The sequence below is a fragment of the Pectinophora gossypiella genome, chromosome 27 (genome assembly GCF_024362695.1).
Source record: "Pectinophora gossypiella chromosome 27, ilPecGoss1.1, whole genome shotgun sequence".
Lineage (NCBI taxonomy): Eukaryota > Metazoa > Arthropoda > Insecta > Lepidoptera > Gelechiidae > Pectinophora > Pectinophora gossypiella.
Window position 1 is genome coordinate 2,614,988 of NC_065430.1, and position 250,022 is coordinate 2,865,009.

Below are 250,022 nucleotides of genomic sequence, written 5' to 3' on the forward strand. Positions count from 1 at the left end.
AAACGGCTAAACGTAGGCACTTGAAATTTGGAAGGGGACGTAGCTTAGGTACCGTAGAGATGCACTAGGAAAAAGGATTCCCCGAAATTCCCACGGGAACGGGAATTAGCGGGGAAAAATCCTTTGTATGAAAAATCTAAACCGTTAAGTTAGACGCTTGAAATTTGGCATGCAGGTACCTTAGTAAACTTAAAGCTTAGTTGCAACAGGATATTGCAAAATTCCCAAGGGTAACGGGGAGGTAGCGGGAAAAAAACATTTGTATGAAAAATCTAAACCGCGTAATATAGATACACGCCACGCGACGAAGTCGCGGGCAAAAGCTAGTAATTATATATTGGGTAGTTTCCTAGGTCAAAGATAAATGAATAAATGAAATTCTGATTACTAAATAAGACCTAAAGATCTGAAGGTGACAAAAACGTTTTCTTTTTTTCTATTTAAGTAACTAATTTAAGAATTTTAATAAAGAAAAATTTAATAATAAGTGCGACATTTATCACGTTTTCCTATGACGTCACAGTGTGCTTTTTCATACAAATTCCATAGTAATTTCGTGTTTTGACGTTTAGTAAAAAGTAACTGATTTGACTAGTTGGAAACTAGCCTATGGTATGATTATATCGTCGTTGCCAATTTAAAATAATATTATGTGCAATCGGGTAAATTTTACAGTAATTAAAAAAAAAACTTCTGCCAAAAAAAATTACAAATTTTTTGTATGACTGTGTGTTAAAAATATTAAAGATAATTCATATTTAGGTACATAAGAGTTTGTACGGTCACGAGTATTAATATGTATACACTTTGGTACCTTCTCACATTAACTTTTTTGACAAAATTGAACTGTAAGTCTCACTAAATGTCAAATATGTTAGTGCGACACAGTTCTAAAGTGGGTACATTATATTGCTCATGACGTGTACTGAACGTTTTAGGAGCAAAATACTATTTTATCCTGACAAAAAAGAAATTTGGTGAGGGCAACACATAAGAGCTTTTGAATTGGCAACGAACGATATGGACCATACATATACCCGCCAGCCATATATCAGGATGGCCCATAAATATCGTCAATCTGACGACTGTAAATCAAATCAAAAATCATTTATTTCAGACATGATGGTCCATATTAAGTACATTAATTAATTACACACTTAAAAAAAAAATAATAAAATAAAATTAAATTAAAATCAAAATTAAAACCAAAATTAAAATACAATAAAATAAAATTACTAGTAGTGTTTTTTGTTTTTGTTTAAAGCTGCGTTTCCCATTGACGCGGAGCTGTGCGGAGATGTGCAGGAATCAACCAACTCACCGTGAGGAGAGAGTGACAGCGTCTTCGTTTTTCGTCAAATCCGCACATCTCCGCTCTTCTCCGCCCATCTCCGCGTCAGTGAGACCCGGCCTAACCGTTGTTACCTCTAGTGAGTATGTTAAGTACTTTTGTACATAGGAATGTACGGTCACGAGCATTATTATGTATAGGTACACTTTGTACCATGTCACATTAACTTTTTTGACAAATTGAACTGTACGTCTCACCAATGTCGAATGTGTTAGTGCGACAGAGTCCTAAGTGGGTACATTATATTGCTCATGACTGTATATAAATTAATGAAAATAATTTATAATGTTGAGGTAATTGTAAATGGATCTGAGGTGATAAATTGACTGTTATCTTTGACTAGCAATAAAATACTTACATACTATAAAGTAGTTTTATTAACTCGTGCAAGAACACACCTGTAAACATATCCCCCGCCGGCGTGGTCGACGATTTCCCTCTTTCAGCGCATCGGACTCACTAGGGTCGATTAATTCTTTCTAATATTTTCCCCTCAAACGACGTCCTGAGCCGAGGTTTGCGCCCAACTGGGCACCCTCAGGCCTGTTGTCTTAAACGTTGTACCGGGTGAGAGCCTTCAGCGCTCCCCATTTGCCCCGGTCAAGTAGTTAATGCCATTTGCGGCAAATCTACAATAAGTCACGTAAAAACAAAACTAAGTACACTAAACAACCAACTAACTATACTATGACATACTGTAATACTATACCATCTTTTGTAAATTGTATTCTGGCCCAAAAAAAAATGATTTGAACAAAAACGTATAAACAAAATCCTACAGTCAGAAGCAAACGGTGACAGTCAAGGTAAACATATAGTTAACAACATCCAGAATGTCCCATAGGGACATTCAAGGTGGCCGTATAGATAGTATTAACTAACACTCCTAATTGACCAAAAACATCGGCACAACCTGCGTGTTCAACAAGTTGACAACAACTTTTTTAATCATTTCTATTGAATGAAATAAAATTATAGGTAAGTACGCTTGTGTGTGCGTGCGTGTGTGTCTGTGGCGGTTTGTGTTTGAATTAATGTAGAGAACTATTTTAATATTAATAAAATGAATGAATTACGGTTCGTATTTTATCAAATTTGATCCTACCTATACCACTATTCAAAAACCTAATATTCCATTTCCCCGGGCAGACGTTAGCTACTAGTCACAAATTTTGTTAATCTCAATTTATGTAAATGCTTTTGTACCTTCACTGTTTTGGAATAAAGTTATTCTATTCTATTCTACCGAGATAAATCTGTGACAGATTCGATACTACTTAAGTAATAAGCCGAAGTCGAACCGAAGTTATTGTTCCCGTCCATTGTTAAGTAACTAGGTTGCAGTCGACCTTATGCTTTCAATCTAACAATGGTCGGCGAATGGTTGCAACCGCTCCGTGACTGATGTCTTCGAAACACAAGATGACCTGCGACCAAGGCGCTACAGACGCCAATTTATTTTTTTTGACTTGACTTATTGTAGATTTTACTTGGCCGGACAAATGGGGAGCGCTGAAGGCTCTCGCCCGGTACAACGTTTAAGACAACAGGCCTGAGGGTGCCTAGTTGGGCGCGAACCTCGGCTCAGGCGTCGTCGTCGAGGGAAAAAATATTGAAAGAATTCATCGACCCTAGAGGGTCGATAGCGATAAGCGCTGAATGAGGGAAATCGTCTCGACCACGCCGGCGGGGTCGGTATCGGGGCCCTTAAACAGACGCCAATGAATGTTGACCTGTGTCATAGAATAAGGAATAATACTACGTATTGAACGGCAACTGGGCCGTGTACGGTCACGTGTACCTATATGTACACTTTACAAACCATGTCACATTAACTTCTTTGACAAATTAAACCGTAAGTCTCATTAAATGTCAGATGTGATAGTGCGACAGGGTTCTAAAGTGGGTACATGATATTACTCATGTCTGTACTAGGTTCAAGATAAATTACGAAATTATAATTAACTCCCAAAATGGAGATGTCCATGGAAAAGATTTAGTACGATCTACTCTGAACCGGCGTGCGTGTATGAAGCGATTGATGAATGTGGAGGAAGCAAGAGAAGTGTGACAGGATTGAAGCATAGGAATTCTATAGTCTCTGCTTACCCCGGTGGGAAATAGGGTGAGTTTATGTACCTATGTATGTATGTTGTAATTATGTAGTTTATAAAATAGTTTCTTTTTTAGTTCTAATTACTAAATAAAAACACATCTAAAAACTAACGAAAAATATTTTCTTTTTTCTATTTTAAGTAACTTATTTTTTGAGTTTTAATACTTTTAATCAAGAAAATATGAATGTCAAAAAATAGGTGTAAGTATAATTTGTAAACCATTTCACCGAGCTCCTCAATGCTATATAAATGTTTGTGTACCACAATGCATTCAGGATTCTACTGGGTTTACCGAGATTCTGTAGCGCATCAGGCATGTTTGCCGAGGCACACACCAGATGGCTTTCATGCAACAGTCTCCTGAAGCTGGTCTCACAAAGGATGGACAGTCCCATCCTCACTCACTGGATGTACATGCATGTGACATCCAATGAAAATTATAAATTTTACTAACTTAGATATAATCTTCTATTACTAACAAAATATGGATAAATATCTGAAATAAATATTTCATTCATTCATTCATACTATTGTGCGGAAGAGAGTTGCCTCAATAATGCGGCGTGTGCGCGGGAGCCCCAGTATAGTCCTGAAGGTGTTGTGTGACAGACCTGATTGCCCAATATGGGCATACTGGACGGACCTCCATATTATACCAGTCAAGCCCGGGATATGGTGTCCGCCGGTAAATCGGGTCTGATAAATTATCATATTTTATTTTTGTTGCTTTTGTTTGTTTTATGTACCTGTTACTAACATTAGGTTTAAGCTATTTTGTACTTACTAACATCTATGGATTTCAAATCCGAAATAAATTATTATTCATTCATTCAATAATAAAATTAATTAATATTAGGAAAATGATCGATATGAGGTAAATGAAACCAAAATACTTATGTTTTGTCGCGTGGTGTTCGTGCCATGGAATAAGAAGACTATGCTCAATCCTATGACAAGCCGCCATTGCTAGCCCATTGAAGACGATGTTACCATTAAAATTAACTGTTAAAATCAAACCACTATATGTATAAACGTCATCAGAAAAAAAACGTACATATAAGTATTTGTATTCGCATTCGCGGATGTATAAAAATATAATTTCGTTCACATCACTAAGTGGTACCTACGTGGTTTTCACTTTACAGGCGACGTTGTTACACCTCTGTCTACCCAGATGGGGATATAGGCGTGATGTTATGTTCACCAATATAGGTACCTATCTAGCCGTGTTTATGACAGTCGTGCTGGGCGGTGACAATTGACAACACCGAGTCGCTTTCACCGATTAACCGATAAAAAGGAAAAATCGCCTATCAAGGCCCGATTCGCCTCACTGTTTAGGTTTGTCACTTTTACCTTATTTTTTGAGTACAGTGGTTTGAGCATTGGGCTCATGATTCGCAGGGCCCGGGTTAAAATCCCGGTTACAAAAATTACTTTGTGGTCCCTAGTTTGGTTAGGACATTTATTTATTATAAAACTCACCTTCTATAATTTTATAACATAATATATATTTCTCTTCTTTTGTCAAAACAATACTTTAAATCTTGTAACACTTTTTTCGTAACCATCCAAGTTTTTCCACGTCCCTCCATGACAAACCCAACAGGCGATCACCTGATTGTCAGATAGTAACATGATCCGTGCTACGCAAGAGACTATAAGGCGATGGTCCCGTATTGCAGTTTCTCTTTGACGTGAGTTACTTAAATATATTTGGCCGGACAAATGTGGAGCGCTGAGGGCTCTCACTCGGTACAGAATTTAACCAACAAGCCTGATGGTCCATTTGGGCGCGAACTTCTGCTCAGGGCGTCGTTTAGGAGCATTATATTTGAAACAAGCCTCTCCGCGTGGTCTAGTGGTTAGAGCGTTAGGCTCAAGAATCTGAAGGTCCGGGTTCGATTCCCGATGGGGACATTGTCGAAATCACTTTGTGAGACTGTCCTTTGTTTGGTAAGGCTTTTCAGGCTTGAATCACCTGATTGTCCGAAAAAGTAAGATGATTCCGTGCTTCGGAAGGCACGTTAAGCCGTTGGTCCCGGCTATTAGCCGTAAAAACTCCTCCACCAACCCGCAGTGGAGCAGCGTGGTGGAGTATGCTCCCATACCCCCCTCCGGTTGATTTGAGGGGAGGCCTGTGCCCAGCAGTGGACGTATATAGGCAGTTTATGTATGTTATGTAATTTGAAAGAATTAATCGACCTTAGCTTGTCGCTAGCTATAAGCATTGAATGAGGGAAATCGTCACCACGCGGCCGGGGTCGGTAAGGATCCTGATGTGTTTGTTGTCGCGGGCTGATTGGCCTCCTCTATGGCTTAGAGTAATCGGGTAAGTAAGAATCGCACCGGTCACTGTCGCTACAACGCGGAACCGACAAAAAGGTAAGTGAAATAAGTAAATGAAGTGCGCAAGCGCCGCCGCTTACGCAAACTGCGACCTTAGCACGGCGCTCGCGTTGCGATATTAGATTATAAGCAATATTAGATAGGTACCTATTAATCGGCCAAGCAGGGAATGGCAACCGAGCCCGGAGCTAAACCACAACACCAAGTTAGGTTACGTACCTATAGGCATGCACGCTACCTATAGCGTAATATTTCCGTATTTATTATTCATTAATTAGATAATAAAAACTCCACGTTCACGTTTGTTCTGATTGTCCAGAACTAAGATGATCCGTGCTTCGGAAGGCACGTTAAGCCGTTGGTCCCGGTTACTACTTACTGATGTAAGTTAGTAGTCGTTACTTGAGTCAAGTCAGGGGCCTATGGCGGCTGAATAATAACCCTGACACCAGGGTTGATGGGGTTGGTCATCCACCTCACTAAATATTTAGTTATTTTTTTTTATAAACGATTAGTTAATAAAAAAATACACTAAATAATAGGTACTCTAAGTACTTACGTACCTCATCATCATCAGCCCCATTAACGTCCCCACTGCTGGGGCACGGGCCCTTCCCCATGGATGGATAGGGAGATCGGGCCTTAAACCATCACGCGGACCCAGTGCGGATTGATGGTTATTAACGACTGCTAATGCAGCCGGGACCAACGGCCTTAACGTGCCTTCCGAAGCACGGAGGAGCTCGAGATGAAATATTTTTTTTGTGGTCACCCATCCTATGACCGGCCTTTGCGAAAGTTGCTTTACTTCAACTATCGCAGACCGAGCGCGTTTACCGCTGCGCCACCGAGCTCCTCACATACATACATAGGTACCTACTTAATAAAAAATATACCTGGGCAATGGTGCCAATTCCTGCAGACGCCATCTATTAATTTTATTTTAAGTTATACCTGTCATTTTCTCATCCGTTGAAAAAGAAAGGGACGGGTAATCGACAGGCATAAAATTTATATTTATATATAATGTAAATTTTAAGCAGAAATCCAAAACAATTTACATCGGCCAATAACCCGACAGAATTAAGTATACAGCAAGTCAAACCTTTTTGATTCGCCCGGGTTATTTATTAATTTACTGATTCTTCCTAAAATTAAGAGCTGTGATCATCCGTCCCTTTCCTTTTCCGCCAGATAAGAAAATGACAGGTATAACTTAAAATAAAATTAGGAGGTGTCTGCTGGAATTTCTATGGAATTTGTATGAAAAAGCACCTGTTAACATTGCACTACACGGAATGCAATAGGTAAATAATTGAGAATTGAATTGAATTGAATTGTGACGTCATAGAAAAACATGATAAAATGTCGCACTTACTATAAAATTTTTCATTATTAAAATTTACAAATAAGTTAAATAGAAACATAGATAGATAGATAGAGATAGTAGTTAGTTGTCATTGATTACTTGTGGCTCTGCCCACCCCATTAGAGATTACGGGCGTAAGTTTATGTATATGTGTTAAATAGAAAAGGAAAACGTTTTTTGATACGTTTACATCTGTCTTTATTTAGTAGGTAATCAGAATTTTATAATTTATACAGGTGTTAGTGACATCGTAACGAATACTCAGGGGGATGATTCAGGCCATGATTTTGAGTTAATATCAAGTGGAATTTTTCGTCGCAAAATTCATGATTTTTTTTTAATTATTTTCAATTCTATACTTTTGCGATGAAAAAATTCCATTTGATATTAACTCAGAATAATCAGCTGAATCATCCCCCTCAGTATTTGTTACGATGTCAATTACACCCCACACAAGTACATACGGTAGCCATACAAGTAGGTATGGGTGTTAGTGACACCGTAACGAATACTGAGGGGGATGGTTCAGACCATGATTCTGAGTTGATATCAAGTGGAATTTTCAGTCTGAATATTCCTGAGAATTTTTGTGTTTTTTTTTTTTTTATTTTATTTCCATACTTTTGCGACGGAAAATTCCACTTGATATCATCTCAGAATCATGGCCTCAATCACCCCTCAAAGTTTTCGTTACGATGTCACTAACACCCTGTATATTTTATTTATTATTAATTTATTTACATTTTACGACTTTACAGAAGCGTGAAACGTAAAACAGTATCTAGTACTTAATAGTAGTTTATAATATTATATTTATATCTATGAAACTACCCAATTATTTAATAAAAATTAATAAGTACGTATATTTTAATAAACTGCCTTCAACATTAGCGAGGTCAACTTTGAAGTAGGCAGGTAATTTGATTTCGGGGGTTAGGTGGGGTAAACGCACCTGTTGTGGCCAACACCTCCGCCGGATGCCGGCGCCGGTGGCGACCCGTTAATATTATATAACAACTTAATATATAATTTATAAACTCTTTGCTTTCGGGTCTTTCTTGTACATAATGAAATACCTCTTGCTGTTTTGAAATATTACGTTTTCTAATCGTGTTTTACGGTAAATGGGACGAATTCCGCAATAAATATTGAATGTACTGAAACGCGGAACCATTATAACGACCCTGGTGTCTTTAATTCCTACTTAGACTGTAGATTGCAAAGCTCTACAAACATGAGTAACGCGGACTGCGTACCGAGCGCTGGATTATGCGGCCGCGAGCGAAGCCCTATACAAAGGGGCTGCTCGGGCGACATGTATCGGCACCAGCGTCGCGCCGTCCCTCTCTGCCGCCGCGGGAGAGAGCGGGACGCGCGAGGTCAGTTGACAGCGCGTGGCGCCCCGCGGAACTGGCGCGGTGACGTCACGGGGCGCGGGGCGCTGCGGCAGCGGGGCGAGCCGGCGCTCAGTGTTCGGCCGGCAGCCGCTCGAGACGCACGGGTGCACGATGAACGCGCGGTGAAAACACAGTCGCGATGCTGTTCGAGAGTCCCAACGCGAAATTGTTCCCGGCCTTCAACATCCCGCCGCCCGTCAGAATCAGGTGAGGCAGCGGGCCTGCGGCCGCAGTGTTGTGTATCGACCAGTGCTGAAGCCTGTTCAAGTGATACTCCTCGGTTCAGCCGCGAGCGACAGCGGGTAACGCTCGAGTGCCCGACGAAACGTCAATACGACATCACTCGGTTTTTTGCTCCAAAGTGATTTACAGTGCTCCAATAGTCCTCTAGGTACGCAGCGTCTACCGTCGAAATCCATTCAGAATCCACTCACCCGTCTCGAGCGTTGATTACGCATTTTCTGCTAGTGTTTCAATTGCGGAGTTGTTGTTCAATGTCGGTTTGTACTTGTTGTCCGGTGGGCGCCCGATCAAATTGAGCTATACATAGCGGATTCCGATCAGTACAGATCGGATCGTCTACACGATCAAAGGATTCGTGGAAGCGTCGCTGCGTCGTCGCCAGTCGTCGGTGTAAACACGCCGCGTTTCCTGTTGCACCGCTCTCCGTTCTCGGCACGTCTCAAATACACGAGTTTCATGGAAACGACATATTTGATCCGCACATAAACAAAGAGTGCAGGCCCGATGGTGGTAATATGGTTGTACGTTGCAAATTGTTGTCACGAGCTGGCCCTAAGGCCGAGTAATCGCGAAATAGTATCGTAACAAAGCTCTTTCAACGATTCCTAAGTTAATTTACTGACTTCGGAGATAACAATGACTGTGGGGGGTGAAATGGGGTGAAATTTTAGCGAGCTTTTATCGAAAGAATGCGTCCCCTCATAACATCAAGACTAATGTATGGGTATTATGATCCTAAGCAAAATATCATTTTCAAATTGGAATAATCGATTCTGCCAAAACAGACATCTGTAGATTGCAAAATTTTATTAGTTCTGGAGAGTCCCGATCCGCCTATACGAGTGACGACTGCCTATAACATTGTATCATTCTGTTTCATTCGGCGAAATGAAGTACGAATGCATTTCACGGTGTTTAATTTTATAATTAAAAGTAACACTCGTAAACATCCCGGTTACCTGCGTCTTCTCGCGTGTTGTTATGTCGGCGTGTACACGATTGATATGGCAACGGCTTGATTACAAACTCGAGTACCTATGTTTTTGTTATTTTTCACTGATATCAGCAGAGCTGAGGACTAAGCTACTGTTGCAATGCAACGAAGAGAAAATTTTACTTTACGAAAGAAATACAAATCAGAAATGTATGGATATTTAGTTCCACGTAAAACATGTTGACAACTGCGCTACTGCAAACAAAGCGTTGAAACAAACGCTATTGATTTGTTCGTTCTCGTCTCTACAGATCAATTTTCATCATCATTTTGCGGTTTTTCGAAGCAAAATATTCTCACTAAGTACACCGTAGAGAAATATTCTAGTTTCGCCTAGAACCAATCGGTTTCCACAGCACAGATATGACGGCAACCTGCTTGAATTGAAGAAACTAGTACGTCGAAGCATAAAATTGGGTTTAATTGTCTCTTTTAGTCGCCAGAGAGAAATGAGTCTTTATTCAAAATCACTTTGATCTCTTTGGGCACAAAAAAAATGCTTTTCGTTTTAAAATTGGAATACTGTAGTATTCCGAATAGACATCGCATCGCCTGGATTCCAATAAACGCAATAAAACTGATTGACATAAAATAAATATAGAACGACTCGCAAACATGCAGCCCGATCGCGTTACGCAACGGAATCAATCAAAAGCGGCCTCCGACTGACATGTTTCATAAATACATAATTCAGATGAGAACTGAGAAACTCAGCGCTCCGAGTGATTAAATTTATTTCGGTGTAATACGTAACCCTGCGGTAATCCAGCGGCGCAGCCTTGCGATTAAATCTCTTTCGTCGGACGGAGCAGCTCATGATAATACGTATATAGATGACTTAGAAGACTTAGAAGCCCCGCGGCCGCATGACCCAGTTAGACTTCTTCAGTTCTAGAAACGGCCGAGACACTAGATGTAATGGACACTGTATGAGAGAGAAAAATACAGCGGCTCAAATATCAGCCGCACAAAGCAAAACAACAGTCCTACTTAAAAGCTCTCTCATATAGAACGCAGACAGCGCAGTTTTTGTCCCAAACCACTGGTACGTTACTAACATTCAAAACACAACACAACATGTACACAAAGTAATTTATTACAAATGGAACGGAGCCGCCCGGAGGTCGTAAAATGTCCCAAAATTCTTAAATTACCTCCTCTATTTTATAATGCACATAAAATTGCGCAAGTAAATCATAGTTGAAGTTAAACTATTCACATATTTATGTAAACTACCACATCTAATAAGTTATTTAGGACAGATACGAGCGCGACATGTGTTCCTAGCACAGGAAAATATGTGAACATTTAGCGTGAGTAACTCGTAAGTAAATGACCGCACTGACCATCACAATATTGTATGACTTCAACATATTTACATTCAAAATTGGACGTACATTCCTCGTCGCCGAAGAAAATTGAGGTGGCCTCGCTTCAGTGAGCAGGCAACTACGCAACCCTGCCGTATCTGTGAACACAACACGCGGGATACAGCGGACGAATTATGTTTATAAGGAGCTGGGACCTGTCCCTGGGGCGCGATGTGTATGAGAGCAAAATAACGCGACAGTGCCCTACCTGTAGAGTCAAGGTGGCGCAGGTTGTAACGACAACACAAGCCCTTTGTGTTCAGGGATTTCTGCCACAATCTTTAAAGATCCGCGCGGCGATTACGAGCGAAGCAATGAGAATGAGCTAGTAATTACACGCGTTGGGCATGATCCAAATTAATTAAATAATTAATCGCACCGCATCCATCTGCGCAAATGCCAAACGTCTAGATTGTCAGTGCTAGATTAAAGATATTAATTTGGATCTGAGAAATATTGTTTTTCCATTACGCAAGATTCGGCGGCGCAGCGGTGAACGCGCTCGGTCTGCTATTGTTGAAGTTAAGTAACTTTCGTAAAGGCCGGTCATAGGATGGGTGACCACAAAAAAAAAGTTTTCATCTCGAGCTCCTCCGTGCTTCGGAAGGCACGTTAAGCCGTTGGTCCCGGCATTAGCAGTCGTTAATAACCATCAATCCGCACTGGGCCCGCGTGATGGTTTAAGGCCCGATCTCCCTATCCATCCATAGGGAAGGCCCGTGCCCCAGCAGTGGGGACGATAATGGGCTGGTGATGATGATGTTCTTACGAGCGATGTGAACTCTAAAGTTTTCTTTTATATTTCAGCTCGAACTCCGTCAAATCGAAGGCATAAAAGCAATTGCGCATAAAATTAAATCAATAGTATATTGCTGGTTGCGCAACGACAACGTTCTACTAAAATTTATTACACTGAAAATAGGAAACATGAGCGAAATCCGCTGTAACACATAGTAAAGCTACTTGCAAACGGCAGCTTATATATTTTTAAGTCGCCGGCGCAAGTGGTAGTGTGGGCGCTTGAATCGGCGTTCGAGCTACTCCACATGCCCTGAAGAGGTAGGATGTTATCGTATTCGCATCGTTTCTTAGTAAAGTCATGTCGAAAAAACGTTTTGTCAGAGTAGAGTGTTGGCAACCCAACAAATTTACTTTTTTATATCATTTTAATATGGCAATAATTCTCTCTCTCTCTGCTACCAACTCTTAGAACAACGAAATTGTGCTCCTCAATATAATAATAAATTAATAATTATCAGTAGTTGAGGAGCTCGGTGGCGCAGCGGTAAACGCGGTCGGTCTGCGATTGTTGAAGTTAAGCAACTTTCGCAAAGGCCGGTCATAGGATGGGTGACCACAAAAAAGAAAGTTTTCAATTCGAGCTCCTCCGTGCTTCGGAAGGCACGTTAAGCCGTTGGTCCCGGCTGCATTAGCAGTTGTTAATAACTATCAATCCGCACTGGGCCCGCGTGATGGTTTAAGGCCCGATCTCCCTATCCATCCATAGGGAAGGCCCGTGCCCCAGCAGTGGGGACGTTAATGGGCTGATGATGATGAATTATCAGTAACCAGTGCGTGATATTGAAGTAAAGCATTAGTGGACCCACAACAGTGCTACAATCCTATATAATAATATTCAAGTTCGGTGCACCTAGAACCGTACATAGAGTAGTATTGAAATTAAGACATGTCGTAATTATGTATTGTCGGAATAAAGAAGTGTCGGATTTTCATATTGCCGAAAAAACTTGTCGGATAACAGTTTGTCGGACTTCAGTTTTTAACCCGAGGCGACCATATCTATGAATAAACAAGAAAGGTTTAAAACGCATGCTATAGTACGATCACGAGTACTAATATGTACTCTTTGAAACCATGTCACATTAACTTTTTTGACAAATAAACCGCAAGTCTCATTAAATGTCAAATATGTTAGTGCGACAGGGTTCTAAAGTGGGTACATGATATATGTGGGCTCATGACTGTACGTACGTACAATTTACATTGAAACGGTGAATAAATTACTCGATAGTTTCTGATCTCCAGAAACGGTCTCAACCGTCCAGTGGTCGAGGTTCTAATCCGGGGATCATAAATCACTTTGTGAACCCTTTTTTGGTTAGGACCTTGATCACCCGATTGTCCCCGATTTTGTGAGCACATCGCTTAACCAATGTACCAAAGAGGCCGTCAAGAAGAAGAAGACCGATTGACCAGGCGCAGCGCAGCCCGTTAGGAATTACGGGCATGAATTTGTATATAAAAGAGAAGACAGTAAACAGTGAAAGTCATCACTTAAAAACTTTTACCAATTGTCTACCAACTTAACAAAACAAATTTAACAACCAAATCAAATCTTAAAACGACGAAAAATGTCTCGAAAGGTCAATCGTAAATACACAGCGTTTCACACCTGTCCTGAACACACCTTTTGTCTTTGAATGTACTTACTAAAATTGTTCCGACATGACCTTTTCGGTACCAACAGTCAAAATTGATTTTCGTAGTCACCGGTCCGTGAGTTAGGAAAAGTTATAAGTATAAAGTAAGTGATTATTTAGAAGATATGCATGCATGGGATTAACTGTCTGAGAAATGATATTAGGCAGCTAATTTACTCAATTGTGTAACAATATTTTATGTTTATTTTTTTAAAGAACGTCTAGGGCCCTGTGCCGAGGTTTTTCTTGCAGCTTCTTTTCCCCGGCTATACAGGTTGTGAGAAGCTGCAGTAGTTTTAGGTGGATGAGACGTTCGTTATGTAAAAATTTACGATTCAAAGTGTAACTATGTTACCTACTGAATAAAGATATTTTTGAATTTGTATTTGAACGGTAAAGCGTGATGGGTTCGAGCGTGTTCTGTTACTGAACCATTTACCCTAAACGATTATTCAAATGCAATTATTGGAATAAAGGTAGTTTTCGCTTAAATTTTAGTTCTTGCGAAGTTTGGGATTAAAATAATGGTAGAAGATTTACTGCTAACCTGGATCACGCCATCCTCGAGAACGACTTTACTAATTATAAGTAAAATCATATTTTATTCTTAGGTACTTACTTAGTTCATCTAACGATGGATGTACCTCAAATCAAATCAAATCATTTATTCATAATATTCATTATACGTCATACAGGATGCATTAGACAATAGTCTTAAAAATAATATCAATAAAAATAAATAAATTAATAAGTATTGAAACCAATAGGTAATAAATTCCCTTACCGACTCATAGTCACAGCCTCCGTGGTCTAGTGGTTAGAGCGTTAGGCTCACGATCCGGAGCTCCGGGCTCTCTGGAGGTCCGGGTTCGATTCCCGATGGGGACATTGTCGAAATCACTTTGTGAGACTGTCCTTTGTTTGGTAAGGACTTTTCAGGCTTGAATCACCTGATTGTCCGAAAAAGTAAGATGATTCCGTGCTTCGGAGGGCACGTTAAGCCGTTGGTCCCGGCTATTAGCCGTAAAAACACCTCCACCAACCCGCAGTGGAGCAGCGTGGTGGAGTATGCTCCATACCCCCTCCGGTTGATTGAGGGGAAGCCTGTGCCCAGCAGTGGGACGTATGTAGGCAGTTTATGTAGGTAATAAATTAGTAATAATATCTATATTTATCGTAATTACTAACAATATATAATTCCATCAATTCAGATTTATAAATTCATCGTAGCTATAGAACGATTGTTCAACGAGCCATCGTTTTAGTTGGACTTTGAAAGATGCCGTGCTCGGAGCTTCTTTAATGGATTCCGGAAGCCTGTTGTAAACGTGTGGGCTCACGGCGTGGATGGTCCGAGATGCCTTCGCCAGTTGACTTCAACCTACCCCAATTGGGATATAGGCGCGAGCTTATACCTGTGTGCCTTTGGCGGCTCAATAGTACCTTGACAGGGTTGATGGGGTTGGTAATCCACCTCACAACCCATACGATAGAAGACCTGTTATGTCATACATTTTTTAAAGTTTTCTTTTGCTTTGCCCCCGATAGAGATATTAGATTTGCCGCAGATGGCATTAACTACTTGGCCGGACTAATAGGGAGCGCTGACGGCTCTCACCTGGTAAGGAGTGTGTACCATACACATCTGCCTATACGCCTGTATTGTTATGTTATGTTAAGAAAGATTAACCTTCTTCTTATCGTGTGGATTGTCAGGTGGATCACCAACCCCATCAAACCTGGTGTCAGGGTTATGATTCAGCCGCCAAAGGCCCCTGACATGGCTTATGTAACGATTACTCACTTACATCAGTAAATCGCAACCGGGACCAACCAACGGCTTAACGTGCCTTCAAGCACGGATCATCTTACTTTCGGACAATCAGGTGATCAGCCTATAATGTCCTAGCCAAACTAGGGATCATAAAGTGATTTTTGTGATATGTTCCCACCGGGATTCGAAGCCGGAGCCTCAGGATCGTGAGTCCAACGCTCAACCACTGGACTACAGAGGCCGTTAAGAAAGATTAATATCCGTGTGGCATCTTCAGTGTTAGTTAAATTGTAATTCTCTTGATGAAAAGACCTTGGCCTCTGACCCAGCGCACGACCCGCAGCCGACAGAAGCCAGTAGACCAAATCGCAGCAAATGATACAATAAATGACGGCTAATGACTACTAATAGGTACCTACTAGTATATTTTTATCGTCTGCCAGATCTATGAATATAAATAAAACGAAATGGCCGAAAGTAATTTCAATTCAATTTAATTCTCAATTATTTATTGCATTCCATGTAGTACAATGGGGTGTTACATAGGCATAGGAACTAAAACATGGACCCTGTAGGGCACAGCAACGTTGAAGGGAAGAGAGGAAGTGTGTATTAAAATTAAAACTTATCATTTAAAAATTCGTCTACAGTATAATAGCTCTTTTTAATTAGCATTGTTTTTAGATTTTTTATAAATAAATTAAGTAGTTTTAGTTTCATCTCTTAAGTACTTTTTAATTTATTTTATTTTTTTAATTTGTTAAATAGAAAATCTAAAAGTGGTGTAAAAGACGATATAGTGACCAAGACTGAAAAGGGAATGTTAGGTAGGTTTGGACACGTAGAGCGGATGAAGGATAATAGAATTGCAAAAGCGGTATATAAAGCGAAAGTTGTTGATAGGGCTGGCAGAGGAAGACCTAGAAGGACTTACATTGACCAAATTGGAGATGTCCTTAGAAAAGGTTTAGTACGATCTACTCTGAACCGGCGTGCGTGTATGAAGCGATTGATGAATGTGGAGGAAGCAAGAGAATGGAATCCTATAGTCTCTGCTTACCCCAGTGGGAAATAGGCGTGAGTTTATGTATGTATATAAAAATAATTTATCATCCTAATCTTGATTGATACATCACTATGCTAATGATCGTCACAACACTAGTTTACGTATTCAGACAGATCTAATGAGATGCTTTGTTCACTTTCAACGTGATAATTACCTATTTTCTCATTGTTGGGGTACATAAATATAAAAAAAATGTAATGTAATGGTAGAAGCATATATAAAACTAATTGTTGCTTGATATTTGGGTCACATTGTGTATAGAATGATGTTGCTACCTATGGATTCTCTTCATTTTGATCAGAATAATATTGGGTGGAAGTTATACTTGGGTGTAATAAAAAGGGTCATCATTTATACCCAAAAACAAAGATAAAAGATGCATTATGTCTGTTATCCATGAATTTATTTATTTATTTATTATAGGTTATCAACATGATAATCAACAGTACATGTTTTGACACATTAGCACATATAAATACGTGCAATTTAAGATAACGACAACATTCATAAACTCCTGGTTGCAACTTAACAATTTGCTTTTTACAACACCTACTACTGGATTCCACATGGTCGATAATTTGAACCCGTCTTCCCTGTTGAAATTTTTATGTTTTCTGATTTCAATAGCCTCTTTTACGAGTCTGGGGATGTAATGACGTTCTGTCGATAATATTTGTGGATTGTTAAACTCGATCCAGTGGTTAGGGCCCGACTCCAGTACATGCTCAGCTATAGCAGATTTCTGCACGTCGTTTTTCGTTTAAACGCGGTAAGAACCCGTTATTATGTGTTTTAATTATGATAATAACCGCGTAAACTTAAAACAATGCACATTAACTTTTTTGACAAATTGAACTGTAAGTCTCACTAAATGTCAAATATGTTAGTGCGACAGAGTCCTAAAATGGGTACATTATATTGCTCATGACTGTACACGACCCAATTGCTGTAGACACCATTTAATTGTATTTTCAGTTCCACCTGTCATTTTCTCATCCGCCGAAAAGCCGACGGATGACTGTCAGCTGTTAATTTTAAAAAGAATGAATGAACGGATGAATAACACGGGCGAATCAAATAGGCATGTCGCTCGTATGCAAACAGTTTCACGTGTGCTGTCAACTTCATTCTGTCGGGTTATTGGCTAATATAAAATTTTGGTAGGGTTTTTTTTTTTAATTTCTGCATAAAATTGACGTGTGTTCCATAGATTTTATGCTTGTCGATTACCCGTCCCTTTCTTTTCGGCGGATATGGAAATGACAGGTATAACTTTAAATAAACTTAGGTGGATGGTACTGAAATCAGCACTATTGTCAAATGTTATCTGGCCTCAGTGGTCTTTGTGATCCCTAGTTTGGTTAGGACATTACAGGCTGATCACCTGATTGACCAAAAAGAAAGATGATCCGTGCTTTGGAAGGCACGTTAAGCCGTTGGTCCCGGTTACTACTTACTGATGTAAGTAAGTAGTCGTTATATGAGCCATGTCAGGGGCCTTTGGCGGCTCAATAGTAACCCTGACACCAGGGTTGACGAGGTTGGTACTCCCACTCACAAACCACACGATACAAGAAGAATGTTATCTTAATTTATTCATTTATTAAAAGGTTATTCACTCATTTTAAAATTAACAACTGTCAATCATCCGTCCCTTTCCTTTTCGGCTGATAAGAAAATGACAGGTGTAACTTAAAATAAAATTAGGAGGTGTCTGCAGTAATCGGGGCCATAAAGTACCTTAACCTAAATATATATTTACATATTTTATCTTAATCGCAGTTCTAAAAATACGATAGAAGCAGGCCATCTATATATAAATGGCGTCTGCTTGTCATCTGTGTATGTCATTAGTTGAGCTATCATTAGTGCGGGGTGGCCAGTTGACATGCGAACCAACCAACACAGTGCGGATGGAAGAGATTGCTATTAAACACACGCTTACATAGCCAGAATCTTTTCAATACCGTCTTCACCATAAGGGCACACGGGGCCCGTGCTCAGGGCGCCCATTCTCGGGGGGCCCCGAAGGATCCACAATTTCTCTCACACATTAAAATTTATTCTCAATACATTTTTGTCGGGCACATTACACTATTTTCACAAATCAGGAATCTTATCAGAAGGTTAGATTTACAAGGCATATCATATACTACGCCATTATATTATCGATGACTGCGACTTTTCCAAAAAACAAAAACCCTATGCTGTATTTGATTACCTATAAATGGGTCCATAGGTACTTACTTAGTAAAAAATGTAAGTGTTTTCCTTTTTTTACTTTCCAATTCGCTTTCTTTACTTTCAAAAAGGGCCCCAAATTCTTGTGTGCCCAAGGGTCCCAGCCCAGTTTAAGACGGCGCTGGAAACAAGAGTGAGATACCTAAATCATTCGTTCTGCTAACAAGGGGGTTCAAAGGCCACATTCTTCTTCTTCTATCGTGTGGGTTGTGAGGTGGATTTTGGAATAATTTTCTAATACCCGAGTAATACAAATACACTTTATTGCACCAAAATAAAAAGAAAGTCTCTTAACTAAGTACATGGCAAATGGCGGCCTTATCGCTTAAAGCGATTTCTTCCAGACAACCATAAGGTTAGGGTACAAACTATACCTACATACAACTTATCAATAAATACATGCAAATAAATATATAACATACAAATATAATACATATACAGGGTGTTAGTGACATCGTAACGAATACTCAGAGGGATGATTCAGACCATGATTCTGAATATCAAGTGGAATTTTCCGTCGCAAAATTCATGTTATCTTTTTAGTTTTTTTTAATTATTTTCAATTCTATACTTTTGCGATGGAAAATTCCACTTGATATTAACTCAGAATAATCAGCTGAATTATCCCTCTCAGTATTCGTTACGATGTCACTTACACCCCATACAAGTACATACAGTAGCCATACTAGTAGGTATGGGTGTTGGTGACACTGTAACGAATACTGAGAGGGATGATTCAGACCATGATTCTGAGTCGATATCAAGTGGAATTTCCTGTCGGAGAAGTCATGAAAATTTTAGAGCTTATTTAAATTATTTTCCGTTCCATACTTTTGCGACGGAAAATTCCACTTGATATCAACTCAGAATCATGGCCTCAATCACCCCTCAAAATTTTCGTTACGATGTCACTAACACCCTGTATACCTAACCTATATACATAACCTAACATATGTGGGTCGTTCTTCTTTTTTATCGACAATGATCTGTCTTACGTACTGTACTGCTTTTAATAAGTTATGTTTTAGAATTTTATTACATGTTTCCATTGTCCAAAAATATAGTTATTTTATTATACTCAAAATACAAGCAAAATACTAATCGATTCCTCAATTAGTTATTAACGTAGCTTCATTGTTTTTCACAAAATTTTGTGACAGAGTGGTATATTGAAATGCTGTCTCCGATGAAAAGGGCCACTCTGTCACAATATTTTTTGGAATGCGCCTGCAAAGAAAAGTATGTTACCAAGATAAAGAGAACCACTAAATAGTCCTTTACGGACAGATCTTTATATGATGTTTTAAAATATTTATTGCTGTTATAATTTTAAAGATGTTAAGTCCGATTAATTGGGAAAATGTCTTTTTATTGTCAATAAAAAAGAAGAACGACCCATATACCTACTTATATAATGAGTAAATAGGTAATTATTATGTTAAATCTGTACAGCGCCATTTATATTAATTTGGAGAACCTAGCCTGGAAAGTCTCTCATTGCGTCAATGTGGCTTGACGGCCTCCGTGGTCCAGTGGTTGAGCGTTGGGCTCACGATCCGGTTCGATTCCCGGTGGGGACATATCACAAAAATTACTTTGTGGTCCCTAGTTTGGTTAGAACATTACAGGCTGATCACCTGATTGTCCGAAAGTAAGACGATCCGTGCTTCGGAAGGCACCTTAAGCCGTTGCTCCCGGTTACTAAGTACTTACTGTAGTGAGTAGTCGTTACATGAGTCATGTCAGTGGCATTTGGCGGCTCAATGATAACCCTGACACCAGGGTTGATGAGGTTGTTAATCCACCTCACAACCCACACGAGAGTTTTAATAACTATTTGTCTGTTGACGTTAACGGCATTAAGATGATAAATAGTGATTATTATACTTATAATGCGATCCTGCGATCGTGTTTACATATAGTAATACAACAAACAATGCGAGGCTCGCGCAACATAAACATTATTGTTGAACAATACGACATCTATCCCGTAATTTTATAAGACCGACAAACAGAAAATTCAATCAATTCAAATTATGCTTTTCGTGGTATGTCCCCATCGGGATTCAAACTCGAGACCTCCAGATCGTAAGCTCGAGACGCACGGATTACGGAGGCTATATTCAAATACAAAAATATCTTTACTTATTCAGTATGTAACAGTTGCACTCTGAATCGTCATTTTTTACATAACGAACGTCTCATCCGCCTAAAACTACTGCAGCTCAAGCCGCAAGAAATACCTCGGCACAGGGCCCTAGACGTTCTTTAACAAAAATAAACATAAAATATTGTTACACAATTTAGTAATTTGGCTGCCTAATATCAGTTCCGAGACAGTTAATCCCATGCATTCATATATCTTCTAATAAAGTTTCTGTTTTATTGGTGTCTCTTAACACAGGCACTACGCTTAAAAGGAGACTCCAATCACCTTTATTACTTACTGTAAATAGTTTCTAACTAATAAAGTATATTATGAAATGAAATGAAATTTATTCTGTGCATGGTATTTAGGGTACAAACAGCTGTATATGTGTGATGTGTGTATTTTTTCTTTGTAATTACCAACTGTCTTAAAACTTTTCATGACGCAAAGCGCCAAATACGGAAGACTCGACCGAAACCCTCCTATAACTACACACTCAATTCGTCAGGCCAGCTTTATTGTGTGCCGTGGGACCTGACGTTCAAGTCGATGTTTTCGCCAGCCACATCAGAGCCCACCACAACAACGACCCGGGATAGATAGGAGTCGCCGTCGCTGGATACGGTTTGGACGCCATGATGATGAAAACTTTTCATAGCTAAATTAAATTCTGAATGCCAATGGGAATCATATTTTTCCATTATTATACCATTTTCCAATAACCTAACACCACTTTCGCTTCTTCCATTCTCATCAAAATCTTTATAGGTAGGTAGGTACTTACATGTTGGTTGGTACTTTCGTTGCACGTACCTACATTGGAAAGAAAAGTAAAATAATTAGAAAAAAGCTATTGAAAAATGTTTTAGTTATGCAGCGTGGTGGAGTATGCTCCATACCCCTTCCGGTTGATTAAGGGGAGGCCTGTACCCAGCAGTGGGACGTAGGTACATAGGCTGTTTATGTTTTAAAATGCAATGGCGTTAATATATGGAAAGGCACTCACAGTATTCTGTAATTGATGCTTTCCGGGAATCTGATGATGCACTTTGCAATCGATTTTAAACGATAATTGACGAGATTATTAGGTTTAACAGACTTTTACCGCGTTTTAATTTCTTGCAAAAATACGCGCGCGATGGCGGCAGCTCGACCATATTATTATTTTGTATTTTCATTTTCTCGAATGAGAAGGCAATGGAAGACAACCGTACAGCCTAATCTGCAGGTTCGAGTTTAACTTTTTCTTTCTTTTTAAAGTTTTTTTTTTAATTTGTCCATTTAGGTAACTGTCAGTCTCGGGCTAAGATCACAAGACTATTCTGCCCAATCTTCAGTAGTCCTATTGTGTGTGCGTTACCCCAACAAGAAAGTATCTCCTAGAGTTATATGAGTAGAACGTATAGTTGGTGCCTTATCTGCTGTAAATGTGCCCCCACATAAAAAATGTGTGCCCCCTGTCGTTTCGAAAAAAAATCGAAAAAACGATTCTTGCTGGGGTAACGTTTTTCTAGCAGGAAAATTCTAAACGAATGATCGGAGAGAGAAAAACTGTGCATGGCCAGATAGCTTATATGTGTGCCAAAATGTGCCCCCAAAAATAAAATCTGTGCCCCTTCAGATTTTCGAGATATTGCATTTCCTGCTGGAGTAACGTTTTGATGAATAGTATATCTCTAAAACCATTGCATGTGCCCCTGTAGAATAAACATACGCGAGTAGCTCTTAATGTGTGCCCCTTTGTGCCCCAATTAGATTTTAGAAAATATTTATAGTTTTCAAGTTATCGCGGTTTTATGAAAACCCGAAAAAACATCGCAGCGCCTAAATGAGACAAGGCATAACTTCGCTGAAAACTGTATTCGGTCTTTCTTGACGCTAATAATAACCATACAAAGTTTCAAAAATGTTCATGCATGCGTTTTTGAATAATCTTGCTAAAAGTAAAAACGATGGTGTCATAACTTTGACGGCAAAATACAAGGAACTGGCACAATCCCAGATGTGTAGGTGTAAACCAAAATCTTGTGCCTTTAGTCAAAAATATATGGTGAAAATATTGAGCTTCAAATGTTACGCATTAAGTAAATATAAACAAAAAACCAAAATATGTAAACAACGGCTGGTTATCCGACCAAATCTGAATGACTACTAAAAAGCGACGGATTCATACATATCGATGACCTTCTTTACTTTACTCACTAACCGGTTCACACGTGTTGTGCCTGAGTACACTGAAGTAGAAAAGTAATAACTAATAAAATAAAGTTGTTATTGGATTATATTTTAATAGCTGTTTCTATGACCTTACACATGATTAAGTACATTTATAAGAGCCATTTTCAAATAAAATGTACATGTGACTAACATGCTCAAAATCGTGACCAAACTGTTTTGTGACATACCTGTATTTTTATACTAATGTAAGTCACATTTATTGTAAAGCAGAGTTAAAACTATGTCCTACTGCTCAAATTGAGCAGGGTCCGGCAGGGAGCTAAAATGCAGGTTTAATGATCAAATTTAGCATTTATTCGAAACCTCCAAATTATTATTTTAAAAAATTACACTAAAACTCTTTTATATCTATTTTTATTACCACATCAACAAGCTGTTTCATTTATATAGTCACAAGGTGCATTTAATATATTTTTTAATTAGTCCTCAAAACTTTTGAACGCGACTGTAAGGACAACAGCTTAGGTATAATACGTCCAATAAAGAAGGTCCTCGTTAAGTATGAATCCGTCGCTTTTTAGTAGTCATTCAGATTTGGTCGGATAACCAGCCGTTGTTTACATATTTTGGTTTTTTGTTTATATTTACTTAATGCGTAACATTTGAAGCTCAATATTTTCACCATATATTTTTGACTAAAGGCACAAGATTTTGGTTTACACCTACACATCTGGGATTGTGCCAGTTCCTTGTATTTTGCCGTCAAAGTTATGACACCATCGTTTTTACTTTTAGCAAGATTATTCAAAAACGCATGCATGAACATTTTTGAAACTTTGTATGGTTATTATTAGCGTCAAGAAAGACCGAATACAGTTTTCAGCGAAGTTATGCCTTGTCTCATTTAGGCGCTGCGATGTTTTTTCGGGTTTTCATAAAACCGCGATAACTTGAAAACTATAAATATTTTCTAAAATCTAATTGGGGCACAAAGGGGCACACATTAAGAGCTACTCGCGTATGTTTATTCTACAGGGGCACATGCAATGGTTTTAGAGATATACTATTCATCAAAACGTTACTCCAGCAGGAAATGCAATATCTCGAAAATCTGAAGGGGCACAGATTTTATTTTTGGGGGCACATTTTGGCACACATATAAGCTATCTGGCCATGCACAGTTTTTCTCTCTCCGATCATTCGTTTAGAATTTTCCTGCTAGAAAAACGTTACCCCAGCAAGAATCGTTTTTTCGATTTTTTTTCGAAACGACAGGGGGCACACATTTTTTATGTGGGGGCACATTTACAGCAGATAAGGCACCAACTATACGTTCTACTCATATAACTCTAGGAGATACTTTCTTGTTGGGGTAACGCACACTCCTATTGTGTAACTTTTGAAATCTTCGGTGAGTAGAGTAGGACTTGAGTAGGACAGTAGGAAATCTGTTTTAATAGTTTTTGGCGTGAATCCGTGAAAATATGGATTTTTGGCCGGGAATATTAGCCAGTTCTTGTGCTTTATTTATTATTTACACTCTAGTGACTAAGGCTTTGGACTAAGGTCGTAAATTCAACTGAGTTACCTTCTTAAACTAAGTTTTTTTTTCATTCAATCATTTTAAATTGAGCAAGGGTTGAGACATTATGCGACATCGAGGCAGTCATCCGTGTAGTGCAGTGGTAGTCTCTCTTTTACACAATTGATTTGCATCAATAATCGCCATATTGTACGCTACGGTCACGAGTACTAGATGTATAATACACTTTGAAACCATGTCACATTAACTTTTTCGACATATTAAACAGTAAGTCTCATTAAATGTCAAATATGATAGTGCGACAGGGTTCTAAATGATATTGCTCATGACTACATACCTACGTAAGTTTTTTTTAATGGAAGGAGGCAAGTATTCAGACCAAAATTCTGACGAAAAGCAATTTCTTTTTAACTTATTAAAATTTATAAGAAAAAAAAATATTTGTTTTTTTCGTTTTTTTTTATTTTAGTCACGTCTCACCGGACTTTGGCGGCTAAATAATAACCCTCACAACGAAATGTGAGCTAAGCCGTGTAATTTAATAATAAGTCCGACATTTAAATGACGTCACAGCACAGTGTGCTTTTCATACAAATAGGTATGCGTTTCCAACTAGTCAAATCAGAAATGAAAAAGCAACCTGTGACGTCATAGAAAAACGTGGCAAAATGTCGCACTTATTATTACATTTTTCTTTACTAAAATTCCTAAAGAAGTTTAATAGAAAAAAGATTTTGTTCTACTTTTAGATCTGTCTTTATTAAGAATTTCATAATTTATCTTTAATCTAGAAAACTACTCTTCTTCTATCGTGTGGGTTGTGATGTGGATCACCAACCTCATCAACCCTGGTGTCAGGGTTACTATTGAGCCGCCAAAGGCCCCTGACATGGCTCATGTAACGACTACTTACATCAGTAAGTAGTAACCGGGACCCAAAATTAGATTAAATTTTTGGATTTTTGTGATATGTCCCCATCGGGATTTGAACCCGGGACCTCCGGATCGTGAGTCCAACGCTCAAACCACTGGACCATTGGCCCTCACGGAGTTATTAATCATATCTGGCGAGGAGTGAGTGGGTATACTGTACTACAGGTGTGATGTTATGTTATGTATAAAAATTGTAAAAGCAAAAGAAAGGATAAATATGAAACCTGTCTCTGTTATTGTTAGTTGTCCGGCGCGCGCGATGTTGCCGCTCTTGGCAGCAGCGCGGGCGCACGGAGCGGCAACAAATGGGGCGCGCACCCCTCGACATAGATACGTGGGGACAGTGTGGTAGGTCCATGCTTGTGGGGTTTCATTCATGGTTTTATGACGTCAAGATTAAACGTAACATTAAATATATGCGTCATATTATGTATTGCTCCTGACCAGTGATGAGAATATTCCCACTTTCGCGGCAAGGCTGGACGTGGACAGTGCTATTATGCAGCACTGGACCCGCGTCCAACTTGCCAAAGACACTAAATTATATAATTATTTAATTGATTAATTTATTGTAATTTTTTACTAACATAGATATAAGACAACAATAACTACCAATACTAACAATTGCTATGGGAAAACACCCGAAATAAATGATTTTTTTTTACCTTCCTTTTTCAAATTGTTCTTTCTTGTACTCGGGTCTTATCTGCCTAAAGGTTTGTTGTAAAGCTCTTTTTACATAAGATTTGCCCATTTTGTACTGCCGAGAATATTCCCAAAGCGGGTAAAAGCACATTCCCGTGGATGCCACATCTCACTCTCTCTCTTTATTTAAGAGCTGCGCTCTTCGGTGGAGTAATCGCCATTCCTCTCTTCCAAATCCTTACGAAAAGACCTCCTAGTACGACACGACCTGCACCTTCTCTTTTATTTGTTTCATAAATGTTATCCTAGGTCTACACCTTCCTCTCTTCCCTTCAATTTTTCCTTCTATAATGTTTGTTATAAATGAATCGTGTCGTATAAGGTGGCCAATAATATTTCCTCTCCGGTTTTCTATAGTCTTCAATATGGTACTCTTTTCTTTAAAAGTGGTGTAAAAGACGATATAGTGACTAAGATTGAGAAGGGAATGTTGCGAAGTCACTCAAAAAGTTAGTCATTTAAGTTGTTTGTCCAGTAGGTACATGAAGTGACGCCGGTTTGTTCCCAGGGGGTGTAACCACTGTTACTCAGCCATCACAAGTTTTATTTTCCTTCTTTTTTTCCATCGTAATATTAAACTTGTGTCGAGAACTCGAGGGACCTTTTTATAGTTCTGGGTTTTCCACTTCAGAGGTCCAAACGAAACTATTTGTTTAACACATTCATACATGCATAAACTCACGCGAATTTCCCACTGGAAAACTACTTACTACTAACTACATAACATAAACTGCCTATATACGTCCCACTGCTGGGCACAGGCCTCCCCTCAATCAACAGGAGGGGGTATGGAGCATACTCCACCACGCTGCTCCAATGCGGGTTGGTGGAGATGTTTTTACGGCTAATAGCCGGGACCAACGGCTTAACGTGCCCTCCGAAGCACGGAATCATCTTACTTTTTCGGACAATCAGGTGATTCAAGCCTGAAAAGTCTTTACCAAACAAAGGACAGTCTCACAAAGTGATTTCGACAATGTCCCCATCGGGAATCGAACCCGGACCTCCAGATCGTGAGCCTTACGCTCTAATCACTAGACCAAGGAGGCTGTTCCTACTAACTAACTAACTATTAACTAACTCAACAGAAAGCTCGGTGAGGTGTGGGTACTTAGTTCATCTTGCGATGGATGTACCGCTGGCCACCCCAGTCCGAAATTCTATTCCAAAATCCTACTCGTAGTTATAGAGGCGGCCAATCAGCTCGCGACACCAAACATGTTCAGGACCCCGACACCGACCCCGCCGCAACGGCTTAACGTGCCCTCCGAAGCACGGAGTCATCTTACTTTTTCGGACAATCAGGTGATTCAAGCCTGAAAAGTCCTTACATCGGGAATCGAACCCGGACCTCCAGATCGTGAGCCTTACGCTCTAACCACTAGACCACGGAGGCTGTGTTAAGCATTGCGTTCAACTTATGGCTCAGCCCACTCCGATACGGATACGGGCGTGATATGCACGAAACTGAAATGACTCGGTCACGACTCAACTTAATTAGTGATGTATGCAATGATGAAGGAATTACTCTATTTCTTCAGATCTAAACGTTAATTATTTCGTCGCTATTCATATTCAAAAATATGTTTATTCAGTAGGTAACATAGTTACACTTTGAATCGTCAATTTTTACATAACGAACGTCTCATCCGCTTAAAACTACTGCAGCTTCTCACAACCTGTATAGCCGGGGAAAAGAAGCTGCAAGAAAAACCTCGGCACAGGGCCCTAGACGTTCTTTAAAAAAATATAAAAAAATATACTAATAAATATAAAATAATAATAAAAAATAACATTCAGACGTCAGTTTTGTTAAAGATTCGTCTTCTATCGTGTGGGTTGTGAGGTGGATTACCAACGCCATCAACCCTGGTGTCAGGGTTACTATTGACCCGCCAAAGGCCCCTGACATGGCTCATGTAACGACTACTTACTTACATCAGTAAGTAGTAACCGAGACCAACGGCTTAACGTGCCTTCCGAAGACAATCCATTGATCACAAAGTGATTTTTGTAATTATGTCCCCATCGGGATTCGAAACTGGGACCTCGCTCTAACCACCACACCGCGGAGGCGGCTAATAAGAAATAAGTATAATGAAAGTTCGTGAAAGGAGCAAGTTGGTATAGTTAATTATTACTTTGAAAGATCTAGGAGCTCGTTATAACTTGTAAAGTTTCAATAATGAAGATGAAGACATACACAAACTCACGCCAGCAATCCCTATTAGGGTGGGCAGAGCCACAAGTAAGCAGGCAACACAGTTGATACGAAGTCCCGAGATGGATATGATGAACATTATGGTCACGGAATAGAAGAAAGTGGTTGCAAAGGCCCCAACGCGCATTCTGTATGAGAACCGCTGTCGCCGGTTCAACCCCGCTCTCTTTTACTACTCCTGCAAACAGATAACTACGATAGCTCTCATCACCAGTCCATTAACATCCCCACTGCTGGGGCACGGGCCTTCCCTATGGATGGATAGGGAGATCGGGCCTTAAACCACCAAATCAAGAAGACTAGCTAAATAAATAAAGAATTATTAGGCTTAAGGTCTTTGCGCATAAACAGTCTATATACGTCCCACTGCTGGGCACTGGCCCCCCTCAATCAACCCGATGGGGTATGGAGCATACTCCACCACGCTGCTCTACTGCGGGAAACATGAATTCGGAAAGTTTTTTTAGTTTTTCTTGACCATGACTCTTCAGAGGTGGAGGCCTGGAGTCCTAAGATACGAACTCCAGCTTTTACAAAATATTACCAATATTACCATGTAATTTATAAAAGTAAAAAAAAAAATAGAAAGTAGTGGTATATAAAGCGAAGGTTGATGGTAGAGCTGGCAGACGAAGACCTAGAAGGACGTACATTGACCAAATTGGAGATGTCCTTAGGAAAGGTTCAGTACGATCTACTCTGAACCGGTGTGCGTGTACGAAGCGATTGATGAATGTGGAGGAAGCAAGAGAAGTGTGTCAGGATGAAACCTGTGGAATTCCGTAGCCTCTGCTTACCCCGGTGGGAAATAGGCGTGAGTTAATGTATGTATGTATATTATGATTTGTAGAAGAAATGAAACCAAGAAATGAAAGGAAAATGCAGAATTCACTCACCTAAGTACCTACTTAGTGCTTAAATCCGTGCATGCTAGATTTGAACCCGCGACCACAAAGACAGAGTCAAATATTCTTCCAACTGAGCTACCACGGCTCTTAGACGAATTAAATACAAAAAAATAAAGAAGTAAAGAAACAAACCCGCCCCCAATTTCCTTAAAAATATCAACTTTTAATATTTATTTTCATTTGCATTCAATACAGGACCGACGTCTAATAGCTTTAATAAGTATTACTCAAGTCCAAGTGTATCTGTCTCGCTCGCACGCGCGGGGATCCCGTAAGGAGTGAGCGGGACGGGGCGCGAGTACCTCAGGGAGCTATCGTCGGACTTTTATTCTTCTTTTATTGTGTTTCTTAAACACTTTTTGTTTGACTACAGACTCGAACTCGGCTGTTATTGCAAGGTTCATGTTGCATTTTCTTAATTCACGCTTCTCTTCAATGAGGGTAGGCAGGTGTTTCTGTAAACAGGGGTTATCAAAGTTTGATTTGCGAGAGACAATCTACAACTTGCTTATAAATGTTTTCTATAGTTTCCCTTCTTCTTATCGTGTGGGTTGTGAGGTGGAATACCAGCCTCATCAACCCTGGCGTCAGGGTTATGATTGAGATTGATTACTCACTTAAAAATTCAAAATTCATTATTATTTATTAGCTCATAAAACATGATATAATAAAGGTTTTACAATAAATGTGAGAATCTCATGTTTTGCCGCAATTTGGCATGCAAAAATTAGATATCAAGCTAACGCAAAATAATAGTCAATATAATGAAATCTAAATAGGTAAGTACATTACATTGGTTTTACTAATACATCATCAGTAAATAGTAACGTACCGGATTTATAGTTTCTCTGAAGCACATAATATTCCTAAATGCAGCTCTGTGTTCAGCCGTGGTCGTCTATTGTTCTGTGTTTGGTTTGAAGTCACTGTGGTTCTGTTATACACCGAAATAAAAGAAAGAAATCAAGAAAAATATTTATTCGGCATTATTAACACTAATTCCAAAACATACTTAGGTAATTAATCATAAAAAAGCGGTAAAAAATCATAGGATTCCTCCCACATACTCTACAACCCCTTTATTGACCGGGCTATTGATAATGATTTTAATAAGTACCTACTTGTTGATCTCAGTTGATTATTGACTTAATAAATATATAATTCGTACTATATTGATATATTTTTTAAATGCCAATTAAAAAACGAAGGTGCCTACGTTATCATGATCAATAAATAATTTGTTAAACCTTAATTAAAACACATAATAACGGGTTCTTACCGCGTTTAAATGGGGATACTGTTAAACCTTGTTTAAGATCAAAGTTTATTTTCATTAAAAATGCTAAGCGTAGCACTTTCTTTAAAAAAGCTGTCGTTTCAGTATTTTTTTAAAACATACGATTATTTGTTATTATATTGCATGCTTTATAATAGTTTACAGTTAAATATTTACTAGTTAAATGTTGCAGCATTGCTTTATAATATCTCCTAACTTGAACATAATTTGAAATTCATTCAAAGCAATACATCCTATCTTACAAAATCATGTATTTACGTTAGTTTTATAGTTATTGTTTTTTTAATTATTAATAGGTTTTTGAAGCTACAGTGAATAGTTTACAAAGAGAAATAAGTCAAACAATAGGAATTTGAAGGATTAATTGCAAGTGGAAAAACCGTCTAACGTCAAAACTTTCGACCCAACACAGAAACCAATAGGCTCTAACTTACATTAACTTTAATTCCTCTATATATACAAAATTAATATTAGTTTAAAAAAATGTCTCTTGAAATAACAAAATTACCTTCAGAACATGACGTCGCGCTATAATTATTAACAAAAAAGTTATTCAGTTTTTTCCTCCTCCTGTAAAGTTAGGTCTGTGTAAGATAGGAGTATTTGCTTCTTCCCCGTCGATATGTTGTCTTCATCTCTGTATTTTGTGTCCATTGTGCTCAATAAAGTATTTTATCTATCTAAACCTTAAATAAAATAATTTTTAATAATTAATAATATTATTTATTATTTATTAATTTTTAATAATTATTTTTTTTTTATATATTTTTTTTAAATGACTACATAAAGATGGGTGTTACAAACATAAAATTAAAAGGTAAACTAACACACAAAAACTAAATAATAGTTCATCCCGTCGTCTATCCTATAATCCTATAATGTAATCAAACTAGGGATCACAAAGTGATTTTTGTGATGTCTCTTATCGGGATTCGAGCCTGGGCCCTCCGGATCGTGAGCCGGAGCTCAACCACTGGACCACAGGGGCCGTTATATCAGATCGCTAATGCGTTAGGAATTCAAAACAAGCTAGTGCACGCGGAATGTGTCGTCTCGTCACACACGATCACTCTCGAGTCACATTCAGTTTACTAATAAGTTAATAATACATGACGAATCTATTAAAAAAAAAGTAGTTTAATACGTTCTCTGGGTCTTACTTTAGTCATAGAATAAGGAATAACTAATAACAGCCAGGCTCACGATCTAAAGGTCCGGGTTCGATTCCCGATGGGGACATTGTCGAAATCACTTTGTGGGACTGTCCTTTGTTTGGTAAGGACGATTCAGGCTTGAATCACCTGATTGTCCGAAAAAGTAAGATGATTCCATGCTTCGGAGGGCACGTTAAGCCGTTGGTCCCTCCAAAACACCTCCACCAACCCGTATTGCAGCAGCGTGGTGGAGTATGCTCCATAACCCCTCCGGTTGATTGAGGGGAGGTCTGTGCCCAGCAATGGGACATATATAGGCTGTTTATGTGTGTATATGTATGTATATAAAGACAGCCCGCTCCTCACCAGCTGAGCTAGGTTTACCTCACCCCCCCGGTCTTACTTTAGTCTCCAATCGTATGGCGTCAGACGTCACACACACAGATGCGCGTGTACGATAACGTCAATGTGTAGTGTCTGTGTAAAAAGTGGTCGCATGTCGTGAGCTTAATTATGTTATCTTGTTATGTAATTCTTCATTTCTCTCTTTTGCAGGTAAACAAATTGTTGATCTGGGATGAAGTCTGGGTGATGAGGTGTAGGTAATTATTTACCTATTTATTACATGGAAAAATCACCTTCACTAACCTGCAGTGCAGCAGCGTGGAGTATGCTCCATACCTCCTCCAGTTGATTGAGGGGAGGCCTGTCCCCAGCAGTGGGATGTATACAGGGTGTTTATGTTATGTTAACATTTATAAGTATGCTGTAACATAATTATTAAGTCAGCTGGTTATAGCAATATAATGCCAATTACAGGTTTTCACCAATAAAAAGCACCACCACCAGTACGGTCACGAGCATTAATATGCTCGTGTCCAATCATCTTGCCTCTTCTGTGCTCAATACATACATACATAAACAGCCTATATACGTCCCACTGCTGGGCACAGGCCTCCCCTCAATCAACAGGAGATCCCTAGTTTGGTTAGGACATTACAGGCTGATCACCTGATTGTCCAAAAAGTAAAATGATCCGTGCTTCGGAAGGCACGTTAAGCCGTTGGTCCCGGTTATTACTTACTGATGTAAGTTAGTAGTCGTTACATGAGCCATGTCAGGGGCCTGTGGCGGCTCAGTAATAACCCTGACACCAGGTTGATGGGGTTGGTAATCCACCTCACAACCCACACGATAGAAGAAGAACCCCCCTGGAGCCGTCATTATCTGGTGCACATGATGACGGGTATGTATGACACGTTATTGTTCAATTATCATTCCTCGGATCAAGACTGCGCGGACTGAACATAAACTATCAAGATAGATTATAACATCACCGGCGCTATACTAGCAGTGAAGTAGCATCTGTATGGAAGAAATATTTAATCATAATCATTTTTATTCATAACTTTGTTACACGTCAAATTAAAATACATCTTATTAAAAAAAAACTAAGTAGTAGTATAGTGGTAGTAGTATTTTAAATATTTTATAAGTTCTTATAAAAAACGAAAAAAGGTTCAATACGATCTACTCTGAACCGGCGTGCGTGTATGAAGCGATTGATGAATGTGTAGGAAGCAAGAGAAGTGTGTCAGGATCGAAGCAAATGGAATTCTATAGTCTCTGCTTACCCCGGTGGGAAATAGGCGTGAGTTTATGTATGTATGTGTATGTTCTTATAAAAAATATACTTACTTAATAAAGAAAATACATTCATCGTATAAGTATCTGCGATAAACAGATAACTTATACTAAAAATACAAATTACATTAAAATATAAATCAAATCAAATACCTGACACACTACACACTTATACTTTAACATTGGAAATAGGTAATACATTTGGAATAAATAAATTGATAGCTATGTTATATCCTTTAATGATATAAATTCATTCAAGTTATAGAAAGACTGCTTAGTGTAGGTAACATATGCTCACTCAGGCCTAAACCAATGTATGTCGAATTCATATTTGGATCATAAATGATTACCACGTGCTCAGCGGTGAAGGAAAACATCTTGAGGAAACCCACACTCCCGAGAAATGCATTTTCGGAGGTATGTGACCTAACCTGTATTGGGCTGGTTTTCCCTTCGCGGTTTGGAAGGTCAGACAGGCAGTCGCTTCTGTAAAAAACCGGACCTGTCAAATCTTCAGGTTAGGTGAGCGGACTCTGTAAGAAACGGGATAATGCTAGGAGTGTAGGCATACAATTAGTGATGTTCTTAGTGCAATCGGGTAAAAAAAAGCTAAACGAACATTCACAAAATTACTCAGGCTCAATAATAACCCTGACACCAGGGTTGATGAGGTTGGTAATCCACCCACACGTAGAAGAACTATTTGGGCAAAATGTATATTGCATTAAGTTATGTCTCCAGCGCTATATCCTCAGCCATTTCCATCCATCCATGACACGGCCAAGCGAGGGAAAGTGAACGCTTTCGGACCGCAACTGGTGTTCGCAACTAGCGAATGAGCTGAGCCACCAATAACACGCAACTAGCGGCGTAAGGTAATCTGCGCAGATTTGCTATTAGATAGATAGTGAAATTTTATTATTCTGATTATAGGTACCGTTTATTGTAATGTCTTTTGTGAGATGTAGATTGTGATTTCACTGGGGTCTGGGAGTTTGTTAGGGAGTTTGACATCGATAGGTAAAGAGAGAAAATTGGACTGACCTGAAGCTCCTCGTTTGCTAGATTTCGGGGCGCTCCGGTCTCGTTCACCACAGGCAGTGTATATAGTCCTTGTGTGTAAGATTGCACTTGTCTTGTGTCGATAATTTGGAGTAATTGAGCACTTTTGGGAAATAGAAAAGCCAGGAAGGCGTATGAGCTCGTTGAGCCGTTGTGATTCGACTTGAAAAGTCTTGAGAATGCAATGAGAGAGAGACGTAGTTCAGTCTCTTCACGTTGGCAGCACTGTCGTGTGCGTTTCATTAGTGCACTTTGCAAAGCGTTTTGATCATATCCAAAAATCAAATTAGCTATCGATTTGGATGAATAAAAATACATAAATTACGAACTAGAAATAACCGTTTTGTGCTTGTGACAATTGGTTTTAAAAGAAGTACGGAACAGAGTTTGATCGTATACGCAGAACGCGAATATGGTTATATTTGGTTTGGTTTGGTATATTTGGTTTAGCTAGGCCTGTGCTGGATACGATCCTGCCACCTCACACAGTCAAGCGTTCTATCAACTGGGGTACCACGGCTTGGTAGACGGACTGTAACCTGGAACCTGACAGAGAGCAGCAGTAACTGTCAGTACTATTCAGAGGCAGAGGAAAGGAGTCCGGCTTTGAAATAGACTACTCTGGGCGCCATCCCACTTGCGTCAGACAGAGTACTGCGGGGCGGAAGGCGAGAGGGAAACCACTGCCCAATTTTTCCCTAAAAAAGTAGCATGGAAGATGCTGCACCGACAAGAGCGTGGCTCTTAGTGATGATGAACTGCTTCAATGTGGCTTTATGAACTCCTCTGATTATTTCCTATCGCGAAACCAGACTAAAATTATTCAGTATACAGCTTGATCGTAAGGGTAGCTACACATATAGTCGGGTCGGCAGTAGAGATGGGACGGGTACCCGGTTTGGATCCGGTACCCGGCGGATCCGGCACTTTTTTAAGGATCCGGCCGGGTACCGGATAATACGCCAGTTACCCGGGTAATTTTTTTGAAGCTAATCCTTAATAATAAGTTGCAAAACTGACATTTATGTTCTAAAGACTCATAAAACCATTATTATTAAGAAAATGTAGATTATAGTGACAAAAAACCGGTGTTTTTGCCGTTGAAAAACTATTGTGTCCATACATGGTCACAGGTTGGGATTAGTTTACCAACTGCAAATAAGCTTGTAATCGCAAAAATATAATATTTTTGTGATGGTACAACAAATTAAGATTTTAAAATTTGTACCCGGCCACCGGGTACCCGGCAAAAGTAGTATCCGGTGCATCACTAGTCGGCAGTATTAGCCGAACAACAAAGCCGACCCGATGTAATTACAGCACTTGTTCGGCTTGTGCCGATCGGGCAGTTCATTCGGGTTGACAATCATACGATTCGGCAGTACTTGTTGAACGACAAATCCTACCCGAAGTAACTACAGGCCCGCTTTGTCGGCCCACCTAGTCAAAGCCGAACGACTTTATCAAATTCAAATATATCTTTATTCAGTAGGTAACATAGTTACACTTTGAATCGTCAATTTTTAAATAACGAACGTCTCATCCGCCTAAAACTACTGCAGCTTCTCACAACCTGTATAGCCGGGGAAAAGAAGCTGCAAGAAAAACCTCGGCACAGGGCCCTAGACGTTCTTAAAAAAATAATCTCGAGCATGCATCTACATATATTCGATTTTTAACGTCCGTATGTGCCGATTCATGCCGGCCCGACTATGTCTGTAGCTAGCCTAATAAAACAGTCGTTTCCCGGTCCTAGTATATTCGGTAATAACATAAATCTGTCAGTGCGCAGCTGATAGGTAAACACGCTCGATATTACGAGGAGCAACCTCGGTGGGCCTACTTAAACTCTCTCTTACTTGTTTTTAAATAGTGTGTAAGCCGTTGGTCCCGGTTACTACTTACTGATGTAAGTACGTAGTCGTTACATGAGCCATGTCAGGGGCCTTTGGCGGGTCAATAGTAACCCTGACACCAGGGTTGATGGGGTTGGTACTCGACCTCACAAACGATAAAAGAAGATCAATCAATTTAATAATACTTTATAATACTTTATGTGAGTCGCGCATTCTCCAAACAGCACTAACACCGGATGTCTTTATAACATTTAACTCTGCCAACCCTGATACACTTCACAGGCGTGAACTTGTGCACGTATTGACAAGTAAGCAGCTATAAAACAATTATAACTTTAACAACCTCTCATCACGCGAGTTTTTACTTTGGATCTAGAAAAAATAGTGACGTGACCGCAGCGACGCGCGCGCATGTTTGTTTACACTAGTTGCGCACACGCATGCCACGATTCGCGATAGAATATACCTATCAGTGTTGCTGAAATATCGATAGTTCTGTATCGATGTTTCTAATCGAGAATTGAGAATTATTTATTAGGCTAACCTAATAATTGGCCCTAAGGCCAAAACGTACAGCCCACAGCACACATACACACTAGGGTCGATTAATTCTTTCAAATATTTTTCCTCTCAGACGACGCCCTGAGCCGAGGTTCGCGCCCAACTGGGCACCCTCGGGCCTATTGTCTTAAACGTTGTAGCGGGTAAGAGCCTTCAGCACTCTCCATCTGCGGCAAATCTACAATAAGTTACGTCAAAAAAAAAAGATGGGCGTTTGGACCAGTTTTGGTCAATCTCTTTTACAGTAAGTCATGTCTAAAGAAAAGAAAATTAATCTTCTCACTCCCTTTAGATTCACCTTTAAGCAAGCACATCTCCAGTTAACGACATCATGACGTGTTTCTCGCGATTCAGTCGTCACTTAGGTACCGACTTGTGCATCTGAATAGCGCACTGATTGACTCCGAACTAACTTACCTTCATATTCAGAAGGTATTTTACTGAATCATAACCGTTTTTAACCCCCGACGCCAAAACGACGAGGTGTTATAAGTTTGACGTGTCTGTGTCTGTCTGTGGCATCGTAGCGCCCAAACGGATGATCCGATTTTAATGCGGTTTGAAAGGTACATCAGTCGAGAGTGTTCTTAGCTATGTTTAGTGGAAATCGGTTCAGGTCTTCAAGGTCATCAGGTCGTTTGTTAAGTGTGATAGGAATGTTACACGCTCAGTTTGCTTGCAAGCATATGTGGGATAAGTTATTTTTTGCTTTTTATAGGGTTTAGCATTTTTAACCTTTAGGCTGAAATCCTGGAGGTCCGGGTTCGATTTCTGATGGAGCCATTGTAGAAATTGTGAGACTGTCCTTTGTTTGGTAATGACATTGCAAGCATGAATCACCTGATTGTCCGAAAAAGTAAGATGATTCCGTGCTTCGGAGGGCACTGAGGTGAAGCCGTTGGTCCCGGTTACTACTTACTGATGTAATTAAGTAGTCGTCACATGAGCCATGTCAGGGGCCTTTGGCTTCTCAATAGTAATCCTGACACCAGGGTTGATGAGGTTGGTAATCCACCTCACAACCCACACGAGAAACCGAATACTGTAAGGAGTCATTCGAGGGATCATTGAGTACACCTTCCCCCATGTTAATTTAAATGTAAGAAAAAAAAAGAAATGTAATAAAGGTGCGTGCACACGACACCCGTGACACGCGGCGTAATAAGGGCGTGTGGGGTCTATGCGGTTACGGGTTACTGGGACAAACCCGGGAATGTATGTACGTAAAAATGTAACTCTCCTTCCGAGAAACTGTGAAAGGCATACTTACAATACAAATAATAAAAATAGGAGCTCGGTGGCGCAGCGGTTAACGCGCTCGGTCTGCGATTGTTGAAGTTAAGCAACTTTCGCAAAGGCCGGTCATAGGATGGGTGACCACAAAAGAAAAAAGTTTTCATCTCGAGCTCCTTCGTGCTTCGGAAGGCACGTTAAGCCGTTGGTCCCGGCTGCATTAGCAGTCGTTAATAACCATCAATCCGCACTGGGCCCGCGTGGTGGTTTAAGGCCCGATCTCCCTATCCATCCATAGGGAAGGCCCGTGCCCCAGCAGTGGGAATGTTATTGGGCTGGTGATGTGAAAATAAAAATAAAATTGCTATTCAAAATTCTAGATTAAGTAAATGAAATTCATCTTTTTTGGGGTTATGTATACGTTTTTACAATAAAATACCAGATAATATTTTAAATTTGTCAGAAAATAAATTTAAAGCTCATGTAAAACTTACTTTATGTAAAAAAGCTTATTATAAGATTAATGACTACCTAAATGATAAAAATGTCTGGTATTGAATGTGTTCCTCTAGTTATTAAATAACTTGTAATGTATACCCTCATTGGTTTTTAAAAGATGTGTTGCTGTTGCAGTTTCTTGTCCTTTCTTCTCCTCAGCATTGCAAAAATTGCAGTCTATCACATCAAATATACATCGCCGATAAGTGGCTGTGGAATTTGAGAAGCAGTAGAGCTATCGTAGTTATCTGTTTGCAGGAGTTGTAAAAGAGAGCGGGGTTGAACGGGCCACAGCGGTTCTCATACAAAATGCGCGTTAGGGTCTTTGCAACCACTTTCTTCTATTCTGTGGTAAATATACTAGGTATTTTGTTGCATATACAGGAAGACAAAAACACAAAGACAAATTAAGAGCACAATAGGTAACCGTTCGTAAGTAGCAATCCCTTCCAGGCAACCTTCATTTCTGTCATGCGTTTATGTTCCGTAACCATTATTGTCAAGCGCGAAGCTTTCACATCAACAAGACAGTGACTCGGTGACCCCAAACTGAAATAGGATTTATCTACCATTGTCCTAAGAACCCGTTGCCGCATGGTCACCGTACTGCGGATAAAATAGGAAATAATGTTCCTTTGTCACTGGGCTCCTTTCGCGTTGCTTATACAGGATGTTTGGTTTACGTATATAAAATACTAGCGACCCGCTCCGGCTTCGCTCGGCTTTGGTAAGGAAAAAATGAAATTATTTACGACATCACATTAAAGACCTGAAAAATTACAGTATTTCTCCACTATTTAATGGATGTTATTATACATATGTATAAACCTTCCTCTTGAATCACTCTATCTATTAAAGAAAACCGCATCAAAATCCGTTGCGTAGTTTTAAAGATTTAAGCGTACATAGGGATATAGGGACAGAAACAGCGACTTTGTTTTATACTATGTAGTGATACATACGAAAACTCACGCCTTTTCCTAACGGGGTAGGAGTGCTGTTACCCGCGATTTCATTCGCGTGATTCTTTACTATTACACTATAGAACTTTTGTACAATTTCAACCCCCATTTAACCCCTTAGGGGTGGAGTTTCGTAAAATTCGTTCTTAGCCTATGTCTACAACCTATAAGGAACCGACCTGCCAGATTTCAAGTTTATAGATGTTATAATCTCTGAGATTTCGTGATTAATCAGATGCAGATGAAGGATAATAGGATTACGGAAGCGGTATATAAAGCGAAGGTTGTTAGGGCTGGCAGAGGAAGACCTAGAAGGATTTACATTGACCAAATTGGAGATGTCCTTAGAAACGGTTCAGTACGATCTACTCTGAACCGGCGTGCGTGTATGAAGCGATTGATGAATGTGGAGGAAGCAAGAGAAGTGTGTCAGGATCGATGCAAATGGAATTCCATAGTCTCTGCTTAGAGTTCTGCTCTGAGTTGATACTAATCAGTTGGTATTTCGCTTATATACAGAGTGTTAGTGACACCGTAACGAAAACTTTGAGGGATGATTCTGACCATGATTCTGAGTTGATATCAAGTGGAATTTTTTGGTCGCAATAGTATATTGTATGTACTTAAATATATTTGGCGGCTCAATAGTAATCCTGATACCAGGGTCGATGAAGTCTGTCATCCACCTCACAACCCTAACGACAGAAGAAGAGGATCGAAGCAAATAGAATTCCATAGTCTCTGCTTACCCCGGTGGGGAATAGGCGTGAGTTTATATATGTATGCGTGTATGTAAATAAAATCTACCTACGCTTTGACCTTCCATAAGAGAAGCTCTAAAGGAACACATCAAGATAATGTACAAGTTTAATGCGCAAAAACGTCTTGCGTCTGCGCAGGTCTCCGTACGAAGTAAAAAAAAACATCTTTATTTGTACAACTCAATGGAAGTACATGCGTGTATGTATGTATATGCATATAACTACAAATAAAAGTTGGTATTATATGTTTTAAGTAGAAATTACTACTTAACATTAAGGCCACCTTTTGTACTCCTGCTTCCTCTCACATCATCATCCTCCTAGCATTATCCCGTTTCTCACAGGCTCCGCTAACGTAACCTGAAGACTTGACAGGTCCGGTTTTTTACAGAAGCGACTGCCTGTCTGACCTTCCAACCCGCCCAATATAGGTTAGGTCACATCCGAAATGCATTTCTCGGGAATGTGGGTTTCCTCACCATGTTTTCCGTCAACTTTCTTTAGACTTGTCTGTAATTGTGAAAAATAATTGCAATTCGCAGTCAGGTGAAAACTGACAGTTATCCAAGCGTATGATTAGCTCGACCACCGTCTCCGTCAACAGTGAGTGGTGACTAATGGTGACCAGTGGTGACCAATCAATAATGGTGACAATCACCATTCATTTCGCTCGATACGCTTTCCCTGGTACAGCGTGTGGCGAGTTCTTGGCGGATTCGCGGAAGCATAACACAAGCTCAAAAATAAAAAAAAATATTGTATGAATTTGGGTACTTACCAATCCCATCAACCCTGGTGTCAGGGTTACTATTGAGCCGCCAAAGGCCCCTGACATGGCTCATGTAACGATTGCTAACTTTAAATTGTAAGTAGTAACCGTGATCAACGGCTTAACGTGCCTTCCGAAGCACGGATCATCTTTCATCATCATCAAAATCTCCCTAGCGTCCCAGCGTCGCGTACCTAAATTTATACACGCGCTTTATTAGCCCATAACGTCCCACTGCTGGGGCACGGGCCTTCCCATGTCGCCGTTGGTCCCGGCTGCATTAGCAGTCGTTAATAACCATCAATCCGCACTGGGCCCGCGTGATGGTTTAAGGCCCGATCTCCCTATCCATCCATAGGGAAGGCCCGTGCCCCAGCAGTGGGGACGTTAATGGGCTGATGATGATGATGATTCGTTACCGTATTACACCCAGTATTTCAATCCGAAATTGCGGGACAACAGTTACCTGGGAAGTTAAATATACCTAAGCACTGGAAACCGCGGACCCATCAATTCAACATGACGATCATAAATACCATTAAGTAGATCTATTCGATACGCGTACAAACCACAAGGTGCCGTTGTCCTGCACCCCGATACCGACCCCGCCGGCGTGGTCGACGATTTCCCTCAATCAGCGCTTATTGCTATCGACCCACTAGGGTCGATTAATTCTTTCAAATATTTTTCCTCTCAGACGACGCCCTGAGCCGAGGTTCGCGCCCAACTGGGCACCCTCAGGCCTGTTGTCTTAAACGTTGTACCGGGTGAGAGCCCTCAGCGCTCCCCATTTGTCCGGCCAAGTAGTTAATGCCTAGTGCGGCAAATCTACAATAAGTCACGTCAAAAAAAAAGTGGTCCTGCCTGCCAGCATCAGCACACTAGGCGCGGCTTCCGACCATGGTCGACTGCGTGCTATAATGTGTGAAAGATAATCTATCTACACGCTATGCCGCTTCCGGGGCAGGGCGTTGAGAGTTCACGGTATCAGACTTGCACCAATGAGTTATTAATTTATGTTTATTTATTGTTTTCACTAACACAGTTGTCTCGACCATTATAGATGGCGATACGGCTCACCTATCACGTTGGTCTAACAGAAAGCTCGGTGAGGTGTGAGTGGGGGACCTCTGACTATCCCAGTTGCGATATAGTAGTGAACTTATGTTAAAACTGTTTACATAAGTCCGCGTAAGTAAATTAAAAAGAAAAGCAATCATTATATTTTCCGAAGCACGTCCTCCGTGCTTACTCGAGATGAAAACTTTTTTTTGTGGTCACCCATCCTATGACCGGCCTTTGCGAAAGTTGCTTTACTTCAACAATCGCAGACCGAGCGCGTTAACCGCTGCGCCACCGAGCTCCTCCAGTCTGCCGAGCTGTCAGAGTCTGCGCCGAGACTCGACCGCACCACACCGCTGGGCTGAGGTCGCGTCACGTCGCATACTACACCTAGTCTGATCACTGACCACCTCAAGGACAAAGTGCAGCGCCTTTACTTGTAGTAACTAATAGTATCTAACTTAATCTCACCAGTTACAATGTTAAGCCACTTGTGACAAACATAAACATACATACCAGTTACCCGAGCGCGACAAAAAGTGTTATAATGTAATGTATGTTACTGAGGCAAAGTCAAGGTTAGGTGGGTTATTTAATAATGTTCAACATTGTTACAATATGACATAGACAATAGAACTCACGCCCGTAATCCGCAATGGGGTGGGCAGAGACACAAGTAATCAAAGACAACTTCACTTTGTGATCCCTAGTTCGGTTAAGACATTACAGGCTGATCATCTGATTGTCCGAAAGTAAAATGATCCGTGCTTCGGAAGGCACGTTAAGCCGTTGGTCCCGGTTACTATTTACTGATGTAAGTGAGTAATCGTTACATGAGCCATGATCTTTGCCGGCTCAATAGTAACCCTGACACCAGGGTTGATGGGGTTGGTAATTCACCTCACAACCCACACGATAGATTTCACTTGTCAGTCATTTGGTAATGGAAGAAGATGATGATGATTAGTAGGAGTAAGGCCCTGGGAGGTTTTCTGGCCACGTCTTTCCCTCAGCGATACAGCTTCCGATGTGGTAGTAGTTTTACAGCTAGTTACATAATATGTAATTTAATTTTTGACGTTCAAAAAGCGCGAACTTATGTAAGCCAATATTGAAGAATACATTTTTTTTTTAATTTGAATTAGACATGTCTGTTATCCAAGAAATTGGAAGGCTGAATTAAGGCAACTTTGTACAGCGCACATATTTTCTTTGGTGAACTGCAAAGTGCTTCATTGGCGAAATATCGCGCATTTTCCAGGATGTAGTACCAGGACGACATAGGCTGTATAGAGACCGGGCGGCCATGAGCGGGGTCGACGGCCGCGCGGTCATTGTCGAGCGCATGCGCGAGTCTGCCGAGACTCGACCGCACCACACCGCTGCGCTGAGGTCGCGTCATTTTTTTTTTTTTGACGTGACTTATTGTAGATTTGCCGCAGATGGCATTAACTACTTGGCCGGACAAATGGGGAGCGCTGAAGGCTCTCACCCGGTACAACGTTTAAGACAACAGGCCTGAGGGTGCCCAGTTGGGCGCGCACCTCGGCTCAGGGCGTCGTCTGAGAGGAAAAATATTTGAAAGAATTAATCGACCCTAGTGGGTCGATAGCGATAAGCGCTGAATGAGGGAAATCGTCGACCACGCCGGCGGGGTCGGTATCGGGGACTGAGGTCGCGTCACATCGCATACTACACCTAGTCTGATCACTGACCACCTCAAGGACATATAAGACATATACTTATAAGAAGACCTGGGGGTTAAAATAGCCACATCGAAGCAATTCATCTAAGCAATTACTTTTATATGCGCAAATGTCAAATTGCAATATTGCTTTCTTCGATGTGGCCATTTCAAGGTTAGCCCAGCTGACGTCATCTCACCCTGCGTTGCCATTTCGTAAAAAATAAATCTTCTATCGTGTGGGTTGTGAGTCGGATTACCAACCCCATCAACCCTGGTGTCAGGGTTACTATTGAGCCGCCATAGACCCTGACATGGCTCGTGTAACGACTACGTACTTACATTTGTAAATTGTAACCGGGACTAACGGCACGTGCCTTCCGAAGCACGGGCGTAATGAAATGAAAAGGAAATGAAGCGGCCAGTAACAAATGACTGTGTAAAACTTGTTACCCGACTGAACAAAGGAGTAGTGTCATTGCTACATCACCATGACCCTGTATTGATGCATACAGGTCAACGACCGCATACATACATAGTATTTATGTATTGTATGGTTTTGCATGTCTTTTGTCAAATCACACATCACCCTAGCATTTTTTTTAAATTAAGATGGATTTACTCTTGACTTTGAGGAGCTCGGTGGCGCAGCGGTAAACGCGCTCGGTCTGCGATTGTTGAAGTAAAGCAACTTTCGCAAAGGCCGGTCTTAGGATGGGTGACCAAAAAAAAAACTTTTCATCTCGAGCTCCTCCATGCTTCGGAAAGCACGTTAAGCCGTTGGTCCCGGCTGCATTAGCAGTCGTTAATAACCATCAATCCGCACTGGGCCCGCGTGATGGTTTAAGGCCCGATCTCCCTATCCATCCATAGGGAAGGCCCGTGCCCCAGAAGTGGGGAAGTTAATGGGCTGATTATGATGATGATTCTTGACTTCGTTCTTCCACGAGGAGAAGAAGAGATCGACTGTGGAATGAGCTTACCCAGAAAATGCCTGTTCACCCGTGATTTAAAGGACCCCAGGTTATAAGAGTCAGGAAACACCGACGCCGGCAGCCCATTCCATTCTTTGGCTGTGCGCATTATGAAGGATGAAGCGAAGCGCGGATTAGTGGTATGTCAACCAAGTAAGGATGGTAACCCGCCGTACGTCTGGATGTCCTTAGATGGAATGGATTTGGTGGAATGAGCTGATGGAGCTCATGTGCACACTCCCCGAAGTACAACCTCTAAAAAACCGACAAGCATTATCCCGATTCTACACGGCCCGCTTACCTAACCTGAAGATTTGATAGGTCCGGTTTTTTACAGAAGCGACTGCCTGTCTGACCATCCAACCCGCGAAGGGAAAACCAGCCCAACACAAGTCCAGTACAAAGAAAAAATAACAATAAAAACATAAATTTACAACAATACTTAACAGAAAGAAAGAAAGAAAAAATATTTATTCGACATACTTATTGTTTTCACATATTAAATCAAAATAATACAATTATTTAAACACGTTTCACATGCTCACTGAAGCACAGAATAACTGCCTGTAATTATCATTATCATCACTAACTAATCAATATTTTAATCTTCTAACTTCCTTGACACGATCAATAACCATTGCACGTTAAATATAATATACTTCAATAGAAAATCTACCAAAAAAATATGTTTAATACATGAATATTCAAAAGAAGTGTTTATATTGGCGATAAAGCGCAGTCGCACTCACGCTTGGCCGTGCCGTCGACACGCACCGCGAGGAGAAAGTGTTGCGGCTAAAGAGGGTTTTACACTTGATTGAGAGCCGCGCGGTTGGACCGCGACAACGGATTTGAAGTTTTCCTTTTTTTAAAATCAAATAAAACAAAATTGCAATGTAAGTATAATTATTGAAAGAAGCGCGTAATCTTAAATGGTCACTGGATTTAAAAAAAACTTTTTTTTTTAATCAAACCAGTTTTATTCGGCAAACATGAAATAAAATCTTTTTGAATGTTAATTTTTTTGATAATTTAAGACTAAGAAGCACTTATGCTTTTCATAGTCCAAATTAAAACAAGTCAGTAAGCATATTTACGTACGTAAGATCACGTCTATTTCCCGGTGGGGTAGGCAGACACCACGGAATTCCACTTACTAAGAATATTACTGTGTATTTATAATCCATATTGTGTTATTTTATTACATAAATCATTGTTAAATCGATCTACTTGCGCGCTACACTGCAGTCTGTATGTGTGTAGATATGTCCTATATCGAATGTCGTCTGGAAGAGATTTTACGCACATACATAGACAATATACACACATAGATACATACATATATCGCGATAATGATACAACATTTTTAGACGGTTGTTTTAGATTTCTGCTTAAAATTGACATGTGTTCCATAAATTTTATGGTCGTCGATTGCCCGTCCCTTTCTTTTTCAGCGGATAAGAAAATGACAGATATAACTTAAAATAAAATTAGATGGTGTTTACAGGAATTAGCAAAAATAAATAAATGAATAATTATCCTAATATTTCTGCGGTTTAAAGATTTCTTTTAAATTGCGATTAAGTTTCAAGTAGTTTCAACATTACAAAAACGCTTGTCGGCGCGTGCGCCCGCCAGTGTAAAAGTCTGCTGTCGATTGATCGGATCTAACTATTGTCTACTTAATAGAAAATGCGATCGCATTAAAATTTGGTTGCCGAACTGTTTTTTGCCAAACTTTTTGTTTTTTTATATGTTTTTTTAGCTGAAGAAAGTTTGCTTATGCAAGTTTGGTTTAGAAACTTTTAGGTTTTAATCAAGTCGGTTTAGTGAAGGTTATATCGTTGCTTTATAAAGAAAACGACCTGCTGGGTCGGCATGACAACCGAATTATATCGAGCGCTTGGACCAATAAACGATACGTATGCTATCTACGTAGATGGACGTCAAACGGCTATTGGTCAAAGCCCTCAATATAATTCTCGCCGCGCGCGGCGTGGTTGTCATGCAGATCCAGCTGGTCCAGTGGTTGAGCGTTATGCTCACGATCCGGAGGTCCCGGGTTCTAATTCGGAGACATTTCAGCGCTTCCCATTTAGTTAATGCCATTTACGGCAAATCTACAATAAGTCACGACAAAAAAAAGTAAGGACAGCGCAGACCCCGGCTGCCTCTTGACCTCGGCTCAATTTGTCTGGACCTTAGAGGGGCGGAGTCCTACTGATTAGGAGGTCCACTTCGCATTGTGGACGAGGCACTTTCATTACACGCCTTTATTAGAAACCTTTATTAGCCGTGATCCTGTAAGGCAGCGATTCTTAGCGCGTCTGGCACAACCAAGTGGTTCCGTACAAAATAATAAACCTAACTAGAGATTTTTATTACGTCAGACCTCTGTTTTTTGTAAAATGAAAATGTAAATTTTATTAGTAATATACTATTGGTATTGGTATTGGTATTCGCGGGCCGGTTTCCGCAACTCGACGTCTGTGCGCCTATTTTGCGTGATACCTGAAACGGCTGGATTACTCCAGCCAGCCTAGTTCCCCAAGGAAGTCTAACAGTCCTTTGACGTTGCTGACCACCTCAGGGAGGCACCCCGTCAGGCCGAGGTGCTTGGCCCAGTAGTTGGCGACTCCTCCACACTCCAGTAGAACATGAGCCGCTGTCTCCTCCGCCTCCATGCAGGCTCTGCATAGGGGGCTGTCAGTGACACCTAGTGTGAACAGATGTTTGTTGAAGGCACCGTGACCAGTAATAACAGCTGTTACCTGTCTTAGTTGAGACCTCTTTAATTTCAGAAGTCTCTTGGAGAGACGGCTATCAATGTTGGGTGCCATCTTAGCCTGTTAATATAATATAGTTAATATACTATTATATTTCGGTTAATATACTATTACAAGTCATTAATTAAATACAATAATTCAGAGTAGGTACGTTAAACGTACTTAATGAATCCACATGAACAAGACAAATAATATCAATACAATATCAATTAAATACAAAATCATTAATCAATAATAATCGTAATCAAATGTCATTCCATATAAATTAAAATTATTATAATACAATTACAAATTAGAAATAATCAATTAAAAAATGAAAAATCCTAAAATTGCTTTTCAACAAGCCACGTTTTTACTCTGTTTTTAAAAATGCAGGCAGAAGTTGCACTTCTCACGTCATCCGGTATTCGATTATAGACCTTTTCATAAGTACACTACACATACATATATAAACTCACGCCTATTTCCCACCGGGGTAAGCAGAGACTATAGAATTCCATTTGCTTCGACTGACACACTTCTCTGCTTCCTCCACATTAATTATCTACCTGAATAAGTAAATGGCCATAGAAATGGTCTAACAGAAATCAAATCAAATCAATTTATTTGCGAGAACACATACATACATAAACAGCCTCCGTGGTCTAGTGGTTAGAGCGTTAGGCTCACGACCTGGAGGTCCGGGTTCGATTCCCGATGGGGACATTGTCGAAATCACTTTGTGAGACTGTCCTTTGTTTGGTAAGGACTTTTCAGGCTTGAATCACCTGATTGTCCGAAAAAGTAAGATTATTCCGTGCTTCGGACGGCACGTTAAGCCGTTGGTCCCGGCTATTAGCCGTAAAAACACCTCCACCAACCCGCATAGGAGCAGCGTGGTGGAGTATGCTCCATACCGCCTTCGGTTGATTGAGGGGAGGCCTGTGCCCAGCAGTGGGACGTATACAGGTTGTTTATGTTTATGCGAGAACACATAGAATACAAAAAAGGTGGTAAATAATTTTAAAAAAGCTGGGTGATGTGTGGGTACGGTCACGAGCATTAATATGTATGCACTTTGGTAAGTCTCACTAAATGTCAAAAATATGTTAGTGCGACAGAGTCCTAAAGTGGGTACATTATATTGCTCATGACTGTACTTAGTTCATCTTGTGATGGATGTCTGACTACCCCATTTGGGATATAGTCGTGAGCTTATGTTATGTAAATGGCAAAAGAGATCTTAAGCAATATGCTTTTAGATTCAAACTACGTTGATGTAGAAAGTCTAGGTTACCTAGGGTTCCTAAGTAGTAAATTAGGTTTAGATCTCTCGCGGCTAGACCTAGCAGAACCGGTCCAAACTGGTTCTAGCCCTTTCTCTACCAGTGTAGCACCTTGACGAAGTGCTATTGTTATAGTCTACGATCACATGCTCACTGTAGGTCCGGGTTCGATTGCCGATGGGGATATTGTGGTTTAAGGCCCGATTTCTCTATCCATCCATAGGGAAGGCCCGTGCCCCAGCAGTGGGGACGTTAATAGGCTGGTGATGAGTGATATTGTAACGAATACTGAAGGGGATGATTCAGACCATGATTCTGAGCTAATATCAAATGGAGTTTTCCGTAGCAAAATACATGATTTTTTTATTTTTTTTATATTATTTTCAATTCTATAGGTACTTTTGCGATAGAAAATTCCACTTGATATTAACTCAGAATAATGAGCCGAATCATCCCTCAAAGTTTTCGTTAAGATGTCACTAACACCCTGTATGATTCCGTGCTTCGAAGAGCCCGTTAAGCCGTTGATCCCGGCTATTAGCCGTAAAAACACCTCTACCAACACGCAGTGGAGCAGCGTGGTGGAGTATGCTCCATACCCCTGCCGGTTGATTCTGGGGAGGCCTGTGCCCAGCAGTGGGACGTATATAGGCTGTTTATAACACATACAATACACTTATAAACAGCCTCTGTGGTCTTCAAATTCAAAAATATCTTTATTCAATAGGTAACATAGTTACACTTTGAATCGTCACTATTTACATAACGAACGTCTCATCCGCCTAAAACTACTGCAGCTTCTCACAACCTGTATAGCCGGGGAAAAGAAGCTGCAAGAAAAACCTCAGCACAGGGCCCTAGACGTTCTTTAAAAAAAATCTAGTGGTTAGAGCGTTAGGTTCACGATCTGGAGATCCGGGTTCGGTTCCTTATAGATTTTTTTTTTCATTAGTTTTAGATCAGTCTTTATTTAGTATAACTAGAATTTCATAATTTATTTTGAACCCAGTACATGACCCAAATTGAATTATTTGAGGATCGGAACCCTAGAAAAAGCAACTTGAGTTTTCGCGCCACAGTTATTAAGAAGTCTTTTTAATCTGTAATTAAAAAATAAAAATTGATATTCCTTTTTCAAATACCAAGCGAGGTCAAGTTGTACGAGCACCCTCATCTCTCGGGGCTGCCAACTGATAAAAACTGCACTTCCGCTTCCGGTATGGCGGCGCATCCGGTGTCATGTCAAATTGCGGGAATAGTTCATGGAATTTATCGCTCAGTTTTAATAGTAAATAGTTTGGTGAATTATTTTGTAGACATTATTCATAGTTTAACTTTGGAAGAAACTGTAATACCTCGCTTTATAGTGAATATAACACCTCTTACACCAATCTCGTTATAAAAAAAATATGTCGCGATTATACAGGGTGTAAGTGACATGGTAACGAAAACTTTCAGGGATGATGCAGACCATGATTCTGAGTTGATATCAAGAGAAATTTTCCGTCGCAACATCCATGTTTCTATTTGTGCTTTTTTTAATTAAGTATTTTCTTTTCTATATTATATTCGATATTAACTCAGAATTGGGCCGTATCGTAAGATAAATTATGAAATTCTGATTACTAAATACAGATAGATCTAAAACTAACGAAAAACATTTTCTTTTTTCTATTTATTAACTTATTTATGAATTTTAATCAAGAAAAAGGTAATAATAAGTCCGACATATTTTTGTCACGTTTTTCTATGACGTCACAGGTTGCTTTTTCATACAAATTCCACAGTAATTTCGTGTTTTGACGTTTAGTAAAAAGTAACTGATTTGACTAGTTGGAAACTAGGTAGTTTCCTAGTCAAATAGTTAGTTAGTAAAATTTTACACACAGGGTGTTAGTGAAATTGTAACAACATCGTGACCGCAATAACCTTATTGCGGTCTGAACCATCCCTCAAAGTTTTCGTTACGATGTCACTAACACCCTGTATGTATGTCTCCGGGTGAGAGCCCCCATCGCTCCCCATTTGTCCGGCCAAGTAGTTAATGCCATCTGCGGCAAATCTACAATAAGTCATGTCAAAAAAAGGTGTGTGTATGTCTTTACCCTACTATTTATTTATTAATTTATTTACCCTACTGATGTGTTTTGTTTTCTTGTTTACAGGTAATGCTTCATTTGACTTCTGAGGCGACAGATCGATCTAAGTTCGATACGTAAGTATAACACATAAACAGCCTATATATTGGGTATGGAGCATACTCCACCACGCTGCTGCACTGCAGCTTGGCGGGGGTGTTTTCTTCGAACGGCTTAAACTTGCCCTCCGGAATTATCTTAGTTTTTTGGACAATCAGGTGATTCAAGCCTGCAAAGTCCAAGAAAGGACAGTCTCACAAAGTGATTTCAATTTCCCCATCGGAAATCGAATCCGGACCTTCAGATCGTGAGCCTAACGCTCTAACCACTAGACCATGGAGGCTGTTGTTGCTGTGTTATGTTTACATATAAGTACATTACGTATATATATAGTGTGTACTATTTATACAGGTATATTATTCATTTATGCATGAGTATATAAATGTCCCCTCAATCAACCGGAGGGGGTAAGGAGCATACTCCACCACGCTGCTCCAATGCGGGTTGGTGGAGGTGTTTTTACGGCCAATAGCCGGGACCAACGGCTTAACGTGCCCTCCGAAGCACGGAATCATCTTACTTTTTCGGACAATCAGGTGATTCAAGCCTGAAAAGTCCTTACCAAACAAAGGACAGTCTCACAAAGTGATTTCGACAATGTCCCCATCGGGAATCGAACCCGGACCTCCAGATCGTGAGCCTAACGCTCTAACCACTAGACCACGGAGGCTGTCCCCCCCCTCCGGTTGATTGAGGGGAGGCCTGTGCCCAGCAGTGGGACGTATATAGGCTGTTTATGTATATAAATATATGTTATGTATTTATTTATTATTGTATTTATTGGTAAGTTGTATATTATAGTTTGTATCCGCAATCTTTTAATTTTTATTTATTTCCTCACGTTACGGTTGTCTGGAAGACATCACTTTAAGCGATAAGGCCGCCATTTGCCATGTACTTAGTTAAGAGTCTTGTGTCCGTTTTATTTTGGTCCAATAAAGTACCTACCTATATTTGTATTGTATTGTATATAATGCAAAAAAACCTCAGTGTCTCAAGACGAAAGTCTTTGACCAGTGCGTGTTGCCAGTGATGACCTACGGCAGTGAGACGTGGCCGCTTACTATGGGTCTCGTGAGGAGGCTCGGTGTCGCTCAGCGGGCAATGGAGAGAGCTATGCTCGGTATTTCCCTTCTCGATCGAATCAGAAATGAGGAGATCCGCAGGAGAACTAAAGTCACCGACATAGCTCGGAGAATTGCAAAGCTGAAGTGGCAGTGGGCAGGACACATAGCGAGGAGAACCGATGGCCGATGGGGCGGAAAGGTTCTGGAGTGGCGACCACGTGTCGGACGACGCTCAGTGGGTAGGTCCGCTACAAGGTGGACCGACGATCTGGTGAAGGTCGCGGGAAGCCGCTGGATGCGGGCAGCGCAGGACCGATCGTCGTGGAGATCCTTGGGGGAGGCCTATGCCCAGCAGTGGGCGTCATACGGCTGATGATGATGATGATGTATATAATGCCAACTGTAAAGTTATACTCTCCTTTCTCCTGCGGGTTTGTCTGTGGTTTTTATGGTCTGTTATGATAATCTATGCCCATTTATTTCCGGTAATAATAATAATAATAAAGGCGCTGATTTCAGTCCTAGCCCAGTTGGTAGAACGCTTGCATCTCACTTGGAGGTCGCAGGTTCGAATCCAGCACAGGCCTAAACCAATGATTGTCGAATTTGTTGTCGAATTCATGTTTGGATCATAAATGATTATCACGTGCTCAGCGGTGAAGGAAAACATCGTGAGGAAACCCACATTCACGAGAAATGCATTTTCGGAGGTATGTGACCTAACTGTATTGGGCTGGTTTTCCCTTCGCGGGTTGGAAGGTCAGACAGGCAGTCGCTTCTGTAAATAACCGGACCTGTCAAATCTTCAAAACTTAAGTAAGCGGACCCTGTGAAAAACGGGATAATGCTAAGGAGATGATGATTCCTACAGACACCTCCTAATTTTATTTTAAGTTTTACCCGTCATTTTCTTATCCACCGAAAAGGAAAGGGACGGGTGATCGACAGGCATTCAATTTATGGAACACACGTTAATTTTAGGCAGAAATTTAAAAAGCCGTCCCAAATTGTTATATTGTTTATTGGATGATGAATGATGTGTGAAAATTAAATATGTTTTTATATTGTTTACTTACACCTAAGTTTCATATGTTTCATTATAATATATTATTGTTTATATTGAAAGTTTCACGGCGCATTGGCGCTTCTGCACTGTAAAGTTGTGAAATGTAAATAATAAATAAATATATAACCCGACAGAATTCAGTTGAGGACACACGTTAAACGGATTGCATATCAGCGACATACCTATTTTAGTCGCCCGGGTTATTTATTAATTCTAAAATTTAACACTTGTCAATCATCCGTCCCTTTCCTTTTCGGCGGATAAGAAAATGTTACAAAAAGGTAGTGTGTGTGTGTGTGTGTGTGTGAGAGAGAGCGAGGGTACTAAACTCGGGTTCGGAATAGTTTCTTCTTCTTCCACTATTCGGGTGCTTAATTGGAGCTAAGCAGTTATCAAGGAACGCCTGGAAACTCCCTAATTACGAGTAACTACAAGTACAAGTATTTCCATGCTGCACTATCCCGCTATATTACATAATATTCAATATCTCCTATACTGAAAGGTTGCCTGGAAGAGATTGCTACTTAGCAATAAGGCCGCCTATTGTACTCATTTTATTTCTCTTTTGTTTTGTATTTTGTGTTTTCCTGTTTATGCAATAATATATTGGTTATGTTATGTTAAGTAGTTATGTCTCCTATCCACACTAATACCTACAGCAATAAATAAAACTTATCTCGAATCATAAAATCATAACCATACAAATCACACGATTACCAAAAAAGAACCTTAGAAAAAAAAACGCGACCGTGAAATAAAAAAAGACGTCAAAAAAAAACGTAATCACCGTATGAAGTTGACGTAACTATTATTATATTTGTGTAATATATATATTTGGCCTTGTCTTTCTTATGGTGGTGACTGTGTGTGCGATAGAGACGCAACATGGCTGTAGAGTCACTGTGTTATTCTGGCTAATTAGTTGTGGTTTGAGAGCGATGTGGAAACTGTATCGCTTTTTTTTAATATAAACAGCCTATATACGTCCCACTGTTGGGCACAGGCCTCCCCTCAATCAACCGGAGGGGGTATGGAGCATACTCCACCACGCTGCTCCAATGCGGGTTGGTGGAGGTGTTTTTACGGTTAATAGCCGGGACCAACGGCTTAACGTGCCCTCCGAAGCACGGAATCATCTTACTTTTTCGGAGAATCAGGTCAGGTCAGGTGACCGCTTTTTAATTTAAATAAGAGATAATTTATTTCAGTAAAAAGTATATCAAATATGCTTTTTAACAGTAGTTTGTGATGCCTGAACTGAAGTAATTTAAATTCATTAGATAAACAACCCCTCCCTGCTTTTCCCTCTTTCTTTCTTTCTTTCTTTTTAACTCTTGGAGATGTCCTTAGAAAAGGTTCAGTACGATCTACTCTGAACCGGCGTGCGTGTATGAAACGACTGATGAATGTGGAGGAAGCAAGAGAAGTGTGTCAGGATCGAAGCAAATGGAATTCTATAGTCTCTGCTTACTCCGTTCTTCTTCTTACCGTGTTGGTTAAGAAGTGGAATACCAGCCTCATCAACCCTGGTTCAGGGTTATTATTGAGCCGCCAAAGGCCCCTGACATGGCTCATGTAACGACTAAATACATCAGTAAGTAGTAACCGGGACCAACGGCTTACCTTCGGACAATCAGGTGATCAGCCTGTAATGTCCTAACCAAACTAGGGATCACAAAGTGAAATAGGCCGAAGCTTCTATGCTTTTTTGTAATTGTTTTGTGAAAATTCATTCATTCATTTGTTTCCAACAATACTTAATTTTGTTGTATAAGTACCTATGTAGATGTTATAGTTTTAACTCTTATGTTTTCTAAGAAGATTTATGGCTGTTTTAATTTAGAAATTAATTTCTGTTTAAGTTTTATACATATTTAATTATATATAAATATATATACACTTAGATATATAAGTTTGTTGTTGTAATTACGAATGTTGTGTGTACCTGTAATTGGAGCACATATACAAAAACTAATTTAAGACTTGTATTTTATAACTTTACAATGGCCCCGATTCCTGCAGACACCGCCTAATTTTATTTTAGGTTATATCCGTCATTTTCGTATCCGTCGAAAAGGAAAGGGACGGATGATTCACAGCTCTTAATTTTAGGAAGAATGAGTAAATTAATGTGTCGGGTTATTGACTGACGTAAAATTTTTAGACGGTTGGTTTAGATTTGTGCTTAAAATTGACGTGTGTTCCATAAATTTTATGCTTGTCGATTACCCGTCCCTTTCCTTTTCGGCGGATAAGAAAAGGACAGATATAACTTAAAATAAAATTAGATGCTATTTACAGGAATTAGCACCATTATGTGTACTGTTGGTATACCTATCTAAATAAATAAATAAAAATTTTAAGTGATGTTTTAGTGATGATGTTTGTTGTTGTTTGTGAGTCATTAGTCCCGGCTATTAGCCGTAAAAACACCTCCACCAACCCGCAGTGGAGCAGCGTGGTGGAGTATGCTCCATACCCCCTCCGGTTGATTGAGGGGAGGCCTGTGCCCAGCAGTGGGACGTATATAGGCTGTTTATGTATGTAGTAGTATTGCATACGCTTTATTCGCACTACTGGAATAATTTCTTTACAGCCACTCCTCGTAAACAATCCAAATTACACCCAATACGACAACAATAGACTCTACAACTTTGTCTCGGCTGCCCGACTAACTAACCACTAGACCATAACGGAATCACAAACCAGAATATACCTTCATAACAAACGGAATCATTTTCCATAACTAACCTCCTCCCTTTCTAACTTTAACGTTTTACCACGCGTGCGAGCGAGACGCAAGACACGTGCGCGCACGCAGCCAATAATAGGAGCGCAGGAAAGATCAATGATCTATAAAATCGCCGCTTTATAGATCCACGGAGGAAATCAAACGGGGATCGATAAATAAAAAGATCTATTTTTAGATTTATGTAGCAATACTTGGCTTTTGAAGTGTGATGGATGAGACGGAACGTTTAAAATGTAGTTGATTATGATCCTGCGTACGTCGGGGAAGTCGATTAAGGGCCCTATCTCACTAGGCAAACGCAACCAAATCAAAAGTGCATAATTTAATTACTTACGTACCGATTAGCCGGAATCGGAAAAGACGACTGTCTAGTCGGGAAAGCCGACTATTCATTCCATATCATAGTCGGTGACTAAGTAGTCGGCATTGGATGTGTTAGCTTCAAAATGCATTTCAAAATTACCCGTAACTACTTTCTACATACATATATACATACATAAACTCACGCCCGTTATCCCTAATGGGGTGGGCAGAGCCACAAGTAATCAAAGACAACTTGCAGCCACTGTTGATACGATGTCTTAAGCTGGATATGATGAACCTTATGGTGATAAGGGATCAGCCTATCGCCCATAACATTAGTCCATCATGTTAGAGGACACAATCCCTCTGTCGGTTTTTACGACATGCCCGGGAAGATAAGCAGCTGAACGTTTTCTATGTTTTTTATTTGCTCCCAGAACAGCATAGAAGCATACTACTTTCTAATCTCCTTGAATTATACTTTTTTGTTTTGATGATGCTACACAATTTCTATAAGTACTATTCTAAGGAGGAAGCTCGGTGGCGCAGCGGTAAACGCGCTCGGTCTGCGATTGTTAAAGTTAAGCAACTTTCGCAAAGGCCGGTCATAGGATGGGTGACCACAAAAAAAAGTTTTCATCTCGAGCTCCTCCGTGCTTCGGAAGGCACGTTAAGCCGTTGGTCCCGGCTGCATTAGCAGTCGTTAATAACCACCAATCCGCACTGGGCCCGCTTGGTGGTTTAAGGCCCGATCTCCCTATCCCGTCCGAAGGCCCGTACCCCAGCAGTGGGGAAGTTAATGGGCTGATGATGATCACAAACAAGCAGTTTTCATCGTTTCAGCCATCTTAACTGTACATTTTTTTTATGAACTCGACGAGATAGATATTTCTGATGATGATTGAAATTCCAATCCCACGGGATCTCGAATTCACGATCTCGACTCGGGATTGCATTCCCTAGCTCTAACAGGATAGAAAGAAGACTCACAAAATCTGGATGATTACAATACCATACAAATACACTTTATTGCACCAAAATAAAAAGAAATAATTACAAAAAGACTCTTAACTAAGTACATGGCAAATGGCGGCTTTATCGCTTAAAGCGATTTCTTCCAGACAACCATAAGGTGAGGAAAACGGTAAAAAAATGTTAATATTTTTTTTCATCATGAATTATGTAAATCGAAGCTTTCAACCACACGTCGTGTGATCAAAGTAGATGTAGGAGTAAATCCGGTACTTTGAACTCTGCTACATCTGAAATTAATCACATATATTTTAATAACCTACTTGTAGTATGTTATGTAGGTATGCACTAGTGATGTGCCGGATCGATTATAAATGTATATGATATTATTAAATGTGTCCCTTTAGTTATTAAATGACTTGTAATGTATATCCTCATGTGTCTCTCTAGTTATTAAATGACTTGTAATGTATTCTACATTGATTTAAAAGATGTGTTGCTGTTGCAGTTTCTTGTCATTTCTTCTCCTCAGCCATAACACCTTGCATAGGACTTTTCGAAGCAACTCGTTGAGACAACGCACGACCCGAGGGCTGGCAGCTACTTTTGTCAAAGGGTTGGTTTAGCTGTTCAAAAGAGAAATGTTGCCAGTCTTTTATAGACAACTATACTTATGTTGTTTTGTGTTTAAAAATATTCTTTTTCCTTGCGAAATGATGCAAAAATGTTAAATCGACCTTCAACAAGTTTATCTATGACTAGCTTTTGCCCGCGACTTCAACCGCGTGGCGTGTATCTATCTTACGCGGTTTAGATTTTTTCATACAAACGTTTTTTCCCGCTAACTCCCGTTCCCGTGAGAATTTTGCAATATCCTGTTGCAACTAAGCTGTAAGTTTACTAAGGTACCTGCATGCCAAATTTCAAGCGTCTAACTTAAGCGGTTTAGATTTTTCATACAAAAGGATTTTCCCGCTAATTCCCGTTCCCGTGGGAATTTAAAGAATTCATTTCTTAGTGCACCTCTACGGTACCTAAGCTACGTCCCTTCCAAATTTCAAGTGCCTACGTTTAGCCGTTTAGGCTGTGCGTTGATATGTCAGTCAGTGAGTCACTCAGTTTCTCCTTTTATATATTTAGAAGATAATTAAGTACTTACGTTGAATGATTTCATATATCGCGATCAACAGCTGTTGCCTAATAAAATAACTTTTCAGTAAGAATCTAACTCGCGTTACTCAGTATAAATGGGAGATCCGCGTGCGTCATATTATGACCTACATAGATCTGTGTGTGTTGGCTGGGCGGGGTAATTAATATTAGCAAATCGGCCGATCCGAGCCGTGGCGAAAGATGGAATCGTAAATATCCTCGATTTTAACATGCGAATAAATTCTTCTATAACGGTCTCCGTGGTCCAGTGGTTGAGCGTTGGGCTCACGATCCGGAGGTCCCAGGATCGAATACCGGTGGGGACATATCACAAAAATCACTTTGTGATCCCTACTTTGTGTCACCTGATTGTCCGATGGTAAGATGATCCGTGCTTCGGAAGGCACGTTGAGCCGTTGGTCCCGGTTACTAATTACTAATGTAAGCAAGTAGTCGTTACATGAGCCATGTCAGGGGCATTTGGCGGCTCAATAGTAACCCTGACACCAGGGTTGATGGGATTGGTAATTCACCTCACAACCCACACGATAGAAAATGAAGACAATCTACACTCTAAACCGGCGTGCGTGTATGAAGCGACTGATGAATGTGGAGGAAGCAAGAGAAGTGTGTCAGGATCGAAGCAAATGGAATTCTATAGTCTCTGCTTACCCCGGTGGGAAATAGGCGTGAGTTTATGTATGTATGTATGTACAGTCATGAGCAATATAATGTACCCACTTTAGGACTCTGTCGCACTAACATATTTGACATTTAGTGAGACTTACAGTTCAATTTGTCAAAAAAGTTAATGTGACATGGTACCAAAATGTCGTCAAAAAAAAAAAGAATAAGGTACCAAAATGAATACGTAAATACGTAATGAAAGAGAGTTACAGTTCACTTTGTCAAAAAAGTTAATGTGACATGGTACCAAAATGTCGTCAAAAAAAGAAAAAAAAGAAAAAGGTACCAAAATGAATACGTAAATACGTAATAATAAATAATACGTAATGAAAGAGAGTTACAGTTCAATTTGTCAAAAAAGTTAATGTGACATGGTACCAAAATGTCGTCAAAAAAAAAGTACCAAAATGAATACTTACATTATTAATGCTCGTGACCGTATGAGTACGTTATGTGAAAAGCACTATTGAGGATAAAATTAAATCCCCCATTTTGGTATGACAATAAAATTAAAGATGTATTGTTAGAACATCGTAAATAGAGTTATTGAAGTAGCAAACGCCAATATATACCACCACTACCACCACCACCGCCACTTCTATTTTCCTAATGTCCTTTGGCGATCATATATCGACCCCGCCGGCGTGGTCGACGATTTCCCTCATTCAGCGCTTATCGCTTTCGACCCACTAGGGTCGATTAATCCTTTCAAATATTCTCCCTCTCAGACGACGCCCTGAGCCGAGGTTCGCGCCCAACTGGGCACCCTCAGGCCTGTTCTCTTAAACGTTGTACCAGGTGAGAGCCTTCAGCGTTCCCCATTTGTCCGGCCAAGTTGTTAATGCCATCTGCGGCAAATCTACAATAAGTCACGTCAAAAAACAAATTTAAAATATTATCTGGTATTTTATTGTAAAAACGTATACATAACCCCAAAAAAGATGAACTTAATCTAAACTTAATCTAGAATTTTGAATAGCAATTTTATTTTTATTCCTAGTATTGTAAGCATGCCTTTCATGCTCCGGCCTTGTATACTTTTGAAATGCGCATTAGAAAGATGTCATAATCGCTCTACTTTTACGACATGTCCAGGATGATAAGCAAATAGACGGATTGTATGTGTGACTGTGTATGTGTTGGTGTGTGTGTGTGTGTGTCATGAATTTAGCATCAATTAACGTTTGTGTATAAATCATAATTTTATTTGCAGTAAACGTCAGGGTTGCTGCGCTTCAGAAATTGTGTTATTTGTTTTATTTTTAATAAATGTTCACGTCTTAGAAAGATGTCATAATCCGTGCTTCGGAGGGCACGTTAAGCCGTTGGTCCCGGCTATTAGCCGTAAAAACACTTCCACCAACCCGCAGCGGAGCAGCGTGGTGGAGTATGCTCCATACCCCCTCCGGTTGATTGAGGGGAGGCCTGTGCCCAGCAGTGGGACGTATATAGGCTGTTTATGTCAAATCACATGAGATTTATTGCAATTGTACTTACAAAACAAAAAACATGTCATAGTTGCCTACATTATAAAAAAGAAAAAAAAAACACAATTCTTAGGTTGTTATTAGCATGGAGAATGCTACACCGACAAGACCGTGGCTCTGAGAGTGACGATGAAATGTTAATTCTAATTTACATTGCTTTAAAAGATGTGTTGCTGTTGCAGTTTCTTGTCATTTCTTCTCCTCAGCCATAACACCTTGCGAAATGACGTAAATTCAAAAATTTACATTGACCTTCAACAAGTTTATCTATGATAATTACGTTGAATAAATGATTCTGATTTCTGATTGTTAACGTGTCTAGACGATGGAAATAAAGTAAAATATAGCCATGACAGGCGTATGTGACATAAAATTTTATGGACCTAAGATTAGATTAATCCATTTTGGATATAAAATAGACCGAAATAAAATCTTATTGGATTCCATACTGTTTGCCAAATGGTAATGGGTTTCTTTTTAGAATTAAAAAAAAAAACAAAGAAAAGTGAAAAAAATTAAAGGATAAAAAAGAAAAAATAAAGAATAAAAAAAGTTATAAAGAGTATTTATTTATATTTCTATTAGATGGCTCTTAACCAAGTACGTTACTGGGCCATGATACCATGTTGATTTATTTTTTCCTAGTTTTTTTTTTATTTGTTTAATATAATTATTGTGACGTCTTGTTTTATGTTTTCAAAATTTCATCAATGAAAGATAAGACATAATTAACGTTTCGTTCCTTGTAACCTACCAAGTTCAGATGATCCGTGCTTCGGAAGGTACGTTAAGCCGTTGGTCCCGGTTACTACTTACTGATGTAAGTAAGTAGTCGTTACATGAGTCATGCATATGCATAATGGTTTAATCATCTACTATGAGGGATTGTCTTTTTCTTTTTTTCCTAGCTGCTGAATAGATGGCGCTGAACTTGGTCTTCTATGGTGTGGGTTGTGAGGTGGAGTACCATCCCCATCAACCCTGGTGTCAGGGTTACTATTGAGCCGCCAAAGGCCCCTGACATGGCTCATGTATCGACTGCTTTAAACTTTACTTTTTTTAAATAAAAAGGCTTTTATGTGGCAGCCCTACACGTTAGATGTAAATCTCGGATAGTGAGCGCGCGACGAATTTAGATGAGATACGACAAGCAGCCGCTACACGCCTCGCCGCGGAGCGGGCTGGGCAGACAAGAATAATATAGCTTAAACTCAAAGTCTTCTTCTATCGTGTGGGTTGTGAAGTGGATTAACAACCTCAGCAACCCTAGTATCCGGGTTATTATCGCCGGCAAAGACCCCTGACATGGCTCATGTAACGAGTAGTAACCGGGATCAACGGCTTAACATGCCTTCCGAAGCACGGAGGAGCTCGAGATGAAAACTTTTTTTTGTGGTCACCCATCCTATGACCGGCTTTTGCGAAAGTTGCTTAACTTCAACAATCGCAGACCGAGCGCGTTAACCGCTGCGCCACCGAGCTCCTCAACATCATCCAAGCTCCTTTACATTCTCCTAGCAAAATATAATATGTTTTTGTCTGTTTGTTAGTTGGAACAATAGGTAGGTATAGTAATTATGCTCATACAAAGGTGACGTCGGGTCATTAACATATATTCAATATAAGTGTGAGAATAATATTTAATTATTTTACGGCAGACGATTTTCCTCATTCAGCGCTTATCGCTATCGACCCACTAGGGTCGATGCTTCGGAAGGCACGTTAAGCAGTTGGTCCCGGCTACTATATGCCGATGTAAGTACGTAGTCGTTACATGAGCCATGTCAGGGGCCTTTGGCGGCTTAATAGTAACCCTGACACAAAGGTTGATGAGGTTGGTAATCCACATCACAACCCACACGACAGACGAAGAAGAAGAAGTTGCTATTTGACATTATTTTGTTTGCATTGCGCACTTACTTTTATAAGCGCGAATTGCAATATTGCTTTTTTAGATGAATTGCTTCGATGTGGCCATTTTAACCCCCCAGGTGTCACTTCTTCTTCTATTGTGTGGGTTGTGATGTGGTTTACCAACCTCATCAACCTTTGTGTCAGGGTTACTATTGAGCTGCCAAAGGCCCCAATATGACTCAACTTACTTCGATGTGGCTTTTTTAACCCCACAGTTTTTATCTTCAGTCTCAAAATTCGAAAACTTGACGATGCGAAAGAATTCTGGCTTGAGAAACTCTCCAGCTTAGCAACAAGAAATCACAGTTTAAAACCCGGCACATCCCGCTATTGTAAGAACTAAACAGTACAATCTGGGAGTGGATATTACCACGATACTGTGACCTCTCCTCGCCGAGAGGACATTGTTGCGAGAGTGCCACTCTAGTGAGAGTGCTCTACAGTCTACAGATACAACCCCAGCGACACTAGTACACTTGAAAACCCGCGATATAGATTCTTAAGTTCCAAACGCTGGCTGTCCAAAAGCAAAACCCAGTAAGTCACATTTTTGGATTTTTACAGAACGACTTAACATAAATAGCCTATATACGTCCCACTGCTGGGCACAGGCCTCCTCTCAATCAACCGGAGAGGGTATGGAGCATACTCCACCACGCTGCTCCACTGCGGGTTGGTTGGAGGTGTTTTTACGGCTAATAGCCGGGACCAACGGCTTAACGTGCCCTCCGAAGCACGGAATCAACTTACTTTTTCGGACAATCAGGTGATTCAAGCCTGAAAAATGTTTACCAAACAAAGGACAGTCTCACAAAGTGATTTCGACAATGTCCCCATCGGGAATCAAACCCGGACCTCCAGATCGTGAGCCTAACGCTCTAACCACTAGACCACGGAGGCTGTCACAGAACGACTAAAAACGAGATTTTTAGCTCAGTTTTAGTTACTGCTCCGTGGTCTAGTGGTTAGAGCGTTGGGCCTACGATCTGGAGGTCCAGGTTCGATTCCCGATGGGGAAATTATCGAAATCACTTTCTGAGACTGTCCTTTAGTAAGGACATTGCAGGCTTGAATCACCTGATTGTCCGAAAAAGTAAGATGATTCCGCTTCGGAAGGCACGTTAAGCCGTTGGTCGCGGTTACTACTTACTGATGTAAGTAGTCGTTACGTGGGTCATGTCAGGCGCCTTTGGCGGCTCAATAGTAACCCTGACACCAGGATTGATGAGGCTGGTAGTCCACCTCACAACCCACACGATAGAAGAAGATATGTTGACATTGCGCACTTACTTTTATATGTGCAAATGTCAAATAGCTGCGTAAGCTTATGTTATGTTACTACCACATAATACCAGCGTCGTGGTTCACGCCGCGACTTGTGCTGAGTGAGGCCCTTTTATCTCAGGACGTCCACCACCACCTTATGGTCATTTCGACAAACATCCGTCTTGCTTTTTTGTAATTGTTTTAGTGGAAATTTGATATGATGTTGTTGTCTTTTTTTTGTGTGTGGCGTCCTTTTATAATAAACTATTTCTACTCTATTCTATTCTATGTTATGTTTATATTAACTGGGTATAATCTATCCGATCAGGCAGACTAATTAGTTTAAACCGTCGTCCATCACGGCGAACGTGGTACTGACAGCGAGCCGCCATAACTATTTATAGTCTGTGGATGATCGACGAGTATTGACAGCTCGCTGCTCATATGTTGGGAGTGGGGGCGCAAGTGTAAACCAAAAGCATACGGGAACAGCGGGATTACTTTTAAATGACGAACTAATTTTATTTAAGTGATAGAAATAACTTCTATTGTACTTAAACTTTTACAATCAAACAATCGTTAAACATCGCCGATAAAAAAAGCATCGAGAATAGAGCGAGATCAACGACAAGTGTCAGTTCGTGGGGAGACGTCCAAAAACTCTAATACACATCTAACAATCAATCAGTTTAAAATAAAATCTTTAAGTATGAAATGTTGCGATAAATAATTATTTAAAAGTGTTCAATAATTATTATAAAATTAACATCTGATTATTAGGTACATATAATAAGTACGTAAAAATTCTGTTTGCTAACACAAGGGTATAGAATAAGGAATAATACTACGTATAGAACAGCTGTCCACTCCCCACCAGTGGCGGAGTTAGGTTTACCTCACCCCCTCGGTCTTACTTTAGTCTTCAATCGTATGGGCGTCAACACACACACACATGCGCGTGTACGAAAACATGAATGTGTTGTGTCTGTGTAAAACGAGGTGTTTTGTATAAAGTGTCCGGGACGTGGTACGGGTATGGTGGGAAATAGCCGGGAGTTTATGTATGTATGTATTGCTAAAATGATATCATACATAAACAAACATAAAACATAACATCAGAACGGGTAAGCAGTTTTGTTCAAATTCAAAAATGTCTTTATATTCAATAGGTAACATAGTTACACTTCGCGTCGTCAATTTTTACATAACGAACGTCTCATCCGCCTAAAACTACTGCAGCTTCTCACAACCTGTATAGCCGGGGAAAAGAAGCTGCAAGAAATACCTCGGCACAGCGCCCTAGACGTTCTTTAAAAAATCAAATTCAAATAATTTTAAGAAGTAAACATAAAATATTGTTATACAATTAGTAGGTGTTGGTTCCAATAAATCTGTCATTTTCTTACTCGCCCATAAGGAAAGAGACGGGCAATCGACAGGCATAAAATTTATGGAACACACGTCAATTTTAGGCAGAAACTTAGAAAAACATTCATTCATTTTAAAATGAACAGTTGTCAATCATCCATCCCTTTCCTTTTCGGCGGATAAGAAAATGACGTATAACTTTAAATAAAAATAGGAAGCGTCTGCTGGAATCGAGGCCAGTAGGTGGATGACTATTGGACATGGTCGTTATTTGCCGCAGATGGCATTAACTACTTGGCCGGACAAATGGGGAGCACTGAAGGCTCTCACCCGGTACAACGTTTAAGACAACAGGCCTGAGGGCGCCCAGTTGGGCGCGAACCTCGGCTCAGGGCGTCGTCTGAGAGGAAAAATATTTGAAAGAATTAATCGACCCTAGTGGGTCGATAGCGATAAGCGGCACACGTGATGGGTATCTATTGTAAAGACTAGGTTAAGAGTGGAACCATAGAGTAAGGAACAATGCCTACTTTGAACGATTTCCTACCCTGCTCTGTCATCTTGCAGCGGTTGCATTTTCAATTTCCATTCAGAAGTCGAGGCTTTTTTCACGAATGACTATTTGACAATCTAGAGGTCCGGGATTTATTCCAATATTCAATATTCAATATTTTTTATTTGCATACTATGATAGTGTACAAGTTTGTAAGTTACATGTATGAGTTTCACATCATAGACCCTTCGGGCACAACAAAATAGAAGTTTAAAAGAGAGGAGGAAGCTTTTCAAGTAGTAACATCAGTATCATTAAGGTATTCACTAGTGCTGTAGTAACATTTATTAATGAGAAGTTCCTTATTTTTTTAATAAAGATTTTGTCACTTTTTTCTTCTTTTAATGATGTTAGGCAGTTTATTATAAATTTTGATGGACATCACATATGGGCTAGAAGAATGTAGGACGAGTCTAGATATAGGTAAATTTAATCTTTTTCCATGGCGCAATGGAGACATTATTGAAATCTCTTAAAAAATTGTCTATTGATACTTTAGTATAACATTGAAGTCGTTTTTCACTATAATTGTTGATATTAGATTAGATCAGAAGGGTTAAAATGGCTACATAGAAGCAATTCATCTAAGAAATCACTATTGCAATTTAACATTTGCGCATATAAAAGTACTAGCGACCCGCCCCGGCGTCGCTCGGGTGCAATGCTGAGGAAAAAATGAAATTATTTACGACATCACATTAAAATACTCAAAAATAACAGTATTTCTTCACTATTTAATAGATGTTATTATACATATAAACCTTCCTCTTGAATCACTTTATCTAGTAGTTTTAAAGATTTAAGCGTACATAGGTATATGCAGATGGCATTAACTACACTTCTCATCAAAAAAATCGAAACACTTCCGTTTTCATTGTTTCTGTCCGAATTTAACACAAAAAAGAATTCATACGATGAAAAAAAATACATAAATGTATAGCTGGCAGTTTGGCCATTACAGTAATAAGCGAAAATTCTAAATTCAAAATTAGAATTTCATTTGTTTATCTTATAAACGAAATGAATCACTGTTTTGAGACAAATGTGTGTTTAGGGTTGGAGTACATTTAGCGTTTAAAAACTAAAAATTGGCGCCTATCCTTAAACTTTTTGTTTTTTATTTCAATACTGTGACTTTGGGACGTCTGAAAAAAGGTTTTTTTTCTAAAACGTATGGATACTTCGCCCAGAGAAGCCGCCCAAGTTGTGGCATTGCTGGATTCTGGCCTTAGTCAGCGTGTTGTGGCTGCAAGACTGCATCTAAGCCTGTCATCTGTTCATAGAGTCTATAAACGTTATCGGGAGACTGGTTTGTTCACGCGCCGTTCAGGATCTGGCAGGAATCGGGTCACTTCTGAGCGAGATGATCGATTTATTGTAACAACTTCTTTAAGAAATCGACGCCTTAACGCTTTTCAACTGCAGCAGCGGCTTCGTGTTGTACGAAGGGTGGCTGTAAGTGACTCTACAATTAGAAGAAGGTTGAAGGATCGTGGACTGGTACCGCATAAGCCAGCAAATGGGCCGAAATTAACTGCAGACCATCGAAGAGCGCGCCTTAACTTTGCACGTGAGCACCTAAATTGGTCATACCTACAGTGGAGCAAAGTTCTCTTTTCTGATGAGTGTAAAATTATGCTGTATGGTAACGACGGAAGGAACAAGGTCTACAGAAGAGACGGAGAACGCTATGCACAATGCTGCATTGAAGAAAAGGTCAGCTATGGTGGCGGTTCGTGGACGGTTTGGGGAGGAATCAGCGCCGACGGTAAGACAGAGCTTGCTTTCGTGTCTGGGCCACGTCTGCCTGCACTAAACTGTCATCGGTACGTCGAAGAGTGTCTCGAGCCTCATGTGATGCCCTATGCACATTTTATTGGCAACGGCTTCATATTCATGCACGACAATGCTAGGGCTCACACCGCGGGCGTCGTACGAGATTATCTTAACGAAGTCGATATCTCTATTATGGAATGGCCAGCAAGAAGCCCGGACATGAATCCCATTGAACATCTGTGGGATGAATTAAAGAGACGAATTCGAGCAAGAGATCCTGCCCCAGAAACACTTAGCCAGCTGCAAGATGCAATCCAAGAGGAATGGGACAATATACCACAGCATGTGATCGTGACTCTCATCCGATCGATGAAGAACCGTATGGAAGCAGTAATTAGAGCTCGGGGAGGGAATACAAGTTATTAAATAAACGTTTTTTAGCTTTTTTTTTTCATTTACGTGTGTTGTTTTATCCATTTCCTTTATACTCCATACGGAATAAAAATGACTCATTTAACAAAATACGAAACCTATGAAAAATTCATTTAAATTTAGAACATTAACATTAAGATTTGATAAGCTCATATTACTCACTATTAAACGACATTTAACATTTATTCCTAAATGTACACATTTTTCTGATAATCCTGACAAAACGTAAACTTGCAAGGTGTTTCGATTTTTTTGATGAGAAGTGTACTTGGCCGGACAAATGGGGAGCGCTGAAGGCTCTCACCCGGTACAACGTTTAAGACAACAGGCCTGAGGGTGCCCAGTTGGACGCGAACCTGTCATAAATAACTGAATACCAAAGAAACGACCCCTGTCAAAAAGTCGGAGGCACCAGAGTGTGGGCCCCGAATGAGTACAAAGGATACAATATTGTTGCACCTGCGGACCCCGGACTAACGACGACCTTAACGACGCCAGAGACGGACTCAGGGGGCGCTAAATTGTAAGAGGGGGCGCTAGTATGAACATTTTGGGGAATTAGCGTGCAACATACATACATACATAGACTCACGCCCGTAATCCCAAATGGGGTGGGCAGAGCCACAAGTAATCAAAGACAACTTGCAGCCACTGTTGATACGAAGTCCTAAGAAGGGATCAGCCTATCGCCCATAACATTAGTCCATTATGTTAGAGGACGCAATCCCTCTGTCGGTTTTTACGACATGCCCGGGAAGACAAGCAGCTGAACGTGTTCTATGTTTTTTATTTGCTCCCAGAACAGCATAGAAGCATTAATTAGCGTGCAAATGTAGAGTTTTTCACAGGGTCCGCTTACCTAACCACAGACAGAATGGTTCCTAACAGGATAGTTCTAGCTACGAGGTAATTTGTTCCTCGTTGCTAGAACCTATATATTTTCATGCCGGAACCCAATTTTTCAAGAAAAAATAATATGAAAGTTCGCCACCAAAGTTGCCAGATTTTGATATTCACCGAAAAAAATGATTGATTATGATTATCTAATAAGTGTTATGTAATTTCTTTTTCTGTAAATCAAGGAGAGAACACACGTACAGTTTATAGAAAAAAAAAGAATGTTTTTATTAAACTCAGTTGTGTGACTGAATGCGTGTGTAAACACCATTGTAATTTGCTATTTTTAATCTATTGTACGTTTCCATATAGTAACAATAACGCATTATAAGCTTCAAGGAATGTGCAATGATTTTATTGGAATGTGCACATTTTTTTTTTTATATAATCTATGATCATCATCACCAGCCCATTAACGTCCCCACTGCTGGGGCACGGGCCTTCCCTATGGATGGATAGGGAGATCGGGCCTTAAACCATCACGCGGGCCCAGTGCGGATCGATGGTTATTAACGACTGCTAATGCAGCCGGGACCAACGGCTTACCGTGCCTTCCGAAGCACGGAGGAGCTCGAGATGAAAACTTTTTTTTTTATTACGTGTAATCTATGATATAACATGATATTGATTGTACATCATTCATATACTTATAATAATTCTGTTAATTCTTCTAATAATCGAGCTCGCGTAAATTAAATTCATCTTTTTTGGGGTTATGTATACGTTTTTACAATAAAATACCAGATAAAAAAAAGCTTATTATAAGATTAATGACTACCTAAATGATAAAAATGTCTGGTATTGAATGTGTTCCTCTAGTTATTAAATAACTTGTAATGTATACCCTCATTGGTTTTTTAAAGATGTGTTGCTGTTGCAGTTTCTTGTCATTTCTTCTCCTCAGTCATAGCACCTTGCGAAATGACGTAAATTCAAAAATGTTACATTGACCTTCAACAAGTTTATCCATGATAATTACGTTAATAAATGATTCTGATTTCTGATGCGTTTTGGATTGGATGAATTACATTTATATTTCTTTTATAAGGCTAGAGATGAATATTTTCTACAGCCCCACTATATATTCTGTTCTGAGGCCCCATTTGGCTCCTGGGTCCGTTTCTGCCACCCCCGCAGGAGTAATGGCGCGCATGTAAATCTTACTCGGTGGTCACAGCTCTAACAATTAATATTGCTCTAATGGGCGCTGCGGGCGAACAGGCTCGCATGTTGGGTGGAAGAAAACGACAATGATTTGCCGGCATTATGGAAAGTAAGGAGCTCGGTGGCGCAGCGGTATCAACAGTGGCTGCAAGTTGTCTTTGATTACTTGTGACTCTGCCCACCCCATTAGGGATTACGGGCGTGAGTTTATGTATGTATGTATGTATGTATGTTCATAGTTTTTATGTTTCATAACTTATCCCTTAATTTGAAGTTACTGCCAAGTATTGGCAAGCACAGTGCATTGTCCAGTAACTAACTGCATTCTGTATGCAGATGCTTGCAGTTCTATAAGTTGCTATTAAGCTGTGAGACTTATGCACTTCTAAACCTGGCTCGTGTTGATCCGTGCTTCGGAGGGCACGTTAAGCAGCGTGCTCATTGAGGGACTACGTCAGAGTCAGGTTTAGAGTGCATCAGGGGTTAGTATACCTCTCTCATCATCAACAAGTTCTGATGAGCTACGTGAAATGGGTACACAGGGTGTTAGTGACATCGTAACGAAAACTTTGAGGGGTGATTCAGACCATGATTCTGAGTTAATATAAAAAAAACGATAAAGAGAACAAAGAGAAAAAAAAGAGAAAGAGTAGAGTTGTAAAGAGTATTTCTATTTCTATCAACGTCACAAAAAACAGGAATTCCCCATCAGGAAATACCACTTGATCAACTCAGAATCTTGGTCTGAATCATCCCCTTCAGTATTCGTTACGGTGTCACTAACATCCATACCTACTTGTATGGCTACCTGTATGTACTGGTATGGGGAGTAAGTGACATCGTAACGAATACTGAGAGGGATGATTCAGCACATTATTCTGAGTTAATATCAAGTGGAATTTTTCATCGCAAATGTATACAATTGAAAATAATTTAAAAATATACCATAAACAAAACAATTTTAAATTCATTTTGTAAGTACTTCATAGAAGTTTCTGTCTTTCGTTTGTAATAATTATTTGATATAAAAATAAAAAAAATCATGAATTTTGCGACGGAAAATTTCACTATCTGAATCATCCCCCTCAGTATTCGTTACGATGTTACTAACACCATGTAAGTATATTTTCGAAAGTGAGATGAAGACGAGCGATTCAAAAATAAGGCCATTATCTCACAAGAACTATAATAACCTAACCAAAAAAGACATTTTTGTCATTATGTCCCCATCGAGATTCGAACCCGGGACCTCCAGATCGAGAACCCAACTGTCAACCTTAGGACCACGGAGGCCGTTGCCCTTAAAGTCTTATATTTATAAGAAAAAAGGTTTCTGTTTTAACAGCCGAATGGAATGGGCTGCCGGCGTTGGTGTTTCCTGAATCTTATAACCGGGGGTCCTTTAAATCACGGGTGAATAGGCATTTTCTGGGTAAGCTCGTTCCAACGTCGATCTCTTCTTCTCCTCGTGGAAGAAGGAAGTCAAGAGCAAACCCATCTTAATTTAAAAAAAAAATAGCACCCACCCGCGCTTACAGTTTGTTAGAAGGGGTTTTAAATTTCGAATTAATTTTCTTTTTGGAAAAAAAAATGGTGTTGGCCGTTATCCCCACGTATTAGCAAGTAAACTAGTAATAATTAAAGCTAGTATTTATTCCGTGCAGAGTTCGGTAGTAAATACGATATAAACTCAAGGCGGGGTAGTGTCGTAAAATAACAGAGCTACTGCTTTGTACACAGTAGGCCTTCTTGCTAGTGATGTGCCGCTAGTTTTATACTAAGTATTGGTAACAGGTACTGGTTAGTTTGTTAATTAATCTAAATATATAAAAGGAGAAACTGACTGACTGACATATCAACGCACAGCCTAAACAGCTAAACGTAGGCACTTGAAATTTGGAAGGGACGTAGCTTAGGTACCGTAGAGGTGCACTAAGAAAGGAATTCCCGAAATTCCCACGGAAACGGCAATTAGCGAGAAAATCTTTTTGTATGAAAAATCTAAACTGCATAAGTTGGATGCTTGAAATTTGATATGCACTCCCACACACACAAAGATCTCTCTTTTATAACAAGCCACGCGGACGAAGTCGCGGGCAAAAGCTAGTAAGTTATAATATCCCCGATTCCTGCATAGTCTTAATTTTATTTTAAGTAATACCCGTCATTTTCTTATCCGTCGAAAGGGAAAGGGACGGATAATTGACAACTGTTAATTTTCTGTTAAGGTTCATCATATCCATCTTTGGACTTCGTATCAACAGTGGCTGCAAGTTGTCTTTGATTACTTGTGGCTCTGCCCACCCCATTAGGGATTACGGGCGTGAGTTTATGTATGTTTATGTGTGTGTGTTAATTTTCAAATGAGTGAGAGAATGAATAGCCCGGACGAATCAAATAGGTATCTCGCTGGTATGCAAGTCTTTTGACGTGTGCTGTCAAGTTATTTCTATCGGGTTGTTTTTTTAATTTCTACATAATTTGACGTGTGTTCCATAATTTTATGCCTGTGGATTACCTTAATGGGTGGCTTAAATGGACTTTTTTTCGTTCCAAGCCACGTATTTTGTGTGTTTAAGCACTATTTATTTATTTTATTTATTTATAAAAAAGGTACACCAACAGCTTATATAATAAAACTTTAAATAAAGTAAAAGCCAATTATAGGCGCACACAACAACTATTATTATAACCTCGATTTTTTTTCCGAATTTTATTCTTAAGTACTTACTGATTTCTATTAATGTTTTTTTTTGTTTCAGGTATGATCTGCTGAAGGCAAGAGGGAAACCACTGCCCTATTTTCCCTAAAACGTAGCATGGAGAATGCTACACCGACAAGAGCGTGGGTCTTTTTGCGATGATGAGGATCTACTTATTTCTACAATTAATTCATCATCATGGCGTCCAAACCGTATCCGGCGACGGCGACTCCTAAATATCTATCCCGGGTCGTTGTTGTGGTGGGCTCTGATGTGGCTGGCGAAATAGAACTTAGACTTGAAGATTCGGTCACACGGTACGACACACATAATATGATGCAATAGTGTTCACGGGAATTGGGTCGTGTACTAGGTTCAAGATAAATTATGAAATTCTGATTACTAAATAAAGACACATCTAAAACTAACGAAAAACATTTTCTTTTTTCTATTAAACTTATTTATGAATTTTAATCAAGAAAAACGTAATAATAAGTCCGACATTTTGTCACGTTTTTCTATGACGTCACAGAGTGCTTTTTCATACAAATTCCATAGTAATTTCGTGTTTTGACGTTTAGTAAAAAGTAACTGATTTGAATAGTTGGAAACTAGCCTATTGGGCTACTCAGAGGTAAATTCATCGCAAGATAGATTGAAAAAAAGATGGTAAGTTATAATATAAGTAATATGAAAAAAAATATAATAATAATATTATTATTAATATTTTTATTATTGTTTTGAATAGTAATATTATTATTTTGAGTATATTTGATTTGATTTTGATTTCATATTTATATACCTACTCGTACCTACAAACTTACTTAAAATGTTTTATTTAAGTAGATTTTTTTTTGAGCCGTTGCGTTGGTCCCGGTTACTACTTACTGATGTAAGTAGTCGTTACATGAGCCATGTCAGGGGCCTTTGGCGGCTCAATAGTAATCCTGACACCAGGGTTAATGAGGTTGGTTATCCACCTCACAACCCACACGATAGAAGAAGAAGTTTTAGATTTTTTACTCTTATGAAACCTTTAAGTTTACGATTTACTTCGAAACAACGTATTAATAATGATAGTAAAAAGTAACAAGTATTTTATACCTAGTATTCATCAATACTCACTTGCAACCCTACGCCATAAGGCTCGTACACACTGGCGAGCTGCCAGCGACCTGTCGCGGCAGATGTTAGGCATTATACACACTGGCGATATGACAAGTTGGGCTCTAGGCGATTAAATAGCTGCATTGTGCATTAAAGCCTTACAGAGGTAATGTGTACTGCTTGACAGTGAAGCCGAGAGCTTTCAGCGTTCACTACTTGTTCGGCCTAGTAGATGAAATTTGAAGAAACTACAATTGGCTACTTGTCAGTTTTAAGAATAGAATAAGAATAAAATAAATTTATTGCCAGTAAGAATTTACATTTGCTATAAGAACTAGGTAATTATGATTATTACGAATACGGGCAAAAGGAAATGGCTCAGCTTGTGCTGCGATGGAGCCATGCTATGGCGCCATCCAGCGCTGGTTTTCAGTCATTTCCTCTTCCTGGAATATTGTGCGGAAGTCAGCGCTTTAGGTAAAAAAAACAATAAAATCAAAAGACAATCAAATAAAATTATAAGTAGGTACACGTTTTGAATTAAGAATTTTAAAAATTACAAACGCTTATTTTTTACCTCTTAAATATTTTATTTCCTCAAAAAAGCTTTTTAAATAATGGAAAAAAAAACATTAAGTATATATCTTTATTAATTTCAAATTTCGCGCGAGAACGCTCACGTGATATTTTTTCCCAGTGAAGTCACATTTCAATAAACAAAAGAAACTGTCAAACTACGCGTCACTTCGAGTGACTTGAAACCTGACAGATAGTTTCTGTTTATTTTGTGAAATGTGACGTCACACGAAGTTCAAACATGGCCGCCCGCGTTTCGGGTCTTGTAATACACAGATAAAAAATCGCATTCTAATTTTGTAAAAATAAAATATTTAAAAATACCAACATTTTCACTGCCGCTTTTCGAAATCGTTCACAATTTGGCTAAGCCCCGTCGTAAATCAAATCAAATCATTTTTATTCTTCTTCCATCGTGTGGGTTGTGAGATGGATTACCAACCCCATCAACCCAGGTGTCAGGGTTACTATTGAACCGCCAAAAGCCCCTGACATGGCTCATGTAACGACTACTTACTTACATCAGTAAGTAGTAACCGGGACCAACGGCTTAACATGGTTTCCGAAGCAGGGAAACATTTATTATGTGAATTTGGGTGCATAATTCGGTTTTGAAATTAAAAAAAAAACTGTTTAGTATAAAAATACTTCGTTTTAAAATCAAAAACAATAGACTATCGAGGTCACTTAACGCGAACAAACGATTATACTATCCTTTTGTTGGTGTTATTGTTCACAAAAACAGTAAACATTTTTTCATTAACATCTAACTGTAGTTTTAAGAGCTCATCAAACAAAAACATTTTCAAATGCATACAACCCAGGCCAGAGTGAACAGGCACCTTCTAGGCGAGCTCCATCTTAGGCCTCGTCAATGCCTTCGGGCAGGTCTGGGGCCAAGAAAGAGCAAACCCATCAAAGGTAAAAATAAAAATGTATATTTAACCAGTAATGTCATATTAACTAGTCATATTATAAAAATCAAATCAAATCAATTTATTTGCGAGAACACATAGAATACAAAAAAGGTGGTAAAATAATTCAAATAACAATGTTGTGATGTGTTCGGCCTGCATGCAGGCGTACAAATATACTTACATAAAATATAATAATAATAAAGAAATGGTACATTGAAAAGAAAATTATTGAAAATTATACTTTTTATTAAAAAAATACATAACATAACATACATAAACAGCCTATACACGTCCCACTGCTGGGCACAGGCCAAAAAAAAAGAAAAGAAAAGAAAAAAAAAACGAAATTTAAATATTTTTATGTTCAAAATATTCCTTCAAATTATAATACCATTTGTTCATAAGCCATTTCGTTAGGTGATAATTTCAACTTTTTCTTATTTCTTTTTCATTGTCATATTTAACTTATTTAAATTACAATTACAATTTCGTTAGGTTAATTTTGAACTTGTTTCCAGTTAGTATTTTATATTCTATTATTTCGTCTAGTATTTTTTATTTGCTTCTATGCTGTTCTAGGAGCAAATAAAAAAACATAGAACACGTTCAGCTGCTTCTCTTCCCGGGCATGTCGTAAAAACCGACAGAGGGATTGTGTCCTCTAACATGACATGACATTGTGTCGACTAATGTTATGGGCGATAGGCTGATCCCTTATCACCATAAGGTTCATCATATCCATCTTTGGACTTCGTATCAACAGTGGCTGCAAGTTGTCTTTGATTACTTGTGGCTCTGCCCACCCCATTAGGGATTACGGGCGTGAGTTTATGTATGTATGTAGTATTTTATATCACATCAAATATAAAATTTTGACTTAAAAACATTAGCGACAAAACAAGTCAATACAACACAATCGTGTCCAAACGGATATTTGAGTGCATCTCTAAATGCGTGCGAATGCATGCGAATGCGTGACAAATGCGTGCAAAAGCGTTCGAATGCGTGCGTTTGCGGGCATTGTCTCACTGTGATAAATGTTTAGCATAAATCTCAGCGAATCGAAGTGCAGTCGCGGTGCGGTCATTGCGTTCTAACCGAATGCTTTAATTGAGTTAACATATTCGATATTCCATTAGAATTTAGATGATACCATCCTGGATTGGCAACTGCCAATCCCTAACTAGGATTCCTAACTAGGAAGCCAATCAGCTCGCGACACCAAACGCTTCAGGACTTCAATCAGCGCTTATCACTATCGACCCACTAGGGTCGATTAATGCTTTCAAATATTTTTCCTCTCAGACGGCGCCCTGAGGCCTATTGTCTTAAACGTTGTACCGGGTGAGAGCCTTCAGGGCTCCCCATTTGTCCGGCCAAGTAGTTAATGCCATCTGCGGCAAATCTACAATAAGTCACGACAAAAAAAAAGGATTGGCAGCATCTGAAAGGACGTACATTGACCAAATTGGAGATGTCCTTAGACAAGTTTCAGTACGATCTACTCTGAACCGGCGTGCGTGTATGAACATAAACTCACGCCTATTTCCCACCGGGGTAAGCAGAGACTATAGAATTCCATTTGCTTCGATCCCGACACACTTCTCTTGCTTCCTCCACATTCATCAATCGCTTCATACACGCACGCCGGTTCAGAGTAGATCGTATTAAACCTTTTCTAAAGACATCTCCAATTTGGTCATCGTAAGTCCTTCTCGGTCTTCCTCTGCCAGGCCTACCATCAACTTTCGCTTTATATATATACCGCTTTCATCCGCTCTACGTGTCCAAACCAACCTAACATTCCCTTCTCAATCTTAGTCACTATATAGTCTTTCAAGATGAAACTTAGACAGGCAGGTATTCTAATGCTTCCGACCAGGTATTCTTAATTAAGTGTGTGTCAGACGTAATTAAAACTTGTTACGAGCGCAAAGAAAACTAAATTTCGAGGAATGTGAGACGTTTTAATAGTCACGTGTCTTTAGAAGTAATGTAAGGGATATTATAGCCTGCTTTGGAGCCCCGAGCCACCTGCAAAGTTGCACTTCCAATGATTATTTTAGGCGGCTGGCATAACTGCAAACCAGGAACATTTCACTTTCTCATACATTGTAACTGGTTCTTTGTAATGTACTTAATGGTGGTAATTGAAACATTTTTAACAAAACAAACATAATGACTACAAAAAAAAACTTTTCATCTCGAGCTCCTCCGTACTTCGGAAGGCACGTTAAGCCGTTGGTCGCGGCTGCATTAGCAGTCGTTAATAACCATCAATCCGCACTGGGCCCGCGTGGTGGTTTAAGGCCCGATCTCCCTATCCATCCATAGGGAAGGCCCGTGCCCCAGCAGTGGGGACGTTAATGGGATGATGATGAACAAAAAAAGCTAGTTTCACGTGTTTAAGTATTACTTGTTGGTAAGGCGCATGGTATCAAACTCATAGACCTTACTCCGAGCGGTGACAACAAATAATTCCCATATTTAAACACAAAATTATGGCCAGTTCAGACAAAGATTTGTCTCGCTATTGTCCTGGTACTGTCCCGCAGTTGTCCTGCGTTTGTCCCGCGGTTGTCCTGCGTTTGTCCCGCGGTTGTCCTGCCGCTGGGGCGTGGCAGTAGGACAATCAAAGGCGATTAATTAATTATAATTGCGTCTCAACTGAATGAGTTATGGACTATGGCGCATTCTTGCTACCTGCTCCGTACTTATTCAATAGGGGGGTAGAATTATTGTCTTGTAATGGCATTCCAATGAGGAAGTTTCCATCTTACGTTCCTCAAAACAATATAGATGGCGTTGTACAGTTTTTCCTTATTTATGAAATTCAAATTTAAAAAAAAAAAACAATCCAAAAAATTCAATTCAAATTCATTTCCCAGTCTCTCTCACCAACAACTGTATCATAATCTTGTATATAATTGTATTTTTTTAGATAGATAAATAGATAAAATACTTTATTGAGCACAATGGACACAAAATACAGAGATAAGGACAACATATACAGAAAAGCACAACAGGCGGCCTTATTGCTCATGCAGCAATTTCTTCCAGGCAACCTTTGGGTACAGGAAAATTTTGTACAAATATAATAATAGCGGGCACGTTTTAATTTATTTTATAAATTTTGCATGATTTATGTAATTTAAATGCACGGTAATTTATATTTTTTTTTTGTAACATCTGTCACACAGCATTTATGGCAAATAAAGAATCTATCTATCTAAAAATATCTTTATTCAGTAGGTAACATAGTTACACTTTGAATCGTCAATTTTTACATAACGAACGTCTCATCCGCCTATAACTACTGCAGCTTCTCACAACCTGTATAGCCGGGGAAAAGAAGCTGCAAGAAAAACCGCGGCACAGGGCCCTAGACGTTCTTTTAAAAAATAAGTAAACATAAAATATTGTTATACACATAATTATAACATGTTATATACATATATATGTATCATCATCACCAGCCCATTAACGTCCCCACTGCTGGGGCACGGGCCTTCCCTATGGATGGATAGGGAGATCGGGCCTTAAACCACCACGCGGGCCCAGTGCGGATTGGTGGTTATTAACGACTGCTAATGCAGCCGGGACCAACGGCTTAACGTGCCTTCCGAAGCACGGAGGAGCTCGAGATGAAAACTTTTTTTTTTGTGGTCACCCATCCTATGACCGGCCTTTCCGATAGTTGCTCAACTTCAACAATCGCAGACCGAGCGCGTTTACCGCTGCGCCACCGAGCTCCTCATGATATATGTGCTCATCATATATGTATATTATAACATTATTTAATATACAATATGTAACGGTATTTTAACTACATAACATTCCCAAAAAAGTATTTCGCGATCTTTGCTCGTACCAACACGCGACCCGACGACACCCGACGCCACCCCACACTATCACACGCTTCCCCGCGTTAAACCACGTCATCACTAACGAGATTGGCTTTCAAAAATTAGATTAAAGCGAACTCGCATCGCGGTCCCAGCTGCACGACACTGTCATAGAATAAGGAATAATACTACGTACGTTAGTGGTGCTAATTCCTGTAAATACCATCTAATTTTATTTTAAGTTACACCTGTCATTTTCTTATCCGCCGAAAAGGAAAGGGACGGGTAATCGACAAGCATAAAATTTATGGAACACACGTCAATTTTAAGCACAAATCTAAAACAACCGTCTAAAAATTTTACATCAGTCAATAACCCGACACAGTTAAGTAGACAGCACGTCAAACGGATTGCATACCAGCGACATACCTTTTTCATTCGCTCGGGTTATTCATTCATTTACTCATTCTTTCTAAAATTAAGAGCTGTGAATCATCCGTCCCTTTCCTTTTCGACGGATATGAAAATGACGGATATAACTTAAAATAAAATTAGACGGTGTCTGCAGGAATCGGGGCCATTATCTAGATTTAAGCATTTATATATTTTTCATTCCGTGCTTCGGAAGGCACGTTTAGCCGTTGGCCCCGGCTGCATTAGCAGTCGTTAATAACCATCAATCCGCACTGGGCCCGCGTGGTGGTTTAAGGCCCGATCTCCCTATCCATCCATAGGGAAGGCCCGTGCCCCAGCAGTGGGGACGTTAATGGGCTGACGATGATGATGATATTTTTTTTTAGTGTTTTTGGGGCTCAGCTGAAAATCAGCGTTGTGGCACTCCCTCAATGTCGGAGTTTCACAACATAATGCTGAGCTGACGTGCCTTTTTAGAAATAAGTTTGTAATTACTGTGTTCACTCCTACTGTGTACCAATACCTACTTATATCTAAAATAAATGATTTCTTTTCTATTCTATTCTATTTCTCGAAACGTATAGATCGGCAACTCCCCGTTCCTTGATATCAATTATCTATGATCCAAACTTGAATTCAAACACATAAAGTCGATAAGTGGTTTTGTACTCGAGGCAGGAATCGAACCTGTGATTCTACGAAGCCCGGCGTTCTCCAAACTGAGCCATCACGGATTTTATATTCACAATGGTGCTAATTCCTGTAAACACCATCTAATTTTATTTTAAGTTATATCTGTCATTTTCTTATCCGCCGAAAAGGAAAGGGACGGGTAATCGGCAAGCATAAAATTTATGGAACACACGTCAATTTTAAGCACAAATCTAAAACAACCGTCTATTAATTTTTCTTGGCCAATAACCCGACAGAATTATGTTGACAGCACACGTCAAACGGTTTGCATACCCCAGCGAGATACCTTTTTGATTCGCCCGGGTTATTCATTCATTTACTCATTCTTCCTAAAATTTAGAGCTGTCAATCATCCGTCGCTTTCCTTTTCGGCGGATAAGAAAATGACAGGTATAACTTAAAGTAAAATTAGGAGGTGTCTGCAGGGATCGGGGCCAGTGCAAATGTAATTTCTACCGTTCCTCTCACATCCACTCTTGAATTTAAAAGCAGTGCGACTTCACAAATTCCTCCGTTATTACCTGCCGCCCCCCAAAGTTATGTGTTCTCGAACAATGGCGCGTGGCAATTGCAGGGCCCTAAATCCTGCAGTAGGGATGGCATTCAGGGGTTACTGCCTACCTCTATTGTTGTATGGCGTGATGAAATTGGAACAGTACCTTAACGAATAATATGTATAGAAGGACGACATCGTACAGTACGCAAGATATAGCTGGATGTAGTCAATATATTTATGAAAACATTATGTATATGTACATAAAAATGTAGGTATCTATCTCTCCTTCCGAGAAACTGTGAAAGGCAGACTTATATTCCTAAACAAGGAATAAAAATAAAATTGCTATTCAAAATTCTAGATTAAGTAAATTAAATTCATCTATTTTGGGGTTACTTATACGTTTTTACAATAAAATACCAGATAATATTTTAAATTTGTCAGAAAATAAAATAAAGTTAACTTTATGTAAAAAAGCTTATTATAAGATTAATGATTACCTAAATGATAAAAATGTCTGGTATTGAATGTGTTCCTCTAGTAATTAAATAACTTGTATTGATTTAAAAGATGTGTTGCTGTTGCAGTTTCTTGTCATTTCTTCTCCTCAGCCATAACACCTTGCGAAATGACGTAAATTCAAAAATGTTACATTGACCTTCATCCATGATAATTACGTTGAATAAATGATTCTGATTTCTGGGGGGTCAAAATGGCCACATCGAAGCAATTCATCTAAGAAATCAATATTGCTATTTGACATTTGTTTGCATTGCGCACTTACTTTTACATACGCAAATGTCAAATTGCAATATTGGTTTCTTAGATGAATTGCTTCGATGTGGCCATTTTAAGCCCCCTGATGTCGATAGCCCAAGATCGTCGGAATCGGAAAAACATGGAAGAGGCCTGCGTCCAAAATTGGATGTGAATTTAGGCTGGTATAGATAGATAGTTGTCTATCTGCATGTAGGTTCTTCTTCTATCGTGTGGGTTGTGGAGTACCAACCCCATCAACCCTGGTGTCACTATTTGTTACTATTGAGCCGCCAAAGGCCCCTGACATGGCTCATGTAACGACTACTCACTTACATCAGTAAGTGGTAACCGGGACCAATGCCTTCCGAAGCACGGATCATCTTATTTTCCTACAATCAGGTGATCAGCCTGTAATGTCCTAACCAAACTACGGATCGCAAAGTGATTTTTGTGACATGGCCCCAACGGGATTCCAAGCAGCCAGTGTTACTCATCATCATCACCAGCCCATTAACGTCCCCACTGCTGGGGCACGGGCCTTCCCTATGGATGGGTAGGGAGATCCGGCCTTAAACCACCACGCGGGCCCAGTGCGGATTGATGGTTATTAACGACTGCTAATGCAGCCGGAACCAACGGCTTAACGTGCCTTCTGAAGCACGGAGGAGCTCCTATGACCGGCCTTTGCGAAAGTTGCTTAACTTAACAATTGCAGACCGAGCGCGTTTACCGCTGCGCCACCGAGCTCCCAGTGTTACTATTGAATATTTATTTATTTATTTATTTGGAGAACAAACAGATATAGACTTAAAAGCTAGATACAATTATTTGCGTTATAATGTTTAGACTATGAAGCCTACATCCTTAACATTCTCACTGAGACACTTATAATCTAATATAACAACTGCTCCTCGATTTACGGACCGACCACTTGGTGACAGGCCATTTTATTTAAGAGCTGCGCTCTTGTCGGTGGAGTGATCGCCATTACTCCATAGATAGGGCGTGTAGGACGGTGGTTGCCCCAATCGCCTTCCGTTCCGCAGTACACCGACCAATTTCTCAATCGGTGATGTTCTAGCTAGAGCCCTACCAGAATCCATTTTCTCGGCCTCAAACCAGTACTGATACCGCTGCTGCCCGGCATCAGTGGTGCGCTTTTGAAGTAGCGGCGCCTACTCGCTACGTCACAAGATCGTCATAGAACCTAAGTAGCATTTTATAGGTTAGCCCGTCCCAGTGAGCTACCCACTACGTTCTGCTAATCCTGTCGCTGTTTGGTCGGGGACTGCTTATCGCCCAAGTACCCAATAAAAAAATAGTTTTTACAACGGGTACATTCTTATTTTGGGAACATTACCTCTGCACATCACTGGTTAGAAATATCTCCCACCCCACCACAGCGCCGCTCTAATACGGTACGCCCTCCACACTGGTATAAATCTTAGTCTTATTGTCACCTTAATATATGGCTCACTGAGTTCGGTAATTAAATTAATCCCGCGCGAAAGGAAGCGTTTCACTTCATCCCAGGTTGTTTGGAAGAGATTGCTTTGCAGCAATACAAATACACTTTATTGCACCAAAATAAAAAGAAATAATTACAAAAAGTCTCTTAATTAAGTACATGGCAAATGGCGGCCTTATCGCTTAAAGCGATTACTTCCAGACAAGCATAAGGTGAGGAAAAATTAAAAAATTGAAAGATTGCGGGTACAAACTATAAGTACCTACAACTTATCAATAAATACATGCAAATAAATATAGTAGTGCTGTTCGTTTAACCATCAACCCATTAACGTCCCCACTGCTGGGGCACGGGCCTTCCTTATGGATGGATAGGGAGATCGGGCCTTAAACCACCACGCGGGCCCAGTGCGGATTGATGGTTATTAACGACTGCTAATGCGGCCAGGACGGCTTAACGTGCCTTCCGAAGCACGGAGGAGCTCGAGATGAAAACTTTTTTTTGTGGTCACCCATCCTATGACCGGCCTTTGCAAAAGTTGCTTAACTTCAACAATCGCAAACCGAGCGCGTTTACCGCTGCGCCACCGAAGTTGGTGTATGTACTAGTATTTTCAGTACATACTCCACCAGAGTGTTTTCAGCATATGAGCGTTATCTGTCGCATTCCGCACCAATGCGCATAGGTCGTCTGGTTTATCGCGAATGCGCTATATCACTTTTGCTGAAAATTCATCCATTTGGAACTTGTCAGCTCTATTTGGCAGCTAAATCCCTGAAATTATATTAAGTATAACACGTTTTTAAACGGCCTCTGTGGTCCAGTGGCCGAGCGTTGGACTCACGATCCGGAGGCCCCGGGTTCGAATCTCGGTGGGGACATATCCTGACGTATCACAAAAATCACTTTGTGATCCCTAGTTTGGTTAGGACATTGCAGGCTGATCACCTGATTGTCCGAAATTAAGATGATCCGTGCTTCGGAAGACACGTTGATCCCGGTTATTACTTACTGATATAAGTACGTAGTCGTTACTTGAGTCATGTCAGGGGCCTTTGGCGGCTCAATAGTAGACCTGACACTAGGGTTGATGAGGTTGGTCATCCACCTCACAACCCACACGATAGAAGAACACCAAAAGAACTTAGTTAAGAGACTTTTTGTGATTATTTCTTTTTATTTTGGTGCAATAAAGTGTATTTGTATTTGCATTCCCACTTTGGGACTATTCTCGGGAACGACACATAGTTGTCTGGGAATAATAGCAAATCAAATCAAATCAAATCAAATCAAACCAAACCAAACCAAATCAAATCAAATATACTTTATTGCACAGAACTACATACATACATACATAAACTCACGCCTATTTCCCACCGGGGTAAGCAGAGACTATAGAATTCCATTTGCTTCGATCCTGACACACTTCTCTTGCTTCCTCCACATTCATCAATCGCTTCATACACGCACGCCGGTTCAGAGTAGATCGTATTGAACCTTTTCACACAACTAAATTTGCACAGAACTAAATTTCAACAATCAGACACAACACATGAATACAGTACAATTTTGGCGGCCTTATTGCTCTAGAGCAATTTCTTCCAGGCAACCACCGAAAGGTAACAATCATTTACAAACAACTTGGATGCGGGATGGTGCAACAAAAAAAATAGTCTTGTGCGGTCATGAGTACATGTATTATTACACTTTGAAACCATATCACAATTAACTTTTGTGACGAATTAAACCGTAAGGGACCGTCCATTAATGATGTGATGTTTTTTTTTGCATTTTTAACCCACCCCCTCCCCCTTGGTGATACATGGTGAGGTTCAAGACTAACCCCCCTATCCTATATCACGTGTATTTTTAGTACCTACCAAACTAATTGCACGAAACGCCGCTTTTCGGTTCAGTATCGCGAGTTTGCCGAAAAAATAATTACTCGTGATATATTACTACACGGGATTCTCTTAAAATGCATAAATGTTTTTGTCATAATTTTAATTATCATAATCCTTTTTGCATAAGGTTTTTTAGCATAATAGTACTTTCCCATAATAACATCTAGGAATACTGGTTTGTTAGGTATAACTTATTTTTGGACTAATATTTGTTGGTATAAATTTGATTCGCATATAAATAGCTTTCCATAATTCTTTTTTAGAATAATAGTGTTTTGTCATAATTTTTACAAGGGATAATAGTAGGTAACGGTGCGGCGGGGGTGGCCCTTGACCCACCCCTACGCCGCCAGCATGTTTATCTTACACACCAAAAGTATACTGAATGATGACCAACAGCATGAAATAGTGTCAAAAAATATAAAAAGTCACAATCATGAACCAAATGCAGCCAAGGAAAAGTAAGTTTCGAAAATGTTCAAAGTTGTGCCAAAACTTTTCTTATTCGGAGTATAGTTTTTATGCTTATAATAATTATGCTTATATATCATTATTGTCATTAATTATTATGCTTATAGTAGTTATGAGTTTCAAAATTATGCTTAAAAATTATGACAAATTAATACTATGCGAAACTAATAATAGGACAAGTAACAGTATGCCAAGTTAAATTATTACATAAAATTTTATGAGTAAAAATAGACGATATTTCGTGATTTTTTCATGGACCCCCCCTCTTGAGCCTCGCATGATTAACGGACGGCCAGTAAGTCTCATTAAATGTCAAATGTGATAATGCGACAGGGTTCTAAAGTGGGTATATGATATTGCTCATGACTGTTTGTGCAATTATTCATGATCCCCGAACCGAGCTTAAACCAATCAATATGGAGGTCAACGCCACCTGGTGCCGACTCCCATCTATTTTTATGTCCACGGACATCCCGTCACATCTGTCCGTCTAATTATATCAACCTACCTAGCTATGTATAGATACAATATCAATTAGTGAGGAATGGAAGTGGATCGCCTCCACCAACACACCAGCCTCCGTGGTCTAGTGGTTAGAGCGTTAGGCTCACTATCTGGAGGTCCGGGTTCGATTCCCGATGGGGACATTGTCGAAATCGCTTCGTGAGACTGTCCGTTGCTTGGTAAGGACTTTTCAGGCTTGAATCACCTGATTGTCCGAAAAAGTAAGATGATTCCGTGCTTCGGAGGGCACGTTAAGCCGTTGGTCCCGGCTATTAGCCGTAAAAACACCTCCACCAACCCGCAGTGGAGCAGCGTGGTGGAGTATGCTCCATACCCTCTCCGGTTGATTGAGAGGAGGCCTGCGCCCAGCAGTGGGACGTATATAGGCTGTTTATGTTATGTTAACCTCCAGATCGTGAGCCTAACGCTCTAACCACTAGACCACGGAACGGATATTAGGGAATGTGGCATTGAAAGTCCCACGTTAAATTAGTACATCGCGATAAGAGATGGACGTTGTGCCAGCTTCTCGGCAGTACAGGTGATATTAATATAAACTTGTAAACATATTACAGTGGACTGATGCCCTGGAAAGATTAAATACCGGTGAAGTGCGAGTCGAACTCACCCACGATGGATTTCATACCATTAAATAGGTAAACAACTTGTAATGAATACACAAGGTGCTAGTGACATCGTAACGAAAACTTTAAGGGATGATTCAGACCATGATTCTGCGTTGTTATCAAGTGAAAATTTCCGTCGCAAAAGTATGAAAATAAAAATAATTAAAAAAGAACTCTTAAATATACTTACATGAACTATTCGACAGGAAATTCTACTTGATATCAACTCAGGATCATGGTCTGAATCATCCTTCTCAGTATTCAATACGATGTCACTAACACCTTGTGTATTCATTACAAATAAAAACATAAAATAACACTGCCGTGTCACGCACAAGTCTGCTATCTTAAAATAGTCGAGTTACGAATAACCAGTGCAAAAGGGGTTTATATCCTATACTTTACATAGTTCAGTAAAAACATTTTAAAATTTATTGATACTTTTTGAGATACAGAGGTTGACAAAGTCTGCTAACTTGATTTTTTTGCATGTGGGTCACGCCTAACTCATCTAACTAGAAGTTACAATAGATAGGCGTGACTATGACGAAGGTAATCCTAGCGATTCGCGACATTCTTTGTACTTGCAAACCCGGCGCCCATGGAAGAAACACTTCCTGAATCTGAGAGAGAAGTCGAGGACCCAAAATGCTTTGAACCAGGCATAAAGGGGAAATATATTTTGGTTTGAATAAGAATGGGAAACTTCTTTAGAACAGTGATACTACCTGGGACCGTTGGTCAAAGGATCGAGTTTTGCAAGAACCAGCAATGGCAGGATACAATACCGAGCTGGAAAACTGTTTGTTGTGAGAAAGCAAACTCAAATGTGATGAGGATGATAAGGTCTTGTGACTTTTTCTTGTTGAATAAAGAATCGCAATAGATGTAACCCTGGACTTTCATAACTGAGCAAGCGATGACATCATCGCTATTAATATTATTTTTAGTTTTGATCATGAATTGCAGCATCAAAATCGTAAATAGTTCATGAGCACAGGGTTATTTTGTTTATTGCTTTTGTTCCTAGATGATTCTCGTTCGCCGAATGCGATTTTTTGTAAAACATTTGTTGAACCTTTGCTGGGTTCGGCTTCTTCAAGGGTTCTATGTATTCTGGAAGCGGTTTTTGTAGTTTGTCGCGAAACGGATTCAGGTTTTGTGGACTGATGGTCTGTGTTGTCGATTTATGTGATAATCTGTCAGATCGTCAATCTCTTTTACTCTCGAGAATTCAAGAGTTCGCGGTGCAACCACCGGTTCCAGGTGCAAGAGCTTTGTGTATTCTGCAGTCACAAGTGAGGACGAGTTGATTGATCTCATCATGGCCAGGAAGAGAATTATATTTTTCTTTTGTGAGGTATAATTGTCACAATTCAAAGCCAAGTTCTTGTGGTTGCAAGGGTTGTTCAATACAGAGACAGAATGCTGATGCTATATTGTGGACTTTTCAGCCTGCAGTGGAACTGCCTTTCACGCAAAGTAATCCTTTACGGTTGGTTTCCACATCCATAGTATGTACATAATGATCCTAAGCTAAAAGCTTTTTTGGCAGTACTTTCAATTTTAAGAACATCTTTTGAATATCTACGGGTTTCATATGTGGAATAAGTCCCATAGATGTTTAGAGGGCGATCTAAAAAATAATGAAGGTACCTACTGTTGACGAGGTTTTTGCTGTGGATGTGCAGGAGGCTATTTGCATGCCCGGGCTAGCTGTGGGGATTGTTGTTTTCAATAACGTTGGTTCTGTTCATTGAGACGTTTGTCTCAAGGGTGAAATATGATGCTGTGTCATGAGGCATGACAAATTTCTACTCTGAAGTACAAACTTCACAGGATCCATTCTTGTACATTCTTGTTGAGAGTGGAGATCCATTTTCAGCAATGATCGTCTTGATTGACTCTTCTACGCTTGTGGCTGCAAAAAGCGTAGGGGGTGTGTTTCGAGCCGGTGCAAACTTCCATCGTGTCTGGTACAGTTCGTGCTTGCATAGCAGACAAGTTTTCGGGAGAGGGGGAGTTATGCAGTCTAGCAGATTGTGTGGAGAAAGAGTAAATGAGTCGTGGGAAAGTACGACACTGCAGACTCTTGGCCACGAAAACTTTATTTTGTTTTGCGACGAACTACTGGAAGGCAGAGTGACTCAGTCACTCTGAAATCATCGGGACACATGCACCACCTCTTACTAAAAATATCTGTTGAACCCTTACTAAATTCAACAATCCGCAAGGCTAGCACACCACACCCCCTTAGAAACACCTTCCAGTAGTTAGGAGTAAATAAGTCCCACGACTTATTTAGTCTTTCTCCACACAATCTGCTAGACTGCATAGCTCCCCTTCTCCCGAAAACTTGTCTGCTATGCAAGCACGAACTGTACCAGACACGAAGAAAATTGTGAGGAGGAATTCCTCCTGAATCGATTAATTAATCGATTCCTGAAGGTTATGCCTAAAACATTTTAAGCTATGGCATTGTGATTGATGATTGCAATCATGCTGTTGGAATCCCATTTTTTTTTAGTATTGAAAAGAAGTTTGAACATAATTATATATTTCACAAATATTTTTTCTAAACATTCTTTATATTTTAGATTATTTTATTTAAAATTATAAAATAACATGATTCTGAACTCCTGATTGCTGATTGATGAATGTGTACGAAGCAAAAAAAGTATGTCAGGGTAGAAAAAAAGGAATTCCCAACTTGTACATTAATATTTCCAATTTTTCAGATATCAAAATTAAACTAAGTACTTAATATAAATATTTTCCTTGTATCTATTTCACTTAGTCTACTCAACCCAGGCTACCCCAAAAGCAATCCTTACTTATAGAAAGCTTGTAACGCTCATCTCTTACAACTAATAATTAGCATAGACAGATTAAAGATAATAACAAACCGGCTGCATGTGCCAAACTCTGCTAACTTAACATAGCACAGACCGTGTGACCACATCTCTATGGAAGGGTGGTCATGCACAACTCTTAATCTCGATTTAAATAAAAACTATTATAATAAAGAAAAATATCAAAAGTGCCTGTTATTCAGAGTACTTTTTAGAATATTTTCTGATATTTTTATGACAGATATTTCACTTAATACCAACTATACAGACGATTAACTGAAAAAAACTTTAAAGGCGATTTACTCAAAACAGCATTTTTTGAGATAGCAGAGATTCGTATGACACGGCAGAACACTAATTATGTACGATCTATACACGCGGGAGCGTGTCAAGCCAATTTCAGCAAGTAACACACACTTGGCTAGTTTTTATATATGAATTATATTAGTTTATACTCTTTCCAAATTGCCAAAGACACTAAATTGTGTAATTATTTAATTGATTAATTTATTGTAATTTTTACTAACATAGATATAAGACTATTGTTACTAACAATTGCTATGAGAAAACACCCGAAATAAAGGATTTTTATTTTATTTTTTTATAGCCGCCGTGCGTGTATGAAGCGATTGATGAATGTGGAGGAAGTAAGAGAAGTGTGTCAGGATCGAAGCAAATGGGATTCTATAGTCTCTGCTTACCCCGGTGGGAAATAGGCGTGAGTTTATGTATGTATGGTTTTTATAGCCTTCGTAGGTTCTAAACCAACAAGAACTTGTCGGTTCTTATTTTAATATTCCGACAATTTAAATTGCTGGTAGAAACTAGCCATCGAAGGTAATAATTCGTTTGTAGCTAGCCAAGTCGGTCCTTAGGCCACAATGTGTTATCTTAAGTTGTAAGAAGAAATTATATTTTATATTGTTATAAATAAATTTCAGGACTGACCATTGAACTTGGCACCCATTAAGCTCTCACTTCTTTTGTCGTGGTAGTCAACAACAAAGGCATAGGTATATCATAATATTGAACTTGGCTGTCATTTCACATTTATGATTTTGATGGGATATATTTCACGGCACGTTTAAATATACTTGTATGAAGGTAACATATATATTGGTTCCTAGTATTGTGTATTTGTAAGGTTTCTTCATTACTGTGGCTTCACACAGCAATAGCCATATTGATTACTAGAAGCGATAGGTGGAAAATGAATTTAATGTGAATGATAGATTTATACGGCTCACCTACTACGTTACGTAGTCACGGGGACTGTAACCTGGAACCTGACAGAGGGCAGCAGTATCTGTCAGTACTATTCAGAGGCGGAGGACAGGAGTCCTAGTACGGCTTTGTAATAGACTACTCTGGGCGCCATCCCACTTGCGTCAGACAGAATACTGCGGGGCGGAAGGCAAGAGGGAAGAGACGAATGATTGACAGTCGAAAATTTTAGGAAGAATGAGTAAATTAATGGATAACCCAGGCGAATCAAAAAGTATCTCGCTGGTATGCAAACCGTTTGACGTGTCCTGTCAACTTAATTTTGTCGGGTTATAGGCCGATGTAAAATGATTAGACGGTTGTTTTAGATTCCTGCTTAAAATTGACGTGTATTCCATAAATTTTATGCCTTTCGATTACCCGTCCCTTTCTTTTTCAACGGATAAGAAAATGACAGGTATAACTTAAAATAAAATTAGATGGCGTCTGCAGGAATTAGCACCATTGTCTTTAATCTAATTTAAAAATTGAGTAGGCCTACTACAGAATACAGATAAAGTAAGAAAGATGTAGTGATTTTTCGGAAATGCAATCGGACAAAGGGAAAAGATTACTTACTGATTTCCTTCCGTATTTACTGTTGTCTTCTGCTCCCGAGGACACTAGAAGTTACTGTGCACTTTTAAATTTATTTTACTCCAGATTATAACGTTTAACAAACATTTATCACGATTTTAAAAGTCAGTCATACGCGCGCGATGGCGGTAGATTACTTCGACTGATTATTTTTTTAAAGGCTTGGGGTAGAATGAGATTTGGCAACCAAATGAGTTTTTGACTGGAATTTTTAGTAGGATGGATTTTGTCTTTTTTCTTTTTATTTTTAATAATATATCGGCACATTAATGTAAGTATGTTAAATTATCATCATCATTAATTTAAGAGCCACGCGCTTGTCGGTGTAGCAATTATCTCCATTTTATATAATTGGAATTAAATTTTCGTGTACTTTTTTTTAAATAAAATAATCTCGTGTTTAACTACAATCTCACCTGCGGGCTTAGCACCGTAAGCGCGCGACTCTTTCTTCCACATACGTCACCCGTCACTCTCTCACAGTACTGCACAGAAAGAGACAGACGATCTCTGTCGCGGCGAGAAACAGTCGCGTGCTTACGGTGCTAGGCCCGCAGATGATAAGTGACGGTGTGGTCTAGGGTGGATCACGCTTAGCTAGCAAATGCCTATTCACTCTAGTCTTGAAGACTGCCAGATTATAACGAGTTGGGAATAGACATTTTTTTTTTGTTTTGGTTTTCCCCGAAGGGTAAGGCAAACGGAACTATGCCCATACAGCCATGTCTTACGTATTTTTTTTCTTGATGATTGATGAAATGATGAAAGGTGATGATGATGAAACCTAAGCCCCCACCCTCGGAGTAGATTCCTACTCCGAACCCCGAACGAATTAACTCAAAAGTCCGAATAAACTTTCGAGTTATGAAGCGGCTTCCTGCCACGAAGCGAAAATAGGCAGATATACACTTTGTTCATTGAATACTCCAATATAATAACACTCGCGAATGTTTTCCGACTAACTTAATGCGATCATTAACCACAAAACACCACTTCGTATTAATTATTTAGATTATTCAATGAAGAAAGCAACTGTCCCGTGCCGTTTCCCGCCAAAAAGCCTGGGAATAGACAATGGCAGACAGTTCCAGTCCTTTAGTGTTTGCATCAAAAAGGAAGAGGCAAAACGTTTAGTGCGGATTGGAGGAATATCCACAATATAAAGATGAAATGCCTGCTGACGTTATGTTGTCTGGAGATGGAATGGAGTGGGTGGAATTAACTCGTGAAGTTCTCGACCTTTTATTTTAATAATATTACAAAAAAAATACCCCCTCCGGTTGAGAAATTGCTCTAGAGCAATAAAGCCGCCCAAATTGTAATGTAGTTCTGTGCAATAAAGTATATTTGATTTGATTTGATTGAGGAGAGGCCAATGCTCAGCAGTGGGACGTATATAGGCTGTTTATGTATGTTATGTACAAAAAAAATGTTTTTAACACTTAAAAGGCCTAGAATTCCGCCATTTTGGATATCTGTAATATAAAATACTTATAATATGCGAAACAAAAGCTTATACAGGATGCTCTAATACTGTTCGGGAGCTCTCGAACGCGTCGTATCTCGTCGATCAAACTGTAGCACCCTCTATACGACGTTCTCACTTCAAGATGTTACAAGTATCATTGTAAAATGCTGCCGCGGTGAATATAAAATGTTGATGAATAATGCGGGTTTAAAGTGTAAGCTTATCCCGTTTTATTGTTGGGTAATATATGTGTCTGCACGCTTGCGATCTTCGGGATAGAGCAGGAGTGTTGAAGGATTTTTGTAAGCATTCGATTCAATTCACATAATCTATATTTTCAGTTATACCTGTCATTTTCTTATCCGCCAAACCCCGATACAGACCCCGCCGACGCCGGTGTGTTCGACGATTTCCCTGACGACGCCCTGAGCCGAGATTCGCTCCCAACTGGCCACCCTCAGGCAAAAAAAAAAAAAAATATCCACCGAAAAGGAAGGCAGGCGGGCAATCGACAGGCATACGAGTATTTATGGAACACGGCAAGTTTAAAAACCCTCTCAAAATTATGTAGTTTCGTAGGTCAAAGATAAATTATGAAATTCTGCTTACTAAATAAAGACAGATGACAAACAAATGTTGCTCTGACGGCGGCACAAAGGTATTATTTTTTTTATTTTATTCTACTTTACAGTTTTCCTTTACGTTTATGACCTTATTTTATTCGTTGAAACTAACAATTTTTAACTTATTTATCAATTATAATTTAATATTGAAAGTGTATTACACTCACATAACTTTGTATTTTTATTTTACACAATACATACTGTACTACTTTTACTATTATGCGCACAATCTTTGCTTGGGATTTGAATGACGAGAAGGGGGCGGCAGAATAACAGCGCTTGCTCCATACTGTATGAAGCAAGCACATCGCTGAGTCGTACCCCTTTTTCCTGACTGCACACAACTTTTGTATGTATCTTTGTTTGTAATTTTTATTTTTATTGTAAGATCTTACTGTTTTTTTTCTTCTTCTTTGTTTTTTGCTTGATTTTTGTGTGTGCAGTTTTGCAAAATAAACATTTCTCTCTCTCTCTCTCTCTAAAATTGCGACGTTTTTCTATGACGTTACAGGTTGCTTTTTCATACAAATTCCATAGTTATTTTGTGTTTTGACGTTTAGTAAAAAGTAACTGATTTGACTAGTTGGAAACTACCGTCTTGTACATTAGACAATAACCTGACAGAATTAAGTTGATAGCACATGCCAAACGAGTTACATATACACATAACAAACGAGTTACATAAGAAAATGACGGATGTAACTTAAAAAAATAGATAGCAAACCAAAATAAGCACGAATTGATTTTTGTGATATACATACATACATACATAAACTCACGCGTATTTCCCACCGGGGTAAGCAGAGACTATGGAATTCCATTTGCTTCGATGCTGACATACTTATCTTGCTTTCTCCACATATATCCCTTACCCTTTTTGTGATATCTCTATCGGGATTTGAACTCGGGACCTCCGGTTTATGAGCCCAACACTCAACCCCTAGACCAGGGAACCTTAAGAAATGAGTGCTTAATAAATGTTTCACACGCGTTCATTTAAATTGTGTGTCGACGAGAGTGTGTCGAAGTACTTAATTACGTTGAACGAGGTAACAGATATAAGGGGTAGGAGGAAGACGTTAAGTTTATTAATTAAAAAGAGGGGGAAGCCAATGCAGACAGAGTTTCAATACTGTGTCATGACTTTAAACCAATCAAACATATTTTGTAACACTTGTCAAGTTATCAGTCATTAATCTATGCTCTAACAATGGTCATCATCAGCCTTTAACGTCCCCACTGCTGGGGCACGGGCCTTCCCTATGGATGGATAGGGAGATCGGGCCTTAAACCACCACGCGGGCCCAGTGCGGATTGATGGTTATTAACGACTGCTAATGCAGCCGGGACCAACGACTTCACGTGCCTTCCGAAGCACGGAGGAGCTCGAGATGAAAACTTTTTTTTTGTGGTCACCCATCCTATGACCGGCCTTTGCGAAAGTTGCTTAACTTCAACAATCGCAGACCGAGCGCGTTTACCGCTGCGCCACCGAGCTCCTCCATAACATAACATTACTAACCATTAATGTCATATTTGAGTTTGAGGTCATTATTTACATGCCGTAGCAGATGCGTAGACACGCTCGTAGCACTTGGCTACGACGTAGCAGTGTAGTCAAGTGTGTTATTGCATACGTTCTACGTTCATAGTTCAATAGAATGAAGCTCCTGCTAACTTCTGGGCGCCTGGTACATTGTTCACCGTACCAGGCGCCCAGAAAAAACATTTGTATGAAAAAATCTAAACTGCATAAGTTAGATGCTTGAAATTTGACATGCACTCCCACACACACAAAGACCTCTCTCTTATAACGACACGCGGACCAAGTCGCGGGCAAAAGCTAGTACCTAATATCTTTTTGATATTGAATTCATTGTCACATTATTATTACATGACAACGTAACGAAAACTTTGAGTGTTCATTCATGATTCTGAGTTGATATCAAGTGGAATTTCCCGTCACAAAAGTATGGAATTGAAAATAATTAAAAAAATAACACTAAAATTTTCATGAATTTCCCGATAGAAAATTTCACTTATAACAATTTAGAATCATGATCTGAATCATCCCCTCAGTATTGGTTACGATGGCACTAACACCCTGTATAATAGAACATGGAAAGCTCCACCGACAAGAATGATGATGATTATTTAACATTATCTAGAGTCAGAAATTAAAAAAAATAAAAAGTGTATTAAATTTTGCGCGTGAGTTTATGTATGTATGTAAGAAAACCAATGTAAGAAAAAAAAAGGACTTGCACCAATGAGTAATTAATCTTAAGTGCATTTTTCACTAACACAGTTGGCTCGTCCATTATAGACAGCGATACGGCTCACCTGTCACGTTGGTTTAACAGAAAGCTCGGTGAGGCGTGGGTACTTAGTTCATCTTGCGATGGATGTACCTCTGACCACCCCAATCCGAATAAAGTCGTGAGCTTTTTACATTATATATGTTTATGAATCAACGGTTCAACGGTTGCAGAGGCGAAGGTGGGAGCCATCGGTACGGCAGTGCAGGACGGAAGGGGCATGTCACAGGGACTGTAACCTGGAACCTGACAGAGGGCGGCAGTAACTGTCAGTACTATTCAGAGGCGGAGGATAGGAGTCCTAGTATGGCTTTGTAATAGACTACTCCGGGCGCCATCCCACTCGCGTCAGACAGAGTACTGCGGGGTGGAAGGCAAGAGGGAAACCACTGCCCTATTTTTCCCTAAAAAATATAATGGAAAATGCTGCACCGACAAGAGCGTGGCTCTTAAACTGATGATGATGTTTATGAATACTTTATATTTTCTCTGCCTACCCTTAAAAACGCATAGCGCGAAACCCAACAACAATAATTAATAATATCTTGACCACACGACGCATATCATGGTACCAGGCGATCATATTAGCACAGCAGTCGTGCAGCTGACAGTGACGTACAACGCAATGAAACTGTCAAGCGCGAGCTGGACACGATGACGTCATCACTCGTGGAGACATTTGCAAATCTGGATATGTAGAATGTTATGTTCGTATTATGGCCAAATGCACGTAATAGAAGAAAAAGGTTGGAAAGTTCCTAACGCGCATTTTGTATGAGAACCGCTGTCGCCGGTTCAACCCCACTGCGCCATAGAGGCAGCCAATCACTTCAGGACCCTGATGACCCCGCCGGCGTGGTTGACGACTTCCCTCAATCAGTGTTTATCGCTATTGACCCACTAGCGTCGATTAATTCTTTCAAATATTTTTTCCTCTCAGACGACGCCCTGAGCCGAGGTTCGCGCCCAACTGGGCACCCTCAAGCCTGTTGTCTTAAACGTTGTACCGGGTGAGAGCCTTCAGCGCTACCCATTTGTCCGGCCAAGTAGTTAATGCCATCTGCGGCAAATCTACAATAAGTCACGTCAAAAAAAAAGTTCAACCCCACTCTCTTTTACAACTCCTGCAAACAGATTACTACGATAGCTCTACTGCTTCTCAAATTCCACAGCCACTTTACCAATAAAGTATATTTTATGTGATAAGCTGCAATTTTATCATTACTTTTGGTAAGCTACTGCATATAAAAGTCATTTTTAGATAAATAGCCGATCATACTAAGGTTTTTAGCTTTCCTGTGATAAGGAGGGATCTTCTTGCATGATAGCCGATATTTGATTTTCTGCCCTGCAAGTTATAACGCACAAGACGACCTTATAATATACTATCGCGGAGCTCCGTGCGTCGTAAAGTTTGCGGACGAGTGGAGTGCAAAGTTGAAGTGTGAACTGTTTGCTCATACTTGTATGGCGCGCGTTTCGCGTTCACGTGGCCCTTCTAACTGCCACTGTGTGGGTTGTGAGGTGAATTACCAACCTCATCAACCCTGGTGTCAGGGTTACTATTGAGCCGCCAAAGGCCCCTGGCATGACTCTTGTAACGACTACGCACTTACGTCAGTCAGTAGTAACCGGAACCAACGGCTTAACGTGCCTTGCGAAGCACGGATCATCTTACTTTCGGAGAACCACAAAGTGATTTTCGTGATGTGTCCCCACCGGGATTTGAACCCGGGACCTCGGGATCGTGAACCCAACGCTCAAACCACTGGACCTCGGAGGTCGTCGGTCGACGGTCTTGTTACTAGAATAAATAAATGTTAATTATTATTATTAATGATGTTATTCTTTTTGTTTCAGGTAAAAAAACATAATTTGGAGCGTAAAGAGTGAAATTGTGAATTCCGAGATTATGGCGCAAGTTTTTCTATATTTTTTTTTCATTATAAATATGTTTATGTTATATTATGTTTTGGGATGTAGACGGCATGCTATGTTTGATATGCCTTCTAGACATATACAGGGTGTTAGTGACATCGTAACGAATACTCAGGGGGATGATTCAGCCGTGATTCTGAGTTAATATCAAGTAGAATTTTCCGTCGATTCGTGATTTATTAGTTTCTTTTTAAATTATTTCCAATTCTATAATTTTGAGATAGAAAATTCCCCTTGATATTAACTCAGAATAATCAGCTGAATCATCCCCCTCAGTATTCGTTACGATGTCACAAAACCTGTACAAGTACATACGGTAGCCATAAAAGTAGGTATGGGTGTGAGAGAAACCGTAACGAATACTGAGAGGGATGATTCAGGCCATAATTCTGAGTTGATATCAAGTGGAATTTCCTGTCGGAAAATTCATGAAAAATTTAGTGTTTTTATAATTATTTTCCGTTCCATACTTTTGCGACGGAAAATTCTACTTGATATCAACTCAGAATCGTGGTCTGAATCATCCCTCAAAGTTTTCGTTACGATGTCACTAACACCCTGTATTCAATACATTTTGCACAAGTTTAGTATCAAAAGTACCAGGCGGTCAGACCTTGGTAGGAGTTTCGGGTTTCCATTGTCGACCGCATTTAGTGGCTGACATGTGACACCACTCTCTGTCTCTCTCACACGCATTGTTTACTTGCTGTTTGTTCTAAAACATGTTATTTTTTCCTCGGTTAATAATTTATCTTGCACAAAAACAAACGCAGGACGGAAGAGGCAAGTCACAGGGACTGTAACCTGGAACTTGACAGAGGGCGGCAGTGACTGACAGTACTATTCAGAGGCGGAGGACAGGAGTCCTAGTATATATTTATGATCCAAACATGAATTCGAAAATCATAGATTTAGGCCCGTGCTGGATTCGAACCCTAGACTCTACAATGTAAGTCACACCATCTCGGAACAGAGCCATCACGGATTTCAAACACACATCACTTATTTAAGAGCCACGCTCTTGTCGGTGTAGCATTCTCCATTCTAGTCTATCAAAGGCCAATTCCTTCACCTCCTTAAAAGACACGACGTTCGCCTTCTCTTTAATCTGTACCATGTAAGCTCATATTATCACGTAAGCTGTAATTATCATGGATAAACTTGTTGAAGGTCAATGTAACATTTTTGAATTTACGTCATTTCGCAAAGTGTTATGGCTGAGGAGAAGAAATGACAAGAAACTGCAACAGCAACACATCTTTTAAATCAATGAGGGTACATTACAAGTTATTTAATAACTAGAGGAACACATTCAATACCAGACATTTTTATCATTTAGGTAATCATGAATCTTATAATAGGCTTTTTTACATAAAGTAAGCTTCACGTGAGCTTTAAATTTGTTCTCTGACAAATTTAAAATATTATCTGGTATTTTATTGTAAAAACGTATACATAACCCCAAAAAAGATGAATTTAATTTACTTATTCTAGAATTTTGAACAACAATTTTATTTTTATTCCTTGTATTGTAAGTATGCCTTTCACAGTTTCTCGGAAGGAGAGATACATTTTTACGCACATACTTACATAATGTTTTCATAAATATATTGACTTGCGACCGTCAGTATATTTATTTCTTTAAACAGCTCCGTTAAAGAGTCCCGAAGACGCAGATTATAAATAGCGCCAACTACTACATATACATTACACATACCGAACTTTACCGAACCGAACTAAACCCTAATAAATCAAAAGTTCCACTTTAGTGGAGTATGTGCCAAACACAGTTACACAAAAAATGCCCCCTCGTACGTCAGGTACGAGTCACTGAACCTGCCACCCGCAGTCGACAGCCCGACCTTCCAACCACTGAGCATTATATGCTGCATTAGAGAATAGATAGGAAACATACATATCGTCGCGTTATAGTGAAAACGGTTATGAAATTCGAATTCAAAAATATCTTAATTCAGTAGGTAACATAGTTACACTTTGAATCGTCAATTTTTACATAACGAACGTCTCATCCGCCTAAAACTACTGCAGCTTCTCACAACCTGTATAGCCGGGGAAAAGAAGCTGCAAGAAAAACCTCGGCACAGGGCCCTAGACGTTCTTTAAAAAAATAAAAATAAAATATTGTTATACAATTGAGTAATTTAGCTGCCTAATATCATTTCTCAGACTGTTAATCCCATCTGGTGAAGGTGAAAAATCTCAGGATGAGATTTTCGTTAACAAAACCTATATATATTGCGAGGTACTTAGCTTCAATCCAGGTAAAACATTGTGGTCTCCATGGTCCAGTGGTTAAGTGTTGGGTTCGAATCCCGGTGGGGACATATTATCACAAAAATCACTTTGTGATCCCTAGTTTGGTTAGGACATTATAGGCTGACCACCTAATTGTCCGAAAGTAAGATGATCTGTGCTTTGGACGGCATGTTAAGCCCGTTGGTCCCGGTTACTACTTACTGATGTAAGTACGTAGTCGTTACGTGAACCATATCAGGTGCCTTTGGCGGCTGAATAGTAACCCTGACACCAGGTTTGATGAGGTTGGTAATCCACCATTTTATTTTATTTGACGTGTCTTATTGTAGATTTGCCGCAGATGGCATTAACTACTTGGCCGAACAAATGGGCAGCGCTGAAGGCTCTCACCCGGTACAACGTATAAGACAACAGGCCTGAGGGTGCCCAGTTGGGCGCGAACCTCGGCTCAGGGCGTCGTCTGAGAGGAAAAATATTTGAAAGAATTAATCGACCCTAGTGGGTCGATGGATGGATTACCAACCCTATCAACGGGAGATGATGATGTAACTAACCATTTTATAAATGGCGAACATCGCAATAAGAGACGCCACGAGCATTTTTTGACCTAGTTATACAACGTTGCATACAATACTTTTTCTACGACGACGTCATTTTTCCTTTTTATTTTATACTTTTTAGTGTTTTGAAACGAAACACAAAAATTTTCCAATTTATTTTCCAACGCGCGGGAAAATGGCGGCAAATGTATACTTTTTTTTATAGTATATCTATGGCACCAAACAAAGTAAAGGTGCCAGTTTCCAGGTCAAAAAAAAAAAAAAACAACAACAATGCTTTTTTGGCGACATTATAGTACAGTTACACTTTGTAAACAATGCTTTTATAGGCCATAGAGCGTACACTTTTTCAAAGAGTTTAATTATGTATGTACTTATATTAGACTTTTTGGTTATTTAAATGCCAGATTAAAGTAGAGGAGTAGAAAAAATAGGTTGTAATTAGTAAAAAAGGTCTAATATTATGTAAACCCCACAACAGGGTTCACGCCCCCATTAAACCTACAGGGTGCGTAGCACCCCACCACGCTGCTCTAAAGTGTTTCGGCAGTAATTTACCACAAAACAGCCATAAAATGTCGCCAAAATTATGCAAAATATATCACTGAAAACGTTAAAAAGATCTGTTAAACGATTGGCTCTTATGTCGAAGGCTTAAAGTTCGGAATGGCATAAATACGGAGCTGAAGGAGGGCCTCAAAATTGTAATTAGTTTGGGCTTATACGTAGTGATGTGAAGAGATGTTTCGAAAACGATAATATTCTAAGCATATTCTTCTATGAGGGGCTTTCTAAAAAGTTCCTTGAAACTTAGATGGCGTTGTTCAGTTTAAGAAGTTGTATTGTGCTTTTTTTTGTTATTGTGTCCGGCCTACAGGCAAAGGGAACATAGCGCATACCTAATAAGGATCCATCTAGAATAGTCTATAAATGGTGCTAATTCCTGCAGACGCCATCTAATTTTATTTTAAGTTATAACTGTCATTTTTTTATCCGTTATCCGGAACGTGTAATCGACAAGCATTTATGGAATACACGTCAATTTTAAGCAGAAATCTAAAACAACCGTCTAAACATTTTACATCGGCCAATAATCCGACAGAATTAAGTTGACAGCACACGTCAAACGGTTTGCATACCAGCGAGAATCCTATTTTATTCGCCCGGGTTATTCATTCGTTTTAAAATTAACTTGTTGACAATCATCCGTCCCTTTCCTTTTCGGTGAATAAGAAAATGACGGGTATAATTTAAAATAAAATTAGGCGTCTTTATGGACGAAAGTCTGGATTTTTTTTATTGAGCCGCTAATGGTTCCTGACATGGCTCATGTATCGTTACATAACTTTGTGAACCCTAGTTTGGTTAGGACATCGCAGGCTGATCACCCGATTGTCCGAAAGTAAGATGATTTGTGCTTCGAAAGGCACTATTTACTGATGTAAGTAAGTAGTCGTTACGTGAGTCACGTCAGGGGCCTTTGGCGGCTCAATAGTAACCCTGACACCAGGGTTGATGAGGTTGGTCATCCACCTCACAACCCACACGACAGAAGAAGACTTATTTCCCTATTCATTTTCGTATATTATTCATATCGCCTCATCACTAGTAATTAAGTACTGTGCTGTATCGTGGGTGAAATAATAATTAATACGACTTAAGACTGCTGTTACTGTAAATTATTATAAATAACACAATTTATTGAACGACGCTCTGTTTATATTCGTATTTGGATCATAGATGTGGCGGACCCAACTAGTTGACAAGATAGTTCCGCCCACATGCAACAGATGGCGCCACAATTAAATAATACAGTCCTGAAACGCGCTATCGAAGTTTACACAGCGCGATGTATATATCGACGGGGAAGAAGCAAATACTCCTATCTTACAGTTAGGTCTGTGTAAGATAGGAGTATTTGCTTCTTCCCCGTCGATATACAACTTCCAACATGACTCAAGTGGATCGTCGATCCCTAGTCGCACTACCAACTTGTGGCTAGCGGGGTACTGTGCTCAGTTCGGTACCACGACGACATACTTTGGCGGCAGCACACCCTCGGTGCCTAAATAGATATTATAACATAACATAAATAGCCTATATACGTCCCACTGCTGGGCACAGGCCTCTCCCCTCAATCAACCGGAGGGGGTACGGAGCATACTCTACCACGCTGCTCCACTGCGGGTTGGTGGAGGTTTTTTTACGACATGACCGGGAAGAATTTGACCGTACTTATACAATCAATCAATAATACTTTATTGTACAACGACATTATATACAGGACATAAACATACGAATAACAGTAAGCACAATAGGCGGCCTTATTGCTAAACAGCAGTTTCTGCCAGGCAACCTTAAGGCGTATACCTTACTAAGTATGTTCCATATTTCTCAGTTCAGCTCTTAGAATTCCGTAACTATTTCATACCTCTAGATACTAGTTTGTATCTGTTCTCACTGAATACCTGGATCAATACTTGGTGAAACTAGTACGGAAATAGCAGCGACCGGAATACAACTGTCTGGCGGAAGCTAACAGTCGTAACAGGGTTGACAGCGAAGAGAGAGAACTATTCATGAGATGAATGGATTGAGACTATTTGTGGTGGTGGTAATATCTTTTGAAATCACTTTGTGAGACTGCCCTTTGTTTGGTAAGGACTTTTCAGGCTTGAATCACCTGATTGTCCGAAAAAGTAAGGTGATTCCGTGCTTCGGCGGGCACGTTAAGCCGTTGGTCCCGGCTATTAGCCGTAAAAACACCTCCACCAACCCGCATTGGAGCAGCGTGGTGGAGTACGCTCCATACCCCCTCCGGTTGATTGAGGGAAGGCCTGTGCCCAGCAGTGGGATGTTTATAGGCTGTTTATGTTATGTTATATGTAGCATAAACATAATTCTCTCCCCCTTTTAACACGATACATCCCCCTCATAATGAAGGAATACGATCAAAATATTCAAATACGTCCGTCCGTTGGTCACAACCATTAATCACTTTAAAGGTTACCCTCAAACGATCATTTTTCACACGTGACGCCCACCCTGTTAGAGGTGTAGCGTTAAGATACTTAGTATCTATATGTTATGTAACAACGTGGCATAGGTTTTAATTAAAAAAAAAGAACATTATATAAGGGAAGCTACAAGGAAAGAACGGCCTCTGTGGTCCAGAGCGTTAGACTCACGGGTTCGAACTCCGTTGGAGACATATCACAAAAATCACTTTGTGATCCCTAGTTTGGTTAGGACATTACTGGCTGATCACCTGATTGTCCGAAAGCAAGATGATCCCGGTTACTACGTACTTACTGATGGAAGTACGTAGTCGTTACATGAGCCATGTCAGGGGCTTATAATAACCCTGACACCAGGGTTGATGAGGTTGGTAATCCACCTCACAACCCACACGATAAAAGAAGAAGAAGATCATGATGTGGGCAAAAACGCGGCCTTTTTACTTAGAACGATCTAAGTCTCCTCCAGACAACGTTTCGATACTTTCCAATAAAAATATTCTTTTTTACTTCCCGGCCAAGTAGTTAATGCCATCTGCGGCAAATGTACAATAAGTCAAGTATAAAAAAAAATCTTTTTTACGAGCCCATCAGGTTAAACAACGTAAACTAACAGAATACCAACTTATTTGTCTGAACATTTCGACACGAGGACTCCATCACTGCAAATCTTAGTACAGCTTTGTGGCTGAATGAAGCGTGTCGTTGCCTGTTCCCGCGCCTCGTATAAAAACAATATAACGCGGCAAGATGGCGGAGTGACACAGATAGCCGATAGAATGGGGAAAACAAAATGGTTTTTTTTTTATTAAGAATTTATTGTTGTTTGTTTTGTATTTTTCACTGTTGTGACATCGTAACGAATACTGAGGGGGATGATTCAGACCATGATTCCGAGTTAATATCAAGTGGAAATTTTCGTCGCAAGATTCATTAGTTTACGGTGTTTTACTGTGGCTAGTTTTCCCTTCGCGGGTTGGAATAGTAGATCAGACAGGCAGTCGAATCTTCAGGAGGAACAGGGGATAACGCTAGATGATGATGTAGTAACATAATATACATAACATAAACAGCCTATATACGTCCCACAGCTGGGCACAAGCCTCCCCTCAATCAACCGGAGGGGGTATGGAGCATACTCCACCACGCTGCTTCAATGGCCGAGGGCTTAACGTGCCCTCCGAAGCACGGAATCATCTTACTTTTTCGGACAATCAGGTGATTCAAGCCTGAAATGTCCTTACCAAACAAAGGACAGTCTCACAAAGTGAAATCAAGAAACTTTCTTCAGAGATGAAGAAAGTGGATATGTTTAAATATCTGGGGCATTGGGTGACCGATACGTTGAGCGATAATGTGGATATTGAACGGGAGCGCAGGGCGCTGGCTGTGCGATGCAATATGTTGGCTCGCAGATTTGCACGTTGTACTAAACAGGTTAAGGTGACGCTTTTTAAAGCGTACTGCCAGTCCTTCTACACGTGCAGTCTGTGGACTGAATATACGCGGAGTTCATACAGCGCCTTGAGAGTTCAATACAATAACGCGTTTGCCGATCACAATACAGATTGTTTCTTTGCAATTATTAGGAAGAGGTGTGCATCGCTATTGAGGCGCTTACGTTCCAGCTCAAACGGCATTCTGAGCGTGTTGACTGATAGGTGGGACTCCCCACTGCTGGGCCACTGGATGCGCTTACATACTGAAGTGGACTTGCAGATACCGGTGACCAGGTGGTGGGAACCTGCTTATTAGTAATGTGTTGTGTTAATGTGTACGTTTTCTTGTTGTTTATAATTGTCGAGCCGTGTCGTGTGTAAATGTTATTTTATTTTTATCGTTCTATTACTAACACTAGATTAAGTTGTTTATTGCTTGTTACTAACCACTATGGAACATGTCCGAAATAAACTCTTTTTATTTTTTATTTTTTTTAAAGTGATTTCGACAATGTCCCCATCGGGAATTGAACCCGGACCTCCAGATCGTGAGCCTAACGCTCTAACCACTAGACCACGGTGGCTGTCTCTCATTATTAAAGACCCTCATTATTTAAAAATTCATTATAATATTGAGATCGTTATAACATTATGAAACAACATAATTAAAGCTCTCAGCGCATCCCTTTTGGCAACATTTAGTGCTATCATAATAATTTACAATTATATATCGGATACAAGACTGCAGTGCTGCGGTTGTCGACAACACTGCGTACTAGTTATAATACAAGTTAACACAATCCGGCTGGCAGCCAAATATACTACTATCCTGCGGTATGTTACTGCTGTTTATTCCAATCACTATACAGGGTGTTAGCGACATCGTAACCAAAACTTTGAACACTCATCATCAGCCCATTAACGTCCCCACTGCTGGGGCACGGGCCTTCCCTATGGATGGATAGGGAGATCGGGCCTTAAACCATCACGCGGGCCCAGTGCGGATTGATGGTTATTAACGACTGCCAATGCAGCCGGGACCAACGGCTTAACGTGCCTTCCGAAGCACGGAGGAGCTCGAGATGAAAACTTTTTTTTTGTGGTCACCCATCGTATGACCGGCCTATGCGAAGGTTGCTTAACTTCAACAATCGCAGACTGAGCGCGTTTACCTTTGCGCCACCGAGCTCCTCACACACACTTTAAATTTAGCTGTCAATCGTCTCTTTCGTTTTCGACGGATAAGAAAATGACAGGTGTAACTTAAAATAAAATTAGGAGGCCTCCTTCTTCTTTTCGTGTGGGTTGTGAAGTGGAATACCAACCTCATCAACCCTGGTGTCAGGGTTACTATTGAGCCGCCAAAGGCCCCTGACATGGCTCATGTAGGTAACGACTACGTACTTACATCGGTAAGTAATAACCGGGACCAACGGCTTAACCTTAAGTGATTTTTGCGATTTGTCCCCACCGGGATTCGAACCCGGCACCTCCGGATCGTGAGCACAACGCTCAACCACTGGACCACAGAAGCCGTCTTACCCCGATTGTAAATAGGTATGAGTTTCGTAATGTAGATTAGCAAAAAAACTTTACCAACAAACTCCCAACTTGATATTAATGACAATATCATTTAAGAAGCTGCTAGACTGTTAATGATAAAACAACTACTGCCGACTTTAAGATGAGAATGATTTCCCTTCTGCTGCGTTTATTTGCATACTAGCTTTTTGCTGGGTCTTTGTTTATGTGAGTTTCAAACCACAATTATTAAGCATGAAGCTTACTTAACTTACTTACGTGTTATGGGCGATAGGCTGGTCCCTTATCACCATAAGGTTCATCATATCCAGCTTACGACATCGTATCAACAGTGGCTGCAAGTTGTTTTTGATTACTTGTGGCTCTGCCCACCCCATTAGGGATTACGGGCGTGAATTGTGTATGAAAGTTACTTAACACTTTCAAGGACAGAACGTCTACGGACGTTCCGATTCCAAGGTGTCATACTACCTATTATGAACCATCAATGACCCATGGTCTCTGTCCGTGAAAGGGTTAAACGGGTGTAAACACTGCCTATATACGTCCCACTGCTGGGCACAGGCCTCCCCTCAATCAACCGGAAGGAGTATGGAGCATACTCCACCACGCTGCTCCAATGCGGGTTGGCGGAGGTGGTTTTACGGCTAACAACCGGGAGCAACGGCTTGTGCCCGCCGAAGCACGGAATCATCTTATAGCGATATAGCGATATAGCGGAACGTAACTACGAGGTTGACTTATTTACTTGTTCGGTGGTGAAATTCACGGTCTCTAAATTATTTCAGTGGGTACAAGATGTTATGTTGTGTGTGTGTTCATACTTTGTTTTATAAAATATTTAATCGCATTTATGTATCGATATCGCATTGGGTATACCTGTAAAGGTATTGTTTAAGAATTATGGAAATAAGTAAATAAAAAATCTTACTTTTCTTGGACAATCAGGTGATGCAAGCCTGTAAAGTCCATACTCTAATTTCTGTTTGGATACAGACAAAAAGTTCATGCACAATTCACGGTGGTAATCACTTTTGAGGTTGAGCCGTGGTAGCGCAGTTTTAATTGAATTTTTATTTAAAGAAGCACACTGTTACAATTAAGGTTTGAAGGAAGAGGGAGTGTTGCCATGGATAAAAAAATATATGTCTATTTATGTCTTAAACATATCTAGGGGAAGGCAACAAATACAATATGCAAGAATATGAATAATGGCCAAGAAGTTTCTTTAATTTTTAAATGTTGATTAAGAGACGCACACTACAAGTTACACTTGTAGTGGAGGAAAATTTTACAGCGGAACCTAAATTTAAAATAAACACAGTGATAAAATTAGTGTCATTAACATTGACAGAACGCTTGCCTCTCACTTTGAAGTCGCAGGTTCGAATCCAGCACAGGCCTAAACCAATGATTGTCGAATTTGTTTCCGAATTCATGTTTGCACCATAAATATTTATCACGTGCTCAGTGTGTTATTGGAGATGTCCTTAGAAAAGGTTTAGTACGATCTACTCTGAACCGGCGTGCGTGTATGAAGCGATTGATGAATGTGGAGGAAGCAAGAGAAGTGTGTCAGGATCGAAGCAAATGGTATTCTATATTCTCTGCTTACCCCGGTGGGAGATAGGCGTGAGTTTATGTATGTATATATGTACGTGCTCAGCGGTGAAGGAAAACATGGTGAGAAAACCCACATTCCCGAGAAATGCATTTTCGGAGGTATGTGACCTAACCTGTATTAGGCTGGTTTTCCCTTCGCGGGTTGGAAGGTCAGACAGGCAGTCGCTTCTGTAAAAAACCGGACCTGGCAAATCTTCAGGTTAGGTAAGCGGACCCTGTGAGAAAACGGGATACCGCTAGGGAGATGATGAATCAGGTTGATAGAAATGGAAGCTTCCGGACTATAGGCTCCAGCTAGATATCAGAAATTAGAATCGTTTAACACCGCACGGACACTAAACCATCGACAAGTAATCACAACACTACGTTATCGATATCCACAGTCGGGGAACTGTTTACGAGAGCGCGTGCCTCGACGGCGAGCGGCTGCGAGTTATTGCAAATTGAGGGTGTATAGTGGTTGAGAGGGTTAGATTGAGGAGAATTGGGACCTCAGGGCCTCCGTGCCAGGACGGGGCCTTCTTCTATCGTGTGGGTTGTGAGGTGAATTACCAACCTCATCAACCCTGGTTTCAAGGTTATTACTGACCCGCCAATGTAACGACTACGTCTTACATTAGTAAGTAGTAACCGGGACCAACGACTTAACGTGCCTTCCGAAGCACGGATCATGTTACTTTCGGACAATCAGGTGATCAGCCTGTAATGTCCTAACCAAACTAGGGATCACAAAGTGAGTTTTGCGTGATATGTCCCCGGGTTTCAAACCGGGTTTCAAACCCGGGATCTCCGGATCTTGAGTCCAACGCTCAACCACTGGACCACGGAGGTCGTTACGGACGGGCCCTAGAGTTCTGTATCTATCAGCCATTTGTGTAAATTTGTTTTGTGTGTTGTGTGCAATAAAGTATATCTGATTTCATTATATTTATTTTTTATTTGACTCTGTCTATCACATCTAAAGCAAAATTATCTGTTCTTCTTTTCTGCCATTTATTCTAAGAATATACGATTCTGACGACCAGATTAGATACTCTAGCCTTAGAGGCGACCAATCAGCCCCCGCCGGTGTGGTCGATGTACCTCTGACTACCCCAATTGGGACATAGCAGTGCGGTTGTGTGTTCACTATGTTAATGTTTATTTTGTGCAATAAGGAATTCTTGTATTGTGTACATGCTTAACACTTTCAAGGACAGAACGTCTAATGACGTTTCGATTCTAAACTCATACTATCTATTATGAACCATCAATGACCCATGGTCTCTGCCCGTGAAAGGCTTAAAGTCATAAAATAATAAATGTAATAATTTTTAATCTTAGTGTATTTTTTAATATATTATTTTCTGTGTGGTTTCTGTCCTGTGTTAAATGTAATGTACCTGTCTGTCTGTGTCTGTGGTGTCCAAAAATAATTAATATTTCTTTCTTTTTTTCATAAACTCACGCCTATTTCCCACCGGGGTAAGCAGAGACAATACAACACAATTAGTACGAATAGTACAATTTATTTAGTTCTAAATTTAAAAAATCTATTACTTAAGCCCTTTATTTTTTGTTTAATTTATAACATAACTTTTTTCAAAACACTAGAAGACATTGTAAATTAATACATTGATAATGTGGTTGATTGTACATGTACTTATGTGAAAATATCCTACATCTATTGTTAAATCCCATGAAAATAAATAAATAAAGTCTCTTCCAACTTCGACAATAACTATTCTGACGATGATTTGTGTTTGTCTGTCCGTGTTTACATTTTAGCTGAAAACCGATAATGAGTAGATACAAATACAATGGCCATCAATGATGATAGATGACCAAACGCGAGCGGACCCGCGGCGCATAATGAGATAAGCCGATTTATGTGCTCACACATTAACTGGGTATTTGGAGCCTGTACTGCCGAAGGTTGGTAGGGCTGCCTGGCGAAGACCTACACTGAGGCCTGCAAACAGATAACTACGATAGCTCTACTGCTTCTCAAATGAAACAGTAGGAGTAGGGCCCTGTGCTGGGAGGTTTTCTGGCCACGTCTTTCCCCTTAGCGATACAGCTTCCGATGTGGTAGTAGTTTTACAGTCAGTTACATAATGTGTAATTTAATTTTTGACGTTCAGAAAGCGGTAATTATGTAAGCCAATTTTGTAGAATAAATATTTTTCAAATGCCATAGCCACTTTACCGACAAATTAATGGAGGTCATCCGTCCTTGGATAAGACAGGTATATATATATAAGTTTCGCACGCAAGATCTTCTTATCGTGTGGATTGTGAGGTGAATTACCAACCCCATCAACCCTGGTGTCAGGGTCACTATTAAGCCGCTAAAGGCCCCTGACATGGCTCTTGTAACGACTACTTACATAAGTAAGTAGTAACCGGGACCAACGGCGTAACGTGCTTTCCGAAGCACGGATCATCTTACGTTTTGGACAATCAGGTGATCAGCCTATAATGCCCTAACCAAACTAGGGATCACAAAGTGATTTTTGTGATATGTCCCCACCGGGATTCGAACTCGGGACCTCCGGATTGTAAGGCCAAAGCTCAACCACTGGACCACGGAGACCGTGTAAGCCAATTTTGAAGCATAAATATTTTTTTAATTTTTGAATCATGAACCCAACGCTCAACCACGGAGAGGTAGGAAGCTATTTTATTATTAAAGGGGTCTATATCAATCAAATCAAATCAAATCAAATATAAATCATGTATAGCAGACAAAGTAATATCAATAAATAAAATAAGGGCGCTACTGTGCGCAAGGAAACATCGTTCGGACTATTAATAATTCTATTTTATTACTTAAAGTGTTTTTTTTTACTATAATTTGTGGTAAAAATGTAAATATCTTAGTAAATGTGCTGTGTGAGTGAAAGTGAGACGAAACTATAGATTGAACTGTGAATATTTGTGATGTGAAAAACTCAAATTGACACGGGCTTTATCGGTTATAATATCGAATTCTAATTCACAAATACCTTATATTTGCTATCACGGATTTTATATTTTTAAGTTTCAAACTCTAAACAAACTGCAATACATAATACAATAATATTAACTTAATAATAACCTAAATTACAAGTAAAATAAATCAAGTCACATAAAATATTTGAAAACAACGCCATCTATACTTAGCCGGCTGAACTACCAAGAAACAAATCTTACTAGTGATAATCAGTAGCTGATAAACGAACATCCAAGTAAATTACAACAAGTCCCGTTAGAGGGCGCTACATACACAATAAATGAAACTAGTAAACTAATCAGCTACTGTACTACTATGAAAATGTTGTGCGCTGGGTGTTTTAAAGAGCTACCAGGCCGTGAATATCTCACTTGTTCGCAGTGCAGCGAAAAATATGACTTGGATTGTGCCAATGTTTCCAGTAAGCGCTATTATAACACGATGACCATAGAGCACCGTAACAAGTGGGTATGCCAGGCATGCTTAAGTAAAAGACCCAAAGAAGGACATGCAAGCACACCTGTAAGACAAAGAGATGATGAATACGTCCAACCTCAATCCTCAACACACGGAAGAGAAAATATTACGATGCGAACCAAAAAATCGACTATATGCAGCAGCGATACGAGTTTGGATGAATTGAGTATGCTTGGAGACACACTCAGTTTGAAAGAAACTAATCCATGCAGCATAAATCAGGAACTCACTCTCAAAAACTTGAGTGATGTCATAACCCAAAAACTTAAAGAGAACAATACTTCTATTATTTCAGAGCTGCAAAATACAATACAAACAGAAATAAATAAAGCTATAATAAAACTTAAAGAAGACATCGAAAAAGACACGTCAGTCCTGTTTACGCAAAATCAAAATAGAGTAGAAGAAATACGGATAATTGAAACTAAAATAGAAACATTACAAGAAGAAAATGAAAAACTAAAGAAGGAAATACAAGAGTTTACTATGAAAATACAAAATTTCTCGGCCCCTGTAAAGAAAAACTATGCATCTGAAACTAATAACAAAAAGATTGTCATTTACGGATTAACAGAATTTTTCAAGGAAGAAGAATACGAGCTTTACAATAGGTTAGTTGAAATGTTCCGGGACATACTAAATGTGGATATAACGGGATATATAGAAGACACATATCGAATTGGAAAGAAGAACAATAAGAAAAGACCCCTAGTAATTGAACTCATTAGCAAAAGAATGACGAGACATTTACTTGAAAATAGATACTATTTCAAAGGGACACAATTGTTTATCTCAGAATTCTTGGATGAGGAAGCACGAAGAGAAAGAAAATACTTGCTAGAAGAAATGATAAAAGCACGGAAGAATGGTTTGTATGCCATAATACGCGAAAACCAGTTATATGTCGAAGGGAAGAAAGTAAACATAAATAAAATCCCTGAAAAAAGAGAAGAGGAAAAAACTTACCCGCAAAATAATAACAAATGGCAACAAAATGAAAACACAAGTAACAATAATAATTTTCGTCCCTCCAGGCGAACTATATAAGATATTATTTCAAAATATGCAGAGTATAAATAACAAGCAGCACATAATGGAAGCATTTATTGATCAAAACCCTACATACCAAGCAATATGTATCTCGGAGTCCTGGTTGTCTCAAGCAAAATTAGATCTTATTCAATTTGATGGTTATAAAATTGCAGCGTCCTATTGTCGCCCACATCGAGCAGGGGGTGGCGTCTTCACTCTACTCCAGGAACATATTGAATGCGAAGAAAGAAACGATATTACTGATATGTCTACAGAATTTAATCTAGAATTGTGTGCGGTCAAACTTATTAAAGAAAATATTCTATTAGTTAACATATATTGGAATGGGAGAGAGGAAAATATATTTAACATTAATCTTAAAAAAATACTTAATCACTTAAAGAAAAAATATTCCAATGAAAATATAATATTAGGAGGAGACTTCAATATAGATTACTTAAAAAATAATAGCCAAACAAATGATTTCTTAGATCTAATGTCAGAATACAGATTCAAACAATACATTAAACATCCTACGCGCTTTACCGAAAATACTTCAAAATGCATCGACTTGATCTTTACTAATTTTACTAACCAAACTTTAAAAACTACTGTAGAAAATTTCGGTTTCTCTGACCATAGAGGTACAGTTCTACAAATGTATATACAACAAGCAAAAAAATATATAAATTGGAGTACAGAAAAACGGCTATTTAATACCACAAATATACTTAAATATAAATTAAAACTACAGGAAATAAACTGGAATAATATAATAACAAGCAATAAAAATATAAATGAAAACTACGAAGCTTTACATAATACACTAATACATATTCTAGATAATTGTATACCTAAGCAAAAAATAAAAATACGTCCTAAATATAAAAAGCATTGGTTAACTACAGGTATCAAAATTTCTTGTCAAAATAAAAGATTATTAAAAATACATATATTACAATCTAATAATCAAATACTTAGAACTTATTATAAAAAATATGAAAAGCTTTTAAAACGTACCGTGCAAATTTCAAAACGACAACAATATACAAACAAAATGAAAAAGTCTTCCAATATAATTAAAACAATGTGGAATATAATTAACGAAAGGACAAACAAAAAACCCAAAAAAGAACCACGAAATATAGAATTGCAAATAAATAACACTTTAAGTTCAAATCCAAAACATATAGCTAATACTTTTAATAACTTTTTTGCGTCTGTGGGAGAGGAACAGAATACATCGGGGACGAACGGGGGAGGCGCAGCCACTGGAACCGCAGGCGCGGGAGCGGCCGGCAGGCCCGTGCTGCGCCCCACCACTAATACTATGTTTCTCAGCCCTGTAACTACTACTGAAGTATTCAAAATAATAAAAAATCTAAAAAATAAATATAGTTACGGAATAGATGAACTGCCACCAGCTCTATTCAAACAGATAGCGGAAGAAATAACACTTCCCTTTTGTATGTTAATTAATCAATCCTTTGAAGAAGGCGTCTTTCCTGATCTTCTGAAAATAGCCATAATTAAACCCATCCACAAAAAGAATTCAAAAACTGACCCAACAAATTACAGACCTATTTCCCTATTGCCGACAGCCTCCAAAATTTTTGAGAAAGCGTTGTGTGACCGCATATATGCCTTCTGCGAAAAATACGAAATATTTGACGAATGCCAGAACGGTTTTCGTAAAAATAGATCCACCACCTTAGCAGTGTATAAATACATGCAAGAAGCATATAATATTCTTAACGATAAAAAATACGCGGTTGGAATATTATTAGACATGTCCAAAGCTTATGACAAAGTTCAATACCCAATACTTTTAAATAAATTATACGGAATAGGAATTCGCGGATCCGCCCATTTGTGGCTTACATCGTACTTAAAAAATAGAGAACAATACGTGGACATAGAACATTACAATACTTCAACACTACAGATATCTAGAATCCGCTCTGAACGTAAAATCATTAATGCTTCAATACCCCAAGGAAGTGTGATAGGGTGTCTATTGTTTTTAATTTATATAAACGATCTTCCCAAGACTATGAAAGAACCGTGCGTGCTCTTTGCAGATGACATCTCATTAATGACTTCATGTAAGAATGCTATAGGATTAAATACAAAAATCAATCAAATACTAAACAACACAGTCAAATGGATGAACGATCACGGACTTTGCATTAACTTTCAAAAAACTAAAATAATTACATTCCACCCTTACCAAAAACAGCCATTACACGTAAATATTTCATTTAACAACACACAATTAGAGGTAGTTAATAATGTCACCCTTCTCGGTTTAAATATAGATACATACATAGATTGGAAGACACACATTAAAAAAATCAGAAATAAACTTTCTAAATTCTCATATGCTTTGAATGAAGTTAAAAAGACCACAAACCTAGAAACAGCTTTCACAACTTATTATGCTTACGCTTACTCCTGGCTAAGCTACGGTGTAATATTATGGGGAAACAGTACAGAAGCACCTGCACTATTTACGATACAGAAAAAGCTTGTCCGAATACTTGTCAATATAAAACAAAAGGATTCCTGTAAACCATTTTTCCGCAAACACGAACTTCTTACATTGCCGTGCATTTATATATTAGAAACTTGTAAATTTGTTAGAAAATATCCTAATTTTTTTAAACGACGAGGCGATATGTCCACTGGTCACTCCTTAAGATATAAAGACAGACTGATGCTACCCACCTCCCATCTAACTCTGCACACCAATAGCCCACTAGTTATGTCAATCAAAATATATAACCACCTTCCGGATACTATTAAAAATGAAACCAACGTTAATTCTTTTATAAAACAACTAAAGCTACTACTTATCACTAAAAGCTATTACACAGTCAATGAATACATAAATGATAAACTAAAATAAACAAATTTTAATAATATTTTATAAATTAAATCATAATAAACATATAAAACAATACTTAAAATATAAGTGCAATAATATTGTTAAAATATAGTAAGTATAATAAATACAAGTTGTATCACTGACTAATAATTAAGTATGTTGTCCTCTCTACCAGTTGCAGTGCCCTTACCGGGTCCATGTTGATACTATAATACTTACTTCTGTATTTTTATAACACCACAATTTGTACGAACACATGGTCGCAATAAAACATTTCTATTTCTATTTCTATTTCTATTTCTAATCAAACCGATTACATAGTTACTTGCCCGTTGTTCTTGAGAATGCTCGATGAGGAGGTGTTATGAATAATTGATTGCCAATACACCTACAGAATTATGAAGCCCTAGCCACTTACCTGATTTACTGGGACCATAGAATAAAGTATAATACTACATACAGGGTGTTACTGACACCGTAACGAATACTGAGGGATACTGAGAGATAGGATTCACTAAGAGGAAAATTCACTTGATATTAACTCAGAATCTTGAGCTCTCTCTCAACACTGTGAGCACGCTCCTCAATTACTGTTTTCATAACGTACTAATTCGAGGCTGCTGCAAAAGTACTTCAGGACCTCGATACCGACCCCGCCGGCGTGGTCGACGATTTCCCTCAATCACCGCTTACCGCCATCGACCCACTAGGATCGATTAATTCTTTCAAATATTTTTCCTCTCAGACGACGCCCTGAGCCGAGGTTCGCGCCCAACTGGGCACCCTCAGGCCTGTTGTCTTAAACGTTGTACCGTGTGAGAGCCTTCAGCGCTCCCCATTTGTCCGGCCAAGTAGTTAATTTCGCGGCAAGTCACGTAAAAATAAAAAAAGCTGTAAAAGTAATCAGCACAGAATCTCGGGAGTTTTTCCCGCCATTGCCTGTCTTCTAATCAATAGGGGCAGACTCCCCGGCGCCGCTCACTGTAGCAAACAGAAATATATGGAGATAAATCTGGTTTATTTATCCTTATTTTATTGCTGTGCGTAACATTCGGGATTTGGGGACTGTTACATTTTTGTAATGTTGACATTTTTTTATGGATCAGCGTTGTGGAGTATGCTCCATACCCCTTCGTCTAGGGGAGGCCTGTGCCCAAAAGTGAGATGTTTATAGGCTACTAGCTTTTGCCCGCGACTTCGTCCGCGTGGAAGAATTTTCCCGCTAATTCCCGTTCCCGTGAGAATTTCGGGAATTCCTTTCTTAGTGCACCTCTACGGTACCTAAGCTACGTCCCTTCCAAATTTCAAGTGCCTACGTTTAGCCGTTTAGGCTGTGCGTTGATATGTCAGTCAGTCAGTTTCTCCTTTTATATATTTAGAAGATAAGTACAAAATGTGTATAGATAAACCTGTCGATAGGTTTATGCAAACCGCATTTTATTACGAAATCTTAATATTTTTACTTTGAATAAATAATTTTTAAAAAATATATAAAATTTTATTGATTGTAAATTGTATCCTCATCCTCATCATGTGATGTGATGGATGTAAGAAAATTGGATTTACGAAATTGGTACTATATAAGTAAAGCAAAGGTTAGGTTGGTTAGGGCTGCCAGAGGAAGACCTAGAAGGACGTACATTGACCAAATTGGAGATGTCCTTAGAAAAGGTTTAGTACGATCTACTCTGAACCGGCGTGCGTGTATGAAACGATTGATGAATGTGGAGGAAGCAAGAGTGTGTCAGGATCGAAGCAACTGGAATTCCATAGTCTCTGCTTACCCCAGTGGGAAATAGGCGTGAGTTTATGTATGTATTGTTTTGGGTTGTTTGTATTGACCATTACAGACGGCGATACGGCTCACCTATCACGTTGGTCTAACAGAAAGCTCGGCTCGTGTGGGTACTTAGTTCACCTTGCGATGTATGTACCTCTGACTACCCCAATTGGGATATAGTCGTGAGCTTAAGTTGTAAATACGAGTAAACCCGCGACGCGTGACGTGTTTATGCGAGTTTACGATAATCCGGTGGCATCATAGTTAATGTGATTCTGGCTCCTTATTACATTCAGCGGAGCCCCGAGGCGGGTCGCGGGCTAGAGATGTACGCGACAGTGTGTCGACAAGGCAAACGACGCGATATCCGATAAGATATTATAAAGAAAGAAAGGAAGAAAAAAAAGAAAGAAACATTTATTACTTCCGGAAACCACAGACACAGACAGACAGTTACATTACATTGAACACAGGACAGAAACCACAACGAAATCAATACTTACACAGAAAAAAAAAACAAAACAAACCAAAATCATAAAAATAATAATAAAAGTAAGTATCCTAAATGCAACACACTGATGGCCCGATCAGGATACAGGGTGTTAGCGACATCGTAACCTCTATTACCCATGGTCCACCTCGTAGTCCACCCAGGTGAACCACGGAATTTTTTCCCCGTGTTCTACCTGCATAGCCAAATTTCTCTAAATTCTTCTATCGTGTGGGTTGTGAGGTGAATTACCAACCCCATCAACCCTGGTGTCAGGGTTACTATTGAGCCGCCAAAGGCCCCTGACATTGCTCATGTAACGACTACGTACTTACATCAGTAAGTAGTAACCGGGACCAACGGCTTAACGTGCTTTCCGAAGCACTGGTCGTCTTACTTTCGGACAATCAGGTGATCAGCCTGTAATGTCCTAACCAAACTAGGGATCACAAACAAAGTGATGTTTTCCTTCACCGCTGCGGACGTGATCATCATTTATGATCCAATTTGAAAACAATCATTGGTTTAGGGCTGTGCTGGATTCGAACCTGCGTTCTCAAAGTCAGAGGCAAGTTTCTACTAACTGGGCCATACTATTACTACCCCACACTATTTGAGTAAACAAACATATTATTTTGGTTATAATCTATACTTATAATAAATCTGTAGAGAGGTCAATTCTGTACATTAAATATTTTTTCAAAATAACTATCAGGGGGTCATAAGTGGTCGATACTGATGCCAAAAATGCAATCAGTAAAATTTTTGTCTGTCTGTCTGTCTGTCTGTCTGTCTGTCTGTATGTTCCTTATAGAAACAAAAACTACTGGACGGATTTTAATGAAACTTGGTACAATTATTCTTCACACTCCTGGACAGGTTATAGTATACTTTTCATCACGCTACAATCAATAGGAGCAGAGTAGTGAAGGGAAATTCTTTTGTATAAAAAATCTAAACCACTCAAGACGTTTGAAATTTGGCATACAGGTACCTTAAATACCGTAGAGGTGCACTAAGAAAGGAATTTCCGAAATTCCTACGGGAACGGGAATTAGCGGGAAAATCCTTTTGTATGAAAAATCTAAACCACTCAAGTTAGACGTTTGAAATTTGGCATGCAGGTACCTTAGATATCGTAGAGGTACACTAAGAAAGGAATTCCCGAAATTCCCACGGGAACGAGAATTAGCGGGAAAATCCTTTTGTATGAAAAATCTAAACCACTCAAGTTAGACGTTTGAAATTTGGCATGCAGGTACCATAGGTACCGTAGAGGTGCACTAAGAAAGGAATTCCCAAAATTCTCACGGGAACGGGAATTAGCGGGAAAATCCTTTTGTATGAAAAATCTAAACCACTCAAGTTAGACGTTTGAAATTTGGCATGCAGATACCTTAAGTACCGTAGAGGTGCACTAAGAAAGGAATTCCCGAAATTCTCACGAGAACGGGAATTAGCGGGAAAATCCTTTTGTATGAAAAATCTAAACCACTCAAGTTAGACGTTTGAAATTTGTCATGCAGGTACCTTAGGTACCGTGGAGGTGCACTAAGAAAGGAATTCCCGAAATTCCCACGGGAACGGGAATTAACGGGAAAATCCTTTTGTATGAAAAATCTAAACCATTCAAGTTAGATGTTTGAAATTTGGCTCGCAGGTACCTTAGATACCGTGGAGGTGCACTAAGAAAGAAATTCCCGAAATTCCCACGGAAACGGGAATTAGCGGGAAAATCCTTTTGTATGAAAAATCTAAACCACTCAAGTTAGACGTTTGAAATTTGGCATGCAGGTACTTTAGTAAACTTAAAGCTTAGTTGCAACAGGATATTACAAAATTCCCACGGGAACGGTAGTTAGCGGGAAAAAACATTTGTATGAAAAAATCAAATCTAAATAAAAGGAGAAACTGACTGACTCAGTGACTGACATATCAACGCATAGCCTGAACGGCTAAACGTAGGCATTTGAAATTTGGAAGGGACATAGCTTAGGTACCGTAGAGATGCACTAAGAAAGGAATTCCCGGAATTCCCACGGGAACGGAAATTAGCGGGAAAATCTTTTTGTATGAAAAATCTAAACCGCTTAAGTTAGACGCTTGAAATTTGGCATGCAGGTACCTTAGTTAACTTAAAGCTTAGTTGCAACAGGATATTGCAAAATTCCCACGGAAACGGGAGTTAGTGGGAAAAAAAACATTTGTATGAAAAAATTGAAACTGCGTAAGATAGATGTTTTCAATTCAATTTAATTCAATTATTTATTGCATTCCATGTAGTACAATGGGGTGTTACATAGGCATAGGAACTAAAACATGGACCCTGTAGGGCACAGCAACGTTGAAGGGAAGAGAGGAAGTGTGTATTAAAATTAAAACTCAATGAACAATCAATTAAAAAAAAAAACAATTCAATCAATTGATTCAATCTAGCATGCATGCATACCTTAGTAAATATAAAGTTTATTTTAGGCTGTATTTTGAAAAATGGGAGTTATTGGGAAAAAAATTGTACTTATGAAAAAATCTAAACTGCATAAGTATGTACTCCCACACACACAAAGATCTCTCTCTTATATAACACGCCACGCGGACGAAGTCGCGGGCAAAAGCTAGTTTTACACTATAATGATGGGAGAAATAGGCAGTTTTTATCCTCATTGATGCGGGACGGAGTGTCCGTTCTGTACGTAGTATTTTTTAATCTATGACCATATTTAAAATTCGAATATTACGTGTCCATACCAATATTGTTTCCCTTCACTACTTTATCGATTCACCGCTGGAGACATCGCCGCATCGCGTGTTCGCAATGGTACCTTGATGGTAACGGTGGTAACCTGGTGGTGGGGAACGGTAGCCTCGCTGCCAAACTTCGCCAGCCTTGAGATCACTTTCTCAAGGTTTTTGATTACTCATGAGCTCAACGGTTGCAGAGGCGGAGATGGGAGCCATCGGTACGGCAATGCAGGACGGAAGGGACATGTCTCAGCGACTGTAACATTGAACCTGACAGAGGGCAGCAGTAACTGTCAGTACTATTCAGAGGCGGAGGACAGGAGTCCTACAACGGCTTTGAAATAGACTACTCTGGGCGCCATCCCGCGTCAGACAGAGTACTGCGGGGCGGAAGGCAAGAGGGAAACCACTGCTCTATTTTTCCCTAAAAAAGTAGCATGGAGAGTAACAACGGAGACTCCTTCGGTGCCAGGAGACTCATTCATAGCAGAAAATACAAATAAAAGAAATAAAAAAGACACTAAGCATACAGGGGGTTAGCTGCAGCGACATCGTAACGAAAACTTTGAGGGATGATTCAGGCCTTGATTCTCAGTTGATATCAAGTGGAATTTTCCATCGAAAAGTATGGAACTGAATATAATTTAAAAAAACATAAATTTTCCGACAGGAAATTCCACTTGATATCAACTCAGAATCATGGTCTGAATCATCCCCCTCAGTATTCGTTACGATGTCACTAACACTGTATAAGGAGTAGTAGTACGAGTAACAGCCTCCGTGGTCTAGTGGTAAGAACGTTAGGCTCACGATCTGGAGGTCCGGCTTCGATTAATTCCCGATGGGGACATTGTCGAAATCACTTTGCGAGACTGTCCTTTGTTTGGTAAGGACTTTTCAGGCTTGAATCAGCTGATTGTCCGAAAAAGTAAGATGATTCCGTGCTTCGGAGGGCACGTTAAGCCGTTGGTCCCGGCTATTAGCCGTAAAAACACCTCCACCAACCCGCAGTGGAGCAGCGTGGTGGAGTATGCTCCATACCCTCTCCGGTTGGTTGAGGGGAGGCCTGTGCCCAGCAGTAGGACGTATATAGGCTGTTTATGTTGTTATGTGAGGGCATATACGTGCGTATGAGTTTGCTATTATTTAAATGTCGTTATCTATTCGAATGTTATTTCACATTCCTGTTTAATCCGGAATATCCCATTAAACCGGAGCACGGATATTATCCGGGTATCACATCATAACGTCCGGAATTCCGGATTCGGACGATATGATAGCTCGTAGGCTTTGTTTTGTTTACATGGTAATATATAAGTAGTTATGTACCGCCGAAACCCCGATGCAGTACATGTTAGAGTCAACCCGTAGGTACCAACAAGCGAGGTACATAAACATGTACTCACAAGCAACTTACGCTGCAGTCACAGGGTGAGCCAGTACAGGCATGAGCAATATAATGTACCCACTTTAGGACTCTGTCGCTCCCTCATTCGGCGCTTATCGCTATCGACCCACTAGGGTCGATTAAGTAATTCTTTCAAATATTTTTCCTCTCAGACGACGCCCTGAGCCGAGGTTCGCGCCCAACTGGGCACCCTCAGGCCTGTTGTCTTAAACGTTGTACCGGGTGAGAGCCTTCAGCGCTCCCCATTTGTCCGGCCAAGTAGTTAATGCCATCTGCGGCAAATCTGTCGCACTAACATATTTGACATTTAGTGAGACTTACAGTTCAATTTGCCAAAAAAGTTAATGTGACATGGTACCAAAGCTTAAATACGTTCCCTAAACTTGACTAAGTACTAAAATGTTTATAAATACCTACTAAAAAGTGAGTTTTTGCTTTTTTATGAGAAGATGAACGAGGTACTTTCCAGGAGACGTGCCCCAAAAATATAGATGTCGTTATTTAAATTAAACGCGATAATTACATACCACAGAGGAGCTCGGTGGCGCAGCGGTAAACGCGCTCGGTCTGCGATTGTTGAAGTTAAGCAACTTTCGCAAAGGCCGGTCATAGGATGGGTGACCACAAAAAAAGTTTTCATCTTGAGCTCCTCCGTGCTTCGGAAGGCACGTTAAGCCGTTGGTCCCGGCTGCATTAGCAGTCGTTAATAACCACCAATCCGCACTGGGCCCGCGTGATGGTTTAAGGCCCGATCTCCCTATCCATCCATAGGGAAGGCCCGTGCCCCAGCAGTGGGGTAGTTATTGGGCTGATAATGATGATGATGAATTACATACCTATTTTCTCAAAACTCAGGTACTTACATAATTATTCAAAAATATAATGGCAGAAGCATATGTAGCAATAATTGTTGTTTGATATTGGGATCGCATTATGTATAGAATTATGATGCTACCTATTGTTGTGAGAAGCTGCGGTGGTTTTAGGCGGATAACGCGTTCGTTATGTAAAAAAATACTGAAAGTGTAACTGTGTTACCTACTGAATAAAGATATTTTTGAATTTGAATTTGAACACCATGGTCTGAACGTGATGGTACCATCAAACTGGTATCACCAAAAAAAAAAATACATTACCTAGTCTTGCTACAAAATGCGCTAATTAACGCGCCTGACAGGTGCGGAAGTGACAATTTTAATTAATGATTATTATTACAACATATTGCATTTTAATTGCCATTTTCATTAATAATTTGAATTACTTACCTATCTTCTTATCGTGTCGATGGCAAACTAAATAGTATCGGCCCAAAACTTGGCAACAAGTATGGCGCTATCTGCAGCGCTCATCAGATCCTCCTGCGTGCATGTGTTCGGGCACGCAGGACACGATGGAAGATGTTCCATCGTTTGGGGAACAGTGCCGCACTTGCACTTTAAGTCCGAGCCATCCGAGAAACCCCATCTGAACAATGACCTATGTTATTAGGTAAGTATACAAGGTGTTATTGACATCGTAACGAAAACTTTGAGGAATGATTCATGCCATGATTCTCAGTTGATATCAAGTGGAATTTTCCGTTGCAAAAGAATGGAACTAAAAATAATTTAAAAAAAAATATGAATTTTCCGACACGAAATTCCACTTGATATCGCCTCAGAATCATGGTCTGAATCATCCCCCTCAGTATTCGTTACGGTGTCACTAACACCCGTACCTACTTGTATGACTACCCGTATGTACTTGTACGGGGTGTAAGTGACATCGTAACGAATACTGAGGGGGATAATTCAGCTCATTATTATAATAATGTTACTACTTACTGATGTAAGTATGTAGTCGTTACATGAGTCATGTCAGGGGCCCTTGGCGGCTCAATAGTAAGCCTGACACCAAGGTCGATGAGGCTGGTACTCCACCTCACAACCCACATGATAGAAGAAGAAGATTATCATGTTATAGCTCGACGGAAAATTCCACATGATATCAACTCAGAATCATGGTCTGAATCATCCCCCTTAGTATTCGTTACGATGTCACTAACACCCTGATAAAACCTAAGTTCTAGGAAGAATATAAAACGCACACCAAATATATTAAAACCTGGGCTCCTTGCACTAACTGATCCTGGGTTTAAGTTGTCTGTTTCTCCGTACATGCACCTGTATTTTTAAATTATTTACATAAACTCACGCCTGTAACGTTTAACGGGGTGGGCAGAGCCACAAATAGTCCTAAAGCAACTTTGACACGTTTAATACATAGCCCTACAATGACAAGGGCGAAGGGTTGACCCCGTCGCGTTTTATGGGTCCATCACGTTAGAAAGCACACAATCCATGTGTCGGTTTTCACGACAGTCAACGTGTCCGGGAAGATAAGCAGCTCAACATAATGCTGTTTATTCACTCCCAATCCAACATAAAAGCCTGTTTTTGGTATATTCTCGCATAACCTAAAATTTTATTTGCTAAAAGCGTATCTTACTTACCCCTCTTTCTCGTATCATAACAAATCTGGAACAAATCGATACCCTTTATTCTTCCAAATGACAATGTATTCAGCGCCATCTATTAGACAACTGAAGTACTACATACAACGGAGGAACTCGGTACCTCTTCGCTTATCTAAGATGTAGATGTCGCTGTTATTAAATTAATTCACTTAGTACAAAACTTTGTAATTCACTTTACCGTAATAATTAATGTTTATTTGCCTTTGTTTCAGGTACTTTTGGAGTAAACGCACTATGGCGGCAACCTTGAAAATGAACTGCGTTGTATAACGAACTAACTAAATGGAATAAAACGTTACGACATTTTTTTATTAACAAACTTTAGATGGAAACCGAATAAACTAAAAACTTCGTCCGGAATTGAAAGTTGTTTGGCTGGAAAACAACGACAGGTAGCATCGTAAAATAAATAAAAGTACGCTACGCTATCAAGGACGAAATATTTTAGAAATTGCGCGCCATTTTGAAAATTGATACAAGCACAAGCGTTAATCATTATAGCTACTATTTATTAATTATTTTGTAAGAGAAAATAATATAAGCACGTAAGTAACGATTCTCTCAAATCTAAATTCGTATTTATTTTATAATTAATATAAGTAATGAATATTTATGGCAGTAAACGTATCACAATTATTCATATCCCTCAAAAATCGACGGACGAAGACAAATCCATAAAATTACAAATGAATATTGCAATCGAAAAGTAATTTTCTACCATCATAAAAAATATAATGTATTTTTAACGATCATTACAGCATAAAAATTGATACAAATAATGTTGAAAAGACATAAAAAGTTGTGAAAAATACGCAAAAAAATGGCGGAATTCGCAGTCATAGACAACAAAAGCGTTTATGAAAAAAACATTACCGTAGAACGTAAACTTTCCCCATGATTCGTTTTCACTATGACATTTTCCGTTTATATTTTAGCACGATAACGATTAAATATAAAAAGTTGTTATCCGTGACTTTTGCAGTCGAGAGGCTCTCGGGTCGTTTCTGAGCCATTAATCCGAATATCAAACGCAGGGTTTGGGGTGAATATGATATTAATAATGGCAGACGCGGCCGTAAAGCGCAGGACTCAATGGGGTAAGAGTGCTGAGATAATATCTTTTGTCTAGTGTTTGTCGCTGACGGGTGAGTGTGAATTATTGACTAAGGAACGCCCATGCTGATGCTGCGTTTACACCCGTTGAGTGGGCAACAATAAAGGAATGAATATGACAAGTACACTAAACTGTTTTTTGAACGAGAAATCCGTCTTAAAATTTTCATCCATTATGAACTTTTAACAGAGATAAAAAATAAAAGTTTTTGAGAAAAACGCTTTACCAACTTTTAAAGTAAATGTTTTAGGTTGATTAGCGGAAAAAATTGCGTGCTAAACTTTTATAAGCTATATTTTCGCAAAGAAATATTATAAGTTCGTCGACTTTAAATTATATGATTCGGTTATGTAGTCATTTCATTTTTATAACACACGCTATATTCGTAAATTTTGATAATTTATTAGGTAGCTTAGGTTAATCCACTCACTGCAGTTGCAGTGTAGAAATTTTAAGTTCAACGAGGAGCTTTCCAGGCTTTCTTCAAAAATAATATAGATGGCGTTGTCTGGTAGTCCAGATTTTCTCATTACTCTGGTATATAATTATTCAAAAATATAATATACTCGTAATGCATATATGAGGAGCTCAGTGGCGCAGCGGTAAACGCGCTCGGTCTGCGATTGTTGTAGTTAAGCAACTTTCGCAAAGGCCGGTCATAGGATGGGTGACCACAAAAAAAAGTTTTCATCTCGAGCTCCTCCGTGCTTCGGAAGGCACGTTAAGCCCTTGGTCCCGGCTGCATTAGCAGTCGTTAATAACCATCAATCCGCACTGGGCCCGCGTGATGGTTTAAGGCCCGATCTCCCTATCCATCCAAGGAAGGCCCGTGCCCCAGCAGTGGGGACGTTAATGGGCTGATGATGATGCATATATGAAAAAATATTGTTGCTTGATATTTGGATCAGATTATGTATAAAATTATGTTGCTTCTCTTTATTTTGATCAAAATAACAATGGGTAGAAGATGTGTTGTGCCTGGGTATAATAAACAGGGTCATCAATTATACCTAAAAACAAAGATAAAAGATGCATATGTCTGTTATCCATGAAATTAGAAGGTTAAACGAAGGAAACACTGTACAACGCCATATTTTTTTAGGGAACGTAGCCTTAAAAACCCCACATTACTCGCTAAGCAAGCATAGACCTTGATATGTTTTCGGTCGTAGAATATAACATGCAGTATTTAAAGTCGTACGAGAAAAAAACCACTCAATTTGATCACATCAAAAATCCTGTTACGCGTACATAAAGGATTATAACATCTTGACACCGTACTATGAATATGACATATTTTGTGAAATAACATGAATAAATATCTCAATTCTCAACCTTCGTCCGAACAGGAGGAAAACAAATCTCCGTGACATTCTGACGGACACAATCTACACGCGTCGTCACTGCCGCGGACTAGTGATGGGCCGTTCCCGACCACATTCCTACCATGAGAACGTTCCATACGTACATAAGCCCACGCCTATTTCCCGTCGGGGTAAGCAGAGACTATAGAATTCCATATTAATTTGGTTTGGACACGTAGAGCGGATGAAGAATAATATGATTACAAAAACGGTATATAAAGCGATGGTTGTTTATACGGCTAGCAGAAGAAAACCTAGAAGGACGTATATTGACCACATTGGAGATGTCCTTAGAAAAGGTTCAGTACGATCTACTCTGACCGGGTGAGAGCCTTCAGCGTTCCCCATTTGTCTGGCCAAGTAGTTAATGCCATCTGCGCCAAATCTACAATAAGTCACGTCAAAAAAAAGATCTACTCTGAACCGGCAGTGCGTGTATGAAACGATTGATGAATGTGGAGGAAGCAAGAGAAGTGTGTCAGGATCGAAGCAAATGGCATTCCATAATCTCTGCTTCTACTTACCTCGGTGGTTACAAAAGCTCCTGCAGTTATGTAAAAAGAGCTTTATTGCTTAACCTTTATGCAGATAAAACCAAAGTACAAGAAAAAACAATTTGAAAAAGGAAACCAGCTAGTGTCCTTATTATTAAAGAGTTTTCACGTTAGGAACATTATTCGAGAATGACACATCACTGCGCGGACCGTATGTCAAACGTTCCTTGTCCCATTTACTGGATTCCGTTTGTGAACAAAACGAGATCTCTCTTTGTTACTCCTCAAAGCGTCAAAGAACTCGTGTGACAGGAATCAGAGTAGGTACAGTCAATGGAAGGTTGCTTGCGGAAAATTCACTTTGTTCTCCTGTTTTGGCTGTTCGTTGGTAATCTAATGTGAAATCTGAGGCTCACATTAGGGAATTGTAAAGAGTCTATTTGATATTATTTTGACCTCATTCAAGCTTTCAAAGAATGCGTAACGTTGGTAAAACAATACTCTTTCATTCGAATGAGGGATTTTCTTTTTATTTTTTTATCAGTTATCCTAGCTGCTGGGTAGATGGCGCTGAACTTGGTAGGTTACTGCATGGAACGGTACGTTATATTATTTGTGTATTTCTTTTTGAAATCATAAAATAAAACGTACATGTCATATTGTATGTTTTGAAATAAACATATTATAATGAAGAAATAAAAAAAAAAATCTTGAAAATATGAGGAGAAGCCTTTGTCTCGTTTATTTATTTCCTAAATTAAAGTTTTTTTTTTCATTGGCATCTTGGCAATGGCCCAGTAACGTAGTTGATAAGCGCCATCTAACGAGTTCTTGAGAACTATTTTTTTTAATTCTAAAAAAGAAATCATCCAATACATTCCAAAAATGAAATAAAAATACAAAGCTTTTTATTTTTTCATATTCTTATGATATGATTCCTTATGATTATGATCGATGTAGCCTCACACGTCCTGCAGTTGTAAATGGGCACTTGGGAACGCCTGAACTGAAGACTTTTTTACATGAGTTATGGTAGATTTGCCGCAAAATTACATTGACTACTTGCCCGCAGAGGTCGTTATATGCATTCGTTATTTGCATAATTAAATATAATAAGTATGGATGTATAAGTATGGATATAATAAGTATTTTGTAGTTTCCTAGGTCAAAAATAAATGACGCAATTCTGATTATTAAATAAAGACAGTTCTAAAGGTGACAAAAACGTTTTCTTTTTTATATTTAACTTATTTATATGATTTTTTATGAAGAAAAATAATAAGTCGACGGGGAAGAAGCAAATACTCCTATCTTACACAGACCTAACTTTACAGGAGGAGGAAAAAACTGAATAACTTTTTTGTTAATAATTATAGCGCGACGTCATGTTCTGAAGGTTGTTTTGTTATTTCAAGAGACATTTTTTTAAACTAATATTAATTTTGTATATATAGAGCAATTAAAGTTAATGTAATTTAGAGCCTATTGGTTTCTGTGTTGGGTCGAAAGTTTTGACGTTAGACGGTTTTTCCACTTACAATTAATCCTTCAAATTCCTATTGTTTGACTTATTTCTCTTTGTAAACTATTCACTGTAGCTTCAAAAACCTATTAATAATTAAAAAAAAACAATAACTATAAAACTACGTAAATTATACATGATTTTGTAAGATAGGATGTATTGCTTTGAATGAATTTCAAATTATGTTCAAGTTAGGAGATATTATAAAGCAATGCCGCAACATTTAACTAGTAAATATTTAACTGTAAACTATTATAAAACATGCAATATAATAACAAATAATCGTATTTTTTTTTTAAATACTGAAACGACAGCTTTTTTAAAGAAAGTGCTACGCTTAGCATTTTTAATGAAAATAAACTTTGATCTTAAACAAGGTTTAACAAATTATTTATTGATCATGATAAAGTAGGCACCTTCGTTTTTTAATTGGCATTTAAAAAAAATATCAATATAGTACGAATTATATATTTATTAAGTCAATAATCAACTGAGATCAACAAGTAGGTACTTATTAAAATCATTATCAATAGCCCGGTCATTAAAGGGGTTGTAGAGTATGTGGGAGGAATCCTATGATTTTTCTTCAGGAATGTGTTCCGGAACACATTCCTGAATGTGTCCTTATTTATTGAGTTAACATAGTAAAAATTCCACGTTTACATGGTGTCATTTCCGTAACTTAATGTTTACCAAACCATACAAAAATATAAAATATCGATATTTTTGTATGGTATTGGTCGTTCGATTTACTTCTCACTTTTTATTCTAAATTCCTCTCCAAAATTAAAACTGTGGGAATTTTTTGACAAAAAGATAATTATAAATAACCCAGTTATCCAATATCAAATAATTAACTTGTCAAACAATTTTTATTAATAACTGTCTTTAAAAATATATTTTGTGTTGCGGAATGGGTGTAGGTCAGAGATACCAATTTTGAGTTTTTCGCTGATATCTCAAAAATGATGCGTCCTAGAGAAAATAACTTTTATATTAATTTAAAGAACATTAAATTGTCTACAAATTTGTTAATATAATATTTTTTTGATATTTCGCCCGTTTTCGAGCTACACGCTTAGGAAAAAAATAATTTAATATTGTAAAGTGTCAGTGATCGAATCACCCCAAAAAGTAGATCTTGGGTCCATCATCTCTTATTTTTGAAACAAAGACACATTCGTGCCATGCCCATTGCCCATCATCATCCATCGACCTCCATCATCTTCCATTAAACAAAAAGACTCATGCTTGATTCTGAAGATAGGAGCTATTATCGATTAAAACATGAGATAGGAGTTATTTATTTCTGTAGAAAGGAGATATTTTTATAAAAAATATTGCAACATATAAAATCTATATTTTAAGAGCTATTTCTATTCATCGAAAATCACCCTAAAAGTAGGAAATACACAACGGAGATCTTGCCAGCCAACGTAAAATTAAATTTCGCAACGAACTACATCAAAAAGTCGATTTGCCTAAAAATGTAAGATAGGAGTATTTGCTTCTTCCCCGTCGAAGTGCGACATTTTGTCACGTTTTTCTATGATGTCACATGTTGCTTTTTCAAACAAATTCTATAGTAATTTCGTGTTTTGTCGTTTAGTAAAAAGTAACTGATTTGACTAGTTGGAAACAACCCTATTCGACTTCGTTTTTTCACATAAAAGCTAACCTGGCAAATAAAAGCCACCTAGGTTCGTGGATATATTCAATTTGTAGACCCTTTTACATTTCCAACAAGATCACTCCGACATCAAGGTCACAAAATATGAAATATACGAGGTGTAGACGTGTCTGAAAGGTTCCTTTGATTCAAAGATGAATATTGAACAAATTCATGCATTTGAAAGGCTTTCTGTGATATTATTGTGAATTCCATGTTCGGTCATGAGTACTAATATATATACACTTTGAAACCATGTCACATTAACTTTTTTGACAAAATAAACCGTAAGTCTCTTTAAATGTCAAGTATGATAGTGCGACAGGGTTCTAAAGTGAACACTAAGTTGAACAAAAGGGCGTCATAATAATTTCTAAAGCATTTAGCAACTGTGGTACACCGGCTTGCTTCTCGAAAGGGGAGCCGAGTCCAACCTTGGTACCAGACTTGCTCTTAAGTGCAGTTTTTTTGGCCTCGATTGATGGATAGTAAAAAATGCGTCCCCAAGAGATGAGCCAGCGATTCCTGTACATACTTCATTAGGGAACTTCGATAGTTTTTATCTCTCTGGAGCTTTTTTCTTCGCTTTCTCTTCGCAAATTCATTACTAAAGTCCATTGAGGCAAAATGGTTCTTTAGATTGTGACGACGCTTCTTAAACATAGCTTGAGGGATAAAGTAACTTTGATGTTTTTGAAAGGTATTTTTTTGAGTGGATGTGATGTGATTTCGAAGTGTGCGTTATCCATTAAATCCATACAGGCAAAAGCTTCTTATAATCTGGAACAGAATACGTTATACAATATTTAAGGCAAATGAGAGCCATCAGCGCTTTCCATGTCACTAGTTTAGTAAACAATGCCATCCGTGCTTGTTTTTTGACGTAACTTTTTGTAAATTTCCCGAAAATGGCATTAACTTTGGCCGGACAAATGGGGAGCGACAAAGGCAACAGGCCTGAGGGTGCCGAGCCACCCGTGTGAAACCCACAGTTGACACAGTCATAAAATTTCAGCTCAATAGTAGTAATTGCTAAAAGGCCTATGGGATGGCGGTAGGAATAGTCCAGAATGTTCTTTATAATAAATAAAAACTATTAAATCATGTTTCCAGACCATTCTGTACGATAAATTGCTTATACTATCCAAGTCGTAACTTGCTTAACTTCGCCAATCATTTCTACTTGACCTATCCAATCAAACAAAAACGCAATGTCTAACAGAAATCTCGGCGTTGTGGCGTTGGTACTTAGTTCATCTTGCTATGGATGTACCGCTGACTACCCCAATCGGGATATAGTTATGTTATACTACCCGGCCAAGTATTAATTGCCATATAAGGCAAATATACAATGAGTCACACGATTAAAATAATCTAGTGGACTAATACTCAAATAAATATACTGAAATATCGCCCAGTGAATCCGAGCTTTATGTCGTGTCCATCGAGACGAGTCGCTAGTCAGCTGTTTTTTTTTATATTTTTTTTGCAAACAACACGCTGACGTAGTGGAATGGAATAAAATTATTTGCTGATCGATTGGGGAGAAGCAATCGAATCTCTTTCTTATTGGGTTGGCAATTTTGTTTTTACTGAGACTCGGTCGCTGTTTAAATGGAGAGTTTTTGCTGAGCGGTGAAAGTAATTAGGAGATTACGAATTGAGACGAACAGTATTTTGAATACCTTTTCAATTCTACTCTTGCTTTCGTTTTGAATGTTTTTTTTTTTTATTTGGCCTATTAGTAACAGCCAAAGCAGTTCAAGCGAGCAGAGGTTTATTTTTATAGTACGCTGATATAGCTATAAATTCAACATAAAGTCTGGAAGTATTTATTTTTTAAATAGAATGCTGTGCTGTTACGTAACTAAACTTAGCTTTTTTTTCTTCGTATATTTTAATGTAACGTACTTAGCCACTTTAAAATAAAAGCCCCATGCTGGGCGCTATTTATTCCATACAAATTATCTGAAATTCAATTTATGCATCGACCAGTATAATAAATAAGAATCGATATTCCGTTTTTGTATGGGCAGTAATCGAAATGAATAAAAGCACATAAAGATAATTATATAATATAATAGTATGATCGAAAGATATAGGCATACTGATAACGTGTTAAAAATTGTTGGCTACAAGTATATACAATACAATTCTCCTCTGCCCGCCCCTTCCGGGATACAGGCGTGATAGCATAGCATCATGTTGTGTATTGTGACTGGGTATTATAATGTTCAAAGCATCTATATCAATCTAATAGTCTTCTGTCAAAAAGGCATCAACCCTGGTGTCAGGGTTACTATTGAGCAGCCAAAGGCCCCTGACATGACTCACGTAACAACTTCGTACTTACATCAGTTAGTAGTAACCGGGACCAACGGCTGAAGTGGCTTCAAGCACGGATCATGTTACTTTCGGACAATCGGGTGATCAGCCCGCAATGTTCTACACAGTGATTTTTGTGATATGTCCTCAAGTGAATATGGTGGTGAGCCCAACGCTCTACCACTGGACCACAGAGGCCGTAGTTTGTAATAATTATTTGTAATAACAGGCTAACGTGACAGCTTAGCTAACAATACATCAATGGCGAACTGTACGCACCGCCATTTGTCTTATAAAGCTTTAAATATGGCAGGAAACTCACGCGTATTTCAGTAAAATGCAGTGCCGGAGCTAGGTGGGGGCGCAGAGTGCCATCAGGCCGGGCGCCACCTGCTCCGGGGTGACACCTGTAAAATATATAGAATACACATAGTGCTGCAAATGTCCATAGGCGGCGGTGCCTACTTTCCATCAGGCCCGCCTGCCATCGTCCTTGTCACGATAGATAGATAAAATCTTTACTTAGGTTTCAGACGTAAAAACATTAAAGAAATAAAAATAAAAAACTGACACGCCATCATAATAGTTTCCCACAGTAAATCATTATGGTTAAGAGTCATTAAATAAATTAATGTTAAATAACATAATATTCCTATCGACCCGTTAAAAATAGTGTATCATTTTAAGCAAGTTATCTTTCTATGTCTAAAACAACACGAATGCCTGTCAAAAGCAACGTTAGAACTTGCATACATCCATAAACTCACGCCTATTACCCACAGGGACAAGGCACTATAATTATTTAGAATTCGTTCTGTTTCGATCCTTATAGCATACGACTACGACTCTTGCATCCGCTACATTCATGAATCTCGTCAGAGTAGGCCGTACTAACCCTTCTTTAAGGACATCCTGAATTTGGACAATTCATCAATCAATCAATAATACTCATCATCATCAATTTAAGAGCCACGCTCTTGTCGGTGTAGCATTTTCCATTCCAGTCTATCAAAGGCCAATTCCTTGACTTCCCTATAAGACACGACGTTAACCTTTTCTTTAATCTGATAAAAATAAAAATAAATCTGATTTAATCTTTTCTTTTCTTTAATTCATAATAATATATTTTATTATATCATAACAATACTTCGGCCCAACGCGCGCCTTCTAAATTTCTGGACTCCATATACTACAGCAAGACCTTTACGAAGCCACTGACGATGCCGTAAGCGTGGCCAATTATTGGTCAGCAAAAATTTTGTATCGATCGCCCACGCATAATGGGCCATCTTAGAATCTAAATGCGGAAAACAGAGCCCACTAACATAACATATAAGTATCGATCGCCATCGACTCGCAAAGAAGAAGACTACAGCAAAACATTAATATTAGTTTACAGCATAAATTATTTATTTCAGTTTTAGGGTGACATCGCGTTATCGGGGTGTCACCCACTAGCTACGCCTCTGATGAGTCGAGATAGAAACAGTTTCTCGGGGGTAGGGTTGCCAGGCTGGCGGCTACAGTCGGATATGTTTGGCTTTTTGCGGTCGTGTCTGGCCAAATATTTGCCTGTTAGGCTTGTGCGGCTTTTTTTAGAGTGGCAACCTACGACGACGGGCCGGGCAAGCACAGGCGAGCGGAGAGCGAACTGCGTGTGACTATACATACTTTTTTCATCAGCCCATCTGAAAAAACAGTATGTTTGGCTATTAAAAAAAACATGTCCAGCTTTTAGGGTAAATATCCGTCCTTTGCATTTTAGGGCCTGGCAACCCTACTCGGGGGCGGTACAACCCTACGGAAAGGTCGTGACCTCGCTCGGAGTTCCCAGTTTCATTGTGCTCAGAGCCCCAAATGTATTCCAGCAATTAATATTACTTCGGGTTTATTGTTTACTATATGGTTTCAATATTGAATATTATGCTGAATAAGTTTTGTAGTTCATGTAGCTTTATAAAGTTGACCCGAACTTTATTTACGTACTTCCATAATGAATATCGTAATGGATACGACAACAAATTAGAAAGGCATAATATACGATCTTGACGACTCGATTATTCCAGCCATAGAGGCGACCAATCAGCTCGCGACAACACACATTTCAGGACCCGTTGATTCATTATTTCAAATATAATCCTTTCAGGCAACGCCCTGAGCCGAGGTTAGCGGCCAACAGAGCACCCTCCGGCCTGTTGTCTTAAATTTTGTAACGAGAGAGAGCCTTCAGCGCATCCTATTTGTTTGGCCAAATATTTAATGCCATTTGAGTCAAACAAACCTACAATAAATCAGGTTAAAATATATATTAACAAGACAACCTGTAGCCATTCCTGTTGCCTATTTGTGTATGTAATGAAATCTGAAATACTTAATTATACTTGGTATCCTTGTCATACATAATCCGTTGCGTGGTGAACCTAGAAAGAAACTTATTGCTAAAAATCCAGCTCTTCTAAAAAATATTTTCATTGGCTACAATAAAAACCAAAATTTCTAAAACACTCTTTAAGTTTCAGAGTGTAAGTTAGAGTTTATCGTAAAAAGAGTAACTTAAAATGGTGCTATAATGGAGGATCTTATAACAACAAAAAAGTCAAAAAAAATGTTTGAAAATTATATATCTAATTAATGAATTCTATATTACTATTCTCTAGTAAATCTCTAAAATCTTAATCTACCTCTACATGTGCTGAAGTACGAGGAAATAACTACGCTACAGTACAGAAGGATTTGTATAGAAAATCTCTAATAAGATGATTAACGAAAAAGAAGGGGAGAAATTCGTGGCACCCCTGAGAAAATGGCTGTCGGATGCAGCTCCAAAGAAAGATGGCGGGCGCATGCGCGCAACGCCGCTCGATACGCGCACCCTCCGGTGGCTATAAAACCTTCTAATCTCACTACTACTACTATTCTACTAAAACCAAGAAAATGTTATAAATTAAACTACCACACTTCCACTACTATTTCTAAGATCGGAAACACTTTGGGTTACATATTTTATACACTGAGACACAAGTCACTGGTTCCAAGTTAAACCAGCTCGAAATCGATCGAATTCAGGCTCGGCACTTCGATCGAGCCGCTCCCATCTCCGACTCATCATCATGTCTCGTTTAGACGCCAGAACCTGCGAACAGAAAAGTCACGACACGAAAAATGTTTCGACAACTGTAAAACACTGGTTATTGGAAATCTTTCAGTTTCTGCTTCTAGAATCTTCTTTCTGGCGTTGGTTCTTTGGTTGTGCGAGGCCTCCGCCGGCATGTCCCGACGCAGCAGTAACTGTAACGAAGTACTGCTGTGACAGGACAATATGGCGGGGGTCCGCGACGCGGCGGCGGCGGGCGTCGGCGAGCGTGTGGCGCGTGGTGGCGGTGGCGTAGCGCGACCGGCGCCGCCCTGCCGCCTCCCTGCCGCGCCGCCCTGCCCGCCGCCGCCACCGCGCCTGCGCCCCCAGTCCCGCCGCCCCCGCGCCCCTCCACCCGCGCACCCCAACACACCCTCAATGAACACCCTCAATCAACTATCGATTTTCCACTACAAAAAAACTTTTAATTCATTATCACTTATCATTTCTAAATGACGTGCCATCTCTTCTGATGCTGTAAGTGTGAATAAAAATAGGTTAAGGGTCGTTGACCCCCAGGGTTCGCCGCTTTTGCATTCGATTCGCGCCGGGACGAGCACCTCTCGCTTACATTTCACTCAATAAGAGCAATTGTGGTTCGCACCACATATGATAGCTCTCGTACGTTTCGGGTCACTGTATTTTACGCTGCATTTTCCGGCTCACATTACTAATACCACGATGCTTTTAATATGAATGTTGAAATATTTTTGCCACTGTGGCCCTGTGTCACCAGTTTGCTTCTCGAACGGGACTCACTAGTTGGAACTCTAGTACCGAACTTGCACCAATGAGTAATAAATTTAACTAAAGTGCAATTTTCACTAACAAAGTTGGCTTGACCATATAGACGGTCATATGTATCACCTATCAACAAAACTTTACGAACCCATCGAAGCACAGAGAAGTTTAAAATAAGAAACTCTCTGTGAATCGGCCAGGAAAGCAGCAAATCGGTCATCCTTCCAATAACTGAAAGTTCTGAGTGACATAGTAGGTACCTAAACACAGCTAAACAGCCTCAATATTGGCGTTTGTTGGTCGAGATGTCTAGGGCAGCGACCTCGATAGAGAATTAGGTTACCGATAGAATATTTCCAGTCGAATGAGCGGTAAAGTACGAGAAAATAAGCGACAAAATGTACAAATAAAATCAAGAGATATAAGCTATTATGGGCATCTTATCTCGAATTGGCTAGTCTTGCGAATGCTCTATTCAATTTTAATTTAACAAAAGGTTAGGCAAGCCATCGACCGCGACAGTTATGTCTACTGCAAGGCAAGCCCTCTCTGACTCATCGGTGGTGTTTTTTTAATCATACTTTTGCGCCAATTTATCTGTACTCTAGGTATTTCGAATTCTTCCAACCTTTATTAACAAAAATATGAATCGCTATTAACAATTACGGTTAGCGGTATTATGTGGTTCAGATTTTTTTGACGTGACGTTTTGTAGATATGTTACAAATGGCGTTAACTACTTGACCGGACAAATAAGGAGTGCTAAAGGCTCTCACCCGGGTCAAAATGTATTGTGTTTTATACTAGATCACGTTTGCCTAGTGTAAACCATAATCTTTCTAGACAATTGTGCTTAATGAGTGATCCATTAAAAAAAACCCTGATCTGAACATTTCCAATTTGTTCAGAAATTTACTATTTCTTTATCGCGCGATATGCGAGTGCTATGCTACGGCTACTGATCCTTTCTGTACACGTTTGTGAGTAGATAATAATGGGGCTTGGTAAGCATATTGCTAATATACATAATATAAACAGCCTTTACACGTCCCGTGGATATGGAGCATACTCCAACATGCTACTCTACTGCGGATTGGTAGAGGTGTTTAGGCTAGTAGACTTGACGTGCTTAACGTGCCCGAAGTACGGAATCATCTTATTTTTCGCAAACTCAAGCGATTCAACCTGCAATCTTCTATCTGAAAACAGGACAGTCTGATAAAGTGATTTTGAAAATATCCTTATCGGGAATCTAACCCGGACTTCCCGATCGGGAGCCAACGCTCGAACCACTAGACCATGGAGGCTGTTATTTTATATTGTTAACATCGATTGTTAGTAGATACAGACATAATATAACCACATGAATGTGCCTAATAGGCGTCCAATCGTTACTGCCCTCGCATTCGATCCTCTGTCAACTGTATCTTACGACCATGTCTGTAGAAATTACCTCGTCCCCAGAACGAATGATCAAGAGTCTCACCTCTGACCGCGGCGATGGTATAATTTGTCACGATAGATAGCTGGGGTTTGCGACATTTCTCATTTACGACGTTTTGTCGCTACGCTGCCTCGTTTAGACTGTGACATTTGCCATTTCTTAAATTTACGGCTGTCGTTGAGTACATCATCATTAATTTAAGAGCCATGCTCTTGTCGTTGAGTTAGCAAATAATAATTCAGTCATTAATAGCAAGCATATTTTGTGAAGACGAGATCCAAGATTACTAAGGAGCTTCATTATTTTACAAAAAATAAAACGCTTTGGCGTGTACCATTTGAAATAGTCGTAAAAATCACAATAGACTGCACAGAAAATATTTATCTCGTATGAAATAGGAAAACGCTCTGAGCCTTTATTTTATTGAAAACGAACTTACTCCACCTGATATTGTACCCTCGAGTTGCGCATTTCATCTCGTCGAACATACTTTTATCTCTTTCACACACCCAACATTTTCCGCTAAGCAAATATATCCCGTTTCCTTCTCTTGCGAATCTTTGCTCCTTTCTCTAATAGATTTTCCTTATTACTATCTCTTTCTCTTGAAAGTGTTTAAGTCTTTTAGTTTCTGAATTTTTTTACTTACAATACTGTACGAACAACCGTTTTGTGTCACGTTCTAGTGGCTTTGTTTTTGCAACTTTTAAGTTAATGATGATCCTTTTGAAACGAGAACAATGCTTTCCTTAGACGAAATAATGCGCTGCGAATAAGGTTTTCTGATATGGTCGCCTTAAATAGTGAAAACCACATAGGCACGTTTCAGAAAAATACATTCCGATGTGATTTTCTTCAACAAAACCTCTGTTTTATTAAATTAATTCTATATCAAGTAAAGATTGAGGCCACATATTTTGACCTGAATTTAAACTAGCGTGTGTAGTGAGAGGTTTTGTCTGTGTGATTTTGAATGTGATTTTTCAAAAAGGTGTTAAAATGGTCTCCTATATTTCTATTTCCCGTTGGAGTAGGCAGAAACCACAAAATTCAAATTCAAAAATATCTTTATTCAATAGGTAACATAGTTACACCTTGGAATCCACAATTTTTACATAACGAACGTCTCATCCGCCTAAAACTACTGCAGCTTCTCACAACCTGTATAGCCGGGGAAAAGAAGCTGCAAGAAAAACCTCGGCACAGGGCCCTAGACGGTCTTTAAAAAAAACCATAAAATATTATTATACAATTGAGTAATTTAGCTGCCTAATATCAGTTCTCAGACAGTTAATCCCATGCATTTATATCATCTAAATAATCAGTAATCTTATAATAACCTTTTTTGCAAAGTTTTGAATTTCACTTACTACGATTGACGATAATAGTAATATTCATTATCAAAAAAGTAAATTTTATATGCGCACCTGAACCTGCTCAAACATTAGTCCAAGTATTTACATGAAAAATGCGTGAATTAAATGCGTCTGACCGACTAATCTGCCTTCACAAAGTTGCTTGATAGATGTTCCTCGGAATCTTTTCAGGATTTCTCCCTCAACTATTATAAATCTGGGCCGCGGGCCATTTATCTTCTCCTTCAACATAATGTTAGGGTCCGAAATCTTGTTTGAACATTTCTGTAGGTACATCATTGCGGGGTAAAACGTATTTTCGACGAGTATTTGTCAAGCCCTTTGTATATTATTTACATTATTTTAGTATTATAGCATAATATAAGTACATTATAACAATACATATTATCTATCTAGTGATAATTTACAATTCTCATGTAAAAATATCACAAAATTGCGGTGGACATCGCTCTGATATATCATTTTTAATTCTCATAAAAAAATAAAATAAAAAACATTACAATCTTAAATGTTAAATTAGCAATGTCGTGACATTTATTTGACGAAGTAAAATAATAGGAATCGAAAGCGGGAAAAGTTACGTTCTATTGTTTTTGATATTACCTGTCCCGGCCGACCATAAACAAAAAAAAGAAAAATAGTTTTAAATGGCTACCTTCAACGAAACAGTTTCTGTGTTTTCTGTGTTTATTTTCCAACAAGTAATCGAGTGCGACTCCTATTGCGAGATGCTTGCTTTGATTGAAATGTAATTATTTATTACCCAACCAAATTACGCTTATTAACGAAATAGAAATAAAACTTTTATTGCAAAGAGTTTCCATTTCGAAAAGTAGCTGGCGGGCGTTGGGAAAGCGCGATCGTGTTTTGTTTTCCGCGAACGAATTTCGAATATTACTTCGCCGCGTCGCTTCGGCCGGCGTAAACATTTCAAAATTATCTTTTTAGTCAACTTCTAACTGAGAAGTGGTTGTAATTTGGTGTAAAAGTTGTATTGAAGTGTTTGTGAAGATGATGGGATTGTATTCCAGCGGCGCGCTGGGCGGAGTGGAGGTGTTGGAAGGCGGGCTGGTGGGCGGCGAGCTGACGGCCCACGTGCTGTCGGCGCAGGCCGCCGCGCACCACCACCAGCAGCAACAGCAACAAATTGCTCAACAACAAATCAGTAAGTTTACAGAAAAGTTTAACGACAATACAACACACGACATCATGTTATGTAGTTAGTGTCTCTGTTTTCTGCATTTTGACTCAGATGGCTCATTATGCGTGCTATTGTTGACTACATAAGCTTCTTACAGAAGCTCAGAAGCCTCCTGGGGTTTTCACAGGCTTCGCGGAGCCACCCCATTTATTTGAGGATCTGTTTACCCGTTGTGCTGGCACTCCTGTGCATTCTAGGATTACATATGGGGGCAGTTTCTGCATCCAGACAGCCTCTACAGAGTAGGCATTAAAAACTTGATCATAAAAAGACCTTGGTTTCACCACTTGATGACAGTAGTCTATAATAATAATAATAAAAAAGTTTATGCAAGTTTAATTAGTCTATGCAAACTTATTTATTCAAGTTACAAGACTTATTTATTATTTATTTAAAGTTAACTTAATTATTAAGTTCTAAGAAATACTTGCAAAGATATTTATTTTGTTGCAGTTCAATAAATTACAAATTATGTCTCTTGTATAAGTTTTATTTGTTACATAAACAGCCTATATTATGTAGACCGCTGCTGGACACAGGCCCCCATTTAATCAAATTAAAATCAAATCAAAATCTTTATTTGTATACAAAAGGGTGTTACATAAAGTTATTACAATCTCTGTATTCAGCCTGTTAGTAGGCATACAAATAGTGGCTTGTTATTTAAGTACTTGATATTAAATTAAAAATTTTATACAATAGGATTTTTAGCATAGATGTCAATTTGAAGATAAAGATACATGTATATTACATAAGATTATTAATCGTTAGGTATTCATGGATGTTATAATAGGCTTTATCAAGTAGGAGTATGCTCCATACTCCACCACCCTGCTCCACTGCGGATTGGTGTAAGTTTACAGCAAATAGCCGGAACCAATTGCTTATCATGCCCTCTGAAGCATGGAATCATCTTACTTTTTGTCAACCAGGTGATTCAAGCCTGCAAGGTCCTTACTCAAACAAAGGACCGTCGCACAAAGCAATTTCTTCACATTTTTCTTCACCTTATGGTTGTCTGGAAGAAATCGCTTTAAGCAATAAGGCCACCATTTGCCATGTACTTAGTTCAGAGTCTTTTTGTAATTATTTCTTTTTATTTTGGTGCAATTAAGTGTATTTTTATTATATTGTATTGTCCCCATTGGGAATCGAACCCGGACCTCCAGGGCGTGAGCCTATAGAAATTAAGACAAACAGCATATTTTTCTTATTTATTTTTTTATTTTTCTTAATTGGAGATGTCCTTAGAAAAGGTTTAATACGATCTACTCTGAACCGGCGTGCGTGTATGAAGCGATTGATGAATATGGAGGAAGCAAGAGAAGTGTGTCAGGATCGAAGCAAGTGGAATTCTGTAGTCTCTGCTTACCCCGGTGGGAAGTAGGCGTGAGTTTATGTATGTATGTATGTTTTCTTATTTAGTTAGCCTGCTCTTAGTGGTCGGCTGCTCTTCATTATTATTTTCAGCTTATCGGCATGTATGTATGTACTGAACTAAATAAAATATGCTTTTTCTGTTAATTTCTAACATAATGGACAATTGTTATAGATGATAAACTCAACCCTTGCTACCATAATGTTCATCATATCCATCACAGGACTTGAAAGAATTGTGTGTGTGAATCTCTCCATTTAAGAGCTGCGCTCTTGTCGGTGGAGTAATCGCCATTCCTCTCTTCTTCCCGCCAAAACCTTTACCTCCCGATACGACACGACCTGCACCTTGTCTTTTATTTTTTTTTCATAAATGTTATCCTAGGTCTACCCCTTCCTCTCTTCCCTTCAATTTTTCCTTCTATAATATTTGTTATAAATGAATCGTGTCGTATCAGGTGGCCAATCATATTTCCTCTCCAGTTCTCTATAGTCTTCAATATGGTTCATTATTTCTTTACCTTTGTTTATTTAAAAACGTTTTATATTTTCTACGTTTTCCCCTTTCAAAACGACCGTCCGCCATTTCCCTGTCATTCCGCAATCATCTCCTTTCTCGCTCACTCGTCGCTCTCTTTTTCACAACTGTAGCTGCAAACTGTCTCCCTACATGTGGCTCTGCCCACCCCATTAATAATCTATGACACACATATACATTTACAACATTAAAATATACACACATTAACATTAATATTTAGGCCATTTGGGATTACGGGTGTGAGTTTTATATGCCTTTTATGATATTCATTATACATACATACATAAACTCACACCTATTTCCCACCGGGGTAAGCAGAGACTATAGAATTCCATTTGCTTCGATCCTGACACACATTATACTGATTTTCATTATATTTATAATAAAACATTATGGCATAAGCCTAAGCGAAATAGAACAAACAAATCAACTTAAACATAGCTCAACCGTTCTTCGCAGAAACGTCACCCTCTTCGGGGCGCTCCACCCCGGTCCCCCAGGCCTCCAACCCTGGGACGACATCGCCGTCTCCGAGCAAGCTGTTCGTCGGGGGCCTGAGCTGGCAGACGAGCTCGGAGAAGCTCCGGGAGTACTTCGCAATGTTCGGAGCGGTTACCGACGTGTTGATCATGAAGGACCCAGTAACACAGGTTAGTGGAGCATGGTGGTGGGGATGGGTTTGTGCTGGGGAGATGATGGATACAAAAGAGTTTTTAACAAGCACTTTATCAATCAGAAGATGTGAGTCGCGTAAGATTATTTTAAATAGAAATACAAAATACTTTATTTTTTTTGGTTATGGCAATGGGTCGCTTAGGAATACGACCATTCTGCCAGTGTCGAAGTGATCAGAAAACAAACTGGAAAAATTTGACAGGTTGAAAAATTTTAAACTGTAGGTAGAGAGCAAAACCACGAGTTAACCAGCAACAAGACAAAACAGGACGTCACAAAACGTAACGCGCCGCGAGTTATATCGACGGTTTTGACCCAGCGAATGCTGTCTACGTGGATAGACTTTGTACTGCTATTGGTCGGTTGCCGTGCCGCGAGAGTTGGCGTCTACAGGAATGTGTGTTTGTTTTTTCTTTGACTGTGACGAGAAAACAACTTCTGTACCAATTTACCCCTCCGGACTCGTGGTCACACCAGGTTGTCACACCAGTATGACAAACAGGATTTTTTTTCTTGTTTGTCACACCGCTAATAATACAACACCTTTTATCCTGACTTGTCATTATAAGTAGTGCTGTGTTTATCGGTGTATAAATTAAAATTGATTTTATTTACGAAATTATACTTTAACAGAAACTTATCGCTATCGGGTCGATTAATTCTTTCAAACATTTTTCCTCTCAGACGACGCCTTGAGCCGAGGTTCGCGCCCAATTGGGCACCCTCAGGCCTGTTGTCTTAAATGTTGTACCGGGTGAGAGCCTTCAGCGCTCCCCATTTGTCCGGCCAAGTAGTTAATGCGATAATATGACTTATTATCAAATCAAACAAAAAATCTGGTAATTATGGAAACATCCATTAGGTCGCCAGGGATAGAAGATAGGAATAAACAAAAAGAATGTGCTATTAAACATAATTAATCTCTTTGCACAAATATAATGCCTTATGGCAAATATCTATATATTTTTTATCATAGGGATATTCTCCACACTAACAATGGTGTGATAAAAGGTGTTGTATTGTTAGCGGTGTGACAAACAAGAATAAAATACCTGTTTGTCATACTGGTGTGACAACCTGGTGTGACCACGAGTCCGGAGAGCAAATTACATTAAGAACTTTACAAATCTACTTACAATGTTAACTTACTCAAAGTATGAGACGCATCATCTGATTAAAATGAATAGGTAAACCAATAAAACTTTCAAATACTATTTTTATGGTCACAAGTATTTGATCATCTCCACAGCATTATTACTTTATTTATTTTTATTATATTTTATATTTGTATTGTAAACAAGACATGTTTTAAATAAAATCTTGCTTACAAATGCTTTTACAACAAAATTATTCTTAAGCATAAAAAAACATAATAATATATTTTATCAATTATTATCATTATTTATCATATTTAAGAGTACAAGGGGAATGCTACACGCACTTTAGTTAGGCATTTCAGCTATAATCGACCTTTATACATATAAGAATTGCCTAATGTTAATTATGTTTGCATTCGTAGTATGGCATATGCGGCTTATATCGCGGGGTTCGTGCACTGAACGCAGACAGCTTATCTACGGTCACGAGCATTAATATGTATACACTTTGGTACCATTTCACATTAACTTTTTTGACTTTAAATGTAAGTCTCACTAAATGTCAAATATGTTAGTGCGACAGAGTCCTAAAGTGGGTACATTATATTGTTCATGACTGTACATAGACAGCATAATGTTTGAAGCCTTACCAGGCGCGAATCAGCGCTCCCGATTTGTCTGACCAAGTAGTTAATACCATTTGCGGTATATCTACAATCTTCTATCTGGTGTCAGGGTTACTATTGAGCCGCCAAAAGCCCCTGACATGGCTCATGCAACGACTACTTACATCAGTAAGTAGTAACCGGGACCAACGGCTTAACGTGCCTTCCGGAGCACGGATCGTCTTACTTTCGGACAGTCTGGTGATCAGCCAGTACTGTCTTAACCAAACTAGGGATTACAAAGTGATTTTTGTGACATGTTCCCACCGGGATTTGAATTGGGGACCTCCGGATCGTGAGGCTAACGCTCAACCACTGGACCACGCAGGCCGTTGCATGTACCATACTATATAAATACGGGGTTTAGTGTTTGTGGCATTCCCTGACAAGGATAAATCAATTATGGACTTTTGAGACACGACTCTTGTCTGACTATGTAAAAAAAAATTGACGTATGTGTCTATGAGCGCTATTACATCTGTCAAACACGCACCGACAAAATCTGTACCGACGAAGTTTAGAAAAATCGACCTTATACTTCACTACAATCATAATTTGAACGGGTAATATTCTGTTTGCCATAAAACCGTGGTTTGTGATCAATCTTTTGACCAACAGTGGTGCTAATTCCTGTAAATACCATCTAATTTTATTTTAAGTTATATCTGTCATTTTCTTATCCGCCGAAAAGGAAAGGGACGGGTAATCGACAAGCATAAAATTTATGGAACACACGTCAATTTTAAGCACAAATCTAAACCAACCGTCTAAAAATTTTACATCCGCCAATAACCCGACACAGTTAAGTAGACAGCGCGTCAAACGGATTGCATACCAGCGACGTACGTTTTGATTCGCCCGGGTTATTCATTCATTTACTCATTCTTCCTAAAATTTAGAGCTGTGAATCATCCGTCCCTTTCCTTTTCGACGGATATGAAAATGACGGATATAACTTAAAATAAAATTAGGCGGTGTCTACAGGAATCGGGGCCATTATATGACTATAACGATCACAGTGTCACACACCGGACACTTCATACAAAACACTTCATTTTACACAGACACTACACATTGTCATTATCGTACAGTCACGAGCAATATCATGTACCTTAGAACCCTGTCGCACTATCGTATTTGACAGTTAATGAGAATTACGGTTTAATTTGTCAAAAAAGGTAATGTGACGTGGTTTCAAAGTGTATATGTCGTGGCCAGATCATAGAATTGACCATTTCATGAAATTATCGACCATTTCATGAAATGGTCGTATTTCATGAAATGGCCAACTTCAACTGACCATATCGTTTAAACGTCAGCGTTTAATGATATTTCCATCCACGTTTGGCCATATCATTAATGTAGGGTGTCCATGATAAGTGGTGTAATAAAAACGCGAAATAAGGTAGGAAATAATGTATTACTCTAGTACAAAGTACAAAAATGTTTAAAAGTCAATTAAAAATTAAAAAGTCATTTTCGATTAACGGAGTGTTGATGTAGTTGACATATACGCCGTAACTGCATCTCGCTTTGAAGTCGTCGTCATATTTTTTGACACTATTTCATGCCATTGGTCATCATTCAGTATACTTTTCGTGTGTAAGATAAACATACTGGCGGCGTAGGGGTGGCCCAAGGGCCACCCCCGCCGCACCCTAACCTACTGTTATGCCTTGTAAAAATTATAAAAAAAAGGATTATGATAATTTAAATTATGACAAAAACATTTATGCGTTTTAATAGAATCCTGTTTCAAGTAGTTAATGCCATCTGCGGCATATCTACAATAAGTCACGTCAAAAAAAGAAACTTTACGGACAGTAGGATCGTCTATATTTTTCTTTTTTAAAATTAATATCTCTTCATTCGCAGTTTTAATTATATCATATTTTGAAATCCAATAATAGTCCATTGATTTACGTAGCGTGGTCACTCGACCTTCATTATTTGCCATATAACCTAAAAATAAAAATAAAGTTGCTGTCTACTGTTAATACGAGTTTTTCTTTTCACCTTAGTGTCAAAACATTGCTTCAATGCACTTTTATCTTGTATTTGCTCATTATTATTCGTATTATTCGCGTTCACACAAGAATAATTATTGTCCGCCGCCATTATGCAAAACATAAACAAAGCGACACCAGCGCCACTACCGGTGGATAATGTTACTATTTTACGATATGATCGCTAACGTTTGGCCATATCATGAAGTAATCATGCATTTAGTTGGTCATATCGTTAAACGTTTTGTGTTCATTGATCTGGCCAAACCACATCATGATGTGGCCAACGAATGTTGTTCTATTTCATGAAATACGACCATTTCATGAAATGGTCGATCATTTCATGAAATGATCAATTCTATGATATGGCCACGATATATACATAATTAAAACACATAATAACGGGTTCTTACCGCGTTTAAATGGGGATATGAGACTCCCGATATTTCGACACTGTTGCAAGTGCCATGATCACGGGATGACTGATGAGATTGGAGTGGAGTAGGTAGATCCATAAGGGTGTTTTAATTATGATAATAACCGCGTAAACTTAAAACAATGTATAAGTGTATACATGTTAGTATTCGTGACCGTACACGCGCATCTGTGTGTGTGACGTCTAAACAAAGACCGAGGGGGTGATGTAAACCTAGCTCAGCCGCTGGTGGGGAGCGGAGAGTTTTCTGGGCGAGTTCGCTCCATCTTAACGAAAACTTTGAGGAATGATTCAGGCCATAATTCTGAATTGATATCAAGTGGAATTTTCCGTCGCAAAAGTATGGAACAGAAAATAATTTAAATAAGCTCTAAAATTTTCATGACTTCTCCGACAGGAAATTCCACTTGATATCGACTCAGAATCATGGTCTGAATCATCCCTTTCAGTATTCGTTACAGTGTCACTAACACCCATACCTACTTGTATGGCTACTGTATGTACTTGTATGGGGTGTAAGTGACATCGTAACGAATACTGAGAGGGATGATTCAGCTGATTATTCTGAGTTAATATCAAGTGGAATTTTCCATCGCAAAAGTATAGAATTAAAAATAATTAAAAAAAAAACTAAAAAAATAACATGAATTTTGCGACGGAAAATTCCACTTGATATTAACTCAGAATCATGGTCTGAATCATCCCTGAGTATTCGTTACGATGTCACTAACACCCGTATAACAGTGTGTGTGTGACAGTGTTTAATAAGGTCGATTTTTCTTTAAATCGTAAGTTATGATTGACGAATGATTGAAATATGTAATATAGCTCTATGATTAATTTAAATGAGAATCTAAACAAGGTTTCGTACATTGGTTTATCTTTTCCCTACCAAAAATATTTTCCGATAAATTACAAAAGGAACGCTGAGTGAATTAAATTAAGAATAATTATGATACTGTGTAATGTTTTGTCTTCTGTGAGACAGCGGTAGGCGCGCCGGAGCCCTATGGTCAGTGTACAGGGATAGGATAATTATAGTCTGTAGGTCGTTGAAGTGTTGCCATATATAAAAAAAATATTTATTCAGTAACTTTTGAGATTGTATTGCCATTTCACTTTTGTCTGTCTTCCCGACTGTATTAACCCTTTCACGAGCAGAGGCCATTGGTCATTGATGGTTTATAATAGATAAAAAATAAACATTAAAAAATAATTGTTGCTTGATATTTGGATCACATTATGTATAGAATTATGTTTCTACCTATATTGCTTCTCTTTATTTTGATCAGAATAATAATGGGTGGAAGATGTGTCTGGGTGTAATAAAAAGGGTCATCATTTATACCCGAAAACAAAGATTAAAGATGCATAAATATGTCTGTTATCCAAGAAAGTAGTAGGTTAAACGGAGGCAAATCTGTACAGAGCCATCATAGGAACATAGCCAGGAAACTCCCTCAGTGTAGCACTCTGACGTACCGAGTGAGAGTGTTCAGCGCTCCACATTTGTCCGGCCAAGTAGTTGAAAGATCCGTTTTAATTAGTGTAGCTCGGTGAGGTGTTGCTTCTAATTCGCGGGTTGGAAGGTCAGACAGGCAGTTGCTTCTGTAAAAAAAACCGGACCTGTCAAATCTTCAGGTTAGGTAAGCGGATCCTATGAAAAACGGGATAGCGCTAGGGAGAAGACTTACAAAAGTAGAGGTACGAACAAATATATAGTTTTTTTATATATGGCGCACCTTTGGTACATAGTTGGGCTATGGTTGAAGAGTATTTAGGTACACTAAACTCTAGGACGCATGCTAGAATCACTAACATCATAGTCTTGGACTAATTAGTCTATCTATACGATCCTTTTGACGTAAATATTCGCAATCTATGGTAGTCCCCTCTATTTCTTCGAGTTGGTATTGCCAGATGTAAAAAATGAGGGTGGACAAAATGACACCACCTCCTCCTATTTATGCAGTGCAGCATTCTCCATGCTACGTTTTAGGGAGAAATAAGGCAGTGGTTTCCCTCTTGCCTTCCGCCCCGCAGTTCTCTGACTGACGCGAGTGGGATGGCGCCCAGAGCAGTATATTTCAAAGCCGTACTAGGACCCCTGTCCTCCGCCTCTGAATAGTACTGACAGTTACTGCTGCCCTGTCAGGTTCCAGATTACAATCCCTGTGACTTGCCCCTTCCGTCATGCATTGCCGTACCGATGGCTCCATCTCTGCCTGCAACCATTGAGGTCTTCACCAATATCCCTTGGCAAGAGTTCTACGTTATACCCCGTCTGGGTCCCTATGCGAACTCAGCCACCATCTCACTCTGGCCTACTGAATTAAGGCCGGCTATCCACTGACGAGGAGATGGGCAGAGAAGAGCGGAGATGTGCGGATTTGACCAATCACAGCGTTCGAGAGAGCGAAAAACGAAGACGCTCTGTCACTCTCTCCCTCACGGTGATTGGTCGATTCCTGCACATCTCCGCACAGATCCGCGTCAATGGTAACCCAGCCTAAGAGGCGCCCACACTAGCGGCAAGGACGCGCCGTATTATCCTTATTATTATTCTATGAAAATAGGTAAAATATTTGATTTAAAATCTGGCAACACCAACCAACGCCCGAGTCTTAACAGATCATCCACTAGCGTTAGCTACTTCACGGAGACTAGACTAACTAATCGGTAGATAACTAAACTAGAGGCGAACTAATTGGTAGAAGAGTATAACTATATAGTTGACACTTGAGGTATCTACGAGTGACTATCCAAACTTCTGGTAGATTTGAATTTGACTACGCGATAGGGGTTTTGGCTGTTTGTAATTGAGCAGGATTGATTAAAATATGTTGATCATAATCAGTGGAGGCCCCAGGGCGGTGCGAACGTCGAAATCAGCCAAGACGGAACCACCCTGGCTGGCAGTCCCAGATCTACAGGGGAGTAACTGGATTGGGCGCACCTGCCCTGGGAATTAGACCTCTTACGGTGCTGATAAACTTGAGCATTCACTTGTAATGAGCTCGATGGCGCAGCGGTAAACGCGCTCGGTCTGCGATTGTTGAAGTAAAGCAACTTTCGCAAAGGCCGGTCATAGGATGGGTGACCACAAAAAAAAAGTTTTCATCTCGAGCTCCTCCGTGCTTCGGAAGGCACGTTAAGCCGTTGGTCCCGGCTGCATTAGCAGTCGTTAATAACCACCAATCCGCACTGGGCCCGCGTGATGGTTTAAGGCCCGATCTCCCTATCCATCCATATGGAAGGCCCGTGCCCCAGCAGTGGGGACGTTAACGGGCTGATGATGATGAGCATTTGTGCGAATGTTACAATACGAAAACATTTTAGCGAGCATTCTTGCTCATGAAAACGTTCATAGCATTGTTTGGCTCTATGCTTGGCTCGGCTGTTTGTTCAGTTGGACAAATATAAAAACGGCCTCCGTGGTCCAGTGGTTGAGCACGGGCCCACGATCCGGAGGGCCCGGCTTCGAATCCCGGTGGGGGACATATCACAAAAATGAACGTCCGATTTCCACCTCTCAACCCACACGAGAGAAGAATCAGAATCATTTATTCAACGTAATTATCATGGATAATGGATAAACTTGTTGAAAGTCAATGTAACATTTTTGAATTTACGTCATTTCGCAAGGTGTCATGGCTGAGGAGAAGAAATGACAAGAAACTGCAACAGCAACACATCTTTTAAATCAACGAGGGTACATTACAAGTTATAATAACTAGAGGAACACATTCAATACCAGACATTGAAGAAGATTATTATTCTATGAGGAGCTCGGTGGCGCAGCGGTCAACGCGCTCGGTCTGCGATTATTGAAGTTAAGCGACTTTCGCAAAGGCCGGTCATAGGATGGGTGACCACAGAAAAAAAAAGTTTTCATCTCGAGCTCCTTCGTGCTTCGGAAGGCACGTTAAGTCGTTGGTCCCGGCTGTATTAGCAGTCGTTAATAACCACCAATCCGCACTGGGCCCGCGTGGTGGTTTAAGGCCCGATCTCCCTATCCATCCATAGGGAAGGCCCGTGCCCCAGCAGTGGGGACGTTAATGGGTTGGTGATGATGATGATGATTATTCTACGACAATCCTGTTCTTTGACAAACAGCTTCGAAAGGATGTATGTATAACTTGCAAAAGCTTGTTATGTGTACATTCACACGCTCAGATAGTACGCTAGTTAAGATCTAAGCATGTGTAGGTTTGACCCCGTATTGTATAATAGGACTAAACATAGGCGATTTTCACATCTAGAATTTTGAATTGAGTAATATCGATAAAGGTGCTAATTTCAGTATACACCATCTAATGTAATTTTGGGTTATACCTGTCATTTTGTTATTCGCATAATGAAAAGCAAAAGAAAAGAGACAAATGAAAAGGACGAGGGGGGGGGGGGGGGGGAGTAGAAAAGGAAACGGACGGGTAATCGAAAAAAATGCACAGGTCAATCTCTCTCTTTATTTAAGAGCTGCGCTCTTGTCGGTGGAGTAATCGCCGTTACTCCATAGATAGGGCGTGTAGAACGGTGGTTGCCCCAATCGTCTTCCGTTCCGCAGTACACCGACCAATTTCTCAATCGGTGATGTTCTAGCTAGAGCCCTACCAGATTCCATTTCCTCAACCAGTACTGATACCGCTGTTGCCCGGCATCAGGGGTGCGCTTTTGAAGTAGCGGCGCCTACTCGCTACGTCACAAGATCGTCACATTCTATAGGTTAGCCCGTCCCAGTGAGCTACCCACTACGTTCTGCTAATCCTGTCGCTGTTTGGTCGGGGACTGCTTATTTTTATATTCGCAGCTAACCATAATATCTGATGGCCGTTCCACTATCCGCCACCTGTGGACCCTTAGATGGCCTACAGCTCAGCCTACTACACAGGCCAATAACCCGACAGAATTAAGTTGACATTACACGTCAAATGGGTTGCATATCAACGAGATGCCTGTCTTATTCGCCCGGGTTATCCATTAATTTTAAAATTAACAGTCGTCAATCATCCGTCTCTTTTCTTTTCGGCGGATAAGAAAATGACGGGTATAAGTTGAAATGAAATTAGGAGGTGTCTGCAGGAATCGGGGCCAATATAGTTGAAAATCTAACTTTATTAATAGTTTTGTGTGGTTATTTCTCGCTTGTCTATTGAATATTTAACAGACAGTTACATAATTCACGCCTGTAGTCACTATCGGGGTGGGCAGAGCTTCAAAAGTCGCGGCAAGTTTTCTTATGGTCATGTCTACAAGTCTGTGACCTCCGGTACCGGACTTGCACCAATGAGTTGTTAATTTATCTTAAGTGCAGTTTTCACTGGCTCGACCAAGACGGCGATACGGCTCACCACCTATCACGTTGGTCTAACAGAAAGCTCGGTGAGGTGTGGGTACTTAGTTCATCTTGCGATGGATGTACCTCTAACTACCCTGTTAGGGATTACAGGCGTGTGATTTTATGGAATTTCTGTCAATGATTTTTAACATAAAGGCTTGTTTCTCTACTTAATGATAATCAATTATTACTGCTATCAGAAATGATGGCTTTGAATGACAGAAAAGTACACAAGCATAGGAATGTGCGCCCCGCGGCACAGCAATCGCTTCGACAGCTTCGACCAATATACGCAGCGAATGCTATCTACGTAGATAAACATCGTACGGCTATTGGTCGAAACCCTCGATATAGTCGCCGTTGCTGTGCCGCGGGGGCTGCTATCATTCTTAGCAAGTTACACTTTACTTAATGACATAATAACAATTGCTTAGACAAGTGAGAAAATTGAAAGGAAAATGTATTCTTGAGTTTTTTTCATCTTTTTAAGTACTTAGATAATAAAATGTAGTACATTATTTTAGTACAGTAAGTCCTTGTAAACTCTTGTAGTACTAACTATACCTCATTTAGTTTTCAAGAAGGCGTTTTCCTTTTAAAATAACTATTAAAATATATGTACCTATGGATTGATTAATTTGACAGAAAGATATTATAATAGTTTTTAAAACGACAAAGATCTTTTGGCACGCGGCAATGAGGTTAAAAACAGCCTATTTCTCCCATCAGGTGTCGCTACTGTTGAGCATTCTCACATTTTGACAGTATATCCGAATGCATATAACCCAGGTACTTTCAAGGCCAGAGTGAACAGGCACCTTCTGGGCGAGCTCGCTCCATCTTAGGCCTCGTCAATGCCTTCAGGCAAGTCTGGGGCCAAGAGCAAACCCATCAAAGGTAAAAAAAAAACACGCGGCAGCACCAACACATCGCTGGCTGAACCGCTACATCGACGTACCCCCCGTTCATTGCGCAGTAACACACGCGCTAGTTGTGGTTGCGCGATACCAAAGAAGCAATGAACGATGTGGAAACTTTTAGTTGTCACATATAATATGCTCATTTTGTGCATATTTCAGTAATTTCTCTATAATAAGAATGTATTTAGATCGTGCTTACCAGCGCACCCCTGACGTTCACGTCATCCAAATGCCACAAGATCAGTCATAGTCAAGAAAATGTATCGGAATGACAGCTGTCAGATTAACCAAGCTATATTTAAAGTGTTGACAAGAATGCCCAATTTATTTTATGGAGTCGAAAATGGTTTCGAAATATGCACAGAATTTTATATTAGTAGGTATCTTATTATTATTAGGATCTTTGATTCCCAACATAGGCGAGGTGTGGATGTGTGTGATGTTATGTTATGTTGGTAAGAAAGAAGCTAAATATCAAGTCGTAGTAAAATACTTGGGTAGTTTAAATTATAATATTACTTTTTTTGTCAGTCGTAATTTATTAATCTCTATTTATTCTCCGTATTTATCTTAAATGCAGTTTTCACTAAGTTGTCTCGATCATTATAGACGGCGATACGGCTCACCGCCAATCAAGTTGGTCTAACAGAAAGCGCGGTGAGCGCTGGATGTACCTTTTGACTGCCGCAATCGGGATATAGAGCTTATGTTATTTTTTGGTCACACTCTTGATATGTAAATCTCTATTTGTTCTCTATGGTACGTTTGCGTACTTTTTAGGGTTTAGAATGTCGAAATGTAAAACGGAACCCCTATAGGATCACAAATAAATAATATGTACCAGAAATCCTTCAAATTCTGTGCACATTTCCCCCACAACTCCTGACCGTTTCTCGTAACTAAATGTATGCCGCGCAGAGATCGCGCGGCTTTGGCTTCATCACGTTCCAGGACGCGTCGTCAGTGGACAAGGTGCTCGCGGTCCCCGTTCACACTCTCGACGGCAAGCGCATCGACCCGAAACACGCCACGCCGAAGTCAGCCCCCCGACCGGCCAAGACCAAGAAGATCTTCGTCGGAGGCGTCGGCCAAGACACTTCAGCTGAAGAGGTCAGAGCTTACTTCTCACAGTTCGGCCTAGTCGAAGACGCTGTCATGCTCATGGACCAGCAAACCAAACGCCACAGGGGCTTCGGCTTCGTCACCTTCCATTCCGAGGAGGCTGTCGAACGGGTCTGCGAGATACACTTCCACACGATAAAGAATAAGAAGGTTGAGTGTAAACGCGCGCAGCCGAAAGAGGCTGTCGCGGCCGCGCCCCTGGCGTTAGGCAAGAGACTTGTCTTGCGCCCGGGCAGAGGTCTCGTGTATGCCACAGCAGGGGGCGTGGGCGCCGTGCCCACGGTGGGGGCGGCGCACGCGTACAGATACGCGCCGTACGCACTGCCGGCGGCGGCCACGGCAGCCACGGCGGCGCTGGTGGCGCCCCCCGCGCCCGCGCCGGCGCCCGCGCTGCCGCAGTTCGGCGCGGCCTACTCCCTCGCCGGCGTCGACATGTCTTCGTTTCAGGGCGTCGACTGGGGCGCCATGTACGGCCTCCCCATGTACATCTAAACGGTAAAGAGCAATACGAATTAAAAAGTAAAAAACCCCACCCGCCTACAAGGTTAGGTTGTCGCGAAAGCTTTTTTTCTTGAGCGCTTCGGGCGCGATCAATCGCGAATTGCACATGCCAAGCTCGGATTGGGCGTGTGGTTCTAATTAATACAAGAGATACAAAATATATTGAAAAGCGCAGAGTTATCTTCAAATTAATTATTATGACCAAAGAACATTTTCCCAGTAGAATGAGCAACAAATTCAACTTCACTCCCATGTTCATCTATTTTTATATCCTCAATGCCAATGGGTGGTTCCCATACTGATTGTTGGGACCATCCGTAAATTTTCATATAATTTCTCCAATACTGATGTCAAGGAGGCAACAATCTGATGGAGAGTCTTGCTTCCTATAGATCCCGTTCTTTTCTTCTCTATATGTTCAAAGAAATCGGCTCTAAAAGTATGCTTCCGTTTGCCACTGAAACATGGGGTTGTGGTCACTTGAGTATACACTCCTGTGCACGCCACCACACGCCATCTTTGCGTAATAGTTCATTTTAGGGAACCTTGGTGTTGTCAACCGAGTCTCCGCACATCCTGAAGGAATCACCCATTTCCTCCCTAGTAAACCACTTCTTTGTTTTTGTTATTTGAGCCAGCACTCCTAGGTCTTCCTTGTATGTTCAAAATATGGAATAGAAGACTATTTGGGGTGCAGTCTCTTGTCCCATGTTACCTGCTATCTCAAATTGCATATTTCAGGCTCCAGTAGTATTAAAAGATCCAAGAATTAGTATCAAATCCTTTTATAAACAACTGCTGCAAAAATAGTCAGTGGAAGGAAATGTTGCCTGTCTTCCTGTGGCATCAAGAGTTTTCTGCAAGGAGAGTTGTTATTGTTGATAGTGTGCCTGTCTTACAGTCATTGGATCTATGCTCTGGATTATGGAGGATCTTCTCTCTGATGGAAAAGAGGTCCCGGGAAGAAGAGTCGGGGAAGCTTTTAAGACCTCCTACCTATTTTTTTCACTGGCATGTTATGGCCTAATCTGAGTTCGTTAGTTCCTAATGTGTAAACTGAAAACATGTCCAGATGGACCCATCGTCCCATACCAGTTCTCTTTGGCACCAGGAGAGAATTTCTTGTATAGAAGCCCATATTTCTCAGTAACGTCCTCCCATCGGGTTTTTAACGTGGCAGATGGTAGAGAGATGCATGATCATCTGCATCTGACTGTACAGTCTGTAGCAGCAGTCTTCTTCATCTTCATCATATTAGATTCAGCCAACCCATTACCCCTTTGTCTGGCACTGTTATGAAGTGTAATTTATGACACTCGCTATGTGGTTTACTAGTTGAGATACAATCTGCAACATTTATTGACATGCCTTCAAATGAATCCTGGACCTTCTTTACCACGTCCATATGCATTTCCAAGATTGCTTTGAGGCAGTTCACCTTCATTGCAGAATCTAACTCTTATCCTAGGTCTACTAGGGTCTTCCAAGGTTTCTCCTGAATCCGGATCTACTAATTCCCTCATATTTTCTTTTTCTGTCAGCCATTTTTGATTTGATTTTCTCGTATTATATTATTTTATTATTGGAAATTTAAAAGATAAAAAAGTAAGGATCTGTTCTTACTTATGATGTCCCGATTGATAGCGTTCGCGGCGCTCCGATTAGTTCCTATACTTTTTTAGTTAGGCTCTATCTTGCCGCCGTGGCCACAGAGGAATTATCAGTATTTAAAAAGTAGTTAAGATACTTATTGGCTCATTTAATATAATAGGTTAAGTCAATTTTTACTCGACAAGCAATACTGGCCCGGTGCGGGACCCAATCAAAGAATGCGCATTTCTTTTTTTATTAAAAGTTTAATATAAGGCGAAGATCTCAGATAATTTAGTTTGAAAGAAACTAATACTTATTTTCTCTGATTTGTACTACGTAGTAGATAGTGCACGTTCGTTCGCAACATGAAATATTTATTGTAAGGAGTGTATTTAATGAGACTCACTGGCAGCTGTATAATTTTTTAATAATGGCGCGGACGCTGTGCGACGCCTTTTTGTTCTCAGATCATACGTAATCTCATCAGTATTAAAATTTTGGTGCCATCTTTGTATTGAATGTGCCAAATCGCGCTTTTCGTTGTATCTGTGAGCTTGCTTTGATAGACATTCAAAATAACAGAAGCTGGACTTCTAATAACTTAAAACTTTATTTTTTTCCCATTTGGACCCATCAAAGTAACGAATCGTAGTTCGTTGTGAACTCAATCTGTGCTCTCATTAGCCGAGCGCCCACCAATCAGCGCGCTCACAGATCACGTGATCATAACACCATCACTGTCGCACGGCGCCGCGCTGCTCACAATACTCTTCATACATATCTAACTGAGTGGAAGCAATCTCATTACATAGTCTATGTATGACGTTATTTACTTACGTAGTTATATTTAGTATTACGCTCTGTGGTCGTGGTGGCTTTTGAATGTAGTTTAGAAGCTTGTCTTGCCAGGGGTTATTAACCTGCTGAATAATGGCGTGTCCCTTTCTGGGCGCCAGTTTCGTAGAACCTAAATATTTGATAATTAATATTATAAGTATATATTTAAATAGATTATTATGTCTATTTACAGAGTAAAAATCTCATTTATAATTTATTTAGTACGATATCCTCTTTAATTTCGAATTTGTGATATTTCTTTAAAAATCTCGGTACTTGAGCGTTGAAAAGCCACTGTCGACCGGGCGATATTAGCGTACATTTGATTACTTACTTATAGTTTAGTTACGAAGGGAATGCGAACTAACACCGAGTGTCTCGACAATAAGTAAACGCCGTAGACTTGTCATGCCGCCTGACTTTGCCTGGAAAACGGCCCCGTTCTGGGCGCCAGTATATTAATATATTTTATTTTGAACGTATATTTATACATCTGTTTTGAGACAGGATTCTTATAAATGTAGGCCAAATGACTTAAAATAACCAGTATTTAACCGTCTTTAAAGGTTTTTGATTTGTCAATGTAATATTGGTGTAACGGTATATTCCAAATATGTACTTAAAATATCCAGTTTTTATATACCTACTACAAGTAAATTTAAGCGAGATTTCAATCTGTTCCCAGTGATAAATTCGTGATATTAATTTACAAATTACAATCCCTTCTCTAAACTATTGAGGTTGACAATTGTCTTATGATCTAACTAAACAATAATAAATAAACAGAATATACAATAAAGTTCCTTTCTACAAGGTCTATTTTGTATTAACAGCTTTGGTGGTCAACTGAGATCAGTAAAAAAAATATAATTCAGCGTTATTAACAATTACATTCTTGTATGGACAAGTAAAACATCTAAATGTGTGTAAAATTGAGTTTATAACCTGGAGAATTAAAAAGGCCACATCGAAGCAATTCATCTAAAAAGGCAATATTGCAATTTGACATTTGCGCATGTAAAAGTAAGTGCGCGATGCAATGAAATGTCAAATAGCAATAATGCTTTCTTAAATGAATTGCTTCGATGTGGCCATTTTAACCCACCTGATTCTTGATGAATCCCAGTTGTCTACAAAAGTGTCAAATGTCACAAAGTGAGCCTGATGGGCTTCTAACTGAGACCACATCTTACCATAAATAAACATATAATCCAGTCCAACAAATAGTTGATACATAAAAACAGTTTTGTACTTAAGTTTTTAAAAACCCCAATCTATTGCAATTATGTCCTTATTTTTTCGCTTACTTAGTATTTAGCCATTAGCATAGTTCTCTCGAAAAGCAATACTTAAATTATATTCTGTGATCGAAGGAGTATTAATAAAAGACGATATACGGTTGTGTTTGTGCAATTCCTAGGTTAAGGTCGAAATTTCAGGACTTAGTCCTTTCAGTATTAAAACTTTGTCCTAAAATTTGAGTACTTAGAAAGTAGCGGTAGCTACGGTTGCTAGTGTAAGGGTTCCATGCAGTATTGGCTTTTTCTGACGATAGAACCTTGTCGCAATAATTTGTGGAATTTTCGTAACTACCCGCTTTAATCTAAAGCATTATTTAACTTTGGAATAGGTTGATTCGTTTGCGCAAGTGTGAAAATCGAAAAACTAATGGATAGAACACACTTTGGCAATATTGGGTTCAGCCTATTGGAATTTACCAAAGAAATAATGCATTATCGATGCTTGATATGGAAATGAAAATATTTATAAATATTTATAATAATATTTAAGCTTATATCAAAAGTTACTGTGACAAAGTTCTAACGCCCTGTAGGAATCCTCTATGACAATAAAATTAGCAGCTACATATTTCGCGCGCATTGTGTGGCCGCTTTTTGCGCTACGCAACGCCAGGCAGTGTTAGTGAAATGTGTTTTTTTTTTATTATTTTATTTTTTAATAATCCAGGCAAAGGCAGGCGTCGAGCGTAGAGCCCAATGCATGCGGTAGATTAGTCGGCATACCCGCCCGCCGACGCACTATGTAACCCTGATGTGTGGAACTACCCTCAAAAATACTAACATTTTTTTCTCGTTAATATGTTGAATTGCATTCGCTTGTCAATAAGTTAGATAAACTCTGCAGTAATCAGTCTGCTGATTAGTTGAAATAGACTGCTTAAATTATATATTTAGCGAAAAAATTGTGATTGGTTAGAGTATTTAGTTTATTTATTATAAATATACAAGACTAACAAAGTTATTAAAAAAAGAAATTAACATTCTCCTTAAAACCCAACGTTCCTTTACACGCTTTAAACTCGTTTCGTTCCATGCTTTAGTTCTTCCACACATTAGGGCTACCGAATGCTATGACACATGTATACACCTCCTTAAGTATAGCAGTATTAATATAACTAGGTTAGATCCTCCTGAGATTACCGGCGGTGTTGAGTCGAATATAGTGTTGGGACGTCGTGGAATAGTGTTGGGATTATGGCCTAATTAAGGAAAAATTGGGCCGAACAATTTGAGAAAGCGAAGCGTGTACCTAAATTTAATCTAATCTAATGTAGCCTACAAGATCCCACTGCTGGGCAAAGGCCTCTCCTTCCTCTTTCCATTTTTCGCGGTCCTGTGCGTACTCCGGCAAGCATCCAAGTCATCACGCCATCGCGTGTACCTACCTAAAGTAATTTTGATGAAATTAAAAAAACCTCGTGACTAACGTAAATTCATAACTAAAATGGTTTTTAATCGATAATAGAAAATAATAAGTAGGTATCTAACAAAAAGTGTAACTTGAAAGTTATGACTTTTATTTTTTTCTTTACTAACTCTTATAGAGGTTATTTCAACCAGAGGGGTTAAAAAGGCCACGGCAAAGCAATTCATCTAACAAGCATTATTTCTGTTTGAGATTTCTTGACATTGCGCACTTTTATATGCGCAAATGTCAATTTGCTGCTTTTTAGATGAATTGCTTATAAGTGGCCTTTTTAACCCCCCAGCTCTCATTTGTCCGGGCAAGTAGTGAAGACCATCCAAGACAAATCAATATTACTCAATTATTTATTAAAATAAAATATACTATTACTCAAATATTTATTAAATTTCTAAACAACATAATATTAATATAATTAACGATTCAAGACTAAAAAAATCCACTCCCAAATGAGAACAGATTTACTACAATAAATTCTTTTTCATTTAATCTAATAGCAGCTACGAAGTTTGATTATAAACGTGTTCGCCACAACGTCGACAAGTAAAATCTTTTATTTCCCAAAACACATTGCCAATACACATAAAATTCGTCGCCTATCAAAGTTCCCTTATTCGCAGATCGAGTTATAAAAACCAAGTTATGGTAACCCACATAGATCTGTTAGGAAACATTGGTTATTTATTAGAAATTTTCAAAGGCAATTTTCGCAATTTTGATTTGTGTTCATAAACTGCGCGCTAGGGGTTGCTTTTCTCAAATAAAATCCTGGCAGACGACACACCCAGCCCAGGTTTCCGCCCAGGCGGCCTTGGGAGCCGTCAGGTGCCCATCCTAAGGCATGTTGTCTTAAAGGTTATACCGAGTGAGAGCTCTCAGCCCATTTTGTTCGGCTAAATAGTCAATACCATCTGAGAAGAACTTACTATAGTAGCCACAAAAAATAATGCGATAATGTTTAAAGTACTTAATTTTAAATGCATTCAAAATAAAAGTATATTTTTCGTAAATAATATCAATGAACAGCATAAAAGAAAAACCTTCCAAGTTAAACCAAATTGCCCAATTTAAGGTCTTTGGCGTGCTGCCATCAAGAATCATGTATTTACCTAAATTACTTCCCATTTCTGGTCGACTTACAAGATTGATATGAAAACAAAGCTTTGATATTTATCATGATTTTAGTCCATGTTCCTATATTCGACTCAAACTGACCGCCGTTCACCCAATAATTGACACCTTTTGTATATTAGCATTTTCCAAAATTCTCAGTATTAGTGGTTGATATAATATTAATGTGATGTCTACTAGTAACCTGCAACCGCTTGGTACCTTGCCAGTTGCCAAACCGACGCGAGGCGGTTGCATTAGTAAACTATGTACTTAATTTTTTATATTTTATATGTATGCCTCTGGCTGAGTTCTACTATTGAAAGATCTTGACGGAAATGTGTAAGCGAAATCTCGCGCGTTTAAGAAATTTTTGTTTGGATATACTCGATTGCGAATCTCTATTTTGAATCTCATAAATTCTACGTTGAAAGATCTATACCGTATGCATGTCAAAAATGTATGCAGCCAATTTTAATTGTGAATTTGGAGCAGTTTTTGGCACAATAGTAGGACTTGGCGCAGAATAACAATATTTATATTTGTCCCTCGAATCACTTACCTTGTACTAGATACACTGGTAACTTGGTTTTGGCTGTCCCCCGTTGTCTTATAGAAGAGATTGATTTTATTTTTAGTTCACAACGGAGGCCGGCTGTAGGCTAGCAGTAGTTTTGTATTTAGTGGACTTAGAGTTTGCCCGTAATGTAATGAAGCACTTAGCATTACCCAATGTGTCATTACATGGATAATATTAGAACAATAAATTGTGTGTTTTATTTCGCCGTAGCTCAAGCGTGGGGTAGATCCTTTTTGCTGGGTTGTGGTTTGTTTCCTACACTATTTTTTCTTCATAGATAGATTGCACGTTATATTGTGTTTTGAACAGTAGACTTTGCGTGTGAAATGGACTTTCCGCAAAAATGTTTGCCCCACGTCGGGCGCCAATCCTTTTTGTAAGTATGGGGGGTGGGGCCTCGCTTGGAGACTTCTGTTGGTAAGTCGGTGACGTAGAGCTCTTGAGGCATGCGTATTATCATAGTGTAGTATATAAAAGCGTCTTCTCGTGACTAACACAGATCCCACTCAACTCAGATAGGCATAAGGCATGGTTGGCATGGACTTATACATACGTAAAATATTAAAAGTATCTTCCATTCTCACTGTCAATTCCCAAGGCGTTAGCCACACGTTGGTTGTGAAACGTGCTATTAAAATATTTCTTTTGAAGTTAAAAACTGTATTTTAATTTTGAAAGGAATATTAGTTACGTAGACACGTAGTGTAGCCATGTAGTGAAGCTTCGCTTGAGGCCTACAGTCTTCCTGGTTTTTGAACTAAACTAAAATTGTTTTGCCAAATTCTAGGCCAAATTTAAAGCCAAATCTTCTAATTCTTTGCTCAATTAACACGGCTAGTTTCTTAAATACACCTTTAAAATAAAACCAGGAGATAAATGATCAATTAGATAGTCAATTGGTCGCCATCTTGTGGTTGTTAGTTCAAGATGGTGGACGCGGGGCGAGCACAAGAACACAGTACACATTATGCCAAATATCTGCTAAATCACACCCGAGTAGCATAAGGTCGTGACAATAATCTGAAGGGACGTTGCCAACTAAGACGCTATAATATTTAATACTTCGTTGCCATAAAAACGATATACATTCCTCTCTAGTCATTTTAATTAGTTTCTTTACAAATGTTATGATTTGGCGGGAAAATAAATAGTGGAGAGTGTTATTATTGCTCAATACTTCTTGCCTAGTAGTAGTTGGTACCCGGTCAGCTTGACGCAATGCAGTAGATGTGCCATACACGCCAGCACGCCGACGATGCGACCGTGCTTCTTCGCGACTCCAGGCTCTCTGGACCAATGTAAACAACATTATAATATATATATTCTTAAGGTTAAGATATACATGGATTAAATATACAATACAATTTTTGGATTGGTATAATATAAAGTATGTTAATGAAACAAATTAAAATTATGTTGTGTGTTTTAAAATGTACGGCAGATGCTAGAGTAGTGGAGTAGTGTAGACATTTTGAAGTTTTACATATACACTTCTCATCAAAAAAATCGAAACACTTCCGTTTTCATTGTTTCTGTCCGAATTTAACACAAAAAAGAATTCATACGATGAAAAAAAATACATAAATGTATAGCTGGCAGTTTGGCCATTACAGTAATAAGCGAAAATTCTAAATTCAAAATTAGAATTTCATTTGTTTATCTTATAAACGAAATGAATCACTGTTTTGAGACAAATGTGTGTTTAGGGTTGGAGTACATTTAGCGTTTAAAAACTAAAAATTGGCGCCTATCCTTAAACTTTTTGTTTTTTATTTCAATACTGTGATTTTGGGACGTCTGAAAAAAGGTTTTTTTTCTAAAACGTATGGATATTTCGCCCACAGAAGCCGCCCAAGTTGTGGCATTGCTGGATTCTGGCCTTAGTCAGCGTGTTGTGGCTGCAAGACTGCATCTAAGCCTGTCATCTGTTCATAGAGTCTATAAACGTTATCGGGAGACTGGTTTGTTCACGCGCCGTTCAGGATCTGGCAGGAATCGGGTCACTTCTGAGCGAGATGATCGATTTATTGTAACAACTTCTTTAAGAAATCGACGCCTTAACGCTTTTCAACTGCAGCAGCGGCTTCGTGTTGTACGAAGGGTGGCTGTAAGTGAGTCTACAATTAGAAGAAGGTTGAAGGATCGTGGACTGGTACCGCATAAGCCAGCAAATGGGCCGAAATTAACTGCAGACCATCGAAGAGCGCGCCTTAACTTTGCACGTGAGCACCTAAATTGGTCATACCTACAGAACCGCCACCATAGCTGACCTTTTCTTCAATGCAGCATTGTGCATAGCGTTCTCCGTCTCTTCTGTAGACCTTGTTCCTTCCGTCGTTACCATACAGCATAATTTTACACTCATCAGAAAAGAGAACTTTGCTCCACTGTACGTATGACCAATTTAGGTGCTCACGTGCAAAGTTAAGGCGCGCTCTTCGATGGTCTGCAGTTAATTTCGGCCCATTTGCTGGCTTATGCGGTACCAGTCCACGATCCTTCAACCTTCTTCTAATTGTAGAGTCACTTACAGCCACCCTTCGTACAACACGAAGCCGCTGCTGCAGTTGAAAAGCGTTAAGGCGTCGATTTCTTAAAGAAGTTGTTACAATAAATCGATCATCTCGCTCAGAAGTGACCCGATTCCTGCCAGATCCTGAACGGCGCGTGAACAAACCAGTCTCCCGATAACGTTTATAGACTCTATGAACAGATGACAGGCTTAGATGCAGTCTTGCAGCCACAACACGCTGACTAAGGCCAGAATCCAGCAATGCCACAACTTGGGCGGCTTCTGTGGGCGAAGTATCCATACGTTTTAGAAAAAAAACCTTTTTTCAGACGTCCCAAAGTCACAGTATTGAAATAAAAAACAAAAAGTTTAAGGATAGGCGCCAATTTTTAGTTTTTAAACGCTAAATGTACTCCAACCCTAAACACACATTTGTCTCAAAACAGTGATTCATTTCGTTTATAAGATAAACAAATGAAATTCTAATTTTGAATTTAGAATTTTCGCTTATTACTGTAATGGCCAAACTGCCAGCTATACATTTATGTATTTTTTTTCATCGTATGAATTCTTTTTTGTGTTAAATTCGGACAGAAACAATGAAAACGGAAGTGTTTCGATTTTTTTGATGAGAAGTGTATAAAGTAAATATTAAGTATGACTAACCGAAAGCAATAAACTTATTATTACGATAGCACGCGCGCGCTGCGGCTGGCAAACACGTCAACTATAAAATACCCGATTTCAAAAGTAATTTTAAAAAGTTACGCTAATGAGCACTTTTCAATAAGTTGAGGACACGATGAGCACAGCAGCGCGCGCTATGTTAGATTATTATTATACACACATGCATACAATATAAAATATTACAATATTTTTGTATAATAGGATTGGTGTATTCAGTAGCGAGTTGGTATTTGTATTTTAAAGGTTATTTAATCGTGATAATTAATGCGAACACTTGTTGATAAGTGAGAGTTTGTGATTACTTGTTTAGAGTCATGTAGGGCGTCTGTGACGCTAGCTTCGGGCGTGCGGCCACGATTCCCTTGCTTCCGGAAGGTTCTAAGAGTGTCGATGAAACATGGCGGCACAGAGGGCCTAGCCTAGTTGCAGTGTTCCTATTTGTACACCCGCTAACGTATCACTCGCGCAAATGAGACTCCACGCAGATACGCATCGTAACTTATGGTAATTAAAATTGAACGAGTAACACCTCAGCGGGTGTATTTAAACATAGACGCATTTGCAGTTTGTCTAGGCCCTTAAATAAACGTGATTTTGCTAGTGTGTATGTAGAAAGACCTGGCCGAGTCATGAAAGAGGCTGTATCGACATTCCTTTTATATTATGTATATTTTGAATCTTGCCTTTATTTTGTTGTAGTCTTTTTAATAATAGATACTCATCCATAGATAAATAGAAATGAGCTGTTTTAGTTGTCATATATACACTGACTGCTATAGTTATATCGTGCAATATGTAATGGAACTTAATATGTATATTGTGTTTGGATATTCGTAGCTACAAGTGGGACGGGTTGTAGAAGTAGAATGTCTATGGAAATGTCAAAAGGACATAGACAAAGAACACATTTTTTTGTTCGCTATTTAAGTCTTATGTGTATGGGAGTGGCTTACGTGCAATTATTATAAATGAATGTTCAGTAATGGGTATCAAATCGTCAATGTATTCGTAGTTTGTATTTTTTCTAACACGCGCTCTTTTTGGTTTGATATGCCTGCCTGGTACGACCCCGGCCTATAACGTCTATTTCAGAGATTGATATATGTAACAACGGGCTTAATATTTGAAGTTAATTATTAGTTTTACATTGTAAAGTCAATTTACTTGGAAGTAACCCCATTGTGCGTCGAGGCGTGTCTAAAATGGACATTACAGGTAAGATTGATTCTGAAAAGAGCGTGCCATAGACAATGTATAGGCCATAGAGGGGCGGGCTCGCTAACTCCCGCCTAGCTAGTGACTGCAGTAGCGCCGGCCGTGCGCCACCCTCAACGCCATTGAAAATATAATCTATGGTTCATCTTCACTTAGAAATCTTAGAAATAAATGGTAACAAACACAGCTGATCTTTCATTTCTCGCTTTTTATTTCATACCTGTTAGTTTAGTGACGAGGATTTTTCAGTATTTTATATTGAAGTAGTTTAGCAGAGCTTCGGGTCCCAGTTTGGGCGCCAGTAAAAAGATTTAGTTAGTACCCCATTTTTGGTAGATCTTGTGGGAGAGACGACCACGGATACAGATGCATGGATTGAGGAGCTGTAGCGGTGGTGCATGAGTTGGTGTCTGCGGCAGCAGCGCGCCCTGAAGACCAACGAGGAATCAACAGCAGTGTTCTTTTTTCTAGAATAAATCGTAAGGTTCGGTTTTATGTCAAAAGCTCTTGATTTCACCTTGCCAACCTTTAAATTCATGTTTATACATTATACGCGATATTTGGATAGTCATAAAAATATTTAAAAAACAACATCTCTGGAGTTTTTGGCAAAAATTCGGGAATTTTAATAATAATTGTAGGTGTCGAAGGCATGGTTTTCATTATACATAGCTTTGAAGATTCATTCATTACAGTGTAAAAGTACCTAATGTCATCTCGAGCTGTCTATTTACCGCTTAGTTTTATTTGAAATATGGGTTTTACGAGGAAATCATTGTAGTCTTTGATTTACAGGGCTTTGGTTCCAATTTACTTTGTAAAGATGCACGGAGAGTTGAAATCGGACACGCTACATGCTATGGATATTAGCCAAAATGCATGAGGCACGGGTGTTTTCAATTTTCGTGTGTTTCACATCAGTTTTTGAACTGAAGTCTGAAATCTAAGATGGCGAAATCCCTGTACGTATACCCGTTTCAGTACAACAGTGCATCCCAGTATAATAGACAAGTAGCATAGTTGGGTGCTGGGTTAAATTCGTAGTTTTAGTTTTGGATGATCGATTTGTTTCTTTAGAACTCTTAAAATGTGATGAGATATACAAAGTCCTTTTTGAGACTCGCTTACAAGAAGTATTTTTTCAATCTTTTCGTAGTGTAGACTCGAGTAGCTCGAATATTAGATAAAATAATAAAAGCATATCAATCGAGAGACCCCATGAAGACACAATGATATTGTGCCTTAATTTTAGTTGAAAGAAATTGTTTGTCGATGAAAATGGTAGAAATTTCTAGAAAGTAGTTTACGGACCAAAGAATTAGTTTGGAAAGACTATTTTTTACAATTTTACTTTTCTGTTGAACTTATTGTGATTGAGGAGTTCACGAACATAGTTTCTCATAAAGTAGCGATTTAGAAAACAATTGTGATTGGATAAATATACAATAATGGAAACGTAGGACCCCGTTTTTAGTAGTACAAAATAAGTAACTTTACCTTATTGTATCGTAATTCACTTGTTATAATTAACACGTCTTCCTACAAATATTGATAGACTGAAGCTAGTCACCCTTTATGTAAATTTTCATTTATTTAAATCCCAATTCGCTGGGATGCACTAGATTTTGTTTTGTATAGAAGTTGTGTAAGGGCACTTATTTAGATCTGTCACGTTTCCCGCCTTTTCTTTCAGAATTATTATAAGTAAAGGCAATATTCAGCCTAGTTGAAGTTTTGATCTGAAAAAGTGCTTTTTCTCGAGTATAGAAATTGAATGTAGTTAATAACAGTGTTCAGTAGATGTAACCCCAGTACAAGAAATGTACGCAGAGTGCCTCGTGTGACAATATGTGCAATCACACTTTAATTTTAGTACTGCGTTTTGATATTTGCGGCAATTAATTTTCAAAATGGCCGCCACTTATTTCAGTAACATTTAGTCTAGTCAACTGATTTGTTATCTTAAAAACTTGGTTGAATTAAATTTAGTTTACGTTTTTCTTTATTCTGAAACAAGTATTTAGTTTTAAATACATTCTTGTAGTCACAAATACAAAATAACTAGTTGTTTCTATGAAATGTACATATACTTAGTGTGATAATTGTTAAAAATATTGTGTGTGTATTTAAACATTGTATTGAATTGGAATTACGTATTATTATAGGGTGATTTTAGACTTGGGAATCTTACTCTTTCTATCTCATTTGGTCTTTTGGAAATTAAATAGTTTTTCTATCAATTTTGGAGTAGCATTCTCTTGTATTTATAAAAATGGGTCTGTTATTGGTAGATTTGTAGCGAATACGTAAGGAGCACGCGGAATGGTGTAAAGTTGCATATATAACATACTAAAAATACTAAAATAAATGGAATTGCTAACGAATTCATATCAAAATTGGAATTTTCACTAATAACAGACTTACTACATAATAGTCATTATCTTTTGCTCCACATACGTTCGTAGTTCGGAAACCAGAAAACCCTGATAGTGGCAACACTGGTAGTAACCGTTATTCAGAGCATATTGCATTTGATTTTGAAAATTCACTAGCTCACTAGCCTAGTCACTGTGGTCCGGGACTTGCACCAATGAGTTATTAATTTATCTTAAATACTCGATCATTGTAGACGGCGTTACGGCTCACCTATCACGTTGGTCTAACAAGACGCTCTGTGAGATGTGGGTACTTTAGATCATCTTGCGATGGATATAGGTACCTCTGACTACTCCATTGGGATGTAGTCGTGACCCGTGTGTTTTCAAGACAAAAATGGTGACCGACTAAAATAAATACCTATTAAATTTTGTCACGGTCATTTTATCGATTCTGACTTAAATTTTTGATTTGTGATATGTCGTTCTGTCAAAATACGCACAAAATCACGTGACACGCGTGTTAGGGGAAAAAACAATCTTATCGATTTCGACAAAATTTATTGAATCGAACGATAATTTTATCACATCGCGCATATTAGGTTGATCAAACTTCAAACTACCCACAATTTACAAGTTTAAAAAAAAAAACTTGTAAACATGCTCTAACGGAACCCTGACACTCATCTCGTTCTTACCGTGAGACGGAGTACGCGCGTGCTCTTTTACTCCCCAACAAGTGGAGGGGAGGTGAGGTAAATCATGCTTGCTCCAAGGTCTTACTGGTGCGGGGCAGGGAGTGTCCCTTCTATACGTAGAATTCCACTTGATTAGTTATCAACACTAATTCACGGTTTGAATCATCCCTAAAAGTTTTCGTTACGATGTCACTGACACCCTGTAAGTATAGGTAAGGGTCCTCTCAGTCTGTCTTTAACTAGAACGAATGTGGAGCTAAACAGAAGTGCCGACATATTTGTCTAATAAGCATTAATGATTCGTATTTACTATTTACCTGATAGCAGTAGCTCGTGGTTGTATTTCATCCTGGCAGGATGTAGATTTTTTACTAACATCTTGTGTCGATGTTATGACATGATCATTGGTTTCTAACCTAACCTAACCTCATTTCATATCATAAATGAGAGACTTTCCAATCGACGTTCCCCAAACACCCGATAGATGGCGTTGTTCGCTTTCGTTGTTGGGGTACATAATTATTCAAAAATGTAATGTAACGGCAGAAGCATATTATGCTTAATATTTGGATCACATTATAGAATTATGTTGCTACTTTGCTTCTCTTTATTTTGATCAGAATAATAATGGGTTGAAGTTGCAATTGTACCTTAATGTAATAAAAAAGGTCATCATTTATACCCAAAAACAAGAGATGCATATGTCTGTTATCCATGAAATTAGAAGTTTAAACTAAGAAAAAAGTTAACAACGCCATCTATCGTGTTTTTGGAGAACGCCGATTGGAAAGTCCCGCATCGTAAAATGTTTCTTTTTCTGTATTTAGAATTAAAATAGACATACCAACTCTGATGGTAAAACTTTAAATAAACACCTATTATTAGGTATAATCACGTAATCCAGTTATATTCGCAATGATCATGTCACTGGAAATTCACCATAACTGTACTAGGTACTTAGTCATTAGTAGTTTTTTATTAATTAATTAATTATTGTGAAGAAAATATATTTAACGTATGAGATATTAGCTTTGGGTACTAATGCTATGAGGGTCGACGCGACGACTTGACGATATCGTTCAAATAAATGGTTTACAATCATTTGTTTTTATTTTGAAACCCTTTATCAAAGTAGATGGCATGTAACACGACAAGGTATTCTATATAGTTCAACTACGTGAGAGAGTTCCGTGGGGTCCGGTCTAAGCGACGACAGGTCACGTCGCCTAAAGCGACGACAGGTCACGTCGCCTAAAGCGACGACAGGTCACGTCGCCTAAAGCGACGACAGGTCACGTCGCCTAAAGCGACGACAGGTCACGTCGCCTAAAGCGACGACAGGTCACGTCGCCTAAAGCGACGACAGGTCACGTCGCCTAAAGCGACGACAGGTCACGTCGCCTAAAGCGACGACAGGTCACGTCGCCTAAAGCGACGACAGGTCACGTCGCCTAAAGCGACGACAGGTCACGTCGCCTAAAGCGACGACAGGTCACGTCGCCTAAAGCGACGACAGGTCACGTCGCCTAAAGCGACGACAGGTCACGTCGCCTAAAGCGACGACAGGTCACGTCGCCTAAAGCGACGACAGGTCACGTCGCCTAAAGCGACGACAGGTCACGTCGCCTAAAGCGACGACAGGTCACGTCGCCTAAAGCGACGACAGGTCACGTCGCCTAAAGCGACGACAGGTCACGTCGCCTAAAGCGACGACAGGTCACGTCGCCTAAAGCGACGACAGGTCACGTCGCCTAAAGCGACGACAGGTCACGTCGCCTAAAGCGACGACAGGTCACGTCGCCTAAAGCGACGACAGGTCACGTCGCCTAAGCGACGTGACAGGTCACGTCGCCTAAGCGACGACAGGTCACGTCGCCTAAGCGACGACAGGTCACGTCGCCGATTAACCTTACACAAATCCTTTGTTGGAAAGTCTGTATAAGTACGGTCACGAGTACTAATCTACCTAATAATACACTTTGAAACCATGTCACATTAACTTTTTTGAACCGTTAATCTCATTAAACGTCAAATAAGATAGTGCGACAGGGTTCTAAAGTGGGTACATGATATTGCTCATGACTGTACAACTAAATAACAGATTTACACCTAACAGAAGCCAAGAACCACAACTCACGGTTTCCACAGTTCGAGTCAGTGAGCTGTAGTCAATAAATCAAAACTTTATCTCTTCATACTCCATTAAATCCGGCTACACAGCAGCGACGAATGAATGCCAGGCGGAGCGCACTAACCTGCAACTCATCTTTGGTCCCTTCTTCCCCACCGCACTACCAAGCCGCACTACCAGTTGTGCCGTGGGGAATATTTATTCCCTTCTGCACTACCAGCTAGTAGTGTCGTAGGGAATTTAGAATTTCAAAACACCCTTATTCCCTTCAACACTACTCTATTAATTTACTAATAATACCAATGCGTGGATGAGAAACGAATATAATATTACTTCTTTGAAATCAAATCAAATACAAGGAGACTGAAATGATTTCAAAGAAGTAATATTATATTCGTTTCTCATCCACGCATTGGTATTATTAAAATACACAGGTCAATCTCTCTCTTTATTTAAGAGCTGTGCTCTTGTCGGTGGAGTAATCGCCATTACTCCATAGAGATAGGGCGTGTAGAACGGTGGTTGCCCCAATCGCCTTCCGTTCCGCAGTACACCGACCAATTTCTCAATCGGTGATGTTCTATCTAGAGCCCTACCAGAATCCATTTCCTCGGCCTCAAACCAGTACTGATACCGCTGCTGCCCGGCATCAGGGGTGCGCTTTTGAAGTAGCGGCGCCTACTCGCTACGTCACAAGATCGTCATAGAACCTAAGTAGCATTTTATAGGTAGGTTTTTATGGGTATTGAATGTTATACCGACCGAAATCGATCGACTGGACACATCACCACTCTCACTAAAAATCACATCACTAAAAAGAGCGGTTCATAAAAGATTTTTAACACGTTCACTGTGTATGAACCACATATGAGGCAATACATTTGAAACTGACCTTTAGGCCCGTATTAATAAACCAATCTCAAAGTTCCGAGTGTCAACTCAAGATTGATCTCAAGTATCTGTTCATATTAATAAATTGGACTTGACTCACTAATGTCACACTCGCTCTCAGCTGAGAGTTGTCAAAAACGTTCATATTAATAAACCAAACTCGGCACTCAAGACGAAGCTCAAGTACGTATTTTGAGCTGTCAAAGTCAAGTGCGGCTCGAGCACGACTTGAGTAGCAGTTTCAACGCAACAAACAGTGCGTCGAGCGAAAGTAAGCATGTCGAGGGTTGAAAGGCAAAAGGGTTTAAGCGACATTTTGGGCGAAATTGACTTATATATATATTCGGAATCAGCGATTTTTTCCGCGTCGACTGATCTTGGTTTCAGATCAATCGAAGCTACTTTTTGGCGCTTCAACCAATTAGCACTTTGGGTACATTTTTAAAAACCCGTGCTTTAACCGACAAAAAAATGCACAAAATTCTGGGCGGGTGGCATATCAGTCGTATTCCGGGATATGAGTCGGTCACATAAGCTGTTATGTCTTTTCATTTTCATGATTCGAAGTCTGTTAAAGCGTTTTCCCTGACAGTGTTTTGTTATAGATAAGTCGGTTAAATCATTTGTCCTTAGACGAAACGAAAATAGATTTGTCACTTAAATATTTTTGCTTTAATCTAGATTTTATAAATATTGTCGCTTCAACCGTTTTGCCTTCGACAGTTTATAAGTAAAATTGGCACTTGAACTGTTTTGCCTTTACCGAAAATATTCATAGAATTTGACTTCAGCTATTTATGCTACATTTTTTTTATGATTTTTGTCGTATAAGACAACTATAATTTTCTTTTGAAAGGACTTAAAACGTTTTTCCAAAACCAAAAAGAAATAATGTTTACATTTCAGTCATCACAAGTTTGTATGAAACCTTGTGCCCGCATCACTTCAACATATCAAAATAAGTATGGGCAGGTCCTGGTTGGGCGGTTCACACAGCTAAAAATTACGATTGGGAAGACCGGGAGTGTGCGTGTCATGATGTCACCCAAGCCGTATCCGTTGATGGTGACTTCTATTTGTGTCTATCTCGAGTCATTGTTGTGGTAGGCTTTGATGTGGCTAGCGGAACCGAACTTTGAATTGAAGATCAGTCACATGGCATACAATCAAGCTGGCCAGCAGAGTTTACCGTGTAATTGTAGGAAGGTTTCCGTTGAGTTTTCCGTATTTGGCGTCTTGGACTAAGATTTTCGAGGACCATATCACGCGCCATTCCAGGTTTAGACACGCTCATCCCAACTCTCAGTTGGCATGTCGAAAGCCACACGGTTGCGCTTGATTACGTCTTTGTACCGCAGGTCTTGTCCACCTTGTTTACATTTCCTTCTAGACACCTCGAAATAGAAAACCTTTCTGTCATCCATTCGCATGACGTGACCGCACCATCTTAGGTGATGTTTTATAATGTGAGCTTCTATTCCGAATATGCCAGAACGACTTAATACTTCTGTTATTGGAAAACCATCTTGCCGCTTTAAGCGAAGGATGGGCCTTAGACATTTAAAGTGTTACGTATCAAGTACGCCGCTGAGACTTTGTACACTAATATTTTAAGTTTTCCAAAGGCTGCCACCGTGCTATTATCCGGGCTGGCAACTCCGATGACTTTGGAGTTATTTCATATTTTAATTTTGAAACTTACTCCAGCCCAGCGCCCTTTAAAGCAACATTAGAAGAAGCTACATCCTCGGACCATCCTCTGGATGGTTATTTTAAGAGGGTCTTGCGGATGCATTAAGAATTTCTTATAAATGTCACAAAACTATGAATATTCTGGTGTGTGACTCAATTGAATTGGCCATTCCTCCGCAAGTTTGGTTAACTGACGCATAGATGTGAGACGTGAGAGATCAAAAATGATCTTATTCATTTTAGCCTTAATTTCAATTAAGCTATAAATAACAATTCCACAGAGCATCCCACTTATGCGTGATACAGAAGCGATATATAAGGAAAATAGACTAGGAACCATGGCTCCATGTGTTATGATACAGCCTTGTTTCGCGCCGTAGGTAACGACGAATAGGTCTGAAAAGGTACTTCTAAATCAAACTGTCGTCATCATGTCGTCATGATATTGTCGTATCAGGATAAGTTATAACTTTGGAACACAATCTGTTTCCTTTAGAGCAATCCACAAGCCGCGTGACGCCTCACGCAGCACATAACAAAGGCCGATGTTGTTCAAGCGTTTTTTCCTGAATCTGTTTAATAACAAAACCGTACCCCCATATCTCTGTCCGGACAAAATCATCAATGGGTTTCCGGGAGTACCATTTCTGCATCACGGGATAGAATAACGTTCAGGCTAAAATTTAATATCGATCGCCATCGACTCGCAAAGAAGAAGAAGGCTATAATTCCAGCAGTTGACTCCCATATCTTCAGGATGAGTTTGTAAAACAAGTTATTAATGTGTAGGCATATTATACAGTTCAGATGGTATTTTTGATGTGTTGGTATTCGTCATCCTTCTTAGCGCGGTAAGAAGTTCTTCAAAGGTCGGGGGTGCCGCTAGATCTTAAGCGAAACCCCCGAGCTTGTTGTAACAAACTAGACCGATTTGTTGTAACAAACAAGTCAGTGGTATTACTATTGGGATTTAAAACATCGTTAAAATGTGCCCAAAGCACTGCTAATAAGTCTTTTTGATCAGTGAGGCGCTGGGTCTTTTCCTTGTTGTAGATTGAAACTCTCTTCAAAGTTTGTGGCCGAAAACAGTCTTGAAGCTGTCGAAATATAGAGCTGAATTTCACAAGCTTATTCCACCCGGCATTTGTTTTTGAGACATATGGTGACAGAAAAGCCCGCCTGTAATTCCCCACGAGCTGATTTTCACGTTGGAACCATCGCACCAATCTTAGTTTTGCGGTCTGGTTTACCAACCAATAACTTTGGTAGAGCAGAGCACAGCTATAGAAATGGTCGGCAAAAGAACACCATCTATTTATTATTATTATCATCTATATTATCTCATCGACAGATGTGTCTGCTGCGATGTCCGACGTATCTCGGCTCTAAAAGCATGATGGAGATCTGTTATTGTTTGTCGCGGATTAACTTTACACAAACCAACTTCGACGGTATCTTATGGCCAGCTGGACGTGGAGGTCTTAGGCGCAAATGTAACAGAAATTTTGATCAAACAAGTCGCTGATCAGTCCACCCCTGGCTGCCTCTTAGTATGAGAGCAATCAGTACTTCACTGAAGTCTCTCCTAGTACCGCGTACCATCTAGTAGGAGCCAGTGCTTGGAACTTGCATCCAGCCACGTGGTCTTAAATTTTTCAGTAAATCGGAAACAGGTTGTGATAGTGAGATTAAACTTAACACAGAGTATAAGCATATTAAGACTTTTTCAAAAGCTATTTGTTTCTTTTATTGCCCGCATTCAGTTGGTGACAGTCATCTGTCATCCGCCATCATACGCTGTTTACCATTTGCTTGAAAAGTCGAATTAAGCATGTGTAACAATCTGTATGGTTATAGTCTAGATCCTGTTTCTTAATGAATTCGATTTACTCATTATATCCGCCGTGATTTTTCCTAATATTGTAAGGTACAAAGATCTATAAATGCCTTGCCCGAATAAAATCTCTCCCAGGAAAAACGGCTTAAGGACCGACTTTATTTCCGATCTTACTAATATTTGGATTTCATACAATTGAAATTAGTAGCGGATGGTCACTTAAGATATTTTCCTTCCCTGTCATACAACCTTTTATGGAGTTTAAGCTGCTTTGCCTCTAGTCTTCTTTTTTTTAAGAAGTCGTTTAACTCATTTAGCTTTAGTCAAACTAATAAGTGGAAGGTTTCTTAAAGCATTTTGCTTTTAGCCAATATTTGGCTCTAGTGGATATCAACCGTTTTTCCTTCAACTGTAATTTAGTTCAATTGAGGCATTTTGTATTAAGCGACTTCTAAAATCTATAACTGATGTGTTTTTCGAACCAAATAAATACAGAATTATGCAACGTTTAATTTAAAATCATACTTAGCATTTTGAACACTTTTGATTCAGTAGTTTTTTTTATATGATTTTTTTTCGAAAAAATAAAACTTTAAATGGCTCTCCTGTAAAGTTCACAAAATGTCGCTTAAACCCATTTGCCTTTCAACCCTCGATGTCGATATACGAAGTTATTGTTGATATCCAATATTATGACGATATATTTTGGCCTAGGGGAATCGTTTGCCTAAGCGGTATATCAGAGATGCTAGTGATCCATACGAAGACCGTGATTTTAATAAAAAATACAGGTTTCAACAAGAATCGTTATTTATTGTAATTATTGAGTCCGATTAATCGAATTAGCGCAACTTTTTAGTCGCACAGGTTTGGTTACCATACAGCCTTGACTTTAGTAATTTAATATTCGAAAATCACGATCGAAATAGGCCTAAGCCTTATGTCTTCAGTTTTCAATATCCAATTTAGGCCAGTGCCTTGTCTTCAGTTTTCAATCTCTCTCATTTAATATTCTTATTAGGCCAAAGCCACCTGATTGATGGTTGCGATGATTGCGAGTGTGGAGTATCACCACAAACTATGGCTCACCTTTTGTGCTGTTCTAAGTGCCCTAACACCTGCATTATTAAAGACCTGTACGAAGCCACTGACAATGCCGTAAGCGTGGCCAATTATTGGTCAGCAAAAATTTAGTTTCGATCGCCATCGACTCGCAAAGAAGAAAAAGGCCAAAGCCTTGTCTTCAGTTTTTAATCTTTTTAATTTAAAATCCATATTAGGCCTACTTAAGCCTTTTTAACGCGTGCGGCTTCTGTGGCGGGTCTATGGTCTAGGTGCGCATCTCAGGTACGCGTTCATGAATAAAAAGAGTACCTTTTTTCCAACTTCTTTCTAAGAAAGAAAACATCTTTCAAATTTCTGATCTATGATTTGTTTGTCTCCAAATTTGTTTGCTGTCAGTTGTCGCGGAAAAGAACACTAGAAGAATAAATAAATATTTATTCTCAGATATTACAATCCATAGGAGTTAGTAATTTAATAGGGTTAAAGGGGTTTCTGGGTTTAGTGGAGTTGGGGTTTATTTTTTAGGGTTGATGGGGTTGGTATTCCAACTCACAACCCACACGATAGAAGAAGAAGAAATTTAATTACAATCTTATTATATTGTTAGTAAACATATCAAAGTTTAAAGAGAAGTAATATTACTTAATAATTCAGCTGCCACTGCCGTCTGCGTGCAACAGTAGCCAACGCGCAAAGAGGCGCACCCCACCTGCCGACCAGTACGCTTCAAGACATGTTATTATTGAAGAGGATATTACTTCGAAACTTCCTTGTCCTCTTATCTTGTGCTGTACACATAATAAAACCTGCAAAATTACGGGGATTGGTGCTGGAAGCGAAAACAGATGTGTTGTATCCTAAAGATTATTTTACCATAACTGGCACCGACAAGGAGTTTAGTGTACACGATAACAAAGATGGTGACGTTATATTGCCTGAAGATTACTATTTATTATCTGCGTTTGGTTTTACACCAGGTAAGTACCAGTTGAAGGGCAGGGGGTTGAGGGGAAAAGAGGAAGGGGTAGACATAGGATAACATTTATGAAACAAATAAAAGAGAAGGTGCAGGTCGTGTCGTATCGGGAGGTGAAGGTTTTGGCGGGAAGAAGAGAGGAATGGCGATTACACCACCGACAAGAGCGCAGCTCTTAAATAGAGAGAGAGAAGTACCAGTTAGAAAGCTTGCCTCTCACTTTGAGGTCGCCTCCACTGCGGTCGGTGGAGGTGTTTTTACAGCTAATAAGCCAGGACCATCCGCACGGAATCATCTTACTTTTTCAGACGATCAGGTGATTCAAGCCTGAAAAGTCCTTACCAAACAAAGTACAGTTTTACAAAGTGATTTCGACAATGTCCCCATCGGGAATCGAACCCGGACCTCCAGATCGTGAGCCTAACGGTCTAACCACTAAACCATGGAGGCTTACAACCCCAATTGGGGTATAATCGGGAGCTTACGTTAAATGTTACTTTATCATATTTTTCATCAGATAAAACGAAACAGCGAAGAAAAGTGCTGAAGGGCAATCAGTTGAAGCAGCAACATTTCAAACGTCTGTCTAAGAAAACTGAAACTATGCGTGAAGAAGCTTCAAGCTTAATGGTTAGTTTAATGCATAAATAAAGTTGCGCGCGCAGGCCCTAACGGGGTGGATAAAGCCATATGTAAAACGCAGCCACTTCTGATAATATTCATTCTAAGATGGATATAATCATAACATCTTTGTTAATTTGTAGATTTCCAGCATTATGCATTGAGTGTTAGACAAGACAAGATTTAAGAAAACAAGATTCAGGCTGCCTGGGGCGTCGTGAGGCTCAGTGTGTCGTTTAAAACTCAGCTGGGTGTCGTCTGAGAGTTAGGGCGTCGTCTGACAGTCAGGGCGTCTCGCCTGAGAGTCAGGGCGTTGTCTGAGGATCAGGGCGTCGTCTGACAGTCAGGGCGTCGCCTGAGAGTCATGGCATCGTCTGAGGATCAGGGCGTCGTCTGAGAGTCAGGGAGTCGTCTGAGAGTAACGGCGTCGTCTGAGAGTCAGGGCGTCGTCTGAGAGTGAGGTCGTCGCCTAAGAGTCAGGGCGACGTCTGAGAATCAGGGCGTCGTCTGAGAGTAGGGGCGTGGTCTGAGAGTAAGGGCGCGTCTGAGAGTCAGGGCGTGGTCTGAGAGTGAGGGCGTCGTCTCAGAGTTAGGGCGTCGTCTGATACTCAGGGCGGCCCGTCTGAAACTGGGGGTTCGTCGGAGACTCGGGGCGTACTTTAACAACTGATAATAATAATAATCAACAGGTGACCCCAACAAGAACACGCCACAAGTGGAACACCCAGCCGTCAATCCCGACACGGACATCAGTACAAGAGTATATCTGGGGTGTCTGGCCCTTTATCACCACCACCTGGAACCCCACACTGCCTACAAGACGAACGAAGACGCTGTCAACGTACTTCCCAACCTTCACTGTTAGTAAATATTAAATAACATAAGAACACGACTATAATTATCGTAATAGGCAAGTTTCCAACTAGTCAAATCAGTTACTTTTTACTAAACGTCAAAACACGAAATTACTGTGGAATTTTGTAAGTATGAAAAAGCACACTGTGACGTCATAGAAAAACGTGATAAATTGTCGAACTTAAAAATAATTAGGTTTTTCTTGATTAAAATTCATTGTAAGTTACTTATTAAATAGAAAAAAAGAATGTTTTTCACTAGTTTTAGATCTGTCTTTATGTAGTAATCAGAATAACATAAGGTAAACGCTCCTATTAACGCCACCCAAAAATCGACATCGTTTACCGCCACCTTTTTTAAATTGCGGATATTTTGAATTGTGTCTGAGATAGTAAATTGATTCAAATGTCAAAAGATACATGTATTAATTGACCATGAAACGAACATACCCCTGAGCGTGGGCAACAACAGTCTAATTTGTGATTGGTCTGTAAGTGTGCAGTGTCCGCACAAGCAACGCGCTCCATACAAGCCACTACTGAAATGCATAAGCATACAACATTTTTTTCTTAAGGTTTTGTGTCCGATGAAACATATTTTTCTTCACTTTAGTAATTATAACTACTTGTTAATACGTTTAAGAACTGAGAAAGCATGCTATATTTGACATTTGTGTTAGTTTTAACTGATTAATTTGAGTTTTAAAATGTGGCGGTGATAGAAGCATACATTTGCAGTTTGGTTACTATTACCGCCACCTATGGCGGCGATCGATATTTGTATGATATTTGTATTTTTTAGTTATTTTAGGTAACATGCCCAATCATTCATAATGTTATCATCTTATTTTATAGTATGGTTCATGAACTATATTAAAATCTATTAACGCCACACATTTGGTGGAATTCAAGTATCCTGTGCTGCATATAAGTTAACGTATTTTTTTAAGAAATGTATGAACAAGTAGTTGAAGTAATTATGAATTTCTAATTTAAATACTTTATATATTTATTAAAATATGCTTTGAAAATGGTTATTACATACGTAGCTCTCATTTTGAATATTTATTTGTTTTCTTAAGGCTAATTTGTATGTGGCGGAAATTGAAACACAGAAATTACATACATGTTTCTATTACCGCCACCATAGATTCCCTGACAGGGTGATGCATTATTCTTCGGACTGACAGAGACGGACGGACAGACCAAAACGGACGGACAGATAGAGACAGACGGACGGACAGGGACAGACGGACGGACAGAGACAGAAGAACATACAGAGACAGAAGGACAGGCAGAGACAGACGGACGGACAGAGACAGACGGATAGACAGAGACAGAAGGACAGACAGAGACAGACGGATGGACAGAGACAGATGGACGGACAGAGACAGACGGATGGACAGACGGACGGACAGAGACAGACGGATAGACAGATACAGACGGACCGGCAGAGACAGACAAGAGACAGACGGATGGACAGACGGACGGACAGAGACAGACGGATGGACAGAGACAGACGTCAATTATGTATATAAATTTATGAAACCAAAAGATTTTTCTGTAGTTTATGTCATAATTCATTTAATAAAAAAATAACAATAATAATAAAGTTTATGGAAAACTTCTCATACAGAATCATTTCGTCAACTCCCGAAATCCTGAGGGAGATTGAGAGTTTCTATAGACAGCTATATTCCACGAAAACATCAGGCGAAAGCATGGCTCGAGACCCTCGAGCCAAGCTTACCCGACACTACACTGAAGATATCCCGGACGTCAGCCTGTACGAGATTAGGATGGCCCTCAAACAGCTCAAAAATAGCAAAGCGGCAGGAGATGACGGAATCACAGCAGAACTTCTGAGAGCGGGCGGAACGCCAATACTCAAAGCCCTCCAGAGGCTCTTCAATTCAGTCATATTTCAGGGCAAAACGCCGAGGGCATAGAGCGGAAGCAAGGTGATCCTGTTCTTTAAGAAAGGTGATAAAGCCCTACTGAAGAACTACAGACCTATCTCGCTTCTGAGCCATGTCTACAAGTTGTTTTCGAGAGTCATTACGAATCGTCTCGCTTGCAGGTTTGACGACTTTCAGCCTCCCGAACAAGCCGGTTTCCGAAAAGGCTTTAGCACCATAGACCACATCCATACGCTGCGGCAGGTTATACAGAAGACTGAAGAGTATAATCTGCCACTTTGCTTGGCGTTTGTGGAAGGGAGACCTGAGCGGTGTTGCAGTCTCTTCAGAGGTGCCAAGTGGACCATAGGTACATCGAAAAGCTAAGGGACCTCTACCAAAATGCCACTATGTCAGTTCGAGTACAGAACCAGAACTCTAATCCGATCCAACTGCAGCGAGGAGTGAGACAGGGAGATGTCATCTCTCCGAAACTGTTCACTGCTGCATTGGAGGATATTTTTAAGCTTCTGGACTGGAAAAGATTTGGCATCAACATCAACGGTGAGTTCCTGACGCACCTAATGGCTGAGACTCTGGAAGACCTGAACACCATGCTCGAGCATCTCAGTAACGCATCCCAACGAGTGGGTCTTAGCATGAACATGGCAAAGACAAAAATTATGTCCAACGACCATGTCGCACCCACTCCAGTTCAGGTTAGGAACGTTACACTCGAAGTTGTAGACCAGTACATTTACCTAGGACAAATAATTCAGTTAGGTAAGTCCAACTTCGAGAAAGAGATCTCTCGTCGGATCCAACTCGGATGGGCAGCGTTCGGGAAGCTGCGGAATATCTTCTCGTCCAAAATACCAGTGTCTCAAGACGAAAGTCTTTGACCAGCGCGTGTTGCCAGTGATGACCTACGGCAGTGAGACGTGGCCGCTTACTATGGGTCTCGTGAGGATGCTCGGTGTCGCTCAGCGGGCAATGGAGAGAGCTATGCTCGGTATTTCCCTGCTTGATCGAATCAGAAATGAGGAGATCCGCAGGAGAACTAAAGTCACCGACATAGCTCGGACAATTGCAAAACTAAAGTGGCAGTGGGCAGGACACATAGCGAGGAGAACCGATGGCCGCTGGGGCGGAAAGGTTCTGGAGTGGCGACCACGTGTCGGACGACGCTCAGTGGGTAGGCCTGCTACAAGGTGGACCGACGATCTGGTGAAGGTGGCGGGAAGCCGCTGGATGCGGGCAGCGCAGGACCGATCGTTGTGGAGATTCTTGGGGGAGGCCTATGCCCAGCAGTGGGCGTCATACGGCTGTTGATGATGATGATTATTGAAAACAGTTCGTTTACAGTTTCTGTTGGAACGCTGTCTTTCAAACTAGGTGAACCTGTATTTTGAGAGACAGTGCCTTCCCAATTTATGTATCTATTAACTACATTAACAGTGGTAAAAATACGGTATTAAAACAACCTTTTTTTAAATAAAGTATTTTATTGTATCTGAATAGTTGGTTAGATATCTCGTTGGCGGTATTCGATGCAGCAAAGGCGGTAATAGAAAAAACCGCAATTAATGTGGCGGTAATAGAGGCAAGTGAGTTTTCGGACATAAAATTATTTTATATCCAAAATATTCACTCAAAATTAAAAATTCTTGATGTATGTAGCAGAAGACAGTCATAACAATACAAATAAAATAAATAAGCTGCACTAGCAAATACAGAAGTACTTAATTTCTGAGAGGTAATCAGAGCATAGCTTAACCTGGCGGTAATAGGAGCGTTTACCTTAATTTATCTTGATTCTTGTACACGACCTAATTTGGGTAGACAGAGGTTACATCATCAACAGTAGTTGTCAGGGTTAGGTGCCATTTTTTTTGACGGACTACTTGTCCGGACAAATGGGGAGCGTTGAGAGCTCTCACCTGGCGCTGTTAGGTATCATCACACCCTGGACACTTCATACAAAACACTTCGTTTTACACAGTTTTTTGAGTTACTTAACTCAAAAGTCCGCATAAACTTTCGAGTTATGGAGCGGCTTGTTGGCACGAAGCGAAAACAGATAGAAACAGAGACAGAAGCGAGACACTTTGTTTATTGAATATTTCGATGTAATAACACTATCGCGAATGTTTACCGACTAACTTAATGCGCAACTGACTAACAAATACCACAAAACACCACTTCGTATTAATTATTTAGATTATTCAATGAAGAAAGCAACTGTCCCGTTCCCGTTCCCGCCAAAAAGCCTCAATTGCTTCGATGTGGCCATTTTAACCCCTTATGTTATGTTATGCAGAAGACCAGACGTTGGCGGCTGGTGGAGTGGAGCCGAGGCCCCACGGGCCCTGACGACATTTACTACAACTTCTACAAGGACTACTACGTGGCCGACCAAGTGGGGAAGATGAACACTTACACCGGCACTGCTCCGAAGTGCCACAGACTGGCTTATAAAGTTGATGGCCAGGTAAAACACATGTTTAGAGCAACATATAGGCCTCCGTAGACCAGTGGTTGAGCGTTGGGCTCACGATCCGGAGGTCCTGCGTTCGATTCCCGGCGAGAACATGCCACAAAAATCACTTTGTGGTCCTCAGTTTGGTTAGGACATTACAGGTTGATCACTTGGTTGTCCGAAAGTATCATCCGTGCTTCGGAAGGCACGTTAAGCCGTTGGTCCCGGTTACTACTTACTGATAAGTACGCAGTCGTGACAGGAGTCATGTCAGGGGCCTTTGGCGGCTCAATAATAACCCTAATACCAGAGTTGATGGGGTTGGTAATCCACCTTACAACCCACACGATAGAAGAAGATTGTACGGTATAAAAGATGTACTAGACCATATTGTAGGTGGTAAACGCGCCAGTCCACGAAGAGTTATACGAGTATCCGTTTCTGGACTACTTGAAGAACAGAGTGCGGAGCTACGGAACCTGGTCGGCATTTGTGAAGGCCAACCCGTGCTTCACCACGCTGAGCAGGTTCTTCGGGACTACGAAGATTGTCGCACTGTTCGCTGCTAGACCTCTGTGAGCGTCATTATGTTACTAACTGTCTGCCCGGGAGCTTTTTCTTTTTTTTGACGTGACTTATTGTATATTTGCCGAAGATGGCATTAACTACTTGGCCGGACAAATGGGGAGCGCTGAAGGCTCTCACCCGGTACAACATTTAAGACAACAGGCCTGAGGGTGCCCAGTTGGGCGCGAACCTCGGCTCAGGGCGTCGTCTGAAAGAAAAAATATTCGGAAGAATTAATCGACCCTAGTGGGTCGATAGCGATAAGCGCTGATTGTGGGAAATCGTCGACCACGCCCAACACAGAATAGGAAATGCATTTCTCGGGAATGTGGGTTTCCTCACGATGTTTTCCTTCACCGCTGAGCACGTGATAATCATTTATGATCCAAATCGAACCTGCGACCCCAAAGTGAGACGCAAGCGTTCTACCAACTGGGGTAGGTACCACCGCTTAAGAACCCGGTATTATGTGATTTAATTAAAGAATTTTAGAGACTGATTTTTCCATAGTCGAGTGTTAGTTTTTAAACTTTTTTCTTACAGCATGCGCGGTAATGATCCTAACGAAAAGACCGAAGTGGAGTTATATCGTAAGGATTACGTCGTGATGACGGAGTTGCCTCCGACCTGGAAGACCTCTCGAGAGGACAGCACTCTGCCTGAGAGGAGGACCATCACGGAAGAGCCAGAGGTTCTGTACGTATAGAAAATATTACTTACGGTCACGAGAATTAATATGTATACACTTTGGTACCATGTCACATTAACTTTATTGACAAATTGAACTGTAAGTCTCACTAAATGTCATAATGTTAGTGCGACAGAGTCCTAAAGTGAGTATTTTATTGCTCATGACTGTACATTACAACCCTTAGTCAGAAATCAGAATCATTTACTTATTCAACGTAATTATCATGGATAAACTTGTTGAAGGTCAATGTAACATTTTTGAATTTACGTCATTTCGCAAGGTGTTATGGCTGAGGAGAAGAAATAACAAGAAACTGCAACAGCAACACATCTTTTAAAAACCAATGAGGGTATACATTACAAGTTATTTAATAACTAGAGGAACACATTCAATACCAGACATTTTTATAATTTAGGTAGTCATTAATCTTATAATAAGATTTTTTACATAAAGTAAGCTTCACATGAGCTTTAAATTTATTATCTGACAAATTTAAAATATTTAGTATTTCCATACAAACTACAAAGAAAGACAAAGTCGACCAAAAAATTACGATCCTATTTTTGCAGCAGCCGAGCAGACATAGAAACATTCGATGAAGAAGAAATGTTCAGTAAACTGCGTGAAGAAGATGAACAACGAAAGAAGACGAGCCTGCTACCGTTGGCTACAGGAACCACGGAGCACCCGTACAGGAACCAGTGGGTTGGCTCGCTCAGGACCCGAGTGATCAGTCGTAGACCTCAGACTTACAGGATGAGTATAGTGTAAGTAACGGATGAGCCATGTCAGGGGCCTTTGGCGGCTCAATAGTAACACTGACACCAGGGTTGATGAGGTTGGTACTCCACCTCACAACCCACATGGAAGAAGTAGTTAATGCCATTTGTGGTAAATCTACAATAGGCCAAAAACAGCGCAAGTCGAGTCGATTGTATGGAGTTCCAAGGCCAACCTTAACAAGTCCATTTGAATGCAGGTTACCTGAACAATGGACGTCTAAAGAAGAGGACTTCACCCAGCCGGGGTGGCCGCGACCTGATACAGGGAGACGCAAGGACAACATGTGAGTATTCCTCTTCTTTCTAGCTTTTTTTTGACATGACTCATTGTAACACCCCCAACCAACGCTCAAACCACTGGACCACGGAGGGCGTATTATATCACGTTAAAAGTGAACAACGCCATCTATCGTGTGTTTGGGGAACGTCGATTGGAAAGTGCCTCAAATACTTATGTTTGGCAGGAAAAATGTGGCAAGGTTGACGACATACTGGGACAATTACGACGCGAAACAGGAACCGCCGCACCTCAACTTCACCATATGCCATCACTGCTCGAACGACGGAGACAATCGAGGGTTGCCAGCTCTTTCCTTCTACTGCCACAACCTGCACGAGGAACCCGACCACAGATTCCACCCTGGGTAAGCAGTAATTTATAGAATAAAAAAGAAGACGTGAGATTCTCGGGGACTGCCGCGGTAAAGCTATTGCATATTTTATCAACTTATGCAATTAATATAACAGCCTCCGTGGTCTAGTGGTTAGAGCGTTAGGCTCACGTGGAGGTCCGGGTTCGATTCCCGATGGGGACATTGTCGAAATCACTTTGTGAGACTGTCCTTTGTTTGGTAAGGACTTTTCAGGCTTGAATCACCTGATTGTCCGAAAAAGTAAGATGATTCCGTGCTTCGGAGGGCACGTTAAGCCGTCGGTCCCGGCTATTAGCCGTAAAAACACCTCCACCAAACCGCAGTGGAGCAGCGTGGTGGAGTATGCTCCATACCCCCTCCGGTTGATTGAGGGGAGGCCTGTGCCCAGCAGTGGGACGTATATAGGCAGTTTATGTATCATCAGCCCATTAACGTCCCCACTGCTGGGGCACGGGCCTTCCCTATGGATGGGTAGGGAGATCGGGCCTTAAACCATCACGCGGGCCCAGTGCGGATTGATGGTTATTAAAGACTGCTAATGCAGCCGGGACCAACGGCTTAACGTGCCTTCCGAAGCACGGAGGAGCTCGAGATGAATTTTTTTTTTGTGGTCACCCATACTATAACCGGCCTTTGCGTAAGTTGCTTAATTTCATTATTTTCAGTTCCGTACTTTTGCGCCGGAATCAGTTCAGAATATTGGCCTGAATCATCCCTCAAAGTTATCATTACGATGTCAGTAACACCCTGAATTGGATTTATAATATGACTTTCAGCTCGATGAAAAAATCGTTTCGACCCGGCGCTAAATGCGTGTTCGACAGATACGAGCCGGGCTTCAGAGCTGACGGACAGAATACTGTCATCAGCCGCAGGTTGGTAACGTCACGAAGTCTTCTATCGTGTGGGTTGTGAGGTGGAGTACCAACCTCAGCACTCAGCCTCAGTACTCGAGCAGCTTGTGGGCCAAATATACCTACTCAAAAAGCGTATATTTTTTTTTTTTTTTTTTAATAATGATTAAAGCACACTGTCCAGGCTTGGACAAGGATGTAGATGAATTGATTGAAAGTCTTCTTGGTAGTTTCTTACGGTGTATTGTGAATATAAAAAAAATACAAATTGTGCCCGACAATAACGCGCAATGCGACTCGTGTGCGCTATAATGGACGGACGGTTGCCGACTGGCGAGGGAGGGGCTGAAGGCCCGGCGCGCGCGACGCGTGATTAAGAACGGCGTAGACATCGTCCCGGCCCTTGAAAGCTCGGCTTTCAAGCTCCTTCTTCTTCCGATGAGGAGAGCCTGCAGATGCGGTGGATGGCCCGGCGTACGAGACCCCTTGCAGTGGAGACGTCGGCTACACGCGGGACTCCGTCGCTTCCAGGGTAGATCTTGTCAACTCGGCCAAGACGCCAAGCGAGTGGCGGTGCGCCGTCATCCTTTAATAAAACCATGTCATTAGGTTTGAGATCTCTACAGCGGACGCGCCATTTGGAGCGCGTCTGCAACTCGGAGATGTATTCATGACTCCATCGCTTCCAAAAATGCTGCCGGTAGTGCTCAAGGCGCTCGTATCTGTCTAGTCGATTGAAGTTTACGTCCAGTAGAGATGGCGATGGCAGCGATGTTAGTGGCCTGCCGATTATAAAGTGGCCCGGGGTAAGCGGATGGAAGTCGTCAGGAGAGGTACTTAAAGGATACAAAGGTCGGCTATTGAGGATAGCTTCGACCTGCGAAAATAAAGATGCTAGCTCTTCATACGTTAAATAGGTATTGCCTAAAACCCTATAGATATGAAATTTGGCCGATTTTACACCGGCCTCCCATAGACCGCCGAAGTGAGGAGCGTAGGCGGGACTGAAACGAAATTCGATGCCTTCTCCAGACGCAAAATCGGCAATAGAGTTGGTATTTGCAATTAAAAAGTTATTTATTTCCCTACAAGCAGACACAAAATTCCTTCCGTTGTCACAATATATAGTTTTAGGCATGCCGCGACGGGAAATGAATCTCTTGAGACATAAAATAAAGGCGTCCTTTGAAAGATCACTAACAGCCTCAAGATGTATGCATTTATATCTGAAGCAAATAAAGATACACATGTAACATTTGCTTACCTTGCACCCGCGACCCTTGCGATCCTTTATCATAAATGGTCCCGCAAAGTCGGCCCCAACAGTGTGGAATGGATAATCAGGTACGAGACGCTCGGCAGGCAAGTTGCCCATAATGTTTTTCATACTCTGACCTTTGAAGCGGCTACAAGTAGAGCAATTGCGAGCCGTGCGCCTCGCGAGGTTCCTACCACCTAAGGGCCAGAAACGCTCTCGAATGGAGGCAAGGAGATGCTGAGGACCTGCGTGCATGAGTCGTATGTGCTCTTGGTTAAATATAAGTTGAGTGAGGTAATGTTTGGCGTGTAAAATGACTGGGTGCTTTTTGTCATAGCTATAGTCAGAAGCTTGTATGCGTCCGCCTACGCGGATCAACCCTTGATTGTCAACAAAAGGATTTAGAGGTAATAGAGGAGATTTAGTTTTGAGGGTTTGTTTTTTATTTAAATTGTGCAACTCACAAGGAAAAGACTGTCGTTGTGCAAGCTTTAGCAAAACATTAAGAGCCCTGTCTAACTCATCGACGGAGACAGTACCCGTTGATACATTTTTGGGGTCCTTGCAATTATTTGTGAACCTAAAAATATATGCAGTCACGCGTTGGAGCTTTTTCAATGAAGAAAATTTGAGAATGTTAAGTGGTGATTCTACAACTTGGGAAGTATGAGCTTTAAGCTCTGGTAAATTATCCGAGGCTCTATTTGGTCGTAGTGGGGGCCAAGTAGACTCAGGTTGAGACAGGAATTTAGGTCCATTCCACCACAAGGAAGCGTCCGCGACTTGATTTGGATCCACTCCACGAGATCCTAAGTCTGCGGGATTTAGATCCGTAGGAATGTGGCGCCATTCTGCAGTGTCTGTGAGCTCGCCGATGGCTGAAACTCTATTAGCGACGAAGGTTTTCATTTTGTGAGAGCCGGTCTGGAGCCAACCTAACACGACGGTAGAATCGGTCCAGTAGATCTTGCGGCGGACGTCACAGCGTAGGGCCTGTGTCACCGTTGAGCTGAGCTGAGCAGCAAGTAGAGCTCCACACAACTCTAATCGTGGTATCGTGGTGGACTTTATTGGGGCAACTCGTGTCTTAGCACATAGTAAGTTAGTCTTTATTTTGCCTCCGTTATCTATAGACCGAAGGTATATACACGCCGCATATGCGTGTTGGGACGCATCGCAGAAACAATGCAATTCGATGTAGTTAGTGTTTGCTTGTAACACCCAACGTGGTATTTTCAATTTAGCGATGGAACTGAGAGTGTTAGTGCAACGATTCCAGGACAAAAGAATTTCGCTAGACACAGCTTCGTCCCAGTCCATACCTGAAGACCACAGTCTTTGAATAAGAATTTTAGGTAAGATTGTGCAAAGGGACAGCAAACCCAAGGGGTCAAAAATTTTAAAGGTCGCTGAAAGGATACTTCGTTTGGTGGTAACTGTCGTAGGGTTGACTTCAATAGAGAAGTGAAGTTGATCTGACTTAGAGTCCCAGCCCAAACCTAGTGTGTTGGTTGTAGTACTAAGTATGAGGTTAGAGTTCGAATTAGGAAGGTGGCCATCTAGAACAGAGGGGCAGTTCGATCTAAATTTTCTCAAGGGAAAGCCGCCTTTCTCTAGGGCCTTTGAAATAGAAAATTTAACTTGTGCTAACTGTTGTTCGCTCTCACAGCCAGTCAACAGATCATCAACATAAAAATCCTTTTGTATTATGGTTTTTATGTCGGGGTAGGGGCACTCTTCACCAGTCTGCCACAAACAACGAGTACTGAGAAAGCTGGCACTAGAGAACCCGTACGTGACTGTATTTAGCCTTAAAGTACGTAGGGGTTCCGACTCATCGTCTCGCCAGAGAATGAGTTGTAGATTGCGATCTGTGTCGTCGACAAGAACTTGGCGGTACATTTTCTCGATGTCCCCTGATAGTACAAATTTGTACTGACGAAAACGGACAAGAATGTTGAAAAGGGAATCCTGAATTACAGGGCCTACCATCTGTATGTCGTTAATAGACAACCCGGATGTAGTGCGAGCCGACGCGTCGTACACGACACGTAAGCGAGTCGACTCGCTCTGTTCCTTGAGGACAGGATGATGAGGAAGAAAGTACGAGGGCGCTACATTTTCATTTATTGGAGTCTCGGAAAGATGGCCGAGGTCAGCATACTCGTGAATAAAGGCAGAATATTGTTGTTTGACATCCGGTTGTCTCCTAAATCGACGCTCTAGGTTTAAGAAGCGCTTTTTAGCCAAATGATAGGAGTCGCCGAGACAACTCGGATCGTTTTTCAGTGGAAGCTTGACGCAAAAACGACCATCGTCAAGACGAGTGGTGTTTGCAATAAAATGCCTCTCACATGCCTTCTCTTCCTCAGTGTATGGTGGGACTTGGGGAAGACTCTCTAGCTCCCAGAACTTGGTAAGCTCGTCATGTAAATCATGAGTGGTTTGTACAAAGTTACAATGGATTTGAGCATTATTGATTGGTTGTTTACTAAGAATAGGGCCCGCTATGAGCCAACCTAACTTTGAATTACGCAGTGCTGGATTGTTAGGCCCCAAAGGGTGCTGCTCGGCACCTATCAAGTCCCAAAAAAGGTCGGCTCCGATAAGGATGTCGATTTCGGAAGGTTTATTAAATGTAGGGTCCGCTAACTTAAATGAAGACAAGTCAATATGCTCCACATTTATAAAGGCCTTAGGCACTTTGTCTGTTATTTGGGGTAACACTAAACAAGATAGAACGACACTGAACGAGCTAGTTTTGGATTTCAAGTGGACAGTGCATCGATCAGTATTCAATGTTAGGCGAGTGTTTCCTATGCCTATTACGCTATGTGTCGACGAAGGCTGAGGAGTCAGGTTTAACTTGGTTTTTAAAGACTCTGTGATGAATGACGTCTGACTCCCGCTGTCGAGTAGAGCACGAGCGGTAATAACTTGGGAAGTTATAGGATTTACTATATCTATCAAAGCTGTACAAAGAAGTGTTTCACAATTGGCCATAGAGGACATAGTTACTGTCTCGGACACATTTGAAACTTGTGTTATTGTTTCAACTGGCTTATGCAACAACGTGTTATGGCGTTTCCTACAAATTCTACATGAACCTGGTAGTCTACACTGCCGAATATTATGGTCACTCCTGAGACAATTAAAGCACAAGTTAAGGCTTGAAGCTAAAGAAATTCTCTCCTCAGGCGATTTATTTTTAAAAGTGGCACACTCATAAGCACGATGTTCTCCTTTACATATCAAACACTCTATGGGAGGACGTTTAGAAGTTTCATTAGAAGAAATAACGAAAGACTTTGATGTTGAATTTAATTTAAAACGATTCGAATTATCATGTGTATGTTTGATTGTCCTATCATTTTTATTAGAATGAATAGACTCGAGAATGTTGGCACGATTTTTTAAGAAGGTATGAAAATCGTCAAGTGTAGGTATGTCGGTTAAGGTATTTTTGTGTTCTTCCCATTTTAAAGAAGTATGATTGTCCAACTTTGCGGAAACCATGAAAATAATGAGAAGATCCCACTTATCAGTAGGCTGACCAAGGGTGCTTAGAGCACGTAAGTTCTTTGTGACGTGATCGATAAGGAATCGCAAAGATTTCTCAGATTCGCGGGTCAATGGTTCTATGCTAAATAAAGACTTCAAGTGGTTATTGATGAGCTGTCGTGGATTATCATAACGTTGGCAAAGAAGCTTCCACGCCTCAGGATAGTTTAAGTCTGTAACTTCAAGATTACTGATGACACGCGCGGCCTCAGCCTCCAAGTAGGAATTTAAATAATGAAACTTGTGTATATTTTTTACTCGCTCGTTGTCATGGACGAGGGATTTAAAAGTATCCCTAAACTCCAGCCACTTTGAACAAGTGCCATCAAAGTTAGGTATCTTTATGACAGGTAAACGAAAACCTAAATCATGATCAGGGTGGCTGGCTGAGCTGGTGCCATTGAGGTCTTCCTTTGGAGCCGAGTTTGCACTAATCATATCCTGGGCCGTGGCCATACAACGGAAAAAATCTTGTTCTATTGCTTCTCTTGCATCTAACTCGGTGACTAAGTTCTCTTCATTTAAAGTTTCTATTTGTCTTTGCACCTCGTCAAACTCATCGAATAACGCTTCAAATTTAGCTAGCTTTAATTTAAGTTCGCAGAATTCAATAGATGATAACTTTTTTATTTTAAGCAAATTCTCTAAATAATTCTTAAATCGTGTAAGCCGTCCCTTAACGGAACTGCGTTTATTAACTAATTCTTTATATTGTAACATCTTTATAGTAATAAAGGCGAACTAAACAAAAGCAAGCGTTTGCAAATAAAATATGCAAAATAGGTACAATACGCTCCTCGCTTCGGTGTCCGTCGACGGCAGGCGAAGGTCGCGATGCGTGAAACCGGTTCTCGCAATCAGCTGCGCGGGCGCAGTCGGTAGCGGGTCGGTAGCACAGGTGCGCGGCGAGTGACGTGGCTAACGGTTGCTGCCCTCGTAATCGCTGGAATAGATTTTGGGTGATCGTCTAAGAATGGGAAGCGAATGATGTGCGTAGGTATGGAATAAAATGGGCAAAATGCTATTATGAAATGGGAAGATAAAAGAAATGTGGCGATAGTACAAACTTGGCTAAGTAAATAATTCGGCTTTAATTTGCGAGAAATAAACTATAGATTAGGCTTTAGATATTTAGGTTTTAGGCCAAGAAATAAAAATAGTAGCACTTAAAAACAATAGATATAGCAGTCGGGCAACGTGGTTTGGTGCTATAAGTGGGTATAGGCATAGGCAATTGCTGTATAGGCTTGAATATAGGCGTCGGCTATGGAAAAAATAGGCTATTTACTTATAGGTATCAATTGTTGTGACTTGGGGCAAGCGATGTATAAAAAAACTAGCATCAAGACTCGCACAGGTCAAAGTTCAAAAGGTAGGTTGTAGGTGGGGAAGAATAATGGAACGAGCTCACTTTAAATCGGCAAGGCGTAGGCGTGCTGCGGCGCTGATGGTGTCAGCTAAGACCGGCTGGCTGCTACTCGTGACTGTGATTGCTCGATGACGTAGTCCACCGAAAGTAGGTTTTGGATTCTGGATTCAGGATAAGGTCTCCGATCTCGTTCTTAATTCTGGAATACGTGTCCCTGCTGCCACGCATTCACTCTTGACGTACGCTGCGCGAAGTAGGTGTAAGTCGGACACGTAGTCGTGGTATGTTCCGCGCGGACACGTAGAACGTTCTCGATCGTCTCCGTTTCTCCAGGCCCTCGTCTCGATGTCCTGTCACGGTCGCCAAAACTTTGTCCAGGCTTGGACAAGGATGTAGATGAATTGATTGAAAGTCTTCTTGGTAGTTTCTTACGGTGTATTGTGAATATAAAAAAAATACAAATTGTGCCCGACAATAACGCGCAATGCGACTCGTGTGCGCTATAATGGACGGACGGTTGCCGACTGGCGAGGGAGGGGCTGAAGGCCCGGCGCGCGCGACGCGTGATTAAGAACGGCGTAGACACACACAATAACGGGTTCTTACCGCGTAATTAAATGGGGATATGAGACTCCGATATTTCGACACTGTTGCTTGCCATGATCACGGGATGACTGATGAGATTGGAGTGGAGTAGGTAGATCCATAATTTTCTACGGCCAGACATATCAGTCTACCCTCTTTCTTTGCCGCTTGTTTATGTTTTTGATATCGGAATGTTCGGAACCATCTGAACTCATATCCCCATTTAAAAAAATGAAATGAAATGAAATTTATTCTGTGCATGGTATTCATGGTATTGGTTTTGGTTCCTACTTTAGACGCGGTAAGAACCCGTTATTATATGCTTTAATTGTGATAATAACCGCGTAAACTTAAAACAATGTATAAGCGTATAATGATCTGCGTATCCAATACAATAATGCATTCAGGGCTCTATTGCGGCTGCCTCGCTACTGCAGCGCGTCGGCCATGTACGCGGAGGCGGGTGTGGATGGTTTTGACGCTGTCTGGCGCAAAAAAACCGCATCCCTGCTGAACAGAATGCGGGTCAGTAGCAATGGGATCCTGGCTGCAATTGCTAATAGGTGTGACAGCCCTCTGATATTGGAACTCATAAAGCTTGTCAAATCCCCTCTAGTTATAAGGTACTTACTAACATATATTAAGTGAATTGCACTAACAAATATCTGTGTTGTCTTTAATAAATAAATAAATTATTATTATTATCAACCCAGGGGCCTGTTTAATAAAACTTACAATTGTAAAATACAATGAAAATTTGGTGTTCATTACGTAGCTAATATGAAACTGCAAAATATTCGTGATCACACACTCCGCAATGTACATCAAATTGTCGTTGTAATTTACAATTGTAAGTTTTATTAAACAGGCCCCTGGTGTCAGGGTTACTAATGAGCCGCCAAAGGCCCCTGACATGGCTCATGTAACGACTACTTAGCGACAGAGACCGAGACAGGAGACTGAGCGACAAGTGTCTCGGTCTCCTCGGCATGTACTGTGGTTGAGACTCAGTCTCGAGACAATACTTGTCCAGAGCAGCGACCGTTTCGCTGTCTCTGTCCCGCTCGCGAACTGTCGCGTATACATTGCCTAACGTCAAGGAACGGTCGCGGTCTTCGGTCGCGGTCTCCGGTGGTCTCCTGTCTCTTTAGCGGCACGAACCGCCACCTTAAGGTCTCTCTTCTAAGGTCTTTCGGAATCAGAAAAGAGTCTCGCACTAAGGCTGTTTTTCCACCAGAGCTGTGCGAGGTAGCTAAGCGGCGTGCGAGGAAGAAATCCATCAATAGAATCACTTCATTTTCCTAGCCTCGCTCAGCTCAGCTCTAGAAGACGGAATGTAACAGGGCCTTGAGAACAAGAATGTTTCAGATACAGACGTGGTTGCATGCACCAGTTTCTGGATGTACCGTCACGTTACGACAGCAGATCCTGCAGGCAATGGCCTCCCGCTTTGTCCGTGTCTCCATTTGTTGGGAAAAGGTAAAATGAAAAATAATAAGAACATTTCTTCTTCTTCTTATCGTGTGGGTTGTAAGGTGGAATATCACTAAAATTACTTTGTGGTCCCTAGTTTGGTTAGGAAATTACAGGCTGTCACCCGATTGTCCGAAAGGAAGATGATCCGTGCTTCGGAAGGCACGTTAAGCCGTTGGTCTCGGTTACTACTCAATGATCTAAGTATGTAGTCGTTACATGAGCTATGTCAGGGGCCTTTGGCGGCTCAGTAATAACCCTGACAACAGGGTTGATGAGATTGTTATTCCAACTCACAACCCACACGATGAGAAGACCCTAGGTGTCTGCAGGAATCGGGGCCAATATAGGACGTGATTAAAACACATAATAACAGGTTCTTACCGCGTTTAAAGTAGGAATATGAGACTCCCGATATTTCGACACTGCAATGCATAAACAAGCGGCAAAGAAAGAGGGTAGACAGATATGTCTGCCCGTAGAAAATTATGGATCTACCTACTCCACTCCAATCTCATCAGTCATCCCGTGATCATGGCACTTGCAACAGTGTCGAAATATCGGGAGTCTCATATACCTGATTTAAACGCGGTAAGAACCCGTTATTATGTGTTTTAATTATGATAATAACCGCGTAAAATATAGTAAGTATAATAAATACAAATTGTATCACTGAGTAATAATTAAATATGTTGTCCTCTCTACCAGTTGCAGTGCCCCTATCGGGTCCATGTTGATACTATAATACTTACGTCTGTATTTTTTTATAACACCACAATTTGTACGAACACATGGTAGCAATAAAACATTTCTATTTCTAATCTTAAAACAATATAGACGTGAGATTGTGTTTTGTTAGGTTCCAGCGCTTGGAGAAGCTGCTCCGGTTCACGGCAGATGGGTGCGTGTCGAGTCCGGCTGCCTCCCTGACGCCATTCGCCCGCGGGATCAGTCTGTGGGTGCGGTACCACGTGTGTGTGTGCAGCGCAGACTATTGCAATGAGGGAAACAATCCAAAAATTAACATAATGTTGTTATTAATAAGTTTCACTGTAACTTCCGCCTCGCTGACGCCTTGCGTATCAGTCTTTGGTACCTAGTGATAAAAGAAACTAACCCCCATGTGAGCTACGATGGTACCTGATGTACAGTCGTGAGCAATATAATGTACCCACTTTAGGACTCTCACTAACATATTTGACATTTAGTGAGACTTACAGTTCAATTTGTCAAAAAAGTTAATGTGACATGGTACCAAAGTGTATACATATTAATGCTCGTGACCGTATATGATGTGGACTGTATTACTATATGAATGACAAATACTTAGCTTTTGAGAGAGTTATTTAATGTATTTTCACCAACAAGAACAAGACGTAAGCAAGAAACAAAACCAAGATACAAAACGTTGTCAAAAAAGAAGAAATATAAAAAACATATAAAAAGGTTATAAAATCTGCGAAGAGTTCGCAACACCCCGTGTTCTAATGTTAACTCCAACTTTCCTCGACTCGTCCTCAGTTGAGGCCGCCTTCGGTTGGTAAGAGGTCTTTGCCGGGACATATACTGCCTACCTATCCTATCTATGTTAATGTTAACATTGTATTGATTTTAAGAACGTAAGTAAAATTAGATTTGAAACATAATTTGTCCTTTTTCTTTTTGACTAGACATCGCAGAAGAAGCATCTTTTGTTTGACATGTCATTTTGTATCTAGTGACCTAATCTCTACTGTACTTGTAAATCAAACATATTTTGTAACACTTATCAAGTTATCAGCCATTAATCTATGCTCTAACAATGGTATTTAGTTACTATTCTGCGGTATTTAGTCCTCGAAAGAGATGGCGTGACGACTTGGACGCTTGCCGAAGGGACTGACCGGAGTACGCACAGGACCGCGAGAAATGGAAAGAGGAAGGGGAGGCCTTTGCCCAGCAGTGGGATCCCAGGCCTTTGCCCAGATTAGACATCGGTCATTTTCTTATCCGCCAAAAAGGAAAGGGACGGGCAAACAACAGGCATTTTACGGAACACGCATCAATTTGCAGAAATGTAAAATACCCTCCCAAAAATGTATATTGCCAATAACCCGACAGAATTAAGTTGACATCACACGTCAACAGTGTTGCACATCAGTGAGGCACCTATTTTATTCGCCTGGGTTATTCATTAAAATTAACAGGTCGGGATCCCGGGATTGATATTCGCAAGGTATTCTCTACATGACCGAACAAATGGGGAGCCAGCTAACCCACGATTTAACGACTACTTTATATTTTACGTCTCACTTCAAACGTCCCTCCATCAATGTCCTAACCAGTAAACCATTAATCTTCCGCCATGTTTGTGGCGACATCTTGATATTTCACGGGTGGCAACACTGGAAAAATTGCGCAAATGTCACAGGCAGGCGGAACGCTCAGCCACAGGAATCGAAAATGAAATCGTGCTTGATAACAAGGGACTTTCCAGGCTACGTCCCCCGAAAACAATATAGATGGCGCTGTACAGATTTAATGTGATAAGTAATCACCTCTTTAAGGGAGCTGTTTAAAGAAATAAATATACTGACGGTCGCAAGTCAATATATTTATGAAAACATTATGTATGTGCGTAAGAATGTATCTCTCCTTCCGAGAAACTGTGAAAGGCATACTTACAATACAAGGAATAAAAATAAAATTGCTATTCAAAATTATAGATTAAGGAAATTAAATTCATCTTTTTTGTGGTTATGTACACGTTTTTACAATAAAATACGAGATAATATTTTAAATTTGTCAGAGAATAAATTTAAAGCTCACGTGAAGCTTACTTTATGTAAAAAAGCCTATTATAAGATTAATGATTACCTACCTAAATGATAAACATGTCTGGTATTGAATGTGTTCCTCTAGTTATTAAATAACTTGTAATGTACCCTCATTGATTTAAAAGATGTGTTGCTGTTGCAGTTTCTTGTCATTTCTTCTCCTCAGCCATAACACCTTGCGAAATGACGTAAATTCAAAATGTTACATTGACCTTCAACAAGTTTATCCATGATAATTACGTTGAATAAATGATTCTGATTCTGATTCTTTCATCGCGTCAGGTTGCTTTTTCATACAAATTTCATCGATTGATTTGACAAGTTGGAAACTACTCTATTAGGGGGAAAGGCTTCTCTTTTCTCTTTCCATTTTTTAGAACGCCTAGCGCTCTCCATTTGGGCGCCCAAGTAGTTAATGCTATATGCGACAAATCTACAATAAGTTACGTCAAAAAAGCAGGTAAATGTTTATGTAGCCAAATTGTTAATAAAAAACAATTTCCAAATTGCAAAATAATTCGCGTGTACCATAAAACACCTAAAATTTTAAAAATTCATCGCGCGCTATGACAGTATTAATGCCTTTTGAGAAAAACAATGAAAAACACATTCCTGTCGCGGCGGCCAGTACGCGGGAATATTTCAAATTGCGTTATTAATCTGTGGTTTGCCGCGCAAATTAGGAATTTTTTGCAACTCGCCGTGCATCCGTGTAGAGTGAAGGTATGTTTCCATCATAACCCGACATCGTTGATATAACAACATAATATAGCCTCATGCCGGAATCCCCGTAGGGCTAGGCAGAGTAAATGTGTACACTCAAAGCAAAATGCGAAATAAAATTGGATGCTTAGGTAGTTATGACGCAAGTGGGATGGCGCCCAGAGTAGTCTATTTCAAAGCCGTACTAGGACTCCTGTCCACCGCCTCTGAATAGTACTGACAGTTATTGCTGCCCTCTGTCAGGTTCCAGGTTACAGTCCCTGTTGCCCCTTCCATCCTGCATTGCCGTACTGATAGCAAAGTACTGCGGGGCGGAAGGCAAGAGGGAAACCACTGCCCTATTTTTCCCTAAAAAAGTAGCATGGAAAATGCTGCACCGACAAGAGCGTGCTCTTAAATTGATGGTGGGTGGAGGTAGTTATGAAGAAGACAAGTCTATTAGAAGTTTTTTGATTTTTCTGTTGCTTACACCCGTATTCTAAGATGGTCACTCGTCTCTTCCTCCACTCGAGTCCTCAGCTGAACATTTAAATATTTCAAGTTGACATTTACGTTATCGACTTGAGGACTCACACTGGAGTCGAGCATGTCATACTGCCAACATAATAATACGAAAGTAATGACGTCATGCATGCCTTACTGGAATAACCTCGAGATAAGCTTGAGTCGCCGTTTAAGAATACCGATTTTGAGCTGAGTTCGTTCCTTAAGTCGCCTCAACTGAGGACGGAGTTGAGAAAGGTTTATTAAAATATGGGTATTAGTTATTAAATCAGAGGTTGGAGTTTATTTTTGAGGCTTTGTTTATTATTTCCCGTTATTTATTATACAATACGACCTCCGTAGTCCAGCGGTTGAAAGTTTGGCTCACGTTCCGGAGGCCCCGGGTTCGAATCCCGGTGGGAACATATCACAAAAATTACTTTGTAATCCCTAGGTTGGTTACGACATTACAGGCTGATCACCTGATTATCCGAAAGTAAGATGATCTGAGCTTCGTCAGACGTTATAACTACTTTTTTAATGTAAGTAAGTACCTACTGATGTTTGTGAGACGAACGAACTGAGGAGACTGGTACCGAGACAAACCGTATTGTGGTTTAACGGTATCAGTGGTTTACCTAATTATGTAATACATGATATAAATAAATTAAAAAAAAAAGTACACGTTATATGAGCTAAGTCAGGGATTTTTGGTGGCCCAATAATAACCCTGACACTAGGGTTGATGAGGTTGGTAATCTAACTCGCAACCCACACGATAGAAGAGAAGATTATATAGCAATATAAGTAATAATAAAAAAATACCCTTATATAAGAAAAAAAAAACAAAATCAGACCTGTCCCTGGCAAATTAGAAGACTCCACTATTTGTAGTGAAATAAACATTCTTATTTTTACCGACTTCAAAAAAGGAGGAGGTTCTCAATTCGACCGTATATTATTTTTATGTTTGTTCCGGAATAACTTAATTTTGATAATTATTTTTTTGTTCGAAAGGCGCTTAAAAGGCGTAATATAACCTATGAATATAACACGTAAAACAAACAGTGGAAACACGTCCCCACTCGCTGCGGCCATATAAACCGCGCCGAAGCACTCAGGGAGCCATTACACCATATTGTTTAGAAAAAGAAAAAACATTTTTACGACTTTAGCGGGAATTTGTGTACGTGCGACGAATATTTTTAATTTTAGACAGATTTTAAGTATTTCAACGATTTGTACATAATGGTCCCGATTCCTGCAGACACTTCCTAATTTTCTTAAGTTATACCTGTCATTTTCTTGTCCGCCTAAAAGGAAAGGAACGGATGATTGGCAACAAGTTAACTTTAAAACGAATGAATAACCCGAGCGAATAAAATAGGCATCTCGCTGGTATGTAATCCGTTTGACGTGCTGTCTACTTAACTATGTCGGGTTGTTTTAGATTTGTGCTTAAAATTGACGTGTGTTCCATTTTTATGCCTGTTGATTATCCGTCCCTTGCCTTTTCGGTGGATAAGAAAATGACAGATATAACTTAAAATAAAATTAGATGGTGTTTACAGGAATTAGCACCAAATGTCAACCTAAAATACCAAAATACTCAGCCGAGGCCGAGTTGAGGAAGAGTTGAGTGGACATCTTAGAATAAGGGTGTTAGGTTAGATGTAGGTTATATTGTATCTAATGTAATAATTCAAAAGCAGGTGTAGGATTATGACGCCCGTCCGTCCGTCCGTTACAGCTGCAGATTAATAGTGAAGCTTAGAGCTTAGACGAACCCACGGTAATTAGTCAACTTAATTACGTAACGTAAACTCATCAAAGTTATAGCTGTTGCAAGTCATCTACAAACACCAAAAAAGTCACAAAAAAAATACAAATATACCTACTTTATTGCAAGGTCTTTTTGGCGGGAACATAAACGACAAGGTTGCTTTCTTCATTGAATAATCTAAATAATTAATACGAAGTGGTATTTTATGGTTAATGATCGCATTATGTTAGTCGGAAAACATTCGCGATAGTGTTATTATATCGGAATATTCAATAAACAAAGTGTACCTATCTGTTTTCGCTTCGTGCCAACAAGCCGCTTCATAACTCGAAAGTTTACGTATAAGTACGGACTTTAGAATTAATTCGTTTGGAGTTCGGAGTAGAAGTCTGCTCCGAGGATGAGGGCTTAGGTTTCATCATTCATCGTCATCACCTTTTATCATTTCATTAATCATCATCAAGAAAAACAAAATAAATCATCTTCGCGGAAGCAAAAAAAAACTTGATTTTAAACACACTATGTGCTTCGGAAGGCACGTTAAGTCGTTGGTCCCGGTTACTACTTACCTATCTAATAAACAAATGCTAACTCTAAAACCCTGACGTGGCTTAGCGATAAAATATGACCAACTCAAACCAGCCGGTTAACCATTAACCATTTACATTCACACCATAACAACATCACAGGAGAGATGAGGGACATAATACGACGGAAGTCCCCTTTTAAAGCTTATCAAAGACATAATTAGAGGTTATAATGGCGGGTTTTTGTTCGCGCCTTTTCCGCGCCGGTGAGTCGCCATTTTGTGATCGCGCGGTAAATGACCTGTGAACTGATAACTCGGTGGCCGTGGTGTTTGTGGGGGGATAGCGGCGAACTAAATTAAATAAAGAATATATTTGGCCCCGATTCCTGCAGACACCTCCTAATTTTACTTTAAGTTATACCTGTCTTTTTCTTATCCGCCGAAAAGGAAAGGGACGGATGATTGACAGCTCTTAACTTTAGGATGAATGAGTAAATGAATGAATAACACGGGCGAATCAAAAAGGTATCTCGCTGCTATGCAAACCGTTTAACGTGTGCTGTCAACTTAATTCTGTCGGGTTATTGGCCAATGTAAAATTTTTAGAAGGTTGTTTTAGATTTGTGCTTAAAATTGACGTGTGTTCCATAAAATTTATGCCTGTCGCTTCTTCTTCTTCTATCGTGTGGGTTGTGAGGTGAATTACCAACCTCATCAACCCTGGCCTGTCGCTTACCCGTCCCTTTCCTTTTCGGCGGATAAGAAAATGACAGATATAACTTAAAATAAAATTATATGGTATTTACAGGAATTATATACCACACTCCGGATACTAAATAAAAACACCTCGTTTTACACAGACACTACACATTGACGTTATCGTACACGCGCATCTGTATGTGTGACGTCTGACGCCATACGATTGAAGACTAAAGTAAGACCGAGGGGGTGAGGTAAACCTAGCTCAGCCGCTGGTGGGGAGCGGAGAGTCACCGTTCTAACGTAGTATTATTCCTTATTCTATGACTATACTGTAAGTACTCGACAGCCTCCGTGGTCTAGCGGTTAGAGCGTTGGACTCACAATCTGGAGGTCCAAGTTCGATTCCCGATAGGCACATTGTCGAAATCACTTTGTGCGACTGTCCTTTGTATGCTCCATACCCCCTCCGGTTGATTGAGGAGAGGCCTGTACCCAGCAGCAACTTCTAGGCTGATTTTGCAAACTTTTTGTACTTTTTGCTTTTTTTGTACTTTTTCCGTTATTTTTTTTGTTTTTGTGTATCGCCAAGTTACGTAAGCCATAATAATGTTGACCGGACACCACCGGGTTGTTGACCATTCGAAGATCTATCCGGGTGTGGATGGTTTGTTGCCCAGGTTGCAATGAACAACGGAAATTACCCGGTGCCAACTTTTTGCATACGCAGATTATGCCGATGTTTTGGTCACTTAGGGTGGTACCTATTAATAAACCAATCTTAGCTTCGAGACTGCCCTCAAGATCATGTCAATGTGACAGCAGTTCTTATATAAAAACAGGGACTTGAGCATGATCTTGAGAGCAGTCTCAGCTGAGATTCGTTTATTAATACCACCCTTAGAGTATCCATACGGTCACCTTGAACGTCCCTAATTATTGGACATTCTGGATGTTGCTAACAATATGTATACCTTGATTGTCACTATTTGCTTCTAACCGTACCTAGATAGTTTTCTTTTTTGTTATTGTATCTAATTAATTACTTGTGGCTCTCCCCACGCCATTGGGGATTGCGGGCGTGCGTTTATGTAGGCATCTATTATAACCTTCCGCTTTGCCTATCAACGTAATCGCTCCCTGCTATAGCAAGCCGGCCTGGTGTGCGTCAAGCTAGCGGCCTCAAAAAAAAAATGGGCACGAAAAAATAATTTGACCATACCAAAAAATAGTACTCTTGTTGAAAAAAATAGTACCTGTTGTAAAAAAAATAGTACCATCACGGTTCTGGATTTATAGCCATGTTTTATTGCACTTGCTAGCTTGACGGTGAGCGAAATTTGGCGAGAGTTAAAGACAAGGTCTTTCGCTTTGATTTAAACGCCAAAAAATAGTACCGAAATAGTACTCACCCCCTGCAAAATACCGAAAGTAGTACTTCAACGGTTCCAAAGTTATAAAGGCAGTTCTTTGATCCCGCTAGCTTGACGTTTTGAAAATACCTATTATCTGGGGAACGCTTGCATACTTCAGTTTGTAACTAATGTCAATAAACTCGTATGAAATAGTACTCCCTACCATCATAATTTGGACCTGATTCTCTTTGTAGAAATATGTCAAAAAGTCATTATAACCTATGTCATACATTTATCAAGACAAGTACAGTCGCGAACAAAATTATTACACATGCTCAAGAATGTTGTCAGATTTTAGTATTTTTCCCCATTTTTGGGTAAAAATTGGTGAAGTGCCAGGGTTGTCAGATGAAAGTAATATCATTGTTGAAACTCTTTGAGTTATTCTACAAATACTGCAAATTGTTTATTAACAAACACTTCGATCCGTAACAAATTCAACATGAAGGTATGAATTATAAAATAAAACACCAGATTAAAAATGTATTATGATGTATTAAAATCACAGATTGTTTTCGATAAGAACTAGACCTATGCAGCCTTTTCTATTAAAATTAGTACATACGGGTGTATGCAATAGGAATTTTTTGTAATAGCAGCACTCTGAAGTGCACAGAAATGGTAGGGTAGACCTCTAAAATGGCAATACTTACGAATAAATTGTGAGGTTATGTAATTGTCTACGTGACTGTATCAACAACAAATGTATGGCATAGGTTATGATGATTTTTTAACATTTCTACAAAGAGAATCGGATCAAAATTATGATGGTAGGGAGTACTATTTCATACGAGTTTATTGACATTAGTTACATACTGAAGTATGCAAGCGTTCCCCAGATAATAGGTATTTTCAAAACGTCAAGCTAGCGGGATCAAAGAACTGCCTTTATAACTTTGGAACCGTTGAAGTATTACTTTCGGTATTTTGCAGGGGGTGAGTACTATTTCGGTACTATTTTTTGGCGTTTAAATCAAAGCGAAAGACCTTGTCGTTAACTCTCGCCAAATTTCGCTCACCGTCAAGCTAGCAAGTGCAATAAAACATGGCTATAAATCCAGAACCGTGATGGTACTAATTTTTTTACAACAGGTACTATTTTTTTCAATAAGAGTACTATTTTTTGGTATGGTCAAATTATTTTTTCGTGTCCATTTTTTTTTGAGGCCGCTAGCTTGACGCACACGCCGGCCTGTGTTTTTCTATTACATGGTTAGCTGAACGCTTTTGGTGTGAATATCCACTAGGTAGGTACCTAGCAAAGTATCTCTCTGTTTAGTTCGTATCATCATCATAATCATCAATTTAAGAGCCACGCTCTTGTCGGTGCAGCATTTTCCATTCCAGTCTATCAAAGGCCAATTCCTTGACTTCCCTATAAGACACGACGAATTTATTAAAAACATCATAGAATAGCTTACATGGAACAGATTAAAGAGAAAAGGTTAGTTCGTATCACAGACTAGTAAGAGATACTACGTATATTGTATAATTATTTTACCAACAATGGCCCCGATTCCTGCAGACACCGCCTAATTTTATTTTAGGTTATATCCGTCATTTTCGTATCCGTCGAAAAGGAAAGGGACGGATGATTCACAGCTCTTAATTTTAGGAAGAATGAGTAAATTATTGTGTCGGGTTATTGACTGACGTAAAATTTTTAGACGGTTGGTTTAGATTTGTGCTTAAAATTGACGTGTGTTCCATAAATTTTATGCTTGTCGATTACCCGTCCCTTTCCTTTTCGGCGGATAAGAAAAGGACAGATATAACTTAAAATAAAATTAGATGGTATTTACAGGAATTAGCACCAATATCACAACCCGAATACCTCATATAATAAAAATCGCTTTCTAACAAACACTATACAGTGCTATCTAACCCCGTGCGTGCGAGAGAGACAGGGTTATAAACTTATACTAAAGCTAAAGTGATACGCGACGGGGCGAGGTAAAATTCATTCTTATTAGTTCGAGGCGGAGAATGTCCTACAATGTGGCTGTATGGCTTAAGTTTTTTGCCTGCCTTAGTGTAAAAAAAACATCTAATTGTCAAATTGACAATCAGCTGTTCGCTGTCGATTTCCAAATTCTAACCTCAATCTAGCGGTTTACACGAAAATATAACAAAATATTTGATTTTCTGTGTTAAAAAGAATTTATTTTATACAATGCGATACGTGTCACAGTTGTTCCAGCCTATAATATCAATACCAAAAAATGCTAAGATCAAAAACACGGAAATTACCTGCAAAAGTCAGAAGGTAAGAGTTAATAATTCTTATTTACTTTTATTTTTTAATCAAAATCTTTGCTTCTTTCGTATCTTTTTAATGGCTCCAGATGGCTCGTGATTATATATGACGATAATACGGCTCACAACCTGTCACGTTCTGTAATAAAAATAATGTCCGTGGTCCAGTGGTTGTGCATTCCGGTTCATAGTAGGGAAGTATCGCCAAGAATACTTACCCATGTGGTGATAAAATCACGCCTTTTCCCCGTTGGGGTAGGCAGAGACCACGGAATTCCATTCACTACGATCCTGATACACCTTCGCTTCCTCCACTCTCATCAAAGACTTCATGCATGCTCGCCGGTTTAGAGTACTATTGACACCCATGTCTTATGTGTTTTTTTTTCTTGATGATGATAAAGAACTGATGAAAGGTGATGACTATGAATGATGAAACCTAAGCCCCCACCCTCGGAGCAAACACCTACTTCGAACTCCAAACAAATTAACTCAAAAGTCCGCATAAAATTTCGAGTTATAAAGTGGCTTGTTGGCACGAAGTGAAAATAGATAAGTACACTTTGCTTATTGAATATACCAATTTTTACACTATCGCAAATGTCTTCCGACTAATGCCATCATTAACCACAAAACACCACGTCACATTAATTATTTAGATTATTCAATGAAGAAAGCAACCATCTTGTTCCTGCCAAAAAGTCCCCTTTTTTATATTATTAACAATGTTTTTAATTTACAATTCTAGCTCCTGTTAGAATGTGGCCTGGTACGACCCACAGCGGCGGGTCTCTTCACACTGCTGCCACTGGCGAGACGAGCCCTGGATAAGTTGGAGGCTTTAGTACAGAAACATATAGGTAAGGTAAAGTTCACTCAAGTTGTGTATTTTAGATATATTTTTCTTACTACGCTGAGTTCACACATCCCAACAAATAAGTTTTATCACCTAATGGGTATATGGGTATCAGCGTTGCCAGATATTCCCTAGCATTCTTCTTCTATCATGTGGGTTGTGAGGTGGAGTACAACCCACAATAGAGTCCCTAGCATTATCTTGCATATTGTCTAAACTATCTGCCATTATATTCCAGAGAGCACGGGTGCCCAGCGCATATCGTTTCCGGCCCTGGCGTCGGAGTCGTTGTGGGAGAGATCAGGTCGCCTGGCTGGTGGGGGGCCCGAGCTGATGACGGTGAAGGATAGACACGACAAGAAGTATTTACTCGCACCGGTCAGTTCATATACAACAGATGGCGCCACCATTCAATAATGCAGTTCTGAAACGCGCTAACAAAGTTTTCACAGCGTGACGCATATATACAACTTCCAACATAACATTGTTGGATCCATGGTATAAGAAAACCAGGTATGCTCAAAAGTGACAGGTAGCATTTCAAGGTTAGCCCAGCTGACGTCATCCGACCCTGCGTTGCCATTTCGTAAAAAATAAATTACGTCCAATGTTTTTATATTTGCTTTTCAAGGAAATTTCGTACTTTCAGTAAAAGATTTACGTCCACTTTTAATGATTTTTGTATAAGTGACAAATAATAGTAATGAAATACGTTAGTCAGTAATTCCCTTAATTTTTACGTCCTTGGAATGTTGGAGATACCAATTTAATGGTAACACTTACGTCATCAATGGGCTAGCAATGGCGGCTTGTCATAGGATTGGGCGTACCTGGTCTTGTTATACCCTGGCTGATATATATATATACTCTGAACCGGCGTGCGTGTATAAAGCGATTGATGAATGTGGAGGAAGGAAGACAAGTGTGTCAGGATCGAAGCAAATGGAATTCTATAGTCTCTGCTTACCCCGGTGGAAAATAGGCGTGAGTTTGTGTGTGTATGTATGGTACACTGTAAGTAATATTAAGACTAGTTTCTAATAAAAAAAAAATAATAATAATCGGCTCTCCAGGCTTCAGGCATTGCCTAGTTTGGGGAACCCTGTACAACTCCTATAAAATATTTAGAATATAAGCACATTTTTAGTTTTAAGTAAACAAGTATTATTATTATTATTTGTATGTCGTTTCCATATCTCGGGCCTACGGAGTCCCGGACTTTTGGAAGGCGTGCAGGGGGCCGAAGCCATCACGCAGAGGCCCTTAAAGACACTTTAATCTAAATGTGGTGTGACACCAACCGGCGATTATCCCTGTATGCACTATGGGAGTGCACCCAAAGACAATCCCCGGTTCGTATAGGACTATTGCAGATAACGGCCTCCGTGGTCCAGTGGTTGAGCGTTTTCATGATCCGGAGGTCCTGTAGTTTGGTTAGGACATTACAGGCTGATCACCTGATTGTCCAAAAAGTAAAAAGATCCGTGCTAGAAGGCACGTTAAGCCGTTGGTCCCGGTGATTACTTACTGATGTAAGTACGTAGTCGTTACATGTGTCATGTCAGGGGCCTATGGCGGCTTAGTAATAATCCTGACACCAGGGTTGATGGGGTTGGTAACTCACCTCACGATCCACACAATAGAAGAAGAATTGCAGATTATGGTAACAAAGGGAACTGGTCCGATAGAGCGAAGTGGAAGAGAAGTACGAAGAAGGCAGACCCCACCATCAGATGGGAATAATAAATGCCAAGGAGAGAGAGAGAGAGGGAACAAAGGGAACTGGGCTATTGGGTTGGGGGTTAGTGGACCGGGATACTGGGGCTATGGGACTATGGCGCCTGCTCGACCAATGTTAATAACAAAGATACAATTATTATTATTTGCATTTCAGACACATGAGGAGTCCATAGCAGATCTTCTGGCTGATGTCGGGCCCTTGTCATACAAGCAGCTCCCACTGCTACTGTACCAGGTACACGCATTAACTACTTGGCCGGACATATGGTGAGCGCTGAAAGGCCATTTCGAAAAGTTTTTTTTTCGCTTTCTTGTCCGTCCGTCCGTCTTTCAACCCCTTTTTCGTTTTTATATATATATTTTTTTTAATAATGAATTAAGTTACTGTAGATAAACTTGTTGAAGGTCAATTTGTCATTTTTGAATCTACGTCATTTCACAAGCTGTTATGGCTGAGGACAATAAATTACAAGAAACTGCAACAGCAACACATCTTTTAAATCATTTTTTTTTGTTTTGGTTTTCCCCGAAGGGTAAGGCAAAGGGAACTATGCCCATACAGCCATGTCTGACGTATTTTTTTTCTTGATGATTAATGAAATGATGAAAGGTGATGATGATGAAACCTAAGCCTCCACCCTCGGAGTAGACTCCTACTCCGAACCCCAAACGAATTAACTCAAAAGTCCGCATAAACTTTTGAGTTATGAAGCGGCTTCCCGGCACGAAGCGAAAATAGGCAGATACACTTTGTTCATTGAATACTCCAATATAATAACACTCGCGAATGTCTTCCGACTAACTTAATGCGATCATTAACCACAAAACACCACTTCGTATTAATTATTTAGATTACTCAATGAAGAAAGCAACTGTCCCGTTCCCGTTTCCCGCCGAAAAGCCTCTTTTAAATCAATTTAGGTATAAAATCATACAGAGTGTTAGTGACACCGTAACGAAAACTTTGAGGAATTCAAACCATGATTCTGAGTTGCTATCAAGTGGAATTTTCCAACAGGAAATTCCACATGATATTATACTCGCCCCTCCTCCGTGCCGTGCACATGCTTAATGCACTCCTTGCATCAGCACCAGAGTGTGATCTGTTTGTGAGTGAGTGGACGTATGTGTGTCGCGAGTGTCTGAGGTTCTGCGAGAAGATGAATGATGTGTGAAAATTAAATATGTTTTTATATTGTTTAAACTTAAGTTTCATATGTTTTTTATTATACTGTTTATATTTAAAATTTCACGGCGCATTGGCGCTTCTGCACTGTAAGTCGCGAAATGTAATACTCAGAATCACGATCCCCTCAGTATTCGATACGATGTCACTATCACCTGTATGATTTTATACCAAATTAATTGATTTAAAAGATGTGTTGTTGTTGAAGTTTCTTGACATATCTTCTAGTATAATAAAATCAACTTAATCTTTCCAGATAGGCAACAAATATCGCGATGAACATCGGCCGAAGCACGGACTGTTACGTGCGCGGGAGTTCCGCATGTTGGACGCGTACGGCGCGCACGCAGCCGCGGACTGCGCACGAGAGCAGTACGAGCGAGTTACCGGAGCTTACAGGAGGCTATTTGATGTGCTGCAACTGAATGTACACCGAGGTGGGTGTTATACTAGATGAAAGCCAAAATTTACCTATGTAAACTTTTTTATTATTATTTTTATTATTATTAAAGCTAGGTGAAGAGTTATTTGCCCAATAGGTAGTGATTCGCCCCATCCATGATTTGTCCCATCCACGATTCGTCCCATTCATGTCTCGTCCCATTCAAGATTCGTCCCATTCAAGATTCGTCCCGTTCATGATTCGTCCCATCCATGATTTATCCCATTTACGATGCGTCCCATTCATGTTTCGTCCCATTCAAGATTCGTCCCATTCATGTTTCGTCCCATTCACGTTTCGTCCCATTCACGTTTCGTCCCATTCATGTTTCGTCCCATTCATGTTTCGTCCCATTCATGTTTCGTCCCATCCATGTTTCGTTCCATTCAAGATTCGTCCCATCCATAATTCGTCCCATTCATGATTCGTCCCATCTTTAATTCGTCCTCGTCATGACTCGTTCCATCTTTGATTCGTTCCATCCACGATTCGTCTCATCCATTATTCGGCCCATCCATGTTTCGTCCCATTCATGTTTCGTCCCATTCATGTTTCGTCCCATTCATGTTTCGTCCCATTCATGTTTCGTCCAATCCATGTTTCGTTTCATTCAAGATTCGTCAAATCCATAATTTTTCCCATTCATGATTCGTCCCATTCGTGATTCGTCCCAGTCATGACTCGTCCCATCTTTGATTCATTCCATTCACGTTTCGTCCCATCCACGATTCGTCCCATTCAAGATTCGTCTCATTCATTATTCGGCCCATCCATGTTTCGCCCCATTCAAGATTCATCCCATCCATTATTCGTCCCATCCATGATTCGTCCCATTCATGATGCGTCCCATTCACGATTCGTCCCATCCATGATTCGTTTCATTCATGTTTCGTCCCATTCATGTTTCGTCCCATTTATGTTTCGTCTCCATGATTCGTCCCATTCATGATTCGTCCCATCCATGATTCGTCCCATTCATGATTCGTCACATTCATGATTCGTCCCATCCATGATTAATCTTAAAATAGATGTACCTCGGACTATCCCAATTAGATATGTCATTAATGTGTTTCTTTTGTGCTGAGGTTTTTCTTGAAGATTCTTTTCCCCAGCTATACAGGCTGTGAGAAGCTGCAGTAGTTTTAGGCGGATGAGACGTTCGTTAAGGTCAAAATTAATGATTCAAAGTGTAACTTTCTTACCTAATAAACATATTTTTGAATATTTTTGAATTTGAATGATCTGCAATATTCCAGTGGAAGCACCAACAGGCGAGATGGGCGGGTCTCTGTCTCACGAGTGGCAGTGCGTGGCGGGCGCGGGCGAGGACGCGGTGGACGTGTGTCTGTCCTGCTCGCACGCGCGGCTGGCGGATCCCTCCGAGAGAGACGCGGAGAGACGGTGTCAGTGCGGGGGGACGCTGCGGCGGGGAAATAGTGTTGAGGTTAGTTAGATGTAAATCATGATTGCTACATTAGTCATTCAATAGTAACTGTACTCAACAGTAACTCAACTATGACCACTTCTCTTAATAAGGCCACTCGTCCGAATAAGAGTATGTCTGAACAAAATCTACTTAAATCTAATACGCGCAATTGACTTTAATAAGGTACGTGGCGCTATTATGGCCACTTCGCCCAAAAAAGGCCGTTCGGCACCAATGAGGCCGCTTGGCCGCAATATGGCCCCTAGCCTCAATATGGCCTCATGCTTCCAATAAATCGTAACCCCCATTAAGATTACTTGCCCCAATAAGGCCGATATAGCCACATTGATCTAATTATGTCAGAAGGCCGCATTGACTAAATTTGAATGCTTGGTTCCAATATGGCCGTTTATTACAAATATGGCCTCTTGTTCCAAATATGGTCTCTTGCTACCAAGGATGCCACTAGGTCTTAATCGTTATCCCCAAAAGGGGCCTTGGCCATAATACGGCCAGTTGCCCTAAATAATGCCCCTTGGTCCTAATAAAGCCTCTTGCGTTACATACGTAACCGCGTTTTAAAAAAACACATTGTGGTGTGATTTTCTCCAACAAAATCAATTAATTTCAATAGAAATCTATTGCGCGGTTTTATTAACAAAAATGACATCCGAAGGGATATTTAAAAAAGGTGCTTACGCGGTTTTGACTATGAGGCGGCGATACAGGCTGTTTGTTTGTAGAAATAGAAATAGAAATGTTTTATTGCGACCATGTGTTCGTACTAATTGTGGTGTTATAAAAATACAGACGTAAGTATTATAGTATCAACATGGACCCGGTAAGGGCACTGCAACTGGTAGAGAGGACAACATACTTAATTATTAGTCAGCGATACAACTTGTATTTATTATACTTACTATATTTTAACAATATTATTGCACTTATATTTTAAGTATTGTTTTATATGTTTATTATGATTTAATTTATAAAATAGTATTAAAATTTATTCATTTTAATTCATCATTTATATATTTATTGACTTTGCTTTAAAATACAAAAGAAATTCATGTTTGTTGTCTTATAACGCCAGGTGGGCCATACCTTCATCTTGGGAACAAAGTACAGCGAGCCACTGCGAGCTACGTTCACGCCGGCAAGCGGCGCACCGCAGCCTGTCGTTATGTCGTGCTACGGGATCGGTATCACTAGGTAAATACACAAATACACATACGAATAAACACGCATTAAGCCCCTTGGCCCTAATAAAGCCACTTTGCTTTAATAAGGCCATTTGGCAATAACAATACCCCTTAGTCCCCAGTATAGCCGTTGTGCTCTAATATGGCTGCTATGCCCTAATAAGGCCACTGGCATAAATAAGACGTTTGGTGCCCTAATGCGGCCACTTGACACTAATACGGCCATTTGGCATTAAAAAGCCCCCTTGCATCCCAGTAAAGTCATTTGCCCTAATATGGCCGCTCGGCCACAATAAGGCCACTTGGCATTATTAAGCCCTCTTGGCCCCTAATAAAGACGCGTTGTCCTAATATGGCAGCTTAACCCAAAACGTCCATTTGGCACCGATATGCCCACTAGCATCCAATATGGGCCCATATCTCCGATAACACTATTATGACAAAATTTATTTAATTTATTAATTTATACTGACGGTCGCAAGTCAATATATTTATGAAAACATTATGTATGTGCGTAAAAATGTTTCTCTCCTTCCGAGAAACTGTGAAAGGCATACTTACAATACAAGGAATAAAAATAAAATTGTTGTTCAAAATTCTAGATTAAGTAAATTAAATTCATCTTTTTTGGGGTTATGTAGTATACGTTTTTACAATAAAATACCAGATAATATTTTAAATTTGTCAGAGAACAAATTTAAAGCTCACGTGAAGCTTACTTTATGTAAAAAAGCCTATTATAAGATTAATGATTACCTAAATGATAAAAATGTCTGGTATTGAATGTGTTCCTCTAGTTATTAAATAACTTGTAATGTACCCTCATTGATTTAAAAGATGTGTTGCTGTTGCAGTTTCTTGTCATTTCTTCTCCTCAGCCATAACACCTTGCGAAATGACGTAAATTCAAAAATGTTACATTGACCTTCAACAAGTTTATCCATGATAATTACGTTGAATAAATGATTCTGATTCTGATTCTGATTTTTATACACAATAAAAATCGTCATCTCTGTATGTCGTGCTACGGGATCGGTATCACTAGGTAATACACAAACACATATGATTAAACGCGCATTAAGGCACAACTACGCGGTTTGGACCTAATAAAGCCACTTGGCTCCAGTTAAGCCACTTTGCACTAACAAGCCTTCTTAGTCCCCAGTATAGTCGTTGTGGTCGAATATGGCCGCTATGCCCTAATAAGGCCACTGGCATAAATAAGATGTTTCGTGCTCTAATGCGGCCACTTGACCCTAATACGGCCACTTGGCATTAGAAAGCCCGCTTGCACCCGAGTAAAGTCATTTTGCCCTAATATGGCCACTTGGCCACAATAAGGCCACTTGGCATTATTAAGCCCTCATGGCCCCCAGTAAAGACGCGTTGTCCTAATATGGCCGCTTAACCCAAATCGTCCATTTGGCACCGATATGCCCACTAGCATCCAATATGGGCCCTTTTCCCCGATAACACTATTATGACCAAATTTATACACAATAAAATCTTCATCTCTTTATGTCGTGCTACGGCATCGGTATCACTAGGTAAATACACAAACATACATACTAATAAACGCGCATTAAGGCACAACTACGCGGTTTGGGGCTAATAAGACCCTTTGGCTCCAGTTAAGCCACTTTGCACTAACAAGCCTTCTTAGTCCCCAGTATAGCCGCTATGCTCTAATATGGCCACAGTGTCCTAATAAGGCCACTTACTCCTAAGTAAAGCAGCTGTGCCCTAATATGCCCGCAATTCCCTAATAAGGCCTCTCGGCCTCAATTAGACTTCTTGAACCCAATAAAGCAGTTTGCCCTAATATGGCCGCTTACCCCAAAAAGGCCACTTGGCAACGATATGCCCACTAGCATCCAATATGGGCCCTTTTCCCCGATAACACTATTATGACCAAATTTATACACAATAAAATCTTCATCTCTTTATGTCGTGCTACGGCATCGGTATCACTAGGTAAATACACACACACATACTAATAAACGCGCATTAAGGCATAACTACGCGGATTGGACCTAATAAGACCCGTTGGCTCCAGTTAAGCCACTTTGCACTAACAAGCCTTCTTAGCCCCAGTATAGCCGCTATGCTCTAATATGGCCGCAGTGTCCTAATAAGGGCACTTATTCCTAAGTAGAGCTGTTGTGCCCTAATATGGCCGCAATGCCCTAATAAGGCCTCTCGGCCCCAATTAGACTTCTTGACCCCAGTAAAGTAGTTTGCCCTAATATGGCCGCGTAGAAACAATAAGGCCACTTGGCTTTAATAAGCACCTTTGGCCTCCAGTAAAGACGCGTTGCCCTAATATGGCCGCTTTACCCAAAAAGGCCACTTGGCTACGATATGCCCACTAGCATCCAATATGGGCCCTAGTCTCCGATACCACTATTATGACTAAATTACATAATAAAAATCTTCATCTCTTATGTCGTGCTACGGCATCGGTATATCTAGGTAAATACACAGACACACATACTAATAAACGCGCATTAAGGCATAACTACGCGGTTTGGACCTAATAAGACCCGTTGGCTCCAGTTAAGCCACTTTGCACTAACAAGCCTTCTTAGTCCCCAGTATAGCTGCTATGCTCTAATATGGCCGCAGTGACCTAATAAGGCCACTTACTCCTAAGTAAAGCAGCTGTGCCCTAATATGGCCGCAATGCCCTAATAAGGCCTCTCGAACCCAATTAGACTTCTTGACCCCAATAAAGCAGTTTGCCCTAATATGGCCGCCACTTGGCTTTACTAAGCACTTTTGGCCTCCAGTAAAGGCGCGTTGCCCTAATATGGCCGCTTAACCCAAAAAAGGCCACTTGGCAACGATATGCCCACTAGCATCCAATATGGCCGCAGTGTCCTAATAAGGTCGGCCATATTAGGGCACACGGCTTTATTGGGGTCAAGAAGTGTAATTGGGGCCGATAGGCCTTATTAGGGCATAGCGGCCATATTAGGGCACAGCTGCTTTACTTAGGAGTAAGTGGCCTTATTAGGTCACTGCGGCCATATTAGAGCATAGCAGCTATACTGGGGTCTAAGAAGGCTTGTTAGTGCAAAGTGGCTTAACTGGAGCCAAAGGGTCTTATTAGCCCCAAACCGCGTAGTTATGCCTTAATGCGCGTTTATTAGTATGTGTGTTTGTGTATTTACCTAGTGATACCGATGCCGTAGCACGACATAAGAGATGAAGATTTTTATTATGTAATTTAGTCATAATAGTGTTATCGGGGACTAGGGCCCATATTGGATGCTAGTGGGCATATCGTAGCCAAGTGGCCTTTTTGGGTAAAGCGGCCATATTAGGGCAACGCGTCTTTACTGGAGGCCAAAAGTGCTTATTAAAGCCAAGTGGCCTTATTGTGTCTACGCGGCCATATTAGGGCAAACTGCTTTACTGTGGTCAAGAAGTCTAATTGGGGCCGAGAGGCCTTATTAGGGCATTGCGGCCATATAAGGGCACAACAGCTCTACTTAGGAGTACGTGGCCTTATTAGGACTCTGCGGCCACATTAGAGCATAGCGGCTATACTGGGGCTAAGAAGGCTTGTTAGTGCAAAGTAACTTAACTGGAGCCAAAGGGTCTTATTAGGTCCAAACCGCGTAGTTATGCCTTAATGCGCGTTTATTAGTATGTGTGTTTGTGTATAATTACCTAGTGATACCGATGCCGTAGCACGACATAAAGAGATGAAGATTTTATTGTGTATAAATTTAGTCATAATAGTGTTATCGGGGAAAAGGGCCCATATTGGATGCTAGTGGGCATATCGTTGCCAAGTGCCCTTTTTGGGTTAAGCGGCCATATTAGGGCAACGCGTCTTTACTGGAGGCCAAAAGTGCTTATTAAAGCCAAGTGGCCTTATTGTGTCTACGCGGCCATATTAGGGCAAACTGCTTTATTGGGGTCAAGAAGTCTAATTGGGGCCGAGAGGCCTTATTAGGGCATTGCGGCCATATTAGGGCACAACTGCTTTACTTAGGAGTTAGGAGTAAGTGGCCTTATTAGGTCACTGCGGCCATATTAGAGCATAGCAGCTATACTGGGGACTAAGAAGGCTTGCTTTGGCTCCAGTTAAGCCACTTTGCACTAACAAGCCTTCTTAGTCCCCAGTATTGCCGCTATGCTCTAATATAGCCGCAATGCCCTAATAAAGCCTCTTGGCTCTAATAAGACTTCTTGATCCCAGTTAGTTGGAGTATGGGTACAGTATATTGCTCATGACTGTACCTACCTACTTATTTCTAAAATAAATAATTTTCTTTCTTCTTTCTTTCTTTCTTCAATTCATATTCAAATTCAAAAATATCTTTATTCAGTAGGTAACATAGTTACACTTTGAATCGTCAATTTTCACATAACGAACGTCTCATCCGCCTAAAACTACTGCAGCTTCTACTGCTTCTTTCTTTCTTTCCTCTTGTGTTATTTCAGGTTGCTGGCAGCGAGTGTGGAGGCGCTTTCCACGGAACAGAGCATCACGTGGCCGCGAGCTATCGCGCCGTTCAATACTATAGTCATAGGACCTAAGGTAAACGGCCTCCGTGGTCCAGTGGTTGAGCGTTGGGCTCACGATCCGGAGGTCCCGGGTTCGAATCCCGGTGGGGACATATCACAAAAATCACTTTGTGATCCCTAGTTTGGTTAGGACATTACAGGCTGATCACCTGATTGTCCAAAAAGTAAGATGATCTGTGCTTCGGAAGGCACGTAAAGCCGTTGGTCCCGGTTACTACTTACTGATTAAGTAAGTAAGTAGTCGTTACGTGAGCCATGTCAGGGGCCTCTGGCGACTCAATAGTAACCCTGACACCAGGGTTGGTGATGGTGAGGTTGGTACTCCACCTCACAACCCACACGATAGAAGAAGAAGAAGGACCTAAGGTAAACCATTTCATGGGCTCGCTCTCTATTATTGCAATTACCATCATACAGGGTGTTATTGACATCGTAACGAATACTGAGGGGGATTCAGACCATAGTTCTGTGTTAATTTCAACAATTTATTTTTCATTATTTTCAATTCTATACTCTTGTTTTGCTCAATGGAGAGAGCTATGCTCGGTATTTCCCTGCCCGATCGAATCAGAAATGAGGAGATCCGCAGGAGAACTAAAGTCACCGACATAGCTCGGAGAATTGCAACGCTGAAGTGTCTGTGGGCAGGATACATAGCGAGGAGAACCGATGGCCGATGGGGCGCAAAGGTTCTGGAGTGGCGACCACGTGTCGGACGACGCTCAGTGGGTAGGCCCGCTACAAGGTGGACCGACGATCTGGTGGAGGTCGCGACCTTCACGGAAGCCGCTGGATGCAGCGCAGGACCGATCGCAGCAGTGGGCGTCGTACGGCTGATAATGAATGATAACTTTTGTTTTGTCTTAGCCGTACTAGGACCCCTGTCCTCCGCCTCTGAATAGTACTGACAGTTACTGCTGCCCTCTGTCAGGTTCCAGGTTACAGTCCCTGTGACGGGACCCTTCCATCCTGTCTCTTAAGTAACGTTATGTTAATCTTATATTGCAGGAGGGATCTAAGGAGTGGATCTCGCACGGTTGGGAGGGCGTGAAGCAGATGGCGCACTCCATAGAGGAGGTGCAGCAAGAGGAGGTGCTGGTGGACGATCGACACTCCCTCACTATCGGGAAACGACTCATGATGGCTGACAAGTGAGGATATTGACTTGACTACTGGCATACATACATACGGTCACGAGCATTAATATGTATAGTCCGTTCAAGAATGATCTTCATAAAAGGTAAACAAATATGGCTGCCGATATTTTTTATCTGTGTCAAACTGCATACTAGTGAAGTGCTGAATTGATTTTAGCTCAAGTTATTTTATCAAAATGAACTGACTCTCTTGGGTTGTTTGAATATTTTGTATGATAATATTAAAATATATATTGTATGTTTCTTTGTGGTTACGTCATTTTTTCTGCGCATTTCGGCTTATTAAGTACAGTACACTCACTTAAGTTATTCACGGAACTGACTCGTTTTCCTGACTTGAATGAAATGTCTCATCACTAATCGTCAAATTGACAGCTGGCCACAGATTAACAAATCAACTTTTTTGTGTGAAGTTTTGTTTGATTTTTGTTTTTACATGAAAAAATGTGTTTTTAATAATTATTTTACGTTAATTTCACATTGAGCTAAGAAATCATACATCTATTGAGTGCTACGGATGTTATTAGAAGAATACGTTTCGTAGTTTAGGTGAAATTCGAACATTCTTTGTGGTAACAGGTTTGTTTACCTTTTATGAAGATCATTTTTGAACGGACTATATACTCTTTGGTACCGTGTCACATTAACTTTTTTGACAAATTGAACTGTAAGTCTCACTAAATGTCAAATATGTTAGTGCGACAGAGTCCTAAACACACATATACATAAACTCACGCCTATTTCCCACCGGGGTAAGCAGAGACTATAGAATTCCATTTGCTTCGATCCTGACAGACTTCTCTTGCTTCCTCCACATTCATCAATCGCTTCATACACGCACGCCGGTTCAGAGTAGATCGTAATAAACCTTTTCTAAGGACATCTCCAATTTGGTCATCGTAAGTCCTTCTCGGTCTAAACACACAAACAGACGAAACGGTCTAAACAGAGTCCTAAAGTGGGTACATTATATTGCTCATGACTGTACATCTTCTATCGTGTGGGTTGTGAGGTGGATTACCAACCCCATCAACCCTGGTGTCAGGGTTGATTTAGCCGCCAAAGGCCCCTGACATGGCTCATGTAACGACTACTTACTTACATCAGTAAGTAATCACCGGGACATAACAAGTTAAATGTACCTCTGACTACCCAAATTGGCTTATAATCGTGAGTTTACGTTATGGCCCAAAGGTCTCTGTGACCACACTAAAAACCCTAAAAAAAACAAACTATTTTGAATTCGGCGATAGATAGATAAAATCTTTATTTAGACACACCCTGGACACTTCATACCAAACACCTCGTTTCACACAGACACTACACATTGACGTTATCGTACACGCGCATCTGTGTGTGTGACGTCTGACGCCATACGATTGAAGACTAAAGTAAGACCGAGGGGGTGAGGTAAACCTAGCTCAGCCGCTGGTGGGGAGCGGAGAGTTGCCGTTCTATACGTAGTATCATTCCTTATCGAATAATTCTTTGTTTTTTTTTTTTTTTTCAGAATGGGTTACCCCACCATAGTAGTATGCGGCAAGCACTCCGCAGAGTCACCACCGCGGTACGAGGTGCTCCACCGATCTCCACCAAACTCCACTAGTCCCCACCAATCTCCACCCTCCACGACGCTGCTTACACACAGTGAGCTGTTGCACTCGCTAGCTGACAATGGAAGACAAGAAAGAATACCCGTGCTATAATATTAAAAAAATATTTAAACCAAAAAAAAATGTTTTTAATACCCAACTGCAGCAAAATATCCGTGCCTTCCGTTGCCCCCGGCCGTTGGTTCCGGTTACTACTTACTGATGTAAGTACGTAGTCGTTACATGAGTCATGTCAGGAGCCTTTGGCGGCTCAATAGTAACCCTGACACCAGGGTTAATGAGGTTAGTAATCCACCTCACAACCCACACGATAGAACCTACTACATGGGACTTGGTATACAATCCCAGCCGACATAAAAAATTGTGAAAGCGATTTCAAGTTTGAGAATAAACTAAGAGAATGGCTTGTTGAATGTGCTTTTTATGACATAAACGGAATACTGCTAGGGGGATGACGATGAAGTCAGATAGACCACAATATAGAAAGTAACCCAAAATACATGGTAAATAGATCCGAGATCATGAGTTGGGAGGTCACGATATGTCCGTTACAAATACCGTAACGAAAGTTGACCAGTGACGCGCCGTTCCCGGGAATATTCCCAAAATGGGAATGTTCCCAAAGTGGAAATGTTCCCGTTGTAAAAACTCTTCAATAGCAAGGACACTGGCCGCTTTGCTTTTTCATATTGTTCTTTCTTGTACTCTGGTCTTATCTGCCTAAAGGTTTATTCTCATTTTTCTATTTTCATTAAGTATGTATTATAAAAAAAAATAAAAATAAAAATTGTTTATTTTCAGACAACTTAAGTCCATAGAGTGTTAGTAACAATACCCTTAAAACTATGTTAGCAATTATCATTATACTAGGTAGGCAAGAATTATATGAAACAAACAAACATTTAGGTTAGTGGGACCGGCACCACTCGGTAGCCTCACCGACCTTTAGTGACATGTAGTTCGATGAACCTACCGAGTAGAGCAGAGTCCCATCTGTCCCCAAGCATCCTTAGGACACTATTCCCGCTCCCCCGCACTCGATATAATAATGACGCAACCTTTTTACGCATAATTGCATAAAAATCGTCCACGCTAGCGTCAGCAAACATGCCAGACGCACTACAGTACCGGGGAAGTCGGAACAGAGCCCTAAACGCATTATTATATTGGACGCGCAGAGAGTTGTAAGCTTTCTGTGTGAAGTTGGCCCACAGACTGCTCGTGTAGAATGTCTGACAGTATGCTTTAAAAAGCGTAATTTTGACTTCAGCAGTACACCGAGCAAATCTATGAGCCACCACGTTCCCACGCACAGACAACCCTCTACGCTCCCTCTCTATGTCTATACTATCACACAAATCGTCTGTCACTATATGGTCAAGGTACTTAAACTGTTGAACACGTCTCAATTGTACACAATTTAGAGTAAGAGGTGGAATACAGTCTGGTCCTTTGCCTTTTGTCTTAAACAACATGAATTCACTCTTACTCTCGTACTATACTTATTAAGAATATTTTAAGTCAACATAAGTAAGTACACCGAGTAAGTGCGAGGAGAACCGATGGCCGCTGGGGCGGAAGGGTTCTGGAATGGCGACCACGTGTCGGACGACGCTCGGTGGGTAGGCCCGCTACAAGGTGGACCGACGATCTGGTGAAGGTCGCGGGAAGCCGCTGGATGCGGGAAGCTGCTGGATGCGGGCAGCGCAGGATCGATCGTTGTGGAGATCCTTGGGGGAGGCCTATGCCCAGCAGTATGGAGGAGCGTGACCTTCTGACACAGGTGTTTCACACTTACTAGGAGGTCACAACTGTTAAAGAAATAAATATTTTTGTTTTTTTTTTTTTTTAAGTAAACCTTCTTATGTTGACCATGTTGTGTGCCCTTACAGGGTTCCTGTTTGTACTTTCCTCTACTTTTAAGACCTCTGTAATAATATTAGGAATGCAAAGGTGCTAATTCCTGTAAACACCACCTTTCCTTTGCGGTGGATAAGAAAATGACAGGTATAACTTAAAGTAAATTTAGGAGGTGTCTGCAGGAATCGGGGCCGATAAATATCTTATCTAGGTAATAAAGCTCTTTTTACATAAGTTAGTTAGTTAGTTATTGTAATAATGTTTCCTATCCACTGGTTGCCTGGAAGAAATTGCTGCTTAGCAATAAGGCCGCCAGATTGTACTGTATCTATCATCATCTGTGTTAATTTGTTTTGTATGTTGTGTGCAATAAAGTATATTTGATTTGATTTGATTTTGTGCCATTTTACTGCCGGGACCGTTCCCGAAGTGGGAATATTTTCGGGAACAGCACATGTCTAGTTAACACTGAATACGACTGGTGGCCAGTTTACAAAGACCCCTGACAATATTGTGCAGAGAGATAGAGAGAAATGCCACTACAAGGGTAGGTACAGTCATAAGCAATATAATGTACCCACTTTAGGACTCTGTCGCACTAACATATTTGACATTTAGTGAGACTTACAGTTCAATTTGTCAAAAAAGTTAATGTGACATGGTATCAAAGTGTATACATATTAATGCTCGTGACCGTACTACTGTCTTTTTCTTATTGATGTGGCTCTGCCCACCCCATTAGCGATTGCAGGCGTGAGTTTAAGTATTCATAGATTTATTTCAAAGCTTCTAATGGCATTCGTTATGTTATTATATTACGCTAGGGTCGATTAATTCTTTCAAATATTTTTCCTCTCAGACAACGCCCTGAGGAGCCGAGGTTCGCGCCCAACTGGGCACCCATTTGTCCGGCCAAGTTAATGCACGTTAAGTCACGTCAAAAAAAAAGTTCTACTTCTTTATTTTTTTTCTATTTCGTTTTTTTCCTAATCAGTAACAAAAAATAGCTCTTCACAAAATGGCCGCTGTGTGTTCAGAATACTGATCGCTTCACAACAGTAAAGTTACATTGCTTGTGCGCAGTTGGGTGCTGGTTTTACAATGTACATTATGTTCTAAAAACAATGCATCCGTGACAAGGACAGAGAAAGCTGACCCGCGGGTGAGAGTGGATTGTGGCGATGGAAACAATGAAGACCTTTCCCTGAAAAGTATCCTGATACGTTCAGGATAGGTGCGCGACATTGAGCTAGGTTTACCCGGTTTTTTTTGACGTGACTTATTGTAGATTTGCCGCAGATGGCATTAACTACTTGGGCGAACAAATGGGGAGCGCTGAAGGCTCTCAACCGATACAACGTTTAAGACAACAGGCCTGAGGGTGCCCACTAGGTTTACCTCATCCTCTCGTTTCTACTTTAGACTTCAATCGTATGTCAGACGTGACACACAGATGCGCGTGTACGATAACGTCGATGTGTAGTGTCTGTGTAAAACTGATGCGGGTTGTCTTAAACGTCGTAACACGTTGTAGAGCCTTCAGCGCTCCCCATTTGTCCGGCCAAGTAGTTGATGCCATCTGCGGCAAATCTACAATAAGCCACGTCAAAAAAAAGGCCTTCGCCACACTAGACGGAAATTCCGTCACCGAACTTCCGCGGTGGAACGCCAATACATGTTATCACTACATAGTATAAAACAAAGTCGCTTTTTCTGTCCCTATATCCCTATGTACGCTTAAATCTTTAAAACTACGCAACGGATTTTTATGCGATTTTCTTTAATAGATAGAGTGATTCAAGAGGAAGGTTTATATGTATAATAACATCCATTAAATAGTGGAGAAATACTGTTATTTTTGAGGTTTTTAATGTGATGTCGTAAATAATTTCATTTTTTCCTCAGCAAAGCCGAGCGAAGCCGGAAGCTGTCTGACGCGAGTGGGATGGCGCCCAGAGTAGTCTATTTCAAAGCCGTACTAGAACGCCTAACACTTAATAGGCTAATTTCCACGAAACATTTGTGGATTTATGATTTATTCTTGTTTTTAGTTCCTTTTTGACGAAGCCTGTGGTGGATATAATTATGTTTTTTTCTTACACATATTTTTTTTTCTGTAGCCTAATAAATGTCCCACTGCTGGGCAAAGGCCTCCCCTTCTCTTTCCAACCCTCCCTGTCTAGGGCATCGTTCCGCCAGGTGTGCCGGAAGGCGTCCAGCTTGTCCCTCCACCGTCGTCGTGGTCTACCTCGACGTCGACGACCCTGTGGGGCCCAATCAGTTGTAATTTTGGCCCACTTTTCCGGATGCATACGGCAGACATGTCCCGCCCATTCCCACTTCAGTTTAGCGGATTTTTCTCCGACATCTGCCACTTGAGTTCTGGAGCGCAGTGTCGTGTTTCTAACGCGATCGATCAGTTTAACACCTAATATACTGCGCTCCATAGCTCAACGCATAATTTATATTCCAAATATTGTGTTATTCAAATAAGCAATTTATAAATAAATACTAGTCAAATCAATTACTTTTTACGTGCTTTTTACTAAGTAAACATCAAAACACGAAATTACTATGGAATTTGTATGAAAAAGCAACCTGTGACGTCATAGAAAAACGTGATAAAATGTCTGACTTATTATTACGTTTTTCTTTATTAAAATTCACAAATTTAGGTTAAATAGAAATAACAAAATGTTTTTCTATAGTTTTAGATCTGACTTTATAATGGTACTCAATCAGAATTTCATAATTTATCTTGTACCTAGTACAGTCATGAGCAATATAATGTATCCACTTTAGGACTCTGTCGCACTAACATATTTGACATTTAGTGAGACTTACAGTTCAATTTGTCAAAAAAGTTAATGTGACATGGTACCAAAGTGTATACATATTAATGCTCGTGACCGTACACGACCCAATTCATAACAATTTAAATTCCAACTAGTTTTAAGCAGATACCATCACCATTCGAAGCGGCTTCTGAATGGGCCATCATAATCTGATGGCCACATTGCGTCACCATTGTCATCTCATGAAAGATTAATCTGATACGGTCATTCTGTGAAACCAGGTCATACAGGATATTTGATATGGTGAAAGAATAATAGAGGTTTTAACGTTGCATTTCATAGCCTGATAACTACTTACTGATGTAAGTAAGTAGTCGTTACATGAGCCATGTCAGGGGCCTTTGGCGGCTCAATAATAACCCTGACACCAGAGTTGATGGGGTTGGTAATCCACCTCACAATCCACATGATAGAGGAAGAGATTAATTTTATACTGAAAGTTATCCTTTGGTTACTACTAGTGGATATAATCTCTATTAGGTATTACGTATGGTACTTAAGTGAAAAGTAATAAAATCGAGCCTAATTTTAACCGTCATAAGGTGGTTTTAAGTAGCCCACTACACTAGTAAGTAAGTACACAAACCACTAACAACTCGTTTATAACAGTACAATAGATTAGCAACCAACTGGGGACATTGGCGAGCATTTTAAGACCAGTCCGCTTTGGCATCGCGAGCGCGGCGCGCGTGCCTTTAAAAAATAAAATTAAAAAAGAATAAACGTGCGCTCTTTTTCCAAGGTCTCCTTTGTTGTTTATTTTTAAAAAAAGTGTACCCGCCATTTTGGTAAGTAGGTTCTTTATAGTTACCTTTTTTGTTTATTTATTTTAATAATTTTATATTGCGTACCTACGAAAAGTCGAAAACCAGTTTTTCGTTAAACTTAAGTACCTACTTGTATAAAATGGTTTTTGTAATAAAAACGCTCGCGTTGCGTTTTTTGTCCGTTTAGGTACCTACCCAGGTTTATCTTAATATTTTTTTATTTCGTTTATCGTAATCTCGAACCATAACGTTTCACACATGTTAGGTACACGTTACAGTAAATTTAGATAAATGTATATTATGTTAGGTACATGTTATTTACTTTTTAATTAAATCGATTTAAAAAAATACATTTCTTTCAGACATAGACTCTTGAAGCTTGAAACTCTTGATTTTTTTTTTCTTTTGACATGATTTTTTTTATTTTTATTTTATTTTATTCGGGGAACTTACAGTATTATTTACACAATCAAAATCAAAAAGATAGTCCATATTACATTCATTACACACTGCTAAAACAATAAAATTAAAATTACTAATTGCCAAGTTATATTTTATTTGGTTTACATCGCGTTTTTAGTTACATTTATATATTTTTTTATTAAGATACATAAAAAGGTTCTTTTGAAAATGTTGAAAATATGTTACGTTAAGTTCTTTTTTACTGAAAATTATACGGCCTAACTCTGATTTTGAAGCTTATTTTACCTATTTATTATTACAGTTTTATTTGTTATTATAAAAACAATCTGGCGTCTACCTATATCGGGTCAAAAATTACAGGATTAAGTTATTGATAGCTTAACGTAATCTACCTATTAAGATTTGCCTTTTGTTGGGTCACTGATGACTTTGACACCAAGAGGTAAGGCCTCCCTGGTCAAGTGGTCAAGTCTCTCGATCTGGAAATCCCGGATTCGATTCTCGGTGGACATATAATCACCCGATTGTCCGCGCTTATCGCTATCGACCCACTAGGGTCGATTCATCCTTTCAATATTCTTCCTCTCAGACGACGCCCTGAGCCGAGGTTCGCTCCCAACTGGGCACCCTCAGGCCTGTTGTCTTAAACGTACCGAGTGAGAGCCTTCAGCGGTCCCCATTTGTCCGGCCAAGTAGTTAATGCCATCTGCGGCAAATCTACAATAAGTCACGTCAAAAAAAAGTTTGCTATCGTTACATGAGCCATGCCAGGAGTAGGGAATGCAATTCCGACTCGAATATCAATCCCGAAATTATCGGGATCTCGTCTAAATAGTTCATAAAAAATATAAAGTTAGGATGGATGAAAACGATGAAAACAAACTTGTTTGTGATAGTGAGGTTAATTAATACAAAATACTTATTTTTTTTTTTAAGAAAACAGAAACTGTAACACCCCATATTATCACCCAGCATCTACAAGAATCACAACATCAACACGAACCACATGAACACGTGCCATACGTACGGATAGGGACCTGCAGATAGCTTCCACATTGTGGGACTGTTTGTTGGTGCTCTCGGTTACTCTTAGATAGCAGGCAATACCTTTGTCAACTGTTTGTTAGGAACATCGTCTACAAGTGGCTGTTGTACTTGTAATACCGTCTTTTTTCATGCCCATTTTTTTTTGAGGCCGCTGGCATGACGCACACATTTTTACCCTTAAAAAAAGACAAAATAAAAAAAGACTAGTTGAAGTTAGTCACTGATTCATACATATGCCTTAGCTGTGATTGGCTGCCAGTAATTACATTTTCGCCGAGGTCACAGGTTCGTTCCCAAGCTATGTAACACAAGGTTTTTGCAATTATCTAAGCCTGTATTAGGTAACTTTGTCGGAAAAGCTGTCGACTTTGAGGTCAAGAGTTCATTATTCGTTGATAAATAAACTTTTTAGTACTTAAGTGTGATGTTGTTGATAATTGCGAATCTATTAACAGCACAAAAATATTTTTTATTTTGTCTTGTGTGTGTTGTAAGTTGTAAGGTCAATGACCAAGCTCATCACCCTGGGGTCAAAGTTACTATAGAATAGACCCGCCAAAGCCTCCTGACTAGAGAATGCAATCCCGATCTCGCGGGATCCCGTCTAATTTTTCGAGATCAATCCCGAAGCATAATATGACGAGAATCCCCTTCGAGATTGACGGGATTGGGCGAATCTGCTTGAGTTACACTTTTTGTTTTGATTATGCTGATTTTCAAAGAAAACTTAATTATGAAGAATAAGAATAAAATAAATTTATTGCCAGTAACAATTTACATTTGCTATATAAACTAGGTAATAATGAATATTGCAAATACGGGCAAAAGGAAATGGCTCAGCTTGTGCTGCGATGGAGCCATGCTATGGCGCCATCCAGCGCTGATTTAGTTAGTAATATTTATTTATTTATTACTATTAGCTAAAAACATCATCATTACAGAAAAAAGAATATTGAAAAATAAAGGTTTTCGTTTCCTTTCAAAAAATATTTTGTTTTAATTAACCTCACTATCACAAACAAGCAGTTTTCATCGTTTTCATCCATTCTAACTTTACATCACAGATCATATAATACTAACGTACAGATGCCTCACGTCATACAACGAAACTGTGCCGTTCTAACTCGGGCAATTCTTCGGGCTATTTTTAGTTCTAATAAATGACCACTAGATGCCGCTAAAACGCCCCTTTTTTAGCGGCATCTAGTGGTCATTTATTGATGGGATCGAACGAATCGAGCGACATCTAGTGAAATTTCAGCTTACTGAGTGCAAGTTATTGCAAGCACAATATATTTACTTAGAGTTAGAGTAAAATTAAGATAATAGATGGCGCAAACGGATTTTTTTTTCTCAACGTTGACATGTTAGTATTATAATCTGTGACAATGATCTGTGACATTGTCAAGGTGACAGTTGTTAGTTGACATACGATTATATCTGATGTTTGGTGGGCAAAGAATACAAGGTCTTTGTTTGGTGGGGTTTATTGATTACGTCTTCATTTTGTATTGGCAAAAATATATCTCCAACTCCTGTAAGTATCTAATTAGTTACTAAAACTGGAAGATAATTAAAAACATAGCTAAGGTCCTACCTAGAACGCAATCGTCCCTTATCATCCCGGGCGTGTCGTAAACCCGACTGAGGAGAACCTTTATGAAAGACAAGTCTTTTCTAGCATGATGAAACATTACATTGGACCACCGGTTAAGCACCTGAGGACTTTGTATAAAGTGCTTCCAAATTGGTCTCTGCTTACTCGTGGCTCTGCCCAGCCTAATCGGGATTACAGGCGTGAGTATAAGTATGTATGTAGTAGATACTTTTTTGTGTAGCTGTCACCTATCTATGGTACAAATCATAATATACTGTTTGTTGAAAAAAAGTTAAATAAGTCTAGTTAGGCAGTGAGCGTGTTGTGAATTTAAGCCTGTAATTTATTTCAGATCTCTAAAGACGATGATAACCATTATGAAGAATGACATGCAAAGGCTATTTGAACCACATATCAACAATTTTCTGACCATGACCAAGTGATGAATATGATACAAGTCTACCTCATGAAAGCCACACTACTTTTCAAAGAAAAATATTTTCTTTGGAGTTGTAGGTATTATAGTGAAAACTTAATCCTGACTTCTGTTCTGCATAAATGAGAATCGCACTATGCCAGGTATGTATGCTTAAATTATTATCCCATTAACCCATTTCTTTGAGCCCGAATATCTAAATGTTCAATAAAGTAGATAAATTTCAAACTCATCGGATTACATGCGTAATAGGTCATCCATGTGTCTAAATGTAAAAAATAGAGCCTACTATTACTACTCATTGGTATATGAGAGTATTAACTCACACTTACTCTCCTTCTCAGGGCGGACAGAGCAGAGTTTTGGCACACAAGTTTTGTCATACATTGCAATATACCTACTATTATTATATAGTCACTATTACTCTAATATAAAATAGGTCATAATGGTAGACTTGTTTGCATCTCAAACGATGAACCCGGTTCAAACCCTGGTACCGGACTTGCATTAATTTAATTTAATCAGTTCACATCTAGCACAGTTGGCCTGACCATTATAGGTAGCGATACAGCCTATCGTTAGCCTAACGGAAAGCTCGTGAGGTGCGTGTGCTTAGTTCATCTTGTGATGAATGTTACTTTGACTACCTCAATGGGATGCAAGATCTTGCTTATGTTATGTTATTATATTATCTGTGATACATAGATAAACTAATGCCTATAATACCTAATGGGTGGTAGAAATGTTTTGTTCTGAATATCATTGCCGATCATAATTAATGTGCTCTTTTAATAACTATTATATTTTCATTTGTAGGTAACATAATATAGCGAGTACCCTGGTTGAGTCAAGATAATATAAAATAAGTGGAAAGATAATGTGGCCCAAGTAGTAAAGGAAAGGATGTGCAAACAGCCGAATGTGAATCTGGCAATAATGTGCCTGTTTAAATGAGTTTTAGTTGAGTACCAAATAGTTACCTAGGTTTTCCTGGGAAAAACACTGATCCAGCTTTTCTGATTCAACTGAGTTTGTGTATGGTTTTGAATAAATAACTAAACAATAGAAATGTGTCTTTTTTATTTTACTATCCCCTTTCCATTACATAGATAGATATCATTTAAAGTAACTATAAATAATTAATTGTTCATTACAATTTATATAAAAGTAGTATTAGTATATTATAATTAAGATACCTACTTGATTATTAAAATTAACAAATTTAATGAAGTTGGATTTTTTTTTAATGACTAGAATGAAAATACAATAAATATTCAATTAAACTACTTCTTTAATTCAAAAGGTATTACATTTTGTTATTGTTAGATACAATACTAATTTCTTTTTTAACACTTTGCATTTTGGCGTGTCTTCAGTAATTGACAACCGTCTTCTCTTCGGCGTGTTGCACTGGTATGCTAATGCTGGCGGCTCCACGAGCTCTTCAAGTTCGCAGTCGCGAAGCCGTTTATTTTTGTACACCTTTTTCGGTGTCAGTACTTTAAAAGTACCTGATGAACCTAAAACGAAAAATAGTATGTATTAAATAATGTCGTGAATCTTATCTTCTTATCGTGGGTGGAATACCAGCCTCATCAACCCTAGTGTCAGGGTTATGATTGAGTCGCCAAAGGCCCCAAAAGATGAATGTAAATCAAAGTTGTTGGAGATAACAATACCTAACATAAAGGAAGAAAAGGGCAATTATAACATTCATTAAAGTAGGTAGGTAACTAACATATTAACGTAGCCATTTTATAAATATTAAAATGTGTATGATATATAACACTGCCCGATCCTGAGGCCCGAGCCCGCGATCTCGACGCATCGCGTTTGGGTAGTTTAATAACCGCTATAATTAGTGATGGGCAGGGAAAGAAAAAATTGGGTGGGAAAGAAAAAATATCGGGAAAATATGGGAAAATAAAATAAACACCCGAAAAATTCCCGAATCATGGGAAAATATTTTTTATTTAATTATTTTTAATCTTATTATTATTTGTATGTCGTTTCCATGTCTCGGGTCGGGTCTGTCATGGAGTCCCGGACTTTTGGAAGGCGTGCGTGGGGCCGAAGCCAACACGTGGAGTCCCCTTAAGACAATTTACTCTAAATGTGTTGTGACATCAACCGGCGATTATCCCTGTATGCACTATGGGAGTGCACCCAAAGACAATCCCTGCTTCGTGTAGGACTATTGCAGATTATGGGAACAAAAGGAACGGGGCTATTGGGTTGGGGGTTAGTGAACCGGGATACTGGGGCTATGGGGGACTATGGCGCCTGCTCGACCAATTTTAATAACAGAGACACATTGGGCAGGCGGTGACTCGTCACTAACTGGTTGGGTCACCTATCTAGCCGACGCGACTGGACGGCAAGGCAACAACATGGTTGTGAGCATCTCAGGATGTCAAGAGGTGTACACCGCTTTCTGCGAGGCGGTTTACCCGCCTTACCAACTCGCGACTTATGCATCTTTCACTTCCACCCTGCGAGCGTATAGCTCTAACGCCCCACTCTGGCTGGCCAATGAAGGCAAGCCAGAGGTGAGAGTCCTGCGGCCCCCGCTAAGGTCCACTCCGGCCAGCCAGTACTGTCACCATCTTTGTTGCTCTTCTTTGGACTCTCTCGAGTAAAGAGAGATCTCTCTCTAGTAGAGTCCTTCCGATAGTAAAGTCTCCATATTTGAAACCCATGTTCTAACAGCGGTCTGACGTAAGTAAGTTTTGTAAAGCCTAAAAAACAATTCCGTATCTATATGATAAAAAGCTTTTCTAATTATGTATAAGAGGGAGTTATCCTTATTAGTGATTCCAATAATGTGTTCGTCCCACTTTAGATTATGTGTTATCGTTATTATCTGAACATTTTTTACTATGACACCAGAGGTGTATGACCATTAATTTGGCTTTAATTGGATTTTAAAAATCTCGATTTTTCATACATTTTGTAAAAAATAATATTATGTCCGTTGGGAAAAAGAGGTATACAAGCGTATTACAAAGGACCGTTAGAACATTTATTAGTATGGCGCCAAACTTCTATGACCATTATTGGACTTTCAGTTTTGGTTAATATGTTAAAATACCGGCCATCGAAAAAAATATGTCGAATCTGTCTAATAGTTGCTTCTCAATATTTTTTAATAACACCAAACATCTATGACCATTATTTTGACTTTTATTGGAATTTACGTTTTAGTTCGAATGTGAAAAATGCTGACCAGCAAAAATATCATGTTGAGAGTATCGAGTAGATGCCTGTTATATTTTTTTTCTATAGCGCCAAACTTGTATGACCATTAGTTTGGCTTTTAGTGTATTTTAAAAATCTTGATTTCTTATTTATTTTGTATGAAAATAAAGTGCTTTGGGTAAAAAATGCGGTACGGCGGATTACAAAGGACCTTTAGAACATTTAATAATCCGGCGCAAAACATTTTTGACCGTTATGTTGACTTTTTATTCATCTCTCTTTCCGTTTTGGTTCAAATGGGAAAATGTCAGCCAGCGAAACAAATAAGTAAAATCTTTTGGTAAACGACTTGAAACGTATTTTTACGATACTACCAAATGTCGACTTTGGCTTTTATTTGACTTTAAAAAAAACTTGTTTTATACATTTTAACAATGACAACAAGCAGAGCTTTCCCAATGACTAGTTATTAGTCAGATAAATACTTTGTGTTTTTGTTTTGTGTGTTGTTAGGTGAACTTCTATATTAATACTATCTGATTTTAGATATGACGTTGACTGTAGTTTTTGCATTCGACTCAACGTTACGGCCTAAGTTTAGGTTGAATTATGGTATTGATTCACCTTGACCGTAAATGGTTATCACCCTCCAAAGATAAGCTTGCCATCTAGTGACGAAACTCGTATTTTGGCATGACGCCTGAAGTATCTGTTAGGGAAAACAGGAGTCGGGTAGTTGTACTTATAATAAACTTTTTCTATTCTATTCTACTTTGCAAGTATGCCTATCACAATGTCCTGGTGCTACTCGGCCGATAACATAGTACTTACCTCTATCACCCCGCTGTTTATTCCTTGTATACACTTTTCTTTAAAAAAGTAGCTTCTTAAGCGTGTATCACCATCAGGTAAGGTAGTGGTCAAACGTAAACCTATTTTTCAAAAGACGACCACCATATTACGCCTTTAGCAAGATAGTTCCATTATCACTAGATAAAACTTTTTTTTGATTTTTGAAAAATCGAATTAAGTTCAAAATATTGGTCATAGTCGTTTAATGCCATAGTAATAAACATTCTGACGATCCTTTAAATAACGCGCCTGTTGTATTTTATTTTATACAAAATGAATCAAAAATCAAGTTTTTTTTTAAATCCCACAAAAGCCAAACTAATTAATGGTCATACACGTTTTTGTCATAGTTAATAATGTCTCGATAGCTTTGACATGTGTTTTTTGCTGACCGGCACTTTTCACATAGAAACTATAACGTAAAGTCCAACAAAAGTCAAAATAATGGTCATAGACGTTTGGTGCCCTAATAATAAATGGTCAAATGGATAAGTTCTAACGGGATATACAAATATTGTTTCATGGCCGGCACTTCACATTTTCACCAAAAATGTATGAAAATTCAGTTTTTTTTAATTCGAATAAAACCGAAAATATTGACCCTACAGCTTTGGTGCCATAGTAATAAATGCTCAGACAGATAAGTTCTAAGAATAATACCATTATTGTTACTTGGCCGGCACTTTACATTTTCACCAAAAATGTATGAAAAATACAGTTTTTTAAAATCGAATAAAACCGAAGATATTGACCCTACAGCTTTGGTGCCATAGTAATAAATGCTCATACGGATAAGATCTAACGGAATATAGCAAAATTATTTTTTGGCCGGCACTTTGACTTCTGGGCCGAAATCCGATGATCTCCTTTAGATAAGTTTTTTAAGAGTTCATACGACACTACGACAGAAAATAAATTGGGCATAAGTAGGCATACATTATATTTAAATGGTCTTTGTTGGAAATCCTTACTTTTAATACAAATATATGCGATAAAAAATATTTTCCCTTGAAATGGGAATTTTTCGGGTTTTTTCCCTCAGAATTGGGAAAATTCCCAAAACGCGGGAATTTTCCGGGTAAGAACCCAACACTAGCTATAATATATACCTATAAGCCCTGTAAGCGCGGTGCACTGTTTTGTACAAGATTGTAAACAACTACGTCTCAATTCCGTGTGTCGAGCAACTATAGACTTTATGTCATTATAAAGATAAGATCCATTCTAGCTTGTTGCGTTGCGCGAGGTCACGTGTTATTACGATTGTAGGTAAGTAGGTAGGCAGGTACCTACCTACTGGCTGAGTCGCGCAAACGCAAATGATAGGTACGTACCGTACGTATGATGCGATGCGATGCGTAGTAGGTACCTAGGTATGTAGGTAAATCTGCCTGTATGTTTGTTACCCATTGTTACCCCTTCAGGCTTAAACAACTGGTTACGGTATGGTAGGTTACATTACCTACCCATCTACGACAATCGCCGTCTGCGTAAAGTTGAAAGCGAAAAGCTACTTTTCTACCTATAGCTACCTAACTTACCTAGGTAGATACTGGTGCTAATTCCTGTAAATACCATCTAATTTTATTTTAAGTTATATCTGTCCTTTTCTTATCCGCCGAAAAGGAAAGGGACGGGTAATCGACAAGCATAAAATTTATGGAACACACGTCAATTTTAAGCACAAATCTAAACCAACCGTCTAAAAATTTTACGTCAGTCAATAACCCGACACATTAATTTACTCATTCTTCCTAAAATTAAGAGCTGTGTATCATCCGTCCCTTTCCTTTTCGACGGATACGAAAATGACGGATATAACCTAAAATAAAATTAGGCGGTGTCTGCAGGAATCGGGGCCACTTACCTATTAAGGTATTATAAACTGCTTATATACGTCCCACTGCTGGGCACAGGCCTCCCCTCAATCAACCGGAGGGGGTATGGAGCATATTCCACCACGTTGCTCCACTGCGGGTTGGTGGAGGTGTTTTTACGGCTAATAGCCGGGACCAACGGCTTAACGTACCTTCCGAAGCACGGAATCATCTTACTTTTTCGGACAATCAGGTGATTCAAGCCTGAAAAGTCCTTACCAAACAAAGGACAGTCTCACAAAGTGATTTCGACAATGTCCCCATCGGGAATCGAACCCGGACCTCCAGATCTTGAGCCTATCGCTCTAACCACTAGACCACGGAGGCTGTCAATTTGTCATTAAGGTATTAAGTAGGTATTATAGATAGTAGGTAGGTATCTTGGTATAGGTACAATAAAGTAATATTTTACGTCTTTAATTATTTTAAACCCTACAATTTATGTTAATACGGCTTTATTATAGTTTAGTTACTGAAAATGGTTCGGAATCGAGACGTCTATAGGCACCTATCGAACCTATCTATCATCACAGCCCGGACACTTCATACAAACAACCTATCCCCTACTTTAAACATTTAACTAGGTAGGTAGGTACCTACATTAACTTGTCTACATCTAAGTAGTAGGTAAGTTGTAATTAGCTAGGTACCTAACATTTCAAAAAAACTCAAGGTCGGTAGGTATCATTCATGTAGGTAATAACTCACTATCACTATACTAAAACCCAATATTATGTAGATATTCAAGCAATAGGTAGGTACCTAACCTACAATAAAAATTTGATTGTATTTGTATTAATTCAGTGGTAGGTAAGTACCTACCTACTCAATTGTAGGTAATAACTTGACAAATTAATTGTGCTTACCTGGTGAGGAAGTGCTTGAGCGATTTTGAACGTCTTGAGTCTGATATGGTTCTGGAACTGCACTTCTCTGGAGTCTTTTTCTATGACCAGTCTCATTTCGTACATACTTGATATTGAAATGGTCAATGCATAAATACCTTGACCGCAAATTTTCTGCAGGCAAGTGGGCAATGTTCATATTACCTACAAGAAAAGAATATAATTTTCAATAAAACATAAATAGCCTATAGATGTTCCACTGCTGGATCGTCTCTACCCTCAAATAACAGGAGGTAATCGTTTTGGTGGTAGCCCGGACCAACTATATAATTTCTGAAGCAAAGCTTACTCTTACTTTTTCGGACAATTAAGTGACTTAGTCCGCAATGTCATAACTAAACAAAGATTAATGGTTGGATCATGGTAGTGGTTCCCTGGAAGAAATTGCTTAAACAGGCCTCCCATGTGTACTGTAGTAGGTATGTTGCATAAATTTTTGTATGTTCTAACTGTTTGTGATCATTAAAAATATTTGATTTGTGATGAATAATCTCACAAAGTAATTTTGATAATATCAGAAACAGTACCCGGACCTCCAGATCATAAGCCTAATGTTCTAATCAATAATACACAGAGGCAGAATCTACTAAAACAGCAACTTTTGACATGTCTTATTAAGTTCTTGTAGGTACCTACCTATACATAATGTATGTATAGATTGTTACCTGCTGAAAGGTGGTCAGGTGTGAGCGAGACCAAGATACTAGGTATACCTCATTTGGGTTCCTGGCTTCTGTACACAGTCCCGATGTGTGAAATTGGTACAAAACTGTAGGTTTGGTAGATAGTAGTTTATCTTAGGTATCTATTAAGACTGTATAAGAAGAAATAAATTAATGTTTTATTTTTATTTATTTTCATCTTAAATTAAAAGTAAATGTGTAAGTAGATATCTGGGGGGCCAAAATGGCTACATCAAAGCAATTCATCTAAGAAAGCAATATTGCTATTTGACATTTGTTTGCATCGCACACTTACTTTTATATGCACAAATGTGAAACTGCAATATTGCTTTCTTAGATGAATTGCTTCGATGTGGCTATTTTAACCGCCCTGGTCTATAAAATGTTCAATAAAACAGTCCAAAATTCAGCAATAATTATGTACTTGATTGACTTTTTTTAACTTTTGTCCCTTTTATTCCACAGTTCACTTGGAAATATAAATCCATCGCATACAGTATTGGTATATAGTAGGTACTTTACAAGTTTTTGACTATTCCAGTGCTTTAGTAGTTATAGCAATTGGTTCAGAATCTGGAGGCCCTGAGTTCCCAGTAAGAATATGTTAAAAATCACTAATTATGATTTTCAAGTTTGATTAGTATATCTATATGCCATGCTAAATTACCCAATTGTACAAAAGTTAATTTAATAATTCCAAATTGACATTGAGCACAATACCTAATTATAAATTATGTTCTTCAGACAGAAAAAACTGTTCTACTACTCTAAACTGTTGATCTCAGCTTGAGTTTAAGTATTACATTAATTATGGTAAACTAAATGATAAATGGTGACAAATGATAAACCGATTAGGTACCAAAATAATAGTCTAGCAAGTAGGGGGAGTGGCAATAACTTTCCCACCATGTTAATTAGGTATTTCTTTTTATTTTATTCCAGTTTTGATTGTCATTGATTCTATCAAATTGTTTGTTTGATAACTTTTTGCAGTTTAATATTAAAAATAAATAAAAGTAAACATTTAACTACTTACCGCAATTCTCAAGCCATACTTTTAGGCGGTTGACGTCATCCCACGGAAAACGGAACATTGACTTCTGTTCCGAAGAATTTGTACAATTATAATAAGAACAATTGTGTGCAGTCATTTTTTATAACCACTGTTCCTGTGCCGCTACGTGAAAGCAGGTTTCATGAAGCCAAATCAAAGTCCGATTTCAGTCCAGGGTCAGTTTGTAAACCACAATACACAAAACGTAGAAGGCGCGTTCGACTCGTAATTCAAACGAAAACAAACATTTTCAAACATAGGTAGGTTACTAACCTACCTACGTTATTTGAAAGTTGCGTTTTTTTTGTTCTCAAATTTAGTTATAAATGATATTTATAGGTGGTTATATTTTTTTTTTAAATTTGATATTGTATCTCCTATAATTTATGAGAATTACACTAAACATTTAATTAATTCAATAAAATGTATTTTGCAAATAAACACAAACTTTTAAAAACGTAATATTTTATTATCTGTGGCAAAGCTAGATCGATGTTGCAATAATTAACGATAGATGGCGCAACTTTAAGCGAGCTTCTTACACATAATTATAGATGGCGTTAATAAAAACAAGAACGTTCAACCCCTCAACAAGCTCCATACTCGACGTAGTTCCGACGTAAATCCGCTAGAGTAACCACTAAATTTAAAAATATAAAAATCTCCATTAAATGCCAATATCTTTGATTAACTTTTGGTTGGAGTATAACTTTTAAATTATAAAACATAATTTTAGTGCCTATTTATCGATTATTGGCTTTTAAAGAAACTTTAATTACAAATCGGTACTATTAGCGTCATCTATTGAAATTTTTTTGAACAATGTTTCCTAATGTTCGCGATGAGAACCCATGGTAATACAATATGCATGTTATCAGTTATGAAAATTCTTGCAGACGTAGTCACGGGCCGAAAGTATAGCGTAAATAAATAAAATATAACTGTTTTGCATTCCAACAAAACAATTATTATGTGTGAAATAAAACACACAGTGTATTATGAAGAAGCTGTCTATGAATTTCACCTTTTATAAGATAGAAGAGTACAAACATACCTGAATTCTCCTTGTGTTTGTGTTTTCTGTCTCTTTCTTACTCACCGCAAGGCGCCCCCGTCATTCTTCGTCAGGCGCATTACTTGTCAAATCATAGTCTTCATACACCAGCAAGGCACTTTGGTGTACACTGTGTGTTTTATTTCACACATAATAATTGTTTTGTTGGAATGCAAAACAGTTATATTATGTGTTCTCATAAAACACACAGTGTATTATGAAGATGTGTTTGTTATCTGCTGGTGAAGTAAGCTTAAACGCTATGTGAATGAATTAAATAGAATATTAATTTAATTAAAACACTTCAGTTTTTTAATTTATTTACTTACTATTGTTCTATAAAGTTATAAAGCAAGTTTAATCAAAAAGAATGCTTTGTATCAGTCTCTGAATTTATCCAATTCTTAACTTATTATAATTAAAATAACAATGAATTAAATTTGTATTATAGTTTTAAACTTAATAAAATTATTTCTTTTGAGTAATCATAATGAGATCTTTTAAGTATTTATTAAAATATACCTTCTTCTTACTTAATAAAGTGACTAACATTAGTAAAGATTTAGAAAATGTAACAAAAATTAGAGTAAACATTTTAAACACTGTTAAAATTAGAATAAAGTAAATCAACATTTTTAACAGTTGCATTTTCTTTAACCTCCCTACGGTAATATTTAGTAAATGTGTCTGAAGATTTCCAATTACCTCGCCTGAGGATTTCTTCGATTGGTCGATTGTCCAGCCAGCTCCTGGAGGCAACTGCAGACCGAACGCTACCTGGAGGTGCATCAATACCAGCCTCTCTAAAAATGCTTTTTATCCAACCGGCGATCATCGTCCTTGTGGCTGGCTTCACTTGCCCCGTTATGGAAATAAATAGACTTGTAATATTACTACTCCTCCGTGCTTCAGATACCATGATTAGTTGTTGAATATGTTTTACAGGACATATTTTTTCATTTTCATGTTTCTTTAGTATCCAGCCTGACTGTCTGCTTTGACCTGTATCTGTTTTAGACCCAAATTTAGGCCATAGGGTTAGTTGTTCTTGAGAAAATTCCACATTTTCTTGGGATATGTCTAACAGTGTCAAGTCATGAATACGCCTTCCGGAGGCAAGCAAGAGAATAATTGCAGATCTTCTGGATGTATCAAACAAGGAGCCCGAGTTTGGATTAGTTATAAGCCAGTTAAATAATATTTCTGTGTTCCAAATTGGTACTTTCTGTGGCTGTGGCCTGGCATGTGAAATGGCCTTTAAAATTTGATGTACGAAGAAGTTTTTAGATATTTGGTCGTTATTTGCACAGTATGTTGCAACTGCAGATTTGTGCAGTAAAATGGTTTTATATGCCAGCTTGTCCTCCAAATATAATTTGGCCAGGAACCTAGCGACATTATTCCCTTGAGGATATTTTTCATTAACATTGTGACTTTTACACCAAGCTAGCCATCTATTTATAGGTGCACTGTATGTGGTAAGAGTAGAAGCTCGCCAGCTACTATTTAAAAGGTTTCTTTCATTTAAGCTCCAGTGCCCTATTTTGTCTGCCCACCCCCAATTTTCCATGCTTGAAGAGCCAGTTTGTCCACTTGAGGTGGACATAGTCCTGTCGTTTGGTCTATTAAGCTGTTCTGTAGGTTGGTGATCGTCATTGGAGCTTCTTGGGCCCGTGCTTGGATGTCCGCCATCCAAAAGCACTGCGGCCACGTTGGTGCTATTAGGATATATGTTCCCCTCGCCTCGTTCAGATGAGCCAACACTCTTGGTATCATGCTGGGAGGTGGAAACACCCAGGCTATCCGATAGTTCCATACTTGGGTGAATGCGTCGCAAAAGTTTGCTGACCCGTCTCTGGAGTCTAGCGTAGCGTATTGAGGGACGACTGCCGTCTTTTTGGACGCGAACAGGTCGATATCGGGCACACCCCACTTTTTGAATATGGCCTCCGAGGCCTGGGGTAACAAGTGCCACTCTGGAACTGGTCGATTTCTCGACAAGCGATCCGCGATTCCATTTAACCTTCCCGGAAGGTATGCGGCCGACAGCATGAGATTGAGCTGCTCGGTTAGTTCCATTAGTTTTGTGGTAAGTTCCAGCAGACTTAGCGACTTGGTACCCCCTTCGTTGCGTATGTAAGCAACAAGGGTTCGATTGTCTGACTGTATCAGTACATGAGCATTTATTAATTGTTTTTGTTCTAGTTTTATGGCTCTGTACACTGCATACAGTTCTTTTTTGTTTGAGTGCCAACCTTGTTGGTGAGGTAACCAAGTTCCTGCTAAGTGTAGGTTGTTGAGGTGAGCTCCCCAGCCCGCATCCGCTGCGTCTGTTGTTAGAAAGTGAGTCACCTTGCTCTTGTGTAGAGGAATGGAACTTTTGTTTATATTTTTTAGCCACCAAGTCAAGTCTTGATGTACATTTTGGGGTATAGTTTTTCTCTGCCTTGGTCTGCCTTTGAATTGTTTGAGAAAAATTTGCATCCGTCGACATTTCAACCTCCCCTGAGGTATTGTAAAATTTGCAAAGTTTAGTTGCCCTAACAGAGACTGTGTCTCTTTTTGAGTTATGTTGTTTTTTTCTAAAAGTTTTGTTATTGTCATCTTTATCTTTTGTATTTTCTTTAAAGGTAGTGCAATTGTTTTTAATTCCGTATCCCACACTAGGCCCAGATACTCTAGTTTGTGTTGTGGGTTCAGAACTGACTTGCCATAATTTATGCGCCAGCCTAAGTTCTCTAGGACTCTTAAGGTTTCCGCAACCTGGTCCACTAGTGTGAGATGGTCTTGGTTGACTATCAAAAAATCGTCCAGATAAACAACAAGACGCATTCCCTTTTTTCGAAGGGTCTCCGCGACCCAGTTGGAAACCGCTGCGAAAGTCCGTGGAGCTGAAGACAGGCCAAATGGAAGTGCCGTTAACTGCAGTATTTCCCCATTGTAAATTATGCGCAGAAAGCGTCTGTGACTTGAAGCAATTGGCAAATGAAAATATGCCTGTTGGAGGTCTATTTTCACTAGCCAATCGTTGTTCTGAAGAAATTCCCTCACATCCACTTGGGAAATTAATTGGAAGTGTTTTGTAAACACATGGTTGTTCAGGCCCCTCAGATCGAATATGGGTCGGACACTTCCATCTGGCTTTGGTCTCAGAAATATCTTCGAATGGAAACCCGCATTGGTCTCTATAGGTTGTTCCAATACCTTTTTGTTTTTTAGGTCGTTTATTACTAGAGTCATGTCCGGTGTTGTTATCGTTGTAAAGTTTTTTATCACATTTTTGTTGGGATATTGTAATGGAGGGTGTGTTAAGAAGGGATGCGACCCTTCGTTATTAACTTTAGTATAAATGGATTGGCTCCTAACTCTATCCATGCTGAAACATGATCTTTCAGGCACCCCCCCTGGAATTCTTTCTGATAATTGTCATTTTTGTTTACCACTGGACTCTCCAACACCAACATTGGTGTTGAAGCCTTTACGAAAGTTATTTGGCTTTTTGTTAAATTTATTCTTTTTCTCATGTTTACCTTTTTTGTCAAAATGGTCTTGTTTTTTGTAATTATTATGAAATTTGTTTGAAGCTGTGGTAGGTTTTTGTTTAGTTTGCACAATAGGTTGTAACCATGAACGAACTCCTCCTAAAGATTGAATTACATTAGTGAGGGCCTCTTTTTCAAATAAGTATTCAGAACTGGGTGGAATATTTTGGAGCATAGCTTTTAAATTTGGATTAGAAATTTCTTTTAGTATGCGTTCTCGACGAATCTCAATACTTTCTGCTCTTTTCCCACAAGTAATTTGCATAAGTGTTTCGAAACTCTTGTAAGAAGGAGAGCCTGGACCAAATACAGCAGTGAATTTATCAAATAAAGTTGTTGCATTTAAGTCGTTACGGTTTGCTGAAGCCCAGTCAATAATACCTTGTAGTCCAGATTGCAATAATTGTCTCTGTTCTAAAATGTTATTGGACATTCCTGCTAACAGTTGGTCAGTAGATGCCAAATAGTCTTTTGTTTTAGTGATATTACAAAATTCTTCATTGACCCTCAGGCCGATAAAACCTGGAGTGGCAACATAGGATTGCAATGCTTTCTTGTACCTGATTCCTTTCCATCCCTGACTATTAAACTGTTGCAGTTGCGAAAGTTCACTAAGCCTATCCTTATCAGCTGTTGGTATTATCTTTTTTTCATCAAAATCTAGCTTGATAGATCCCAAAGAAAGATTGGATGTCGATGGAGTGGTGGGATTTGTGAGAAACGGTGTTTGATTTTGTTCGAACCTACTAGAACTAGGTCCCGGTTGATCAATGTTACTCTGAGAAGTATTAGTAGCGGATAAACACTGCGGTAACTGTGTGAGATAACCTGATATAAACCCTACTTGTTGGATCAACGAGTCTATTCGCGGGTCTGAGAAGTTATTACATTTTCTCCGCTTATTAGGAGGCACCGAAGCAGAGCTTTCCTCATCCTCCGAAGAAGAGGAAGAGCTCTCTTCGTCTGTTGATTGCCGGCACTCCGCGGGGCGAGAGTCGCGGTCTCCATCCGAAGCACCGGTAGTCTCCCGTAGCTCAGATTCGCTCATTATTAAAGTGTACTCACCGACACTCGCTATTCCAACACAAAAAATCCAAATATTGATAGTTTTACACTGTTAAAACACTATAATTGCGCACAGAAAAAACTTAACGTGCATTTCGCGGCGAAATTCTTAAACGCTATGATTTGACAAGTAATGCGCCTGACGAAGAATGACGGGGGCGCCTTGCGGTGAGTAAGAAAGAGACAGAAAACACAAACACAAGGAGAATTCAGGTATGTTTGTACTCTTCTATCTTATAAAAGGTGAAATTCATAGACAGCTTCTTCATAATACACTGTGTGTTTTATGAGAACACATAATATAAGTAATATAAACTCATGGCGCTAACCTTGAGTAGGTGGTGGGAGTGATCACGCCACTCTGTGCGTCTCTTTTTTAAGCACTTCCTCTTTGTCACTCCGTTGTTTTTGTCTCCGATGTGACGGCAAATGCGCATTATGACATTTAACACTAAAACGAAACATAAAAAAATCAAGTTTTGATACCGTATGCACGTGCACGAAAACCTGAGTAAAAAATAAAGTACTTAGGTATAAAACTCTTTGGTTAAGTAGTCATGGATCTTTTGGCTATAAAAAAAGGTTGAATATTAAAAGCTATTCGCGCATGAGTCAATATTCGCTGGAGTGCGTCCTAATAAGATCCAGACTGTTTTTCTTTCTTGTTCGTCTTCAAGCTTTATGGAACTCACACACAAAGCAAATAAGAATCTTCACAGACCCACCTATTTCCGTCCCGTTGTAGGCAAAGTGCCTAATAACAGCCCCAACAGTAGCTTGTAGTGTCTAGTGACTTAAATTAAGCTTCCACTGCGAGCATTGTTCACATACAACTAAAAAACTAAAACATGAGATGTTTGAACCTTTGAACAAAACACACGATTAAGTAGGATTAAAAAATCGACAATCCAGTCGTCAAATATTTGTGTTAAAACTGCTTGTAAATTGGTGTTAATTCCTGTAGACATCATCTAATTTTATTTTAAGTTGTACCTGTCATTTTCTTATCCACCGAAAAGGAAAGGGACGAGTAATAGACAGGCATATCTATTTATGGAACACACAACAGTTTCAGGTACAAATATAAAACAACCCTCTAAAAATTTTAAATTGGCCAATAACCCGACAGAATTAAGTTGACAGCACACGTCAAACGGTTTGCATACTAGCGAGATACCTGTTTCATCCATCCCATTTCATTTATTAATTCATTTTATATTTAATAGCTGTTAATCATCCGTCTATTTCCTTTTCAGCGGATAAGAAAATGTTAGATATAACTTAAAATAAAATTAGAGATGATGTCTACAGGAATTAGCACCAATTGGCAGGCAGTTGGAATCTGGACCATAGCCTTCTTTATTTTTAACTCCGTCACCCCATTAGTGATAATAGTTTATGGTACCAATGTCAAAGTAATTAATTTATTATGGTCATTCATATACGACCACAACAAAAGGCCATTATATCGTTATCTCTACACGTGTTGTGTTGTAACAACGTGTTGTGTGTAATGTTGTTGTCTACGTGGTGACGTGGCTGCACCGAGTTGTAAACAAGGGGGTGTGGCTGCGCGTACGCACGCTGCTGTTGCTACTTTGTGACTCACGACCAGTGATAGATAATCTGTACTGGATAAGCAGTGATTAGGTTGCAGTTGATAATTTGTTCGGCTCACCACCCCATTACGTTCTTTTTATTATCCTGTGGGTTGTGAGGTGGAATACCAGCCTCATCAACCATGGTGTCAGGGTTATTATTGAGTCGCCAATGGCCCCTGACATGGCTCACGTAACGATTACTCACTTACATCAGTAAATAGTAACCGGGACCAACGGCTTAACGTGCCTTCTGAAGCACGGATCATCTTTCTTGCGGACAATCAGGTAATCGGCCTATAATGTCCTAACCAAACTAGAGATGACAAAGTGATTTTTATGATATGCCCGGATATCCCGGTATGATAATCCGGGGCCTCCGGATCGTGAATCCAACGGCCCATCACGTTGGTCTGACAGAAAGCTCGTGAGATGTGGGTACTTAGTTCATCTTGTATGATGGATGTACCCCATTGGAATATAGTCATGAGATTATTGGCAGATAATAGATAGACAGGTAGCCTAGGTAAGTAGGTGCTAAGTTCTTGGTTGCCTATTTTTTTATTGAGGTTTTTTTGTCTTCAGTTGCGTTGTCAATATGTATGTTAATATCGGCACCTCACCGAACTTTCTCTTAGACCAACGTGATGGGTTATCGAAAGCTGAACAAATTATCAACTCCAATCTAATAACTGCTTATCCAGTAATGACTATCTATAACTGGTCGTAAGTCAATCGCATAGCCTCTCCAATAAAATAGATCACTGGCATTGTGTAGTGACGAAGCAGTTTATGTAATTTAAAATAAAGGCGAACCCATTCAAGAAAAAAAAGGTAATTTAGAATTGGAACGCAATTTCAACGGTAAACACAGCCAAGGATCCGTAGCAAAAACGTCATCTATTTTTCAAAAAGATCAGACGTAACACTGGTGTTCGTCTGGTCAAAATATTATTGTTTTTTTTTTTTTAATTAAATATCTGCCCACATGTTTTTGGCGCCATACTGGATCGATTACGATTGTACTAATAACTGTGATTTCAGTAGCATTTGTGAAAAGCCTTTGTAGAAACTAGCATTTCTAGTAAGTACTCCAGTTGACCATCACTAGGAGGTCGCAGGTTCGAATCCCGGCACAGGTATACGTCTAGGGCCCTGTGCCGAGGTTTTTCTTGCAGCTTCTTTTCCCCGGCTATACAGGTTGTGAGAAGCTGCAGTAGTTTTAGGCGGATGAGACGTTCGTTATGTAAAAATTGACGATTCAAAGTGTAACTATGTTACCTACTGAATAAAGATATTTTTGAATTTGAATTTATAAACCAATGATATTGGAATTTATGCATCTTAAATAGGTAATGATTAGGTATGTGCTTAGCGGTAAAGGAAAAGATCGTGATGAAACCGACATTTTGTCACGTTTTTCTATGACGTCACAGTGTGCTTTTTCATACAAATTCCATAGTAATTTTGTGTTTTGACGTTTAGTAAAAAGTCACTGATTTGACTTATTGATAACAGAACGTGTCAGTCTAGTAAGGACGCATTTAGACTAATTACATATGAAGATAAGCGGCAAAATGGCGGGACCAATTGCTAAATATTGAAATTGCTTTTTTTTGACGTGACTTATTGTAGATTTGCCGCAGGTGGCATTAACTACTTGGCCGGACAAATGGGGAGCGCTGAAGGCTCTCACCCGGTAAAACATTTTAAGACAACAGCCTGAGGGTGCCCAGTTGGGCGCGAACCTCGGCTCAGGGCGTCGTGTGAGAGGAAAATATTTGAAAGAATTAATCGAACCTAGTGGGTCGATAGCGATAAGCGCTGATTGAGGGAAGTCGTCGACCACGCCGGCGGGTCGGTATCGGGGTCCTGAAGTGTTTGGTGTCGCGAGCTGATTGGCTGCCTCTATGGCTAGAGTAATCGGGTCGTCGGGATCGTATATTACATCCTTCGGACGCCGATACTTTTCAGTACCGTCCCTAAGCGGGATGTATTCGGAAGCCGCAACTACAAGGGGACTTGGGTGGTGCGGAGCAGAATCGAAAAAACGATTGGAAGCTAATTTGAGCCATTGGGCAATGGTTCGAAGGAACCACGGAGCTCCCGTGGCTTTCCGCATGAAACGATTTTGTATTACCTGTAGATGGTGGATTTGAGAGGGACTCGCATGAGCGAAAACTACCCCTGCATAGGTCATGATCGGACGGATGCAAGTCGTGTAGATTTTCACCTTATTCCTAAGGGACAATTTACTTCGCTTGTTAAGGAGACAATGAAGACGGCCCATTACAAACGCGGCGCGATCGAGCACACGTTTGATATGGGCCTTGAAAGTAAGACGTCTATCTAAGACTACGCCGAGATATTTGACTTGCTCCCAAGGGATCGGCTTGCCAAACATCTTAATGATTTTAAGTTGACGGCGTGACCGTGGCGTGTTATAATAGCCCTTTGAAAAGTACACCGCTGCCTAAGTGGGGTGTATTCGGAAGATTGAAATTGCAAATTGTTAGATTTAGTACCCATCCAGTACTATTTGGTACGTAAACTTAAAATCTAGTACCTGTCACATTCAAACGATATACACGTTAAACTGTGGTCCCGCCATTTTGACGCTAATAGATAATTTACTAGTTTAGGTCCTACGAACTCATTATCGATAAATTGGAAGGTTGTGGAGGATGTGGATCACATCTTCCTGAATTGTCCTAAATATGATAATGCTCATCTTTTTCAGGGACTTACACATTTACACATTCCTTTTCCTACTTCTATCCAGATCCTTTTATCTTCAAATAATCCTTCAGTCTATCGTTTATTAAGTATGTTTATTATACTAATGATATTAAAATTTAACTTCCTCTTTTTATTATTATTCCTCTCCTGATCCTCACCTTTTCCAAATTCCGTTCCTATCCGGTATATTTTATTATTGAAAAGTTTCCTCGTTTTTAACGACTGCACAGTAACAATATGAAATGCCACAATGATATCACGATAATTATTATGGAAGACTAAGATCACTCAAGATTTGTCATTGGCACATCGCTAGCCGCGGAAGCCAGAAGGAAAAAAAAAATTGGAAGGTTCACTTTATTATGATTCATTATTTTTTAATCTTCATGCCATAAATATTTTTTTATGAGCAAGTACTTATTAAAATATTTAAAATGAAACGAAGTAAAACGAGAATTATAATTAAGTATGATAAAATAAATGTATTGTAGTGACGTTCCTACGGTGTTTGTCGTTACGGATATTTTAAAAGTTATTTTGTTTTTAGAACCATTTGTGTTATATACCCAACCAAACAGCGATAGGGTTAGCAGAACGTAGTGGGTAGCTCACTGGGACGGGCTAACCTATAAAATGCTACTTAGGTTCTATGACGATCTTGTGACGTAGCGAGTAGGCGCCGCTACTTCAAAAGCGCACCCCTGATGCCGGGCAGCAGCGGTATCAGTACTGGTTGGATGCCGCTAGCTAGAACATCACCGATTGAGAAATTGGTCGGTGTACTGCGGAACGGAAGGCGATTGGGGCAACCACCGTTCTACACGCCCTATCTATGGAGTAATGAAGATTACTCCACCGACAAGAGCGTAGCTCTTAAATAAAGAGAGACTTACTCGTAAGTATTTATGTTTTAGCTACATAGGTACATATTAATCATACTCTCTGTATTTTGTGTCCATTGTGCTCAATAAAGTATTTTATCTATCTATCTATCTATCTACTTATTTTATTTTATATACTAATATAAGATCACGCCTATTTCCCATTGGGGTAGGCAGAGACTACGGAATTCCACTTACTACGATCCTGACACACCGCTTCTTCCAAGAGTTCATAATGCTCGCCGGTTTAGAGTACTCTTAATCTGGCCCTACTTTTAAACACCCTGGTACTGATCGCGGTGATATTTTAAGTAGACAAGTCTCTTTCTCAGCTTTCATGGTCTAGTAGTTAGATCCAATGCTCACGATCCGGAGGTATGAGTTCGATTCCCGATGGGGACATTGTACAAATCACTTTGTGAGACCGTCCTTTGTTTCCCGTACCGTCAGCAGTTCAATCACCTAATATTGTCCGAAAAATAAGATTATTCCGTGGTTGGAGGGTACACTCATGACCAATATCATATACCCACTTTAGGACCCTGTCGCACTAACATATTTCACATTTAATGAGACTTACGGGTCAATTTGTCGAAAAAGTTATTGTGACATGGTATCAAAGTGTATACATATTAGTACTCGTGACCGTACGTAAGCAGTTGGTCCCGTCTATTAGCCGTAAAAAAACATCTCCGCCATCGCCGGTTGATTGAGGGGAGACCTGTGCCCAGTAGCGGGACGTATTGACTGTTTGTGTATAAGTACTATGTAAGTATTAAGCAATTACCTAAATTTAATTTACCAAATCGCATGGACATGCGCA

At 39.7% G+C, this 250,022-nt stretch overlaps 5 protein-coding genes across 9 annotated transcripts in view; 3 read left to right on the forward strand and 2 right to left on the reverse strand.

Moving 5' to 3' along the window:
• The first annotated feature begins 8,663 nt into the window (after positions 1-8,663).
• On the forward strand, positions 8,664-155,868 carry LOC126378942 (RNA-binding protein Musashi homolog Rbp6-like). 2 transcript variants are annotated; one of them, XM_050027488.1, is made up of 4 exons: positions 8,664-8,790; positions 140,489-140,622; positions 143,033-143,223; positions 154,629-155,868. In XM_050027488.1, the coding sequence occupies exons 1-4, from the start codon at positions 8,723-8,725 to the stop codon at positions 155,322-155,324; spliced, it is 1,089 nt and encodes a 362-aa protein (XP_049883445.1). In that variant the 5' UTR covers positions 8,664-8,722; the 3' UTR covers positions 155,325-155,868. The 2 variants fall into 2 exon arrangements, with proteins under 2 accessions (XP_049883445.1, XP_049883446.1); XM_050027489.1 differs by lacking the exon at positions 8,664-8,790 and adding an exon at positions 140,120-140,205.
• Positions 155,869-202,614: 46,746 nt separating this feature from the next.
• The window catches only part of LOC126378888 (sorting nexin-7-like), a 106,743-nt gene continuing 59,335 nt past the window's right edge, over positions 202,615-250,022 (reverse strand). The window contains exon 11 of the transcript XR_007568152.1: positions 202,615-202,656. The gene's annotated coding sequence lies outside the window, so the exon portion shown is untranslated. The remainder of the gene's footprint in view (positions 202,657-250,022) is intronic.
• LOC126378912 (probable proline--tRNA ligase, mitochondrial) overlaps positions 206,428-250,022 on the forward strand; it is a 48,352-nt gene continuing 4,757 nt past the window's right edge. Inside the window, exons 1-10 of one of the 4 annotated variants that reach the window (XM_050027424.1) lie at positions 206,428-206,615; positions 207,354-207,465; positions 207,700-207,839; positions 209,356-209,436; positions 210,644-210,824; positions 212,086-212,273; positions 213,349-213,467; positions 217,913-218,009; positions 219,005-219,147; positions 220,664-220,863. In XM_050027424.1, coding sequence (XP_049883381.1) covers positions 206,523-206,615; positions 207,354-207,465; positions 207,700-207,839; positions 209,356-209,436; positions 210,644-210,824; positions 212,086-212,273; positions 213,349-213,467; positions 217,913-218,009; positions 219,005-219,147; positions 220,664-220,859 — 1,350 coding nt within the window. In that variant the 5' untranslated portion in view covers positions 206,428-206,522 and the 3' untranslated portion in view covers positions 220,860-220,863. Of the gene's footprint in view, positions 206,616-207,353; positions 207,466-207,699; positions 207,840-209,355; positions 209,437-210,643; positions 210,825-212,085; positions 212,274-213,348; positions 213,468-217,912; positions 218,010-219,004; positions 219,148-220,663; positions 220,864-250,022 lie in introns of those variants that run through there. The other 3 variants (XM_050027426.1, XM_050027428.1, XM_050027425.1) reach the window with 3 other exon arrangements.
• LOC126378979 (gamma-interferon-inducible lysosomal thiol reductase-like) overlaps positions 226,117-250,022 on the forward strand; it is a 52,540-nt gene continuing 28,634 nt past the window's right edge. The window contains exon 1 of the mRNA XM_050027548.1: positions 226,117-226,269. The gene's annotated coding sequence lies outside the window, so the exon portion shown is untranslated. The remainder of the gene's footprint in view (positions 226,270-250,022) is intronic.
• On the reverse strand, positions 231,023-238,634 carry LOC126378991 (uncharacterized). The gene is made up of 3 exons (XM_050027567.1): positions 238,303-238,634; positions 236,545-236,727; positions 231,023-231,271 (listed from the first exon to the last, which is right to left on the reverse strand). Exons 1-3 carry the CDS (start codon positions 238,415-238,417, stop codon positions 231,048-231,050), a joined length of 522 nt encoding a protein of 173 aa, XP_049883524.1. The 5' UTR covers positions 238,418-238,634; the 3' UTR covers positions 231,023-231,047.

Coding starts and splice junctions, on each gene's coding strand:
- LOC126378991 (XM_050027567.1), bottom strand. CDS start 238,417: ATGACTGCACACAATTGTTCTTATTATAATTGTACAAATTCTTCGGAA. Junction 236,728..238,302: donor AGTATGGCTTGAGAATTGCG/GTAAGTAGTTAA, acceptor CTTTTCTTGTAG/GTAATATGAACATTGCCCAC. Junction 231,272..236,544: donor CTCAAGCACTTCCTCACCAG/GTAAGCACAATT, acceptor TTTTCGTTTTAG/GTTCATCAGGTACTTTTAAA.
- LOC126378942 (XM_050027488.1), top strand. CDS start 8,723: ATGCTGTTCGAGAGTCCCAACGCGAAATTGTTCCCGGCCTTCAACATC. Junction 140,623..143,032: donor AATTGCTCAACAACAAATCA/GTAAGTTTACAG, acceptor CGTTCTTCGCAG/AAACGTCACCCTCTTCGGGG. Junction 143,224..154,628: donor TGAAGGACCCAGTAACACAG/GTTAGTGGAGCA, acceptor TATGCCGCGCAG/AGATCGCGCGGCTTTGGCTT.